We start from the raw sequence: 277,169 nt of genomic DNA on the forward strand, positions 1-277,169 counted from the left end.
CCCGGTCCTAAACCCGGGGCTCAAATTTCTCCACTTGAAAAGATAATCATAACATTACCTTACATATTTTATCAGAGGAGCATGAAGATGCATCAACACTCAAGTGCTGTGAAGGAGAAAAGAACTATGTACATACTAAACTATTAATCATTGGTAAGTGATCTCCTCTGCAAAGTGTTTTGAGGTTGACAAAGGAAAATGGCTCTGTAATAACACAGAGCAAGCAATCTGCTTGCAATCACAGGTTAATTCTCTCAACTGCTTTTGCCATGTCAATCCCTAGGTATTATTATCTCTGCAAGGCAATTCACCATTTTCCTGAGGAATTCTGGCCATGGAAGAGATTCCAGACTCCATACCCTTTTCTTGTCCTGTTCAATGCCTGAGTCTGGTTTCCACTGCAAGCACAATTTTAGATGAATGAGGCTGAGACCTCAGCAGCCACCCTGCTCTCACCACACCAAACTGTTCATACAATTAAAAATAACTGACTGGATCAAGCAACCTGGGACGATACCTTTTCTCCAAATTACTGGCTGATAAAACATGCATCTCTCTTTTGTGTTCTTGAAGTGCCAGTAGCTCTTGATTTCTCTCTCCTTGATGGCTGCAGCTCCTTAACCTGTGCTGGTGGGAAGACATCAGATTGTAATGAGTGTTTTGGAGCCAAGAGGCATCCTGTGCTAAACCACATGTTTCAGAACCATATTTGGTCCACAAACCACCAAAGGTTTGATCCTTTATTAAAAGCACTGGGTGCTTTGTCATCAGTTTTGATAGGGGCAGGACCCCTGTTTAGGTAAATCCTCGTCTCTTGACCTTCTTGAAGGCCACTCTGTGCCACCTCACACACCTATGGACAGTGTGTTTGCACATTACTACAGTACCAGTGACCACCCAGGTGAGACCCTGAGTTTTCAAAAGTTAGCACACAGAACAGGAAAAATGATCCCAACCTCTGAGGCAGGCTGTTTGCTTTGTTGTTTTTTTGAAATTGTGCTTTTTACTTCTCCTTTTCAGAAACTTAAATGAAGAGTGTTACTTAACTTTTCAGGCCACAACTGAATCTTTGGACTGAAAGCTGCAATATTATGTGTTACCCTTGTTAGTGGAGGAAGGAAACCTCTTTCGTATCCATTGACGTCTTTTGCAAAATACTCTGTGTATTTTGAGTTTGTTTCTATTTCTACTTCTATTATTTCTATGCCATTACTTATGAACTTCACAGCATTTTCCAGAGACGTCTTCACTGAGATGAAAACCTCAGGGCAACACTCCATTAGGCTTTTATTTTTAGAGGTTGGGTTAAACCTTCTTGAAATCAGTAGGTTTAACTGCATTCCTTTATTTAGGGTAGCTGAAGGAGACATTAAGTCTATTTCCACCCACATTATAAGATTACTCAAGAACCTGAAGGCTCTGGGAGGATAGTTTGGGGTAGGATATTAAAAGGAAAGAAGGTCACATGTGGATGGACTCTACAGTTCAGGTGGAGGAAGAGACAGAAAGATGGAGCATTGAAACAGGCAGGGAACGGAAACTTCAAAGAGCCTGAATAATCAGTGATATAAAACCTGGACTGAATACAAGGATTTGGGGTCACATTGATGCTAGGAGCAGGTCTGGAGCTCTAAGCAAGGAAACTGGCCCTCAATGCCTGATTTCTTCTGTGTTTAGGAAAGAAGGGCTGTGAGCATTCTTGCAAGCAAACAGAGACGCATCAGAAACACCTTCCTTTGTCACTCCTCCTCCCATCTGGGTCAACCAAGCAGACCCTGAATTTTGGCCAGCAGCACAGGTCAGAGGGAGGAAATGTGCTGCAAAACCTCCTGCACATCTGTACCATTTCACTCTTCCTGCTTGGGTCAGGTTAAGGTGGCATAAAGACACAGCCCTGTTCCTCTCAGGCTGCCAGAGCAGACGGCCCAGGCCCAGGGTTGGGGCACTGCTGTCTTTGATTGCATTGGAGATGGATCCTCACTCAGGATTTCCATTCCTACCCTAACAAACCAAATTTCCCCTGATCTTGCTACGGGCAGTTTGAGCTTTTCTGCTCTGCAGAGAACTCCTTAAAATGAGGCCCCCACCACTGGCTTTCTTCCTGTAGGTGAATTAGTCTGCCTTGCATGGGTAATCCTATTTAAAACAATAGGTTGCCTTGCAAGAATGAGGGAAGATAGTTTGGAGCATGATTTTCTGCAAGTACTGTAAAAAGGCCACGTAGTAGTTCATCAGGGGACACTTCAGCCATAAAATGACAGTTACCGGTAAAGTTCACTAATAAAATAAAAGATAATTTAATGAGTGGATTTTTAACCCATTTAACAGAGTCTAAATTTGGAAGGCTTTCTTCAGGTGATCAGGCAGACTATGCTTTCATACTCTTACTTTTTGTTATTAATTGAACTAAAAAAATGAGGTAGTAATCTATTCCTTCTGCTTTTATTTTTATGTTATGGGAGAGCACTATTCAATGTAAATAAATTAATTTTGGTAAAAGAGCAGGTGAAGCTGGACATGGAGACCAGCCTCTGAGTGATATGTGTGACACGGTGCCAGATCTCTTGAGACAACACAGGTGCCACACCTCAACTGATTTAATACCAGGTAACACAACCCTGCAGATTCTAATCCAAGAATCCTGCAGTGGCAGGAGGGAGCCGTGTGGAATAAGACTCTGTGACCTAAGAGCAGTAAAAGCTGCAGAGATTAGAGTTTATGTAGGAGCCCTGTGGGCTCCCCTCAGCGTCTTTAATTTAGTTTTCATCTCTGATCCGCCCTAACACTCCTCTGTGGGATGGATATTTCATGTCTGGGAAAGCTGGGGGGCTGGCTGACCTGCCAGGAGCTGCGGGGGACGGCTGCTCCCTGGTTGCTGCTGCATCACTTTGCTCTTCAGCTTCGGCACAATCAACAACAACAAACCCTGACACTGTTACGAACCTGTAAAGGAGGATTTGAAGCCTCTAGAGGTCACTAAATGGGGACCATCGCTGCAGCGGCTGCATCCTCTGCCCGCGAGTGACACCTGCCGGGTCCCAGGGCTGCAGGTCTGTGTCTGCTCAGGGCGGACTTTCTGGAGGTCTGTGAGCACTAAACCCCCCAGAAAGGCTCTGGGCAACATGAGATAAATCTGGGTGGCTCTTTCCTGCTCTGCTCCGTGCTGGCGTGGCCTCACCTCCAGTCCTGGGTGTGGATTCGGCACACCACAATACAAGATATAAAGCTATCAGAAGGAGGGCTATGAAGATGGGGAAGGGTCTATAGGGGCTGTATGAGGAGTAGTTGAGGTCACTTGGTCTGCTCAGCCTGGAGGTGACTGAGGGGAGATTCATCAGGGTCTGCAGCTTCCACATGAAGGGCAGCTCCAATCTCTACTCCCTGTGACCAGTGACAGGACCCAGGGAATGGCTTGGTGCTGAGCCAGGGGAGGGTTAGGCTGGATATAAGGAAAAGGTTCTTCCCCCAGAGGGTGGCTGGGCACTGACCAGGCTCCCCAGGGCAGTGGGCACAGCGCCAGGACTGACAGAGCTCAAGGAGTGTTTGGACAATGTTCTCAGGGACAGGTGGGGCTGTTGGGGTGTCCATGAAGGGCCAGAATTTGGACTGGATGATCTTTTATGGGGCCCTTCCAACTCAGGCATTTTGATTCCCGTTGCAGGAAGGCAAATCTTGTCTTTATCCACACATTAACTCTTCCACCACTCTGGTTGTGCAGGTTTACTTACACCACATACCAATGACCCAGCCTCTCTTTTTGACACCCATCCCGAGGAGCTTTTGTAGAACACAGTATTTTCCCACCAGGAAAAGTCCAGAGTGGGCACCAAAATGGGATTTCTTACGGTACAATAAACGACAACAAATGTTGCAGTATATACTGTCTATATACTGTCTATGAACTCACATTTACAGTGTTAGAGCTGCAACTTCACAACACACTGGCAAAAGTTCTTTTGTGGGACATCAGTGGGACCGCTGATAGAGTCTTGTGATGATGCTGATGAGGATTTGTGGATTTTTCCTATATATTCTCACAATACGAAGCACCAGCAAGGAGGGCACCGATACCCCACACAGTACATTGGGACTGTCCAAGGCACTGCCCTGGGGCATCAGAGAACAAACACCCTAGGGAGTTGTTTGCCATCCCCTGAGGGGGACCTGCTGGAGCGGGACCAGAGGGAAAACGCCACAGCCCAGGACGGTGCCAGGCTGGCAGTGCCCCCACAAAGCCTGCAGCCCCCATTGGGAACTGACCCCCAATGAGGAGATCATGGAATCATAAGAGTTTTAATGGGTTAGAATGGACCTTAAAGATCATCTCGTTCCACTCCCCTGCCATGGGCAGGGCAACCTCCCACTATTCCAGGTTGCTCCAAGTCCTGTCCAACCTGGCATTGGACAACCCCAGGGATGGGACAGCCACAGCTTCTCTGGGCAACCTCTGCTGGGGCCTCACCGCCCTCACAGGAAAGGATTTAATCCCGACGTCCAACCTGACCTTCCCCCCTCTCAGTTTGTACTCGTTACTCCGCGTCCCGCCCCCAGGGCAGGACGGACCCAGGACCCGCCCTGAGGGGCCCGCGCCCTTCCCAACATGGCACCGCCCCCTCCCCGCCCCATCCGGGTCCCCCCGCCCTCCCTCCCGTGGTGCCCCGCGCGCCGCTCCCGCCGCTCCAAGATGGCGCAGCCGCCGGGTGAGTGCGGGGGCTCCAAGGTGACCGCGGCCCCCTCACCCCTCCTGCCCTCCCGCCCCTCTCACCCCGCTCTCTCCCTCTCCCCGCCGCAGTTCTCCTCAAGGACACGAAGCTGATGGACGTGAAGCTGGGCCAGCTGCCCTCCTGGCTGGCCATGAGGGACTTCACCCCCGGCGGCATCATGGGGGCCTGTCGACGAGGTGAGGGGGGCGCGGAGGGCGAGAATCCCTGAATCCCTTCTCCTGACGGAGCCAGGGAGAGCAGAGCAGCACACAAGCATCTCTGCCTGCCGGAGTGGATGTTGGGTGGGGCGGGGGAGGCGGTTCTGCAGCGCAGGGGCTGCTCCACGGAGGGCTTTGCCTTCCCAGAGCAGTTTCTCCTGTAACACCTCATTCTCCTATCTGTAAATTTGTTTCTCACGTGAACTTTATTCACCAGAGGTTTGTTTTCATAATTCCTTCTCGTATAAAGGGGAAATGGGATGCCCTTAGTCCTGAACCCACTGGCTGAAAATCTCCAAGTTTCCCAACATCACAGGTCAATAAAAAATAATTTTTAAAAGCAGTTGAGCCCTGCAGATGGTACAAAAGGACACAGGGCACTTAAAATCTCTTGGGAAGAGCTTTGACCAGTGTCCTTTGCTGTAGGTACTGATCTCATTCAGGCAGATCCAAACACAAAATATCAAATGCAAGAGTTTGCATTTGATAATACACATATGTACGTATATCATGTATATGCAATGGTATGGAAGAATTAGAGAACTCCAAAGCAGCTTGAACTCATCAAAGTAGATTTAAACACAACATATCAAATGCAAGTGTCTGCATAACGTACATACACCAGTATGAAAGAATTAGATAACTCCTAAGTAGCTTGAGCTCATGAAAGTCACAATAATGTTTAGGGAAAAAATGATAAATGGCTTTTTTTCCCCTTTTTTTTTTTTTTTTTTTTTTTTTTTAAGGCTTAGGGCTATTAACTTGAGATCACCTTGCTCAACTGATGCACAGGTTGCCTCCTCCCAGACTTACTTCTGAGACTTTCAGATGTGTTTCATTAGAAACAATTTCCTTAAGTTCTGTGAATCCAGGCCACTTCTTTCTGACTCAGGAAAGCCGACAGCTCATCTGGCTGCTCTGAAAACTCTTCTTCCTCCCCAGGTTATGACAGATACTACAATAAATACATCAATGTGAAGAAGGGGGGCCTCGGGGGTATCTCCATGGTGCTGGCTGGGTATGTTGTTCTCAGCTACATCTGGAGCTACAGTCACATCAGTAAGTAAAAACCAGGCTCTCTGTGTGTGCAGGGCAGCTTGGAAGGTTGCTTGGGGTAATAAAAACAATCTGCTGCTGCTTTTAAAAATAAAATGAAAGATTGTGGGTAAACAAACTTAGCATAGAAACCTTGATTGTTTACTTGGTACATTACCAGCTGGCCAGTATTTTCTTGGCAGTGAAGAAAGTTTAGGTCTTGGTGCCTGTCTGACCTGACAGGACTTAGAAAATACATGTTCAGGGAGTTTTTCAGAGTGCTTTCTTGCCTGTAATTTCAGGTGTGGTGGGTTTTTTGTCCTTGTGACTTGAGCAAAATTAACTTGCTGTGCTTTGCTGCAGAGCATGACCGGCGCAGGAAATACCACTGAGGCACCATCAGAAGGTGAAGGTACAGCTCCTGAACAGCCCTGGCTGCTGGCAGTTACCCTGACAGAAGACATCACAACTATTCATGTTAAATCTGTGCTGTTGTGACCAATAATAAAGTGCTTACACTTTACGTTTCCTGAGCTGACACTCTCCTTAATTGAGTTGTTAATTGTACTGTGCATTCTCGGAGTTTCACCCCTCAGGGTAGGTTCAGAGGTGGTTGGGAAAGCATCTGCTCCTTGGACTGCATTATGAACTGGGAGAACTACTGCCACTGATTTCCTGGCTGATAAAACTAAGCGCTTCCTCCTGGCCATTCCTGGCTGAGAGGATGTGTTTTGATTTGAAAGAATGTCTGAGCTTTAGGTGGCATGTTGGTGTTTCTGGTTCTAAGGCTGTCTCCAGGCTCTGTAGGTATTTGGGCAGTTTTCCATCACTGCAGAGCACTGTCTAAGATGAGACAGGTCTGCAACTCTCATTCTGTCACTGGGATTGTAATGCTCCTTGCCTCAGATAACCCAAAATTTCTATCAAAACTCTACCTGCTTTCACTGCTAAAGCTGGGAGGTCCTTCTGAGTGGGTATAAGCTCACACATCTCAGCCTGGCCACTGTTCAGCCTCTGGGGGCACAAAGTGTTAAAAAGAGTGTCTGACCTTGGACTTGAAACTTGCAGTGACTGACTCCACAGTGAAATAACCCAGTCATTCACACCAGCACAGGCTCTTCACTTCTCTTAATCAGATCAAGCCAGATCACCTTGTTCTTAAAGAAAAATAAATTCACAGCCAGCTTTTGCCATCAGTACATTTCAATAAAAACAAAGTATAAAGGCAGGCAGCAAACGAGAGATGGGGTCGAATCAGTAAGGCTCACACTGGGGGGGAAATGTTTTTTTTTTTTCTTTTTTTTTAATACATTTTTTGTCATTGGCCCTTTCAAAATAAGTCTTCTCAAAACAAATGGGGTTTGGGTTTGCAAAAAAATTGCTCTCAAAAGAAATCTCTACCACTTTTAAAAGCAGTGTTCCACAGGAAGATACAGCTCCACTTCCTGCTCTTCTCTAGGCTGTGGGAATCCCTGCTCAGTGTGAGCTGGATGATGGGGGGCAGAGAGAAGGCTCTTCTACTTTCAAGACATGCTCATTTCCCTCCTTGCTTTTTGCAAATGGAAACTGAGCACAGATGCAGCTTTCCTATTAGGATTTTTGTCCTGTTCCTCACTGTCTGGCCGAGAGATTTTGCCAATTTATTCTCCCCTTGATTGGTTCTCACCCAGAAGATTAATTTCTAACCTTCAGTACAGCAAGAAGCACAGAAACAAAGCAAGTGGACACGAGTTTTACTGCCTGATGTACTTGAAGTGTTACGTCAGCCATCAGGACAAGCTTTACCAGGCTGGGCCTGGAAACATGACTTTGCTGTTTAGGAGCTACAGGACAGCAGAATCCCTGTTTCTCACTGAGGAGAAGGCATTGCAAGTGTTAAATTTTCCCAGTCAGTCTTCCTGCTTCCACAGGGAAGGCTGAAACGCTGTAGGTTCTCCAAAGAGAAGTGGCAGAAGGAAAATACTTCAAAGAAACACTGGCCTAAGATGTGTTTACCTGGGGTGCTGCACCAGTAAGGGGTTGGTTTATCTACTGGCTTTTAGATCTACATTTCATCAGGGCTCAATGAAAACAGGCAGAGGTCAAAATCGGTTTTAAAAAGGTTAAAACTTAAAAAAAATTGGAGACAATTACAAAAACGTTGCTTAGCAGCAGCCAGCCTCTGACCAGTTCTTTCAGTAATGGCATTAAAAAACAACCTGATTAATAGCTCCAGACATAGTGCTAGGCAGAAACCTTTCCTCAGTGGCAACAGCAACCTTGCACCTTCTGCTCCTTCACTGTCCACTGAGAAAGGCCAGATGTCCTTTGGTGCATCTGTTGGCATAATGACCTTTTTCTCCACACTGCAAGAGAAAGAGAGACAGGAATTACTACACAGTTACATCTTTTTCCTTCTAGCTGCCTTTATCAAGGTAGCCAGCAACTGTTCCCATTTGGAAGCTTTTCCACAGGTGCAGAATTTAGCAGGGGAAGTGAAATATGTTGTCCCAAGGGATATGATCTATGGGGCTGCTTCCACTCCTTGGAGCAAAAGCTGCTTCTGTGCTGGGAGCCAAGTGATGCCACTTTATTATAACCCACTACAAAGCAACACTCACAACCACAAAGAGCAAAGGGCTGTAAAACAAGAGGAGAATTTCAACATTTGAGGGTTCCAAGACTACTCCATCTGATATGCACTACATCAGAGACCTGTGGGGACTCTCCTGATCTGCTATCCTGAATTAAACAGAGCAAAGTGCCTCTGAACTTGAGAAAGTCATGAACAGACTCATGACTTTGCACCTTAAAGCCATTCAGAGAATATCCAGAGAAATGCCAATATCTGGTGCAACACCATTTTCCAGATCTGTAATTTGCTTGCAGGTAAAATAATAAGCAGCTGTTAAAGGTCTTCAGTGAAATGGATTCAGACATTTAATACCCCCATCCAATCACAGTGATTTTTACAGGCAGAGTTGACACATATAGTGATGTAACTGCCAAGGCTGATGGAACAGGAAAATCCTTTGCCCTTTTCTAGTGCTGGAGCTGGGGCTTGTGGGGTAAAAACCTTTTGTTTTCCCTCCTCATCCCTCCCCTCTGAATTACCTTGTAGCAGGTGACTTGCTCCAGGGGCCGGGGTCCTCTGTTCCCACTGTTGTTGTTTTGAGACTGCATGACTCCAATGACTTGGGGTGTCCTCTGTTGGTTTGGAGAAGAGTTCTGACTCGTTAAGTGCATCAAGGATAAAGATCTCTGTGGTTGTTATTTTGTTTAGAAGGGAAAAAGAGCACCCCATAATGTCAAATGATCAACTTTCCTCCAAATCTGTGTGTGGGTGCTCTGCCAGCTGGAGCACCAGAGAGAAGAAATCAAGCACTGAGCCTTACAAAACCCAGAGATCCTGTTTTTCTCTGAAAGCAGATTTGGAGAGTAGGTTTAGGCTGCTAAAATATCATTGCCATCACGGAGGGATGTCACACAGATCACACAAACTGGCAGACTGCTGCACAACCACGTGTGACGTGCTCCTGTGTCGCGTGGGAGTGTTCTGTGACCAGATCTCCGTGTCAAGTTGGAACAATTGTGGGGCTCTCATCACTATGATGCTCACTCCTTAATTCTCCCTCCCAGACCCAAGAGCCTGAGTGCCCAATTTTGACCACTTGGACAATATATTCTACTTTAAAGTGCTGTGGGAAAGAAAGGCTTGAGGGCAGGCGTGTGGGGGAGGCAGGGGAAGTGTGTACCTTTTGCTGTGTTTGTGTCGGCTGAGGCAGTGGTGGTTGCTCTGTGGTTCCCATTGGCAGTTCAAACCGAGGGCTGGTTTAGATGGAAACAAGAAAATTGATTCTCAAATCATATCCCAACGTTTTAGCATCAGCTCAGTCAAGTAAATCCAAAGAACAGAACGTTCAGCCAATTGAATTTGGCTCACAGGAAACAGACCTCCCCCTTTCCACTTCTCTTTCCATGTGTGTAACACATCCCTCTGCCTGTGAAGCCTTCTGGAATATAAAACCCTGTGATCCCACTGCACTGACAGCATCTAATCACCACTCCAGAGTCTTACTGGGAGCTCTCTGGAGAGACCCTGCCTCATATCACAGAATGGTTTTGGCTGGAAGGGACCTTAAACCTCATCTTGTTCCACCCCCCTGCCATGGGCAGGGACACCTTCCACTAGCCCAGGTTGCTCCAAGCCCTGTCCAAGCTGGCCTTGGACACTTCCAGGGATGGGGCAGCCACAGCTTCTCTGGGCAACCTGTGCCAGGGCCTCCCCACCCTCAGAGGGAAAAATTTTTTCTGATATCTAATCTAAACCTACTTTCTTTTGGTTTAAAACCATCCCCCTTGTCCTGTCACTACGTGTTCTTGTAAATAGTCTCTCTTTCCTCAGATGAGTAAAAATTTGGCCAAACTAAACCTTGGCCAAACCTCCAAAGCCATTGGGAAGCACTGGAGCACCCTCATTTGACATTTACCAGATTCCAAGGGAAAGAGAAGGTTCCAGGCCAGGCCTGGAGCATACTCACTGCATGAATTTACAGGCAGGTCCCTCTGGGCAGAATCCTACCAGGTAATTCACACAAATGACTCTCCGAGTGTGCCGGTGTCTGCAGAGGGGACCTGCAATACAGAGCTCAGCAGTCTCCATCTCATAAATCCCTACTCCAGCACTCAGCAGAGCAAGTACACCAGCAGATCATGCAAAGAGAGAACAGCAACACCCCACCCCTGACTTAGAGCCACAGAAACAGCAGCTGTGTGAGGTACATACCGTGTTTGCAGAAGCCTCTGTCATACCAGGGACAGTCTTTGATCTTAGACTCCGGGTCAATGTGCAAGAATGGACATTCTTTGTTACTGCATTCCCCTGTACCAAAGGCAAACACACTTCTCAGTCAATGGTGCAGGTCTGAGTTCAAAATGACTCTCAAAATATCACCTGGATCGTGTAGCTCCCACAGGGCTGTTGCCAACACTCGTAAATTCAGGTACAACAGTCTTACTGCCTGTCTTAACCTACATGGAGAACACCAAGGATTCATCCCTGGTGAGTAAAGTTCTATCAGACTGGATAATTTATGTGTGCTTTTAAAAGCAACAGGGAAACTAAATTTGAAAGAGCAGTCATGATAACAAAACCCAAACATTTAGTGCACCAGAAGCGTGGAGAAACTACAAATTGCACACTAACCTCAATCCAAGGAAACCTACAAGACTGTAGGTTTCTGGCAGCAAGTTGCCTCATTATGTCCAGATCTCCAGAGCTGGAAAGCAAGTGCATAAAAGTTTTGCACCCCCATGCCCTCTGCTGCTCATCAACTCCACAAAATAGGTCATGCAAAGACCAGCTGCTCAGCCTACTCATCTCTTACCCCAAAAAATGAACATAAGGCATAAAACTCAGTGAAAACTTGAACTTCTCCCCTCTTCCTGCAAAGGGGACAAGCTCTTGAGAGTGAAGACATCTACAGTATGTCACAAAGTTGGGTGGATAATAAGGTGAAGGACTAAGCAGATCTGAAAAAAATGATAATCTAACATCACACACAGAAGAACCGGAATGCTCTGAAGATGGATGAGAGGGATGTACCAGGACCCTCTTCACCAGACTCCCACACCAGCAAAGGACAACAAGCAGGGGTTACTTACCAAATTTGGAGTAGAAGTAACACTCAGGCATCTTGGTCATGTCATACTCGTGCAGAAACTCGCACTGGTCTCCCTTTTTGCACAGTCCTCGCAGCCAGTGTTTACAAACAACTGTCTTTTCCCCACTGATGTGTCGGAATGGGCACATGCCCCCTGTGGAAGGATGGATGGGGCAAGGAGAAGGGAGAAGAGAACAATTCAAATACACGTCACAAGGAGGAACGGGGCAACAGCAACAGTTTGTTCCCCTCTGCAATAGGGGTTTCAGAAGACATCAGTTGTGATTTCAGCCTTAAGTGACAACAGCAAAAGAGGGAGTTCCAAAAAAGTCTTGTGTAACCCTCTAAAAAAGTCTCCAGCTCTTAATCTTGACAACTGCAAACCACAGCAATTAATCCAGGCACATCCACAGCAAGGTCTGTGTGTGGCAAGTTCACACCTTCCTTTAACAGGAGCTTTCCTTATTCACCTCCCAATGTCTTTAAAATATACCATTATTTCCCAACTGCTGTAGTTGTTCCAACATCCTTCAGTTATATCCTCTATCTGTGTTATGCCCTCAGCTTTACTGATCAAGAGCACTATAAACAGAGCTAGAAAATCTGTTTTTCACCTGTCCACCCTGCAGGAATAATTGCATTTCCACCCTTCCATATGACTTGCCTTTTCCACATGCCGCCTTTAAAAAGAACTCACAGACAGCCGCGCCCGATTCTGTGGAGAACAGGGAAATATAGTTAATTTCAACAAAGCTTTGTGGCAACTTTTTAATTATTTCTCCCTAGGAAGACAATCTGGTCCTCAACATCGAAGGAAAAGCAGCGTTTTGGTTTGGGGAATTTACTTTCCTTGCTCAAGCCTGGCCCTTCACAAATATCTGTAATTTTCTTGGGGGCACCAAGGGGAATTTGCAGAGATTTGGTGGTGCTTGTTTTGTTTTTCGGCTATTTTGGTTTTGTTGATTGGGTTGTCCTCTGCCATTAAGTCAATCATGTCAATAAATCACAGAATATTCTGAGTTGGAAGGGACCCACAAGGATCATTGAAGTCCAACTCCTGAACCCTTTACTTACAATCCTGGCCTTAATAGTCTTATAGTTTTTAGGCAGAACAGCCCGAAACAACCATTAGCATGTTATCCCCTGCTGATCCTGACCAATAGGAATGTTCAAGGGAGTTAAAACAAAACTTTAGTAGACTAGCCAAAAAAATCCAGCAAACTTCGAGTCTCCTGAGTCTGTTTGTGTCAGACTGAAGGAAAACGTTTAGAGACTCAGCCACAGATAAAGCTAAAGATGACAACTCCCTGCCATTCAAAATGCTTCCTGTATCAAGGAGTGATGAAAGGAGAAACATAAAGTACTGTACTAACGAGAGTTTTTGTTAAGTAAAAAACAAAAGCATCTGGATTAGGACAGACACCTCATGGGAAAGCAGAAGTTGGGTGGATCTGAGGATAAGACCCGAGGAAGACCCTGAGACCCCTGGAAACCTCCCACCCAGCCCAGCCCAGCCTCCTCAGCCTCACAGTCCCAGCGGCCCCAGCACCCAGGGAAGAGAGACCCCACACGCACTGTCCATGCCAGGAAAGGGCAGCGGCTGCGCCCCCAGCTGCTGCTCCACGGCCAGCTCCAGGTCGAACGTGATGTGGTCCACGCTGGCGATGAGCTCCTGCATGGTGGCAGCTGGGGGCCGGCGGCAGCGAGAGGGTAGGGGCGGAATGGTGGCGGTGGTGGCCGCGGCGGCCGGGCGGGCCCGGGCGGGCCCGGCCCGGCCCGCTCCGCTCCGCGCCGGCAGTGCCTGCGGTGAGGGGAGGCGGCGGCGGCAGCCCCGTGGCCGCCCCGCGCCGCCCGCCCGCGGAATGACGGGACCCACGGCGGGCACGGCCCGCCCGGCGGGCAGCGCGCGCGCTCCCGCCAATCAGCGCCCGCGGCGCCGCGTCCCCGGCGGGCAGCGCGCGCGCTCCCGCCAATCAGAGGCCACCCGCCGCGGACACGCTCCTTCCGCGCGCGCAGGCGCCGAGGGTCAGAGGAGGGGCGGGGCGGGGCGACGGTGCCTGTGAGGGGCCGGGCCCTCTCCCCGCTCCCCCTGTCCCGCTCCGCGCTGCCGGCCCGCTCGGGTCCCCGCTCCGGTTTCCGGTCTGGTCCCGCGAGTTCCCGGCTCCGCTCCGCGCTCCGAACCCCGCTCGGGTCCCTCCTCCCTCCCGGGGGCAGCGGGCACACCATGAGCTCCCTGCGGCTCCTCGTCCCGCGCTGGTGCCGCGGTGCCTCCCCCGCTGTGCTGCGGGCGCGGGGCGCGGCCCCCGGGGGTGGCTCCGGGCCGGCCCCGTTCCTGTCCCGGCCCCCGGGCCAGGCCCCGCTGACACGGCTGTGCAGCTCCTCACAGCCCTCCTGCAAACTGCCCGGGAGCGGCCCCAGGGACATCGGTGCTGGCAGCTGCACTGCAGCCCCCGAGGAGGAGGAGGATGATGAAGGCGTGGAGTTCGGGACGCTGTCTGATAAGTTTTCCTCTAGAAAGTATTACCACAAAGCCTCATCACGCTTTTGGGATTTAAAGCTTCAAGAAGAGGGGGAGGAAGAACCAGAAAGAAAACCTCGACGCGGCCCTAAGAACACACCGTACTGGTACTTCCTACGGTGCAAGGCCCTCATCAAAGAGGACAAGGTTTGGTCCCAGTTCTTCTCTCTTTTTTTAATATCACTGATGAAAGATGCAGCTCTGACCCATCTATCACTTACTTGGTATCTCTACAGAAAGAAAAAAACTAGAATTTGTTGTAGAATCGTCACAGAATCCCAGAATGGTTTGGGTTGGAAGGGGCCTTAAAGCTCATCCAGTCCCACCCCCTGCCATGGGCAGGGACACCTTCCACTAGCCCAGGTTGCTCCCAGCCCCATCCAACCTGGCCTTGGGCACTTCCAGGGATGGGACAGCCACAGCTTCTCTGGGCAGCCTGTACCAGGGCCTCACCACCCTCCCAGGGAAGAATTTCTTCCTGATCTAAATATCCCCTTTTTCAGCTTAAAGCCATTCCCTCTTGTCCTGTCACCACGTGCCCTGTCAAAAGTCCCTCTCCAGCCTTTGTATGAGGAACCCCACGCTCTGTAGGACTTCTACTGCTATCTGCCCACAGCTGCATGCTTTATTTCCCTTATTGTGGATTTTCTTCTTCCCTGTAGCTGGCAGAGGCTCTGGAGCTGTTTGAGGTGCAGATGCTGAAGGAGGAGCGTGTCCAGCCGGCGGAAAGCAATTACACCGTTCTCATTGGTGGCTGTGGCAGGGTTGGCTATGTGAAAAAGGCATTCAGGCTCTACAATGACGTAGGTTTAAGTTGTCTCTCAAAACTAATTTTTCCAAACTAAAACCGTTCCAAACATTCAATCGCTTCACTTTGTCTCCAAAACGCCTTTGAGTGAAGCGTTGGCACCTTCTTAGCCTGAAACTCTTAGAAGCAAGTTAAAAAGTTCTACAAGCCCTGCCTTAAGGAAGCAAGTTCAACTGCTCCTTCTCTTCCCCTAGATGAAAAAACGAGGGTTGGTCCCCACGGAGGCCACTTACACGGCCCTGTTCAACGCCTGTGCCGAGTCGCCGTGGAAGGACTCGGGGCTGCAGAGCGCCCTGAAACTGCGGCAGCAGCTGCAGAGCAAGAACGAGGAGCTGAACCTCATCACCTACCACGCCCTGCTCAAGGTCTGCGCCCTCTGCTCGGACCTCAAGATGTGCTTCGATGTGCTCAAGGTAAACAGGTCGTTTTTCCCACGTTAAACCTGGTCTGCTGTGGTTAAAGCTCCTGGAAGTCGTCGTGTCGCGTCGTTTTTTTAATTTCGTTTCCAGCAGAGAGAACGGCAGATCACGTGTTTGTGTTTGTGTTTCATTGAGCCTTTATTCTCCTGCAGTGAAATTCTACATACCAAACACAAAGTACCTAAAAAGAGGCAGCTTTGGCTTTAAAATTGGTCAGGTGTTATAAAAATAACATGAGGTGTGTCAGAAACTTACCAAACAAAGTTTCTGTGGAGTTCACAGATACCGTCTCTGTCTCCCCTCCTCATTCTGGACACCTGTATATTGATACCTGGCTCCTTTTAGGGCTCTTACAGCAGCTCTTCTCAGAAGGGCCAGTCTGGGAATAGCTAACAGATTGTTGTTTCTGCCTCCAGATTCCCCATACCTCCCATAAGGATCTGGGCATGTTTCAGGGCTCTCTTTCTCCTGGAGCAGTGGTTCTGTTCACCCTATGCCTTGTTTCTTCTCTTTCCCCAGAAAATGACAGTAGAATCAGAGTTTCACAGCCAACTGCACCAGACTGGATAACTGGGAAGTTTAATGTTTTCTCTGCTTTTTTAGGAGATTGTGCAGAAGGGGCATGTCCTGACAGCTGAGACCTTCAGCTTCCTTCTCATGAGCTGCATAAAGGACAGTGAAAACGGGTTCCGATACGCCTTGCAGGTGTGTCCTCATGTTCCAACTGGGAGGGGGAAGTGCTGTATTGTAACTCATCACTTGAACACAGTGGGTGGCTCAGGGCTGGTGAAATGGGAGGAGCTCAGCTCCTCCTAGGACAAGTTCAGAGAACTAGACTTCCACCAGGATATCCTGTACGCTGGTGAACAGCCCTGGATCATCTCACAGGGCTCCACTAACTCGAGGTCACTGTCCTTGTTGTGCTGTAAACTCTGCACACAGATCCCGTTGACAGATGTGCCTACAGCCTGCTAGACATGCTGCTGTTATTTAATATCACATCAGGTGTGCATCTTCCCCTCTTCAGGTCTGGAAAGAAATGACTAAACTTGGGATAAAGGGCAACAGCCACACCTACAACCTGATGCTGCGCGCGGCGAGAGACTGCGGGATCGGCGACCCCGTCCTGGCCTCTGAACTCCTGCTCAGACCCCCTGAGAACTCACCTCAGCTACAGCTCCCACCTGGGAAGCAGAAGGAAAGGATGAGAAATTGGAGGAAGAAGGGATCAGAGAGTGTTGCTGTCCAGCTGGATGTGGAAGCTATGGAAAAGCAATTATTTCAGGAGAGCTCGGTGCAGCCCGAGGAACCGATTCAGCAACAAAATAAAGATGTGAATCAGGCCGAAGAAGAACCAGGTGCTCCTGACAGCCCCAGTGTCACCCACAGCAGGGCTGGAGCCTTGATGAGGAGAGACCACAGGGAGATGGAGCTGGAACAGGCACACCCAAGCCAGGAGCTGCCTTTCTGCAACCTGCCCAACTTGCTGGATTCCAGGATGCCTGATGCAGCCGTGGTTTCCTTGGGGACAGTGGCCACACCATCCCACAGGCTGGCTTTGATGGGGGACGTGGAGGGATTCTTGAACAAAATGAAAGAGGACAATGCAGAGCCCAACATTAAAACATTCACGTTATTGGCTGAGCTGGTGGAGCCCCAAAGCCCCTCAGAGTCCTCCTTGCTGGCACTGCTGGATGAGCATAAAGTGAAAGTAGATGTGACCTTCTTTAACACTTTAATAAGGAAGAAAAGCAAACAGGGAGACCTGGAGGGAGCAAAGGTGAGAGAAAAACCTCAGAACCAGCTCTCTCACCACCTCCTTGTCTCACACCTCCTGTGTTTTGCTGTGAGACCCATTTCTCTGTCCATGACAGAAACTGGGATCTCACATTTTTCCACAAACTGGTACTTGGGTTAATTTCTAAGTATTTATGGATTCCATTCTAGCACATCCAGCTCCCTGTCTGGAAAGCTATAGTGATGCTTTTTGGGAACTGATGCCAAGACTTGTATCTTGCAGAGTGTGCTGCCAGCTCTGGTGAAGAGGGGACTGTCACCCAACCTCCAGACATTCTGTAACTTGGCAATTGCTTGCCACCAGGAGAAGGATGGACTGCAGCTCCTCTCGGATTTGAAGGTAATCAAAGAAAAATCCTCTGCTGCTTGGGGTTCAAGCTGCAGGGAGAGGCAAAATGAAGGGTTAATGCTGCTAAAATACCTGCTGAGGTTTTTGTGGCAGGTAGTTGTGTTCTCACTTCCAGGGAGCTGTGCTCCTTGTGTGAGAAGGAGGCTTTTCCTTCTCGGAGTTCTGCACTAGTCAGCACATAAAAAAGTTTAACTGCAGCATTTGTGGTTTCCAGAGGTCTGGAATAACTCCCAACAAGTACATCTACAGCACCCTCATTGCTGGTGCTGTGAGGAAGCTGGATTACAGTTACCTGACAGAGATCCTGCGGGACATGAGGAACAACGAGGTGGCTCCCAACGAGGTGATCATCCGCCAGCTGGAGTTCGCAGCACAGTACCCCCCAAAATTCGACAGGGTAAGGAGCCAGCACTGCTCAGGGTGTGAAGGGGTCACAAAGGACAGCAGCAAGGGAGGGGAATCATAGATGCCTGAGTTTCCTTTGGGTTTGTCTGATCTGGCTGACATGATCACTCTTTCTTCGGTAGCAGCTTGTAGCTCTCTCGGTACTGAAGTGAGTTCTTGTCTAACAGAAACCTGTTGGATTTCTGTTTGCAGTACAAGTCCAGGAACCCATACCTGGAGAAGATTGATGGTTTCCGTGGCTACTACCACCGGTGGTTAAAAGTTATGGCTGGAGAGGAGACCCCCCACCCCTGGGCCAAATACAGGACAGCCAAACGTGGGGTGCAGGACAGCGAGGCCGAGGCTGTGCAGGAACAGTGAGCAGGAGGGGGGCATTTCAAGTTCTTCCAGCACAAGGAACATGCATGACTTGCTGCTTCAAACTTCTTGTAGTAAAGCTGCTTCTACATAATAAAATATTTTGTTTTAAGGAGAAGCAAATACGTTTTCAGTGGATTTCCTTAAGAGGATTAGACAGGCTGTAGTTCAGCAAACCCTGTGCTTAACAAGGAAAAAGCAAAATCAGATTGAACAGGGCTTTAACTCAGTGCTGGTTTTGACTGTGTTCTGTGTTCTGTCACCTCACATGTGACCTATAAGTCTCTAGACTGCTGGCATTCCTGAAAGGATCTATGCATTAATTCCAGGGTACACACCTCAGCAGAGAATTCCAGTGAAATTCAGCTGCCACCTACACAAGGTCAGGGAGGAGCTCAAATCCAACTGGATGCTGGGAAACTATTATTTTCTTTCCAAACAGCCTTTTAAACTGAAGTTAGTTGAGAAAGAGGGGTGAGAGCTGGTTGAAAACCAACCCACATTCAGAGCAACCTTCAAACCAAGCACCCAGAACACATCCAACAGGAGAAAAGGGGCACAGGAATGTTTTGCCAGAACATGACACCACTCTCAGGAAGGCAAACTTTATTTTAAAATAAATGGCTACACAAAACCCTACTCCAGAGCACCCCCTCCCTCCCATTTATGCAGGATCCAGGTGATTATGCTGCTGCTTTAATCACTTTACAGAAATATCCCATCCCAGAAAGTGGTGCAATTGCACTCATAGTCCATTGAGGAGGAGGAGGACATCCCTCAGAGTTCCCAAAGCAGTCTGATGACCAAAGGCTTCACCCAGAACAGCCTCTGCATCCACAGTGAGTGCACTCAATGATTCTGCCCTGAAAAACGAACACGAGGAAGGTGTTTCAGCCAAGCCACAGACAGAGCAGGCTCAGGCCTTGAGGCAGGGAAGAGCTGTGTGTGGGAAGGGTTTCTACTGGCTAGCTTTCTGTTATTTCCCATACTTTAACAACTTTAAATGAGTGCCAAAGCTGATAGTAACTTTAGAACCAACTAGACACCAACTCTACCAACACAGGTAGCAAATGAGTAGAGGTAGGAAAAGGTAGAGGAAACTACCAGGAAGAACAGCACAACCTCCTCTGCTGTCCCTGACCTCAGAGAAGCCAGACCAGGTCCTACAAAGGTCCAGACCAGCAGAGGAACAAGCTGCACACTCACCACTTCCAGCTTGCTTTTGGGGACCCTGCAGATGCAGTTGGTTCCAAAGTTGGTGTCCCGTGTCTGGATGCAGCGCAGGCAGCACAGGTTCTCATAGCCCTGCTTCTTCCACTTGGCAATCAGGTTCTTGTCAGCATAGCCCTCCTTGATGCAGTACTCATAGAGCTCTGGGGAGGGGCAGACATCACCACAGGGAGGTGTTGGAACACTCAGGAGTTACTGGCTGTAGTAACCAGCTGCCCAGCCTTCCCTCCACCCTCCCTCCCCACAAACCTGATCCTTCCCACCAGCTCCCAGTTCAGGTGCATCCACAGGTCGCACATCGCTCCAGTCTTCCCCTGCCCAAGCCCTGCCCTCTCACCTCTGCTGATGGCTTTCCTCTTGTAGAAGAGGTCGAAGATATAACGTGTTTTCTGGTGGTGGATTCTGAAGATGGGCCACAGGGATTCCACTTTCCTCTTCCCCTCGTGTGGCTCTGTCTCCGCTGGGAGGGAACACAAACACCAGGGTTCAGCTGGCAAATTATTTCCTCAGTCACTTGGCAATAAACTGGTCCAAGGGCACTCATAACTTTAATACATGGCAGGGATAAGACTGAGATTAATGGGAGAAGACTCAAATTAAAGGGGCCTGACCTGGAACAGTTCCTTTAGGGAATAAACCCACTGGCAGTGGGGTGAGTGACCCACACTGGGATGGTGGGTGACTTCATGCCTGGACAAGAACTACAAGTCTTTCCACACCCAAGGGAGCTCCAGCCCTAAACCAACCTGTAACTAAAGCTCTCTGCTCTGTAACCTGAGCTCACACCAAACCCAGGGACCAGCCCTGGCCCAGGCTCAGCAGCACTGGACAGAGCAGGTCCATCTGTACATGCAGGGCAAGCTGAGCTTCGTGAAGCAGCTCCCTGGAGCTTGTTCTGGGGTCACAGCCCCACTCACCTTCTCTCATCTTCTGATCCAGCTCATCCAGCGTGGGCTCAATGAGCTCCCACCCGTCTGGGGGGGGCTTCCTGCTCCTCTTCACTTTGGGCATTGCCTCAGGAACGGAGGGGGAAAGGCGAGGGCTCGAGGGTCTGCCTGCACTGCCTCAGGATCACTGGGGAAAACCAAAGGAAAGCAGTTGCCAGATATGTTTCTCCTGAGGCTTCTGTGCCCTTTTCCTGTTTTCCTCTTCGAGGGTAAAAACGAGCTTCGCGAAGCTCATGAGAGGGGTGGAATCCCTGTGTTTGCTGCACAGTAAATCGGTTTTTCTCCTCCCCCACCCCGGGCCACCCGAGGCGGCAGCTCCGGGAGCTCCCGGTGACAGCGGGGCGAGGCCCCGGGCCCGGCACCGACGGCCCAGAGCGGAACCCGGGGGCGCTGGGGGAGAGGAGAGGCCGCGGATCTCGATCCCGATTCCTGTCCCGGCCCCGCTCCCTGCTCCAGTCCCGATCCCAGTTCCTGTCCCGATCCCGATTCTTGTCCCGGTCCCGCTCCCTGTTCTGATCGCGGTCCCGATCCCAGTCCCTGTCCTGATTCCTGTCCCGGTCCCGGCCCCGCTCCCTGTTCTGGTCACGGTTCCAGTCCCGATCCCGTTCCCTGCCCCGGTCCCGGCCCCGCTCACCCGCCGCTCCCGGTCCCGATCTTAGTCCCGATCCCAGTTCCTGTCCCGCTCCCCGTCCCGGTCCCGTTCCCAATCCCAATCCCTCTCCCCTCACCCCCTCTCCCGTCGCGCCGCCTCCGTCACCGGGGTCCTCCCGCGGCCCCGCCCTTGGGCCGCCCCACGCGCTGCCCGAGCCAACACCCCCCCACCACCCCCCCCGCTGCCGCCGCGCTCGGGAACGGGGAGAGAAACCACCGGGACAGAGACAGAGAAATCACCGGGACAGACCCGGCCCGGCCCGGGGGCGGCGGCGGGGGCGGCTCCGCTCGGGGTCCTGCGGGCGGGGGCGGTCCCGGTTCCGGTTCCGGGGCGCCGCTCGGGCCGGGGGGGCCGCGCCGCCATCGCCGCGATGCCGAAAGGTGGAGGGGCCGCACCGGGGGACGGCGGGGAGGGCGCTCGGGGGGTGCGGAGGCTGCGGCGGGCAGGGATCGTGTCCCTCCCCGCAGGCTGTGGAGATGCTGCGGGGGGCCCGTTCCGCCCCCTGCCCCGGCCGGGGGTGGGCTCGGGGGGTCCCTTTCCCCCCCACCGGCGGGTCCCGCTCTCCTTCATCGGGGGGTCCCTGAGGGCGCTCCGCGGCTGGCGGTGGGCGCTGGGGGGGGATTTCGGGTTCCTCTGTGGGTTCCTCCCGCCCCCCCGACACGGCGGGTTCCCCGCGCTGCCCTCAGGGCTGGGGGCCCGCTCTGTGACCCCCAAACAGCGCGGCAGCCCCGGGGCGGGGGGCGCGGGTCCCCTCCGTGTTCCCGGTGTGAGCTCCGTGTGTTCCCCACGCGATGGGAGCCGCGGCCGCTCCCCCGGCACGGGGCTTGGGGCTCACGGGGAGGGGGTCCCGGCCACACCGGGGGGGTCCCGGGGGTTCGGGGCCATCCCGTTCCCAGGGGCCGGGAAGGGGGCTCAGAGGGTCCCGGCCCGGGGGGGTTCAGGGGCTCCAGGCGCGGCTCCTTTGATGTGGCCGCGTTCTGGGTGTTCCCGAGCGGGCACCGACTCGCTCCTCGTGTGATTCAGGAGCTGACGGGGCTGTCACGGCCGGGCTGGATCCACCCAGAACCTTCTCCACAGGCCCCATCTGCATAATTGGCTCCGGCAAGCCCCGGTCGCACGCGTTTAACGCGGGCCGGCCCTCCCCGGTGCCCCTTCCCCGCCATTTATTTCATCAGCATTTCCCGGGCTTCAGCACCAGACCCGATTCCCGGTTTAGATTTTCTTTAACCACCTCATTTTGTGCCCATCTGCACGGTGCTGGTAGACGGGGCTGGGGCTTTCACGTGGTTTTTGTGAAGGCCGGTTTTAACCCCATTTTCTATATTTAAATGCCCCGTAACCCAGGATTCTTTGTTTCATTGCACAGCTTTAAGTGTTTAACTCGAACCTTTTGCTTTTTGGGAAAAGAGGGGTCATTGCTCGTTTCCTCCCTGCCCCCAGGTCAGTGGGAATTAGTGGATGGCAGTCAGTGGATTTTGGCACTCACTGTTTAACATAAAAGGGGGGGCATTAATCATCCAATAATAAATTTTTTGTTACAGGATTATTTCTGGTTATTTCAGTTTTTTGGGTTTTTTTTGGTTTTTTTTTGATAACTTGATTTAAAAGAGAAGTGATTCCATCGGTATCCTTTTATTCTCTTTCATTTAAATCCCTTAATTTTGCTGTTTAAAGCTGAAGACAGAGGTGTTTGAGGGTGTGCCTGGCACAGTGGGCTTTGCTGGAGGTGAAATCTGCATTTTTAAAAATGCTTCAGTCATCCCTGTTTTGCAGATGGGGAAACTGAGGCACTGAGCTGCTCAGTGACAGGTGTAGGACCAGCAATCCCTGTGTCTGACTGAGGTTTTGGGAACAGAGCCATGGCCCTGCACTCCCTGAGCTCCCCACAGTCCCTCTCGTGGGCTTCACTCTTCCATTTGCTTCTTTTTAGGCTTTTAATAAAAAATAATTCCTGTTTAGTTGCTTCTCTGCCTTATCACCCCTGTTTATTTGCAGTGATGGGTTTTTTGTGTTCCTCAGTCCCCAGCCCAGTGTGGAATTCTGGAGCAGCTGGATGAGGAGCTGCCTGGCCCCTCTTGGTGTGTCAGAGATCTTAGTGTTACTCCATTTGGAGTGATGTCATGGGCTGGGCAGTGAGGTAATGTCTCCTCCAGAGCATTCCCATGGTAGATCCCCTTCCCAGAGGGTGTCAGTGTTGCCACGTGGGATGGTGGGAACAGACAAGCAGAAAACACCCATCTGTGTGTGCAGCAAGTTGTGCTTGTGGTTTGAGAGCCCACAAGCCTCCCCAGCTGAGGGCAGGGAGAAGCCTCTGGTGTCTGTGCTTCCCTGTTTCTCATGGTAAAACATCTCTGGAGTCTGTAAGGCTTCACAGTGGGGACTTTGGGATAATTTACTCCACAGCTCTGCTTTTACTGAGCTGAAACGTGTGAGAGTTTGTCTCTGCTGAGCCAGGAGAGTTGGTCAGAAAACGTGGGATCTCTAAAGCTCACAGCCCACAGGGGCTGCCTGCCCTGGCACTCCCAGTCCCTGCCAGTCCAACAGCACACAGTGACAGAGCAGTGGCAGGTCTCCCATGGATCCCACACAGTCCCAAGGAAGGAGAGATGATCCTCATCCCTCCCCATCACCGTAAGGTTCCTTGTCCTGGGCGGGTGAAGTGAGGAGGGTGAGTGAGATCCAGGGTTTCCTGCTCCTTCCAAGACTCCTGCAGCAGCAGGGAGCTCCCGTGCCAGAGTTGTGTTCTTTTTGCCAGTCTCCCTCTCTCGGGGCTGTGGACTGACTCTGTCCAATGTGCTTCCCAGTTCTTTGGGCTGGAAGAACATAAAGTGAGCAGTGACTTGCAGGAATCATTGATGGCTTCAGCATTTCATTAATACCAGAGTCTGGAGCTTGGGGCAGATCTCAGTCAGGCAGTCCTGGCCATGCTGATTCCCCTTCCTGGTTCCTAAAGCTTGTTTTTATTTTTCCTTCTAAAGCAGTAAAACATGGAGGCTCCTTTCAGGGCTTCTTCAGCTCTCATTGTAATTCCCAAAGCTTTTGTCCAATTAGCTTCCTATTTTCCCCTGGCACAGCCTCAGTGCAGGGGAGGGGTAACAGAGCCAAGCTTTGGGAATGTTGGTTGTAAGCACAGGAACACACTGTGATTCCCCCTGTGCAGGGAACTGGGGTCTGCTGTGGGACTGTGCACCCCTTGGCAGCCTGGAAAGGGAATCAAAGAGGCCACAAGTGCAGGCAGGGAAGGGTGGTATCAATAATCCCAATTCTCTGTGCATCTTACCCCAGAATCTCGGAGCGTTTCACCAAGTTCAGTGTGGGCTTTTTGTTCTTTAGGTCCCATCAGAGGAGCTATTTTGATTTGTCCAATCTGCACTGAAAATCCAGAGAGTGCTGCAGGAGGAACAGACCTTTCTGGAAGCTCATCACTAACCCATTTGTTAATTTTATTATTTTGTGCAGGTAGAAAAGGAGGCCACAAAGGCCGAGCAAGACAGTACACGAGTCCTGAAGAGATTGATGCCCAGCTCCAAGCAGAAAAGCAAAAGGCAAGGGTATGTATTTGCCTCCACTGTGTACTTCCTGCCACAATTCCTGGTGTGTCCAACCTGATTACTTGTGATTCAGGAGCAATGGCAGCTCAGGCATTGCTGAGATCATTCCAGCAGTGATCAGAGTATGGACTCTGAACATTCCCAGCCAGGGAGACTGCAGGGTATCATCTAGCCTGGTTCCTGAGGTGTGGTGGACCATCCAGTTCACCATTTGAAGGTTAAAGGACAGGAGAACTGATTACTCAGCAGCTCTGGAGATGCTTTCTCCCCATATTTCATCATTCCAGTCTCCAGTGTCAGCTAATTTTTTTATCTGTGCTCTGCATCTTGGCTTTGGAGAACAAGGGCTCACATCTTGACATCTTATTGTATGTTGAAATTATTATATTTGCCCTCTTCTAGACTTAAAGGACCAAACTCCTTTGACTTCTTCCTGTAAACATGATTTTATTTTTTGCCTCTGACTTCCAGGGGGAGATAACAGAGTTTTCTGGCATGAGGCCTTTTTTTGGGTGTTTCTGTGCCCCAGCATTGGGCTGTAACATCTCCTCCTGCTTCCATGACCTGACTGGTGTCCTAAAAGCTATGGCTGCTTTTTGCAGCACTTGCTCTCTTGATTCCCAAGTTGTCACAGCTCTGGTGACACTCTGACTGCTCCTCTTCTGTGACTTTCTGAAAGTGCTGCCTAAGCCCAAACACACAATTCCAGCTGAGGCCTCCCAGCACTGACCACAGGAGGATAATTACACCCCATGTAGGAAATACTGATGAATACCTCCAGGATGACTCTTTCAGGCAGTTCTGAGCCATAGTGTTGACTCCTTTTTAATGTTCTACCCAGCTGGAACTCAAGATGATTGTTTGGTTTGCTGCTTAGCCACATATTCCAGCCTGGTGTTGGATTTCTTCTTCCAAAGTGTAACTCCTCTTGGTTACTTTCTGATTCCACCTTCTTGGTTTCATGCCATATTTCCAAGTTCTGAAACCACTTATGAGTCTGATCCTGTTTTTCAAAATGATTCCAACTCCTGCCAGTGTGATGTCATTCACAAAATGTCTAAGTGTTCTCTGTTTCCATGTTGTCAATAAAAATACCAGCTGGAAGTGGAACAGAAAAGCAGGACCCACTTGAAGTGTGTCTTGTTTCTCAACAAACCAGAGAGCTGCTCTTTGAGAAGGGTTTATTTTTTCTGACAATCTGTATCATACAGTGATGGTTACATCTAACACTATTTTATTAAGGAAAGCTTAAAACCCCCCAAAATTAGCAAAATTACTCCTCTTACTGCCTCGTGCTCATCCCCTTTGCCAGTTGCTCGATGAGGGATGTTGGCAGTGGTAAAACAAGCTGTTCACACCCGTGTTGGTCCTTCTGATCTTATCTTCTAATGCTTCAGAAATCAATTCCCAGGCTTCTGACTGGTGGAAGCTGTGCTAAAAAGGCTGTAATTTCTTGGATAATAATGTTCTGGCTGATGGCTGTCAATTTGCTCTTCTCTAGTAGTTTTTCTTTTATCTAGACCCAGGATGGGATCAGCTCCATGCTGCATCTATGTAGTTTACAGTGAGATGTTATGCACTGAAAACCCAGGGCAAAATTCTCCTGGAGATCTTTCATCTGGGGAGAGCAAAGTGCCAGTTGTGTCTTTTACAATAATTTTCCTGTTAGAGGGAACAACAGAATTGTTTGGAGGTGAACTGGTGATCACACTTAGCTCTGAGGATGAGCTCTTGTTCTGTAACAGCCAGGCCCCCTTGGTGACATGAGGGCTGTGTTGGGAACACCAGTGCTCAGAGCTGTCCCTCATCCCTCCAAAGTTGTCTCCTTTAAGAGCTAGATTTGGGATTTTGATTGACATACATTTCCTCTGATTTCCTGTGATTCTGTAGGAAGAAGAGGAGCAAGAAGAAGGAGGTGAAGGAGCAACAGGGGACCCCAAAAAGGAGAAGAAGTCTTTAGATTCAGATGAGAGTGATGAAGATGATGAGGATTATCAGGTAGTGTCATTCTCAGGGCACTTAATGCAGTGGCACCACCCAGATTCTTGGGCCAGGGGCAGATTCATGCACTTGACTCAAGAGTTTTCTTTGAGAGCTACCTATAAGTAATTTTTTATGCAAGAACTCTTTTTAGAAGCCCAAAAAGCCTCACTTTGACAACATTTTGTCCTCAGAATGAAAGCTCATGTATGTTTATGGATGAAATATGAAGGTAAAGAAGAATTTTAAAAAAGGCTGAAATGCCAAGATAACAATCTTGGTTCATAAATGGTTTTGCTGGCTGCTGGTAAAACCATCTTGAGCTGTGCTTTTGGGGTGCTTTGCAGTGTGTTTGATGAGCTCTGAGACAACTCAGTGTGAGATTTAAACCCCCCCTTGTTCTTGAACCGCAGCAAAAGCGCAAAGGAGTGGAAGGGTTGATAGACATCGAGAACCCCAATCGTGTCATTCAGACAACCAAAAAAGTCACTCAGCTGGACCTGGATGGACCTAAGGAGCTCTCACGACGAGAGAGGTGAGTCTTCCCTGCTCCCCTGGTGGGAGCTGGTGCATCCCTGGAATTTCATCCTTGCTGGTGGCAGCAGCTTCACACGGGGAGGTGTTTCCCTGCTCTGGGTGCTGGTGTTTCAGGGAGACCCTTAAAGTGTGTTGCTGCCCAAAGCAGACACTGAACAGCAGCAAACTGTCAGGCAGGGCTCACTGTGTTCCAAAATGTGATTCCCTATGAACTTCACAGAAGTTGTCTGTCCTCTGGGAGCAGCTGTGGCCATCCTGGAGCCAGGATGCACTAAGAGAAAGGGATTTAAGCCATTCCTTTCCTGAAGTTTTATGCCAAAAATCAGATGTAACATAAATCCATTTGCCAGAGGTCACCTTGGATCCAGTTTAATCTTGCTGCAGAAGGTGCTCTGGTGACAGGTGGAGGTTTCCCAGATTCCAGGCATCGTGGTGAAATTTTTGTCTTTGAGCAGATGAACGAGATGGAAACCAAAGTTTAATCTCCTAGTTCCATTTATCAGTGGCAAGTTTTGGAGAGAAAGATTTAAGCTTTTTTTTATTTGGGGTTGATTGCTTCAGCAGGACACTGTTGAGGGTAAGGCTGGGAAAAACATGTCACAGTGCTGTGTGGTCTGGGGCTAATTCATTTGACCTTTGTGTCCATGTCCTTATTTAGCTGAAGGAAGGTAGAAATAATCTCTCCTCATCCCTCTTCAAACCCTGCAAGAGGTAGAACCTGTGCCTGAAAACTGGTGTAGGACCCCCCAGTTTTGGTGGGTCATCCATGTTTGTTCTCAGCATCCTTCCCAGCTGGAAGCCTCCCCCACTCTGCCTGTACCTGTGTGCCTCCCTGGATACTCTGGTGACTGTTGTTTTTTTTTTCCCCTCAAACAGAGAGGAAATAGAGAAACAAAAGGCAAAAGAAAGATACATGAAAATGCACCTCGCTGGGAAAACAGAGCAAGCCAAGGCAGACCTTGCCCGACTAGCCATCATCAGGAAGCAAAGGGAAGAAGCTGCCAGAAAGAAAGAAGAGGAAAGAAAAGGTTAGAGAATAATTAATCATACTCTCCTACTTCTCTGTGCCACGGCTGCAGTGCCAAGAGCCATCATTTCTCATGTCACACGTGCTAATCCTTCATCTCCTGAGCCTCTGTGGTGTTCTCACAACTCCCCTCAGCAAAACCAGGTTCAGCTGTTTCCTTCTCATAAGCTCTTGATTTATAAAGCTCTCAGACACCTGAACAGGGAGCAGGGAAAGAGAGAAGGGAATTTCCCTTGACATCCTTGTTATCCTGTGCCTCCCAGGCAATGCTGGCTCCAGTTTAGGGGTTTAGCAGGTTCCTGGTTGTGATTTACCTTCTTTGCATGCTGGGGATCTGATCTGCCCAGGGAGTTTGTAGCATTCCTTCCCTTCCTGGCCTTTCTCCATAGCTCTGGTAGGTGTGAACCAGAAGTCTGACAAGCACAGCTTGTCAAATTTCAACAGAGAAATTTGGGCATCAGCATCAGAGTGATTTGTGGATGCCTTAAGAGAGGCCAGGGGTAGAAGGGAACACTCAAGTGGAGGCTGTGCCTCTTACCTCTGGGGATCTACCAGGGATTGGTGGGGAGGGTAGGATTTTTTTTTCCTTTGCTGGCAGGATTTCAGTCCCTGGGGCTGCCAAACCCCCCCCAGTCCCCGACGTGGGCCATGAAATGATGCAACTGTTGTTTTCCTTCCCCAGCGAAAGACGAAGCGGCCATGGCAGGTAAAAGACTGCAGTCACTATCCCTTAACAAGTAAGCACAGGCCATGCAAGAGGAGGAAACGCCAGGGAACTGTGCCTGGTCCTGCCAGGAGCTCTGCCGTGTCGCCTTCCATCGATGCCACGCAGGGTGTCCTGCAGCATCGACCTCACCTCCACCTCCAAGAGACACTGACGATGTGTTTGTCCTCATCCTGGCACAGATTTCCATTTGGGGTTAGGGGCAGCTGCTCTCTGCAGTGCAGAGCTGTGCTGAACAGCAGTTCCCTGTTACAGTTCGGAAACATGAATGTTTTTGCTGTTTTTAGGATCAAGAACTCGTAGATGGGGGGGGCTGGGCGGGAGGGAGGGAGCTGTGTGGGAGGGGAGGTGCTTCAAATACTAGATTGCAAGAAAATAGATTGTGGGGTCGTTGTGGGGTGGGGCATGGGGTGGGGAACTGACTTGGTATCAAATCCCAAAGGATAATGTATCTGAGGAATCCAGTTGGGCAAAGAGCCCACCAAATTTTGCTGCAGGGCGTTGCAGCACGAGCTGGGAGCCTGACTTCATGGACATCTGGAGTGCCGTTCCTTCCCGGATTCATCCCTCCTTTCTTGCAGCCAGTCTCCCCTTTTCCCTCCTCTTCATTTTTTTTTTCTCCTCTTTATTAGGGATAGTGCCAGTTTTTAACCACATCATCCTTTGTTCAAAGGAGAAAAAACAAACATTTATTGTGTCAGATCCAGATGGGAAAAAAAAAAAAAAAAAACAAAACCAAACTTGATCAAGTTTAAAAAACAACACCAGAACTTGTATATTTGGCTGATTAAACTGTAAGTTATCAGAACTGCTGTTGCCTCGTGTGTGTGTGTTTGTGTGTGTGTGTGTGTGTGTGTGTGGAGGGCACAGCTTAGGGGGGCTGGGGGACTCCTGCAGCTGCTGATTGTGGGGTGGGGTTTGGCTCCAGGTTTAGCACATGCAGCCTGAGGGGGAAGAGCTTTCCCTGCTGTTTTAATGGATGTCTTGCACAATCTGTTTACCACGGAGGAGGAAACAGTTACCCTCAGGGTGCTGTCTGGCCCAGTCACCGTGTCAGAAGGGCAGTCACCGAACTGTCACCCCGTCACGTGTCCTGTCTCAGTGCAGGGCTGCAGGAGGGGAAGGGGAGATACTCCAACCTGCTGTGCCCCAGAAGGTCTGGGAGTCCTGCTGCCAGCCTGTTCTGGGACACCAGCACTTCCCAGACTCGCTCCCTGAAGGCTGGAGGAGATCCAGCCCAGGGCTCAGAGCACTGGGAGTCACTGGTGGAGGGGTTAAGGCTGTGGAGGTGCAGGACAAATGTGATTTGTTCTGTGTAATCCTGTCCATGCCTGACTGCAGGGACTGTGGCAGAGGGGTGTGCCACAGGGACTGTCATCCTGAGCTGCTGCTCAAACCACAGTGGGAAGCTGCTTTCCTGGGAATACCTGGGGGGAGCAGCTGTAGGGCTCAGGCCATGATCCATATGCAGAGATGATCCCAGGTATTCCCAGGAAAGCAGCTTCCCACTGTGGTTTGAGCAGCAGCTCAGGATGACAGTCCCTGTCATGTGTGGCCCTGCCCAGTGTTTGCCACATTAATTAAACCCTGCACTGAGATGGGGGAAGATTTATCCATTGTCTTTACAGCTCCTTCAAAGGCTCCTTGGCATTGTGGGAGCAGCTTTGTCCTCCTGCTTCAGCTGTGAGATGGGACTGCTCCTGCCTCGAGCTGGAGATGAGGAAGGTGGAAGTTGGTCCATTGCTCTGATAAAAATTCCCAGGCAGCCTGTGATAACAGGCTGGAAAGGGGCAGGATTAGTTTGGCAGCCCAAGGTCTCCGAGCTGGCTCCAGGGCTGGGAATTGTGCACCTGATGGGACTTGACCAGTGTCCAGGAGAGCTCTGAGTATGGGAGACCTGCACCCCTCGGGCCCTTCCATCCCCTCCACCACCTTCTTCCTAACACCAATCCTGTTTTGAAGTGGTGCTGAAGCAGGGAATGGGGAAGTGACATTCCCCTTATCTCCAGAGTCCTGATTCCTCCTCAGAACTGGTGGCAGAAAGGATGTGACCACCTGTGGTGAGATGTGGCTTAGCCCCTTGACCTGCTCTGACCACACACACGTTCACACTGAAATTGTTCTAAAAGAGTGCAAAGAAAACCTCTTCGGATTTATCCAGGAAAATCCTTAACTTTATTTTCTATTTTCTAAGCGATGTATGACCAGCATCAGGAAGGATTTTAACAAAAATAGTTAAAAAAAAAAATGTTTTTCTTTGAGAGCAGCTGCCAGGGCTGGCTGGCAGCAGGGAGTGTGCTGGTGGCATGGTGGCACAGGGGGCTCATGTGGCACAGGGGGTTCGTGTGGCACAGGGGGCTGGCAGGGGGAAGCAGGCAGGGTGGCAGAGCAAGGGCAGCCAGGATGCCCTTCCTGGAGGGCTCCTTCATTTGATCTTGAGATCCTTCAGTGCCGACTCCAGGCTCTGAAATGAAATGGGAGGGGTTGTTCAGCAGCACCTCTTTGCTTTCCAAGGAAGTGGTTGAGGAGCTGAAAGTGAAGGGAACTGGGAGGGAAGCTGTCCCCTGGCATGCCAACCCATCCCTGTGGGGGGAAGATCCCAACTTTGGCTGGTCTGGGCTCATTTTCCAAGCCGTGTGGGCAAAGCTGAAGCCAGGAGAGGCTGCTGGATCCCTCTGCAAGGCTGGCATCACCCCTCTCTGATGGAGAGCTGTGAGGGTGTCCCTCACCCAGGACTGTGGGACAGTGTGGGCCCCAACACCACAGGGGGAGGGATTAGAGCTGGGGCTGATGAGGGTTCAACATTGGGTGCTCGGAGTCCAGGGGGTCTGTGGGGACATCTCACCTTGACATCCCAGATGCTCATGCCACCGTCCATCCCCGTGGTGCAGAACTGGGTGCACTTGTCCTTCCCACCCACCAGCACCGAGATCTGGCTGTGGGTGCAAAGAGGCAGCAGGAATCAGTCAATCCAAGGTTCCTGCTGAGCCCTCGGGGCTGCTGAGCAGCCATGGGTGGGAGTGGGGCTGCACCCCTTCCTCTCCCTGACCCATGTGCTGGGAGGCACTGGGGGTAGCCAGGGATGCTCAGAGATACCCGGGGATGCTCAGAGATATCCAAGTGTGCTCTGGGGATGCTCCAGGACTGTCCCGGCTTCTGGGACTGGACCCCCCTATTTCCCCACCCACATGCAGGGATGCTCCAGGGATACCCAGGGAAACTCAGGGATATCCAGGACTGACCCAGCTCCTCGTGCTGAATCCTTTAACCTCTCTCACTCGTTTGCAGGAATGCTCAGGGATGCTCCAGGGATACCCAAGGCTGCTCCAAGGCTATCCCAGCTCCCAGGCCAGACAGCAGCACAGCCGGGGGATGCTCAGGGGTCATCACCCCCGAGGTGACCCCGAGCCTGTCCCTGCACCCCCTCAGCCCTCACCTGATGCTGTTCTTGTGCAGGGTGTCCAGTGTGGCGTTGGCCGTGTCCGAGCTCGCCTTCTTGTCCAGGTTCTGGAAGCGCTCGCGGGCGGTGAGGCCGCGCTGGGAGCTCTGCTTGGGGACGTCCAGCTTCCCCCCGAAGGTCAGGGCGCCCTGGCTCTCCTCGTAGGTGAACAGCATCGGGCAGCAGTCGTGGCCCTGGGGAACAGCCCGCCCTGCTCAGCACCCTCTGGCCACGGTGCCCGCCCCGCACCCACCCCGTGCCCCCGCCCGGACTCACCGCGGCCACCAGGCTGTTCTCGGTGATGAAGGTGACAGCCAGCAGGGGCAGGGTCTCGGTGCACAGGGTGGCAACGCTGCGAGGCAGGGCAGGATGTTGGCAGGGAGCTGAGCTGCAGCCTCTGCCCTGAGACTGGCACAGCTCGTCACATGGGTGGAAGCCACAAGACTACAAGAGGACCCACCACCTCCTCCATCCGTGGGGCTCTGGGAATGCTCGAGGGGTGTCCCAGCTCCTGGGGCTGGACTGCTTTTTATCCCCCACCCATGTACAGGGATGCTCAGGAATACCTAGGAATGCTCCAGGGATGCTCAGGCTATCCCAGCTCATGGGCCTGGACCCCTCTATCTACCCACTCATGTACAGAGATGCTCCAAGGATACCCAGGGGTGCTTGGGGATATCCAGGAATGCTCCAGGGATGCTACAGCACAATCCCAGCTCCTGAGGCCGAATCCCTCCATTTCCCTCATCAACATGCAGGACTGGACCCCTCTACCTCCCTCACTACCCAAGGATGCTCAGAGATATCCAGGGATGTTCTAGGACTGTCCCAGTTCCTGGGGTTGGACCCCTCCATCTCCCCCTCCCACACACAGGGATGCTCTGGGAACACTCTTGGCCCAACCCAACTGAGATACTCCCACCCTGGGGTCAGTTTGGGGATCACCCCCCCTGACACCCCCAGCACAGCCCCCCCAGCCCCCTGCCCTGCCCAGCCCTGCCCTGCCCTGCTTACGCCATCCTCCTGCCGGCGTCGGCGAGGCACAGGGTGCTGTCGTGGCTCACCCAGGCCACGCGGGACCCGCTGGCCGAGAAGCAGATGCTGTGCACCCACCCACAGCTGCTGCTGGACTCGAACATCAGCTCCCCAAAGGGCATCTTGGAGCCCCAGGGGGTGGGGCTGGGCCGCTCCTCCACCTCCTTGATGTAGGCTGAGAAGATCCTGGGAGGGAGGGGAAGGGTGTTGCCGTGTGTCCCCGGACACGGCGCCTGCGCTGCCTCCAGCCCTGCTCCCTGGACGCCTCGGTTTCCCTGGCAGAGCCCATGGGGTCTCACAGGGTGCTGTAATGCTGGGATCATCCCCAGGGCACCCCCAGACCTCCCTGAGTCTCCCCTGTGCTCCATTCCCTGCTCCAAACAGCACCTCGGAGGTGAAGCCTTCCCCACAGACAATCCAGGGTGCTGGGCTGCCCCACACAGCTCTGTGCTGTGCCAGGGTGTGACCCCAACCCATCCTTGGGGGTCCCCTCACTCAGGCCCCCCTGGTCACCCACCCCCCTGCTCCTCACCGGCACTTGAAGTCGCAGGAGCCGGCGGCCAGGAGGACGTTGTTGGGGTGCCAGTCGAGGCTGAGCACTGTGGAGCGGATGGGCTTCTTGATGTGCTTGCAAACCCACCTGCATGGAGAGGGGTTGGCATCAGGGGGGAGCGTCACCTCCCCCAGGAACCCCACTGGGTTGGCAGGGGGGCTGGATGAGGGTGGTGAATGCTCCAAGTGCCCCAGAAGCTGCCCTGGGCCACAACTCTGCAGTAGCAGCTCGGGCATGTGGAGTCCATCTCTCCATCTCCCCGTCTGTCTCCACTTCCAGCTCCTCTCTGTCTCCCTCATCTCTTCCTGTCTTACCTCCAGCTCCTCCAGTTTCCTATCTCCCAATCCATCTTCCATATCTCATCCATCTCATCCACCCATCTGTCTCATCCATCCATCCATCCACCCATCCACCCATCCATCCCCCCCCATCTCCCCCAGGACAGACCCCCCCAGGCCGTGCCGGATCCTCACCAGTCGTTCTCCTGCTCGAAGTAGCAGATGGAGATGAGCCTGGAGCCGCTGCCCACGGCGAACTTGTTCTCCTTGGGGCTCCACTTGACGCAGCGGGCGGCGCGGTTGATCCGCAGGATCACCAGGGTGGGCTTCCACACGTTGCCCTTCAGGGTCCACACGTAGGCGTTGCGGTCGGTCCCGCACGTCACCAGCCGGTTGCTCTCAGGGGCCCAGTCGATGCCTGGAAGGCAGAGTGGGATGATGGTGGCCCAGGGAGCCGTGGGAGTGGGAATGGGAATGGGTCACTCGGGGCTGGGGGCTGTTTGAAGGCAGAGTTGTTCTAGGTGGTCTCTGCTCCAGAGTCCTTCTTTACCCTACTCCCACATCCATCCGAAATGATCCCAATCCATCCCTTCCCACCCCTCCCACCTCAAAGCATTCCACGTCAACCCATCCCACCCCATCTCTCCCATTCATCTAATTCCATCCCTCCCCACCCCATCCCTTCCCATGCCTCCCACACCGCTCCATTCCATCCCAACCATCTCTCTTATGTATCTATCATCCATCTATCCATCCATCCATCCATCCATCCATCCATCCATCCATCCATCTCATCTCACCCCACTCCATGCTTTCCCTTCTCATCCCTCCGACATCATCCCGACCCATCCCACCACATTTCTCCTACCCATCCTTCCCCTCCCACCCCATCCTTTCCATCCCAATCCATCTCACCCATCTCTTCCATCTATCCATATCCTTTCCCATCCATCCATCCATTCTATCCCATTCTATTCATCTCATCCCACCTTATCCCTCCCCACCCCATGCCTCCACATCCCTCCCATCCCATCCATCCCACCCCAGATGCCTTCTGACACGCCAGGTCAGGGTCAGGAGAGCTGGACACAACCTGCTCCCTCTGCTCCACCCGCAGCACAACCCCAATCCAGAAGCTCCCAATGCCACAGGCAGGGCTGGGAGCAGCTCCAGGGCAGGGCCACCCACCATCCGTGTCCCTGTCCCCTCCTCCAGCCGGGACTCACCCGTCACCTGCCCGTTGTGCTCCTTCAGCTCGTGGATTTTGCTCCACTTGGCCCCGTCCTTGCGGTAAATGTGAACCTCGTGGTTGTTGGGGCACAGGGCAATCTCTGGGGGCGACAGGGCCAGGGCAAAGCCCTTCCTGGGTCACGGGCTCTGTGGGGGCAGCAGGGCCAGGCAGCCCCCACTCACCCCTTCCTGGGCTCCAGGTCCTCCTGCACGGCAGGGGGGGTCCCACCAAGGCCCCCAGCCCTGGCCCTGCACTGCCCTGACACTGCAAATTGTCCCTCAGGGGAGGGAGAACCCCAGACCCAACAGCCTGGTGTCCTCCTTTCCCTAGAGAGTGATCCCATGGGGCTAGAGGGATGGGATAGGATGGGATAGGATAGGACACGGGATGGCTGCAGGCGCACAGTTCCCGAATCCAGCCCCAGCCCGCCCCTCCTGCCCGGCTGCAGCAGAGAAAGCCCTTTTTGTTCTCCCACGTCCCCTGTGCCGCAGTCGGGAAATGCCATCGGCCGCGAATCACCCGGCCCAGCCCTGCCCTGCTCTGCTCTGCTCTGCCCTGCTCTGTGCCCTGTCCGTCCCTCCCCACGCCCCGCAGTGCCTCCGGGCCGGACACTGTGCTTGCACCCCTGTGCCAGGCTCTGTCCCTGTGCCAGGCTCTGTCCCGGTGCCAGGCTCTGCCCCAGCAGAGGGATCTGGCAGACACAGAGGGGAATATGCTGTCCCAGCCCCCAAATCTGTCTGTAGCAGGATTTACATCCCCAAACCCAGCCCCAGCCCAGCTCTGCCCTGTCCCGGGAGCATCTCCCACCAGAGGGATGTTTAGCCCGGACAGTCAGTGCTTCGGGTTATCCCTGGGGATTTTGGGATGGGGTGCCCCGGCCGTACTTACGGGTCCGGTCTTTGTTCCAGGCATGGCAGCTGATGGGCTCCAGCAGGAAGCTGTGGTAGGCCATGGCTCAAGGGCTGGGAACAGGGAGAGACCCCCGTGGCTGGTCAGGACATGTTGCTCCAGCCACTGGGACAAGAGACTTCCAGCTCCCAGTCCCACCGAGCGATCCCTCCCACTGGGATCAGCCCTGTGTCACAGCCCACTGTGTCCCCTCTCTGCTGGGGAGGGGGTTTCCCTGAGGATTTCCAAGCTCAGAGACTGCTTGCTTCCAGAGACTTCCAAATCCCACCACCAGCTCCTGCCCCGGCCGGCTGGAGCTCAGTGGGCAGGAGGTGGCAGGGCACACAGGGGCCCTGTGAGCATCCCAGCTGTCCCACCATGGGCAGCATCTCCTCTCTCCATCCCCACACAGCCAGATCCACTTCCTCCTTTCCCATCTCTCATGTAGGATGTGCCAAAGCCCCATGGAGACAGCTCCATCCCATCCCATCCCATCCCATCCCATCCCATCCCATCCCATCCCATCCCATCCCATCCCATCCCATCCCACCCGTGCTCAGCCCTGGTGACTAATCCTTTCTCCTGGCTGAGCTCCCACTGTTCCTGCTGGTCCCCACCAACTGCTCCGGTGTCACCAGATGGAGCAGCTTCCCGCAAGCCCCCTCCAGGTGCCACGGGACCAGGAAGGGACCAGGAAGAGCTGGGAGCAGCGTCACAGCCCCCTGGCCATCCAGCTGAGGGAATGCAGGGATGTAGGGAAACACCTCGCCAGGGCGTGACCGACGGGATTACTCACAGCTTGCTCTCGGCTATTTTGGGAACTCCCCGAACACGTCCCGTTTTCTTTGGCAGCTGAAAACGGTACAGGGGAAGGAAAAAAGTCCCTCCCAGCAAAGCTCCGTCCCTGGGCTGGGGAGAAAAAAATGCAAAGAGCTCCATCACCTGCCTGCTGCATGTGGAGAAATCCCAATGCCAATGCAAACCACAAGCCCTGCTGTCACACACCCTGCCAAAACATCTGTCCCCACTGTCCAAGGACGTGGGCATGGATGAGCAGACAGCTGCTCTGTCCCAGCTGATCCTCCTGGGATGCAGCACGGGGTGACTCAAGGAGGGCACAAAGCTGCTGCCACCGGGTACCTGCTGGAGCAGCACCACGAGGGACGGATAAAATCAGCACAACAGGGACACTGCTGTTCCCTCAGGAGAGGGAAAATGTGTGAAATAGGGACTTGGCTGAAACCAGGACCCAGTGGAAACAGGCACTGGCTGAAAGGGCTCCCAGGAGGAGGGATGGGAGGCAGGGCATGCCATGGTGCTTTCCGGCCTCGATGTTCGCTAAGAAAACAATGATGCTTTGGGTTTTTCCAGGTGGTTTGGATGCTCAGAGGTATAAACCCTTCTCCCTGGGGGTCCTGTTGCTCCCTGGTTTAATGCCACCCTGAGGGGATGAGGTCAGCTGCTGTGGCAGGAGCAGAGGCCGCCTCAGGAAGGAGTGAGGGTTGCTCAGCCCTTCACACTCCAGTCCCTCCCTGCAGCGGTTGGTGTTTCATTTCCCCCACAGCCCATTTACAACCAGTTCCCTAAGCCCTGCTCCCGCCCTGGGGTGAAGCTGCCACAGAAGCTTGGCAGCCCCTTCCCCACCAGGAAGGAGCATTGGAGGGGCTGTGGCTATCCCCCTGCTCGACACAGGGGCTCGCGAGGGAGGAAAATGGGAATTTTCCAAAGGCCAGACAGGGCGGGATTGGGAGTCGGAGCAGCTCCGTTATCTCCCCGGCCAGTCCAAGCAGTTCGGAAACATCCTTGGAGGAGATAACCAAACCTTGGCAGAGCTGAGCGCTGGGGGCTCCTCCCAGTCCCTGGAGGAAGCCACGCACCAGAGGAGCTGTATTTGGGGTTTTTGTGAGCCTGGCGGGGTTTGCACTCACCAGTGCAGGGACACGGGGAGGATCCCGCCGGGAGCTGCAGGACCCCGGGAAACTCTCCCCCGGCCACCATGGTGGGCCCCCGGCACTGACCCCCGGGAGACCCTCTGCTCCCTGAGGCAGCTCAGGGTGTCACCCCCCCCGTGCTCCTGCCAGCCAGGCTGGGGACACCCGTCCTCGGTCCCCAGCGTTGGCGGGAGGTGCCCCAGGAGCCAGCCTGGCCCTGAGGGGACATCACTGTCCCAGGGCAGAGGGAGGGTAGCTCTGACGCTCCTCTTCCTCACGCTGGGCAAAGCTGATTCCCGTGGAGGAGAGGACAGACTGTGGCAGCCCTGGTTCTGCCGGCACCAACCATGACGGGACCCCCACGGAAGGACCCTTTTCACCGCCCCCTCCAAACCGTCAGACCTCCAGCAAGAGGAAAAACCTCAAACTTGCTGCCAAATCGGAGGGGGGGGGGGGGGGGAGAGGGAACCCCGAACATCCAAAACGCAGCGACAGCAAAGCTCACACGAGGCAAGGGGCTGCCTGCACCCCTCTGGCCCCAGCCGGGGGGTCCCCACGTCCCCTCGAGCAGGGTGGGAGCAGCAGGAGCGGTGACAGCCCCAGCCCCCCCAGGGGACAGCCCCAGGTCCTCGCTGGGGTGGCAGAGCTGCCTCCCCGTCCTTACCTTGAGAGCGGCGCGGGCAGGGCGGGCCGGGCTCAGTTCATGGACGGCGGGGCTCGCTCATGGACTCTGGGCAGTCGACACGAACGCAGCCCCGAGCGAGCGGCGGGAGCTGTGCCTGCCCCGCCGAGGCTGCCCGACTTCCCTTTTCCTCTCCGAGAAATGCAACCACTTCCTTACGTGGGCGTTGGGGGAGCGCACAGCAGCTCTGCGGCCGCCCTGCCCCTGTGCCTGAGGGCCAGGGCCGCTCCATCGCCTCACGTGGACGGGACACCGGCCCCGGGATGCTCCCGCTGGGATCCCGGTGGGATGTGGGCAACGCGCCCCGGGTGCACGAGGGAGGGACACAGCCGGGAGAACAGACGGGAAGGATCCCCGTCCTCCCCCTCTGGCCGCGGGAGTGTTGTTCACCGCCTCGTCCCTGATGCGTTTCGGAGGGATGGGGACACCCTGCCTGCCTCCCGGGGCTGGCCTGGAGCAGGGAACAGCTGCGTCTGGAGCCCACCTGGGGCGAGACTCCCGTCGGCATCGCCTCCCACAGCCGGGGAGATCCGCAGGACCCCGCGGAGCCGGGATCTGGCCGCCCTCGGAGCAGCTGCTGCCGGTTCCTGCATCCCACGGATCCCACTGGGACCCCAGCCCAGGCTGGGTCACCGAGCCTGTGCCCCCGCCCACCAGCCATCCACCCCTCGAGCTTTTTCCCTCCTGCTTCAGAGCAACCCATTTTTATCCCGTTCCTGGCCGGGCAGGGTAGCTCAGCTCCTGCTGGAAGTTCTGGGAAAGAGAGATGGGTTTCAGTTTCTCACCCCTTCCCTCCTTGAGCAGGGGGATGCACTCACCTCTTCCCTCCCCGAGTGACTCTGCAGGACTGGGACAGCAGCAGTGCAGGGAGGGCAGGGTCCCTTCTCAGCCCCAGGCATAAACATTGAAATCCATTTTCTCCCCTCTCTTATTAGGTGATTTTTCCACCCTTTTTTATGTTAGTTGGACCACATATTTTAGAATCCTTTTTTTTAATACTTTTTGGACATTAACCACCAACCTTTCAAAGTGACTCCAGAAACAAAATCATTACTGTCTGTGAGACAAACATCTAATAGTCCATACAGAGATGGACAAAGCCAAATCCGTGCTCCAGTGTCACTCTGACCCAGAGGACACTAAACTCCATTATCCTTGTGTCCCAGCTGACAAATCCCACCCACTTCAGCCATCCTACACACCAGATCCCCAGACTGCAAGACGAGCAGAGGTTAAACACTCATTATTTTATGTTTTGAAGGGAGAGGAAAGTGCAAAGCCACACCTGACTGCCAAGGGAGGAAGGTGAGAGACACAAGGAAACCAGAAGGAACTGGAAAACCAGTCAGTTCTGTGCAGGCAGCACAGCACCCAAGAAGGATCCAGCTCTGCAGTGGAGGACAGGAGCTGTCACTTTGTGAGCTGATCTTCCACCCTCCCCTTTCAGCCACCCCAAGCTGAGAAACAAGCAGGAATGAAGCAACTCTGGTTCCAGAGGAAGTGGTAAATGTAGTCATTGGGGTTTTTTTTAAACACACTTCTGCATTTTCAACAGAAACGAGTCTTGAACCTTGTAAAGCAATGCCATGAGCCAGCTAATCCCCTCAGAGCACAGCCTGTCCTGGCCTCAAGGCACCAGATCTGTGAGTAAAATAAGTTACGTGCAAATGCCTCTGTGAGCTCCTGAGGCTCAGAGCTGAACTGTAAAAGGTTCCTGGAGACAAAGGCCCTGCACTGAAGCCAGACCACAGTGACACCTCTCAGGTGCTCCATTCCCCACCAGTCACTATAAACACAGGATCTTACAGGCCAAGTACTCGGCTCTGCACAACACCCAGGCCTGTGCAGCTCCACTGACTCACAGAGTCATTTGCTTTTCATTTGTCTTCCCAAGATGTGGCTCAGCAGATTTTTGCCTCACTTTCCACACGCAGCCTTTCACCTCATCCCCCAGGCACTGCACTGGGAGCAGGTTTGGTACCAGTCCTGAAAGGGAACTACAAATAATTCCCATCATTTGCCTTCGGAGAAAACTGTGGCCCACTGAGCAGACAATAAAAAAAAGACATTCAGGTTAATTTGCTGTTATTATGGATTAAACACAAGGCAGGCAGAATTAAGGGTAGTAGGATAAAATCATTCATCCTCCAAAATCATCACCTCAAGGGAACAATTTCCCAGGAAGAAGCTCATCTGAACCTTCACATCCAGATCATCAGAACTCCAGGTCTTCCTCTGTCAACTCTGAGAAACTTTCAATTAAGATGAACTTTGCTTGTTTTAAGGCCATAAAGTATCAGTGCAGGACCAGTTTTTCTCTTTTTTATTATTATTATTATTTCTAGCAGACAATTTACATAAAATTCCCCTTTTAAGTTAGTGATTCACAACTTCCTGCAATAAACTACTTAAGGAGCAGCTTTGGTAAAGAATGGAATGAAACAACCAACCAAAACAAAAAAAAAAAAAAAAGGAACAATCACAGCTGATTTTGAAACCAACACAATTCACCAAATTTAGATTCAAAAGAAAATCTGCCAAGCCATATTTTCTCAGTGTTTCCAAATATTTCACCTTCCTCCTCCTCCCTTTTCGGATTTGTGCAGATGTGGGAGCTGCATTCTGTCAAGCAGTTTGTCCTGCTAGATCATGGAAATCCATCTTTACATGATTCGTAGCCCTTGAATGGAGGACTCCAAGGTCTTGAAAGAGAGAAAAATCTTAATCACTATCAGCTGCAGTAACTTGTGTTAAATAACTCGGTGTAAATGCTGACAAAAACAAGTAAAAAACCCCAATATTTGAGATTAGACTCATATTCATAGATTCATGGAATGGTTTGGGTTGGAAAGGACCTTAAAAGACCATCTTGTTCCACCCCCCTGCCATGGGCAGGGACACCTTCCACTAGACCAGGTTGCTCCAAGCCCCATCCAGCCTGGCCTTGGACACTTCCAGGGATGGGGCAGCCACAGCTTCTCTGGGCAACCTGTGCCAGGGCCTCCCCACCCTCACAGGGAAGAATTTCTTTGTAAAGGAAAGAATTTCTTCCTAGTTCAAGAGCCAGAGACCACAACAGTCATTCTTTTCAAACTCAGGCATATACAGACTAGTGATACAGACCTGAAACTGCACTAAAGCACTTATAGATCACCTCAATCTCTTCTCTGGCTCCTCCAGAACTTTCTGGCATCACAGAACACAGACAACCCATTCTTTTCCTAAACCAGATCCCAAGAGTTTTGGGAAGGCCAGCAGAGACCTCTGTCGGCCAGGCCTCAGCAAAGCAAGCATGAGCATTATTAAATCCTTTTAGGATCTTTATTGTATTTTCCAATTCTTTGAGGCAACTTCTTACTACTTTGGTAAGTTAATTCTGCAGCAGATCAGGGAGCAGAGTCCCATGGGACGGGAGCAGGAAGAGGCAATGGGCTGTGTCATACCAGTGAATATTCCAGCCCAACTGTGGCTGAGGTTGGAGAAGAAAAGAATTGGTGGGAATTCCTACAGGGACATTAAGTAATTCCATTAAAAAATTAAGTCTGCATAAGCACCATCTGCTAAATGAAGTGCATCTGCATTTATGCTGATTGTTGGATCTGTTCTTCTTACAGAGTTCACTAATGGTCTTGAATATTCCTGTCAGGATTTCCTGCTACTAATGAAACCTGCCTTAGGGCCGAGCCCCAGGAGTGGATGTTAAGAGATCAAAAAAAAACCACCCCACCCCAGCTAGTTCACATAAACACAGTAGTAAAAGCCTGTTTTTACCTTGAAATCCCAGATGGTCATTGCTCCATCGATGCCGGTGGTGCAGAATTTCCGACAATCCCGTTTGTCTATCTCATAAATAGACACTTGGCTGCAAACAGAGAGTGAGAGCTCTAACACCCATGACAGAGAGCCAGAAAGCTGGGAAATTTGGGTTGAATTCTACTCCTACTCCTTCAGATGGAGACATGAGTATACCAGAGCTTACACCAGATTTTTGGTCAAATGCCTCAGAAAAATAAGCCAAGAAAAGGATGCTGAGAGCTCCTTCATGGCCTGGTGGCTGCAGCAAAAATGTTTTGCTTGCATTAACATGAACTGCCCATCATCCTCTGGGATCTCATGCTTTTTTTAGATGCAGGGATACTTTACTCAATTAACTTGGATCAATCATTTTGATCAACAGAATCATGGAATGGTTTGGTCTGGAAGGGACCTTAAAGCTCATCTAGTCCCACCCCCTGCCATGGGCAGGGACACCTTCCACTAGACCAGGTTGCTCCAAGCCCCATCCAATCTGGCCTTGGGCACTTCCAGGGATGGGGCAGCCACAGCTTCTCTGGGCAATCTGCCTCAGGACCTTCACAGGGAAGAATTTTCTCCATATATCTAACCTAAATTCCCTCTCTTTCAGTTTGAAAACAGTAATACACAATAACTAAATACACGTGGCAATAACATGTTAAACAGGGAGCTGGGATGTAAATTCCTGTTTGAGGTGGATTTTGCTGACTAGATTTTGCACAGTGCCACCAGCCTCTTGGGAATTATCCACATATTTGATAAGATAAGTTGTGTCCAGGTTACAGAACACATCAGTCACGAGCAAACAGGAGAAGCACGCACACCACGTCAATGATTAACTCCAGTTTCCACGCACGTCCCAGAAACAGGCAGGTGTGTTAGGGAAAGACTACAAGGAAAAGGGGATACTGGCTAAACCCTCCTGGTAGAGCAACCCCGAGCTCTCCCAGGTTTGCAGAACATCCTGGGAAACCAAACTGATGTGGGGAGCATTCCCTCCCCTGGCCCTGGCAGCAGGGCACTCACGTTATACTGTTTTGGTGCAGCGTCTCCAGGGTCGTGTTGCGATCTTCCGTGGTGGCTCTTTTATCCATGTTCCGGAAGCGTTCCATGGCGGAAATGTTGCGCTGGATGCTCTGTTTTGGAATGTCTAGTTTGGAAACGAAGGTCAGCAGGCCACGGTCGTCACAGTTAAAGAGCATGGGGCAGCAGTCATGGCCCTGCAACCAAACACCACGGAAGCCTGTCAGGAGGCACAACCTGCCCGTCCCCACTGGGTGCTGCTGCTGCTTCTGGCTGCAGAATGCAGAGACTGACACCAGGGAAGAGCTCATTTATTATTATTAGCTGGGTAAAAGATGGTGTTTCTCCCCCCTCCGAAACACGACAACACTCTAAAAGCAGAAAATAACCGACACTTACAGCTGCCACCACGCTGTTCTCAGAGACAAACGACACGCTCAGGAGTGGGAGGAACTCTGTTTTCAGCTGTGAAACCCTGAACACAAGAACATTTGTTACAGGAATTCGTTGAAACCTCTCGTTTTTGGCTCTAACAAAAAATAGACACCGTTCCCACACAAGGATTACTGGAAAAGCCAGCGTGGCTCAGTTGTCCTGTGGTGACTCCAGAGGGTTGTAATTTTTAACGAGAAGTTTTAAAGCTAATGAAAGTGTCCTGGAGGATCTGTCACAAAATGAAGTGTTTCAGGTGAAAGGGGGAAGTTGCCAATATTGTGTGCAAACAGGGGCAAGAGTTTAAAAGGAACACTCCCAAAAATGTTCAGACTGATGAAGTTATTAATTTCATTTGCATATTAAAAGCACTTGAAGTTTTAATGTTTGACATCTTTTCAGAGGGAAAAAGCCTTGATGTTCAATTAAGTCAGCTTTTGTGATTTAATGACGAGTGAGAAAAGAATTCTGAAACACTTTATAATGACTGATATCCCCTGCCAGGTACTGATATAACTGTAGCCATCAGAACCACAATTCAAAATGAATCCCAGCAGTGCCTGGATGATCCCCAGAGATCTCTGCTGCCAAAACATATGGAGAATCTCTTCCTTCTTGGTTGGAAAGACATGGACACTGCAAAGTTATGCAGATCAAGAGGAGGAGCAGGAGGAGGAACTGTTCATTACATATTTTGTTGAATTGGAAGGTGCAAGGTTGGAAGTTGAAACCTTGCCTCTGCAGAACCTTAATGACAGTGGTTGGAATTCGTATTTCATGAAATGAACAACTTATTTTCCAGATCCTGGTTGGGGATAGGGTCTTATTAGTTATGGAGTGAGCATGTTTCTGGACTCTCTTGAATCCATTTACAAGGAAATACTGTTTCCCCCAAAGTTCTCTGTATATTTCCACACAGAGTGGAATGCAATTTCTTCTTTTCAAATGCTCCCCCCCCCAAGTAAACTGGCTATGCCCTCACTGAAGAGTTCTAAGAATTTTAGAGTATGTAATTGAAGTTCTTAAGTATCAACCTTAAATGAGCCTCAAAGAGACTCCTGGAACCCAGAGCAGTAAAAATGGCAACAGCAGTCACAGCCTCCGTGAGATAAAGACACGACATTCCACAGAGAATCACGGAATCCTTAGGGTTGGAAAAGACCTTTAAGATCATCAAGTCCAACAGCTGATGAGGAACAGCAAGGGGGTACTTACATCATGTTTTTGGAGGCATCAGCCACCGACACGGTGCTGTCGTGGCTGACCCAGGCCAGGCGGTTCCCGCTGGCAGAGAAGCTCACGCTGTGCACCCACCCCCCGCTTCCCGCTCCCCCAAACTCCGACATCAGCTGCCCAAAAGGCATTTTGGAGCCCCAGGGAGTACTGGCTGGTTTTTCATCCACTTCCTTAATGTAGGCGGAAAACACCCTGCAAATAAAAAAAGAAAGATTCCGGCGTGAACAAAGAGAGAACAAACCTCCTGGGAGCTCCGGGTGCTTTTCGCGTCGGAAGCGGAGGGATGTGTTTGATTCCCCCCGAATAAAATATTGTGGTGTCTTTAAACAAGCCTGGAAGCTTCAGTGTGGAGAGAGAAAGGGTGTAAAAGCACACAGGTTTTTCATAAACGCTGTTCTTGTACCCCTCTCCTTCTTTTCCAGAAGATGGCACAAAAACACACGTTTGTCAGTGCATTTTCCAGTGTGCCAAGATTTCCCTTTCATCCTTTTGCAGCGCTAACAGCTCTCCAGAGTCAATCCCTCAGCTAGAGAACACCCAGGAACAGCAGTGAGTAATTAGAAGCTAATACAAACACCTACAAAATTACCCACTTTTTAGGAACAGCAGGATTTCAAAGAAAGAAACCCGATGTTCTGAGGCCTGCAAAGGGGCTCTGAGCCACCTTCTTCCTGCTCGTTATTGAAAAAAAAAAAAGCCTTAAAAACCTGAAATACCACAATGTTTTTATAGGTTTGGTGGGGTTTTTTTTCTCCCCAGCACTACAATTTTCAAGATATGTTTAAATAGAAAGCCTCCCCCTTTCATTGGATTCCTTCTGCATGATTCAGACGTGCCACAATATGGTGCTCCTGAGTGTTACCATGGAATTTACTGGGACGTCACCAACGTAGGATTAGAGTCCATTGAGCAGGAGGAGCAGGAGAGCTACAGCACACTACTACCAGAGGGAAAAACTCAGTATAAATGAAAATCTCTGATCAGATACTCATGGTTGCAGTCACATAAAAAAAGGAATTATTTTATAGTGAGTTTAAGGAAATGTTTTTTAAATGTTTTACACGTGTGGGGTAAGCACTTCCAAAGGTACCTATATTCAGCTAATTCCAATAGAGCTGCTCGTTTGGAATGATAAGGGTATCATAACTGCAGCTATATTAGGTACAGATTTTCAGGGAATTAAGTATGAATTTATATTTGGCTCTATCAGTTTAAATATAATCTAATTATAATCCTTCAAAAAACTTAATTTTATAGAGCCATCTAAAAGGATGGTTCTCCTAATGTATGGAAATAGGACAAGATGTTTAAAGCAATAGCCTTTGACACAAGGCAGGAAAATCATTCCTAAGTAGTGAAAGACCTCAAATTTAACTGTTAGTTAAAATAAAAATAAGTCTTTTCCCTCACTGAAGTCTCCCTCTCTTTTAAAAACAGCTTGAAGGCCCCAGCCTCGAAAAGAACACTGGGAAATTACTTTTATTCCCACAGCAACGTTGTTCCAGCAAGAATATAAAATTCACACCTATGCAGTGCTATTAGTTATATATATTATATTTTTTTTTATTTTAAAGATAAATGGAAGGGGAGTTCATCTATCTGGGCCAACCACCAAAAAACTCTGCTGTATTTCCATCAACTTGCAGCCTCCTGCCCTCCAATCTTTTCCCAACATGTCCCCCAGTTGGCTCTTGTTAGTTGGCAGTGGCTCTGGCAGATCCATTCCATAATTTTCATCACAACAGGTGAATACTTCAGACCAGGTATCTTTATTATCTTTAATATGGAAGTGAACACTCCCTAGAAAGAGAATTCTAGAGGTCTGTACTCACTGTTTACCCAAGAGAACAGTTTCTCATGGTTTTGGGGAAGAAATAGAAACACAAACCCAGTACCAATCTCCACTACTCTTTCTTTAATGTTTCTATATGGAGATTTCTATGAGAAAAACAGTAAAATTTTTTAATGAATCATCCTGAAGTACAATGTTAAGGAAGAGCAGAAAGTTTCCCAAATGTTTTAAGGACTTGGGTCTTTTTTTTCAAAATATAGCCCATTTTCAGAGAAATGAGGTGCAGGACAGAGTGAGTTTTCTGATGGGAAATAAAAGACTAAGCAAGTCTTCTAGACAATGTTCCTAGGAAACCAACTGAACCACACCATTTTCGTCCAGAAAATATAATTATTTTTTTAAAAAAAAAATCACACTGAACAGAAAAACTATGTGAATCTAATTTTCAACCAAACAGGGAAAAGGAGATAACCAGAGATGCAATGTCCATAACAAGCACGGGAAAAAGCTCCAGTCCAAGGTAATATAAATATATACACACACATAATATATTTCAGGTGACCTAATGTCAAAGTCCCAAGATCCTTTATGAACACACATGAGAAGATTTCCACATTTGAAAAGCAGCTGTTTCTGGAAGATGAGTGAGTACGTCTCACATCATATTTTTTGTGAAAGGAAGTGAATATATAGAGTTTATCTAATGAAAATGAGATAAGGTAGGGAAGGGAGACAACTCTCCTTCCCAGCTTCCATTTGTCATTGTTCCTTACATAAAAAAGTTTCAAAGGATAGGGTTTAGATGTGAGGGTTTCATTCTGAAATAAGGAATGTAATAGTCAGTCCCACCTCCACTTCCCACTCCTCCTTAGTCATTTTTAGTACACACTTTGAAGCTTAAAAATTGCCCTATTACATAAAGAATTTAAGAAAAGAAGCTTTCATTATCATCCAAGGTACAAATGATTAAGTAAATGTGAATTAAAGCCAGGCACTGCAGACAGCTCCCCATGCAACTTCCCTGCAGTGACCCCAATCCCTCCCTCAGAGCAGCCTGCAGGACCCATCCCTCATGCTGGAATTCCACCATCAGTTTGAAAGTCTGCCCCATCCATCTCTCAAGCCAATCTGGTTTTAACAGCCTTTTTTTATTTTTTTAAATGCCCTTCAGAAAATGTGTTTTACTGCACTGAGTTGCAGGTGGATCAATTCCTTGACCCTGCTCTCCTCACAGGGTTGGGAGAACGTTACGGTCAGCACAGGGAAAGGGGAGAGAACCAATGACTCAGGGATGAAAAAGGTGGGATAAGGCCTTTGGAAAGGTGTCCCTCAGCAGGTCCATGTTGGCAGTCCAAAGTCAGCAGGCAGCAGCACCAAGGCCAACGTTTCTCAAGCTGGGTATTTTATTTTGGTACTAAGCAGAGCATGCAAGGAGCCACCTTTTATTCTAATAGCAAATGCCTGATCAAGATGCTCATGCTGCTGGCTTGATCCAGAAACCCAAATTACACACAGATGTTTTTGTTTCTCTCACCTGCACTTGAAGTCACAGGATCCTGCAGCCAACAGAACATTGTTGGGGTGCCAGTCCAGGCTAAGGACAGTGGAACGAATGGGCTTTTTAATGTGTTTGCTCACCCACCTAAAATAATAAAAAAAAAGAAAGATGTGTAAAATGTATATGAACATATTTTACCTGACTCCCCCAAGTACTCCTCAAAAAGATCACTCCTTGCCAACGACTAACATTTTGGAAAACACATCACACCCAAATCTTTCACATCCCCTTGTGCAATCTGTGAACTTTATATGGTTATTTAATTAAAATTTTAAGCACTATGAACGAACTTGTTAAATATGTATCTCCTCACCTGAGTACTATACCCCTTCCAACTAATTCTTATAATGCATCAGATGGAACTCCTTAATGTGAATTTTGCCCAGGAATTGCCTGGTCCCTCACACCCCATGAACAGGAGGTCAGCTGTGACTGTGACACTGAGCTCAGCAGCCCTGTTTTCATGGATCACCAAGTACAAGTCCTCCTCAGCTCCTTCCTATGAGTTTTACAGTCACATCTCTTGCCTATTGACTTTTCTACTGTTTAATAACACAATAACTATAAAACAAACCAAGTAAATGGGGGAACTGCCAATGATGTGACCAGTGCATTCGTCTCAATTATCTGCAGTGCAGTGCAAAGTGGCCCTGCTGCTGAATGCATCAATATTGGCCTAAATACGCCTCAGCAGATTTAGTTTATCTGAACTATTTACAAAATAGTAATGAAATCTGTTATTCACTTGATGGCCTCTGGGATGATGGTGCTTTTCCTTTGATTTTACTTCCATCAAGCACCAGTTTTAAGGATTGCATTCTTTAACATATGGGGTTCTGGTTCTTTTGCAGACAACTGAGGCAGAGAAAATATTGATAACTGAACATGCTGGAGAGCAGAAAAATCCAAAACAATCTTTAAAATGTATTTTGCAGATGGTGTCACTGTTTTTCATCTCCACATGGCAGACTGGACACAGGACACCTGTGTTTTTGTGCCTGTTTATGCAGCCCAAAGTAAGAGATGCTCCCCACAGTGATTTCACCTACAGATGATACAGCAAATGTAGCTCCCAACACATGCAGCTACAAAGGGAGAAGACCAGAAGCACTAAGTTTAGATGCCAATGAGAAAAACATGTTAATGGTGGAAATATTTGTGATAGAAATCTATAAACTGTGATGTAAGCACATGACAAAATACAGAACAGGTCAATGACAAGCTCAAACATCCTCTAACAGATCACCTTGGAAATGTGACCGACTCAAACTCTTTAATGATAAGAAACAAGAAAATAATGTAAATGGAAGAAAGACTCAAGTGAAGGTTTCTTCATTCATTCTGAAACGAGGTGAGGGAAGGAAATATTTCTCTCTTTTCAACTATACAGGTGTAGTTAATAGACTTTCAATCTGCATGAATTCTTTTAGAAAAGCAACATATGTTTAGGGCAGTCAGACAGAACAGATCCATGCCAATATGTATCACCAGAAAATAAGTGAAGTCAAAGGCCTTTAGGTGCTACACCAGAGTAAAGAAGAGAGGGAATGTTTTCTCCAAAATGGAAAAATGCCATCCCTCTACATTCCCTGAAGATTTCAGAAATTAGTAAAATAGTAACCCAGTTACCACAGCTGACTCCAGGCTTCAGCTTTCTCATGCAGACCTTGCAGGCATAAACAGAAATGAACCAGCTCACCAGTCGTTTTCAGACTCGAAGTAGCACACGGATATGAGCCGAGCTCCACTGCCCACGGCGAATTTGTTCTCCAAGGGAGACCATTTGACGAAGGTGGCGGCGCGGTTGATCCTCAGGATCACCAGGGTGGGTTTCCACACGCCGTCCTTCTGGCTCCACACGTAGGCGTTGCGGTCAGCGCCGCACGTCACGATGCGGTCGCTCTTGGGAGCCCAGTCAATGCCTGCAAGGAAAGAGCTCCCAGGAATGAACTTCCCCCTTCATGCTGTTTGCTTCACAGCAAGGCAAACAGAGATCACCTCACAGCCCTCTGTCAGGGAACGGTTTAGGTTGGAAGGGACCTTAAAGCTCATTTTATGCCACCCCCTGCCATGGGCAGGGACACCTTCCACTAGCCCAGGTTGCTCCAAGCCCCATCCAACCTGGCCTTGGACATTTCCTGGGATAGGACAGCCACAGCTTCTCAGGGCAACCTGTGCCAGGGCCTCCCCACCCTCACAGGGAATTTCTTCCATATATCTAATCTGAATTTCCCCTCTTTCAGTTCGAACCCGTTATGCCTTGTCCTGTCACTGCAGCTCCTGGTGAGTTGGTCACTGAGGCAGTTATTACTGAGACAGTTACAGTTCTGTTATTCCCCTTTTTCACTTATTCTCCAGGAGCCATTTTAAACTATTAGGGATACCTGTTTCTCCCTCTAGCTTTCACCGAAATTGCAGATCCCGAATTCCCGGATCCCAGCGGGAATTTCCCGCTAAACCCACTCTGAGGCTGGCCAACAGGTGGAGCTCTGCAGACTGGCCAAGGCCCGTCCTCAGCACCCTCCACACCTCTGACTTCTGCACAATCTGGCCCAACAGCTGAAACTCAGCAATTCTAAAACTGCACAACCTCTAACAAAGTCATCTGCTTGCTGCCAGACTGCAGCCATGATCCAAAGTTTAGATAACAGGGGGGTTTTTTTGTTAGAAGTTATAAATCTTTGTTTACTGACACAATCCTTACATTGTTTCCAAGACCATTTAAGCTGTGCCACGAGAAAGAAAGGTTTACCCAAGCAAAAATAACAATTCAAGGAATAAAACAAAGCCCTTGATATGCTGCCATTGCTTCTTTCCCCTCCTAGGCAATGAAGGATGTTCTCAACTGGAAAGTCTTACAGGAACATTATTTTTCATCTTTTCTCTAGCAACCTTCTTTGAGATGCAGAGTGCAACCCTCAACTCTCCTGCCACAAATTTTATGTCAGTGCTTTTCCATTACCACATTCAGTATTGAAAACATCCCTTAAGCTCATAAACTGAAAATGGGATAAAAGCTAGGAGAAGAATTTGTACTAATTTTACCGTATTATTCATATATTGTCTACTTCCAAACAGGTTTATGCTTAAAAGGTTCCATTTTGAAGAGGCTGGTGGTCTGGAACCACAGTTACACGAGCCCTAATGCTGCTTTTGCAAGAGGGACCATCCTGCCTCTCTTCTCTTGCCCACCACCTCCCCTGCACCAGCACTGGTGCTGTTCTGACCCATGGCAAGTCCAGCTTTTTAGCTTAGCAGAAAACTAAGCAATTAGAGCAATTAAAGCTCTTCCTGTAAGTGAGCAGAGGCAGCTCCCCACAAATCTGAGTCAAGAGAAGGACCTTGTCCCTTGTGAGCAGGAGCTGGAGTGGCAGCAGCTGACTCACTCCTGTCAGAGGTTACAAACAGTTTGATCAGTTGATCTCCTGTGTGTAACCACAGCTTAGCTGCACTCTTTACAACCACCACAGCACTCAGTATTCCAAAGGTATGCACTAGGCAGGGAGAGCTCTTTTCCCAAGTCATGTATATTTGCCTTCTAACATCAACGGGAACAAGTAAAACGGAGAGAAATGTCTCTGGGGAACAGCATGTTGCTTGTAAATTCAGCCCAAGTGACTTCACAAAGCAGCACAGACAGCTGTGCTCCTGGACAGCAAGAATTGAAAAAAATTGAATAAAATTCCTGAAAAATGCTGTTGGGCAGATATTCCTGCCCATTAGTGAGCTGAGAACAGAATAAAGGATATTGCTGCTTTGGGCAAGTGCTTGTATTAATTATTTTCATTTCCTTAGAGAATAAAGCCTTTATGTAAGTATCACCATGGAAAAAAACCCCAGTAATATAAAAGACTGCCACAGGATAATCACATTTTTTAAAATAACACCTTGTGACTCATCGTGGCAGCTCCTCTTAATTTTCATTGTGGATCTACAGATACTCTGGGCCTGCAGTAAATGTGCTCACTGATGGTCTGTCATCAGTCCACGATTGACCACTTCAAATGTTTATACAGTCCCTAAAAAAGGATATTTATTGCTGTTGGGAACCATAAACCACTGTTACAACCGTATACTTGATGAAATTTTAGTACTAGCACTTGAAAGGGAGCAGCATGTATCACTGTGACACAACCAGATTACTTCAGTACACTGAAAATGTGTTCTCATTATGTCATGATGGATGAAAAATAAGCAATAGACGAGGAAAAAGGGCTCAGTTACTCCACTGAAATGTCTGGAAATGAGATAGGGCTTTTCTTCCTAACATTCATTGCATGCAGTCCAGAAAAATGCTGCAAGGCTCTCTGTAAGTAGGAATGCCAACCTATAAAAAGATCTATTTACTCAACACTTGCAGATTTCCTGTTCAGCCTCAACTGGGGAAAACAGGGGGGTGGGAAAACTCCATGTCTGGCTCAGCACAGTCTCACCTGTGATGTGTCCATTGTGTTCCTTCAGCTCGTGAGCCTTTACCCACTGGTTCCCACTCTTCTTGTAGATGTGGACTTCATGGTTATTAGGGCTAATGGCAATCTCTGGAAAGAGGAAACAAAACTGTCCTATAGTACTGAAGGCTTCTTAATTACAAATTACAGTGCTCTATCTGAAAAGGCTTTCCCACCTAAACCCTCTGTTCTCAAATTTGAGGGCATTACATGGGCTTTGTAAACAAAGGGCCAATAACCCTGGAAAATCTCAAATAATTATGGACACAGAAAGGCCTGGGTTGTAAGGGACTTCAAGCCCATCTCATTCCAAGCCCCTGCCATGGGCAGGGACACCTTCCACTAGCCCAGGTTGCTCCAAGCCCCATCCAACCTGGCCTTGGACACTTCCAGGGATGGGGCAGCCACAGCTTCTCTGGGCAACCTGTGCCAGGGCCTCACCACCCTCACAGGGAACAATTTCTTCCCAATATCTAATCTAACCCTGCTCTCTGTCAGTTTGAAAGCTATTGGTATACATACCACGGTCATGAGTATTCTGCACAGAAAGACAACATATTTGGAACATAAAAATCCACATTATAGTAGAAAACTGAACTATTAAAAGAAAAGGCTGGTTTGGGGTATGGAAATAGAGGGTCAGAGAGGGTAAGGGTCAGGTCAATCTCATGAGGTGCAGAGCAAGAGGCAGAGCTTTCCAGAACACCTGGAAGACTCAATTTGCTCCGATGTCAGAGCTCCAGCAGTGAGTTTAGAAAAGCTCAGCTTTGGGGGACGAGTGCTTTTTGGATCATAAATGGAACTTTTAACACCTAGAACTATGTATCTGACCACACCTCCCCTAAACATGACCCAGAACATTGCAAGACCCCAAACTGACAGCCAAGAGGGAACAGCAATTGAAAAAAAAAAATCAATTAAGAATGAAAGCAAAGATATTACTCACGAGTACGGTCTCTGTTCCAGGCATGGCAGGTGATTGGCTCCAGCAGAAACTGATGCAGAGACATTCCGAGCTCAAGGGATTCCTATGTTGTAAAAAGTGAAAGAGCTGAAAGGTGTAAAATGGAAAACAGAACACTTCAAAATGAGGGAATTATTAAAATAAAGATCAACTTCAACATTTACCAAGGATCTTTCAGTGCAGTGTTGCAATTTCCTTGCAGGAGATCACAACTTACTCAGTAAATATGTTAATTTACTCAAGAGCTGCCTGTGTCACACACCCTGATAGCTTTAGTAGGACAATGAATATTAATTGTCCTGCTTACTTTGGCTAATTGCAATTGCCCTAAGAGCCACAGGCACCTGCTTCTTGTATCCTCACAGACAAGGGAGCAGGTTCTCAAGAAATCTAATAAACCTCCTAATTTTACTGTGGAAATAGAATAATCAAAAAAATAAATATCTAGGACATAGCTCAGCAAACTGATTAAAAACCCTGACATGTACCCAGGCTCACAGGCAGCACTACAACAAAATCTTCTTTCAGGAGGTTAAACTGATGTGGAACTGTGATCTGCTGATGTATTATTTGATAAAGCCATTTATATGTATCCTAGGGAAAAATTATTAAGATTAGTAATTAACTAATTAGTAATTTCTTCCAATTAATTCTAGCACTAAACTATTTGATAGTCAGGCTTTTGCCCCCATGAGACTCAAACACTAAAAGAACAAGCTGAATCATTGCAGTTTGTGAGTATTTTGTTTAAAAAAAGGCTAAAGACCTAGTTTTTCTTCAATTTATGGCTGTTACAAGAGTCAGTGCTGAACATTTGCAATTGGAGGCACATCCAGCCGGAAATACAAAGTTGTTTAAAATATTTTTAATATTTTAATATCTAAAATATGTCCTGTATTAACCAAGGGCAGCATAAATGGATGGAAGGTAATATCATAAAAACTCAAGGTCACCTGTAATAATAATAATGTGCACAGTTCAATACATCCAACTTGGATTTGCCAATTCCTTCCATATATTCCACTAATTTTCATAGCAATTTATCACTGGCTGATGGATCAAAGTGGTTTTACCCCCACATCCACATTGGAAAAGAACCATTTCCATGATGTCATTCCAAGACATCCACACCCATTAGAGCCTGAAATTACAACATACCCAAGTAAGGCCATGTTAGCAGAGGGTGGAGACTTCAGGACAAGGTAGGAATTTGGAAGCAAACAGGAAATGAAGGCAATCCAACAGAAACTCAGCAGTGAAAGAAGGATGAGTAAATTCTTACGGAGCTTTAGCAATTACTACCACAGCACCAAATTCAACAAATATCCTGAAAGTGCTGAATCTTGGGGCAGAGGTGAGACTGTGTTTCACCAATGCAACTAACTGGAAAGACTTTTTATTTGATTTCATTTTTTTTTTTTTTTTAGGAATAACTGGAGAGACTTTTTATCTTATTTAATTTTATTTGTTTTAGGAAATCAAGCACTGTTATTCTAAAGAAATGCAAATGACGGTTGCATTGCAAATGTACCTCAAATACAGCTTAACTGTACAAGCTTTAAATCCAGTTCACAATTTTAACCAGCATGAATTTCATGGTTCTTCTAATAACCACATTCTATCAATCAAATGAAGTTATTAAATATATGCAGTCCTAAGCAAAATAATTAATTTTTTTTTCCTTGTTAATGTGAAAATGTTGACATAATCTGAGTTACCTCTGACCTTGGACATCCATCACTTGCAATTCCACGTGTGAATATAAGCAAAACACAACTGCAAAGTGCTTTTTCCAGGATCTTGCTTTAGCTCATGCCAACATTCGGTAGCAGCACATTTCCATATACAGGAAAAGTTCAAGAGCTGTTCCACCAACAAGGAATGCTCAGCCTTTGCTTCTCTTTCCGAAATAAAACGTAAAAATATCCAACCTCCCCTCCCCAAGGAATGCAGCTATTTTGAAACACTTTCTAACACAATCCTGTTTTTTTTTTTCCACAGATTTGCACTGCATATAAAATATGGTCCCATCCTAAATTCTAGTCCAGATATGTTTACTTAGCTGTTCCCAGAACAGGCCCAAACCTGTATGATCCATCCCCTCCCATTGACTGAGTTTCTTGAGCTCCATAACTTGGTACAAGTCACCGTTTTCCATTTTGGTTTGGTAACAAACCCATAAAACCCAACAGTGATGATAACCTCAAAAAGCAATGCTATTTCTGTCCCCTGATAGAGGCAGTGCTATTTCCTTAGGGGAGATAAATCTTATTGAAGTTTTCCAGTAGTATTTATTCTTTACCAATATACAGACAAAAATCAAACTCATATTTCAGTAGGGAAAATGCCACTGGCCCTATGATAAATTAATAACTTCAATGCCTTCCTGCCAGCCAACCTCAGAATCTCACACAGGGAAGACGATGTTATGATGGCTTTGTTAGACAGGTATTTAATGCAGCTCTCCCTCAGCTTTTTCCCCAAATACAAAGTAACTGGCCTTGAGTTTCAACGTTTTTTTTTAAAAAGGGGGAATCTTCCACCTTTGTACAGCAGGAGTTCCTTCAGTATAAGGACTGAAAGGATCAAGGTTGGGAAATACAGGGCTCAGCTGCTGTCATTTCTCCATGGGGTGAGAAACATGAGGTCCAAGGCCATCCCTGGAGAAGCAACCAGCCAGGATGAGGACTTGGAAGTGGAGATGGAAGGTGTACGTGTGACAGAGAGAGATAGAGAGAGGAAGGGATCTTTTTAATCCCTGCCCATTCTCAGAGCACCTACATCACTTCCAAAAGCCCCTGTGATTAAGGACAGCCCCCTTTCACTGTCATTCCCTTCCAAACCACGCAGCTTTCCCAAGGGGGTGACTCCTCCAGGGCATCTCCTGACACAGGACAGCGGGATGGGGATGGTCAGGAGCTGCGGCCCTGCCAGCACAGGGGGCACGGCAGGAGCTGGGAGGGCACGGCCAGGAATACAAGGGGGTTCTGGGAGGATAGGGGGGATCATGGCAGGAGCTATGGGGGGGCACGGTGAGAGATATGAGGGGGCACGGGGTGGATACGGGGGGGCACAGCGAGAGATATGGGGGGGACACAGAGTGGGCTATGGGGGGGCACGGCAGAGCGGGGGACACGGCAGAGGCGGGGGGGGGCACGTGGAGGGATATGGGGGCACGGCGGGGGATATGAGAGAGCACGGCCGGCGCTGCCCTTGCCCGGTGCCCACCGCCTCCCCCTCAGCAAGGGCGTCCCCAGCCCCTCAGGGCAGTGATGCTGCGGCGCCTCCTCCCCCCTCCCCCTACTCCCACCCCCTGCCATCCCCTCATCCCGGCGGGCTCGCCGGCTCCCCCCGGCCGTCCCTGGCGGGGCAGGGGCTCACCTGGGGCGGCGGGGGCGGAGCGGGACTCGCGGACTCTGGGCAGTCAACGCGACTCCGCTCCGGCGGCGGGAGAGGCCGAGGGGGCCCGGCTCTGACACGGGCGGCAGGAAACGCGCAGCGCGCACGCGCCGCCCCCGCCCCTCACACACAAAGGGCGGGGCGGCGCCTGCGCGGCCCCTCAGGGAGGGGCGAGGTGGGGGGCGAGGCATAAAAATATCGCGGAATTGTCGGGGTGGGGAGAGGCTTTTTGAAATCGCGAAGTCCAGCTGTCAGCGCGCTAACCACCGCTGTGATCCATAAACCGCGTCGTCGCCCAGCGCCGGATCCACACGCCTCCTAAACACCTGCAGGGGTGATGGCCCCGCCACCCACCCCGGGCAGCCCTTTCCGATGTGTGGCCACTTGGACTGTGAAAAAAAAAAATCCTGTGATATCTGAATCTCCCGTGCCTCAGCTTGAGGCCGTTTCCTCCAGTCGTCCCTGTAGAAACTGTAGAAGAGCCTGGCCCCCACCTCAGTACAACCTCCTGTCAGGTCTGTTACTGTGATCAGCCTGGAGGACAAAGAGGGGAAAAAAAATACAGGCAGGTAGGTCTGCCCTAGGTTGTTCCTCTGAGGAGAAGAAAAAAAAGGTGTGATTATTAATGGTGTTCAGTAGGTGACTCCCAGAATACAGAGGTTCCAGCAATACATACACACCAGATGAGAAGGCTCCAGGGAGATCCTTGGAGCCCCTTCCAGTGCCTAAAGGGGCTCCAAGAGCTGGAGAGGGACTTGGGACAAGGGCCTGGAGTGACAGGACAAGGGGGAATGGCTTCACACTGACAGAAGGCAGGGTTAGATGGGATATTGGGGAGAAATTCTTCCTCTGAGGATGGGGAGGCCCTGGCACAGGTTGGCCAGAGAAACTGTGGCTGCTCCATCCCTGAAGTGTCCAAGGCCAGGTTGGACAGGGTTTGGAGCAACCTGGTCTAGTGGAAGGTGTCCCTGCCCATGGCAGGGGCTTGATACTGGACGATCCTTAAGGTCCCTTCCAACACAAATCATTCCATGATTCTGCGGTTCAATGCTGGAATATCAAAAGAATTTCATTAGCAACACTTTCCCCTGCTCTTAATCCCCTTGAGGAGCTGCCTCCTCTTTGGGGTCTCGTTTTTTGGTTCCTTCAAACTCCATCGCCTGTGAGATTTTGTGAGCTCAAATACAGCAACAACAAATAAAAAGTCTGGGGGAATGGGGAGAGATAAGTGACTCCCAGATATACTGAGAAGCAATAGAGTAGTGAGTTTAATTTTGAGTTTGAGAGAAAATAAACAATCTATAAGCATCTCGAAGGCAAAAAAGAAGGTGAATTCTGCCCAGTATGGCTTTGTTGTGAATGAATTGAGCCAATCTAATTTCCTCTTCTGGCAGCATAACAAGGATTGCAGATAAGGGCAAAGCAGTGTATGTCATATATCTTGATTTTTAGTAGAGCTTCTGACACTGGCTTGCAAGATATTCTAATAATAAACTGGGAAATAAGTGTAGATGATACCACTCTGAAGGAGTTGCAAAACAGGTTGAGGGAAAAAGTACTTGATATCAGTGCTTGTACCTGTACATTAGTCATCCGTGATGAAATAATGCAATTACTGCATTTGAAGATGAGATCAAGTTCAGAATAAACACAGTGGTAGAACTAGTATTCAGAATAGGAGCTCTGTGGAAAAAATAGGATGTGGTTCAGCAGCAGGTGCATTTCAACACCACCAACTTCAGAGGTACCCAACGGGGAATAGGGCAGCTGGCTGTGCTGCAGGAAAGGATGGAGGGACCACGGGTCAAAAGCTGAACAGGAACCCAAAATATCTTGTTGCAGAAGGGGCAAACACCATGCAGGTCTGTGTAGGTAAGAAAATACAAGTAATAAACACAGGAATCCTGCTCTGCTGAGCTGTGTTAGAAGAGCATGGCCAGTCCTGGGCTGTGCACCAGAGAAACGGGGATAATTTGGAGAAAAAGGTGTCAATAATGATCAGAGTCTTTGAACACATGACTTCTGCTGAGCCTGTTGAGAGGACAGAGGGCTGAGGGAAGATGTGTGTAGTCTTAAAACAGATAAAAGGGTGCAGCTCTGAGGAAAGGAACAATTTGTCCTCTTATGTCTACAGGTGTAGGGTGAAAAGTCATAAGCTGAGATAACAGCAAGGCAGATCTGGGCTACAGGGGGAAAAAATCCTCAGTGATTCCTTTGAAGCAGTCAAGCCCTGTGCTAGGAACTGACTTGACAGGATGTAGGGCTGCTCCTACAGGTTTTTAAGAACAGATCTGGAATATTTGTCAGAGTGGCAGAAGTGCAATACGAGGTCTTGCGTTCAGGAAGGAGGCGAGGCGGGGGTCTGTGCCCGTGGCACTGTGACTGTCAGATGTGTAATCATTGCAGCCCTTATTGGCTTAACCATAAAACCAGATCAGCTGCACGGATTAAAGACACGCAACTGGGCCGAGGAGAATTATGTAAGAGGAACAAAATTACGTTTTAAGTACGGTTTTACATGTTTACAAAATGATTTTTCACCAGATGGAGGGGAAAGTATCTAAGCGAGGAACTCTGCGGGGCTTTGAAGCATTAAAAGCTAAGACCTTGTCTCCAGTGAAGCCTTTCCAAAGAACTTTCCACCATTGCTCCTGCTGTAGAGCTGATTCAATTATGCTGTGCTTAATCCAGGAAGGATGTTGATGTTTTTGAGATTAAGGCCTCAGAAGCAAGGCTGTGCTGGTCTTAGTGAAAGTGATTTAGATGCAATCTGACCTTAAGGTATATATGAAAAAGATTTGACCCGGGACACCCTCATGCAGCAAAAGAGTAACAGCTAGTCAAAAAGAGATCTTTTGGAAGCAGGCTGTCAGATACACATGTAGGTAATTGCTGATGAAAAGTCTTGCTTTGAGAGGCATTCTAGATGTGCCTTGTTAGCCCCAGTGTGTGAAAATACAGCAGTTCTTAGCTCAGTGTCATATCATGCTAATCTTTAAAAGGAAAAGGCAACAAATGTAATTTTTCTCCATGTTCCCTGCCTCTCTAGAACTGCCATGTAGATCACAGTAATTTGTCAGAGCTGCATCCAAGTCTACATGTCTAGAGATGCTGTCAGTATAAACTGAATACATGCTTCCTGCAGTGTGTTTTTCAGAGAGGCAAAATGCCCCTGGCGTGCACAGGGTGCCATTGTGTGACCACAGAACACCTCAAGTTGGAAGGGACCTGTAAGAGTCGTTAAATGCAGGTCCCAAGTGATGAAACACTGAGTCAGGGCAGGGAATACCTACAGCCTCCTCATTTACAGTTTGTTCTGCCTCTTTCCCAGTGGCTCCTGCATGCACTGGTTGGCTTTGTGGCCATCTTTTGTGGAAGACCAGCTCCTTTAGAGACCTCTTGTTCTAGAACAGAATTTTCAGGCTCCACATGATGTTTTCATTTGGGGTCCAGCCCTATTTCCAGTTCCTTCAACTGAAGAGGAGCAGAAGGAAAATTGATGTGCCATTATGAGGATCAAAAATAGGAAGATGGTATCTACCCCAAGAATTTGAAGCTTCTCATGCTCAAGAGTTTAGTTGCAGTTCAAAAATAAAAGGCAAGTCGTGCTGCTGGTGACAGTACACTTTGCAAATTCTCCTTTGTGGGTGTAGATCAGCTGCTGATACCAGTGGCTTGTTACTGCTCTGCTCAGGCACCATAAAGATCCTGATGGATGAGTTCTGCACGGGGTGAAAAGTGCTGAAGTTCCCTTGTGCTCCAGTGGGTTCAGAGTGTCCTACCTGCAGCTTTTCTGCCTAGTCTGGATTTCCTTGAATTACTGCATTCCCTTTGGGACATGTTTGTTGTTAAATGAAAACGTTCCTTTTCAGGTATTTGTGCTGAATGTGAAAGCTCAAGTGCAGGAAAGAGTTTCATAGCTGCTCTGTTGGAATAATCTTTCTAATATATTTTTACGTGTTTTTCTTACCCTGGAGTTTCATAATGGTGGGGTTTTCCCCCTCCTTTCAGGGTTAACTGCTCAGCCCATTCCATCTTGACTTGCAGGTCTTTTATTGCAATTTAATAGTTGCTCTGAATTTTTTCCAGGTGCACGTAACGATCCCGCTCCTGACACAGATCTTTTGCCACCCAGGAAGGCTGTGAGGAAGGTATGAAACAGATTGAGAGCACAGCTATTTATACAGATCATGGAAAGCTGCATATGTAGATTCAAAATCTGTGTGTCACCTTCTGGGGAATTTTGCCATATCTTTAATTTTTCTGTGTATCATAAGCTGCCTTTCTGAAGAATGGATCCAGAGTTCACTGAAATCAATGGGAATAAGCCCAGCTGATTTGGATAACTCTGGGTTGGACCATAAACCAAGTGGTGGGATGCTCGTTTTTTACCACTGGACTAGTCAAAGGTGTTATTAAGTTAATAACATGTTATTAAGTCAATAGTTTTGGTTCTAATGACACTTCAGGCTTTCATTTCTGCCCTTCAGTGGAAAGAAGGTGGCTGAGGTGTAGCTGGAGGGTGAAGACATCGTCTGAAGACACAGTAACACAAAGCACAAAGGTGGCAGAAGGCTCAGCCTCAGCCTGGGAGGAGATGCTGTGCATTAAACCCCCAGCTCGCTGTGATATTTGGGAAGTGCCAGTTGTCAGCACAGTGCCAAAGGAGCAATCTGCTCAGTGCTGGCAACTTCTCTCCCCTCTGTGCCAATTCTGAATGCCATTGACTAGCTGGAGAGGGAACCCAGCCTACTCTTTGTTGGAGGGCTGAGAGGTGTGAGGAGTGGAGTTGTGTAATAAGGGAAAGAAAGGACAAATCGAGAGGAAATGGAGGAATTCCTCAGGGTGCCATCTGTGATGCAGATTACCAGGGAGGCAGAGTGAAAGTGAATTTCTTCTTTTGTGGATTAATTTTGCCGGGCTGCAGTTAACGTGCATCCTGCTTTTCAGGATCACAAAAAGCAAGTGCTGACATCTGTTATTAACACTGTGCTTTCAAATCAGCACTGGAGAGAAATAATGGAATATATACCTTAAGGTTTCCAGCTGCCAGCATAAAGGGCAGAAGGGTGGGGAGGTGACTTGCATCAGCCACAGCTTTCTTTGCTCTCTCATCAGCTGCTCAGTGCTCACTGATGATTTCCTTGTGCTCATTAGTACAGTGTTGAAGGTCAGGCCCCAGCTTTCATTTAATAGTAAACAAACTGATTTTAGAGGGCAGAAAACAGTCTTAGAGACCCAGAATGTCTCATCTGCTCCCTTCTTCCATTCAGCTCTCAAGGAGGTGATTTGTGCATCAGTTTACTGTATAGTTTGTTTTTCCTCTATAGAACTGTGCACTGTTAAGCCAAATGGGATTCATCCCCACTGGATCTGCATTATAGAGCATTAAGACCTGTGTGTTTACTCACAGGCTAAGTGAGAGCTAAAATAATGATACACCTCTGAGGCAGAAACAGACCCTGTTGTTTACGAAGACCTTGAGTCTGAGTCTGTTTTTCTGAATTTCTGTGTGGATTTGAGTTTATACACCAACATTATTTATTTCAAAGCTCTGCTGCAGTAGCAGCAGCTGGCTTTAGACCCGACTGAAGCTGTATTTGATTGCATCCTCCACAAACAGTCTCTGCTCCACACTTTACGATATGGATGTGTCTTTTTATCTCACGGAAAATAGGAGCCCAACAGCTCATTTAGTGCTTACTGTTTACTGATATGAATCATTGGAGGGCTGTTGTTGTTGCTGCTGTAAAAATAATAATAATGAAAAAGCCCCACTCTATGGAAGGAGAACTACAAAGGCTTTAATAGAAAAATTGCATTCTAGTAACACAAGCTGCTCTTCAGCAGAACAACATCATGTAAATGTGCCATTGTGCTTCAGAATGCTGCACAAGCTCAATGCTATGTGGGTTTTATATAACAAATTAGTTTTAAACTCCCAATTTAGTATGGAGATAGCAGTTCACCTGCTTAAAGTGTATCCTTCTATTGTTGGTCAATTGGAAGGGAATATCTTGGTTGTATTTTTTATCCTCTTGGAATAAAAGCCACATTTACGACTCAGTTTTTATAACCAATGTCCCATAATTGCAGCTGAGAAATGCTTCTTGGATTTATCAGTCCTTTCCAGAAGTTATACTCCTCTCCTTGGAAATGTTATCATGGGTGGTCTTTATGGAAAAGTGCTGCAGAGGGTAATGGTGAATGTTAAAGTAGCTTCATAAATCTGTGCACAAAATGAAGTGGCAGGTATGTTATTTCATGCTGCAATCTGTAATGCAAGGAGGCTGAAAATTTCACTGAAAGGGATCTCGCTGTGGGCTACAGACTCTGGAAGAAATCTGAGCACCATGGAAACAACTAATAAAACTCGAGTTTCAATGGAGGCAGAATTTTACTCTGTCCGTTTTATGGTGGGTTTTTCCTCAGCAGTGTCTTAACTCTTCCACCAAATCTGCTAAAAGTCTTTTCATAAGCCTTGCTAGGAGCAAAGCTGGGCCAAGATGGTGCTTTTTTAAAAATCCTGCTGTCAGTGTAATATCTTTAAAGACTGAGCTCTTCATTTTCCATAGAGTTATCAGACCTGCTTTATAGACCACTGTTATATTTATCCATTGCTGGCCTAATCCTGCACTGCTTACCCACAGTTAAGATTTAATGTTAAACCACACACACAGGAGCTCTCAGGTTGCTGTTGCATAAATAGTTGTGTTTCCTCTGTGCATGGACACTGAGTTCACCAGGCCTTCTCCATGACCTCTGCCTGCTCCCGGAGTTTTTCCGAGTGCTTGCTGCCCTCCAGGTCAGTTTGCACTTCTTCCAGCTCTCTCTGAGGTGGGCAGAGGCAGCACTCACTGCTCCTGGAGCTTCTTATGCTGGCAAACATCCCCATCCCTTTGGATCCAAAGGTCCTGAGAGCAGATGAAAGATTAATGTAAATAATGGAGAGGAAGCTGAAAGTTGTAGCAGGTCTGTCTGCAAAGCTGTTCTTTAAGGTGATGCCAGATTCTTTTTAAAAAAAGCAAAACTCAAATCCAAATCCCACAAAAACCCCAGCTCTGGGTCTCAGTATCATGTTTGCCTGTCCTTGCAGCCACACTGACTTTTAGAGAATTTCTCCTGATCGAGGCTGATGTAACTGAGGACAAGTTAGGTTTGAGTGTGTGTGTGTATATATATATATATACACATATACACGTGTGTAGAGAGAAGGAATCTTTGTTGTTAGTCTTTAAGTTACTAAAATGGGATTTTTGGCAGCAGTTGTATTTATTCCAACAAAGAGATAGCCTTTTACTAATTTACTTCATTTTATTTTAGCAATGAAGAGCTGAAGGAAGCTCCTTAGTTTTATATCTGTTCATTTCTAGTCTGTTCCTTGGCAATCCTGTTCAAACAGCAATCACAACTTCTCTTGAACACAGAACTTTTTTTGGTTTAATTACATATAAAGAGTTCCTTACATTTGTAGTTTATCAAAAGCTGATAATAATGCTTCTCTTGTATAAGGTTTCTTGGAACTAGTGCAGATTGAAATTGGTGTGAGTGGGAGAACCAGGGCTTTCAAATATAAATTCTCAGTGTGTTCATGATGTCTGTCTAAACAAGAGTACATAATCTACTGCTTTGTTGCTTAAGTATAAAACAGAGCTGGTGTGCTTTTCCATCCAGGACCTGCTTCCACCCTCTCCAGTTTACCTAGACATGCTGTTGTAGTTTATTCAGGTCATGACACGCTCCCTGTTGTTCCTGCTGGCACAATCCAGCAGCATTCCCATTCTGGTCAGGTCAGTGTCCATCATCTTCAGCCGGAGAGCTTCAGCATTGCCCATCCCTTCAATCTCCAGACTTGCCTGCAGAGACTCAGTTGCATGCTGGTGATTATTTCTGTGGAGTCCAGTGAAGCATATGGTACAGCAGTCTGTTATCTTGAGTCTGATCCAGCCCTTGTAGCAAATTATTGCCCACCAAGTAATAAAAATACAGTAACTTTTCAAACCTGTTAAAACCGAGATACCAGCATTTCACACCAAGCCATTCATGAATACCTTCTTTTAAAGCAGGGCTGGAGAGCTTTCAAGAGGTCATCTTAAAAATGTGCTGCCTAAAATCTGGATCATCTCCTGCTAAAACCAGACCCACTTGACGATGTGTGACCAGACTGCACTTAACTTCCAGTAAGGGAGAATCTACAGCCCCCAGACAGTCTGGTCCAAGGAGTAATTCCCCTTAATGATTTTAAAACTTTCCTAATGTCTAACTTAAAACCTCCATGCTGCAGCCTTATTACGTACATAATGTAATTATGCTATACATAATTATGTGTACAGAATCCATCCAGTTGTACATAAAAAATCCATCTGTTGGAATGTGGGCAGCAGACACCAGGCTGGAAGGCATCTCTCCCATCTGCAGCGTTGGTACCACCCGGGAAGACTCTGCTTCCTCCAGTGCCACCTGCAGTTCATCCTTCTCAGTCTCCAGCCTCACTTTTTGCAGCTCCTGAATGCTCTTCCCTCTCTCCCCCAGCTCATTGATTAGATCCTTAATTTCCTCTAGGGAAGAAAACGGATATTTCATGTGATAGGTTTAGTTCAGGACTATGAACTTTACCGAGTGCACCAGACAGATCCTTTGACTGGAAATAGCATGAAATGGTTTCAGTCACTTTTTAATCAGCTGCCCTTTTCTTTTATTGCTGAATATTATCCTGGACTTCTGAATGAGCCCTGTTAGCTGCATGTGCTCATGGAGGTGGAAGAATGAAGCCCATTAAATCAAGAGAATTTTTCCCCAGTTTTTATCCAGCTTTTCCCTCTCCCCCTTTCAGATGGTTGCTCTCACAAAATGGGAACAGGACACCACATCATCCCTCAGCAGCACAGTGGGGCTCTCTGCCAGCTGATGGAGGCTGGAGCAAAGGGTTGGGGGTGAGAGCCCAGAAAACACTGGGTCTGTTCCAGAGTGTCCATCACCGTTTTCTCCTGGCCACAAGGAGAGCAGATTGTAGCATCTTCTAAATATTTACATCTTCCAGCCTCCTGGAAGAGATAAATGTTTGTAATTTACAGAAGTGTTTTTTTAGAAAAAAAGGAGCCAAGGCAGTTGGTCTCCCTGTACATCCAGTGGGGAGAAGGGATGCAAAGAGGGAGACTGAGAGGAGTTTGACTGACTTGCTCTGAACTGAGTGCTGGAGATGCTGGATCCTCTCCACTGAGGTTAAAGGAAATGTCCTCTTCCCAGGGTAAAGCTGGCTGTTGTTAATAGCCCCCTAAGTGAATTGCTCAGAATTAGAGGATTCTGGTAGCCAGAACTGGCACTGCAGCCTCTCTCTTATTGCACCAAATGTCCCCAGAGACAGAAAGCACTGCAAGAAATAAGGGAAGTGGAATTGGTGCTGGAAGACACCACAGAGATCATTCACTAGGAATCAAGGGGCTTATGATGTGCAGAATTTTTTAACATCAAACCAGTACTTAACCTGAAGGGCCTTGTTCTTCTCCCTCATGGATTCCAAGGATTCTTCATAGGCAGCCTTAAGCTCAAACTTACCAGTTGTGTGCATTCCTTCTGGGAATTCACTGCACCTCTTTGCACTTTTTATTGCCATTCTGCAGGCATCTTACCAAAGGCTCTGTGCTCCTTGTCCAGAGCAGCACAAGCAGCATTGGCCTGGAAAAAGAAAGCCAAGCATTCACTGGACACAAGTTTTCTTCACACTTCACTTCTCTTCGTGTCCTGCCAGCCAGTCACAGTTAAATTGGCAGCCACTCTAATGACTGGCAGAGTTTCTCTTGGTCCCTCTGAATGGATGATTAAAATGTTTATGAGGCTTTTTCTCCTCACCATTAGGAATTTAACAAGATCACCCAGTTCCCAGCAGTGTGATAGTCTTCCTTGCTCCTGTGGTTGTAATGATGCTGCTGTGGAGCAAATGTTTTCCACTTCAGATGTTCCTTGTGCAGATGTGCTGTTGGTAATTGCCTGGGTTGATCAGTGTGACTCCTTCTATTTCAAAGCAGATTCAGTTACAAACAAGATGTTATTCAAGACTATTTTAGACTGTGTCTAACTGCTTGTCATGAAGGGAAAGAATAAAGGTACATTTTTCTTTCCTAGGAGCTTTTAATCACAAATGTTCTACATACCCTTATGATCCACACATGCGTTCAGATACCATGGTGACAAGCACACCACAGGAACCATAGAATAAAGAGCTGCTTCATTAAAGAAAAGGATGGTGAAACAGATTTTTTCAGCCCAGTAATGTAATGCTGTATGTGGGATTTTCGGCTCTTGGGATCTGTTCTAAAGCCAACTGCAGTCATTGGCAGGTACCCAAGGACTTCAGTGGATTTGGAGCAGCCTTTGTGCCTATTTTAAGTAACAATTTTATTCAAATATCCCACAGTTGCACTACTATTCATGCTCTTACACTAACACTAGCAAGAGTAGAAATACTAATTTAATGAAGGAGCGTTTGTCGGTGGTGTTTAAACTGTGTGTTGTTTAGATCTGCTTTGAGTGTGGTAGTTAATAACCAGTGGCCAACCCACCAGTACTGCAACACTGAAAAGTTCAAAGCAGGATATTATTATCCTTTAAAAGGAGATGAATACCTTGCCTTGCAGTAAAGGAGGGCTTTTGCTTTAGCTGTACTCTTGTTTCTGGAAGTCAGCTAATGAGCTTATGAGAAGCATGCTGTGTGCTCCCAGGAATTAGCTGTGGCTCTCATCTGGGTTTTCTCTTGATGTGGTAAATCTTAGCCTTGCTTCTCATGGCCATACAGATTACTTGACGTTTAATAGAGAGATCTTAAAATATTAAGAAATAAGGGACCAGTCCAAAGCCAACCTGAGTTGACAGAAAGACTCCCAGGGCCTCCAGCACCAGGGCTTAGATCTTGGTGGTCAGTCTTGGGCTGGATGCACTCTTGGATAGCTGGATTTCTTCCATCTCAAGGTCAACAGTGAGGTTCTCCACTGTGCTCTGAGGCCTCTGCTTAGTTTTTCCCATGCTGGCAATCCAGGCTTGGACTGATTCCGCTGTCTCTGCTTCTGGAGCCTCACAGCCAACTTTGTCCTGAGGGAAGGAGGGCAGAAATATCCTGCTGAGTTGCTCATGGAGGGAGGGGTGGTAGGATTGGCATCCCTCATCTCCTAGAGCCCCATCACTGTGTTCACCAGGGAAGAGGTGGAATCCTGGCAGCAGCCTCAGAAAACAGACTGTAAAGAGCTATGGTGCTTTATCCTTAGGAAATTCTAGTGGCTTTTGTAGGACTGCTGGAAGAGTAAAGTCCTGTTGAAATAAAGAAAGATTACACAAATTCAAGCCTTTATCAGAAGGGTTTGTTTTCTGTTGTCCGTGTACAAGTGTTAGGTCTCAATAGTCTCTGTTATTGCAAGTATTATTTTCTTTCTCTTGGCTGGAGGCCTTTGCTTTCTCTCTCTCTTACCAAAATGTATCCTAACAGATCACATCCATAAGCAGTGACTCAGCAGCCAAACTAAATAATGAGACTTCCCTAAGTCCCAAACTCCCTGCAAGCTGAAGGTTCACTTGGTTCCCTCCAGCTCTTTGGTTCTTTCAGTGGCATCAGTCCTGTATTTACTCCTCCAGATTGTGACTTCAGTATTGAGTTTAGAGACCAGGCACTGCAGCTCAGCTTTGCTCTTCTCCTCTTCCTCAGGCTACTCTTTCACTGGATCCAAATTATGCTTGGTCTTGGCTGGGCTCTCACAGCAGCTGTGCAGGACTGGAGGTAGCACAGCCACTGCTGTGGCTCTGTCCTGTGGGAAGTGTGACTGCACTGACCTGGCTGCCCAGAACCACTTGAACAACTCAGTTCTGGGCCATCCAGAAACATCTCAGCCTTCAAAGTATCTCCCTGTTCAGGAGCCAAGGGGTTTTTTCCGTACCTGTTTCCTGCTGTACTGCAGTGAATTGAAATGAGCTCATACAACTGGAAACAGAACTTGGCTTGTCATCATCACTGTGTTCTCTCAGTGTTTCAAAGAATTATGACAGCAAACCCATTTGGTGATTGTTCTAAACACAGAATCCTTGCCAGACTGGTGATATACAGGTGCAGCACGAGAATTACTCTTTGGAGATAAGCAGAAATTTCCAAGACACAGGTGTCAGACAGAGAGATGAAATATTGGTATAATTTTGAGCCAAACTTCTGTGATTTGTACAAATAAACTGCTGCAAGACATGGACAGTGAATGGACAGTGGGCTGAGGATCAGGAGATGTGTGTGTTCTGCTCTTTGCTGACTCATGGGAGACTCTGTATCTTGTTTTCATATCCACACAGGGCTCATGTCCCCTACACCCCCTCCAAGAACAGCTGGTGACAATCCCAGAGAGTAATTTGGATGAGTTAAGTTCCCTTGGTGAGAGGTAGCACAGAAGATTTGTTACTCTGAAGTGGACAATATGCAAAAGAGCAGGCAGTGCATGTCCCATGACAGCAGCAGCCTCTGCAGGCAGTTGGTGCTCCCCAGCACCTTGGGCTCCTCATCCAGCTGCCTTCTGCTTGCAAGGAGAGAGAAATCTTTATGTGGACAGTCTGGTTAAGCCTGCTCTGAGCTTCCTCGAGCTCCCAACTCAGCTGGGAGAGCTGTGGGAAAACCACATAAAGAATCAGGAGAGGAACTAATTCAATCTGACTGGAGAGAAAAAGAGGAGAAGGACTGGGCAGAGAGGAGACAAGGACAGGGCTGCCAGAGCTGGAAGAAATGTAGGGGAAGATGAGGATCCAGGGGAGGTAACATTGCACAAAGCTGTCAAGGAATTTACCTCGGAGCCTGATGGCTTTATTTTCAGCTTGGCTCTTCTCCCCCGCAGCCAGCTGGGCTTTGGCTCAGCCAGGTTATCTTCCAGCTCGTGAACATGAGCATTGGAGTTCAGCTGGAAGAGGGAGGTCAGTCATATGATGCTGAATAAGGCATCAAAGGCCAAAATATCCTCCCTCTCTTGCAAACTGGGTTTATTCCAGTTGGTGATTGCACTGGGGTGACTGTAACAGCCTGGGGGAGTGCAGAGTGTGCCGACCTTTGCGAGGGGGAGGCCTCTTCCATCAGCTGGGACCGGCAGAGTTCAGCACCAGCTGCCAACAGCTGCTTCCTGGCATCATCAGCTCCCTCTGCAGAGAGCTGGATCCTGCCTTGTGCTCATGGCTTCCCCCGTGGCTGCTGGAATTCCCTGCTGGCCTCTCCCCCTGGATTTCTGCACAGACTCCACACTTGCACCGGGCTCATCCCTCTCTGCTTTCATGACCTGTTTGTCCAGCTGTGCTTTCACTCTGGGGCTTCTCCATGAGCTCTGCCATCTCAGCCCTGGCAGCCCTGTGCTTCCCATGGCCCTGCTCTGCTTTAACTGACATTGCTGCTTTCTGTGCCATTGAACAAGTTCCTTTCCCTGTGTCTTCCCACCTGTGCAAGGTGTCTTAACAACACAGACCTATCTCCTGATGGGGTTGAGGATTAATTAGCTCGCATTTCTAAAGTGAATTGAAATGGGAATGTTCCTTGTTACTGATACCATCAGTTTGTATTAGTCATCAGAATGTGTTCAGAGCATTCTACCAAAATATAACCTCAGCTTCCAGGTCTTCTTCTAGCTCTTCAATGTACAAGGCCTGGAGTACACACACGAGCACAGCAGTGTGTGTGTGCAAGAGATGTGACAGAAATCCGTGGAAATATGAACAAGAATCTTAATTTCTTCACTGCCTTTTCTATATGTTTATCAGCTCTACTGGATTTTCTTTCCTGGAAGAGATCTACAGTTGGGAATACTGAGCCAACAAAGCAGGAAAGACCTGGCCAGGTGTCTCAGCAGACACTGATGTTATCTGCAGCATGGTTGGCTTCCTGTGTCATGCTGGAATTTGGCCTTCAGGAATATAATCAAGCTGATTTGGCTACTTGAGGGAAACAGAGGCTTGTTCATAGAAATAGCTGCAATCTAGGTCTGTGGGTCATGTTTTGTAGAAATGCTGAGTGTTTGGTTAAATATTTAAATACTGTTGGATGAAATAAATATTTGAATTCCTAATGGTAACACTGCGCATCCTGTGAACTGTGGCCTCATTTCTGGTTTGATTTACCACCTTTCCTTCCAGAGTGAGAGGGAGAATGCCTTGCAGGACAGAAATGTCCATGGAAAGGTTTTATCAGACATTTTGCTGACTGCCTGCAAGCAGAAGAGCAGGTTCCTGCAGCAGATCACCTTTCCCCTGGCCGTGGCAGCAGGGCAGGAGATCTGCAGTGAGCACAAAGTTCCACAGACTTCAAAGGAAGTGGAGTTTCCAGTGAGTGGATAATACACAAAACAAGCTGGATCTCAGAGTTAGCTGAACTGCTCATTCACTGGAAGCTAAAAGGCAAATGTTTCCAAGCCCAGGGGTTTCCCAAGCTCATAGAGAAGTCAACATCTGCTGTAGAAAAAACACCAGCCACTACCTGGGGAAAAATAAATACTAGATCTCAGCTGGTTTTTTAAAGAGTGATAGGCTCCAGACTCAGTTTTACCAGGGTAGGTTTAAAAGGGCTGTATTAATCTTTTATGCCAACTCAGTCTTACCAAAAAGCTGCCTGAGCTGGCTGCTGTGTGGTGGAGAAGGCAGGATGTTACAGCACATTGATTGAGCCAAATTAGCATTTTTGCTCTGTAGTGAACAGGTTAGTCTTGGCTGAGATTTAGTGTCCTGTCTTTTCAGTGGGACTGGCAAGGCACTTAAGCTCCTTTTCCCTTTGTGGAAACTCCTCCTCACCCCATCATTAATTAGTGTGCACATAAAGACACAGCACAAAGGAAAGCTGAGCCTGTTTGCAGCTCTTAAAGGACCAAAACCAGCACTTAACTTTTCTTCTGTCACTTAAGTGTCCCGGTGGCCTTGCTCTGAAGCACAAGGAGCTTGTACTCCCTGTGGAGAATTTGATTTAGCAGAGCTTACCAGTATTTATTAATGATTGTGCCCATTGCCTTAGCTGCTTAGCTCGTTAACTAGGTAAATTAGTGGTTTGGATGATATAGAGTTGGATATCTGTATTGTGGGAAGTTAATTTCTAAGAGGAGGTTTGTTAGAGCAGTGCTGGCAGACCCATCACTAAAGTAGTCAATAGTGACACTAAAATAAAGATCTAATTTGTGATAATATTTTGCAATTCTAAACCAGTTTTTATGTGAGGATCAGAAGGCCTTACATAAACATGAATCATTTAAGCCTCATAACTTCCTGGTGATTGTACACATTTTATATGTGGGTGAATGTGGAAGATGAATTACAAATATCAGACAATGAGTCAGAGAAAGACTTAAGGAAACAAAATCTTGTATTTCTGATTCTGCTTGCCTGAATTACTGAGCTGTACTTCTGCTTGTCATTGGGTTAATACTGAAAAGATCAGGGTATGACTGTGAATTTTCCCAGTGAATTTATTGTCAAGGGACTTTTCAGGTGTAGCTGATGCTGTCAGAGCTGCAACATAGCACAACTGCACCCAGTACAGTCTATCCTGGGAAATTCCATTCCAACTGACACATTAAACCATGAAAATTCCTTAGAGCATCTTCCAAGTTTGGCTCATTTTATCTCATTGAGGTTGGCAATGATGAGTCCTTTTCATTTTGGTTTTTTTTCCTTTCCCCAGATTGGGAGAATGAGAAGGGGAGAGAATAAAGAAAAACGAATTTCTGCCTGATGAGCTCCCTCCAAAGCCCTCTCCTCCTTTTGGCATTTAGTGACTGAGTCATTCTGAGCAGAGAGATCTGAGTTTGAACTCTGTGGTCTAATGCCTGCAGATAGGAAAAGGTTTGTGTGGATCACACGAGCCGTTAGCGGCAGCAGGACAAAATGTCACTGGAAACTTGTGTTTCTTTAGAAGGAATCTGAGATTCAGTTAATAAATTCTGAGGCATATGAGGCATCTGTGAGTTTAACATCCTGTGGAAGTTAACACTGACTTCAGAAGGAGCAGCAGACAACCACATGGCTGCTCCAGTGCAGATTTAAAACTTCTCCAATTACATTAAATAAAAACCAGTTCAGGTGCAGGAGAAGGAGAAGCATTCCCCAAGGCTGGAAAAGAGTTACATGGAGGGGAGCATTTTATAAGTAGAGGCCTACCAATACTGCCATGTAAAAATGGGTCTAATTAATAAAGAATGTCAAGGAGATGCAATGTCTTTATGTAGAGGGATCCCTAAAAATTGCTGTGAAAATGACTTACTGTGGGATAGGAGGGTGAAATGAAGAATTAAATCCATCCCAGGTTATATGAGATGCTGGAATAAGAATATATAACAATATTTTACATATATATATATATATATATATAACATATCCGAACACTGTGTTCATCCTATGAAAGGCTGCTAAAACTCCTGCCTCTCATGGCAGCAAACTTCCATATTTGCAAGAATGCAAGACTTTGCCTCTTTTGCAGAGTTTCCTAAGATTCCTTTAACATACCTCTGTTGGAGTTGATCTCCATGACTCAGACCATAGCTTCTTAAAGTTAAGCATCAAAAAAATCTGTTTGTACACACACAGATCCCTAAAGAAGAGTTTACATTTTAAAAAGGTGCCACTCTGACTTGTTGTAGCTCGTGCTGAGCATCTGTGGTGGGCCAGGAACAGAACCTGGGACTTGTGACAACAACTCCTTTGCTTTCAGTCTCCTTTGTTATCTAAGGACTTATCTTTATTTAAGATACATGAGATTTACAGGCTGTCTGTAAATCTCATGCATCATCCCCATATGCTCTTTATTCATTCCATATTCTGAAAAGGAGCCTTTTCTGAGTCATTTGAGGAAGCCGATGCCCTGCCTTGGTGAATCCCAAACCTCCAACCATCCCCTATGGATAACACTCAGCCTGCAGTTGGATGAGGAGGTCTTCTCCCTCTCCTGGCTGAGGGTGTCTTGTCAGCTCCTCTGCTCTTCTGCTTGTTCTCTGAGCTCCCAAGTCTTTGACATGTTGCTTCTCATGTCCAATTCCTTCAGCTCCATTTCCTCCTCCTGTTGGACCACACTGAGCAAAGTTTCACCTGGAAGGACTTCAAGCAGTGAGGTTCCCAAAACAAGCCTTTTCTATTATAATGGTCCCTGAAAGGCCTGAGGTGGTCATTTTATTATCAGATCATAGTGGGGTTTGCATACCAGTGGGAGGTCTTGTGTTTCCTGAAATGCCTGTTTAGAGCAGAGTTTCATATCTCTCCTGTGAGTAATGCAGCTCCTAGGAAAGGTTGTTACGCTGCACAGGAGCAGATCTGTGTGCCAGCACAGAAATCAGGACTGTGTGCCAGGTTCTGAACTGATAAATGCAGAATGATTCTTACCATTGTCCACATTCATACCAGTCCAAATGGGATCAGAACCCTTGGAGAGCTTTTTCTTACCTAAGGCTGCGAAGGTTTGTTTGGCTCACGCTGGAGCTGGGAAGGTGTGCCCCCAGCTAAAAGGCAGATTTTATTTCACCCACATGTGGAAAATTGGCTTTCACATTTTTGTTAATGTTAATGTTAAAATTGTATATTGTGGTCAGCACTTTCTTTCCTCTCTTACCAGAAAACCAACTGATTTATCCATCCTGGGAGTAAGTGAAGAGAGCCTGAGCTGGACCTGCCCCTTTGTGACGACAGTGTGGTCCTGCTCAGGAGAAGTGAACTAAACAGCTTTGTTTCAGCTTTTAAATGTTAATGAATAGTGAAATCTTGTATTCCCATGCTCATATCCTCATGCCTTCTCTCTATGCTGCTTTGAGAAGTAGGAAGTCCAGGCCTTAAATTTCTAAGACACTCTCTTTCCTCTCCCTGGAGGCAGCAGGCTTAGACTCAGATTTCAGGATTTTCTCGGTGTACTAACTTTTCTGGCATTGCTTTGGAAAGAAATCATTCAGGCCCCTTGCCCTATCAATAATTAACAAGAAAGTCACCAGCTCTCTCAGTGTCTTTAAGTGAACATGGCTGTTATTTTCTCTCCCAGCCCTTATCTTTCCTGCCCAGACATCCCAAGGTTCTCAGTGCCTGTAATTGCCACTGTTTAATTCCGCAGAACAGGACAACCTCAGATTATTTTCCTCACCCTAATGTATAATTTTCCCCAGAAAAGCAGCTGCAGAAACTTCTGCCATTCCTCTGAATTGCCATCAGGCCTAGCCTGTGGCAAACAGAATGTGTGGGGCTGTGGGGCTTAGAAACAACAGCATGGATGGAGGTTTTGTCCTTGATAAAACCCAAATATACCTTTGTGCTGTCCTGTGATAGGAAACGCAGTAGTTTCAGTAACAGAAAATAATAGTAGTAATCTTGTGGCTGTTGGCTTTAAAAGTGAGATTGAGGCATCCATAAGTTGAAATCTAAGGATAGAATAGGCTGGAGGAGGGATGAATACTGTGTAATTATTGTAAAAGTTGGGCAATGCAGATTTTTAGGTTCCTGCAAAGAACAGAATGTTCCCTTTTGCGTGGTCGGTACAATAGCTGCTTTCATTATGTTATGATAAAAACATATGTGCAAAATTAATGATGTATGCTGCTAATATTAGATGACTACAACAATCTCTCTCCATTTCACTTTCCGGTCTTAAATTGGATAAATGATCAGTTAGTAGGATTTTTGCCTGACTAAGGAAATAGTAAAGAGCAAGTGAGATTTATCGCGTAGCTGAAGGTGCACTTCATTTGCATTTTATTAACTGAACTGTCTGATTAAAAGTCAGTTTTGGGAGCGTGTGTAAGAGAGAACATTATATGCATGAGGAAGTGGGTTGCTGTAGAAACTCTAATTCTGCAGCTCCATCTCCACCGAGGACATGCTGAGTCACAACTGCCACCAGTTTAGTCAGCCCAGCTTGGGTGGGAGTAAACGGTACCTTCTTGGATCCAGTTCTGCCCCCCTTTGCCCCCAGGTCAGGAGAGCCAAACAGCAACTTTGATGTTGCCTTCTTGCCCACAAACCCTGGAGAGATTAAGCTGGGATTCAGGTTTTGGTGTGTAAAAGGGAAAGAGAGGTGTAATGATATAAGAGCAACAGGTAGAGACACTGCAGAGAACCTCATCACCGCTGGAAATCTCCTCCAGTGTAGCTTCCCAGCCCCACAGGCACTGAAATAGTGGTGTAAGGAAGCCTGTGGATATTCCTACCTGTGACAGTTCTTGGAGGGGGAAGCAGAAGCAATGGAACCAGGCATTCCTACCTGCTCCCTCTCTGCTTTCCCATGGATATGATCCCTGCATAGGATGCAGAGCTCTGTCCCCTGCAAGTGGAAGACGTGCCTTCAGTAATGGTGTTGGAATTCAAACAACAGGAGTAACTGCCTATTCATAGCACATTTGTTTGCTGTTCCCTGCTTTCCATCACTTGCCCTTCCACTTTATTACAGGTCATAGGTGAAAACTTACATTGCTCTTCCTCTCTGCAACTCACTGTTTCCGTGGCTGATCCTGCAAAAACAGGGTTGCAGGAGGCAACGCAGCCTAATAAGTAACAGTCCCAATTTGTCTAGTTCCAGGGCATATATTTCCTAATTCTTTGTGCTTCTCATGAAATGAGAGGTTTATTTGATATCCTGGCTCTGGCTCTTGGAAGTGTCTCTCAGACTAACATTCCCTTGAAGGGGTTTAAGGTGAAGTGATGACCCAATGTCTTTCATTCCTGAAGGAAGATTTGCTGTTCAGCCCCAGCTTGTGCAGAAGGCACTGTGTGGCTTTGCCCGAGGATTGCTGTACCAGACTCTTTGAATCCATTTGGAACAACACAGTGGATGTGCTGCACAAAGAAGCCATCAGCTAGTCCAGCTGCTCCTGGAATGAGACAAAGAAGGATGGAGTGAATAAATTAACAGGAGATACCAAGGCTGGAGAGAAGAAAACCTTCTGTTTTATAAAGTCATTTGCATTTCACAGCTGGAAACATAACCATACCCACATGAAGGAAGTAGATGTAAGATCCACCCCTGTCCATTTGATAGCCCAAAATCTGACAAGCAGTGTCCCAAACTTTCCCATTCACCTCTCAGCAGCAAAGTCCTGGGCTGAGCATGACAATCCTCGTAGGCAGCGAGTTTTTCTGGTTGATCGAAACCTGACATTTGTCTGGGCAGCAGAAGGCCACTGACTGCCAGAGGGGGGATTATGTAGCCTGTCATTAATCCAGGACTGCACTCACGCTTCCATCTGTGCAGGAATGTTTCCGCGGCAGGGCTCGTGGTGCCTTCCCCGAGCGCACAAACACGGCGCACTCTGTCTGCCTCTCGGTGCTGGAGGGGCAGAAACCTCAAGGTCGGAGCAAGATTGTCTCTGAGCACGGAAGAGAAGGATGCAGGGGCAGACACAGGCTGTTACCTGACGGGTTTAATCCTTTCCACAAAGGAGTGATGGGGAAGCACTGGGCAGCAGGACCGGTGACATTTGCATGCCGACACATTGAGGTGACAGTATTGATTGTACCTGTGATGTTCACTCACCTGCAGCCTCCTCTGCTTCAAGGAGCACCTAGAGCAGGGCCACGCTGGATTTCTGGAGCAACCCCACCACTGCTTGGTGGGATCCTTGCTCTTTTGTAGCTGCCCTGTGGTGCTGTGTCACACCTGGAAAGGAGCAAGGGAGGAAAGGCACGACCTGTTTGGATACAGCCAGAGAACAGCCTGGTAGTGCATGAGAAAGCAGATTTCTCATTGTTAACCTGAGTAGAAAGAGGGAGAAATCCTCTCCGTGGGTACAGGGAAAGGAAACGAGTTGATGCTGGCATGGGAATAGCATTAAAGCATTCCCTGGAGTCTCAGTCCTCACGGGGGGCCCTTACCATGGAAAACCCATTTGCCCTGAATAAATGATTCTGCAGCACTGCCAAAGGAAAGCATGTTGTGGAGAGATTATATTTTTACCTTTTGGGCTCATACTTTGATAAGCTGGCAGAGAGGACAATGTGGCTTACAGACTGCTAGAACCAGGCACAATCAGAACATATTTTGCCACAGTCAAATGCCACTTTCAAAAACCTGCTTGGTAGCAAAGAAAGGAAATAGTTGCTGAGTGTAAAAAAGATAGACCAAAGGGCCTGTGATTCATGCTCTGATCATGTTCTGTCAGTGTGTCTGTGCAGTGGAGTATATGAAAAACTTGTGGAGTTTGATAATATGCTTAAATACTGCTCCTGCTGCTAAGCATTAGCATGGCTGCGTGACAGCACAGCAGAGAGGCGAGTCACATCCACCAGGAAAGGCGAGACAAGCTGCAGGAGCTGCAGGGCTCTGGCTCTTCCAGCAACACATGAGCAAGGGCAGCAAAAATTCATTTAATCTTTGGCCGATGTACCTTTTAGGTAGCTTTCCTACAGCTTTATGTTACTAGAAACAAGCCTTGGCTTGAGTTTTCGGGGTTTTGTTCCTTTTCAGAATATCTATAAGGATTATATTTTTAATCAAGGCCAGTGGCAACATGTTGGGGAGTTGTGGAACAGCCTTGCTGTTCTTTGTACGCTAAAACGCTCAACTGTGGCGTCACTGGTCAGACATTTGCATAATCAGTGTTTTCAATTAATTGTTACTGGAAAGGGTTTCAGGGACCTCCTGGCCAACTCCTCCGTTCTGGCACTGTGGTACCTTAGGATGCCCTTCTGCTCCAGCTTGTTCACTGCTTTTCCCCTGGGCCTGGTGATGACCCCTCTGGAGCTCTCCAGGCTGCAGACCCACGAGCTGAGTAACTTTGTCAGCCACTCTTGGAGGGAAGATGAACATGTTAAGCTGGGCAACTGGAAGAAAATCCCTCATTGTCCCCATTCCCTTGCTGCATACTCAGGAAAATGGGTGCAGACAAGCTCTCCAGCCCTGCTGAGAACCAACTGGGAAGGGCAGAAGGGAAGCAGCTCTCAGCTCCATCCCTTCACACACACCCCTCAGCAGAGCTTGCTGGGTGGAGCAGAGCAATAATAAACACCTCAAACAAGGTGCTGCAGCAGCTGCTGTGCCTGGGCTCCCAGAAGCTCTGGGAGGTCTGTGCCTGGGCTCCACCATGGATCCAAAGTCATGGGCAAGGCAGGGCTGTTGGACAAAGCAGGATCAAGTCCTCAGCTGACAGCTCAGCCATCTGCCAGGCCCGCTGCCCTGTGGCAGCTGTGAGTGCCAGCTCCACCTCTCAATAGCACATCTGTTCGTTTAAAAAAAGAATCAGCGTGTTGTTTAAGGTCATTCTATATTCCCTGGAAACAAGAGCCTGGTTTTAGCAGCTTTTTCAATCTCAGTGAACTGGCTGAGCTCGTGGCACACTGGCTTTGTCCTGGTTTGCTGTCACCACGTGTGAGATCTCAACCCACCTCTGTTTTGTCCACCTCTGCCTGCTCCTCCTTGGCTTCTACTTGAACTTCTTCATGCCCAAGTGCATCCAAGTCAGTTGTAGCCACAGATCTCTTCTGGAGCAGAGCCCAGGACATCAAAGGGGACAGGACAGAAGGGACACAGGCCCACCCAAGGCAATTCTTAATCTGCACCATAAGCTGGAAGCCAGCCCATAGTGCCAAACATCTAAAATCATTTTCCAGCCCTCTGAGGTTTGCCCAGCCAGGTCCCATCAGACCAGCACTGTGCTTTGCTGTCCCATCCTGCTCAGAGCAGAATTCCAGAGAACCTTGCAGTGTCTTACTTGTGAGCCATGGTTTGAGACTGCCTGTCTTTGTGGCTATGAAAATCATCTTTGCTTTGTACAAAAGGCTTGTTTGCAATGGACAAATCCTGGGAGCTGTAAAATACCAACAGCTGCTGGAAAGGGCACTGGAAGTTCAGCAGCTGGAGACTGTTTGATCTCTCTGTAGCTCAAGTCCTGCTTATAGTAATAGTCTCAGGAGCCAGCAGATATTCCCAATAAGCTCTTCTCAGTAACAGATACTCTTCAAAATGATATTAAAAAGGAAAATGTGTGTCAAAACCAGACAAAGGGTCAAGTCTTCCTCTCACAAAAGCTGCTTCTTGAGATTACATATGTATGCGAGATGAGCAGGTTTTAACCCGTGGTCTCTGCCTCAGCTTTCAGATCTGTCAGTTTTGAGGCTTCAAACAAACCCTGTAACAGCTCGTTTGAAGTCCTGCAAACCCCAGGCCATTGAATGTTAACCAGAAACTCCCACGTCAAGCTTGTTTGCTTTGGAGCAGATATTTTACATTCAGGCTTCAGCTCACGGACAATTGAACAAATCTTTAGGCTATCCCAGCTGCTCCCGAGTGGCTTATTTATCCTCAGGTTGAAGAAGCTGAATTTTATTCCTAGGGGAAGCTTAGGCCAGGGGGGCAGCATCCTGTTTGCTGTATTTCCACTCTCACTGATGTTCCTCCACACTTCCATTAGTGAGAAGTGGCTCTTCCATCATCTGTGTTCTTTGCTGTGACCACACTTTGATGCACCCAGAGGTAACAATTAGGATTGGGCACAAGCAGCACTTTCTGCAGCAGGAGAAGGACCAAGAGGTGATTACACCAATTACCATCAGTCCAATCAAGGCACAACACAAGCTTTTGGGTTGGAGACTGCGTGTTCTTCTAGATTTCCATTCCTGAGCACGTCTTGAGTGTATGGCTTAAGAAAAAAAACCTTTTGTGGGATGAGTTGCTTAGGCTACCCAGGAGATTTTGCCGTAGCAGCCACGTCAAAGTCAGTGGGATTGAACACCCAAACCTTTTCAACAGTATTGAAAGGCTTGTCCAGGCTGTCTTCCCTGTCCTGAGGAGATGTAAGCAATTGGCATGAAGCAGCTCAACACTTCAGTTTAAAAATGATCATTTTTACCTTAGTGGCAGCCCTGCCACATCAAGGGGGATCTCACCATGCATTGATGGAGATAAGGGAAGACAGCTTTCCTTTCTCACTCTGACCTGCCTAAGGAAAAGTCACTAGCAATCCTCTTCTTCCTGGATAATTAGCAACAACCCCCCACTGCAGAGAACCTATTTCAGTCTCTGGCCAAGCACAGCTCTGGTGTGTAGGTTTCTTATCCTAGAAACAGAGGATCGAGCAGGGATTTGTGCACTAAAAGGAGTGAATAACACACACAAAGTGCCATATGAGTAAGTTCAAGGAAGATATAATATCTTTTAGCTGCTTCCTGGGAAATAGCACATGACTTCTCCAGACCTGGAGCACAGAGGGGAACAAATCCAGGTGTTGGCAGCAGCCAGAGATTGAAAAGTCACAGCCCTGTCTATGTCAGTGAGAGTTTTGGTTTTGACATCAGTGAAGCCAGTACTTCACCAATGTGTTTGGCAGTCCTGTGAGTGCAGCAAGAACCATAGCATCCTTCAGTGCTGCTCTCAGAACATGCCTCCAACCTTTACAACGTTCCCACTGGCACAAGTTTTAGTAGAGATATTTTGGCAATTCATGAAATGGAGGCAGAAGGGAGGTGCCATTGCTTGTTCAGTTCTGTCATTGCTGGGTTCAGGAGCAGCTCTCCAGAGTAACTCATCCTGCTTCTGAGCATCCTCTGAATTACCAGTGCATGGTTTGTAAGATTGTCCTGGGAAATGTGTCCTTACACTGCCCTTTTGGAAAAGTGGCTGGTACCCTGTAATCGCCCTGTCCGTGTCTTCTGTCCTGCTCTAACATGCTTAGTTTGGCTTCTGGTCTCCATAAAACCCATCCTGCTCTAGACCTGACCACATCACTTCATTCCAGAATCACCAAAGGGATACCAAATCACCAGAACTTGCTGGCAGTCCTGCCTGGGCATTTTCACCATTTCCTCTGGGCTGAAGTCCCCTCTCCACATGGCTCTGCTGGGAATGGCATCATGTGAGTTCTGCAGACAAGTTTAGGTTGACTCAAACTACCTTTTTTGTCAATCTCAGTCCAAGTGACCTCAGGGAGGACTCACAGTCCCCTCTGCCCTCAGAGCTCCATCCAAATGCAGGAGGACCTTGGCCAGTGCTGCTGCCCACCCAGGGAAGGTCTGGCCATGCCCTGGCTCTCTGGGCCAGGCTGGAAGAGGCTGAAACCTTCCAGTAAACAAACTGAACTTGCCTTGGCCATGAACTGTCCAGAGAGGCAAATCCAACATATGGTCCCTGAGTGTGATGCAAATCTGGGATGAGTTGAAAGTAGGAGGGATGCAGACAATCCCACATTAAAGAATAAGTGGTCCATATGTTTCCTCTCTGCTTTTTCTGTGTCCTGAAGGGCTTAAGTCAGGAAATGAGGTGGGGTCTTTTACCTTGAGAGCTGGGATTTGTGGCTCTCAATTTAGTCTTGCATGCACGTGTGCAAGCACAGAACAATGAACCTTCCCTGGAGAGCTATTTTTGGGGTCTTGGTTGCAAGACAATTATGGTTTTGTGCTGATGAGTGTTAGTAATGGTTGCAATATAATTGTAGAATGAAAAGTGTACAGCTTTTGGGGGAGGTGCAGTGCCCTTTATGTGTGCTCAGAGTCTCAGGGGCAGCTAAAGAGAGAGGAAATAAATTTGTCATCATCTAATACACTGTGTAACTTCACTGTGGAAGAAGGGACAGGGTTTGGTTTCATTTACAGCAGTGCAGATCCCTCCAGTTCAAAAATTCATTTCAGATTTTCACGTGTCTGATTTAATCAGAACAGGGTCCATTCAACACAAGAGAAAACCCCAAGCAAAGTTAATATAGAGAATTATCTGCTTACTTACAACTCCCAGTGTTAGTCCCAGCCAGCTTGGCTGTGCCACCACAGTGAATTCAGATAAATTTGCCCTAGATGAGAAAATAAAAGATGAGTCTGTTAATCAAGATTGCAATATCTGTAGGAAAACAGAAAGTAGCTGAGAGGTTCTGCGCGTTCATCAGGGACAGACAGCGTTGCCTGTAGGGGCAAATTTGCAAGTCAGTGAGAGGAAATTTAATCTTTTCAAAGATCAGATCTATAAAAAACCCTCTTTCTTCTTGGATTCTGTATTAGAGCTTAAAGAAATCCTCCTTTCTCTGCAGCATATGGCAGAAGTATGTAGCACACAGAAACAGGAATGAGAGTGCAGTTGAAAACCCCGATGTTTTACATTTAAACTGACAATTTCAAAATTAATCTGCAAAAAAGATCTGCAAAATTAAAAATAATCTGCATTTCGAATCACTGCAGCAGCGATCAGTTGAAAGGACATTGATTTGGGGTTGATCAAAACTGGTTTTTTATTTGACATACAAAAACCTGACATCTAAAAATAGGAAGGCAAAACAAAACTGACTGACCAACTCAGTTCAAGAAAATGGGAACCAATAATGCTTTGTGGGAAATGTGAAGTAAACAGAAATTAACTTTGCTGCTTGAGGAAGCATGTGAAGATATTTTTTTGGGTGTATTTTTTCTTGAGGGAAGATCTTTATATGATCTACAGTGACTTACCAGTGAAGGGCTGGTACTTAAAAAATGGGAAGAATTGTTCTTCCCCCTAGTTTTAGCATCATTAAGGGTCTCCAGCAGAGGATTCACCTGGATGACTTGATCTTCCAGGGATTCCTGCAAAAGTCAGATACAAGTCAGCACCAGCAGGATGCTCAACACTGAAGCCTTGGGCTTTGAGCACGACTTGAGCTCAACGTCTCACCATCCAAAGCAACCCAGTAAATACATTTTCTGTCAGTCAGCTCCCACAAAAAGCCGAATTACTGCTGTGAGCAGCAATTCCATTCAGGTTTAGCCCTGCCAAAGGCTCTCCACGGGGGTCCAGCCGTGTGGATTTGGGGCAGGCGGGAGTCTGGCTAATCCCGGTTCCAAGAAGGAACAGCAAATGCAAACTGTATTGCTGTGCTCAGTCCTTCAGTCTTCTAGAAAAGAGATTTTGGGATGTTCCAGGATTGAGAGACCCACGGGGGAATGGTTGGACAACGATGAGGTCTGCAGGCAGAAAGCTGGGAGAGAGGAGTGAGGTTTATTGCTTGGAGGAGGAGGAAGGTTATTCCAAGGATAGAGGGCAGCATAAGACAGGCTAGGAATGTGTGTGGGATAGGGACAGCCTGGGGGGAGAAGTTGAGGAGGAGGAAACAGGCGCAGAGGGACAGGCTGGGGCTTGACAATCCAGAGGTCTGGCGGTGAGGAAGCTGGAAGGAGGAATAGGAAGCCACCGAAGGAATCCCACAAGGCTTGAATAACAGGATTTTTGCTGCGAGGCCAAATGTAGCTGCTATTTATGTCTTTAAATTCAGAATTGTTTTACTGACCCCCATAGTGGAGTCGGGAGGGGGGGTGAAAAAGAAAAAAAAGAAAAAGAAAAAGAAAGGAGAGGAGACTGCTCTCAGTCTTAAAAGCTGCCATCAGCATGGAGGGATTCTTTCTATTTGATACCAAACAACATTCCTCATTCCTATCATGAGAAAAAAAAACAGGTCTCCCTCCCTGATCATTGGTGCTTATTTCTCTTTTATTATTTGGAGAACTTGATCTTCACAATATTTTACCCAGATAAAACACTTTTTTACTACATTTTGGTTTTGCAGGTTGCTGGAAATAAAGTGCTGGGAAACCCCACCTGGCTCAGGATCCCTGAGGCTGCTCTCTCAGGAATCTCCATGCTCTCTGCCAACACTGTGATTAGTCCTCCCACTGCTATTTATTCCCATTTCCAGACCACCTGCGAGCCCCCAGAGCTCTGTGTGAGTGTGGGTTCATTGCAGCCACAAATCAAGATCCCCCTCTGTCTTATGAACAGGGAAAAAGAAATGCAGGGAATTTATTTGAAGAGAGAGCAGAGAAAAGCAGAAAACCCAAACATTCTGGTGGTTTGCCATTTGCTTTAACAAGTGACAGACAGGCAGGGAAAAGTGGCTTGGGTAGGAGCTGACACTGGAAGACTGAAAGGGAGGACCTGGTTCATCAGCCATCAAAAACTACCAGGAGAGCCCATGGCACATCCACTTCCCATGGCCCTCGGTGGTTTCTCCCTTGTCACAACCTGAGTGCACACCTGTGGCAAAGCCATTCCAGGGGAGGGAGCAGGGGAGTTCAAGGACATGACTCATGTCCCAAGGCTTTGCATTTTTTGGGACCTGTTCCATGTTGGGAGCTGTCTGTGTCCCACACTCCAGGCAGTTTTCCTTCCCCCACCCACACATCTGAACCAGCTTTAATGTTGTCAAGGCGACAGCCAAGCTGCTGCTGGTGAGCAGCGTGTCCAGCACCCAAAGATGTGCCTCCCGGGGACCTGCCCTACCTGCCCAACCCGCTGCTCCCCGCAGAGGAGAAGCTGATTTCATCACTCCCATGATTAAAGGGAGCAGGGGCTGTGCTGTGGCTTTGCTGGACACACTGCCCAGGCGAGGGCTGCTCTCTGTCCCACCTCTGCAGCCCCAAGCGATGCTGAGCACCAGGCTTGTGACTCACAGCCTGCTCAGGAGTCACTGAGGAGAGGAGGAGAAGCCCCTGGGCTGGGAAGGGGAATTCTGGCCACCAGAACCTGGCTTAGAGGCCACTGCTTGGGCTGAAGTCAGCTTGGCACTGGTTGGAGGCACTGATGGCACTGGTTCTTCTGGGGATCTCATTTCTCCACCATCCTCCTGAAAACCTTGATGGTCTAAAAATATATGTGTGCAAGGACTCCAAGGCAGCAGTGCTGCACCTTTGGAAACTGGTTTCACGGCTCAAAAAGATCCTGGTGTAACACTGCCAGCTGCAATCTGCTGCTCTGGGATGAATTTCACCCGGAAAGCAGGAAGGAGAAATGTCCTGTGTCCATTTCCTCTTTGATCAGGCAGAGATAAGGAAAGTAACAGCTCAGCAATCATTTCCCCTCTCAGTCTACACAGCTGAATCTGTAGACAGGCTGGGTTTAGATGCCTGGATTTGCAATGTATATTTGAGGCTTGGCTCAGGTCTGTAATTAACCTGTCACCTCCCTCAAGCACAAGGACTGACGTGGTCTCCGAAACAGAGCTATAAAACATTAAACCAAACAGCTACAAAAGATGAATGCAGGTGACAAAATAGTTCATCCTGGCATCAGACAGTTTCCTGGGTGCAGGTCTCAGATTTTTATGGAACTTTCCATTCTTTTTGCCTCACTATCCTTTCCAAGCTGGGGAAACTGAGGCAGGGCGTGACGACAACTCACAGCTTCAGAGTTGTTCACTCAGTGTCAGCCTGTTTTTTGGCACTCAAAGTACCTACAAAAAGTCTGTTTTGCTCTGGCCTTTCAGTCTGAAGCCAGAAGGAGTGACTGGTGCTCAGCTTCTCTGAAGGCAGCCTTCAGTTGTGTTGTTTAGGTTCCCAGAGACTGTGTATGTTTTTAAAAGCTGGGCGTGAATGTATTCCCAAAGGTCAAGGAAGGGGTAAGGCCATGCCAACAGCTGGGGGTGAGTTAACACTCTGAAATTCCACAAAATCACGTGGGATTCAATAAACTTATGGTTAAAATACCTGTGAATTCAAGCCTACCTGTTATAAAACACAGTGAATATAAATCCAGATGGGTTCCACATACACAAGCAGGCCTCTGCTTGTCATTTCTGCCACATGGCCCTTCCTGCTCTCCATCCCACACCTCTTCCCAGCCATCACACACAGCAGGTACCTGCCAGGTTAAACCCAAGGTCCTGGAATTGTGTTTGCAAGGGCTGGACAGCTCTGTCAGAGCCATCCAAAGGACCTGAGCCAGCAATTGCATCTTAAAAGAGACCACACATTCCTTATCTGTAAGTCCAGTGATGCTGGGAGCCTGATTGGGAAGCTTTGATCCCTCCAGAGAGGTCAGATAATACTTTGTTTGGTGGGGATTTCTTCTTGTCTTGCCTTGTAGGGTGTTCTATGAACTCAGCTGCTGGAGAGTAGGGACAAGAGGCTGAATTAGAAAGACAATATAAAGAAACTTCCATTCAAAATCACCTTTTTGGCCATGTCCTTCTTGCCAGGGTGGAACAGCACATTTCCTCGGAGCTGATCTTTGGCAGGCAAACCTCAGACTGAACCCTTGGCAGGAGCAGCCACATTACTGATGGAATTAAAGTTTCATTTTAAAATAATTCATGTTTAAGACAAACAAATTCTGTGTGTTTGCTGCAAGCAGAGAGGATAAAGCTGTTGTTGTGTTACCGTCTTGTGCGTTTTGGTTACTTGGTGGGTATGAACTGCCCTGAAAGACATGAAAGACAACAGCTCCTGTATCTGCTTTAGGTATTTCCCTGCTATATTTGCCTCAGCTGGAGCGTTTGGGATGTGGTTACCCTGCCAGTATTGCCATTGTGGGTGTTGTGGGTGAATACACTTGGGATAGAGTTTCCAAGCAGGAAGATTCAGATAAACAACTGCTTTGAGGTGAAAATTAGAGAGTTCGTGTTACACCCACCTCTTGAATTTGTAACTGACTATTCACCCTGAAAATCTGATTCTAGGAACTCAGCATGTCCCGTCAGGAGCAGAATAATACCACAGAAACCATGACCAGCCTGAGTCCTGAACGCTGGGAACTGTGATTAACTCCTCAGGAATCTGTGCGGAGCAAGTCGTATTTTCTGGGCTTTTTCAGGTAATTATTTCAAACCTTAAATCTGTGAATGAAGATTGTAAACAGTTCTCAGCCAAGCATCTTGGAGAAGGACGTGAAATGCATCAAATAAGTAATGGGTTCTGACCTGTTTGCTCATGTGTAATGTGAATAAATCAATGTTTTGACCACGTGGGCTGCAAAGGCAGCAATCGGATCTCCCCATGAAGGGGGACAGGGCAAAATGGCAAACCTGAAATAGCTGTTGGCTTACTAAGCCCATGGACAGATCAGCAACAGCCAGGACTCAGCCAAATTGCTTTCTGCTTCCTAGGATGCCTCTGGATGAGTTTAATGGTGTGCCATTGCAGTCTCCAGAGCCCAGGCCCCATCCTGGCCTGCTCCAGCACATCACTGCACTGGAGCTCCTGCTGCAACAGCCTGGGCTGGGCTGCAGCTGGTTCACCCAGCCACAGATTATATTATCTGGGAAGGGGGGTTTTGGAAGGTTCCCTCAGAGAATGAAGGAGAGATTGTGGAGTGACGTGTCCCGATAGCAGCGCACAGCAGGCTCTGCAGACAGCGGGTCACGGGAGGGAGTTGTCTGAGCAGGATGTTTGCCTTTGGTGTGGGCTCAGTTTCTTGCCCTGACACAGATTCCTTCATCATGTTAAAGTGAGACTGAGAGTCCAGCCCTCTTGCCTGAAGGGATGGGAAGCATAACCATGATTCAGATTGGAAAATGGTCTTCAGATAAGGGGCAGAGCAGCCCATATAGAATCACGGAATGGGTTGGGTTGGAAGGGACCTTAAAGCTCATCTTGTTCCACCCCCCTGCCCTGGGCAGGGACACCTTCCACTAGACCAGGTTGCTCCAAGCCCCATCCCACCTGGCCTTGAACACTTCCAGGGATCCAGGGGCAGCCACAGCTTCTCTGGGCAACCTGTGCCAGGGCCTCCCCACCCTCACAGGGAAGAATTTCCTCCATATGTTCTGAATGTCCCCCTATATAATACAGACCACATGTAAGAAAGGCTCTGGTCTCTCCCTCAGTGCTGCCAGGGATACCAGGCTAAACACAGCAGCCCAGGTGTCCATAGTGATATTCCCAATTAAAAAAGGAGCTTGTAATTGGAGGAGGGCAAGGAGAGGAAGAGGGGGTACAAACCCACTTTTGGGGTGGCTTGCTGTAGAGCCTCAGCCGTTGTGCTGAAGTGGCAAGCCTTGGAATAACAAGGAATTCAGTTTGGATGCTGCATTTCAGGGTTGCATTTCAGCACCAGCAGCAAACTGATCCCTGGTGGTCTGGGGAGGAACGGAATCCGGATCGGAAAGCCCTGCTGAAGGATCACAGGGTTATATAAAGATCTGCCCCAGGAGACAGCAAGATGTTTTTGCATTTATTAGTCATTTAAAAAATAATGAAAGCTGCATCCTCATTCTCAGCTGTTGTCTGTTCTTGCTTGGGGAGGATCAGTGTATTCCTGTGAGGGCTGGAGGGAGTGTTGTCTGTGCGGAGACAGGACCAGGCTCTAACCAAACAAGGGCACATCGCTGTTCGTGAGGCACAGAGGGTCTGATGGGGACAATGCCAGGGGCTTTCAAATCCCACCAGGTGCTCAGTGAGTCACAGATCCTGCAGGAGACAGTCTGTGCAATTATGTGATCAAAAACTCTACAGGGAAGGGCACACACACAGGAAAGCAGAGTTCAAGTCTGCCTTCCTGGTGTCCAACTTTTCAGTGCTCACATTTTCAATCACAGCACTCAGTGTAAGGAATTGTAGAATCACAGAGTCATGGAATGGTTTGGGTTGGGAGGGACCTTAAAAGACCAACCAGTTCCACCCCCTGCCATGGGCAGGGACACCTTCCACTGGACAAGGATGCTCCAAGCCCAGTCCAACCTGGCCTTGGACACTTCCAGGGATCCAGGGGCAGCCACAGCTTCTCTGGGCAACCTGTGCCAGGGCCTCCCCACCCTCACAGGGAAGGATTTCTCCCCAGTACCCCATCTAACCCTGCCCTCTGTCAGTGGGAAGCTCATTACCAAATCAGTGTCTGTGTGTGTGAGATGTGAAGCAGCTCAGAGATGAACATCACCTCCAGGCTTAGCAAAAATTATCTTCAGCTCCTATGATCAGGTGGAATATGCATGTCGAATCCTCTTTTTAGCATTTTCTGAGCATGGCTTTCAAAGGAAGGCCCCTAAATACACATTTTAAACAAAGACACTAATTTCTGTTGAAGTGCTGTCCTCAGCTGTGATAATCAGGGGTGCTGGAGCAAGGTGAGCATCCGTCTGGCAGCAGGAAAGCTCATCTCCTTGTCTAATTAAGCTGCACATGGACTCCCTGACAGCAAAGAGGCATCCAGAGGCTCAAGACCCCATGATTTATGTGGATTTTCTGGTGTTTTCATGGGGTTTCTCTTCCCTGCATGATTTACAAGGTATTCCACTCCTTTAGAGAGCCTTTTTCCTTCTAGGTGCTGTGGAGCAAGGCCATGCATGATTTATACAAAATTATGTGGGTTTTTTGAGTAATTCCAAGGTTTCTCCATCACTGTTGTGCCTCATCCCCAAATTTACCATAGATTTCTCTGTTTCAGTTCCTTGAGTTACAGATTCAAGGACTAAAAGAATAATTATTACTGGGGCCCTTTAAGAAAAAAAAAAAAGTGAGGTTTTTGGCCACAGGTGATTATAGTTTCCACAGCTGAATCAGTGTCCCATAACTGACAGAGGATAATGGATTTAATAAATAGCTCTGATTAAGTCTGATGTTATTTTTAAGTAATTTCAAAAACTGTTACTCTAATCCCTTCGTGGCTGGCAGAAAGGAGGATGCTTAGAAGTTAAAATTAGTTCCTTAACGTTCAGCCTGGTGTGGAGTTACAGGCACTCCAGGGCTGTCCTGGTTTTCTGGGGCATCCGCTTACAGCACAGCCAAATGGACATTAACAGCTGCCTTTGGACAGTGGGAATGAGCTCCCACAGCTCACACTCAGCCCTGCTGCTGTTCTCCTTCCTGAGGCTCCCACCGACTCCAGCCCAGCTGATGGGATAATCAGTTGGTGTTACACTACTGTCTTCCTGCACAGACATTCCCTTTGCCTTAGTTCCCAGGGAATTCCCAACTCTTCCAGGCTTCCTTATCAATAAATATAGATCTCTTCTGTACAATATCAATGTGATTCTTTTTGTTTTTCATCACCTGCATCTCAGAGTGATCCCCCTTCTTGGCTGGAAAAAGGCACTGAAGAACGCTTTGCCTTGAAAAGCACCAGAGTTGGTCCCATGGCCACAGCAGGAGTTGTTTCAACCAAATTGATGGAAAACTGTACTTCTTTCCTCCTCATCCTCTTTTTCTTCCTCATTCTTTTCTATCCTGGGGAGGCAGGCTGAGAGAGCTGGGGGATTTTCAGCCTGGAGAAGAGAAGGCTCTGGACACCTTAGAGCCCCTTCCAGTGCCTAAAGGGGCTCCAAGAGAGCTGGAGAGGGACTTTGGATAGGGGCATGGAGTGACAGGACAAGGGGGAATGGCTTCCCACTGACAGAGGATGGGATTAGATGGGATGTTGGGGAGAAATTCCTCCCTTTGAGGGTGCTGAGACAATGGCACAGGTTGCCCAGAGAAGCTGTGGCTGCCCCTGGATCCCTGGAAGTGTCCAAGGCCAGGTTGGATGGGGCTTGGAACAACCTGGTCTAGTGGCAGGTGTCCCTGCCCATGGCAAAGGGTGGAACTGGTTGGTCTTTTAAGGTCCCTTCCAACCCAAACCATTCTGTGATTCTGTATGATTCAGTGAACTGACATCTCCATGGCTCCCCAGCTGCAGAGGAGCAGGGGGAGAAAATCAGGGGAGTGGGAGAAAACCAGAGGAGGAGAAAAGCAGGACCTCATTTTTGAGGCTGCTACACGAAATTAGAGGAAACAACAAGCTGCACCTTGAGCCTCAGAAAATCCAGCTGCAGTGCTTGGCTTTGCCTCTGGCTCAGCAGTAAGGCAGGGATAACAATAAATCCCTTCTCGCACCTTCTGCATGTCCCGATTAGACCGACTGTGACGGCCCGGGGCTGTCACTCACCCTGTGACAAAGCACAAAGCAGCTCCCACATCCCAGCCCCCGCCCACGGCCCCTGCTCCAACAGCAGCACCGACAGGGAGCTGATTCCTGGCCGTGGGGAGGGCACGGGCTGCCTGGTGTCTGCTGCTCCAGGAGGGACCGGTGCAGGCTGTGGACTTGGCACTGTGTGCCAGGAGGGTGGATCCCAACTGAAAAAGGAGGAATTTCCAGGCCCCATCCCCGCCACACTTGGGAGTGCCCCACATCCATGAAGGCATGAAGCTGTGTCGGGAGGGTTAGGTTGGATATTAGGAAAAGGTTCTTCCCCCAGAGGGTGGTTGGGCACTGAACAGGCTCCCCGGGGCAGTGGGCACGGCCCCAAGGCTGCCAGAGTGTTTGGACAGGACAGGGGGTGTCCCATGCAGGGCCACGAGTTGGACTGTGGGTCCCTTCCAACTCAGGATGATCCTATAAACCACCAGCAGTTACATCATCAGCTGTTTCAGGAGCCCACATGGATATTTCCTCGCTGTTACTGTAACTAATAGGTAAAAATAATTTGTTGGTGTTAATTTAATGGAACTACATTACTGCTGACGGAGAAGACGCTGTGTGAGAGCAGAAGTTTGGGGGCTCACAGGGATCCCTCCCTCTGCTCCCTGTCCACCAGCTGAGGTTCTCCTCTCATGGAGGGGCTGCTCCAACCAGCTGCTGTGCCTGTGCAGCATCCCATAGTGGATCCTGGCAGGATGTTCCTGCCTTGTCTCACCCTGCCACAGAGATGCCACGCACCAATGCCACCTTTCCTGACTGGCATCTTTTCTGCAGGCAGTGAGGGTGAACCTACTCAAGAAACATGAAAAAAAACGGAGGACGGAAAATCAGGGTTTTTCTCTCTGGGCTTAAAACGGGTGTTTTCAAGTCTGCCCCAGTCAGAGCCTCACCAGGGTGCAGTGGTGGGGTGAAGGGTGGTAGGGTGTGGGAGAACAGCGTCAAAAGAACCCCTCTGAACTAGAACCACAGCTTTTCATACCTGTCATGATGTGGATTTTCAGCTTGAGCGCACTAGGCTGAGCTCAGGGGACATTGTCATTTAGATTTAGGGTTTTATCTCCTTTGCTCTCCATTAGCTGTGAAACATTCTTATTATGCTGCAAACCAAAACTTTTTTCCCCCCAGTGGTTGTTCCCTTTCCCAAATATTGATCTGCCTGTGTCCTCAGCACGGGTTCAGATCGCCCCCCTCACCCTCAGCCTGCTCGTGGGTGGCAGTGCCACCTCTCATGCCATCAGGGACTGGAGCGACCGACAGGGAGGGGGATGTTCATCCACTGACACGTGGGTTTTCTCTCCCCATCCTCTCCCTCCTTGTGCTGGCAGTGACAGAGAACTGAACAGGATGGGGCTGATTGTGCTTGGCAGGTGGAGAGGGAATGGAAGGAGTGGGGAGAAAAAGAGCAGCCCAGGATAAGGATGAACCTCTCACAGCCTTGTTCCACATTCACACCCTGCAGCACCTTGGGAGACAGCTCTCCAGGCAGGGGACCAAAAGCTAGGGGCTGGCCTGTGCAGGAGGCTGCCCCCACTGATCTTGGGGGGGTGATTTTAAGCCAATTTAATTAAATTGCTTGGCAAAATTGCAAGGACTCATCTATTTCAGCTTGAGCCAGGCCTGTTTTGATTTAGTCTTGGCTGATTAGGAATTAGTGGAAACAAACCGCTCAGAAAACAAAATTAGAGGGTGCACGCTAACTTTTGCACCAGATTAAGCTGAATTAAAAAGCAATTGAAATGTAATTTTCCTGTCTCAAGCAGCCAAGAAACAAGATAATGCAACCGGTGGCACTTGAAGCTTAAAAACACAGCAGCCAGGATTAGCACAACTGGCTTTTTAACGCCTCCAAACCACAGATTTGTCTGAAGGTCTTTTCTCAAACCTCCCCCCATCACCTTCCACACAAAGCTTGCTACAACTCTTTTTATTTGCCTTGAAATGCCGAATTGGTGTGACCCCCCAGGATTTGAATCCACGACTTAAAGCAGCCCGGGTGTTGCACTGTCTCCATAGGTATTTCCATGCTGGAAATAATCACACAGTGAACTAGTTGTTCCCTGAGCTGCTGTAAATTGCTCTGAAATGGCTCTGTGTACATGGCTGCAGGGTGTGGGGGTCCAGGGGTGCAGACCCCCATGGTGGGTGCTGTTCCCACCTCGCTCCCACCTTCCTGCAGCTCGGGATTTCTGTGCTCCCCACCACCCTCGCAGAAAGAGGATGTCAAGTAGTTTAAAATTAGGTTTTAATTAAATATTGTAATAGCTGTTTTCCCTACCCACTTGGGAAGCACTGCTCCTCCCTTCCCTGCCCGCTGGACCAGGCTGGCACCTCTGCACACAGGGAGCTGGACGGGGTGGGTTTCATGGGGCTGTGTTAAATGGGAGATGGAGTAGAGGGTGTGCAGATCCAGGGTGCCTTCAACACCTCAGATCCCCAAAACCGCCTGCAGTGGTGCAAACAAGCCCTGCTTGGCCCTGCAGTGGTTCCACTCCGAGCTGGTGCAGCCTCACCTTGAATATTGTGGCAGTCTTGGACACCATAATATGAGGAAGATGTGAAGCCATTAGAGGGTGTCCAAAGGAGGGCAATGAGGATGGAGAAGTGCCTTGATTTGAAGCCATGTGAGGACACTGAGGGCACTTGGTGTGTTCAGCTGGGGAAGAGGAGACTTGAGGGGAAATCTCACTGCAGTTGCAACTTCCTGGGCAGGGGCAGAGGAGGGGCAGGCCCTGAGCTCTGCTCTGGGGGGACCAGGGACAGGACCCAGGGAATGGCCTGGAGTTGTGTCAGGGCAGGGTCAGGTTGGATCTCAGGAAACAGTTCTTCCCCCAGAGGCTGCTTGGGCTCTGACCAGGCTCCCCAGGGCAGTGGGCACAGCACCAAGGCTAACAGAGCTCAAGGGGTGTCTGGGGCTCTGGGGCACAGGGTGTGACTCTTGGGGACGGTCCTGTGCAGGGCTGGGGGTTGGACTGGATGATCCTTGTGGATCCTTGTGGAACCCTTCCAATTCAGCATTTTCTGTGAAATGCAAACAATCTCTTGACTGTTGGGCACAGAACACTGCAACGGGCACAGAACGCAGCATGACATGAGCTGCCCAGCAGCTCCTGGCCAAAATCTAAAGGACTCATGAAGACAAAGGGTTCCTGCTTGGTTTCTCTCCTTGCCACCTTCTGCCTGTGCCAGCCAGCAGCTCAGCACCTGCTGATGCTCCAAGTTTCTTAATCCTGTCTTGGCTCATTTGCAACCTCTGCAGCCTGTTCCCCTCAGCTGCCCCTTGGCTCTGTGGTCCTGGGCCCTGCTAACTGAAGGATGTTGCTCTCCTGGCCTGCAGCACCACCCACAAGCTACCCAGACAAAAAAAGGGGCATCCCCAGACTGCCTGTGCCTTGCACAGCGATGGGGTGGCAGCGCCCAGACTGCCTCCAGTGTCACAGGACATTGCACAGGTACAGGCTGGCATCACCCACCAAGGGTCTGGCCAAAAACAAGGCCAAAGTGGGCAAAGCATAAATGTATGGAGGAGGTCTTGGGGGGTAAGTGGTGGCCCAGGGCAGCCATCAGCATCCATCCTCCTCCAGGTGCATCCTGGTGGCCATGATGAGGGAGCAGGTGGAGATAACAGGGGCTGTCCTGGAAGAGCCAATCCTGGAGAGGAGCTGAGGGGGAACGTGGCTCCACAGGGGCAATAAAAGAGGCAGTTGAAGGGTGGTGGGGCATGAGAGTGAGTTGTGGTAAGTGCTTTTCCTCCTTGTGGTGTGGGTGCTTGTTTATTCCTTTGTGCCCTGAGATGGGGCTGCTAGTTGGACTCTCCTGGCTGTTTGGGGCTGTGCTGGGTCTCCTGCTTGGCTGGTGTCAGTGGGTGGGTTGTGCTGCTCTTCTGCTGAGATGGGGGTGGAGAAAGCTCCTCCAAAAGAAGAGGCTTTTTGGGGTGTTGCTGTTCTGCTCTGTTATGAAACAGAGGAAGGGAGGCTGGAGCAGGGTTAAGGCTATGGGGGGGGGGTTGGTTTGAGCCAAGTAGGGGCTAATCCTGGCCCCTCTGTGAGCTGAGGAGGTTGTGCAGCTGAGTAACTGGAATAAAGAGCTGCATCCCAGCCTTAGTTGCTGGGACAGGAAAGAGAGAGGACTGAAAAAAAAAAAACCAAAAAAACAAACACCAAAAACTTAAACTTAGAATGAGGTGTGAGGGAGCTCTTGGAGGCTGGTCTGAGCTGCAGTTGTTGGCTGTGAGCCTGGAGGGAAGGTGAGGAGGCACCATCTGTGTATGATCAGTCCCTGAGTGTGTTGATGCACAGCCTGGGTTTAGGGGTCCTGTGATGGTGTCTGAAAACATCTCCATTTCTCCTGGGTGGAAGCCTTGTTTTTTCTGACAGAAGCTCTCTGAAGGCCAGCTCATGTTTTGTCTGTGGCTTTTATTAGGAGGGGCTTAGAAAGGACTTTCACCTGTCCCTATTTAATGTTGCTCACCTGGTAATCTGCACTAGCTGCTGTATTTCCAGAAGAACTCCTTCCTCAGTTGAACTTGGTCACTTTATGCCTCTGCATGTGACTGTGGGTCTTCCTTACTTTAGGGTGCTGATGTAGGGGGCCAGGTTGGGCTGTGTGGTGGGGTGAGAAGCTTGGATGTGGCTGTGTCCTTAAATCAGTCCTTGAGCTGATCTTTCTGGAGGTAAGAGGCTCTACTAGGCTTGGGCTGTGTGTCAAAGTAAGACTAAAAGGCCCAGGATCAGAGCCAGAGGAAGGTGGTGTTTCTGTAACCACAGAAAGCCTGTGTCTGGCTTCCTCATGGGATTACAGCATCAGCTGTAATTTTTGTAGCCTGATATTAAGTGGTAGTTTGTGCCTGTATGTAGTTCAGTGGCTCAGCTGCAGTGTGTGAGGATCCTACCGGGACCTGCAGCATCTCCCTCGGTGGGAGTGTGGCATGGAAATGTGTGGCACAGGCTGCTGGTGGGAGGGGGGGGTCCCAGCCCCCTCTGTGGATGGCAGTGGATGCTGCTGGGCAGTTGTGACCTGACCCTGCTCTGTCCTGAAGCCCAAGAGCAAGTGAAGACGTTCAGCTGGCACCTCTTTCAACCCTGCTGAGAGATGGAGGTTGGGAAGCAGGAGCAGCGCATGAGGAAGTTCAAGAACAAGGGCAAGGATGCAGCTGTGAGTACCCACCTGCCTGTGCCAGCACCTTTGGGCCACGGCAGAGCCCACTGGGGTTTGCCTGTTCCCCTTTCCAACAGGTGGAGACTCTCGTGAAGGCCCATGGCTCTCAAATCTACCTGTATGGGGTAGCAAAGGGGGAGCAGGGGGATGGCTCTGCCAGCTGGGATGCTCAGGTGGCTTTTGAGATGTGATGTGGAGCTGGCTGGGCTGCAGGGAGTGTGGTGACACAGGCAGGGGGGATGTGGGTGACTCTGGGCTGGGGAAGGGGGTGGCTCAGCCCCAGCCTGCTGAGCTCTCTGCAGCAGTTATCCCTGCAGAGCGGGGGCTGGTATGGGATGTCAGACCATGGGATCTGTCAGCTTGCTTTAAGCCAGTAGAGGAGATGAGGGTTTGCCTTTCAAGTTCAGCAAATTTAGTTTTAAAAACCCCCACTGGTTGTCGGTTCATCCAGCAGTTCATGTCCTTGGGAGGCACTGAGGGAGAGGTTTACTCTGCCCCATCTCCTACATCACTCTCCAGGCCACAGTGAGGAGATGCTGGCTCTCTGCACTCCTCCTGTGGGAAACGTGGGGCAGAAGGTTGCAAAGATGAACTCCCTGGGGAATGGGGTGATGCAGACTGTTGGGATGGTGCCCCTCTCCCCTCCAGGCCCTGCGGATGCAGAGGGTGGAGATGAGCGTTATGCTGAGGAAGGCCAAGAAGGATGAGCAGATCCTGAAGCGCAGAAATGTGTCCCTTCCTGTGAAGGATGAGAATGTCCCTCCAGGACAAAACAGGACACATGAGGTGAGTGCTGGGTCCTCTGCACCTGGGCAGGATCAGTGCAGTAGTTATCATCCCCTACTTAGACCACTACCAAGTCCAGCCGGTGTGACCTGGGTTGAGTATCTGGTGCCATTCCTGATTGCCATGCCCAGTGCTGGGGAGTGTTTCAGACTGCCTGGCCTCTGCCTTTGCTATTTTTCATGGAGATGATGTCCTGTTGGCCTCCCTTGATGGCAGGTAGAACAGGCTGGTGCTCTGGCTCCCTGGGAGCTGGCACAGCTCCTGTCTGGCTCCCTGCACAGCGAGGGGTAATTACTGAGCTCGAAGGCCCATTATGGTGTGTCAGGGACTCTTTCAGTGCTTGATTATAAGCATTAGTTGCCTTGAAGGCTTTTGTGGATTCTCTGCCTCATCTCGAAACTGTGTTGCATAAAGAATAGACAGTGCTTAGATATGAAGTGGTGACTGACTCGGGTCTAGACAGCTGATTGACTGCAGAGATTAAACCAGAGGGAGTCCCGGCTCCCCGTCTGACTGTGAATCATTCCCTGTGACACAGATTATTCAGCTGTCCTTGGAGGAGATCGTGGAAGGCATCAATGGGAACAACCCCAAGCTGCAGCTGCTGGCCACACAGGCCACCAGGTATGTGCCTGGCTGCCTGGGCCACGAGGGAGGTGGCTCATGGAGCTGTGGTGGGTCCTGGTGGCAAAAGGCATTTATTCCTGTTTGAGGAGCTCTCTAGAAAGATGGCAAAGAGGGAAGGAGCCTGGTAACCCAAACTGCTCTGGGGAACCTCAGCTGGTGCCTGTTGTGTGCCCTGTGTGCCATGCTTTTCTCTGTCACAGCCTTGGGCAGTGCTTGTAGCATGGACTTGTGGGGTTGAACCCAGCTGAGGGGTTTGCTGTGGCTCTTGGTGCTGCTCCCCTTGCTGTGCCTGTGCTGTGCCAGGGATCACATTGGATCCTGCAGGAAATCAAGAGCCAATCCTCCAGGCCAAGGAATGGAGAGCCTGGCTCTGTAAGGGTCAGTGCTGAGTGGGACTGTCCCCACTGCGGTGGCTGTAGGAAGGGTTACAGGGTGTCACCATCACCCAACTGGCAGCAAGCAGGGATGACTCCTGAGGGTCCAGGAGAGATTACATGTTTGTCTTTAAGCTGGAAAACCAGCTGTTTGAGCTCTGGTCTGTGCAGGGCTGGCCGGTGCTCCTGACCCCGGGAGTGGCAAAGCCAGGCTGGAAGAGAACACATAGCATATATTTTTATCACAGTCTCAAACTCCTGCAAGGTAGGGGGCATGGAATATTATCATGGTCCTGAAAGGATGTGTGAGGTATTGCACTCCAACAGAGACCCTGCTGTTGCTTCAGCATCTTTAGCTGTGTCTTCCCTCTCTGTGGCAACCCCTCTGCTGAGGTTTGCTGCAGTGGGGTGCTGAACTGTCATCTCTTGCAGGTGATACTTCCCCTGCAAGCCACAACCTGGTACCTGTTTATGGGCTGTGGTGGCCCCACACAGGGTTTCTCATGGCAGGCTGTGCTGTGTCCTCTTGCAGGAAAATGCTGTCAAGGCAGAAGGACCCCCCCATCAGTCAGATCATCCAGCTGGGGATCATCCCCAGGATGGTGGAATTCCTGGGCTGTGCTGGGAATGCTGCCCTGCAGTTTGAGGCAGCCTGGGTACTGACTAACGTTGCCTCTGGCACCTCGGAGCACGCCAGGGCCGTGGTGGATGGAGGTGCCATCCCAGCCCTCATCTCCCTCCTGTCCTCCTCACACATGCACATCAGTGAGCAGGCAGTGTGGGCTCTGGGCAACCTTGCAGGTGAGGAGAGGTGTGGGGGCACACAGAGGGTCACTGACCAAGCCAGTGCTGGACAGATAAAATATTGTTGCCCCTCACCATAGTCCTTTCTCCCTGCAGTTTTGTGTCCAAGCTGCTGCCCCTATTGAACCCCTTGACCCTTCAGCCCCTTGGTGTGGCCTGGCAGCCCTTGAGATCCTGTGTGGGTTCTGCAAGAGGATTTTGGCCAAAGCCAAGGACAGGACTCCATCCTGCTGGGATGGTTTAACCCTCTAATGTTGTCAGCAGGGAGAATAGAATGAGTTGTGTCTGGTTAGGCTGCCACCACCCAGCCCTGCTGGCACTCCAGCCTGCCCAGTAAATCCTTCCCACCTGGAAATGCCTAATGGTGTGTGGCTGGTGGGAGAGCCTGGTCACCCAGCCCTGGCCCTGCAGGTCTGATTGCTTTTTGATGTTGACTATCTTGTGACTTGGGCAGATGCAATAACCAACCCTTTACCTGTACAGGGGATGGTCCTCTCTACAGAGATGTTCTTATCAATCATGATGTGATTCCTCCCTTGCTGGCTCTGGTGTCACCTGTAACTCCAGTAAATAACCTTCATTTTCTTGCCTTAACAGCTCTTAATCACTTGGGTGATGGGGGAATGATGGTCTGTCATCTGTGTTAAACACAACAGCTAACAACTGTATAATTGAATGAGACCCTGCTCTAAACTGCTTTTATGGCCCTGCCTATGCACAAAGCTGGGGATGCCAAGCAGACAGTCTCCAAGTCAATGTGATACCTTTCAGTCTTGGCTTTTTTATCCAGCTTTGACTATCTCAGCCCAGGAATAAGATGAAACTAGTGCAAGGCAGACTTGCATATGCATATGGAAGGGCTGAACTTGCCCTTCAAGCTTCCTTCTGCTGCTTTTTGGGTAGCTCTAAACTGCTGGATTGATGGCTTATCCCTGCCCTTCTGCAATGGTGCCTGTCCCACTGCTTTCTGTCTCTGGGGGAGAAGGACCTTCACAGGGTGGCATCAGGTGGACTGAGAAGCTCTCGGGGGCAGTGAGGATCTTACACCTCCCTTGTGTTTCAGGTTGGCTTCCTGAGGAACATCACCTGGACACTGTCCAACCTCTGCAGGAACAAGAACCCCTACCCTCCCCTGGATGCAGTGCACAAGATACTGCCTGTCCTCATTTGCCTCATACAGCACGAGGACAAGGAAATCATCACTGACTGCTGCTGGGCTCTTTGCTACCTGACCGACAGCTCCAACGACCGCATCCAAATCGTGGTGGACATGGGGGTTCTCCCCAGGCTGGTGGAACTCCTGGCCAGCATGAATGTGATGGTTATGGTAGGGAACAATCAGCAATCTCCATGGTCCCTTTAATGTATAAACATCTGAGGGGAAGGAAGGCACATCTCCTTATTCTGTGGCACCTGTGGTCTGCTGTCCCCTCAGCCTGCAGGGCTGTCAGGCCACTGCTCTGCTCCAGCTTGCTGTGGCTGGAGGCTGGATAGAGACTCCAAAGCTGCTTAGAGCAAACAGGAGGGCGACAGGTCTGTAAATAAGCAGCACTCACCCACAATGCTCTCCTTGTTTGAGGGATCAAGCACTTAGTGAGGGATCTTGCTGGACTTTCTGACATGTATCCCTTGAGGTAAGGCCTCTTCTCATCTCCTTTAATCCCCGTCTAGACTCCAGCTCTGCGTGCCACTGGGAATGTGGTCACAGGGACGGACCAGCAGACCCAGGCAGCCATCGATGCCGGTGTCCTGGCTGTCCTGCCCCGTCTCCTGCGGCACTCGAGGCCAGGGATCCAGAAGGAAGCAGCGTGGATGCTCAGTAACATTGCAGCGGGGTCTTCCCAGCAGATCCAACAGCTCATCACCTGTGGGTTACTGCCTCCCTTGGTGGAGCTGCTCGACAAGGTAAGAGATGGGGAAGTTCTGCTGAGGTTCCTGAGGTCTGTGGTGCCTCACTCGTGAAGGACTCTGCCCCAAGAGCCACCTGAACAGGCTGTTACAGAGCTGTTGGGGTCCTTGGAACAGCCTGGGCATTCAGACTTGTCAGTACACCTGCATGGAAACATGTCCTGGAGCTGCTCTTGGTAGCTCTACCGGGTGTCCTCGAAGGGCTGGGAAAGGGGGGGTCAGTCCAAGCTGAGTACAAGGGAAAGGACTATTCTCACCTCACACTGATCCTGGAGGGATGATAAAGCTTGGGAATGCCTTCCTTGTGCTGCTTTTCCAGAGTGACTTCAAGGCTCAGAAGGAGGGTGTGTGGGTAGTGGCCAACATCACGACTGGAGGAACAGTGGATCAGGTGGTGGAGCTCGTCCGTTCTGGGGTCCTCAAACCTCTGCTCAACCTGCTCTCAGCCAAGGACAGCAAAACTATCCTGATCATCCTGGATACCATTTCAAATCTCTTCCTGGTAAGACCTCTTATCTCTTGAATTCCTTCCCCAAAAGAGCAACAAGGAGTGAGCCAAGTGCTCACATGGCGTGGTTAGAACAGTGGCTGTTGATTTTTGGAGTAAGAGATAGTTTTCACTTTGTCTAGCTTGTTCTTGGATGTTCTTGGGTTGTCCCAAGGGCTTGACAAGATTAAAGTTCCCTCCTCACCTCCTGCCAGCTGGTTTGGTTGGCACTCAAGCCACTGCAGTTGTCCCAGCGGGGACTGGTGTTCCATAGGCACCACAGCCATATCCCTGGCATCAGGTAGGGACTGTAAATTCAGGGACTGTGATCCTTTTGACTTGTAGATCAGGGTTGTGATTACAGTAAAGACCATCTCAGACCTGTTACTGATGCAATGTTCTATTTTCCTGCTTGGTTTCCTGATGTTACAGGCAGCTGAGAAGCTGGGACAGACAGAGAAGTTGTGTCTGCTGCTGGAGGAGCTCAATGGTGTGGAGAAAATTGAAGACTTGCAAAACCATGAGAACAACATAGTCTACAGAGCTGCCCTGAACATCATAGAGAAATACTTCTCTGGTGAAGTATGTGACCCTTTGCTGTTTCTCAGCTGAAAATATGAAGCTGTTATGCACTGGAATGAAGAACAGGATACTGAAATAGGCTTTTGGAGGAGACCTCCACATGGCTGGAGTAGTCCTTGCAGCTTCTTTCAGCTGCTTCTAAAGGTCTGTGAAAGCTCCAAGTTGTTGTGAGTTGCACAACAGACATGGGTGCCTTGATAGCATCTTGCTGCTGGAATTTAAACTGCCATCAGCTGGAGTTACTGCAGTTGCTGATATGAATACCAAATGTGGAGAAGTTTCCTCCTTTGGAGCTGAGCTGGCTTGTCACTATGAATGGAAGCCTCCTACTCTGCTGATAACAGTGCTCAGGTTGCATTTGGATTACTTGACCCTTCTCATGGTAATGAATCTGTGGAAAAAGAGGCTGGGACACCAGCTAGGAGCTGCAGGAGTCCAGTGACTGTCACAGATGCCATGCTTGGTCCCAGCCTTAGTCTTGCAGATGGGAAAACATCAGGGAAGAGGCTTAAAGGTCTGGCATATCTTGGAGCTGAGGCTCAGCCTGGATGTGATTGCAGCAGGGAGCAAATGCCTGGTTTAGTCCTTTGCCCAGAGCAGGGTCTGTGGGATGTCCCTGTTGAGGGACTGTGGGGGAAGCTCTCCCAAATACCAGCACCTTTCTGAGGGGCTGAATGCCAGGGGGAACATCTCTCCTAAGCAGTCTTGGTTTGTTGCTGTTCCACTTAAATTTGAGTGAGTTCTGCCACTGCAGCCACTCTTTTTTTCTTCTCTTTTGGTGTCTCAGCCCATAGGCTTGGCTGCCTTTGTGTGTGGGATGCAGGGACACTGCAGCTTCAGTGTGCTGTCAGGAACAGGAGCACTTGGGTCTGGTCTCCCAGGGCTCTGTTATTCAGCTGCTGTAAGAAGCTCTCTTTAAAAGAAAAATAAAACAATAAGTTGCTGTAAAAAAAGCCTAGGTTTATTCAGATGCAGACCCTATAACTGATTGATATCACTTTCCTCACAGGAAAACTCAGACCTGGAGCCTCAGACTGGCCAAGATGGGCTGTATGATTTCTCAGTGGAGAAGCAAGACTTCAACTTCTGAAGATGAAAGCATGACACAGCTCTGAGCTGGTGGGTGAAGGTGCTTTGAAAGAGCTCAGACATCCAGTTCATGAGGAGCAGAGATGCTGAGTCTTTTTACTTCTGAAACTTGTCAATAAATTGCACTTCTAGCTTTGTACCTCTCGCCTTTGATTATTTTCTCCCCACTTTTAAGGTGCTGCTGCAAATGACATGGCCTGTTTTTTTCCAGTAGCATCTGAAGGCCTTGCAGAAATGTGTTGGAGCTCCTGGGCATGTTTTCTGGGTGGGAACTGTCTTCTAAGTACATAAAGCTGCTGGAGAGCAGCATCTTGCCACCAAATCCTTGTCCTGAAACTTCTAGGCTTGACTTGGAGTAGCTGAAATAGCTCTGAGAAGGGTTTCACTCTTCTGCAGACACCATCACCTCTAGAAGAGGAGATGCTTTTGGCAGAGAAGGAACTCAGCCAGGGGAAGGTGGGTCACTGTCCTTGCTGTGTGTCGCTTCACTTGCCCACGGAGGCATCGGAGCCTGGATGCTGAGTAAATGCTGGTCCTTTGGAAGGAAAGCTGTCAGAGGCAGATGGTGCAGTAGGAACAATTCACTTCTGCTGCAGCTCCCCTGGTGCCATCCACCAGTCTGACCCACAGACCTGAGCCCTTTAATTCTGAGGCCCCATATTTCAGGTTTCCATTGTATTCAGTGCCCCTTGTCCTTCCTCTCCCCAAGCCCTCCAGCTGTGGTCTGTGAGCAGAAGCTGAGGATGGAGTTGATGGTGGCTCTTGAGTCCAAAGGTTCTGTGCTGTGGGTTCACAACAAGCTGCTGGACACTGCTCCATCCCTGCAGTGTTGGTGGACAGGGCTTGAAGCATCTCAAAGGCTTTGCTCAGTGTGAGATGAGGGGGCAGTTTTCCCTCCTGGCTTTGTAGGGTTTGGTTCTTCAAAATGACCCTGGGTGGGCTCGGGGCTTTACTTCCTCAGCTGCAGTGGGAGGTGAGGTGACAGGCAGCTTAATCTGAAGGGGAAAATCTCCTCTCCAGGAACCTGAGACTCTTCCTCTACCCTGGCCCTGCTCATCAGAGGATTTATGTGTTTCTCCTGCAGGCCACCCAGGGAACAGGGAGTTGGTAGCAAAGTCTATGCTCTGTGCCCTGGGAGGAGCTGTGCAGCCCCAGCTGTGGGTGCCAGAGCTGAGTATCACTTCTTTAATATTAAAATGCCAGGATCTGAAATGCAAAGTGCTTCCTGAATCCAACACTCTGGCCTTAAAACCACACTAAAGCAATGCCCAAATGTGCAACTGAAAACAGAGCCTGAAAGAAACCCTCTGTGCCTGCGGATTGATGCTGAGGGTGGTGGCTGGGCTGTGTATGTGCTCTCCTGCTGCTGACAGGGCTGATGTGGCACCTGGGAATGGTCACATTTCACTGGGTAAAACGAATCTGAGGAAGGTGCTTCCTCAGTGTAAGTGGAGACACAGACCGGAGCTGGGTCTGTGTGACCACCCTGACTTTGGATTGTGTGGAGCATCCCATGTGGCTTTTCCCAGGGCTAGGCAGGGCTGTCCCTTGCTGCTGCTGCTCTGATGCCTGGTTCCACTCCCAGGCACCCTCACTCCCCCAAATTCACACCCTTACTCCCTATTCTCCCCATTCCAGCTCTATTCCCCCGTTTCCCCCATTCCCTCCCGTCCCAGCCCTATATGCCTTATTCCCCCATTTCTCCCCTACTCCTCCCCATCCCACTCTTATTCCTCCTCAATCCACCCCCATTCCCCCATAATTCCCCCATTCCATCCCCTCTATATTTCCCCATCCCACCCCTATTCCTCCCTAGTCTACCCCCATTCCCCCAAACCACCCCTATTTCCCTCCCATTCCCCATCCCGCCCCCGTGCACTCCTATCCCCCCATTCCAGCTCTATTCCCCCGTTCCGTCCATCCCAGCCCCATTCCCGCCCCATTCCCCATATTCCCCCATCCCACCCCCTCTCTCCTCCATTTCCCCCCGCCAGGGGGCGCTCCCCTCACCCCTTCCGGCGCATGCGCATCACCCCGACCTTCCCTCCCCGACCTTCCCATCATGGCGCCCGTGCGCGGCCGCGCCGCCGTGCGCGCTGACGTCACGGCCCTCCGGCGTGCGCGGGGGCGTGTCGGGGGCGTGGCCGCCGTTGTGCGCGGCCGGGCCGGGCCGGGCGGGCGCGTCGGCGGCGGCGGCTGCGGGGGCTGAAGGGGCTCGGGGGGGCTCCGCGGGGCTGAGGTGACCGAGCCTGCGGCGGCCGCCGACACGCGGGGCCGGGGACCCCCTGGCATCGTGAGGAGCGGGCGGGCCCGCATGGCGGGGGTGCGCGGGGCCGCCGGTTGAGCTCGGCGCCGCCACCGCCTCCTCCTCCTCCTCCTCCTCTTCGTCCTCCTCCTCCTGCTCCAGGCGCGATGTCGAATCCCGGTACCCGCCGGAACGGATCCAGCATCAAGATCCGCCTCACAGGTAACGGGGCGGCGGCACCGCCGTGTGTGTGTGGCCGCAGGGCCCGGGGTCCGCTCCCCCCCTCCTCTCCCCTCGCCCCCTCCCCGGCCTGGCCGTGAGGGGAGGGGCGGCCGGGCCCGAGCTCCCAGCGCTGCTTAACTTTTATCCAAGGCTTTTCGGTTCCGCTTCCACCTCCGTGGCCCCACGGTGCCTCCTCCTCGCTCTTATGTATTTATATTTTTTCCCTGCCCCCCCGCTCCTCCGTGGGGTGCTTGAGCCCCGCCTTGGGGTGACATAAATTTGGGGGCCGGGGGCTTTTGTCACTGTCTTGCCCTCGTTTTCCAGCAGGTCAGGGCGCCCTGCTCCTTCCTGGGGTCTTTTCTGCACTCTCCCGCGTGGAAGGTGCCGTTCACCCCCCACACACACCCTGACCCTTCAGTGGGGTCTCTTCTGTGCTGTTCCCAACTTGGGGGGTTCTCTGTGATACCCCCCCTGCACAGTGCTCCTCTATGGGGTCTCTTCTGCACCCTCCTTGTGTGTGGGGGGGTCCCTGTGACACCCTTTGCCCCCTCCCAGCCCTTTCCTGGGGTCTCTTCTCCACCCCCCTATAGCAGACCAGGGCACCCTGCTCCTTCCTGGGGGCTCTTCTGCACCTTCCCTCATGGGGTTGTTCCCGTGTCCCCCCCTTCTTCCAGCCACACCACCCTACCCCGTCCTGGGGTCTCCTCTTCACCTCTTCACCAGGAGGATTCCCAGGGCCACCTCTCCCACAGACTGGCTTTGCAGCAAAGCCTTTCATAATTTGCCTTACTTCACTTTAATTAACAACCCCCCTACCCCCGCCTCCCGGGTGCCGAGGAGGAGAACTCAGTTCCTAACGAGAAAACATTAATTTAGTTGCTTTTGCCATTTTATTTTTATTTTTTTTTTAAAAGTATGTTTCATTATTTTCCCTCCTTCCCCCTGACTTACTCTCTCACCTGGCAAATATTTCATTCAACTTTGGAAGTTCCTTCCCCGTGCAGGAGGTGACACCCGGGGCTGTGTGTGTGTGTGTCCTGCCTCCCCGAGAGGCCTCTGGAGGGTGCACGGATGGATAAACCAATTCGTGTTGTACCCTGGAAGATCTGGATTAAGTCTTTTGGAAGCTGCTCCGGTCGCTGCCGAGCCTGCTCCTTTAATGGGAAGAGACACAGTTCCTGCTTGTTGAGGCTGCTGTGTGAATTATTAAAAAAATGAGGTCCAATCCAGTGTTTCAAAGGCAACAAGTGGGTGCTTGGAGATCTCTTGGGCCGGAGGAGCCACAGAGCTGCTCTGGGTGACCGGTGTTGATCCCTAGAGAGGAATCCCATGTCTGTGGGTGCATAAATCCTTGGCACATAACGAGGAAACGGTGCTGGTTAAACTGCAGTTACAGGTTAACTTGCTCCTGGCATATAACACACTCAGTCAGAGGCAAAATAAAATAAAAATCCTGGTGTTCTTTTAATCCTTTGATTCTGCACCGCTGGTGCTTCGGAAGACCAAAGTTTGTGAGGATAATGTAAATCTGAAAATCCTTTTCTTGGATGTGAGAAGGCTGGAAATATTTTTAGGTTGTATGGATGATGTTTGATCTGAAATGAGTTTTGTGGTGATGTATACCAAATGTCAGCTCAGTCATTAATGTGGCTTATTTTTATGCAAGTCAGTCAATAGAAATGTGAGTTAAGTAACTTAGGCCGTGGTCATAGCCCTTCTGAGCTGGAGGAGATCATTTAAATAACAGAGAGAAGCTGTTGGGTTTAATTTTAAAGGCTGAATGCTGCAGCAAAATGCTTTTTAAATTTTAGCATGCACTAGCCTTCTCTCCGAGCTGGGAACGTTTCCTGGAAGAGACTGAAGTTTCAGTTTATTGAGCAACTTGGTGGATTTATTTTTTATTACTCTCCATTTTTTAACTGTATTGAAGAAATCTCCTGCTTGCTCAAACACATCTTCTGTTTTTACAAGCAGGAAATCTGGGTGGTGTGACAAAAATTGCTGTATTTAATCAACAAATAAATTGCTCTGGGAGAGGTTTAGCTTTGGAATTGTTGGGCAATCTGAGTTCTTGGCTTGGCTGGGACTGGGTGCTGACTTACCTGTTTCAAATGGCTGCAGCCAACCTGGCTGTTGTTTTCTCATCTCTTTGGCTATTGGGAGGTTTGAGCAGATTTAGATCAAGACAGAGGACCTCTTCTGTTATGATTTATTCTGTGCCTTGTGTTTCCTGTGATTAGAAACCATTTGAGTTTTGCAGCACTGAAAATAGGTGGGTAAACATCAGGCTGGGGGTTCCTGTGAGCATCACGGTGTGAATGGGAAGGGAGCAGTGGTTGAATCTCTCATGACTTCTTAAAGACATCATTTTTTTCCTTCATATATTGGACAGGTACTTGTGTCAGCAGCACATTGGGGTTATTTGTGTGAATGTATCTAAAAGTTCTGGATCCTCTGATGATCCCCAGAAGTGGTCTCCCAGCTTGCAGTGTCAGTCTTAGCCTGATGCAAATCACAGCAAAGTAAAATGGCAAATAATGCATCCTGTGTGGAAATATTGAAAAAACCAACATCAGCAGTGAATTGGATGGAGGTTAAAATGACTTTATGTTCTGTGGGTCTCAAACATGCTCATCTCCTGTCATATCTCAGTTCCTCCAAAAGCCTGTTCCTCTTATTTCCTCTGAACCCTTCACCGCTGCCGGTGACGTACGAGCCACAGATACTCGTGGCCTTGTCTCTTGCCCCTTGGAGCAGATCTAGGCAAAGTAAGGTAAAACTTCCTCTTAAGCCTGTGGTCTTTTCCTGTCCTTGCTGTCATCAGGGCAGCACAGCAGTGGCAGATTTTCCAACACCAGGATGGAAAGAATCAAGTGACACTGTGAGTGCTTGTGCTCCCCAGGTCAGCTCGGGATCCTCCACGGAGCACATGTCCCTTTTTACCCGTGTGCTTCCCTGAAACCTGTGTTTGCTGCTGCAGTCACTGCTCCCTGGGGAAGTTCTGAAGGGTTCATCATGCCCAAGGCTCAAACTTGTCTTGCTCACACTCTTCTGTCACCCACAAGTACTGGTGGAACCTGCAGTCTCGCTGTGCTGGGTATCGGAGACGCGCCTGTTCCAGGCAGCTTGCAGGCAAAGGATGCAGATGGAATTGGGAAGGCCATGAAGAAATGGACTAAACATGGAACTCTCCTTCCAAAACAGGCTGCAAGTTGTGTTGTGGCTTCATCGGTTGTGGATTCTTCAGCAGGGGCTCAGCTGAGGTGTTAAAAGCTGCCTGGCTTCTGGGGCCATCGTGGAACTGAGACAAGACTGGGAAGGGAAAGGCATTAGTTTAAACTTTATGGATCACTTCCTAGCTCTCCTGTATAGATGGCCATGTCAAGGACTGATGGCAAAACAGTTTCCTTAACAGAGAAGCCAGAGCCTGTGTAACAGGAGAATACAAATAATCATCTCCAAGCATCTCCCTCAGCTGCAGTTCAGAGTCCTCAGGGGGTAGAAACGCTTTCCTCCTTGGAAAACCTGGCCTGGGAAGGTGCTGTGCTGCTGGTGGTGGCAATTTTGGAAGGAGGGTGTAGGTGAGAATCCTCCCAGGTGTAGTGTCAGAAGCATCAGGGAGGAGTGAGGAAGATGATGATGAAGTGGGTGAGGTGAGGGGAAGAGCTGGAGGGGATTCATAAGTGACAGGTTTGATTCCTGTAGGGAAGGTGGTGGTGCTTGGCAGCAGCTAGGAAAGAGAAGAGGAAAGAAGTGACACAGAGGAGTATCCTGCACACGCTTCCAGGTCACTGTAGTCAGCCCAGTTTAGGGAAGCCCCAGCCACACAGCCTGACCAGTTGGTAGCTGGTAAATAGGTGACTTTGGGACTTTCTCCATTTGTAATTTAAGGAATCCATAAAGGAATACAGTGATTTTGAGTAGAAGATAAAACATTTCCCTAAGAGCAGTGTTCACTTAGGGTTGTTGTAGAGGCACAGGCTAAAATGTGTCCCAAATGTCAGGATGCTTTGCCTCCCTTTCATGGCTAATGCATGGATCGATGCAGCAGAGTTGACTCACTGATCGATGGCAACACTGATATTGGTGACCTGGACACTTCCATGTCCAATGGTCAGAAACAATGAATATCTGTGTAGGGATCCCTCTGTCAGACATGGTAAATACACCATAGGGTGGCTGTAGCTTTAGGGCTGGACATCAGAAAGACCACCACGGGTTCCAGGTGAAGAGCACTGGGGCAGGAAGGCAGGAACAGCTCTCTGCTCATCCCAGCCTCCCTGGCAGCCGGGATTGAATATCGAGCCAGTTTGGTGCCGTGGGGAGCACGGTGGGAAGCGGCGGTTGAGTAGCTCCAAATTTATTCCTTTCCCGCGTGGTGACCCGGGAGCACCTCGGAACCCACGGCTCGTTATTTTGTGCTCCCAAGGATTTTCTGTGCCCCACGTCTGCGGGGAGCGGGGGCCCGGCCGCGATTGGAGCGCGGGGCTGGAGCTCGACACGGAGCTTGGCCACAGATTTCCTGTGTGATGCTGAGCAAGGAGCTTAATCTGCCTCTGCCTGCCTTCCCCATTTGCCTTGGGAGGCAGGAGCTTTTTCCTGAAGGTAAATTTGTGGCTGTTCAGAGCCCCGTGGGTAGAGATGGCGGAGAGGCTCAGGGCATATAGCTACGGGGACTTTAAGAAAAATGAAATAAAATGTTGCTTTCCTGGGAGGAAGTGGAGAGCACAGCCTTTGCAGCCAGCCAGCTGGCATTTTTGGGCTGCCCGAGTGGGAATCCAAAGAGCAGCCTTTTCCTCTGGGCAGGCTATGAGGAGCGAGTCTCCTTTTTTGTTTCTCCCAGTAAGTCAAAGCTGTGCCAGCACCATTGTCCTGGTGGAAGTAAATTAAATCACCAGAAGGAGTTTGTTTGAATATCCCCCTCAGGCAGGGAAAGTAGAAACAATAACTACTCTATTCCTAACTTGAAACTTTCTTTTGTCAAATTGAATGTCTTCATATAAAGAAATGCAATTTGGGATGTGGTTGTGCAGTTCATGGTTTCTTCTTTTTTATTCCATAATACCCACCAGTCTAAGACCAGTTTTCTCATCCATTTCCTGGAACAGCTCTATCACATTTCTAAACATTTGTAGCATCATCCTTTCTCTTTGTGTTTCAAAATTAATCATCAGTTCTGGGGTAACACAGGCAGTGTTTGATTTCTCAGGGAGGAAGTTGATTTTACACCACAGTGTTCTCAGTGCCAGTAGCAGAACTTTCCTGACAGCAACTCCAGGGCTGCTCAAACTGCCCCTGTAAATAAAGACCCACGAGACCCTTCGGATGCTTCTGGGCTGGCTGGAGGTTGGCATGGTGGGTCACAGAAGTACTGCATGGAAACACCATCCCTGTGTGTGTTTTGGAGGTTTACCTGGATTGCTGCCCAACTTGAAGCAAGTCCAGTTGAAATGCTTAGAGTTGGATTACTCTGGTTGGATTACTTGCTGCTATTTATGGTTCTCCAGTTAACTACTCACTCGGCTGCCGTGTTGGTCTGGGCTCTCTTGGTGGAGGCAGCGTGATAGGGCAGAGTGGTTTGGAGAAGACGTGAGGAAATCGGTCTGCTGGGTGCAAAGTTTAGGTATGAGCACAGCAGAGCAACTCAGTTAAGACCTGAGTGAAGAGAATATTTGAAAAAAAAGGCTAGAAGAGATGTCCCATCTGTCACCTTTTTCCCTAAGTTAGGAATTGAACCTTTTTTTGTTTTTCCATTGTGATTCCTCTGGAAATAGTCAAAATATTACTTCGAGGAGGACTGAAGTCTGGAATATAATTGAAAGCTTTTACCTGTACTAGGGCTTAGATATTTTTCATGGAAACAGATGCTGATCTGTTCTCCCAGAGTAAAATGAACTTACTGAAAATGATTTGTTCTTTCCTGTACCGACAGTTGCCAGGGGACAAAGAAGTTGGGGCCATCTTGAGTCTCGAAGTACTTGTTGACAACCACTGTGTTGTGGATCTGTTCAGGTTTAGGAATGTCTTTGTTGAGGTCTCACAATAGTCCTCGATGCTTTGCCATCCCAGGATGCCTCCTCTTTTGGCAGTGAGAACAGCACTAGAGTTGATCCACTTCCAGCTCTTTTTACCTTGATACCATCTCACCTTCTCTGGCATGTCTGTTGGAAAACCTGGAGTTGAGCCTGCGGGTAGTTGACACGGAGCATTTGGCTGGTGGGGAGGAGGCTGCCACTCTCAGACTCTCAGACTGTGATGTTTCAGGTGCTTACAAATGAGTTCCTGCAATGCTGCTGCAGTAACTCAAGATGTTATCTCCTTGCTGGTCTGCTGACCCTCATTGCCAAAAATTTGTCACCTGCCGCGAGAAAACTGGCGGAAGAAAACCCGTGGTCACACTTCAGCTGCTTCAGTGCAGATTCAGCTTCCCCCTGTAAGTCTAGCTCAAGGATTCACACTAAGATGCTGAACAGTGAAAAGCTGAGGTATGTGCATGTATTGAGAGTTTATGGAACAGAAAAACAGAGACAGCAGTGATTTCTTAAACCACGCAGCAAGTGTGTATGTATCAATTTAAAAATATTTATTTAAGTATTAATGTAATATTGGAAGAAAGCTGCAATGGATATTTGCTAAAAGGGAGTCAGTAGGTCCGTAACAGGTTAAGATGCTACATGTTTTTCAACTTTGCTTCACACCCCTTTGAAGGGAAATTCAATAATTTGTGAGAGGGGATCCCTCGGGATATATTACTGTTTTCTGTCCTTTGTGAAAGTCGTAAAATGTGAAGGGGAGACAGAGCAAAAACACTGAAAGTTTTTCTTTCACATATTCTCTTATGGACATGGTGAATCTTTGGGGGTGTAGGAGCTGGATGATAAATCTGAGGATGCTTGAGTTGAACTGGCAGAGTAAGCATCCATGCTGTTTTAGAAAGAATCTCTCCACAGGGCTGTAATAGCTTGATGCCTTCCTCTTCAGTAAGTCATTTTTGTCAAGTTAAAGGCCAAAATTCAAACTGGCTTGTTGTCAAGGACACTAAGCACAGCAGGCAAAAATCCCCAAGGCTACCCAATTCACAGCATAGATAGATAAAGCTGGCAGAGCCTGCTTTACTGTCTTCCCCTCCCCCACGAAAAAAATCCTCTTCCCTGGTTTTTTGTTTGTTTGGGGTTTTTTTTTTGGAGGATATGGGCACTATTCCGCATACTAATACAATTTAACAGAAAGTATTTAAATGGAAGGTTTGTTCGTCTGTTTTGTGGGTGAAACAATCCGTTATTGTTTGGGAGCAGCACGCAGGAATAATGCACAATCCCGGCGGTGCCGGCGGGTGCCGCAGGCAGCTGTTCCAGCTGTGCTCACCTCGGCACAGCTGGAGGGGATTGTCCTTGGCAGGGTCCCGGCGAGCACCGGCCCCGCGCGGTGGCTCCCGTGCGATGGAGCAGTTCAGAGGGGTTAAGCTCTTAATCCTAAACCGTAAGAAAACGATGGAAAATCCCGTGGAATCGGGCGTTTGTAACAGCCTCCCGTTCTACACTTCGGGTCCTGAGTCCCTCCCAGGGCTGTCCAGCATTTAGGGATGAAGACCGTGTTAAACCACACTGTTAACTCCCAAGTATTATTGACCAGGAGTATTGTGTGTCCCTGAATGTCCTCACTAATGTACAGTTTTTACCCGTGGTTGGTTTTTCTGAATGGTGGATGTTTCTCTCCCAGCCCATTATGAAGAAGCCCTGCTGAAGAAAATGAAATGTGTTTCTTCTCCCTTCATAGGTAACCTGGTATTATCCTTCTCTTGCAGTAGTTTTTGCTTTCATAGGTGTGCAGTAGTAGGTAAAGAAATATTTTTTATAAGATTCAATCTTTTTTTCTCAAGTAGATGAGATCTTTCTAGATACACTTCATTATTTGGAGTAAAATGCCATTTTTGGATGAGTGAATTGGGAAAAATGGTGTTTTTTTTGACCTTTTCATATATATACATTTTTGTCTTCCTTAAAAATCTGCCTATTTCCTCTAATAATTAGACTAAAATAAAATGCATAAGTTCTTATGAATTTAAAGTTTCCATATCTTGTTTACTTCACAAAATAGCAAACTAAATTTGCACGTATTCGAATCTGTGTTTCTGATCAATCTTCCTGGTGTTTCCAGAACACTGTATTAAAAGCTCTCCTTTGTATTTTTCTCCTGAAAATAAAGGTTAAAGCCCCACGGAAGACAGTTGCCTTCTTACTTATATTGAAAAATAATTTCTTTATTTTGGCAACTCCTAACATCAGCCTGAACTTTCTTTTTCATGGTCCTGACCTTTCTTCCTCACACCCGGATGTGGTTCTGTGTTGCATCCCCTGAGCCAACTGGCATTACAGCAGAAAATTCAGTTGTTTTTACATCCTTTAGTACACGGGGTGTGTGACCCACAAGGTTTATTGGAAAGGAAGCGTCTTTTGAAATCCATGTGCTCCGTTTTCCTGGAGAGCAAAAGTGAAAAAAAAAACCAAAAAACACCAAAACTCCAGACTGCAAATGAACTGAGTGTATGGATTGTGCTGGTGCCTTAACATAATTTTTTCACTACACAAGTGCAGAGTTTAAAAAAAACGAGGAATTTCAATTTGATTCAGACTTCCAGTGATTGATGCACTTCCAGGGGAATCCTTGTTCTTCATCCTTGCAGCTGATGTGTTTTGGTTCTTTTCCCGTGTGCAGACATTTTTGTAAGCATGGGGGAACTTCTCTTTAAACTCTGGTTTAAATGCAGAAGTGTCATATCCTACAAGTGTAAGTCTGATAAGCAGACACTTCATTGTTGAGAGGGGTTTCTTTAACAGTAATGGGAAAAGAATCTGTTAATTTTGAGTTCAGAATGGAGTGTGTGAATGTAAGCTTAAGGTCTGATGTCAGCCTTCAAAAGAGAAATTGGGTGAATTTTCTGGGCTGTAGAAAAGCTGTTTGCTTCAGAGCTGTATATTCCTAGGAATTCCAAGCAGTGTCCCTCGTATCTCTTTCTCAAAAACATCTGCACATGGGTAACAGTCAGGCTGAGCACTGCAGTGGGCATCTCCATATCTCACGTGTCTGTAAACACCCAACCGAACAGATCAGAGGGAGCAGAAACGGCTTGGTGGGAAAAAAAACAATGCCTGAAATGTTGAGGCTTTTGAGATTTGCAGAGAACTTCTGTGTCTCTGATTTTTTGCCTCCCAACCATTTCTTGTGTGTGGCATGTGTATGCTGGGATGGGCTGATGCATTGAACTCACTCCTGAGATTGTTTCTAACCAGGGTGAAAATACTTCTGCTGAGCACCCCCCTTGCACAGATGAGTGCTGAAATAAGGTGGGATGAGGTTAAAAGGCAGGAGTGAAATTAGGAAGCTCAGAGGTGCCAGGGAGGGGTTCAGCTCTTTGAAACATGGAGTGGTCCATCAGCCCGTGGATGTTCTGGACTCAGAGAAGGGCTTCAGTGGTGAACTCAGGCTTTAATGACTTTATACAACTTGTTAATTGTGTGATGTAAGCAAGTTGTGTGATGTAACCAGACTCGGATTTACATCTCTGCCCCTTTTCCCAGAGATCCTGTCACTCATTCAATAATCCAACATCCTGTAAAAAGCACAGGCTGTGGAAATAAGTGTGTGGCTCTTTGTAAGACTGACTTCTGCACATTGGGCAATAATTAACTAAAATACAGTATGTTACATTTACAGCTAATACACCATAATAGGAACACCTACGTCTTTTATTCCTTCTTTCCAAGGTTTTTAAGGAATTGAATGTTAAGAGATATTTTTCAATGTGTCTGTTCCAGCACAGCTATGAGAGGCAGCCGGGCAGCCTGACACCAACCTGCAACCCCTAGATCTGCTTAGGGTAATGGAATCAGCTCCAGTAATTGGGCTGTCACCAGCTCTTAGCAGTGCTTTTATATGGTCGAGAAGGAGACTTTGTCAGACAAAAGAAACATGTAAATAGGTGCTTTTCTGTGTTGTGTTCTTTAGTTTAAAATTAAATACCTCCTTGCAGTTAAAGGTCTGTCGGCTAACAGGATAAATAACACTTCAGTGTAACCCAACAGCTTGGCTTAGACTTCCAGCCACAGTCACTTCTTTTATAATTTTTTTATTTGTGCAATCAGAGAAGTAATTGGGCTTGTCTACAAATAATGTTTTGATAAACTTCAATAGAAATTAGCAAACCAGCCATCAAATGGGATTTATAGAAAGTTGCTTGGGAAAATGTGTTGTAAGTAGTCTGCAATTCAAGGCATTTCCTTCGCAGGATGCTTATCAAGTCTGCATGTGCTACTTCCAAATTGAACTAGAACGTAGATGAGAGCTATTTTTGATAGAAAGGGGAAAAAAAAAAAGAAAATAAAACCCAGTTGGAAAGTAGTAACGGGTTTTTTTTCTCATTGCCTTAGGATGTAAATCCTACAAGTGTGCAGGGAGAAAACAGACTTTGAAACAGCCGAAGAAAACAGATTTATCTGTGATGTCTGAGGTGATGCTGGTAGTGTAAACGTGATTGAAATAGTCATTGTAGGAGTGGTGAGTAAATATAAGAGAAGCCTTTGGATAAGCTGACTTCTCTTTGCTGCTCCATATGCCAAGTGAAGGCAGAACGTCCTGCTTGTTTCTGGGATGTTCCTTCCCCGGGGAGGCTGTATCAGGAGGAGCAGCTGCCAGTTTTAAGGATTGTTGTGCTCCCAGATGCCAATGTACAGCTCTTCTTTTATGTGCTGGTTGTGGCTGCCAGCCTCCTCTGGGCTGGTGGAGTTAAAAACGTTGCAAGACCGAGGGGAAAATGGATCAAGCAAATATTTGGGAGGGGGGGGGGATTTCTTCTAAATTTGTTGGTTTTCTAGGCTTTTGGTGTTTCACAAATCAGCAGTGAAGCCTGGCACATGGAAGCTGTCTACAGAGGATAAACTTAGGGACAAGCTTAATCTTCTTTCCAGAGTAAAAAATTACCAGGCTGAAAAGGGATCTCACCTGTCATTCTTCTCTGGACTAATTTTTGGCTCTTCATCTGATATCAGTCAAATTTGATGAAGGCAGAGATGTTAAGCATACCAGGGCTCCAGGACTCATGGGGCTGAGTAGCTTGGTAGAACAAATCCACCCTCCCATGATCTGCCAGAGGAGACAAGGAGGGGTGCCAGGTCCTGGCCCCAGCCCTGTGGACAGGAGATGTGGAAGGAACAACCCAGGAGAGTGGGAGAGGAGCTCTGAGGTAGGAAGGGGAGGGATATACATGAATTAAGTCCTCCACATAAATAGGTAAACCAAGATTCATGCATTTGCACAACTGCAGTGAGAGTGTTTTGGTTTTTTCTTGGTTTATTTTTTCCTCCAGAATTTAACAGCATTGAGGCAAACATCCAGATGACTTTATCAAGCACCTGTAATAACACTCCCTATATGTTTGTTTTGACTTAAGGGTTTTGTTTTGCCTCTTAACCCAGCTGAAATCTTGTGTTAATTCCTTACACAAAGCCTCAGCTGTGCCCTGTGAGCACGTCGCTTCCAGCATCAGCCACTGCATCAACCTCCTACTGGCATTTTTTAATTAAAAGAACAGCACTATCACTTCAAATTAGTGCCACATAGCTTATTGGAGTAAGGAGTGAAATGGTGTTTAAAGGTTTTTCTCTCGTGAAAATTTTTTATTAAAATTCGCTCTCTTTAGGTTTTATCTAGAGTTTGTCATTCAGTGCTTGGACAATATCTGATTTTGAGGTGTGCTCTTAGTGATATGAATGCAAACAAAAGGCTGACTTTTAATATCTCGACTATTTGATAAACAAGAATCACCTTCTTAATAAAAACAAATCAACAGACAAACATTATATTATTACATGCTGCCCACAAAGCCGCATCAGCCTGTTTTTCAAGTGCATTCCCTGTGTGGAGAAAGTAGTGGAGAAATAGATATTTCTGGGAGCTTCTGTGCCATGAACTGTGAAGAGGTGGTTTTTGTAATCCCGTTCAGTGAAATTGTTAGGCCTCCGTTATACTAAATTACTGTGAGAGCAAGGAATATATCCAGGAGGAGGTAGCCCTAGTGAGAATTTTCCTCATACAGCATTTCATTTTATCTGGAATATTAGCACTGTTAACCATCCATGCGAAATGCAGTGTATTGAATCTGTTTAATCAATTTAAAGTGGAAAGCAAACGTCTTAGGCTTTGACTGAACCAGCTGTCCTCATGTATTGGTTTTTTTAGATGTTAAATTTGGGACTTTGTATGTGTTAATACAGTAGTTTGCTAAAGAACTTTTTGTTTAAGAGAGCTTTCTTCATATTTTTTGTTGCAGGGTCTCCTGCAGCCAAGTGGTCAGTCACTTGCATAAAATCCTGTGTCTGAATATGAAACACAGACATTAAGGTTGTATTGGAAGAGGCATCATATCTTTTCCTTCAAGCTCCAGTTTATTTATGTAATACCTTTGATTGAGGCCTCTCGGAGCCGTAGTGGGATTAGAATTTATTGATGTGATGGAGACTGACATTTTGTACAAGGAAAACAGCAAACAGGTGCTGTTGCAGGCAGAGTGATGAATGTATAATGTTGAGAAAATTGTGACCAAACACCCTGGTCAGAATAATGCACTACAGCATTTTCACCAAGATCCCAGCCTTTGTGACTGTGGGTTCACTTAGGATTGGAAAGGGAGTTTCCATTAGTGAGTAGCTTGCAAGTTGTTAATAAAAATTGCCCAGGGGAGAAGGGTCCACACATTGTTGTTGAGCCACTGTTGAGAGACTGACTTTGCAGTGAAAATGTTTATTCCTTAAAAAAGAAAAATCTGTGCTAGAATGCTACAGGCATGCTCTACTTATCTGTTTTCATTCTAAACTCTATTTTTATTTTGCTCTCTGCAGCCAGTCTGTAACTAAAACATTCCTAGCATCTTTTGGCTGGAGATTCAGTCAAGGACGTTTTCATCCTGCTTTCAAGAAGATGATTCCAGCCTTTCTTGAAGCTTCTCCAAAGGAAATTTCCTTCTGTAGTGGATATGGTGACAGTGAGGGAAATCACTGCTTATGGTCCAAAGGCTTAGTGACATCCCCTTGTTGTTGTCATGTCCTACTAGGCTTAATCTGGAAACAAATGGAAGTATTTTAGCATAGCCTGATGGCACAGAAGAAGAGTTGGAGTCACCCTGGATCTGTGATGTTAGTTCTGCTTGAGCTCACTCACCTCACGAGGTGGCTGTGAGCAGAATAATGTGGATAAATGTTTAGTGGGCACAAAGGGCAGGGGCTGTGTCCGTGTCCGTAGGGACAGACCTCCCTCCCCACCTTCCGACTCCATCGAAGGGGATTTGCTGTCATGGACTGGATTTTCTTCCTCAGCCATAGATTGGCCCTGACCAGTGTGTTTGTTTTGTTGTTCAGCCCTGGTGACTGTCAGTAGCACTGGGCTGAATAAACAGAGACTATTGATCAAATTTGAAGTCATTAACTTGGCAGTTTAAATAGATGCTGGCCTATATGATTAGAACAAGGGAGTAACACATAGGCTGATACAGCTTTATTTGGAATAAAAGCCTTCTTTTCATGGAATCTTGTTTGGTGCCATTCAGCCCTCAGTTTTGTGCCTCCCTTAGGTCACGCAAGAATGAGACATTTTACTTAAAATACCTGAAGGGGATGGCTTTGCTTGTGTAAGAGAGCGATAACACGGGTGTAATGTGGATCTGCTGAACTTTGATACTAATTGCAAGTCCTGTTTGGAAGAAGGGGGTGCTACCCTGAGGTTATTGGTTAACCACATCCAGCTAGGACATGTCCTGGGAGGAATCCCGCTCCATCTCCAGGCTGGCAGTGTTACTCCCAGCTCCAAAGCAGCAGCAGTTTTGGATTGTCCATCTCGCTGCTGCAGAGAGGAACACAGGGCTGTTAAATCTGGGTGTTTACACCCAAACACAAGGGGTGATTAGTGACTTCTGAAGGAAGATGTTTCCTTTTGGTGGTGGCTGCTGTCGGGCCCCGTGCCCGTCAGCCTTCTCTTCTCCATCATTGTAAGGCTGTGGATGGAGCGTGGCCGACACGTGGCACGTTCTGCTGTGTGAGCTCCGGGCTGCTCCCAGATCCGCTCCAGAGGTCGAGCAGCACCCTGGGAAGGGCTGGGCATGGAGCAGTGATGATCCCACTGCTGGGGCTGCTCCTGAGTCACGGTGCTGCTGCGTGTCCCTCGAGAGCCTGCCCGTTCAGCACCGGGACACGCACGGATTGACCCACATTCCCTCGGGCACAGCGGCCGTCACGTGCACCCCATTGCCAGGAAATCAGATGGGAGCTGATGTCACTTGGTTCACCCTGGCAGTTTGCAGGGCCCCAGCCAAAGTGCTTTTAGGGATTTACCACTTGGGTGACTAATAGGTGATTAGGTGGATTGGAGGGAGTGTGTCTACGTGCTTCTTGTAGACAGGGCTTACCCTGTAACAATGGCAGCACCAAAAAAAGTCTCTTATGCATCATTCTCTTATTGTCGCTTTTCAATGGGACTGGTTATTAAATCAGACTTTTTTCCTCTACATAAAAGCTTTCTTACTAATTCTTTGGAAAGTTTGTTACATAGGGATGTTTTTCCTGCAACAGATGGACAAACGTCCTATAGAAGAAAACAGCGATTCTCTACTGGTGTTAACAAAAGAACAAAAGGAGGTGAATGAATTGTAAAAATTTGGCTTCCCAAAGCTATTAATATCTCTGTAATTGTAGTCTCTTTTTGGAACAAGCCTCGTTTCTGTCCCATTCTCCTTCCCCTCTGCCACAGCTTCGTTATTCCCACACATCCACTGGCAGCCCCCTCCTTCCCCGGTGCCACCTCTGTCCCCTCCCGCTCCCCCCGGTGAGTTCAGCAGGGCTGGCACAGGGCCCGGGCTGATAAAGCCCAGACGAGCTGATTCCCTGGCTGCTGTCCAGGTGGCTGCTCACCTTTTACCGTCTGTGCCCTTCACAAACACGGGCGTGTTTGGGGCTCCCTCGGTTTTTTTTCGTTTGTCAACAAGGAGGGTTCGAGCCGAGTTCTCTGAACAAAAAAAGAAAGACTAGAGACAGTGGAGAGCGATTTGCAGCCTCTTGGGCGGATGTTGAAAGGGATTAAAACAGGCTGAATAATCACAAGACAAACTACTGGAGACTGAAAAAATTTCCAGGAATTAAAAACAATCTTGTAAAGCAGCTGATGTACCTTATTCCAGAAGAGAAGTGATGCCAAGAATTTAATTTGGGCAAGCACAGTTTTTCTTCCCTCTTCCTGATTTTAAACTTTGCACCTCTATTTTAGCTTTTGTCTAGGAAATTAAAGTCATTTTTCCCTTTTGTAGCTCAGCACTTAATCAGCCTGAATTATTTTTTTAAATTTTATCTGGATGGTCAAGGTGTAATTTTTCCCAGTTTTTTGCACATGCCTCTTGAATCGTCTGGAACCTGATGGATATAATTTGAATATGGAATGGTAATGAAGACAAAAATAGAGGCATGTAAGAGCTGATAACAAGGAAACCATCAAGAAAAGAAGTCAGTGGAATGTTTAATTCCATCTAGTGTGGGCAGTTTTCCCCTTAAGACATGAAAAACATTTATACCTCAGTTTTAAGATCCAAGTTAGGATCAAAACTTCATTTATTTATTATGGGCTATTAGGCTCTGCCACTTCTTTCCAGCACCAACTCCCTCTTGATGATCCATGTGTTTGTTATCCTCAGGTTGATAACGACAGCCCAGGGAGCTCTGGGAAGAAAGAAGTACTTCTGAATGAATTCCAGCTGGTTCAGTTTCTGGCCACTTGCTGAGTAGCCTAGAACAAAATGAACCCATGGCTCTAGGCTTTTGTATTCTCTTAACTCTTCACTGAATATGGTCTTTCACTACCCTGAGTTTTAATTCCAAGCCTGCTCTGGGGTCACTTCGGAAGGAACTGCTCCATCTCACCTGTTTGTTCTCATCCTCACCACAAAACAAACAGCAGATTTGAGAATAAGGAAGGCAAAAGCTGTAAGAGCATGAAAAAGTTTCTCTGGCAGCAAGGCCCGTGGCTTTGAAAAGCTTTACATGACAAGACTTGAGGCTTTTTATGTTTCCCTCCGAGCATGCCAAGAAGCACTCGGTTAAAATCCGAGCCTGGAAAACAGCGAGGTGTGCTGGAAATCAGGGAAAGTTTCTGAGGCATTTGCTGACCTGAGGTATGTGGTGTTACAGCAGTGATACGGTGCTGATGCCTTACTTGAAAGAAAGAATGCTTTTCATTTACTTGCAGAAAAATTTGGGGTGTTGACTGTGCCTCTTGAAAAGTCGTCCAGTACCTGCTGGAATTTGTTCTGGTAGCAGTTACTGAAGTTAGTAGTGCTAGAAGAGGTGCTGGGTAAGTGTTACTCTTTGCAGTAGATTTCTAGCAACTGCTGGTTATAAGATTGTGTGTTACACTGAAACAGCTGTGTGCTGCTTTTCCCTGAGGTTTCTTCTTTCCATATACCCAATAGCATACAGGCTAAATTTCTTTTTCTATGGAATTTCTTGTACTGGAGATTCTGTGCTCAAGTGCTTCAGTAGGAATGAAGAAATGGGAATATTGTGACCGTGGTGGCCAGCAGTGTTTTATACTTTTATTTACGACTTCTAAAAACTACTCTGCCAAAATTTGTTGTTTTGTATTTTCAGTGCTTTTAAAATGGGAATTCTTTTCCCTCTTCATTTTGCTGGCGGTTGTTAATCTCAGGATCAGCAGCATCCTGGGTCACCTAAGCAATTCCATTGCCAGCTTCCTGTTCTTGGTTCACAAGAGGCAGTTTTAACACCAAGCAGCCCAGAGCCAAACCTGAATACTGAGCATTAAGGCAAAGTTCCATGTGGATTGTTTAACTATAACTCTTCTGCTGATACATTTAAGCCCTCATGGGATGAACTAATAGTTTACATAGTTTACAACTTACACATAACACCATTCATTTTTTGAATAACAGTGTTCTTACTTTTGAACAATCTACTTAATACTTGATGAAAACCAGACATTAACTTTCTGCTGTTTATTAAAATACCCCCATTGGAACCTTTTGTTCCTGTAAAGTTGATTTTGTACCTTGTTTAATTGCAGGAAGATATCAAAGAAGCCAAATACTGGCTTTGTCTGGAAAAGCAAATCTCAGTTTTAAATTGAGATTGAGAATGTGTTAAATTGCATTTTTTTTTTCTCCTTTAAAATAGTGTTTAACATTCAAATGGCCTTGTTGAAATACTGACACTACCTGTATGTGAAGGGATGTAAATACCAGCCACTCGTTGGAGATAAAAAACATATGTTTTAGGTTTTAAAATGAAAAATCTGCTTCGTTTTACCTTGGAAGTTGTAGACATTTTGCTGTCTGACAGAAATTCAATGTTTCTATTGAACTGTTGCTTGGCTGTATCTGGTCAAACACTGCCAAGATTTTCAATACCAGGGTTTCTGCTTTCACAAGGTTACACGTGTTCCGCAGCAGCAGAGCAGACTCCTTTCTGCTTTCTGCATAACAAGCAGATATTTCGAGGCAAGACAATATATAAATAGGAGCAGAGCTGGAGATAATACTGGGTTGGAAAATACAGAAGTTGTGTGTTGTGTTCCTGACATTTCAAAACTGTTTTGCTCCACGGACAGGACCCCAGGTCTGGAGCTGCTTTAAGTGCTGTGAGTGCTCGGGCTTCCTAATAATTGCCGGTCCCTGCTAAGCACCCGCAAATGTGTTGCTTCTGGTTTTGGTCTCTTGTTCTGCACTTTTTCTCCGTTATAAAGCAGCAGAGAGCAGTCGTGCAGGTTTTCCTCACGGAATTATTAAATGAATGGCTTGTAAAAGCTCTAAGTCCATTAATTGGATGGTGTTTCGAGGGGAGGGAGGGAAGCTGCTGTTAGTACAGAAACATAGTTGTAACTTGAGCCTCACAAGCTGGTTATAAAACATAGAGCTGTAGTAGTGGCCTGGGTACCCCCATAGAGAATATCTGGGAAGAAGGGGAATCTAAATTTCTGTATTTTATAGCGAACATAATATTTATTGGAGAAGCTTTTTATGTACTGAATTAGTAAGCAAATGATCAGCTGCACGGGAGAGTCCTTCCAGGCTTCTTTTTGGTAATGAAAATAAGGCATCCAAGGCTTTACACATTTAACTTGGGAAAGTGGAGATCAGAGGCATGTTAAATGAAATACACCTCCCTGAAATGCTGACTGAGCACAGGAGCCCTCGTTCTCCACTACAGAAGTGTCAACTAATACTTAATTTCTGCCCAAGTAATATCTAGAGTGTTCAAGTTTTCTTTTCTGTATTTGATTGTTGATTCACTGTTGTTCATCTCACATTTTCCAGAGAAACAAATCCATACATCTGAATATTTGGACAGTGTTTCTAGAAAGGACCTTTTTGTTACTGGGACTCTGGGAGTAGGGCTGGTTTTGAGCTCAATCCCCTGCTCTGCCTGGAACCTGTTGTGAGCAACGCTGGGATGAGTTTATGGTCCCGTTAGGTACTGACATTTTGTAGGGGGTTGAAAAAGATGCTTTGAAAACTCCCAAGTGTTAAAAGTACAAAATATTGGCCATCTTAGTAAAAGTCAGTTTGGAATCCGAGCTATGAGTGCATGTGGGTGGAGGAACGTGTTTTTCATGCTTTAGGAATTTTTTTCCAGATGCTTTCACAGTGCTTGGGTAACTATAAAAGCAAAGTATTGAGACTTCAGCATGGACTTATTCCTTAGTTTTAATGCAGTTTAAGAAAATTGAGCCACATAGTTTCCTGGTGTGTTTTTAGCTTTATTATGGTGATGATGCCGCCGAGCGCACGTCGGTGTCTGATCCAAAGTGTGAGCACAGGAATGTGCAAGCCTTGCAGAGAAGCCTGTCCTGGTAGACACCACTTGCTTGGAAATATGAATTATTCAATGCAAGTGCACGTGGTTGGAGATGCAAGAGATTGAATAAGGGAAGAATTCCAGAGCTGTGTTGATCCCAGTACCTACAACTTGCGCAGGGAAGTGTGGAGGAAATATAAAAGGCCATTTTGTATTTCCAGTAGGAATTTTGTCATTGAAATTGGTTTTGTTTAGTTCTCAGCTAAGAGGTTGTATTTGCCCTGAGAAGGGGATATTATTCTGTGTGGTTTTAACCGAATATTTTAGTTCTTCACAGATATTTCTGTATCTCACTCGTGTGTACAGAAGCTGATGCTGTAGCTGAAGCCTGAGCGTGTCCTTTGTTTTCAGGGAGTTGGGAGACCATTTGTGGACTCTTTGGCAAAGCAAAAACTTGACTGAATTTGGGAAATCTCTCCTTACAACATCATTATCCCACTTGGCTGTGGTTCTGACAGATGTATAGGTGGGGGTGGAGGACGAGGACTGAGTTTCAAAAGCAGTGGGCATAAATGACTTTGTGTTCTGTTAACATATTTTCTGGTAAAATTGTGTAATTGATGAGGTGTTTTTGAAAATGGCTGTAAAATGGTGATAGCAATACCTGACTTACCTCTTAACTTCCAGTTCTCACAGAAAGTGGTTGTGCTGTGGACATGTTTGGGGACAGTCTGCAAAGAAAAAGCAGAAGGATATGAAGGAGGGTGACAATTCAAGGGCATCTTGATGACAGAGGAGGTGTCACCAGTTACAGTCTCACTCTTTTCCCAGCATCTCCATCTATATTTCTTACAGCTGTGCAGCCACTGTAGGGCCAATAATTAGCTAAAGGTGGTGAAACAGCAGCTCATTAAAGATTTACCCTAAAAAAATCAACATTTAAAAAAAAAAAGCCCCTGAAAGTACAATTTGAGTGAGAAATAGAAACTTTATGTGGCTGGAATTTGCCCTGTGGTACATGGAAAAGATAAATCCCATGGGTAGGTCTGTAAGACTCAAGCACTTGGGGATATTTGGGGTTTATGCCTATCTAGGAAATAGGGAACTCTGTGGAGCGGATGACAAGGTTCTTGGCCTGGATTACAGGAAGGTGTAGCAAAGTCATAAGGAAATGGATGCAGTAGCTGGGATTTAATGAAAGATTTAATCTGAGAGGTAACCTTTATCTCAGGCATTTCTTATGGGTGAGCAGAGGGGGAAGAAGAGAAAGAACAGTTGGTATGAGGGATAATTGATAAGCTTATTTCCACCTCTGATTTGTGTGTCTTTCTCTGATTTTGTACATCAGCATAAATTCAGCTTCCTGTTGATCTCCCTCTTTTATCCCTGCAAAGTTCTTCAGCTGATTCCATAACTCTTAAGTGTTTCTCCAAGTTTTACATCTCAGTCAGTTCATTCTTAAACTTGCCTTACTGGTCTTGTGTTAACAGTCTCAGTTAACTGGGAATTTAATGAGTTGTTCTTCCAACAGCCCTGTGCTGGGTTTTTCAATGGTTTATGTTACTGAGAGCTGAATCAGCCCTTGCTGGTGTGGATATGAAGACTCATGGTTGGTCAGTGCCCAGGAGAATGTTTCAGTTTGAGTAATTCCTAGGAATCCTGGAGATGAAACTCTTGTGTTTTGTCAACTTGGTTTTGTTTGCACTACAAGAACTGCCTCTCATTCGTGACTAGTTTCTGCTTAGGTAGGATGGAATTTTGATTCCTGGCTAAGTAGAAACTTTAATGACATGTTAATGGACTAATAAAAATGGCTCTTTCTGGGTGTGTGGTTTTTTGAAGATCTCTTCAAAGTTGTCTAGTGTTTGCAACTGGCTACACAAAGCCAAGTTCCAACCCACGAGGAGATCATGCCTTGAAAAGAGGCTTTGATTTTTACTGCAGCCTACACAAAAGGGCCACAAAAAGGCTTCGTGTATCAACTCCAGCGACTCTTTGAGAACTGAGGGGTTTATAATGAAGCATTGCTTTAATCTGGTAGTCAAGGTCTGGTTTAACACGAGTTCAGGGCGAGTCTTCCAGTGTCAGGGCATGAACGCGGGGCCTGACGTCAGAGGGGTCTTGGGGGTTTTTTGCTGGGCTTATGTCTCAGGTTGCAAATCTCGTTGGCACTGTGATGCTGAGATCATTAGTGAAGGCCACTCAGGGTACATGGCAGTATGAAATTAGCTCCATACAGCTAATTGGTTTATTTGGCTGTGGGTTTGTTTCTCTCCCTGCTTGCAGGCGCTGCAGCGGTTTGGGTTCGGTTACTGGGAAGTTAAAGCTGTCTGTGGATTCCTGCATTTCAGTCTCGAGCAGACGAAGAGAAAGACCAAAAGTATTCCTAAAGCAAACAAAAAAAGGACTAGAATAGAAACCTTGGCCTTTGCGGTGACGATTTAAACTGCAATTTGTGAATAAAGTGGTGGATTTCAGTCCAGTGATGTGGGAGCTGTAAAGAAACTGCATTTTTACACACTTGGTGCCTTCAGCCATCTTTCCCATAAACCCCACTTTTTTGTACCCTGCCACATATAAATGATTGTCACCCTTAAAAAAGCCAGACACGCAAAACTTTCGCATTTCTACTGCCAGGGTTGCCTGCCAGTAGAACTAAACCCAGACGTTTATCTGCAGAGAAGTCTCGTTTAAGGTTATGTGCAGGAACAGAAGGATAAGCAGAGTTGTTCCTAAAGGCAGTTCAGAAGGGGTGGCTTGTGGTATTCAGAGTATTTTCCACAAAATACCCGGAACCATTTGGATGAGACGTGATTTCACAGAACAGATTCAGCAAAGATTTTAATTGTGGCCCGTGAGCTTCGGGCCATTAGAGCGGCGTGTGGTGAAGAGCTGATGTTTGCTTTTTTCTCCTTCTTTCGGGAGATTTTTTTCCCACTTCAGGCACATTATTTTTGCCATGCAGCCTTCCAAAAACTGTTTTTCAGAATGGTGGGATTTTTGCTGTGAGCTGGTGTCCTGCTATTGGACAGGAGAGCTGAAGCAACTCTACCTCCAACACAGGGTAGCAACTTCATAAGTCAAAAGCTGGGCAGACTTTGAAGCATTAGCAGAGATGTTTCCATGACTTGGATGCATCAAATTTGACCTGCTTTGTGGCTTTTGTCATATTTTGGTAGTGTGCAGTAACTTTAGTTTCATTTTATGTCAAGATCTTTTATTACTTTCTCTTCCAAAGCCTCATTGTTCTTCTTTGCTTCTGTCTTCTAACCAACCAACCTGTGATGCTTGTAATGATTATTCTGCATATCTCTGTGATTAAAGATGGTCTACAGAGAAGGAAATACTAAGTGAAGTCCTCTCTGTGTCATCAGCCTGCTGGCCTGTGTTTATCTTCTGTCAGAAAGTAAAACCAATATATCCTGGAATCTGGCTGCCTGTTTGTACAAGCATAAATTATTAACCTGGAATATCCAGGGGAAGGCCAGAGATGGCTGAAAGGTGTATTTGCCAGGATCTTTCACTGCAACCTTCCCCCACACCTTTCCTAAGGGAGATGTGGACGTACTGCTGGTTTGTCTTGTCTCCAGAATTAACCCGGGTACTAAATTGAAGGCCGTGGTAGCTCAGATCATATCCACATGTAAAGGTCCTTCATTTGACTAAGGAGGCTTGTCCCTTTAACTTGCAAAGTGGGAATGAATGCAGGCCCAGGTGCAGATTTGCCTGCTGTTTTGCATTGGTATGGGCTGGGACCTACGGAATATTTTCATTGCTTACCTTATTTATTTTACTTTCCCCCCCCAGGTCTCAAAACACAACTGCCTTGTTTGTACCCTGGGCAGCTGGAAACAGTTGCAGCATCTTAACAGAGTGCTCTGGGATGGGAGTTGGACTTGGTGATCCTTATGGGTCCCTTCCAAACTGAGGTGTTCTGTGTTGTATGTGAATAAATCCAGTGCTGATGCAGAGTCAGTGATGTGAGGACTCTCTCACAGACCAACATCCATCCTTTGAGTGCTGACAGCTCAGGAGGAGAACTTACACACCAAGGCTTTGATTTTCTAGGCTGGGTCTGTCCTCACCCAGACTGTGCCTCCTTCCTGAAAGTGCTGCTCCTGCTGCAGGGATGGTGGAGCAGCAGCTTTCTGATGCAATTCTCAACTGGGTTGTTCAGACATTGGTGCCACTCTGGGCTCTCCTTACTACACCCGTCTTGCTCCTGCGGCACCTCCTGAACCACAGCAGATGATTCATTTCTGTTTGGAAGCGGGGTGGACAACCAGGGGCTGGCAGAGGAACCTCTCAGCTCACTCAAGTTCCATCCCCAGGGTGGATACTGACTTTGTCTAAGGCTCGTCCTTTCTTCACCTCCTGCCAAATATGCTTTCACGCTAATACTTCACCCAGCTGGCTAATTTGGCCTTTGAAATTATCTCAATAATGTCAGGTACTTAAAAAAAACATTCCCATCCCTTTATAAATATTATAATCTGGATGTGCAGACATTGTTTCGGTGGTGTTTGGGATCTGTTGTATTAAAAGAAGGAGTTGTGCAGCGCTGTGCAGCGATCCAGAGCGGAGCATAAACAAATCCCGTGTCAGGCTCAAACAAGTCGGTTGACTTTGAGGAGGCAGAATGTAAATGCCCAAGTCAGGAGAATTAGTACCTTTTGTAACATTGCAACAAATGCAGGGAGATCGTTCCTGCTGACAAGCCCGAAACCTTTCTCGTTTGAAAGAAGGAAAAACCGAAAGAAAAAACACTTTGGAAAATGGGCAAAGACGGGGTTTGGGCAAGGCCTGGGCAAAGGGCACCTGGTTTCCAGTTAAGGATCCATCCCATTCTCCTAAACCACCTCTGAACCAGGGATAAAATTAATAACTTTTTAAGCCCTTGTAGGTAGACCTACCTGAGTTCATGGATTTCAGGCTTCAAGTAGCAGCTGACAGGTCTCTCCTCTTGGAGTCGATGCGTTTAAGAAGGAAATCTGGCACATTCCCAGCTTTGCAGAGCAGGGAGGGGCTGTCTGCTCCACTGCTGGCATGGTTTCACATCCAAGTCTCCCTTTGCTGACCCTTGTCACCCGTTTCTTTACCGGAATTTAGAAATCTATGGCTTTTAAGAGATAGAGCTCTTGAAAATATTTTTTGCTCTAGTGGGTTTAATATGCAAATAGTGGAACGCAGCCAATGGTCCATCTCGGGCAGCCTGATCCTGGAGATTGCTCCATAAAGGTTTATTTCAGCTATTAGCTGCTGTGCCAATATTTTTCTTACAAGAAAGGGTAATGATTTTTGCAACCTAAAATTGAGGGTTTCACAGGCTACGAGTGGAAAATTGGCAGCTGAGCTCATCTGCTGTAGACTGAAAGGCTGTGGCAGAGGGAAAAGAGTTAAATGAAAAATATAATTCTTCAATAATGACTTTAGAAATTTATGTTGCTATTTAGCTCTAGAAGGCACACCTGAAAATATAAAGGTAATAATTACATAGACAGACCATATGCACAAAGTTACAGTTGTCATGCTTCTCCAGCTCAATAAATTATTCTTAAAATTAGGGATGGCAAATTGAAATGAATTATTGGGTTTTTAAAATCTCACAGGAACTTTAAAATTCCTGTTGTCTGGAAACTAGCACACAAAAGTTCTGATTTCACCTGTACTCAGTCCCTGGTCTTTGGGTGTTTTTTCCTCTGAAGCACTCACAAAAGGAAGAGGAAGTTAAAAGGTTGCTCTGTCGTGGTTCCATAGAGCAGTGGATGGTGATTCTGTGATCCTGTTTTGTTTCCCATTGAATTGCCATAGTCCTGTAGATTTTTCTTTCTTTGTCAGTTGTTTAAAAGGAAAAATACAAGAGAAGCTTTCTCTGATTATACAGTTTGCCAGTGTAAGAAATAAGTAATTTTTAATCCATTCTAAAAATAGTTTCCTGTGCGACTGCTTTAATTATTGCTGAGACGGGGATTTGTGTATTTTTTTCCATGAGCTTCTGGGTTAAATAGTGGATTTCTTTGGTCTGTTTACTTGACACGTGAGGTGAGACAGTTTTTATTCTACTGGCTGTGTTGGGTAGGGAATGCTGAGAGGTGGAATTCTAGTAGAAGTATATAAAAAATAAATAAATAAAGTATCTGTTCCTTTGCACCTTCCCTTTCCACAATATAGAATTACAGTGAGGCTGAGGGTAAATCAGGAGCAGGGTAAGATGGAGATGAGAGGGAGGAATGGCTTATACAAGAGGAATTGAGTATATTCTGAGCCTTCATTCTCATCCTGAAAGGTCTCTTTTCCTCACTGGAGGAAAGAGATTCCCTCAGAAGTAATTAGGTCTTTTATGGTTACCTTCCTCTCTTGGATCCTAGTTTGAGATAAGTTAAAGCTCTAATGTTTTCGTCTTTGGCTCCAGAGTTGTTTTTAATGGATGCCAAACAACTGGGATTGCTGAGCAGTCCTTATGGAAAAGCAAAATTAGCCTCGTAGCTGGTAATAGGCCTGGTAGAAATGGAGATTGATGTGAGTTTCCTCATCTAATTTTTTCTTAAACTACTGTGCTGGTGAGTAGAATTGGAGAGAGGGAATCAGTCTCATTTGTGGCTCTTCGAAAGGAAAACTTCTCGATGCAGATTTTTCTTCCAGGATGTTTATTTTTCTCCTGAGTGAGGTCCTGTCATACTTACCCCCAAACCTTGCTGTGTTTACAGATTGCTTTTGCTGTTGTAGGATTCCTCCCATGTCTTGTTTCACCATGCATCCTGTCCCTTTTGTGTGCAAGGAGCAGGAGGTTGCACTGCATTTGATGGGACTTAGCATAGAGGTCTCTTCCAGGAATCCCAGAACTTGGGAATTCAATTTTCTTAGTTCATAAACTGTGTAATCCTTGTTCTAAACTGGGTGGATTCTGAAACAACAACAAAAATCTGGTTTAGCATTTATGTAAGCATAAAGTATAGAAAATTAGGAGGTTTCAATGCAAAAGGACATTCATTAAATCTTCTGTGTGTTTTAACAATAGAACTACAGCAGCAAAGGAATTTTTATGTAAATCCATATTCCGATCACAGATAAAGAAAACAATGCTCACATTTAATATTTAGGTGGTTTTTATGAATTATGATCAGGTATTATTTTAACTGATGTGATTACCAGAAAGCTTTGTTTTATGGTCTTAAGATTTCTTTATCTGCTGTTTTGTTTTGCAGTATTATGTGCCAAGAATCTTGCAAAGAAAGATTTCTTCAGTAAGTATGTCCTAATTGTGTAACTTTCTGCTCTGGATTAATCAGATTTGTTTGTAGATGGTGCATTACTGTGGTGGCTCCTCTGTGTGTCATTTGCTCTGTGGTTCCCCTCTTGCAGGAGCACTGCATTACATGAGTACATGTAGCTCTGAGTTGTAGGTTGTGTAGAATTTAGGGGTGAAAAGGCTGAAGGCTCCCAAATTCCAGTTGAAGGTCTGGCTGATGATACCACAGTCAGTCTGCTGCTCACAGCTCTGTGTTGGGGGGTACCAGTGGCATCCATCTCAAAGACAGGATTAACTAAAATAGTTTTAGGATAATGGCAACTTGCCTTTCTTGGAGGGGGGAGCAGAAGCTCATGCTGGCATTATCTTAGAAGAACCAAAACAAAGGGCTGTGTTTAATAGCACCTTTTCCCTTCCACAGGACTTCCTGACCCATTTGCAAAAATAGTTGTGGACGGGTCAGGTCAGTGCCATTCCACTGACACTGTGAAGAACACGTTGGACCCCAAATGGAACCAGCATTATGATCTGTGAGTTGGTTGTAAGGTCATAAGTAAACAATATGCCAGAGATTTATCTGGAAGGCAGGGTTGGCACTGCAACTTTATTTTGTGTTAGCAACAGTTGTTCACATTTCATAGAAACACAGAATGGTTTGGTTGGAAGGGACCTTAAAGCTCATCCAGTCCCACCCCCTGCCACGGGCAGGGACACCTTCCATTATCCCAGATTGCTTCCAGCCCCATCCAGCCTGGCCTTGGACACTTCCAGGGATGGGGCAGCCACAGCTTCTCTGGGCAACCTGTGCCTCACCACCCCCACAGGGAAGAATTTCTTCTTAATATCCCATCTCAGATGGGATATCTTAATATCCTGCCCTCTCAGAGTACTGATTTTTTTCAGCAAAAAAATCACCTGTTAATAAAGGATTGGTACTTTGCTTTTTGGTGTTTCAGTCCAGAAATATTTGCATGTCAGGTACACAACACAAGTGCTTGGAGTGAGCTCTGCTGGAGCAGTGCCATCCAGCTTTTACAGGAGACTGTCCTTGTTGTAATGATTTATTTCCTTAAAGTTATTAGAACCACAAATTCTAAAGTTTTGTCTGTTAATTGACTTGTTGTTTAGCTTTTAATGAGGCTGGCTGTAGTTAAATTCATGCTGCAGCAATATCAATTTCCCATGCTGTGTGAAATCATTGTGCAGTAATTCATTAATAACAGCATTTCGGGCGTAAGCACTTGTGTATTTATAATAAAGAGGCATGACTGATGTACTAAAATGTGTCAGAATTTGTACCAATTACAGCATCGATTCTGTGGAGTAAAAAGAGCTTGTTATTTCTAAAATCACTCTTTTAATATGTATTTTTCTAGGTATGTCGGGAAAACAGATTCCATAACCATCAGTGTATGGAACCATAAAAAAATCCATAAGAAACAGGGAGCTGGCTTCCTGGGGTGTGTCCGACTCCTCTCCAATGCCATCAGCAGGCTAAAAGATACTGGATGTAAGAGCAATTCCTCCCTGGGGTGATCAAGAACCCTCTGTGCCTTGTACCTGAGTAGTGAACAGTGTTCCCACCCACCCCTTCCCAGGGCTGATCTTTCCCATTCTCCTTTGCAGACCAGCGTTTGGATCTATGCAAACTCAACCCCACGGACACCGATGCTGTCCGAGGCCAAATAGTGGGTAAGAATGATCTCAGCTACTTGGTAAATCCCCATGGGGACAAAGGTTGTGTTAAAAAAGAAACCTCTTCTTCTGATTTTAATGGGATTAAGTTACATAACCTGGAAATTTTTCTTGTGCTCCCGTGCAGGAGTTTGTTTCCTCTCAGTTGGGAAACTGTTAAAAAGAGGGAATGCGTCTGGCAAGGCTTCTGCAGCAGCTCGGGGAGGGTAAATGCCACTGTGAAACTCAAGCATTTGGCCAAGGTGACAGGCAGAGGGAACCATAGGTGGAAAAAAGGAACTGGAGGAGCTAAGAGAAATTTTATAAATTTCTGGTTTAATACTTTTGACTGATGTAACCCATTTCCAAATTTCAGCAAGGCAGTGCTAGTTTTACAGCTAATTCACCCCACGTTTGCTGCCCCCACCCAAGCCAAGTGTCTCAGTGATATATAAATGTATTTGGCAAACCCCAAATTCTCACCCTAATGATGACATCTAGTGGTGAACAATTTTTTTCCAGCTTCCCTTTCTGGATCCTCATGAAACCCAGATGTAGAACCTGACATGTTTGATATTTACAGAAATAAACTCAAGTTTTGAGGGGATGAGCTTCTGGTTTCTCTTCTCCTTTTTAAAAAAATCAGTAATGCTTTAAGATTATAGAAGGAGTTCTGGTAAGTGAAGTGCTCTCCTGTGTAGGATAGAACTTTCCCTAATATTTTCCCCTGTAAAAATGTGGATTGTTTAGCTTTTTGTTGTTTGTAAGGAAGCAGTTGCTCTTTTATTAACCTGAGTTTGTGGTTTTTTTATTTCAGTCAGTTTACAGACACGGGACAGAATAGGCACAGGAGGTTCTGTAGTAGACTGCAGAGGGCTTTTGGAGAATGAAGGGTAAGGATTGTTTTCTTTGCACTTAATTAGAAAAATGGTTTATATGTGGAAAGGCTGTAATTAACATGAGAAATATTAAATGTCAGTGTGACTAATATGTTACCCGGGAATATGTATCCACTATCTACTATCAGTTATCCAGAAAGTAAGGATAATTACTTGAAGAAAATAAGCTTAACTGCTTATGGGTAAGACTTGTGGTTTTTTTGTTACCAGTGCTTGTGGCACTTCCCTGAGAAATTTGGGTATTAAAGCATTAGGAAAACAGCACAAATTGGGTTAAAAGCCACAGCGCTTGATTAACGGAGAGAGAGAGAGAAGCAGTTATTTCTGCATTCCCTTCTCTTGTGATGGAAACTCTTGAAGTTTCCCCATTTTCAGAACGGTTTATGAAGATTCCGGGCCGGGAAGGCCTCTGAGCTGTTTCATGGAGGAGCCGGCGCCGTACACGGACACGACGGGAGCGGCCGGAGGGGGCAACTGTCGCTTCGGGGAGTCCCCCAGCCAGGAGCAGCGGCTGCAGGCGCAGCGGCTCCGCACCCCCGAAGTCAGAGCCCACGTGCAGACCCCCCAGAACAGGCCCCACGGGCACCAGTCGCCCGAGCTGCCCGAAGGCTACGGTAGGAGGGTCCCACGGCTGGACACGCTTGAAGCCTTTTTAATTTTTCTGAAGATTTCAGAGAAACAAACAAAACAAAACCAAAAAAAAAACCCTCCAGTTTTAATACACGGAAGGGGGTTTACCTGTTAAAACAAGCAGCATCCACGTGCACCTCGTGGACTGTGTTTTGGAAGAGGAACTGAGCAGTGCAGATGGGAGTCTGAGCCTGGCTAATTATCAGGCTGTGCCAGGGTACACTGAGGGGTTGGTGGTAAATTAAACATGAGGTTGTGGTATGATGCTGGTGCAGAGGATTCACTGCTAATCTTGGCTGTGTATCCGGGGAGAACGAATGTAAAGAGCTCTTTAAACTAGAGCAGTATAATGCTATTTTTTCCTTCCCCCTTGGCATGTTGTGTAGGTTCGAGCCCACGTTTGAGAAGAGATGAGGAAAATATAAAAGCAACAAAGCAGCCAGTAGTACAGAAGATTAGGGAGGATGGGATTAAGGAGAATCTAAATTGTAGAAAAGAGCACAGCAAATCTAGGAGTAAAGAAATCTAGTTTGGGGGTTTGGGTTGTCTCAAAATCTAAAAATAAAAACATCAGCTAAAACATGTTGGTGCATGGATCTGTGAGTTTCAAAAGAATGCTGAAATGTGTAGTCAGAGCAAATTTTAGAAGGACAAACCAGTCCATTCTGCCAGAGATCAGGGGGATGGCTCCAGTGCTTTCTCCTACATCTGACAAACAAAATATTCTAATGGCTTTAAACTGTTTATTCAGATTTTTTTTCAAGATTTGTAATTTAAAACAATCTTTCTTCCTTTTTTTTTTTAATAGAGCAAAGAACAACGGTACAGGGACAGGTTTATTTTTTGCACACACAGACTGGAGTTAGCACATGGCATGACCCAAGGATACCAAGGTATGTATTTATAGTTAAAAGTCAGGGGGATTTTGGGATGTGTGTGTGTGACAGGATGCTGGATCTTTGCTCTGTGAAATGGGCTGTCTAAATTTAAAGGGGGAACTCCCAGCAGAAGAGTAATTTTGGATCTTTCTAATTAAGTTTTCGCCAGAGATCAAGGATTACTCTTTTTGAAAGAAAAAATTATTTGTTTGTAAATCATGTAAAACAAAAGGAGGGAAATATGTAGCCCTTCAGGAATTCCTGTTTGAAAAATTCTTCCTAAAATGTCAATGTGACTGTGGTTTTTGGTGAAGCTACAAATCTCTGAATCTTACCTACTTTTTTGTATGAAAACAGTTTGGACTGCAAATTGAAGAAAAAATGTCTACTTTCTTAAAATAATTGTTTCTTGAGTATTGAACTTGCAACTATTGCTTTATTATTGCTCACTTACGTGTAACTGAAGCAGAGATTGTTATATTTAAACTTGAAATGGAGTTGAGGTTTTTTATGCTTTAGGCCAGTGATTTGCAGCTGGAAAATTGAATCCTTCACATGATTAATTTAACAAAGCCTCTTTAAACCTTAACCTGCAATTAATCCAGGTCTTTGTAAGCAAGGTCTGGTGCTCTTCCTTGAGGAGCTCTGGATCTGGGCTGTTCCATGGACCACCTGCACACCAGATTCAAGAGTAAAACAATAAGTTTGTAACTCTCAGCTGCTGCACTGCCTGGATAATATAGGAGTGTGATACAGGATATTAGAGAAATGATATAAAGTAGTGCAGGCAGAAGTGTTGATAAAAGCACAGTGTATAGAAGGAAATGAAAAATAAAGCTGAGAAAGAGGCAGAAAGTAGCTGATGTTAGATTAGCTGGTATTGTTGGGAAAAGAAATGATAGTGCTTGTTCATTTGTGTCACTCCTGTCAGGCTTTTTGCCCAAAGCCTTGTCTCTTCTTCAAGTGATCTGTTCAGCCTAATGAAAGGTTCTGCTGCTTCTCTGCCCAAATCCCAGAGCCAGGGTTTCAGGACCAGCAATATAAGTGGGCACAGCAGTGTCTTGTGAGTCACAGGTCACACTTATTTTAGTTAAAGGTGACTCCTTCTACCGGCTTGTGGTGCAAAAACCTAACCTTGGCATTCAGCAGAGATGTAGGTTAAAACTTGCTGCAGTCAGATCTCTGCAGTACTTTCAGATGCACAGCTGATCACAGCAAATGGTTCCAACCATAATCTTCTTTAAGGAGCCTAACAAGGGCTTGTCTGTCTGCCTGTGTATCCCCTTGGCTTATACTCACTGTGACACCAAGGAACCTCCGGTGTACAAAGCATTTCTACCTTTCTAAAGCCTCTCAGTTAACTCATTTATGCAGAAGTTGCACGGTTAGATTTAGGTAAGGAAATACATTAAGTGCTGCCTTCAACCCTGAATCCATGCCAGCTGTCTGGAGAATGCTTTACTTAACAATAGTTTTTGTGCCTAAAAATAATCCTCGGGTTTCCTTCCTCCCTTTTCTTGCCACTATTAGTGTTTCCCTCTCTTAGGGAACTGGAGCCTAATTTTCAATTTCTTAGGTGTAAATGCATCCTACATACTGAGTTCAAACACTACCTGGAAGTGATACCTGAAATTTATTTAGGGTGAAAGGGGTGAATTTGTTGGTAAAGCCTTACTATAAGTGATTTATCAGTCAAATAGTTAGGATTGAGGGTTCTTCTGTCTAACTTCAGAGGTGATTTTTATTTTTTAAGTGACCTTAGTATTTGGCTGCTTTAGCCTCTAACTGATGGGGTGTTTGGAGACTTTGGTTGGTGCAGAGGCCTTTGTTTAATTGTTTGGTTTTCTGCACATGGGTCTCATTAGCGTTAATGGGAATGTTTCTGTGAAATTTTTGCTGTGGAAAAAAAAAGTCTTTTCCTCCTTTTACAGCCCTCAGAGTCCCTGTCAACACCTAAATGTGTTCTGTCCTTCCCAAGACTTCCATGGCCTCACTGAGCACCAAATTCATTCCTCCTGCCCCCTCTGTGTGAAGTGGTTTCATCTTAACTTCAGATGTGCATTAACATCTTGTTTGCTTTTCTCTTTAGAGACCTTAACAGTGTGAATTGTGATGAACTGGGACCTCTGCCCCCAGGCTGGGAAGTCAGAAGTACAGTTTCAGGAAGAATATATTTTGTAGATCACAACAACAGAACCACACAATTCACAGATCCACGACTACATCACATCATGAAGTAAGAGTCTTGCCTGATAAATAATTCCTGTCTGGTTTGTTTTCTTAAACCGTGAATTTTAGCTACAGTTTGAGAGTCATGGGGAGCTGAAAACCTGAATGATAATGATGCTGGGGAACAGATGCAATCAGTGCTGTACTCAGGGTCTGAGCATTGGTCCTCAGTGCTGGTTTTATCAAAGTTTTTTGCAGAAACTCTTCAGAAAGGTTTTGACTCTGCTCAGGTTTAAGGGAGACCTTGCTTATTTTGGCACAGCACTAATCTCTTTAAGCTGGCTTGACAAAATTTCCCCCAGCAGTGCTGGAGCAAATGCACAGTTCTGGAATTGCTGGGGTGTGGGGTCGAGGGTCTGCCAGGGGTTCCCCTGTGTGGATGAGCAGTTCTAGCTCTGTGCTGATTGTGCTGGACCTGGACTGGCTCAGTGTTCCCTGGAGCTCCAGACAACAGGAATATAAAGCCAGCTGGAGTGTGGTCAACTGGTACTGTGCACAGCCAGTTGGGGTTTAGCAGGATTTAGTAAGATCAAGCTCTGCATCATGCAAAGGCAGCTGAACTATTGTGGAACTGACCCTGGAAGCAGTGCTGCTTGTGCCCAAGATCAGACTTTTCCTGGATCTGACTTGCCTGTGCTTGAAACCAGCTGGGGAATCTCTGTAGCTGAAAAATAATTGCTTCACAACCCAAATAAAGCACTGATGGATAAGGATAGTTGAATGTATGAAGCTGCAGCTATTTGGGACAAGTACATCTTTTTTTTTTTGACACCCATAGATGCAGTATTTTTACTGTGTTGGAATCCCCAGCCTCATTTTACATGGAGCTGGAATAAAATTAGTTGCAGTTGTTAGACAGTTCCATTTATAAAGCTGTTGTTTGTTCCATTAGAGATCTCTTTTTGTGTTAAGCTCTTGAAAGTTGTCTCCATATGGGAGAATGCCACACAGATTTAGTCAGCATTCAGTGATCATGCTCCACAACCTTCCACAGTTTATTTGCCTATAAAAATGGAGCTCAAAAATGCTGAAACTCTTTATTTTAAATACCTGTGTTCCTTACATCCCTGAATGTTTGGGTAATGATGCTACACAAATTACTTAATTAAAAAATTAGAAAATTAAAAAATTCACCTGAATACACACTTGGGAAGCTTAATGAGTTCTTCCATCATTGTTTTACATATCCCTTATTGTTATGCTTCCAGAATAAACATTTTCCTTTTCTTTCAAAGCCATCAATGCCAGCTAAAAGAGCCCAGCCAGCAGCCTTTGCCAGCTCCAAATGAGGGATCACTGGAAGAGGGGGAGGAGTTGCCTGCACAGAGATATGAAAGAGATTTGGTACAAAAGTTGAAAGTCCTTAGACATGAGCTCTCTCTTCAGCAACCTCAGGCTGGTCACTGTCGGATTGAAGTATCCAGAGAGGAAATATTTGAGGTATTTCATTTGTTTTACTACTAAGAGCAGGTTTTGTCACCCAAGAATTCAGTAAAACTGTATGTTGGTTATAGCAAGTCTTCTCATGAGAGGGGGAGTGAATCCCACTCCCCACGTGATGCAGAGTTGTCATTGGAGTTTGCTCCAGACTGGCACTCAAGCACAATCATGTCTTCTGTTGTTGAGTAACAATCCGTGTATTACAGAAATGCAGAAATTTTAATTGCAGTATTACAGAAATCTTAATAGACTAAATTACAGTGAGGAAATAAAATATCTAATTGTACAAATCCCCCCACAGGAATCCTACCGTCAGATAATGAAGATGAGGCCAAAGGACTTGAAAAAGAGGCTTATGGTGAAATTTCGAGGAGAGGAAGGCCTGGACTATGGAGGAGTAGCAAGGTGAGATTTGGGGGTTTGTCTGACACTTTTTAACTGTAAAATTGTCCTTTAAGTTCCCTGTGGCTGATACCATTCCCTTTTGAGTTATCTGTTAATGGTGTGTGTAAGTTATTTGTGGTGTATTTTACAGGCAGAGGTTGTAGCTTCGGTCTTTGTATCATGGTAGATTGGAAAAGTGCAAGTTTATGATTTAATAGTTGTCCCACTGAAAGTCATGAAACTGGAAAGTGTGATCAGCTCAGATTGTGAGGTCTCTCAGGAGATGTCCAGACTCTGAAGTCAGATCCGGGTCACGGAAACCGTTTAGTTAAACACACCTTTCTGATTTGCAGGGCACATTCAGGAGAGCCCTCTGATCTGTTGGAGCAGCAGTGGAGATGAACTGATCCCAAACAAAGGCTAAAATTTTAGCGAGGACTTGCCTCCCTCTTAAAAATAACAATAATTCCCTGCGGGTGCCTCAGATCTGAGGTTCTGGAGCTGATTGTAGCATCAGTGAAACGCTCACCTTTGTGGTGGCTCAGGTGCTTTGTGTACATTCACTGAGAAATTTCTCAAATCCACAAAGGCTGCATTGCCCACTTAGGTGTCCTTCAGTAATCAATCCCTGGACAAAGGAAAGAAGCTGGAACATTCTGAGCTGCCTTACCCGAGGCAACCTTGGGTGGCTCCAGTGTTGGCATCCTGTTGCCCTGATGTCTTTCGTAATTGCCCATTAGTTGCAACTGAGTCTTTCAGATCAGTACAGCTCCACTTCTAAGCATTAAAATGGATATTTCTCTCAGAATATTTTGGACCTGGGATGAGTGTCCAAATTTAACAACAAAGAGGTATTTGTCAGGGTGAGGTGGAAGGTCAGAAATAGCTTTAGTTCCATTCTGGTCCTTGTGTGTTACTGAGAGAATTTACCCAACCCTTCCTCTTTGGTCTCCATCCCTTCTGGCCTCTGCTGAAAGCAGAGATTCTCTAGTCACCAAACTGGAGGGAAAACAGCTTTTCTAAAGATCACCAGTGATTGAACTGATTCTAAACAACAGATTTTTGGAATACTTCTTTATCCTGTACAGGTTGTAGGGGAGCAGATCGTGTAGGCTGCAAATAGCTGAACTCTGTACAAAGTCAGGATCTTTTTGGAAGCCTGTGTTGTTCAGACTCAATTAGTTGATGGCATTGTCTGACAGTTTGCTGTAGCTTCTCTAATTGATGATAATCCCTTCAGTGCTTCTAACCTAAACCAAGTCTGCCTGTGAGTGGAACAGGACACTCTGGGTTTTTAATCATACCTTTTTGATCTGCAAATGGAGGGCAAAATCAGAATGATCTGATTTTGAAATAAGCATTTCACAACTGATAATTCACAATAATTGTGTTATCTGAAACTTAAGTGGAAGTTGCACCCTTCTAAATTTTTATTTTTTTTTTTTGGGGGCAGAGAGTGGTTGTATTTGCTGTGCCATGAAATGTTGAATCCCTATTATGGACTCTTCCAGTACTCCACAGATAATATTTACATGCTGCAAATCAATCCAGACTCTTCTATCAATCCTGTAAGTAGTAATTTCTGAGTGACATTCCTGCTTTAACAGATGTCCCCTGCAGTATTTTATAGCTGTTCTTCCACGAAAAGAGTTTAAACTGGAGGGTGAAGCAGAATAAGGTGGTGTTAATGTTTTATATTGATATGGTATGGAGCAGAGGGGTTTTGTTCAGAGATTAAAAACATGATAAAGGAGGTGTCCTTTGATCAGTACCTGATTTCTTTGAGACTCCTCAGTACTGATTGGGATGCACAGTGATTCTGAGAAGACAAGACACAGATGAAATTCATCTTCACTGTGAGCAGTTGGTTGTGCACACAGCATTGCATTCCCAGCAGTGCCCACCCCATGACTTTTGGGGATGTATCCATTGCTTGCCCTTTCTCAGCTACACTCCTGTGCTTGCTTTTTTTCTTACTGGAGGATTTATATTGATGCAGACCCTAAAAGGAGCAGCAGTTCTGTATTAGTAGAGGGAATTCTTCCTGACATGACATTTCCTGACATTTGCACTGGAAGATGAGGGAGATTGGAAGAATGTCAACCATAGGACTTACACCTCAGTTTTCAAAAGTCAGTCTAAAAGGAACATGAAAGGAATGAAGGAAACAAGCACGTGGCCTGCTTCCTCAAGAGCAAATACATTTTGATGGTTAAACAAAGAATAAACTAATTTGTTTGGAATTGTCATATCTTCTTGGATCCTGGGGATTTTACAGGGATTTTCTTTTTCCAAGTTTTGCCCTTTGAGAGGTCTAGAGTCCAGTTTATTAATTAAGTAATGCACAGAGACTTGTTTGAGGTATTTAATCATTTTGGTTGTGTTATGAGGGCAAACACTGTCTCTCCTCCTGCCTGGAGGGTTGCAGGATGTACTGAACGTTCCACCGAGGGCGCAGGTGGAGCCACAAGATGTCAGTGTCTTCCCAAAGGCTGATTCCCTTTCCTCTCTCTCCAACCTCTCCTCTCTCCCTGCAGGACCATTTGTCTTATTTCCATTTTGTGGGTCGGATAATGGGTCTGGCTGTGTTCCATGGACACTATATCAACGGGGGCTTCACGGTGCCCTTTTACAAACAGCTTCTGGGGAAGCCCATCCAGCTCTCTGACCTGGAGTCTGTTGACCCAGAATTACACAAAAGCTTAGTCTGGATCTTGTAAGTACTGCATTTGTCAACAGTCTCACTGTGGAGAAAATGGGGTAGAGTTTGTTGGCAATAGTGAGATAACACTTTACAGAAAATATTTGCAAAAACCTGTAATGGTGGAGATCTGTACAAAATCATTAAACTACTGCTTCCGTGTCAGAAAGCTCAAGGTACTTGAGGAAAAGTTCTCATTGCAAACTCTATATTCACTCACCTTGCAGTGAAGTAGATACTAAATTGTTAAACATTGCATGAGTGTGGTAGAATATAACATTAGCAAAATCCAAACTTGGGACAGAGCTCTGAGGGGAAGTACCACTGCCTTCAAAAGAAAACCAACTTCAATTAAAATTAAAATAAATGGAAGTAATTTGGGCTTCTATATGCTTACAACTCAGAACAAAATCCAACATTCAGTGTAGCTTTGGGACTCTTCAGCACTGCTTTGCATTCCCTCAATTTCTTTTCCTAAATGCTGTTTGAATTTTGTGTTTGAAGTTACTGATGATGTTGAGTTCACAGCGTGTGATCTCTTCCCTAATCTCACTGATATGTGACAGCAGATCAGATTCCTGCTGGGTTTATGTATATGTGTGTGGGAGGGTTCTGTGTATCTGGTTTTATTCATTATCCTGAGTTCTGCTAGAGTTAGATGGATGTCCCATATCTGATGAGGCTCTTCAACGTGCTCTAACCTATACAGAAATAGGTGATTGTGGCAATATTCCTCTCGTGTGTGAAATGCAGATGGGTTTAGCTTGAAGACTACCTAAGTGTTCAAATACCTGTCAGCATCACCACTGAGAGTTACCAAAATATCAAAAATAGTAAGTTTACCCTCTGTCTGTCTGTTCCCAGAGAGAATGACATCACCCCCGTCCTGGACCATACTTTCTGTGTGGAACACAACGCTTTCGGGAGGATTTTACAGCATGAACTCAAACCAAATGGCAGGAATATTCAAGTGACAGAAGAGAACAAGAAAGAATATGTCAGGTATTGCAGAGCAGAAAGACATCCTGCCAATGTAGTGGAAAGGAGGTAGTAAACAGATTCATTTTTTGTATAGAGTGAGATTAGTGAAACGAGTATTTTGGGTGGAAATACCTGAGTCATAAATGACGTGAATGTTTTCACACAATGCATTATTGTATTGCCTGGGAGGATGAAGCTGTGAACTGTACACTGGTTTTTCTGTTGATGGTGCAATAATTGTTGATGGTACAAAGAACTGATAAGCACTTCTTTCATAATACAAAATGTGTGTATTAAAACAAGTTCCTCTGTAAAATGAACGTTTCCCAGCTCTGCTGTAAATATCCCAGTCTCATCCAGCTCATCATCCCTGACTTTTTCTTTCCCCCCACCACAGGTTGTATGTGAACTGGCGGTTTATGAGAGGAATAGAGGCACAGTTCCTGGCTCTGCAGAAAGGTTTTAATGAACTTATTCCTCAACATCTCCTTAAGCCTTTCGACCAGAAGGAACTTGAGGTATGTTTTATCCACATGGAGTATTTTTTTGTTACTTGTTTGATCCACAATCAAGCACTGATTAAAAAAAGCCAAACCAACCAAGGAAAAAAAACATCACAAAACTTATTCCAATTTACATACCAGAAAGCAGGGTATTTGTTTAACCAAACCCTCTGTGGTTTATTTTAGACATTCTTTGGATTAATATTATCAAGAGGGCTACTTAAACAGGGAAAGACAAATACACCATGGTGTCTGTGCAAGGACTAATGCTCAAGGCAGGTGGTCTGAACAGGGAGGGAGCACTGCCAGTTTGAGGAATTGTTGGCAAGACCTGACATGTTACCTACCCCAGGACTTGCTTTGTCCAGTAACTTTTCATGCATGGCTGTTTCTATATGCACACAGGACATGGTTTACAGGGACTAAAATAGAAGGGTAGAGCATATACAAAAGGAAATAATTTGTTTTATTATTAAATCCTGAGCTGCAGAAGGCTCTTAAAGTAATACCTGTTATAGCAAGTTTTCTTTGGTTTTGCCTTTTTAAAAAAATAAGGCAACTTGTGGAATAGCAAGCATTTGTGGTATTGGAGCTTTGTGCTAGTCAGTCATTCATTTTGATTAATCCCACAAAGTTATTGCATTCCATTTGCTTAAAAAGGCAGATTAGAAATCCATTAAATATTTCAATACTGTCCACGTCAGAACAGTCACAACTGTCCTGATTATGTGCACAAGTGTAAGTGGGTGCTGCCTTGGTGGCACAACAAGGCTGCTGCTGAATGGCAGCTCTCAGAAATGTGATCCTCAGTATGGAACAGTATGGGGAAATTTAGAATATGACACGTTTTGTTTTGAGGGATGAAGTTTTCTCTGTGCCTTTTATTTTCGTTGATGGGGAGGTGGTTAGATTTCCTTTTTTTATTTTTTTGCAACCTGGCATTATCTGGAAAAGAGATTGAAGTGATATGTCTGGTGTGTGTCAGAGCCTCTCACAAATGGCGGCAGAAAACAGATGAAAAGTTTCTGTAGTTTGTTGTGGAACAACAAAGCAGCTCAGATGTTCCCACAAACCGAGCAGGATTCTGTCATAGCTGTTATTGGCACCTCTGGGACAATCCTGCATAGGACAATGATGCTGTGTCAGGCAGCAGATGGCTTGTCTTCTTCCAGGTTTGTGCTGTACCCTCATAAAGAGAGGCTGTACCTTTCAGGTAACATAGATTTAATAAAGCAGGTCTTGCATGGCCCTCTGACTCTACTTCCTTGTGAAAAGTTCTGGTGCTGGTAATTCATTGCAGTTAAACTCAAAGATTTACTGCCTGTCCTATACTGGCTTGGAGTGCTACCTTGCCCCAAAAAGCTGCTTGAAGCACCTAAACAATTCCAGGCTTCACGTGACGTGGTTGGATGTGTGTTTTTATAACCGTGCAATGACTCTGAATGTTAAAGCGCTTTCTAATCTTCCAACAGCTCATCATAGGAGGGCTGGATAAGATAGACCTGAACGACTGGAAGTCCAACACCCGCCTGAAGCACTGCATGGCAGACAGCAACATCGTGAAGTGGTTCTGGCAGGCGGTGGAGACCTTTGATGAGGAGAGGAGGGCCAGGCTGCTGCAGTTCGTGACGGGGTCGACGCGTGTCCCACTTCAAGGTTTCAAGGCTTTACAAGGTGACTGATGTGGAGGCCGAGTTAATCTGGGGCGGGGGGAAAGAGATAAAAGCCATGTGGTATTTACGGGCCCCTTGTAAAGTATCAGAGTAAGGCTGATACTTAAGCACTTTGCAAACTTCCAAGCCTGAGAGCAGAGTTACATGTGTCAGCAGCTCTGGGGCTGCCGGACATTGCGGGAGGGAAGCTGGTAAATCTGTTACCATGTGGTGCTTTGGCTCCTCAGTGTCCTCCAGTGCTGTGGACTGATGTTAAAATCATTGCATGCAAACATCCACATGAATATAGAGCTGACTGAACGACTTTTTCATGTGAGAATTGTACTCCCTTCTTAGTTTGGCAACAAACCATTGGACTTTAAAGCAAGTTCCTGGAAGTTGTAGGTTTTGTCATTGAAAAGGTGGCAGTGCCTTGGCTGTTGTGCTCTCCTGATCACATTCCATTTGTTGGCTGACAGTAAATTGATGGTCAAAATTAAAATATATAGTTGTGGTTTACAAGGAAAACCTTCTTGCACTTCAGTCTTTTCATTTTTGAAGGTGCAATTTTGTTAATACCAAATTTAGCAGCTTTCCAAACTATCAGTCTGCACATTGATTGTCTTGAGCAGCCCTATTGCATCTGCCATCCCTTCATCAGCTGCAAATATCTCTGCAGATTTAGCCCAGGACATACATGGGTTTGCAGCTGGAACTGTAATTTCCTCCCTTGCCTTTTTATAAGCAGCAAAATTTGTGTGTGTGAATGATGTTTTGTTGAAGTGCATTAACTAGAATGTCTGTCTAAGGTTCTACAGGCGCTGCAGGACCCAGACTGTTTACCATCCATTTAATAGATGCAAACACAGACAACCTTCCAAAAGCCCACACTTGGTAAGATGGAAACACTGTACAGCAGTGCTTGCTCTCCATTTGTCTTGATTTAAAGGAGTCATCTCTATTTGTACGGGGTATGGATTAGCCATGGGATACACATGGATGACTCCAGGTGTGCTCTGTTAGCTTGGAAATATCTGTACTCTGCAGTCAGCAAAATAATTTCCTTTTCTTAAAACTTGATTTGTCTTCTCTGCTCTCTGTGGTTTTCATTTATCCCTGAGTTGATTATTCTGGATAGTGAGACATTTGTAAGTTTATTTCTTTATTACAAAGCTACATCCTTGTCAGATGTCAGACGTCAGGAGCTCATGCTGTTGGTGCAGTATAGGCACAGCCTGAGCCCTTGCACGGAAATCTCACTCCATCAGAGGCAGGAAATGGTTTCAGCAGCAGCACAGACTGTCTGCAGGCAGGGCAGGGAGCAGCCCTGCCTCATGTCTTGCTTTATTTGCGAGTCTCATGCATCGGCCTCCTCCTCTTCCTCCTCCTCCCAAATGCTTCCCTATTAAGCTGTGCATTCCTGCTGCAGAAATAGCTGGTTTTCATCTCGTCTCCTTTGGCCACTGAAGTGGCTGAGGCTTTCTTTGAGTTTTCACAAGTTCTATCTATATGTAGCTGCTCCAGCATTTTTTTCCCCCCCAATAAATATTTCAGATTCACCAGTGTGTTGTTATTTCCCCTGCAGCTTTAACCGGATCGACATTCCGCCTTATGAGTCATATGAGAAGCTTTATGAGAAGCTGTTGACAGCTGTGGAAGAGACATGTGGGTTTGCTGTCGAGTGAAAAAGCAACCAAAGGAAACAGATGCTAGCTCATGGACCACCAAATCAAAAGCTAGAAGAAGCTTGCTGTGAACTTCCTGCTAAGCTGTCTGAAGCATCAGAACTCTGACAACTTAGAGATGGGGCTGTTTCCCTTCCGCCGCTGGTGGATGAGGGGTGGGGGGTCGGGGCTTTTGTTGGTGGTTCCCAACTCTGTTTTCTCCCCTTTGTTACAATAACCCCTTCCCTCTTCTTCCATCCCCCCCCGAAACGAAATGCAGCCAAGTTCAGCATTTGGCTTTGGTTACACAGGATATTCTGCTAGATTTGTAACACATATTGTGATAGAGTGAGCGACCTGTGGGGTTTTTTAATAGGAGAATCAAAGTCTAATTAGGAATGAGCTTAATTTGCTGAGAACTTGCAACGGGGTAGGTGCACCTGGTTAGTTTGTCTTAAATCAAACTTGAGCCTTTGTAGAGTCCAGCAGGTGCAGAGTGTCTGACTGGCACCAGAATTTGCATTGCACATTTTAAACACCTGTTTAAAAAGTAAAACTTCTAGCAGAAAATACCTCCATATGAACACTTAACTGAAAGGTAAAGAAATCCAAGTTCTGCCTTAGCAGGAAGCTCCCAGTGGAAGCTGTGGCTCACCTTGAGAAAAGTGAAGGAATCTGAGACAGCTTAAATGGTATTGAATGGTTTCTTTTTTGGTTGTCCTGGCTGAAATCTAATTGTTTTGCACATGAAAACAATTATTTCCTCCTGCAAAATTACTTTCCATAGTTTGTTCAGATGTAAGTAGGTTGCAGAGAAGCCTTGTGAGGAGGAGACAGAGGATAAAGATCCACTCAGTCCCAGAGCTGTGATTTCTGTGCCACTGTTTTACCCGAGATGCATTTGCCTGACTTTAAATTCTAAAGACTCACATGGAAATCACTAAAAGCCAAGTTAACAGAGCAAACTTCTGCTTCAAATTTTTTGGCCTTGGGAAAGGTTTATTTGGAGGTCGAGGTAAAAGGTGAACTATATAGTGAGTACATTTCAAATGTTATGGAAAGCTATTGGAAGAATTTATGACTTCAGTTCTGTAGGGATGAAAATTTCTCCAGAGAGCCATATAAGGCTATTTTTTCAAATATCTGAAACTAATATTAAAAGGTTTGATCTCTAACACGGGGGAAACAAAAGCAAATCAAATACCTGAATCACTAACATTTTTTCCACTTTGCACACCAAGACGAGACAGTATTTTAACAAATAACACGGCTTCAGAGAGACCCAGTTATCTATCAAACATGTCTAGACCTAAGTCAAGCAGACTTGCTTGTATAGGATTTTTCTTCTTTGGCAAGCCTGATATTTAGAGAGATTCATTACTGAAACATTTAACAGATGTTATGTTTATGGAATAGTGCATTGAAATTCAGCTGTGGGTAAGAGATCATTCTTAGGAGACGTCTACTGGAATACTTCTATTTTGTCTTTTTTTAATTGAATTTGATAATAGCTTTAAACTGTGATAGGACAGAAAGTAGACACGTGTCAAAACCCTGGCATCTTTCTCTGTTTTGTTTGTTTGTGGTTTTCTTTTTGCCATTGACCATAATTCTTGTGATTTGCTGTTGGGAGTAAGGGTTGCATCGGAGGTTTGAAATTGTACCATACAGTGAGATTTGCAGGGGGTGGCTGAAGATGCTCATCCTGCAAGACTCTACAGGAGAGACCTGTTCAGACCCATGTTCTATAGGGATCTTTTGGCACTTGGGGACCAGTTTCTGCAGTTCTGGTTGTTGGGACGTAAATGAAACCACACAATTCTTGCAGAGAAGAGAGGAAATGCAGCTGTGGCAGAGAGCACCCGTGTGGTCTCGGGTTGAGCAGCAGAGTCCCCACAGCCCAGGCTTTTTCCAAATGGCTTCGAAGTCAGACCTGTTCATAGAGTGTATTTAATCCTTTCAGTACGTTTGAATGTGCAATAAACCAGTCAGATAGGAAAAATGCAAAATGGATTATTGCCCAAAAGCTTTGCATGCAGTCTCATGTGGATTTTTCACTAAAGGAGTTTAAAGACCCCAAACCCAGATACTAAAGGCCAGCCCTAACAAAAATCTATCACACAAGCTCTACCTGCAGCACAAGTGGCTCTGTGCAAACCAAGCAAGGTGAAGGGAAAAGTCCTTGATTTGGAGATCTGTAGGTCAAGTAGCTTTATGTCAATGACACAGTTGGCATATGATAGTTCCTAATGTCTTTGCTAGGTCAGTGTTTTATTGAATGCACAAAATAAGATTAGGCAAGGATTGTTGTTCCGAGAAGTCCGTCTGTTTTTTGCTGTATTTTAAAGCCCTTGTCAAGGTACCTCCTCCGTGCCGACGGTGACGAGAACGGGGCACTGTCTTTTTAATTATTTCAGTTCTCTTTCCAACAGCTTCACCACCTCTCCCATCGTGTTGTCTTTGCAATTTCGTGCCACTTCAGTGACGACGAAGACATTTTCTGTCTTGTTCTGTACGTGCGTTTGAGGCAGGCCTTAAAGCTGGTTGGGTGGATGGAGGAGCAGCAAGAAGCGAGGCAGAGAGGGTTTGGAGCCATGGCTTGTTCTTCCCGAGGCCAGTTCCGAGGCCAGGGAAGGACGGAGTGCCAACAGGAGTTTGTGTGGCTTGAGCCAGCGGCTCCCGGAGGTCTCGGATAACCTCAGCTGTCTGAATTGGTGTGTCCATTCCCACTCGGTCTGCCAGCACTTGAACTGGTTGTTAACTTCTCAAACTTGCCCAAAGAATAACATCGAGTCCGGTGTCCATTTTGTCATTCCACGTCCCACCTTGTGCGCGGATACTCTTGGATCTGGCCCGAAGGGAATACAAGGTACAGCGTGTCTGTCGTTCTGTCCTCACGGCAAACCCAGCAGCTGGTCCGTCAGCACCGCCCTGCCGTGCCCTGATCCTGCTCCTCAGCCTTTACTCTACGCTCAGGGATGTAGGAAAACCACCACTCTGCTCGTGTTTCCAACCGGGAAGAAACGAGACTGTTGGATGGGTGTGAGTGTTCACTTGGGCATTACGTCAGAGGAGACCCTGCTCCACAAAGGCTGCTCCAGGCTCCAGACGGTGCGACCGGCGCTCGCTCAGCAGTTTGTCCTCGCTTCCAGTCGAGGTGGTTCTAAAATCCAGCAGATTCTGTAAATTACTGATCCAGCCACCGGGCCCTCTGGAGCCAGTGCCCAGGTTCAGGGCCGTGTGGTACAGCAAGTTCCCAGAAACACAGTATGGATCTGGTTTTAATTTGTTAATTTTTTGTTGTTGTTGTTGTTGTTCCTCAACCACTTTATAATGTATTTTTTTAATTTATTATTATTTTGTAATGTCATGTTTTAAGTATTGCTGCTATCCTTGTTATTCTTCCCACTGTTTTTATTGCAGATTTATTTTGTGAAAGTTGTACACTAATGTTTCATTTTATGTCTAAATCAAAGTATTTAAAGAAATACTAGTTCTATTTAATGTGGTTATGGAACCAGCTGGAATAAACAGTGATTGTATAGTAGGCTGGACCCAGGAGGTCATGTTCATTTTTGTTACATATGCAATAAACTCACAACTTTAAACTCTTGGTATCCAACAGATTTTTTTGTTAAGGGTTGTTAAATTTTTTAAATGTATGGGAATCGAGTGGATAAAGCATGGAAATACAACTGGTTTAACTGATCTATACGGACTGCCCAGATGAAAGTCCTCCCCTGCAGGCAGAACACTTTGTTTCATTCTTCAGGTGATTAATTACCAGCCTCAACCTTTTTCCCTTCTTACCTTATCATTTACCCTGTTACTTTTCCAAATCCTCAGTTTCCAGAAGGAAATGATGATCTTCCCCTTAACGAGAGCTGGAAGAAGAGTCATTAACGCTGATGAGTCTCTGTTTCTCTGTTGCGGTTTTCTGTAATTATTAATGTTTTGCAAGCGGAGGAGGACGGGTGCGAGTCTGAGTCGAGTACTCGTGTGTCCCCCTTTCAGCAGAGCCCCCGCAGGGGGGGCACAGACCCCCATACGAGGTCCCTGTCCCCCCATGGAGGCCCCCGAGGGCTCCCTGTCCCCCCGCCCCCAGGACACACGTGCAGGGCCTGGCCCCGCCCCTTTCCCTCAAGCCCCGCCCCCTCCTCACGAGCACACCTCCCGCCCGGCAGGGGGCGTGGCGCGGCTCCGCCGGACTCCCTCCCCCTCTCTATGGTAGGTCGGCCGTTCCGGGCCCTCCCGGGCTGCCCGTCTCCCGGCGCCGCTCTCTCCGCGCCTCTCTATGGTGCGGGGCGGCGCGGTCACGTGTGGCGGGGCCGGGCGGAAGCGGCGGCAGCGGCGGTTAAATGAAGCGGGGCCGGAGGGGCCGGTGAGTGTGGGGGGAGTTCCGACACCCCCGCGGGGTCCGGGAGTGCCGGGGGGGCTCCTCCGTCCCCGCGGGGCCCGGGAGTGCCGCCGTGCCACCGCCGGGCGGACCGAGCGACAGAGAGGGCGTCCCTGGGCCTCGCCGGACCCCCGACCGGGGCCTGCCCGGGGTGTCCCCCCCACCCCTGAGGGCCCGGTGTCCGTCCCGTCCGTCCATTCAGGGCCGGGTCCTTCCCCTCGCTTCCCTTCAGGGACAGGTCGTTCTCCCCCTGTTTCCCTTCAGAGCCGGCTCTCATGTGTCCGTCCGTCCGTCCCCGTGTCCGTCACCACTCCCCCTTCCCCTGAGGCCCTCCCGCTTTCCCTCGGGATCGGGGACACTCCGTCCCGCCTCAGCTTCCCTCAGAACCGAGTCCTTTCCCTTCCCCCTGCTTCCCCTCAAGGCCGGTCCCTTCTCCCCCTCCCCGAGGTCAGGGGGGTCCCCCCACCTCCCTGCCGGCCCTGGGGTCCCTCCCTCCCCCAGCACCGAGGGACACCCCGGTACAGGTGCTGCTCTCCGGGTACCCCGGGCCAGGTGTTTGTATTCGGGGATAAACCGGAGCTGGTGGGGGCAGGAGGATAAAAGGTTGTTCTTCTCTCCTGCCCGTCCCCTACCCCCCCGCGGTGTGGGACCACTCGGTGCCTTTGGGACATCTCGACATTTCAGGTATCTGCCGTGGGAGCTGCTGCAGGAAGGAAACCCAAACACAGCTGTCCCCGGAGCTGAGGGATCTGTGTAAGAGATACTCCTCTTCCTCCTCCTCTTTCCCTCTCTGTTTATCTGAGTGCCGGCTCGGCTCGGTGGAGAGAGAGCAAAGCCTGGAAGTTTTAACACGCTCTGCCTTTATGTGGGGGACGTGTCCAGTGAGTTTTTCTACCTCTGGAGCTGACCTTGCCCCCCTAGACAGCTGGAGGCAGGTCGGGATCCCACCCGAGGCTTCCGAGGCTGAAGAGCTGTGGTGAACTACAGTGTGTGTGCAAAGAGAGGAGCCCGAGCTCCCCGGGCAGTGCCCACACGGCACCTTGGGGTGGGCAAAAAGGCAACTCTTTAAAACCATTTAAGAGTTGCCCTCATCTCATGGATCCCTGGCCTTGCAGCTGTGCTGGCTGGAGGCCTGGGTGGATAAGGGCTGATTGCACCTGTGGGTCCAGCCCACGAGGTTTTTCTTTTCATCTCACCTGTGCTTTTTTGACCCAGAGTGTTGTCTTTGAGAGTCATCCTGTACTTTACCTTAAGGTCTTACTGAAAGATACTTAGGGTGGTAGTTTTCATGCAAATAAGTTTAGTCGTTCATGGTTTTGTTCGTTTCCTTACAGCTCCTGGAGCAAGGGTCGTTTTCTTACATGGTGTTATGGTTTGGTCACTGTCTGAGACCTCTGGTACTTTGAAAGAGAAAAGCTGGTGTTGCTGTGCACTTTTATTTCTGTTTTCAAGGTGTGATGCTGAGGGACTTCAGCTTATTGTCCATGTGCTTTTCACAGCTTTCTTTGTTGTGTTTCTTTCCCATTTCCTTTCCTGCCCTATGGAACAGCAGGCTCCTGCTTTGCTTTGGGCAGCAGTTCTGAAGGCAGTCAGTTGTTGCCTTGGTGTCTGAGGGGCACAGGCAGTCCTGGTGCTAAGACCTGTGAGCAGATCCCTCTTTCTCTATTCTGTCTCTGTGGTGGTTGGTTCTTTCTTACAATTTCTGTTCTCTCACCTGATGCACTTTGGAGCTGTCACAGGTTTCCAGCAGTAGCAGTGGAAGAGAAGGCAGGTGTCCCCTATCAGGCATTTAGACTGGCCTTTGCATTCTGAGTTAAGGTGGCCTCTCCTGCTTCCAAAGAGGGACATAAGGGTTTTTCCTCCAGCAACCTGTTTGGAAAGCAAGGGGGGGGTGTTTGAGACCCATCATTCTGCAGACTCACATCTCGAGCAGGCTCTGGTACATCCCTGAACAGGTACATGGGAATATGCAGCTCAAACCATGTGGTGGAACCCATTTTCTTTAGGACTTTCAGGATTACAGGGACAGCTTTTAATCCCAGGACTGTGGGATTTACAGCTTTAATATCAGCTTTTAATTTCTAGGGTGAATGCTGTGCAAAAATTCCACTGCCTCACATCAGGCCTTCTGCAATTGTAAACATGTTAATAGATTTCATGTGCTGGGTGTCTGCTGGTGTGACTCGATGTTAATAAACAATCATCTTGACAGGAGTTTGTGCCTTGAATACCAAGACTTGGGAAGGGACTCAGACGCATTTCCTGAAGATCTGTAGACATTCAGCCTGCTTTGTGGTTCTGCATTTTGGTAACAGGCCTTCTTCCATCTCTTTTTCTCCCTTCCTAGGATGTTTTCCTGTTGGCCTGGCTGCAGCTGGGCAGCCAGGGTGCAAAGAGCAGGCCCTGGAAGAGCAGTTGGGGCAGGTGTTATGGGTGATAAGGTACATTCTGGTTTCCAGCGGGGTGCTGGCAGCCTGTTCCAGGGTTGGAGTTTCAGGAGCTGCCTGGGAAGTCCAAATTCCTGGGTAGAGCAGTGCTTTGTCTGCCTGAGAATGCAGTGGGCGTTCCTGCCACCGGGAGCTGGGATCGCTGGCAGCCTGACTTGTGCTTTGAAATTGGACACAAATCACCAAAAAGTCCTGTGGCAAAAATAGGTGGAGCGAGCACGCAATTCCGGGGACTCCAGCACAGCTGGAGAGAGACAGGAAGCACATCCCAGGGGCCAGGAGCTGATTAACAACCGGGAGCAGCACAAACCCAAGTGCGAGAGATGCGGAGCCCTTCGGGTGTTGTTTGATGCCTGCTGGAAGAAGCTCCCATTCATTAGCTTGGAACGGGTGTCTTATTTTTATTTATATCTTTTTATTGTGAGTGGTTTACTGTGTCACGGCGCTGGGTGTTGGGGCTTGCCACTGGCTGCATTCCTTCTGGGACAGACAGAACTGCGCCGCTAATTCCTGTCACTGGAATTTTGGGGATTTTTACAGATGGATTTGGTGTGGAGATATTTTAAGCTTCCATTTACATTATTGAATTCAGGCATCGCTGTAACTGCTTAAAGGCAAGGCAATAATAGTCTCAGAGGTCTGTGTGTGCACTGAAACAATGGTGTGTTTTATTGTTGTTGGTAGATGGGTGGGCTTTTTAAGCTGCTCCATGTAACTGAGGTTATTCTTGCTGGGATCTATCCTGGTGGGATAGGTGCCTTTTTAAATACAGTGAGCAGTGGAAGGTGTGAAACACATCTGCCTGCAGACTCCAGCTATCTCCTAGTAGAAGCACAGGAGATAACCTTATTTGTGTAGTGACTGGGAGTTCCTGTGTGTGAAGTGGGGCTGAATAATGTGCTGACCAACATTAGTCTGGAGTAGTTTTGTTTTTAAGCAGGTTACTGGAATGGGGAAGTCTGGGAAATTGGGGAGGAGTAGGCAGAGAAAACAGGAAAAGAGGGGGGGAAAAGCCACTTAGCAGCATCCTGGTGGCTTGAATAAGTTAGCCTTGCCAGAGCACTGAGATGTGAGATAATAAGGAATGTTTCACTGAGCTGGGACAATCTCGTGCTCAGCAGTCTTCATGTCACTTTTATAGAATTTCAGGTTTATTTTGGAATTTCTTGGGAGTGATGTTTTTCCTCTGGCTCAGTGCTTAAGAGCTTGCAGTGGTTTAAAGTTTGTAAGGATCCTTGAGAAAGCTTAATTCCTGAGGACAGGAAATGATATTCCTTCTGAATGACACCTCTCTCCTAATTACCAGCCCCACTGTGGTTCCCTCCCTGTGTTCATGAGGGGAGCTGTCAGTGCCTGATTAACTAGAAAAAGCATTGGGCTTTGGGGAAAGATTTCAACGCAGGGCAGCTGCTGCCCCGAGTCATGGTGCCACCTCCCAGTGTTCCTGATCCAGGTCAGGGGGAATTTAAATTAAGTGTGGCTTCCTTGCTGGCTTTGGGGAGCCTCACTCCTGTGCTGGTGCTGATGGTGCCTGGCTGCTCCCAAGGTGAGTTTTGGAGGCTGTGGTTGTCACTTGTAAAGAGAAACAAAGTTGTTGAGCTGAAATAAAACTGGGAGTGAGTGAATGTGGGTGTCAGGGTGACCTGAAATGTTTTCAGTTGGCTTTGGTGGTGTTGCTCACCCTCGGCCTGCTCCCCCTGTAAGGAGACCAAGCTACTGTTTGCATTATTCAGAGAAACATTTGGACAGGATCTGTAGAGTCATCACGTGATACCGCTCTGCAGAACAAGGTGATCGGGATTCGCACTAGCTGGAATCTTTGTATGGAGAGTATAAGGATGGAAAACAGCCTCTAGTAATATGTTTTGTCTGAAGCACTCCTTGCACAAGGCTCCTGTGCTGCTTTATCCAGACTGACACGCTCTTACTGAGCTGTGGGCACTGCTCCTGCTGTTCCTTGGAGGAAGGAAGGCAGAGGTTGGTTTGTTGCAGCGTTTGCAAAACTGGAGTTAGGAACAGATTTACACCTCTGCTTCCAAACCCCATCCCAAAGACAGCATGTGTTTTTTATATTTGATAGAGGGGAGAGGGAAAACTCTCCCTAATGCTTCGTGTACATGGATTTTTACCTGAAGGCCAGTCATGGAAGGAGCACTGGCCCAGGTACCCCTGGCAGGTACAAGCTGCTGTTGGCCGAACGCGTTGGGCTGGCAGAGGGAAGGGGCAGCAGTGCTGACAGCTGCCTGCAGCACAGCCACAGTGCTGCTGAGGGCTTTCCTCCTCTCCCTGCTCCGCCATCATGTGCTGTAATGCAATTTGAGGGAGATGACAGCAGCAGCATAATGGGGAGGCAGGAAAAGCAGCTTTCTCTCCCTTTCAGGAAACCAGCAGCACAGGGCGTTTCATCCCTCCCCTGCTGCTGGGATTTCCAGCTACAGATGAGCAAGACCCGTGAGCAGTAACTTGGCTATTGTAAATAGTTCATGTCCTCTCTGTGGGTTGTTAAACCAGAATCCTATTGTAGTGGAGAAGGCTTCATTGTGTATCTACTGGGAGGTACCCTTGGATCTGCCAGGACTAGCACAGACCAGCTTGTAGCAGCTGGAACACACCTTTTCCTTGAACACAGTGTCTGGAGGGTGCTCCTCAGCTGAATGGGCTTGTGTTTATTTAGCACTTCGTGGCTGTTTTTACTCACCTTCCATCCCAGGTGGTTAAATAATCTTTCTGCTATTGCAACACCCAGGAAAGAATTTCTGTTCTGCTGCGTGAAGGCTCAAACCAGTGTTGGACACTTGAGTGCAATGACTAAGGGTGGGCACAGGACTCGCTGCCTGCAAGCAGTGTGTCCTTGGTGAAAGTTCTGACTGCAGCCTGGGCAACCCCTTGGCTGTGGCCCGTGATGGTTTTTGTGTCTTGTGTATGCAAAATGTTTGTTTGCCTTGGGATGATATCGGTGGGTGCCTTGCAGCCTTGTGAATCTGTGTGACTGTGGACCTGGAGAGTTCACGTGCAGTTCTTCTTCCCTTGCTTTTTAGCTGATAATTCACTCATTCATGAACTTTATTGGTCTCAGAAGAGACTCATGCTGGAGGTGGAGCATCTGTAAATCCAGCCACAATCTAATTTCACTGTTCTCAGTTCTCATATAGTGGCACTTGCCTTGAGTGCAACCTCTTTGCTTTTCTGCTCTTTTAGCTCACTCTGCCTAAACCCCACAGTGGCACTGCCTTGTGATGTGGTGAGCCTGGAAGGCTGCCCTGGGTTTTCACTGCTGAGAGCTTGCTGGGATGGAAATGGCCACAAGGTTACACGTGGCTGCAAACAAAACTAAACCTGATTTTACAAAAGCTGTTGCCAGCCAGCTTGAAAATCTTTTGACACCTGGTTATCTGAGGTGCTGGAGCAGCAAGGACATAGTAGCAGTTCTGTGGGTGCAACATGCAGCTCATTTTTTACCCTTTCCAGCAGAAATTAGTGCAGAGCGTGGCCTTGCTGCCCGGGTGTTGCACCTGCCTTACAATGTTTCTGTTGGTATCTCAGTACATTAGGCTGTTTAACCTTGTTTCACTGTGGAGTGAACTTGGCCTGTTGGCCCATTATGGCTCTAAACTGGCTCTTATACATATTTAAACCTATCAATTTATTGTGTAAAAGCATCTTTCAGAGGCAGTGCCTGACCTTAGACTAGGAGCACGTGTAGTTTGAGTGTTAGTCAGGTATTGGCTGTGGCCGCAGTTTAAGATCTTCTCCCTGCCTTCAGTTTATTTTCTGTTCTCCCACTTCCACCATGTGGGAGAGAAAGTATCTGATCTGAATGCTGCAAAAACATTTTCCAGGGCATTTCCTTTCAAAGCTCTCAGAAATGCTGGAGGAACTGTGTGAGAGGAGGAGACAAACCGTGGTGTGGGAATGTGACCACCTTAAGTAGGCATTGCAGTGGAGCCCTTCTGAACGTGAAGCCACAGCTTCTGGCCACTGACCTTTGGAATTATGGCAAGTGCAGATGCTTAACATGGCTCTAAAAAAAGGGCATGGCTGTAATAACCAGAGTATGTGACCTGTGAGGTCATTCTTTCTGGAAGTCCCTCTCTCTGGGATGTTTGACACCTGGAATGGTCGGTGGCAGGCTTTGAAGTCAGTACTTCTAAAAGCACTGTGCAGATTGACATGGACACCTTCCTTTCAGCTAAGGTGGGCTGCTGCAGTCAGTTGGGTTTTTTCCCTCCTGTGCTACCTCAAGGTCAAGTCTCACCTTTTGTGTTGTCAGCAGCTTTGTGAATGAGGTGAGGTGTGCTATGCTTGAAAGCAAAGTTTCTTGTGATAGGGGATATTTTTGTATTTTTATTTTAAGTGTGACCTGCACCTTTCTTTCTACATTTGTTCCTGGTGGTTTGTTATGCCTTTTTTTTTTTTTTCTTTTCTGGAGCACAACTTCCCAAGTGCAGTTTAGATGGTTTCCAAAGTTGGTCTGCTGGGCAACCTCTCAACATCCAGGATGCCATCACAGATTATCAATCCTTTGTGATTTTAAAGTCCTCTGGCTGGTCCTGGAACTAAACCTGACTCTGTGCTTTCCAACCCTCTTGGCTTTGGTCTAGTTAGTCCCTCGCTGCTGCTTTTCATAGCAGTTTGCTGTTTGTGTGCAGCCTGGCTCTCCCTGCTCCCAGTGCCCCTGCAAACAGGGCTGTGAGCAGAGCAGGCTCTGTGTGAATGTCAATGCCACAGCCTGTCCCAGTAGCCTTAAATCCCTTATTTCTGTTTCCTCTCCAGTGAAAAGCAGTGCTGAGGTGGTAACCTGAAGGTTCCTGAAGATGTGCATCCAACTTGTTAAATAACTGCTTAAAAGGTTGCACTTGGATTTATTTGTTCTGTTAAGCCTTTTAAAGTGAGATTCAGGATCCCTTAAAGAAAAGAAAAAAAGGAAGAAAAACTACTGAGGATTTGGAGAGGAAATGCTTTGGAGAGGAATCCTTTCTCCTGGAGAGCTCTGTGAAGTACAAGTAACAGAGGAGCACTCTGGTGTGTACCCTGGGGCACATAGGGCATTTCTCCTCTTCTTTTCCACGTGGCTGCTGGGTTTGTGGGGAAGGGAAGGCAGCTGCAGTTAATGCTGAGTGGAGCTGTGACAGGTATGTGCAGCTCCTGGAGCTCTACGTGGTGTCTGAGTCAGGGCACTGCTCAAAGGACACGTGAATTCAGGGAAAGAAAACTGGAAGTAAAACTTGTTCTGGAAGTGACAGAGCTGCAAGTCACGTGGCTTCACGTGCTCTTGCATTCCCCTCCACCCTTATACCACAAAATCAGAATAAATCAGTTCTTTAAAATGATGGTTTGGGAGACAGGCTCTGTGAGCCCAGCGAGGCCGGGTTTGTGTGTATGTGCTGTAGCCAAGGGCTGAGCTGCTGGTGCCTGAATTGTTGCTTGAACATGAAATGCCAAGCTGGCACCTGTGTTTGTGATGTGGGAGGGAGGTTTTGGATTTAGGGGATTATACTGGATGATCTTGCACATGCCAGGCAGAGTACTGCCCTTAACAGGAACTAACTACAGGGATGCCTCTTCCTCTCAGAGCCTCGAATTTTCACTTTGCACATAAAATGAGCTGCTCAAGGCGATGGCATTATCTCTCCTTTCCAACCAGACTTTGTCAATTCAACTTTTTTCAGGACTCAGTTCGATAGGAGGGGCAAATGAGTGATCCAGAGCTCCCCACCTCTTGTGCAGGGAGTGGTTTTTTGCCTGTATCAAAATGAGGAGTCTCATGCTGGTCAGGGAGATGTGATGACACAGAGCCCTTCTTTTGGCAGGACTGACAGGGGTCGTGGGAAGGCACTCAAGTGTCCAGCTGCTGACCTTGATGCCAGTCACCAGGGAATAGCTCAAAGGAATCTGAAACTTTCAATTGAGTTGCCCAGTAGTGAAAAACGAATGCAGCTGTTGCAAGACATTGTACATTTTAGAGAGGAGCTCACAGAGAAGAGATTTTTCCAGGAAAGTGCAAATATTTTGCAGGTTTGGGGAGGAAAACTGGTGTCAATGTATGTGGCCCACTGTTAGGTGAATTAGGTAAAACTGGGCAGATTGCTTTCCTCTTGTACTTTGTGGTTTAGATGCAATAAAAATGGCAATTGGGTACTTAAAAAATTATTATTAAGTGATACTGTGACTTTAACGGAATGATGAACTGCAAATAAGGTTGATGTGAAGTCTTGTGATGTACAGGCAGTCAGGATATTTCCTGTAAGTCCTGGGTGGAGTTACAAAATGGGGAAAAATCTGGTTGGGGATTTGAAGCCAAGTAATCTCTAAATATCTGCTCTCTTGATTGCTCCTGAGTAAGCAATTCTCATTAGTCTGGAGCAGTGACACATAGATGTGGCTCATCCCCTGTTAATCCACAGACCCTCTCACATCAGAGTCTCCTGATGTGATCTGAGTATCTGCTGCTGACTCTGCAGTGACCAGTGGTGAGCCTGGGTGGAAAGAACATTGCTTCATTCACTGCTTTTCTTCCTAGGTAAGAAAGGGTGAGGAATAAGGAACTAGAAGCTGTGGTTGCTTCCAGAAAAGCTTGATGATTCATCCCTCTTGTCCCTCTTCATAATGTCCACCTCTGGCTCTGTCCCTTCGGGAGATGTGATGCTGTGGCCGTAGCTGCCTTGGAATAGCAAACGGGATTCGTTTGTGCCCAGCAGTTCTTGTTGGGCTTGTGATCAGGGGATTTCTGATTTTTGCTTGGGATGATGCCACTTAACACGATAAACCACTGTTAAACTCTCCTTGCTTTTGCTCAGTGACTCTTAACAAGGAGCAGCCCCCAGCAAATTGTGAACCCTTTGAAATATTTCGGTGAAATGCTTGACAGTAAGTCAGGCTGGTTTATTTCCCTTCTGTCGTGCCTTTTTTTTTTTTTTTTTTTTTACATTTTTTAAGGACTGAATTTTTCGCGTTTCATTTTGCTGGTTGTCACAAGCCATGCATTATTTAAGTAGCTTCTCTTTGTTTTAGCAGCTTGAAACGAGCCAGGAATTCACCTTGCTCGCAGGCTACCAGCAGACACATTTGCTGCCCGCAGGCACAAAGTAGGAGTTGATGCTCTTCTGTCAATGTAGGTGAGCAACAGTGGTATTGCTGTGTGGGGGAGAGGCTAAAACACAGTGATTTGATGTTGCTGACATCTCTTTCAAGTTGCTCTTTTTTTTTTTTTTTTTTTTTTTCCCCCCCACTCTTCCCCCTGTTCGTTTTGGATCCCAATTCCTACCTCCCCTGCAGTGCTTTCTGTCTGGTCCTGTTGCCTTGAGCTGGAGCCAGGAAAGAACACTTTGAGTCTAGTCCCATCTTGGGTATGTGGGAGTTCAAGATTTCAAATGCTGTAAGTGGGGGGTAAAATACATTACACTGTAAGGAGGGGGGGGGGTCTCCCCTTGACTGTCATTTTAAATTCCAGCACCATCTGAAGATGCTCATCACAGCACAAATGTGAGGTGGAGGGAGCAGATTTGAGTTCTGCTCCAGTTACTGCAGCCCAGAAACTCCTCCATATACCAGGAGATTAAATATATGCACAGCACTGATGGTGCCTATTTTTAGGTTAGGCTAAAAATATGTAATGTGGTGTTTGAAAGGATTTTGCCTGGGTTTTGGAAATCCTTGTGTAAGCATTCTGTGTGCTCCCGAGACCTGCTTCACCTCACAGCAGCTGATCCGTTAAGTCACAGTAGTGGTTGGGACCAGTGGTTTTGTGGATTATATTTTTGCATGTTTGAGGAGCTTGTCGGGAAGTACATGTGACTTCAGCTGTCAGTCTGAGGTCTAATCAGTTCAGAGGACTGTTACAGGTAAATCCCTGATGGTCTCTGGTTTTCCCAGTAGCTGTTCTGTTAATGGGTCCTTCTCCTCTCAAACTGCTGTAGGAAAATCCATAATGGGGAGGATTTTATTGCCTGTGCAGTGACATAACTCGAATGTGCAGCATCAGAGGGTGGTTGGGCACTGAACAGGCTCCCCAGGGCTGCCAGAGCTCAAGGAGCATTTGGACAACACTCTCAGGCACAGGGTGGGATGGTTGGGGTGTCCTGTGCAGGGCCAGGAGTTGGACTGGATGATCCTTGTGGGCCCCTTCCACCTCAGGATATTCTGTGATTCTGAGCCATGAATATGTGGAGTAATATGAAAAGTGGAGGTGAAATTGGATGGAACTGGGGTGGTCTTCACTGCACTGTCAATCTTAGAAGTCATGATGAGTTTTGTGTCACCTGGATACTGTGTGGGGATTCCAGTCTCAAATCCAACTTGATGTGCTGTAGTGCAGGTGGGAACCTTTTAAGAAAAAAAGAAAAACTAAAAAGCTTGCAAAATGTTTATCTGGCTGCTGCCAGGTCCTTTGCTTTTAAAACAGTTCTAGTTTCCTGTCCTTGACTGTGTTGCAGAAAAGCTGATGGGCATGTTAGAGCTTGCTTATAGGTAGCCTTATTCTTTACCTATAAATAGGCACTGAAATCACTGAGGTAGCATGGAATAGCTTCTTTCCATCTGTCTTCCTTGCTTTTTTATTGTTGTTTATGTAGGGCAAGACCCCAGGGTGGCTTTGATCTTGTTACTTCACATTCTTGGTGGCCTGGTGCTATAAACATGAATAAACTTCTTATTCATGCCACTAGATGGAACTGGCCCATGCTTATAGATATTTGTTTAAACTTCAGCTCTGTACTGAGTATTGACAAAATGAATTGCTAGCTCTTGGTGGAAGTTTGGCTTTTACCCTCAAAGCAGGGCTTTATTAAGCTCCTTGGGTTTTTATTCAGTCTGTTTTGAAGCAGAAAGAATTGCCAGTTCTTTCCAGGCTTGGCTCTTTTTTTTGTTGCTTTGACTGTGTATACTGTTAATGCTATTTATTATATTCCTACTTTTAAATCACCATGAGTCTGTTGGTGATGTGTGCACGTTTTTGTCTTGTATGAGAGGGTAGACAGTTTTTTGTCCCAAATTTAATTTCAGAGTATTTCCTGTACCCCTTTCTCAATGCTGAAGGTTGAAGTGTGCAAGCTCCTCTCTACAGGATCGGAGTAGCTTGTAGAAAATACAACCTTAATATGTCTTGTGGCTTATCCATCATTCCTGTATGTGAACAGCTGGGGTTTAGCCAGCATTGGACAAAGCACCATTTGAGCTGTTTGGGAGAAGATTTTTTTGGTGGCTGTGCTGAGCACTTGCAGTGTCATCCCACCCTCGTTACCTGCACACCCAGCCCTGCTAACCACATGTCCCTGAAGGGGAGGAATATCCAGCCACTTAGCTCTGCTTGGAGCAGATCCGAGCAGACACCTGTCCAGCCTCTGTCTGCACTGCTTGATGCTCTGAGAGCTGATTTGTGGCTTTCACAAATGTCCTTGTTCCTCCCCAGCCAGCCTGCAAGTGCTGCTTCGCAGTGTTTGCTCGGTGACCTTGGCCACGCTGGTCCCATCTGTGCCTCCATTTCTCTGTATTTTAAATGGCAAGAAGCGTGTTGGTTTTGTTTGCTAAATGACTCAGAGAGCTAAGGATGGAAGAGTAATAACACAGGACTAGGTGGTAGCTATTCCTGAGCACCAGGGAAAATACAACTGTAATAATGTGGGTGTGACCTTTTAGAAAGGCCAGGGTTTTCACCAAGCACACTTACAGTGACCCAGCTCCCAAGCACCTGCCTGCAATGATGAGAACAGTGCTTTCATGCCATTCTGGCAAATAAAGTAAGATTTGTTTCTCCTTATAAGGCAGAAGCTGAAGAACCTGGTGGAAATGCTGCCGAAATGTTGTTTTTCAGACGCTTTCAAAGTATCACTGTACCCATGATAATCTTGGAGTTGCTTGCTGGGACCAGGGTGTGCTGCTGAGGTCTCAGGGCTCAGTACAGAGGTGGTTGCATATTTGTGGTAATGCTGGTTAGAAGAGGCCTCTGCAGTTCCCTCACCCAATGTCCCACTAAATTTGGACCATCACCAGTTCAGGGATCAGGTGAGCATGACTGTTTGTAGCCAAGCCATGGCTGTTTGTAGCCAAGCCTTGAAACCTCTCTGCTGGAGGTTCCCTCTGGAAAAGGCTGCTTCAGGCACTGAGCTGACCTGCTGAGCTTTCTTAAGTGCTAAATTATACATTTTTATTATTATTATTGTATCCTGTGCATCTGAACTGATTTCTTCATTTTACTGCCCTAGCTGCAACTCCTGTTCCCTGCAGGGGATGTTAAGTAGAATTACTGAGGAGGAATTTATACTGCTCTTGTGTACTAGCAAACAGGATTTTTATAGCAGACCCATCATTTTCTTCCAACTTATGCATCAGTAAATATTTAATAGTACAGATTCCTCTGTGCTGCAATAAGGAGATGAATACTTTTCAATAAAAAGACTTTCTTCATTCTCCTTCCAGTGATCAAATTGTGCTCAGAGTTTCTGCATCTGTTCAGCCTCTCCATGATAGGGATTGAGAGCTATAAGCTGACAGAGCATAAAATGGAAACCTCCTGTTCAGGTTGCAGTGATTCCTCTGCCCCTCTAATCCTGTTTGGGAGCCTCTGGTTCATTGTGCCTCTCTGAGAACAGGCTGGGGTAGCAACATTTAGTCCCAAAAGCTCAGTCCTGTGAAGGAACCTGATTCCTGTCATGTTCTCCTTTCTGGATTGAGAGCAGGTGGTGTATCCTGGAATTTGTACCAAACGCTCACTGTAAATCAGGGAAATCTCTTCTTTAGGATAGCAGATGGTGGCAGGAAAGTGTGCTCTGTAATGTGACTTGTTCCATACTGCCCTGCCAGGGGTGCAGCTTCCTTCTGACATGCCAGTAACGTGGGTGTTGTGGAAGTGAGCTCGACTTCATGGCATTAAGGGTGACAGGGGTGGTTGTAATAACATCAGCTGGGATGTTTGAAATGCAGGTTTAGGTGGAGCTGCCCTGTGACTGCTCAGGCAAGGGGCTTTTGCCCCTCTCTCCAGTTGATGGTGGAAGGAACACTGCTGTGTGGATTGGTACATCAAGTTTTGGACTTACTGGAAACAGAATATCCATATATGGGGAGGGGTCGAGTCCTGTCTGGACAGAACTGCATCTCTCCTCACTTTGTGATTGCACAGCTGTAAGAATCTTCATGTCTTCTCCAGAGAAACTTCTCGGGCCTGATTGCACTCTTCAGTTGACTTTCTTAACTTTTGGAACAGAAAATAGACATGTCTGCTCTTAGATACTGAGAAGGGGGTACAGAAAAATATCCTCATGATGAGACTGAGCTGGAAGAGCCAGGAGAAGCCCCAAAATGTTCTAGTGGCCTAGTCTTGAGGAAGTCTGCTTAGGGTGCCCTTGAGTTTGCCTTACCCTCTCCTGGTTTTATTTTACCTTCTAGTTCCTCATGTGAGCCTGCCTGCCATGCCTGGGCACTGACACTTGTGGGTACAGCTGTTTAAAATGGCAGAGAGAGGTGGGAATGAAGAAGTGATTAACTTGAACAGCTTCCGCAGTCACAGAGGGAAAGGTGAGTATTGACTTGTGCCTATTTCCAAAACTCTGCTTGCAACCATCAGGATTCAGAGTCACTAAACTCTCAGGAGTGCCGTTGCTGGGAACTGCTGGTGGTGTGTTCTGTCCTGTCACACGCTGCTCTGTTACACTGACTTAGCCACCTCCAGAAAGCTCTTTCATGTTATGCAGGCATGCAAAATATTTGGCTCTTGTCTTTCTCATGTTGTACTGCCTTAAGGGAGATTGCTAACTTCGTGGGAACACCATGTGGAGGTGTTTCAGCAGATCCAAGGAGGATCCATCCTCCTGAGGTCCCCACAGGAGAGAGACTGGCTGTGCATTTGTGCCCTCATAGGGCTGTGTGCATTGGCACCCGTTCCTCCAAGAGTGCAATTCAAAATTATGCTTTCTCCATATGCCTGAAAGGTGATAAACGAATACTCATGCTAAAAAATACACCAAAACTTGTCAAAATTGAGGAAAAGCATAGTTGTATGTTCTCTCTGTAGTACAGAAACCCCGTTTCTGCCTTGAATATATCACTTGTGTTCAGTAGCATCTATATTCCACTCTTGACAGACCTTGAGGACAAGGTTGTCATCTAATAGAAGGATATCTTCTGCACCCACAGCCACAGGCCCTATCTCAGCCCTGCATAAAGCACTCCTGCAAATTCTCACTCTTCCAGAAGAGGCCAAATTGCACAGAGAACCTTATCTCTCTGCTAAAATGCTCTGCACATTAGTAAAAGAAAATGCAGTGCCCCCGAGGTACTGAAAGTTCAGGGCTTCTCTGCAGAAGTATGGCTTGTTCAGAGTAACATCTGCAGCACCTTGACTTGTGCTGAAGTTTGGGATAGAAGACCCTCTTCATGAGTGCCAGTGACTGTTCCTGCAGGTGCTGTTGTGGTCAGCTGGGGCTGTGCAGGCATTTTGCTCAGGGGCTGGGGAGGGAGGAGTGGCTGTAAGAGTAACTTGCAGAGGGATCGGTGACCTCTGAGTGCTTCTTCCCTGTTGCTGCAGTGCAGATGTGAAGATGGCTCTTTCAGGTGTTTTGGTACTACATGTGCCCTGTAAATTCCAGTTTTACCTTGAGCAAAGAGCTAATTTCAGCTTTACTTGCTGTTCTGCAGACTGGATAGACCGCAGGGACGAAGGCCTTATCACAATATCAGATTCCTCGGATGAAGAATTGCCTTTGTTGCTGGAAACGCCGGAAAAGCAGCAGCCTGAGGAAGATGATGATGATGACGTGTTCATCTTGGCAGAGGTAATTTTTCATTCTTGTAGCTGCTCTGCTTTGTTCATGGCCTGTATAGCTAAGTCTTGTGCAAACATCTGATGCATTCCTCTGAGTCCTGTGTGGTTATAGCAATCTACTTAGGATGTCTGAAATAATGTTGAAATGATGGCGTTTTGCTGGCTTTATTTAATCATATTTGGGCACAAGAGAGGAGAACTAGATTGTTAAACTACATTGTAGCTGAAGTTCTACTTAACCAAGGTTGTAGCTCCCATAAAGTTGTGTGTCTGAATCCAGAGGTGGTGTGTTGTGTAAGAGGACTTGATCTTCCATAGAAGGTGGGTTTTCAATCCATGCCTTGTTTGATTTATATGCACACCTTGTATGCTTAATATTCCTCTATGCTATTTGCATTCATGTTGGGCTGTTGCATGCACTTATATTTTTGCAGCATTTCTTATCTATATTATCTTGATAATATATTCCACTTTTGTATTAAATTAACCAAAACCATTGAGAAAATAGGTTGCAAAGCTGAGCCTTCTGTTTCTTAGTTGAAAACAGTAGCAGAGAACACTCAGGCTCTGTTGGCATACAGCAGTCTGTCTGCCAGAGGCAAGAACAAGGCCAGAGATTAATGTTTTGAGCTTTGGTTCCTGCTTGTTTAAATAAGTTGGTGAGAAGTCATCAGTTAGTTCCATGTTCCCAGACTATTTTACTGGGAGGGAAGTGGATACTGAGGTGAGCTTAGGAATTTGTTCCACTCTGAAAGTCCCGTGCATCCTCAGTTCTGCCCAGATTTTCTCTTAGCACCTGGGGACAGGCTGAGGGTGGAGTGAAACAAAGTGAAACAAAGATGTGTGAGTTGCAGTTTTGTGCCTTATTAAGCATCTTGCTAAACAGACTCTGTATCTGCTTCCCATCAGACGTTTGATTAGATGCAAAAGCATCTGGAACAAGGATTCTGACATGCAGACAGGAATTCCTACTTACCCCTTGTCTGTGTTCTTTTCAGACCCCGAAGCATCAGCAGCCTCTGCGTGCCAATGTCATCAGACCTGCTGCTCCATGGCAGGGTGCAAGCACTGGGGGAGAAGGAGGATCTGAAAGTGCTGCTGAGCCCTCGAGGAGCACGGATCTGCAGGATTCAGCCCTGAGGAGCACGGATCTGCAGGATTCAGCCCTGCTGTGCCAGGGAGACGGGTATAATCATGTGGTGGAGGGCAGTGCTGGACCAAGCAGGGATGACAGTGTGAACTTGGCACTGCAGCAGGCTGGACCCTCTGAGCTTAATGGCCCCAGCTTTGAACTTACAAGTAAGCAGGAGCCTGGTCCCAGTTTGGTGCTACCAGTAAAGATGAGTCCACAGCCTCTAGTTAACACAGAAACTGTGAGTCTGGAGAATGCAGACCTTCCAGCACAAGAGGAGGAAAAGGTGGAAGCCCGGGAATGGCGAGAGAACGTGGAGACAGAGCAAAACCTCGAAGGAACAGCTGCTGCAACCACCACAGACCAGGAGACCCAGGAGAACAGCCAGCTGGGACACCGGTACTTCCCGGTGCTGGAAGACGAGCCACGTGCTGTAGCAAATGGTTGTGCTCCTCAGCAAGGGCAGCCAGAGGCAGATCCAGGATCTTTGAGGGCTTATGGAGAGAAGGCTCCTGGGCCAGCCTTCCCCCGGCCGGAGCCACAGCAGGACGGGATTCCAGGCCCTGCTTCTCCCCAGCCGGCGCATCCGCCCGAGGAGACGGGTCAGCAGGGAGGGAGGGACAACGAGCAGCCGGGCCCGGCCTTCCCCGCACAGGGCTCTCAGGAACTTGGCTCCAGCAACGTGCCAGAACAAGGAGCTGCTGGGCAAGAGCAGGACCTCACTGCACTGCTCATTAGAGAGACAGTGAGTATTCCCAGGGCTCGTTTGCCTCCTGTGTGTGTGATGCTTTCAGGCAGGTTTTTCAAGGTGTGTAGAGTGTCACGTGCTCAGAGCACAGCCCTGGTGGCTCCAGCTGCTGGTCCTCGTTGCTTTGGCTGATGCTCAGCCATGCACCAGGTGAGGAGCATGTGATGAACTGTCTTGGAAAACTGTAGTTTGGGGTGAAATAACATGGGTTGGTTCCCTGAAAGGCTTCTGCCCTGTTGGATCTGCTGGTTTGGTTTTGTTTGGCTGATTCCTAACACAACTCTGTAGAGCTGTTTTAGGAATGGATGTAAGGCTAACTGAGCAAACCTGAGACCCCAAACACTGGCAGAGGGATAGAGGGGGGGTTAGAGAAAGCTTAGAGACACGTGGCTGAGAACTGACTGTGACTGTTTTCAGCTGCCTCTCCTGCAGTAGTTTGATCTGTGGCCAAGGAGTAATAGTTGCCCTTGCAGTGTGGATTTCCAAGCAGTAGCACTGAGGGATAAGATAACTGGATAAGCAGCATGAGGACTCATGTATGTTAACTCCACATGCTCCTTGCTGACTCTGCGTGTGAAGGTTGGCATGAGGGGTACTGACTACTTAACCACCAAGAAGGGCACTCCTTATCTGTTGGTATATTCAGCAGCTTGGGCAACATGCTGTAAATTTGAAAAATAAAGTAAAATAAGAATGTGGTGATTCATGTGTCTAATGTTTGCACACTCCTCCCCTTGATTGCTAGGGAGGAAGGATCCCTCTTGATGCCTTATTGAGTATTTTTTTGCAAACAAGCTTATTCTACTGCATCTGTATCTTACACCACCCTCAGCCCTTCCAGGTCTTCCCTCTACATCCCATATCAGATTCTACTTGGGAAAACTGGAGGTTGAGGAAAATATCTTTTTTTCTATTTTTTTCTACTGCTATTTTTTTCCTAGCAGTTCAACAAAATTCAGTTCTTTCCAAGTAAGACCTCGTTGATCAGTGACTTTGTTTGAGATGGGTAAGAAGCTGCTACTGCGTTGTCAGGGTTGCTTGACAACCCTGACCAGTCCAGTCTTGTAAAGCAAAATACCACATGGTGCAATCATTTGCAATACTTGTACAGAAACGTGAGAGAGATCAGCAAAGAGTGTTATCTACTAGTGACAAATGCTGGGAGAGCCTTCCCAGAAATGCCAGTAAAGGTTTGTTGTCTGTCCTGGTCTTGTTGCTGGTGTGTCTGGGTGCTTTGGGTGGGTATTTGTGGTGTTGGTTTTTTCCTTTTGGAATGTTGTATTTCAGCACACAATCTAGAACTCCTTAAGGTCTGGCTGAAGGTAAATATTAGCTTTCCTTGTGTTGTAGGTCATACCTCCGTGCCTCCCCTGCTTCCATCGAGTCTGAATCTCTCCTTAGGGCTCGTGGCCTTTCACATCACTCCCCACACTCTTCCTTTGAGAAAGAGCTGTTAGCAATCATGGTGTGGAGCAAAGGAAAGCCAGCAGCTTGCAGTAGCCAGGCTGGATGGATGTAAATGGTCTCTTGACTGTTTTGTCCCCACTCTCTGGAGTGTGCCAGATAATTACCTATAAATCCCTGTCTTTGGTGCTGTTGCTACATGTGCTACACAGCTCCTCAAATACCTGTGTAACCTTTAGCTTTTCCTACTGTAGGAAGCAAGATTCCCAGATGTGAAGAAGGAATATATTGAAGAATTAATCATCATCAAGAACTGCTATGACTTAAATGTGTAAGTACAGAGCCATGAACCACAATGTGTCCTACAACCTGCAGCACATTTCCATGTCCACACCAGCCAGTGATGCTGTTCCAGAGCACAATCCAGTCTGGGACTCAGCACTGCCTTGATACTGCAAAAGAGCAGAGTGGTTTTGGTTTCTACTTGTAGTAGAACTGTTCTTAAATCCTCTGTAATTCTGATATTGTGCTGTAGCTTCTCTGCTTTTAAGATCATTTGCTAATTTAAAGATATTACATATAATTTAGTCTTATCTAATACTGGGGTTCTTAAAAAGGATGAGTATCAGGACTAAGGTGTTAAGATGACTTTTATAAAACACGGTATGAAGGTGTGTTGTTGAGTTTTGAGTGGGAGAAAATGGTTCCCTACCTCTTCATTTCACTGGTTTTTGGCTTTTTCCAAGTGAAGCTGATACTGGCTTGGACTTCATTATTTAGTGTCCTGATGTTGGCTTTTATCCCCTTTACTTGCTTAAGTAGCAGCGGTGCTGCTTGAGTTCTCTCACATCACTTTTTACAGATAAAATAGAGCAAGCAATTTAAGGGCTGGTAGGGTTGGTTCTAGAGATCTGCTGAAGTACTAATTTTGGTCAAACTGAGCAGAAATATGAGCTAAGAAGTGAAACAAAAGGAGCTGAAAGAAATATCAGTGCGAAGACTGTTGCTTTCCAAGCTGTGTTAACGGCTCGGGGTACCCTAGTGTTCATCATGCTGGAGATCTCTGGGAGTCAGGTTGGAGTCAAATGTTTAAAAAAAAAAAGTGATTAACCTTATTGCTGAGTTGCATCATCTCCCTGCCCTTCTGGGTGCAGTTTGCAGAGCCGAGGAGCGAAGGATTGCGTGTGTTGGCACCAGCAGCACCAGGGGGAGAGAGGTTTGAAGTAAATCACTTGTGACTGGTTTCTGATGCTTGGTGGCCTCTCTTTCTCTCTCTGCAACTGTCACTGCTGTCTCCAACACATTATACAGGAATGAAGAATAGGTGTTGGTTGCCAGAGTATTCACTTGTATAAATCCAATGCCCTTTCCAGCTAACTGGGGCACTAATTAAGCAGTATTTAAGTGTGTGAGGCTTAGAATTATTTACTGGGCCATAAATAAGTTAACTGACGAGGAACTAAGGATGATCCCATCCATTGGGCATAGATTTCCTATTCTGCTGCCTTGCCTGTGTTGTGAAGTAGTGTCTCCAAAGTAGGGCTTGGTTAGAAAGTCATCAGACTGTAACTTTTCTTGTCTTTCCAAAGTGCTTTCCCTGCAGTGGTGGAGCAACTTTTGGGTGTCCCTACCACAGACTGTGTGGATGGTTGTGGTGGGGGTGTAGAAGACCAGCAGGGCCATTTCTTGGGGCGATTGGTCTGTTGAGGTTGGGCATCTGGCTGCAAGACCCTCGCAGACTGTGTGAAAAAACTCATCTTTGTGTCCTGCGGGGATTTAGCAAAGCCTGATGGAATTAAATCGTACTATCGGCTTCCATCGGTCTTAATGTGTTCCTTCCCTTTCTGCTCCCGAAATCTCTTCTCTCCCATTGTGTGCCACAGACCCAGTGAGATGAAAAGGTGCTTCCAGGCTTCCCTGTAGGCAGCTACAGTGTCTGCTCAGCGGTGCGTTACCCACTTACTGGATGATAAAGATTTCTTCTCGATATTTTTATTCCTTTAACCAAACTATCTTTTGAGTTGTCACTGCAGCTTTTGTGTGAGAACAAATGGGTCAAAGCACTGGTCAGCCTCGCTGGCAGGGACTCTTTGATCTCCACGGTGTGTCAAGCTGAATCAGGCTTGAAATATAATAAATAAGGGTGGCTGGGTTTGGGCAGGGATGAGGCTTTTAACCAGCTCTGTGTCCTGTGGTGCAGATATTAATGAACAGTGCCGTGAGTGTGTGTGGTTGTGCACTGGGACCCACTTAACTAATTGTCAGACACTGAAGGTTAACATCCCCAAAAACCCTGAGTGTTGAAATGGCAGCATGCAGGGTAGTTCAAATGTATCCTGACTGTTTGAGCTGCGGTTTGAGCTCCTTGAAGTTGCCGTTGTGTTGGATTAAAACAGTTATCTTTCACCAAAGGGATGGGGGGAGCTGGGAGCTGAAAGCTATTAAATGCCCAATGCTGAGATATTTTGTTGTTTCCCCCCCCCCCCAAATGATAGTCTTAAAACCCAACTGATGTGAAAGATAAGATGTGGGAGCTCCTCTTAGCAGGGTATCATCTATTCAGCTTTTGTGTGCGGGAGCATTCACACTGGTCAAAAGCTTCTGGCTCAATATGTCAGTACCCGATTAAGCAAAAAGAAATGCCCCTGCTTTGAATGTGAAAGCAGGGCTAAAGTAATCGTGCCTTGATAGTGGGTTAATGCTTCCAGCCAGTTCAGATTTCTTAATTAGGGCCTGATTTCTGACATCAGGAATGTAAATTAGCTGCAATTATGTCTTTGCTGCAGCCTAGCACCTTCTCATTCCAATAGTTTTACAAATGTTAATTGCTTGTCCTGGCTCCTTTCAGAGGGATCTTATTCTACAGCTGGGGAAACTGAGGAACAGCTTCTGTTACTTGACCCAGCCAGCACAGCTGGTTGGTGAGGGCTGAGAACAAGCTGTGAGAGTCTGATTCAGCCCGACAGCCTGCAGCAGGCTGCCCTTTCAGAAGGACTGCCGGGGTGTTTGTGGTCTCCAGCAATTGCATATTTGGAAACCGCTTGCTGAGTCTTTTCTAAGCTAAAATAGTCATTTAAACTACATTTACCTGACAGTCATAACTATTTGTGATAGGACCTCAGGCATGCTGCATTTACAGGCTATTATGCAATTTTTGTCAGCAATTTTAGTGATTATTTTCTAAGTGCTGTTCTCGCCAGACCAGTTTCTACTGGAATTTGGGTAACGCTGGTGTAATTTCAGGCTTTATTACAATGAAACCTGTATTCAGAGTGTGTATTGCATGCACACATAGTTTAAACATGTTTTTGTCACTGCTTTATTTGTGGAATCACAGAATGGTTTGAGTTGGGAAGGATCTTAAAGATCACTTGATTCCAGCACCCTGCCACAGGCAGGGACACCTTCCACTAGACCAGGTTGCTCTGGTTGCTTTAATGTGATGATAGATTGAGAATGGAGGCTTTAATTCAAATTTGAAGCTGTAATATTTTGTTCAGGAAGACCTCAACCTTTCACAGGTTTTGTAGGGATTTTTAGGCTGTTTTTTCCATAGATGATTAATAGCTTACCTATACAAGCTTCACGTATGTAAATTTACTTGTTGAAAGACAGATCTGTTTGCTTTTCCTTATGCAGCCACACAGCTGATCATTTTTTACTTAATTCTCAGTCATTTACTTGAAGTTTATTCAAGTCTAGGACCTCCCTTGATCCTTCCAGAGCAGACTGTGACTCGCCTGTGTAGCCTCATAATTAGAGGATACTAAAAATTGGACAAGTGAGAAATGAACCTGAGCTCCCCAACCCTGAAGTAACTATATTTATCTTTTCAGACTTTGTAACTTTCTTCTGGAAAATCCAGATTACCCAAAGAAGGAAGGCAGAGTGGTTTTGAATCCCAGCAGCAGCCTGCTTGCCAGCCAAGATGAGACAAAGGCAAGTGAGAGTATCCTCATCTCCAGTGTGCCTCTGGGCCAGTCTGTTCAGCCTGAGTGGACCTTGGGATGTCTGGTTTGATTAGTGTGTGTTTGCAGAGTGCTTGACTGAGCTGTGCTTTCACAGGAGGCCCCTGGGCATGTTTAAGACGGTGTTAAATAGCAATAGTTAGTTGCTTGCAAGACGATTTCCAAGACTGCTGTTTTGCTGTGGCATAGCTGCAGTGTCTGCTCCTTTGCCTCCAGCGAGCCCCTCTGCCCTGCCTGTCACTGCCCCATCTGAAGTGTTCATTTTGATAACTGAGACAAGAATTCCACAGTCGTTCTCCCATGAAGTAGCCTCGACCCTCAGGTCTCTCTTGTGAGGCCTTTAGGCATTGCCTTTTGGTCTCTCAACTGCAAATCTCCTTACAGCTGCTTGATTTTAGTTGTTTTTAAAAGTCCATTTGACAAAAAAATTCTCTGAGCTTTGAGTATGTTGAAGTAGCTCTCTGTAGCCTGAGAGAGAAATGTTGGATACCTCTTTCTACCCTTGGAAGCATCTCTCAAACTCGAGCCAAATAAAGCTTCTCCCTTTATCATGATGATGATGATGATGATATTTTACCTTGTGCAGGTCACCTACACAGATGCACAGACCAATAGGCTGCACACCTATGCCATGCTCTGGTTATATAGGTGATTGCTACATAGGTGCTCAAACTGGGTGCCACATAACCTGAATTTTGGGTGGTCTTGCAGAAGGTCCTGATCACTGAAAGAGTGATTTGGGGTGTTCTTGTGTGTGTTTATAGCAGCCTTTTCATCTCTTTCATTTTCTCCTTAGGTGCCTAAAGTGGACTACTTTGACTTTTCCAAACTTGCCCCCCTTGACCAGCGGTGCTTTATCCAGGCAGCTGACCTGCTCATGGCAGACTTCAAAATGCTGAGCAGCCAGGACATCAAGTGGGCACTGCACGAGCTCAAGGGACACTATGCAATCACACGAAAGGTTCTCCACCTCAAGTCTGTTTTCCTTCCTAGGCTTATCTCCCATGTCTGCAGAGAGCACTGAGACGTCTTTTGCCTTACTGTACCATCTGCTAGTGTGTGATTATGGGTTTTATAAGAATCTTCCTTTCCTTTTAAGAAGTTTTAATCCATTTAGTAGAGATTTTTGAAATTTATTGGCCAGACAGCATGCTGCAGGAAGTTTTTACTTTCTCTAATGGGAGAGCTGGGGAAACACTGTCTAGATGATGGTGGGTGATGCATTAAACTGGGAAGTGTTCCCCTACGGTTGCTGCTGAAGTGCAGTATAATTGCCAATAAAACCCAGACATTTAGCTAAATCTTCAAACATTTAACTGCTGCTGTTAGTTAACTGACTGCATGTAATTGAAAAGAAGCCCAAGCCTCAGTGTCCTGTTTCTTCTTATTATGACTTGTGGAATGAGTCCTGTATTCCACATAAGAGCTTTGCTGTAATGGAGATGCAAAGACACTTGTTTTAAGTATCAGCAAACTGAATGTCAGTGTGGCTTCAGGCTTTTTACTTGGATCTGCTCCTCTGATACACTCCCCTTGCTTGAGCTTCTTTCTCTACTATTCCATGACTTAACTAAAACAAAAGCTTCTTGTCTCTTCACTTGATTGATTGAGCACTGAGTATTTTTAACCTCAGTTTTTTAAACAAAAAAAGCAAACTCAGCCACAAAAAACCCCAAACCAACTCTGTTTAATACTGCACTATGATGCAAGTTATTAGATGAGGTGTTATGAAGTACCATTCAACTAGTTTGTTTTTATGGAATGATTACTTTATGAGTACATAACAAGGTGAGCAAAGGAAGGATGTAAAATTGCCTCTATATTGGGTGTTTGGCTTTTTAGTTTTGGATCAGTCCTATGCCAATGTTTGTACTGTGCTTCAGCTTGATGTATATGCTTTTGCTTTCTTCCAGGCACAGGATTTAAGTCTGTCTGTTGTTTTCTAGGCCTTTTCAGATGCTATCAAAAAATGGCAGGAGCTGTCTCCCGAAACCAGTGGGAAACGAAAAAGGAGGAAAGAAATGAATCAATATTCATATATAGACTTCAAATTTGAGCAAGGTAAATGCCAAGCTGCGTGTGTTGTGTTCTCTGTGTCGTTATTGTGAACAGAACAGGCTTGCAGCACAAAGCACTGTTCTTAAAAAGGGGATGTGGTCCCAAAACAGCTGAGTTTCTGTCACTGCCTGGTACCTGTTTTGGAGATCCTCTTCATTAGTGCCTCTGCTTGGTACAGTGCTGTTTGAGATGCTGAAGTTACACAGCTGGTGGCAGGTGGAGGACGAAGGGTTTAAGCTTTGTTCTGGCTGCTCCATTCCCATGTCATTGTGCCTTTAACTCTGCTTCAGGGGATGTGAAAATTGAGAAGCGGATGTTCTTCCTGGAGAATAAGAGACGGCACTGGAGGTCCTATGACAAGCTCTCTCTTCTCCCACCAGTGCTGCTGGAGCAGGAATTCTATGAGCAGAAAGTGAAAGAGATGGCAGAGGTGAGTGATAGGAGCTGCTTTGATCTTCTGGTGCAAACAACTTCAACAACTGTCAAGGTTTTGGCCCTAAATGTGAAAATCTGTCTCTTACAGAAATTCAAACACTGAACCAAATATTGAATAACTATGTTTGCCCCTTCCCTACCTGTTAACACATGTCTCTTCCCAAGTAACTCAATTTTGAAGGAAAGAAGCCAAGCACAGAGTTTCATATTTACTTAAATGTGCAGCTGCTACTTGTGCAAACACCATTCTGGGTCTTTTTTTGCTGCAAAGTGGTAAAAACTCTACTAACTAATTCTTTCCTCTAACTGCTAGCAGGCTTCTCTGCTGCTTTAGGGCTTGTAATTGCAGCTCAGTGGTGGTGGTGAGTAATGACCAGGCCCAAGGCAGGCTGTCCACTCACTCTCCCTTCCACAAGTTGGCAACCCTGTGGCTCCAGAACGGCTTGTCCTGTGCTGAGAACTGTGTGTCTTGAAGCAGAACCCTGCAACACCCGCTCGTGTGTTGTCTTCCCCTCATAGGCTGAGGAAGGACTGAATTCACAGCTCTGCACCCACAGTCCTCTCTAAAGCAACTCCTTAAAGATCCTTGTCTCCTAGGCAGATGGATAGTGTCTCTTTTGAAACACAAAGCTCATGTTCTCTGGAGGGGCCCGTTAGGTGAGATCATCTCTGCCCGTGGAAACCTGAACCAGCAGCCCTCCATAATATAGAATTTAGTTCTTTGTTCTTGCTGCCTTTGCTTCTCCCATCTGTTTTAGCTGAATCATAAATAGCTTAATGGATTGGAGGGCTGGGCTGAGTGATGTTATAAGCAGACAGCGAGCCTTTTATGGTGGTTTGCAAGTCCTGAGATAATGTAAATGAGTGTAGAGTTTGGAAAATTGCTTTATCTGTTCTGTAAATACAGATGCACGTCTCTCTTACAGCATGCAGACTTCCTCCTGGCTCTGCAGATGAATGAGGAGCAGTATCAGAAGGTCAGTATCTGTAATGTGATCTGTTGAGTTCACCTTATGCATAGACACTATTTTGCACTTCCCGCTTCACAGATTCTTTTGGCTTCTGGAATGGAGCTTTTTCTGAAGCTGTGTTTGCACTGTGCTGCTCTTGCTGAGCTGGCAAGACCTGTGTAGTGTGTGTTGGCTGGCTTTTAGGAAAGGTAGACAAGAGCTGAGGCCAGCAAGACAGTATTGATGCATGTAATGATCTGTAGTAATTCAGCTTGTATCTTCACTGCTCAGAACAAACATTGCAATAGAATAGCACCAGGTTGGCTCTTGCTCCCACCATTATGGCTGTTTAAAAGAGATCCACTGCTGTTGGAGCTCAGCCAGTGGGAAGGCCTTCCTCACTTGCATAAAAAATTCTTTAAAAACGTGAAAATCAGGTCTTTCACTTTAAGAAAATTTAGAGAACACTGCAGCAGCTGTGGGTTACCTTTTTGGTCACAGTGCCCATTTCTCTTCAAACTTTGGAGAACTTTTTAGCAGTGGCAAGCTTCTCCACTTCTGCAGTGAAGAGGCCAAGACAAGGTCTCTCCAGGCAGATGGTAAATGTTCCTTTAGAGAGTAACAGATCTGAGTCTGGGTTTTCCTATGAGTGGTGTACACTCTGCTGCTTCCCTGTGACTGCAGCTTCCCAAACCCAAGATGCTTCTCTGCCTGTAGGCTAAGAATTATTAATTACCACGTGTTCTGTAGCTTTTTGGAACCTGTCAAGCAGGGCAAGTAACTATTAAGTGACTTAAAACTGAGTTTCTGGTTGTGCTTAGGGAATTTTGACCACCAACCAGGATCTCTGACGGAACAGTGTATATCTGTTGCTGGTTTTTAGGATTAATGCTGGCATTGTTTATGGCTTGCAGTTGTGTGTATGTGTGTGTTGCTATAGCTATGGATGTTTTGATGCTGATGCTGGTTCCTCTGGTGGCTGCAGGACGGGCAGATGATCGAGTGCCGCTGCTGCTACGGGGAGTTTGCCTTCGAAGAGCTGACTCAGTGTGCAGACGGTCACTTGTTCTGCAAGGAGTGCCTAATTAAATATGCTCAGGAGGCAGTTTTTGGCTCTGGGAAGGTAAGAATTTCACAACTGAACAAGGGGAAGATGGATAGATTGCTGTTGGGAGATGACAGTGCTGTTTGTTTCATGTTGTTGCTTAAAACAGATGTGCTTCCCAGGAAATATTTGAATGGAATGGTCTCCTGAAAGCCAAGTCGGTCTCACCATCACGCGAAGCCAACAACTTCACGAGATCTTTGCTCAGGATTTCAGTGTTACTAACCTCCATTTTTTGTGCTCTGTGCTTAGCAACTTGATTATTAGGAAAACTTTCTGCAACAATAGTAACTTTCTGCAACAATAGTAACAACAACAACTTGTCTGGGTTTTATTTTTTACTTAATAAACCAGTGGTATGTGCACAGAGAACACTTACCTCTCTCTTACTTGGCTGGTCTCCTCCTAGCTTGTTTATTCTTCATAATATCAATGTGATCCCAACTTAATTTGGGGGTTGGTACCTCTATGGTACTACTAACCTTCTTAGCCTCTGATTTAGGTAGCAATTATCCTGGTACTTAGCTGAGCTATAAACAAGTCATTAGCCTTCACTGAGGTAAATGTGCTCCTTTGCCTCAGGATATGATGCTCAAACTGTGGGATGCTGTTGTGCTCTGGGATCTGTTTCATGTAAATGTATAAACTGGCAGCTGTATTTTATATGACTTAATTGAAATGAATGCACCATGCTGCTCGTGAGCAGAGTTGCTGGTTCTCAGCAGAGAATGTACAATAATAATGGACCAAGACGTGGTCACAGTGGATTTGGAGTGAGCTGTGATCCCAGCTGTCAACAGCATCTTCATGCCCAGTGTTTGTTTGAGGCCTGGTTTGTTTAACTAGTCTTGTTCTTTCTGTAATGAACCCATTCTCTGGCAGTCATCTTGGGTAGATTTAGATTAGGTATTGGGGAAAAAAAAACTGGGAAGAAATCCTTCCCTATGAGGGTAGGGAGGCCCTGGCACAGGTTGCCCAGAGAAGCTGTGGCTGCCCCATCCCTGGAAGTGTTCAAGGCCAGGTTGGATGGAACTTGGAGCAACCTGGGATAGTAGAAGTTCTTCCTGCCAGGGCAGGGAGGTTGAAACTGGTTGATTTTTTTTCTTTTTTTTCTTTTTTTTTTTTTAAGGTCCCTTCCAACCCAAACCATTCTGGGATCTGCTGACTTAAACTCTTATTCTCTCTGAGCAAGGCTCTGCACTGGTTTATTTGGTAATGTTCTGGGTACTGAGTTTTGCTTTTTGATTGTATCATACTGAACAATGTTCTCTTTCCAACCCCAGTCAGAGCTCAGCTGCATGGAAGGCAGTTGCACATGTTCCTTCCCCACCAGTGAGCTGGAGAAAGTGCTTCCAGAGAACATCCTCTGTAAATACTATGAGAGGAAAGCTGAGGAGGAGGTGGCTGCTGCCTGTGCAGATGAGCTTGTCAGGTGAGTGTCCTGCAGAGGATACTGCACTTACTGCTGTAGAAAATTGTTCCCTGAAACCCTAAATGCATGCTGACTCTGAGATAGGCAGCTTTCAAAGAACTGGATTATAAATTCAGGCTTCTGCCTTCCCAGGTCTGTTTTTATTCTGCCTTTGACTAGGAGCAGATTAAAATTCAATAGACTTGTCTCCCCCAAGACTTGCTTGCCAGCTCTGTGCTGATCCTCTAAATTACACAGTCAAAAGCAGTGCTGAGCATATAATATTCTGATTGCAAACAGGGAAGTGATCGAAGAAATATGAGCAAAAAGGCAGCAGTCAGCACATCCTGGCGACAGGCGTTGGGTTGGCAGCCTTAGTAACTTCCACACAGCTATTTGACTAAATCTGCTTTCAGCAAAGCTATGTTTGGCACTCTGCATTAATGGCATCTTATTTTGGGCTGCAGGTGTCCCTTCTGTAACTTCCCAGCTTTACTGGACAACGACGTGAAGCGGTTCAGCTGCCCTAATCCCCGCTGCAGAAAGGTAATTGGGGGATATTTGCCATTTGGTCTCTTCTGGAGTGTTGGGCAGGAGAGCTGGGAGGACAACTCATACCTCCTAGCAGCAGGTGAATGAATATCTCATGTGGCTCCACAGGGCAGCAGCCAAAGTGTTTGCTGGATCCTACTGATACTCCCTAAGTGTGTGGCTGGACAGATGAATTTCAGGGCGCTGTTGATAAAGAGCAGGATTCCTGTCTTGTCTTGAAAGATGTTGGCTAAAAAAGCTTATGGATGGTGCAGGTTGTTGTCTTGCTTTATAGAAGGGGTTTAGGTGAACAAGGAACTGGGCGTTTAAAAGTCAAAACCAAATTGTAATCTTTTATCTAATAAAACGTAATGGAGAATGAGCTGAAACAGCCTTACATGCAATCCTTGAGGGAATTAGAACCTGCATTTTTATTTCATGTGGTCACCTGAATAGAGATCCAGTTGGAAGTGACAAAAAAACTGACTGGAAGAGCTCACTGAAATGTCAGCCATTCCAAGGGCACCAGATCTTTGTGCTCCTCTCAAGTCTGCTAATGGCCATAACAGGAGAATCATCAGGCCAAATGGGGGGATGGAGTGAGGGAAAACTTGCTGCTTCTGCACCATCTGTTCCAGGGAATAACAGAAGCACAGAAATGTGTTTCCCAGTCTTGTGAACGTGTGCAGGACCCTTCTTACGTTGCCAGTGAGCCAAGGCAGGGCAGGATCAGTGTTTGCCACTGAAGCTACAAGGCCTCTTGTATCACTGTAGCCACAACAATGAATTTGATTTGGGGAACTGTCTGTCCCCCAGCACAGATTTCTGCAAACCACTGAAATTCCTCTTGAGAGCTTTAACCCTGCACTTGTAGCTGCCGTAGCTTTGGGTTCTCACACTGAGGTGGTATCCCCGTTTGCCTGTATTGTCTGGAGAAGCTGAAGTTGCCAGCAGTGGACTTTGCATTCTGACATGAAAATTGAGCTTGCTACAGGGAGAAATCTGCTTATGAAAGATGCACAATTCCATTTTAAATCTCTAATCTCCAGACAGGTTTTGCTGACATCTACCCCTTGCGTGTGGGAAGGGAATGTAGAGCTGATAGATTGTCCCAGTGTTGGAGCAAGGACGTTTGTTAGGCACTAGGTGGCAATGTTGATTCACGTTTAAATATCAATTTTTTTTCTTACTGCTCTTGCAAAAACCGAATTGTTTTCAAAATGTACGTGTCAGCACCACAGGCAGAATTTAGGCTTGAAAAACTTGAACCCTTCAGTGTGCAAAACGAATTGAAGTTTTTTTCCCTGAAATGTGTAATGCAGCAGAGTAGCTGTGGTAAGAGGGATCACTGCTGAAGTGTTCCTTTCCTTCTGCTTTGCTGTTTCATTTCCTTCCCAGTGTACTGCCTTTTCCCCCCCCTCCCGGGGTTACAGCATTCCAGTGGGCTGGATTTCTGGTTTCCTGGACAGCTTGTGTTGATTCATTAGCTGAAAATCTGCTGAGTAGCTTTGTGCTCTTCTTAGGAAAAGTCTTTAACGACTTTAGGATTTGAAGTCGAGGGTGAGGAATTTGGAGAGCAGGATGTGGTGTCTCACAGCATCAGCTGCAGTGGTGCTTCATGTTCCCGCTATCTCACTCTCTCTCCAGAATGGAGAATTTCAGTTAATGCTCTTGCTTGCAGGAAACAGTTGCCCTTAGGGAGGAAAGGGCTAATCTAGGGAACTCCACAGAGGTTGGAGAGGATGCTTTGGCTTTGCTAGCAGTGCCTCTGGCAGACTCTGTGGTGGTGATGACTGATTCTGGAAGGAGTCCCTCTCTGCTTGGAAGGACTGCACTCGCACAGCTGAACCTAAAGTGAGGGGAAGTGTGGAAAGGGGAAGGTCAAAATGTGCCTCTCCCGAAACCTCAGGGCTCTTCAAGGGTGGGGAGAGGAGGACCAGATGGTGGACCTGTTGTATTCCTGTGCTCCATCACCTGAGCCTTTGTCTTGCTTTGGGAGTTCATGTTGATACTCTCAGGCTTTCCTTCAAATCTTGCAGGGAGGTTGATTCATATTTGCACCAGTTATGGATATGTTGTAAAGCAAGTGATGGGAACCAGCTGGAAGCTTTAATTTTGGCTGTGTATCTGTATGTGGGCTCCACACTAAGAGCTCTACACATACCCAGGTCACTTCTTATGCATCTCACCTGTAGTTTCAGTCATTTGAGCCTTGCAGGGACCAAAATGTGGCAAACTGTAACCTGGGCAAGGGGCAGAGCTGCTGCTGTCCTCTGAGTGCACGGAGAGCACGGGGATGAGCTGGCACCATCTGCCAGGGCCACTCTGGCTCCAGCTGTGTGGCGTTAAGTTTGGCTGCTAGCTAGGTGGCCAGGGCTTGAATCTTAATATCACAAACAGCAGGGTGGAGGAAAAGCTCAGGCAAGGAAAAATGTCGTGCAAACCACCCTTTCTGCGTGTGTGCAGTGTGAGCTGGTGCTGGGCAGAGGCAGCTTTCACTCAGACCTGTCTGAGTATGGAGATTTTGCTCCATAATGGGTTGCTGAGTGCACACAGAGCTGGCCTTCCCGCTGACAGGAGTTTTTTCCAGCCTGCTTGGTCAACCTCCATCTTGGAGGGATCCCTGCATGGAAGCAGTGCTCAAATTTATCCTCTTTCATGATGTGCATTTCTCCTCCCAGCACTGCAGGGGAACCCAAAGCTGGTGATTCTGTAAAACAGGGAAAGGCACATGTTGCTCGTGGAGTTGTGCAGCACTGGGAAGCGAGCGTGCACTTTTGCACGGTGGGGGAAGTGCTGTTTCCCACCAGAAAAGGAAGCCCATCCTCTCTGCTCAGCCTCCCTCCTCCCAGGACCCCACACTGTTGAAGACAAGGCTTTTTTTCCCAGCTGCTGCCGCTGTCCCTGGGCTGTCCCTGGCGCTGCGTTGCGGGAGAGGGAGATGGTTTCCCCTCTTTGCAGTCTCAGCACAAAGCACTGCAGGGCTTTCAGCCAGCAAGAGATGGGGAGGTGAAAGCTGCCGTTGCCATGGAAATAATGCATGCACGGAGCAGCAGAGGAGAGCTCGAAACCCCCAGCACTCATTGCATAGCCAGGCCACACTGCAGGGACTTGCATTTCCAAGACTTTTCCTTAAAACTCCTTTGCATGGCATAGTATTTTTGTTACTTTATTGTACTGAGTTGTCTGTCTCAGTGCTGGCAGAGGGTGTAAGGGGTGATGGCTGCACAGTGTGGAATAGCACTGCTCTCAGCCTGGGCAGCTGCCATTCCTGTGCAGAGCTCCTTAGTCCATCCTTAGCGGACTTTGGGGACTGCCTTTGCCTGCTGGGTGCCTGAACTGCCACACTGGACAAGTGAGCGTTGATGTGCCTGTGTTAGTTGGAGAAAATCTCTGCTCTTTCACCTTTTCATCTTCAGATTAGCCTCTCTGGCCACAGCAATCCCTGTGTGCTTTAATTTGCAGCACTGAGACTTGGTATTTTAGGGGATGTCTTGTTAAGCTCCTAGAATGTCTCGGGATTGATTTTTGATGTGCTGGCTGGGAACAAATGCACCCAGCTGCTTTTAACCTTCATTTTCTGTTGGAAGCGAGACAGGTTTAAACTTGTAGCGAGCTCTGGCTGGTGAGCTGTGCCTGAACACAGCTGCTCTTAGCAGGGCACCAACACGGCACCACTGCTGCTGTTAATGAGTGTAAGTCACACCAAATGCTTTGCAGAAGCTTTGGCCTGAGTGGTCTTGCTGAAATAAATTGTTGCATGATCAACAAGACCTGAAGTTACAGAAGGAGGTGAGGGGCATGCTGTGACACTCTGGTCTCTGTACCTGGTATAGCAAGGTTCAGAGGTGGGTAGCAAGGCAGCCCCACCTATGGTCCAGTTAGAAGTGTTTTATAGGGTGCAGGGGGAAATGTTTGTGCAATCAAGCCCCCAGCAGCAGGGGATGTGTTCAGGATGACACAGCTGTCCAAGGATGTCATCCAACACATACCACAGGGCCCATTACTTCTGTGTTAAAGGCTGGGCTGTGCTGCCCAGAGCTGCCCTGCCTGACTCCAGATGTGCTGTGGGTTTAGGCTTAAACTATATCAAGATTTGTCACTGGCGGGGTGTATATGCAACATGGAAAAGAAAAAAATTGTTCTGGTAGAGAAACTGAGCTTGTCCAAAATGCCTCAGAGTAGGATGTACATACGGAGAATTATTTAATTCTCCTTGTTTTGCAACATGTTTTCCCAGCTGTTGAAGTCTGCTGTCTCATTCAGCTTCCTGACAGCAGCACAAACATTTTGAGAGTCCCGTGGCCCCATCTCATTCTCTGTTCAGACATTCTTATTGCCGTTATCCGTATGTTTTTCCTTCAGCCTGTTTATTTGGATTTGATTGTTACTTGGAGCTTAGCCCTGCAGCTGTAGTGGGGAGCAGAGCTGAAGGTGGCACTCTCTGTGGCAGGCCCCTCTAATACCCTTCTGGTGGCAACGACCTCACAGCCCAACGCCTGTGTTTAAATTCCCATCCTCTTGTGTCTTTGGGAGCGTGGCTTAGGAGGATTTGTCGGGGCAAGGAAGAAAAGGAAATGCAGTGTGGAGAACCTTACTACATGTCTTGGTAGAATCACTGAATGGTTTGGGTCGGAAGGGACCTTAAAGACCCCACCATGGGCAGGGACACCTTCCACTAGACCAGGTTGCTTAGGGCTCTATCCAGCCCGACCTTGGACACTTCCAGGGATGGGGCTTGGGAATGGAGCACTTCGGTCCAGAGGCCTGTTTCCTACTTCTCTGTGCTGGCAGAACAGTCCAGCACATCTTCTCCTGACTCTGCCACGTTCTCCTCAGCGTTGCATCCCCGGCACCTCCTGCTCCGTCGCTCTCGGCTGCGCCCCTTTTAAGCGAGCCGTGCTCGGCTCCCTCGGTGCCAAAACCACAACAAATGGCGAGTTTCCGTCTGTCAGCTCAGCTCTGTGCTCAGCTCTGTGCTCAGGCTCTCCACGGCTGGGCAGGCGATTTTCATTTTTCTTCCATAAAAGGACATTGGAGCTCGGCTGCAGCAGCGGAGCCGGTGCCGAGCCGCAGGCGGGCGAGCGGCGATGCTGATTCCCTATCTCCTGATTCCCTATCTCCTCCCAGGGATGGGCCGAAGGGAGGGACCAAGGTCGAAGGTGGGGTTGAGGTGATTGTAGGCAGCAGATAAAACCCTAGTAGGTTTTATTGCCGAGTCCTCAAGGAAGGTAGATAACAGGAGAGTGGTGCCATGCAGGAAGAGTGCTCACACACACTGACCCCCATGGGCTGCCCCATCAAGGTGGGGAGGGTCAAAGTTGCCTGGGGAGTGCTGAGAGTCAGGAGATCTTCTCATCTCCAGCTTTATGCTGGGCAAGCTGGGAGCAAACTGCAAACAGAACAAGGGAAAGCCACGTGCCAGGGATACTTCCATACACTTTGATTTTTGCTGTATGCTTGGTCTGGAGAGGAGCAGTTACAAGAATTGAGTGGTGCCAGCAGTAATGACTCCTAAATGCCCTGTTGTAGAGAAGGAGGCACAATAATCAGCTCAAAATCACTCCTTGCCTTGTCTCTCTGCCTGCCACCCTTCCTGGGGATACATAGGAAGGGGCTGTAGGAGCTCTGAGAATACCCCACCTGGAAAGAGGGTAGGAGTGGGCTGGGTTAATTGCTGTGGTGAGGTGGAGAGACTCCATCAGTGGGAGCTCAGGTGCTGCTGCTGCTTTAACAAGGTCAAGTCTATTTATGCAGTGGTATGTGGAAATGCTTCACTTGATAAATGAGTCTGACAGAGGAGGAGAGGGTGAAGCCCAGCCTGGAAATGGACCTGAGGAAAGAGGTCAGATTAAATGGGGTATCTGTCTCTTGGAGGGGAAGAAAAAAGCTGCTGAAAGCAGAAACTCAAACTAGTCCCTTTAAAAATAGACTGTGTAAGTCAGTGCAATTTCAAACAACAAAGCTTACTCCTGTGCTTGCTTTCTGCCTTTTATAGCAATATCCACTCAATGAAAAGGCAATTGTCCTGCTGTTCACTGACCAGTGAATACCTCTGTGTCAGGTCCATACGGGGTAGCAGTGCTACCTTCCCTCCAGAGATTTGTCCTTTGCCGAGGAAAGGTCCGGGAGTAATAAACTGAGCACAACTTCATGTGGAGATGGAAATTTAAGCCTCAGCATCTTGTCTGACCTCTCCCTGAGCACAGCCTCTGACTGTTTAGGCAGAGGGGCCACTGAGTGCAGCAGCACACCTGTGGTGGTCAGCGGTGTGAGGGCACTGAATTGGGAGATAAGCTGATGGATTCTGTGAGGGGTTGGATAAGAGCACCCTGGCTGGGGTGTGAAAGGCCCTTGGCTGCCTTGAATGTTGGCAGAACAATCCCGTAGCCAAACTGCTGGGACTGGAAGGACCCTGAAACCTGTAGTCGTGCTGAGGCTGAGACCCACTGCAGGCTGAAGTGAGCTGGAAGCTTTGCTTTTTCCTCCTAGATCCCTTTGAAAATGAAAGGGAGGAGAGGTGTTCTTCCATTTCATGCAGAGAACAAGAGAGGGAGTAATGTAACATGGTCACCCTAAATCTTTGTATGGACCAGAGAGCTCAGACTTCTTCATTTGTTTGATTTTTTTTATTTTTAAACAGTGAAGCAGCTTCACCTCTGTCAACTGTCTGTCCTCACAACAGGTACGATGCCCTGGGACTGCTGCAGAGCCCTGTACAGGTGCCCTCCATGGCAGTTTGAGGTTAAAACTCTTCTGTGTTTGCAGAGTATTGGAGCAGGGTTATCGTTTTGCTGCTGCAGTGGAAACGGAGGTTCGAGAGGATGGAAAAAGGCTGTTCCTAAGCCAAATTAAAAACATTGTTCCGACCTTACTCAAGAAGCTGTATCTTCCCTCTCTTTCCTCCCCCTCACATTCCTGTCGTAGTCATCACTGATCTCTAACCTCAGCTTCATCTGCCACAGCTAACCACTTAAAACATGCACTTAAAAAGCCCCATACACCTCATTTTGCTGTACCTTAGTGCTTCCAGGGCAGAGTTATCTTTGGAGGGGCATGAGTCAGCAGCAGAGGTTTGGAATAGCATCATGTCAGGGCAGCTGATGATTCCTCCAGGCCAGAGCCTGAGATGGCCTAACCTGGCCTGTGGAGTGCGAGGAGGTGTTTTGCTTCTCCTTTCTGTTTGCACATAAACAGATTTCAGCAGATGACACAGTCATCAGACTTCCTGAGCTAATACAAGGCTGCTGCAGACCATGGCCATTCTGGAGGCTGTCAGTAGAGTTTGTTTCCTAATTTGGTCACAGTGTGCTCAGGGCTGGCCTGCTTTCCTTTTTTTTTTTTTTTTCACTGCAAAAACACCCATTCTTTTCTCTCATTGTCATGGAGGGGAAGCTGTTTGTATCTGAGATCCTCCAACTCCTCTCACTTCCTCTCTGCAGAGGAAGTGATACTTGAAAGGTCTCTGAAAACACCATGCAGTTCTGAAGCTCATCCCTCCAGTTTTTTTCCTCCTTTGCCACTCTTCCATGAGCTCATCTTAATGAGCCTGCTGGCTTTTTATCCCATCTGGGTAGTCATCTGAGCCCTTTGTGCTGGAGGACTTTGGAGTAGTTCTCTTTAGTGTTAGAGTGAGCTGTGCTGCAGTTAAGTAATTGCACTGATAAGCTTGATTTATTGAAATATGTATTTCAAGAGAGATGTGTGTGATTTCAGCTAATGGAAAGGGCACGGGTGTTGGTTTGTACCGTATCACTTCACAAGAGGCCTTGTACCACATTGGAAACTGTAAATGCCAAACACTAGGAGAGAGAACCTTTCAAAGGGAGCTCAGATTTCTTATAAATCCTCAAGAAAACTAGGGGCCACCAACCCCTTTAGAAGATCTCTGCTTTTCGGCGTTGGACCTGAGTCAGTGCCAAACACACCGCCTTCCTCGTGTGCAGGAGGCACTTCAGCCCTTCCACTGTCCACGTGAGTTTTCATTCAACAACAGAAACAGCTGAGGAATCAGCACCAGACCTGTAGGCTCTTTTATTGCTTTTTTTTCCTATGCTGGTCTTAGCAGGAAGAGAGAAAATAAAAAAGCTAGTTCCCAGGTGATGCAGTTGAGGATGCAGTTCCAGCAGCTTTATTCAGTGCCATGGGGAGGTTTGTGTGCCCTATGTGGGGGTGAAGCTGTTGCTGTCGAGGGAGCTGCTGTCAGCCGGAGAAGACTCCTTGGCCTTGGAAGCACAGGGAGATGCTGGGTTACCTGTTCAAACCCAGCTCTATTTTAGGTTCAGAGTACATGTCATAAACAGCTTCATGAGAGCCTCAGGTTAAGGTGTGCCCGGAGCAGCTGCATTAGTGGCATTAAAGGTTTGGCTGTAGATGGGCAGGTATGGGCTGGTCTCTGCTCAAGTCCTCTGGAGAGAGAGGAAACTTCAGTGCGTGTCATGTGTGGGGATCCCAGTTACTGTTGACCTCTGAAACATGAGTAACAGAGAAACAGGAACATGAAGTGGTGAGGCAGCAAGTTTAGAGGGGGGAAAGGGAAGGTGAAACACCAGTTTACTTCTAGTTTAGTAAAAATCACCTCTGTGTGTCATTCGTATTTGCATATTATCCTCTAATTAGCCATGACTGACTCACCCACCACTTCCACCTGAAAGGAATTATATGTTTTGAAGTGGATGGTGTATAATCTCAGTAGGCCAGCATTTCTCCTCCTCCTTCCCCCTCCCCTTCCAATGCCCCCCAAAACACATTCTATTGCTTTTAACCTTCAAGCCTCTCTTCTTCTACTCTCTCTGTTACTACTCTTGCATTATTAATGGGACTGTAGCAATTCAGCCAGAACACTGACATTACTAATTACTACTTGTAGCAGAGGAATGGGGAGCAAGACAGAATCTGGGTCAGGAAATGTTGTCATCATAAAGTGATAGCATCAGAATGGGGAGCAGAACTCTGTACGAGCAGGTTTGCATTGGAAATGTCTCCTTCCCCCCTCAGCACACTAAGTGCATCCTCCTTGCTTATTTGCTGCTTGCAGATGGGCAAACCACCTCACACACCACAGAAGGGTTAATGGACCTGTAATTTCCAGGAGCAGAGGAATGGAGTGATGGGTTGTGTTTTGCCTGGCAGCACTTCAAGCATCATAAAATTCATGTGCTCCTCGTTGCTGGAGCTGTAGTAGGAAGCCCCTTCCCCGGTAGGTGTCAAAGGCTGAGGAAGCAAAGTGGCTGTGTTTGGTTTTGCATTCAGCGAGAGCCTGTCGCGCTCAGGTTGTCCTTGGTAGTACCAAGGGCATCCTCCAGCAGCAAACAGCTCACTCTGCTCTGTGTAAGGCAGCATGGCTGCCACGAAACCAGAACAAGAACGTTCTTTTGGGGATGCAGCAATTAACCTGTGAATGCTGGGCATAAGAAATTGCCTGTTTCTGGTTAATGGAGCTGTGCTTCTTCACTCAATTGGGCAGAGCATCCACTTGGGAATCTGGTGTCCCTTGGAGGCTTTGTGTGAGCAGTTGTGCTGTTGCCTTAGCTTGTCCCTTCAGAGGGGGGCACGTGTGAAATGGGAAGTGTTGTTGGCTGTAAAATGTATTGACTCTTATGGTAAGTGACAGTCAGGGAAGGTAAGCTCCAAACACACACCGTTGTCTCCAAGTAGTCAAAACAGCTAAAATACATGGGTCAGCAACAAAACACAACCACAAAATGGATCAGTCTGTGCTGGCAAAGGACAAGTCTCTCTCCCAAAAAGATGCCTTAAAAGAACAAACTGACATCTAATCTCTCCTAGAGGTATAACTTTTCTTGCAAATGACGAGAGGTGAGAGCAGGGCTCTGGGTGAAATGTCTGGCTCGAGGTGTCAGATTCCCGAGAACTCTCTTGGAGACAATGAAGGGACCATGTGTTTATTCCCTCTCTGTGCTGCTGTTCCCAGTACATGTGAGTGCCTGCCCGTGCATCAGTTGGGTGCCACCGTTTTGGATGGATGTGGGGGAGCATCAAAGCAATCGGCGCTCGGTCCCTGCCAGGCGGTCGCGCATCCCGATGAACTCGGAGCTGCTTCATTGATATTCCCCGGGAAGGCGGGAGCAGCGTGACTCCCTCACAAGTCAGATGGTAACTCACACAAAGCGAGCTCGATATTTAGGCTGGGCAGACTTGACAATATCGCCTTTCAAAGATTATCCTTTAAACTGTCCTAGTCACACACCGCCTTCGGCGCCTGCCTGAGCCTTTTGTAAGGATGAGCAGTATTTAAAAGAGACGCTGGCTGCTCTAATCTCTTCTCCGTGGGCTGTAAAATCTACCCTGCTGTAGCTCGCCAACTTTATTTTCTTACTAATCGTAATACATGTAGGGCTCTTAAGTCCTGGCTCATATTTTATCCCTGGTGGTGGTGGGGTTGCCTGTTATCTTGAAGTGAGCCCGAAGCAGAGCGTTGCTGGTGCAGCTGAGGGCATTTGAGGGAGAGAAAACATTCCCACGAAGTGGGAGCTGGTGATAGGCAGTAATTTTTACTGTATTTAATAAAGCCATTGTGGAGCTGGAGAGGTCTAGAGTTTACTATCCCAGTATCCTTTTTTTTTTCTTCCCCTAAAGACAAGTACTGATTTGCCACTAAAACTGAGCTATGTCAGTAAGGCAAATGCTCTTTCTGTCCAAAATTTCATGTGCACGTATTTAATTAAAAGGCAACAGGGTTAATGAAGCTTTGAGTGCATAAGGCCTCATTCCCTGAATTTAATTTTCTTTAATTGCTCCAGAGATTGAAATTCCCAGCTGTGGTTGTTCCCTAACATGTGAATTAAGGAACCGGAAAGGGACAATTTGATTTGTCTCATTCAGTGCCAAATTCTTCCTCTTTGACTGAATTTCCATCTCTTAGGTTGAAAGGAAACTAGATAAAATTGCTTTCTTAATTTGGTGGTTTACCTTTGCAGTAGAATTGGCAAAGCTGTGACCTGCTGACACTTTGCACACTGGGCAAAGTAAAAAACAGGGAGTCTTTGTGTAGGTTGTGTCACTCCTCTGTAATGTATTGCAGAAGATTGAGAGCAAATACAGTTTTTATTCTTCTCCTGCCCCAATACCTGTCATTGCATTCAGGATTGGTGGGGTTAAATCAACTGAAGCGCATGGCACAGCCCAGATCAAACCAGTGCAGTTTTAGTGTGCAGTTTTAAAATTAAAACAAGAAAAAATTAAAATGGTGGTTTAGGGGGTTGTTGCTCCTTTACAGGAGGGTGTTTGAATAGTGGTCTCTGTGAGAGTCAGGGTCTTTTTGTGGTCCTCTCCTGTTAACTGTTGTGTGAGCTCATAGCCCAAGCTCTGTCAAAGGGCAAAAATCTGGAATGCAGCAGATTCATGAACCGTTGAGATGATCAGAGATGGGAACAGCCGATTGTGTTCCTGACTTCATTATACTAAAAGCTGATGCCCCTTGCTGAATGCCCTGTATGTGGTGTGCTCTGTCTCTATTGTGGCAGATGCTGTCAGATATTCTGAGGCTGCTGTATGTTTTGTGTCCTTATGGGCTTGTTAGCAGCTAGAGCCTTGACTAGGTGCTTATTAGTAAAGAAAGCTTCCAGCAGCAACAGAGGACATCAGGGTTAATTTAATGCACCCCTAACAGTGGAACAATAGCAGCAACAAGTCTTTGGGGTTTGCCTTTTGGAGGTCTTAGCTGTCAAAAATCCATGGGAAAATATGTAGTAACATCCCCTTCATGTGGTGGAGACCTGCCCTAACTCTCCAGCACATGGTACTGATGGATAAGCATCCCCTACCTGAACAGGTATTTGAGAGCTGTTGGGCTTTCCCACTAAGAAGCTGGTGGATGCTAATGTATATGGTGGTGTCTGGGGTGCTTTTGGGGGATTGTTGTGGATGAACTGTGCTTTGCTTTCAGGAAGCTATCCAGTCTCTTCCTGTTGCTGTGGGAAGAGCCACCCTGCAGGTACTTGTGGAGCTGGAGGGGTGCAGGGGTGGGTTTGGCACCCAGCACCCTAGAGAGGCCCATTTGGAGAGGTGCCACAGAGGTGCCCTCCATGTGTGAGCTCTAACCTGTGGAGCTTTAACCATCCATATCCACCAAATGTCTGCCTGAATCCGTAAAACCCTCGTGATTAAAAAAAATCTAATCGTTTTCTGGCGTTCTTTAATCCTTCTATATTTCCAGTCAGCCTGCTCATCTTCAGCTGAGGTCAGCACAAATTCCCCTCTCAAACTTGCACTTCTGGCCTGGAGGAATCCACCTTCTTTGCTGCTACCCAACACCTCTCCTGAGCCTTGATGGTTTAAGTGACCCCTGCCCTGCTGAATAACTCAAGGCCAGGTTGTAGTGCCGGGGGTCAGGAGGTGCAGGGCCTGGCCTGTGCGTGGCTGCTCCTCCCACCATGGGCTCGGGGGGCAGAGGTGATGCTTTAAGTGGTCTCTGTGCTGCTACCAGTGTAAACAGAGCAGATGTTTCCCCGAGCCGGGGGAGCATTAATGGAATGTGTCGGCCCCGGCTGATGTAAAACATCGCTGCGAGTTTTGGGGCTGAGGTCAGCGGGACTGAAAGCGGATGGGAGTTTAATGTGGAATCTGCCTCTCCAAGCCGAGGGGTCAGCTCAGAGAGCTGTGGCTAATGGAAACGTGAGCACACTTGTCATAAATCAGGGCCAAAATGCTGAACAGGCACCGCTGCCGCTGGATCCCGCGGCCAGCGATGGTTCTGTAACCACCCTTTAGCTGTTGGGTGGCTGCCTTCCTCCCTGGGTGCCCTTCGTGTCAGTGTTTGACTTTAGAAGGGACAAAGAGAGGCTGGAAACGGGGGACTGGGGGAAGCTTTGCCTCCATGGGCTGGGAGAGCCCTGCCTATCTCACCCCCTTTGCCTTGGCCTTTGTGGGATCCCATGGCTGCTGCGTCCCACCCGTGTGGGAATGCCAGGAGGGCCGCTGGGATACTGTTTTAAACAAGTTGTCCTCCTGGTCGAAGGAGATGGATCGTGTTTCTGCTGTGAGGTTGCTAGGAAGTCCTGAGGCATCCAGGAAAGCGTTGTCGAGAGGCAGGAGGCAAAGCAGGCTTGGCACAGCTTAGAGATCATGGGTGTATTTCTTAAAAACAAACAAGTCTTGTAAAAAGTAAAGAGCAGCACTTTTCTAGACAATGAGAAGTCGGTTTGCTCTCCGACCAAGCAGCACATTTCCCGTAAAGCTGGACACTATAACATGCCATTTGCCAACGAGATAAGATGGTTGTATTTGCTCAGTGATTTATCCCCTGTGAAGCCAATCTGAAAGAATGCTTTATTGCTCTATTTATTTTTTCAAAAGAAGCTTCTTTGACCTCATTTTTTGTGTTGGGAGCGTGCATGCCTTTGAGCTAAATCTCAAAACCCGGTCGAAATTGGGGTCTGTCTTCAGGGTTGCAGCTTGAAGCACAACATCCACGGGCTGTTTGTGGCAGAGATGCCATTCAGAAGCCGAGGTGAGCAGCTCTCCCCGAGGCCTTTTCTGATTGAAAAGCCTCGCCATGATATCCAGCCTCATACACTCCAACAAAGACGGTCTGCAGCTTAAAGGGTTTGGGCTTTTCTCCCTTTCTGTGTCCTCCTTAAAGGGCAGAGGTTAAAACAAAACAGATGCTCTTGGATGGTGTCTCTGCTCTAAGAGGCAGTTGCTGTGCGAGGCTTTGGCTCCTGGCACGTGAGGCGAGGATGCTCCCTCCTGTCTGTGAGCGGATGTCAGGCTTAATAAAAAACCCGGTCTGAAAGAGCCAGATGATCCCCCGAGTGCTGGTGCTGTTATTGCATTACCTCCATCCCTGAGTCTGTGTGTGCAATTATCCATGTAAGTAAAACCTGGAAGTGCCTCCTTACAGGACGTTCTCCCCAAACAAGGGAAAGGATCGCAGCTATTGGAGTGGATTGTTCAGGTAGCTGGAAGCTGTGCCAGGTTATGTGTTTGCTGGTAGCCTGCTGCTATATTTAGTTTTCCTTGGCCTTCCAGAATGAGCACGTTGAACCTTTCTAGATATGGAGGTAGGCTCAGCAACAGCCAGCCCTGAGTACATCTTGCCAGCTTCTGGGCTTTCTAGTTGTTGTTTGCAGCCTTGGTCTTTGCTGTTCCGTGTCTGGGGGAGAGGATAGCGAGATGAGGTTATATGAATGAGAGTTGGTTTTGTAGCTGTTCTGTCAGCAGGTGAAAGCTGGGGTGTTTTTTTAGTAAAAGCTTATTTTTTTGAAGGGTTTTGTTATCATGTGGCCTTAACCCTTTGTGTCGTGTTTCAGGTGTGCAGAGTGAAGAACAGGCACTTTGCAGGGGTCAGCAGGTGCCTTTTCTAGTTCTGTACTGCAAACAAGCATGCAGATACTTTCAGACACAAATTTCTCTTGCTATGAGATCTTTGTCTAGAATAATTCTGACCTATCCATGTAATTAAAATAAACGTTCTTTTTCTTCTTGGAACTTTATTCTGGTTGCAGCTGTTGTATAAGCTATAGATTTCTAGATTTGTGTCAGAAAACCATGACTTCAGACCACTGGGATTTTGGTGGGTGGGTGAAAGTGCTAACAGATTAATGAGTTTTACTTAGCATCTCCATCTGCCAGACTAAACTGTGTTTTGCACAGGAGACTTAACACAGCTGGTTTGAGCTGGTCTCTGAAAGCAAAGCACCCTTTACCTAGTCCCAGCTGACCCCTGATCTAAAAAAACAAGCACTGCCCTTTCAAAAGGCAGTGCCTTGTGTATAATTATATTTGCCCAGAGAAGCTGTGGCTACCCCATCCCTGGAAGTGTCCAAGGCCAGGTTGGACAGGGCTTGGAGCAACCTGGGATAGTGGAAGGTGTCCCTGCCCATGGCAGGGGGTTGGAATGAGATGAGCTTTAAAGTCCCTTCCAACCCAAACCATTCAATGACATACTTGCTTCCCCTGATCCAAGCACTGTGATGAACTCAAGGTGTACAAATGAGGCAAAGCAATGATCATACAGAGAAATGTAGGGGATCCTCTAAAGGCCAGGTCAAAGCCCTGAGTACTCACCAAACACCTGGATCAGGTTCCTTGTCTGAAACTCGAACTCTCACGTACTGCTGTGATGCTTGCAATTACTTTCCTTGTGCTTTACCCCCACAAGGAGATAACTGACTCTATACCACAGATTTTAATTTCTCTCCATCCCAGCGTGGGTGACTGGTGGCAGAGGGCAGTGTTGGGAAGCGATGGCTGTGCACAGCCACGTGTGTAACAGTGCAGTGGGCTCCAATCTCTGTCGCTGCGAGGGGCAGCCTCACAGTGCAGCTGCGAGCAGAGCTGGGGTGAGCAATGAGATGGCCTGATCAGGAGAGAGCTGCTGTGCATTAGCTGTAGCTGTTGGCTTTTCTGTTCCCTCCTGCGAGCTCTGAAAGTAAATGGGAATGAAGTAGCTGCTGAATAAGAGACATGTTATGCTTTGCCTGCATCCGTTTAGAGGTGGCAAGTTGCCATGGCTAAGACAGCGATCAATTATTATTCTGAAATCAAGGATTATTCTTCAGATTGTTTTTGTTTTTTTTTTTTTTTAAAGAAATGGGATATCTGTCATCACCAGTGCCCAGAAAGTATATGCAAAATGAGTGTTGCAGTTTAGTGTAGGTGCTGTGTGTGTGCCTGCACATACACACTCTCCTGCCATTCCTGTATGCCTGTGCTTTAATTTTTTCATTGCCTGTGAGACTGGATAAACAGCCCCGGCCCCGAGGAGCCCAAAGGCACTGGGAAGCTGCAGGGTGTGGGGGAAAGGCTGGCCTGGCTGATTTGGCTATGTAAAACTGAGAGGTATTTACTCAACACATTGAGTGGACTGTTGTTGTGTGTAATGAGTTATGCAACTGCACAGCCGTACCAAAACAGACCTCTGACAGTCCTCTGACTTGTCTCCCACATGGAATCATTACAGCTGCTTGTCAGGAAGATACAAAATTCCCATGATCTCTTTGCATGTGTTATTCCAGTTTGCTTTCTGCCCAGAATGCCTCTCTGTGTTGTCAGTGAACCTTCTCGCCGCTGTCTGTGGGCCTGACGATGTGCTATCCCAAAAATTTGGACTGGATAGTTCCTCTGAAGTACCTCACATCACTATGGAAAAGTGAAAGCATCAATGCCAATCACTAGGAAAGCTGTTGTAGTCCTTGAACTTGCATGGTGGGGCACACAGAGCCAAAGATCATATTTTCTTTATATTATGGCATTAGGGACACCAAGTGTTTTGTTCTGATCCTTAGTCAAGTATGACAGGAAGCCAGAAGACCCTTAAAAAAGTTTAAAATTATTCTCTGCAGTCTAGAAATCTACCTTACAGTAAGATGTTAAAGCTAAGTCTTTAAGGAGAAATGTTATGAGATCACTTGATGAGTCTGTCAGGGTACACCTCCAGAGATGTGTGTAATGTTTTAAATGTAACAGATAATGATAAGTTAGTATTAAAAGTCTAAAAGGCAAAGCTGGCTGCAAACCCATGCTTTGAGTCATCTTGGAGCTTTTGGATCAAGTTGGATGTCTTGATTGAGAAGGAGGAAGGAGGAGACTTTATACTTAATTATAAACAGAATTTTTGATAGAGGGAATAGATGCTTTTAGCTATTTAATGGTCACTTCTGGCTCATTCTGCCTTGAAGTCTATTGCTGTAACATCATCACAGTCTGTAGCCCTGTGATTTCAAGCTGTGATCCAGCTAGATTGGCCAGGCTAGGTGTGAAGAGACATGGCTGGCTGACAGACTGCAAGGAGGGGGAGGCTGGACTCGGTAGGTAACGCTCTCCTGAGGATCCTGTGGAGAAACTAAGCACCATTTTGGTATTCAGGAGCAAGAGATCTGTGTGAAAAGGGCTGTAGGTCATCACTGCATCCAAAACTCTGCTTTTTGGCCTGAACTCTGCAAAACAGCCTTTGTTTTGGCGTGGTGGTTTGTTAAATGTTCAGGCTGAGGGTGGTTATTTCAGTACATGTATACTGAGAGAAAGGTCATGTTATAAACTAGGGCTCCTGGATTTCTCCTACTGGACCAGTGCACGTGGATGTGGGTGTGCAGGAAGGTCCTGCTCTGGGTTATTCTCTGCTCATTTCTGTTTGTGACTCTCCCCTTAGTGTTGAATACAGACATATATTTAGAAAAGGCTTGTCTGGAAATAAACTTCTCTTTGCAGCACTCCACCTCCTGCTTCGTATTGCAAGACTCTTTGTTCTCTCATAGTAATTTTCCAAGTGGATTAGTGCAGGTCACCAAGGCATCCACATCAGTGAAATACAACGAGGTGTTACTGTCATCTCCCAAAACACTCCAGCACTCACCCCATTGCTTATCAGCCTGCACTCCAGTAATCCTAATAGCTATGTCAGAGCAAGATTAACAGAAAATCCTGGCAAATATTTATGGTTCACTTCAAGGTATGTATTAATCAGGAAATGTGAAGTGGGGTAGATGCTTTATGAGGAGAGCTTGGAAACCTTGCTCACGTGGGCTCAGGGATGCTGCCAGGCTGGTAAACTTCTGCTGGCTTGGGGAAAAGGTGTGGGGCTGATGGTGCAGGGGGAGATGCAGGGGCATCCCCCAGGTGGGAATGGGGAGAGGAGCAGCTACAGATCAAAAAGGGAGGATAAGAATTTGTGTCTCAGTTGCCCTTGTATGGCAGCTCAGTAGTGAGTGAAAGGAGAAGAAACACAGACAAAGCAGAGGAGGAACAGCTTAAGGCTGCAAGAAGGAAGCAGAAGAGCCATGCCATAAAGCAAAGTGGCATCTGGGAAATTCTGGGGAGGCAGCACTGGTAAGGGAGGTGATAGTTTTAACCATGGTGAAGACTGGTTCCCTTTTGTCTGTGGGGCTGTGCAGGTTTCTGGAATTTATGGAGTGATATGAGAGGACTGATGAGGTACAGATTCCTCCCCCAGGGTACAGCTAGTCCCAGGTGGATTGGGTGCCTGACTCTAGTAATGCTGAGGATACTTTCCTAGTTTTAAAATTTCTCATAGTTTTTATGTCTGTGCTGACCAGAACCATGGACTCGGGGGCTGCTGTGGAGGGAAATCTAGCGAGGAAGTGTGCTGGATGCTGCAGTTTTGCTAAAGTCAGAGACTAGTCTCCAAAGGGGAGAGCTGGAAAAGAAAAGGAAACTTTCTGGCTTTAAACTCTAAGAAATATCTGTACTGTCCTTAGCGTACTATAGTCAAAAAATGCTTTGTGCCTGGCAAGGCTATGGTGATCACTAATGCTTAAAATACCACTTCCTTTTTTCCAGAAGGGGGGAAAAAAGCAGGATTCTTTGTAGTTTGTGTGGGTTTGGGGGGTGTTTTGTTCTGGCTCAGCTGCAGAGCTGTGACACCAGAGGGAGTAGGTGAGCCTCGAATAGTTGCTTTCAACAAAAACCAGCAGCAAATAATCACAGCCTTTGCAAGAGGTAAATTAAAACCATCTCCAGCCTGGGAAACATGCACAGCTCAGCATCTTTTCTCCATAAATATTTCCCTGCTGTTGAATCTCTGTAACCCCTTAGGAGCCCAGCAGCTGTGCTTTTCCCTGCTAAAGGCGAGCTGCCTCCTCCCTCTGTGCTCCCTGAGTGGCTGCTGGACAGAGATTTTGGACCTGTCCATAACTGAACTCTGTGGCTCTGTCAGAACTTATTGGCCTGGAGAAAGAGTTGGTGTGAAACCAGTCTGGCCTTTCCTGCCTGGCACTGGGCAGCCTGACATCCCTGTGGAGCAGTTGTTGGCACTGGAGCAGTGGATTTGGTCATTTCCTTAGCTCCCCTCAGGTGTTTCTATTGCTGAAGCAGCACTTTAGCTCTGGAGGAGGTTGGTCTCAGTGTCTTCTGTCCCCCTTTAAACATGGGGGTTGTCCAGTCCTTGCACACTCCTCAGGGATCACTCAAGGTACTGGAAGTGTGCATTTTTCACATTTGTGGGATCAAAGCTTAGTCTTGCAGGTGGATCATGTTCTTTCCCGCCCAATCTCAACGGCACTGCATCCTTGTCTACACAGAGATAATACTGTGAGGAAAACATGGAATTCTGCTCTGAGGAAGCTGAGAGCAAGCTGCCATAAGAGGGCTCCAGAGCCCTGTTCTTGAGTAGGATCCTTTGTGGAGTGATCTTCCCCTTTTTCTCTGTCAGCGTGTCCAAGCTGCCCTAGCAAAATCCTCTTACGCCTGCTGTAAATATTATTATTATTTTATTGCACTGCTCAGGCTAGTTATGAACCTGGTCTTTTAATTTTAATCAGTACGACAAAAATGTACCGTACTACAAAAACTCCCCAAATAAAGCTTCTTTCTTTGAACAGAGGAAATTTGATTTAGTAAGACTTTTTTTTTCCCCTTCTCCTGTTGCAACCATAACCCTATAGCAGGAACTGTGTCAGTACAGATGCAGGGAGAGGTTCATCTGTATGCAGGGTGCTGTGTGCCCGTCTGGTAACAAACACAATGAGGCTGGGGATGGATTTGGGCAGGGGAGGGAGTTGTGTTGCCATGACAATACAAATTGCAATGGATGACTCTTCAGATAAAAGCACCACGTTTCCAAAGGAGGAAAAACAGTGTAATATAAGAGCAGAAAGATGGTGTGAGTTCCAGCCTTAAGAGATGCAGCTTGCTAGAAGAACATGGGGCTCTAGGTGCTAATTCTGGAACTGTTCTTCCCCTGGGGGTGTTGAGGAGCATTTAGAAGGCCAGGCAGGAGCCAGGCCTCCGCTGAGTAAGCGTCCGGCAAGTTTTCCATGCAAATATTTGGACGTGCAGTAATGAGTGCCAGTAATAGCTGAGTGCTGACTGCACCATGGGAGACACTGGGACTGTGCACTGATAGCCTGGTTACCAGTGCAGATCCAGCTGCCAGTCTGGTACAGTCAGGCACATTGCAGATGGATAACTATTTATGTTTCTGTTGAGCCCCGAGCAGATTCCTCTGGAGTAGTCAATGTCCCCTGGAAGCCAGAGGCAGTAAGGGTGTATTTACAGGGAAGATAGTGAAGTCCCATAGACTAGTCCTTCTGTAAGGGCTTTTTAGGAATCTCCCTGCTGATCCTGTTTAGGTGGAATGTTTCTAATCCTACTGTGAATCCCTGTGAGAAACTGGGTTTGTTTTCAGTCATGGCCAGTGTAAGATCTGTTTTCTGTTTAGACCTGGCACTTTTTTAACACAGACCCCAAAGTCCACAGTAAAATGGGCTTTTTTTTAACTGTCGTTCTCTCAAAACTGTTCACGAGGAGAAACTGAACTTACCCAGTTGCCTGTAATTCAAAATGTGTTATGATTCCACTGGTGTCGCAGCCAGTTGTGTCTTGTTGCTCACAAATAGACATTCCAAGGAAGGATGGGATAATTAGAAGCAATCCAGTGATTCTTGTGACTGTATAAAAATAACAGGACTTTTTCAGGATGTGTTATTTTTAGGAGCCTCGTGTCAAAAAGAGTTTGGGGGGGGTTGCATTAGAAAACAGTAAAATGAGGTGTCATACCTGATTTTTTTGTGCCTTTTTTTTTTTCCTCTGAGTAAGATGCATGAAGGTCTTGCCTCATAAAATAAGTTGGCGCTGTAAGTTGTTGGGACAAGTAACACAGGCCACTGACTTGCTGGCAAGGGAACATCAGCATCAGGTTTAGCAGGGACCTGCAATCAGCCAAAGGAAGTGAAGATCTGATTTAATTAGAATGTGTTTCAAATAATACACCCAAAGAAACCTTATAGCCTGAAGCTGTGTGATGCCTATCTGACCTGTTTAATTTGGTGGTTTACTGTGTCTTGGGGAGGGGGACTTTTTCCTGTCCTGTAACGAGACCCTGCTGTAAGATAGGATGTTTTTCAGGCTTCTCCTGGAAAGCTGCTCTTCCAAGGGAGAGGTTCTAGATTGGTGACCAAAACCAAAAAGTGAAGATTTTGCGGGTTTTCTGTTACAGCATATCCTCCTTGTGCTCCTGGGAAGTCAAGCACTAGTGTTTATGTGGTAAAAAAGGGGGAAGAGGGTTGAGGGCCTCAGTGGCTGCTCACTGTGGCTGCTGGGCAGCAACTAACCTGCCACACCAAACCCTCCCACAAAGGTACCTGTCTGTAGTATGTGTTACCAGAGGCTGAGCTTATGTACCTGAACATGGATAAATGAAATTCACAATAAATACTGGAAGTGGTCTTGGATGTTCTACTGGTGGGATTTTCCCTGGAGATCAAGGGGAGACTTTTGGGAGATGCCCAGAGTAAAGCAGCTTGTCCTAAGGTCTGGTGTGGGACAGAGCAGTGTTTCCTTTGGGATAAAGGGTAAGGAGGCAGATCTTCAGTGTTGTCTGGTTCCCTTCTGGCTGGAACTCTTCTGGTTTGAGAGGCTGGTGCTGGGGAGGGGAGATGCACCAGTTGTGCATGTGGGAACCACTGTAAGGAAGAAACCTGGAGCTGCTGCAAGTACAAAGCACCAATTCTTTGACTTTCTTTAAAATGATAAAGCTCCAACTGTGTAGTTTTCTCAATAATAGCAAACTCCCCCCCAAAAAAACGACAGTAAATGATGTCTTGAGATCTTAACATGTCCTGTGAGCATTACACTGACTTTTCTCCCCAGACACTGCTGTGCTGACATTATCTGCCCTAATAAGACCTGACAAACAGGGTTAACTTTTACTTCTGGACTCATAATCAGGTTTGTGGTTTCCACCCGGTACTGCTGTATTGTTTGATGTGATTCTGAAAGTGAAACAAAAGTGAAATTTTCCTGTCAGCTTTTGCTGTTGATGCATCTGAAATGCAAGGGGCAGTGTGCTGATGGCAGCCAGTGAGCGATTTTTTTTTTTCAGTGCAGGGTCATCTCACCTTCATCTTTGTGTAAGTGGGTTTGAGCATGGCTGTGGTTATTGGTGTAAAGGAAAGAGAATACTTTTTCATTAAAAAAAAATAAAAGGAAAAGTTAACGTTGCTGATTGTATAATTTCTGACTCCTGGTATTTTTGGATTGAGCATGTCCACATTTGAGGTCAGCAATCCAGAATAATGTCTGATGGAGGAAACGCAGGGGTTTGTTAAGCAAACATAAACATGCCATAACTAAAAGGCCAAATGCATTCCTGATGTAAATGAAATTTTCAGCTTGTTAAGCATCGTTTTCTGGCAGAAGCATAAGCAGGGTTGTGTGGAAAGGTGCATATTGGGTCACCAAGGCAAAGGGTGAGTCGTGCATCTGCAGTGCCCTCACAGAGGCTCCCGACTACCCGGGAGCCCAGGGCAGAGCTCCCTGAACACTGCTCAACTCTGCCTGTTTGCTGCCATCTCTTTTTTTTCCCTCCCCTTTTGTCTTCCTTCAAAATGAGACATCTGTGCTCCTCCACTGTCTGGTGTTGGTGCCCACATGCGTCCCTGATGGAAGCGGGAGAAAAACCCTTTAATCCTTATAAGGGGGGATGGTTGTGGCCTCTGGTGTTTCCGGAGTTTTAAGGAAGTCCCCTAAGTTCCTCCTTGTTGACTCCCCTCCGAAGAAATGTGACAGATGGGTCTTTTCCTTTTATGGCCAATAACCCTGGTTTCCCTTTGCAATAAAATCCTGGGTCAGAAGTGGAAGCGAGAAGTCGGGGAGGAGGAAGGGGCTGGTCTGACCAGCTCCCAGGGGGTGGGGATGGGATTTGCGACATAATAAATTCTAGGCTAAAATAAACCAAGTTACAACATCTACCAGGAGGTGCTGGGTTGGTTTGTTCGAGGGGTGCCATAGGTTTTTAGTTTTGTTGCTGAAGACAATTAGGAATTGTGACTCCCCTTAATTTCATGGGGAGAAGTTTATCTCGTCCAAACCCAAGGTGGTTTTCAGAGTCTGATTGAGTCTAGATAGCTCTGATTGACTCTAGGTAAGCACAGGAGGACAATACACACTTCTTTCCTACAATCACCTTCAGTCCTTTACACCAAGCAAAATGTCTTGGCCTATTACAGATGTCTTGGAATAGTTTGACCCTGAAGAGCCATTTTCTACAGCAGTTAATGTGGTCTCTGTGCCTGGCACTTGGTACTGGTGGCACTCATTAGCTGAGAACAGGTAATATTCCTCTAGGTGGTAATTGCTGATGGTGTTGGGAAGCCAAAAGCCAGCTTTGTCAGCCAATAATGTCTTTTACAAATCATCCCTGGCTCCAAATGGTTTGATGAATTTGAACCTTAAAAGTATTTTTCTAATAAAGTCAGTCTCCTGTTTCTTGCTACAAAGTGCTTCATATCCTGTTTCACAAGGTTAATGCAAATGGCTCGTTTGGCACTCGGTTTAACTGCTCCATTTTTAAGTGGTACAGCTCGTGTTTGGTTCCTGCAGAACCTGTTGGCCTGACACTTTAGTTTTGGTTCTAATGTGGCACTTCAGCTCTGAAATTAAAAGGGGGGGGGAAAAAGAGAATAACTTGTTAGGAGAGTCTGTGGTGATGTTCCCAGGACTGTTTCATTCCAACCACCCCTCACCAGATCACGGTGTCCGGTTGCAGGTTGGGACTTCTCTTCTGGGGAAAGGTGTTTCCATTCCTTGAGGCTTGACTATGGGAAGGCCAGTGGGGTTTGCTGACACAGAAAGCCTCTTCCCCAGGGTTACCAGCTGGTCAGTAGGAGCTAAACACTTCCCCATGTGTTGGAGAAGCACTTTGGAAGTGGTTTTGAGTAGCATCCGCATATTCTTCAACTCTGTTTTAACGATGGGGTGTTTGAGATCACACCATTTTATTTTTTCCTTCCTCTCCTTGTCTTTACAATAGACATCCCGGGAAAACGAGAACAGGATCTGGAAGTGGCTCTGGGGCTGGGGAAGTGGCTGGAACTGGTCTGTTTCTAAATGTCTCACTTGTGCTGCCAGAATGGTTGATTTAATCTTTTGGTGTCCCACGCTCTGCGTTTCTGTCCATGGCTCATTCCCCTCTGAGGGTGTCATACCAGTCCTTTTGGAGGACCTGCATGTACAGCATAATTTAATAATCCTCCCTTTGGATAAAGTAATCCCAAAACACCAGTCTTGATCTTTACCTGCATCCAAAGCGCTCCACACTTGCAGTTCTTGTATTTTTTTCTTACTGTACGAGTGAAGGAGGAGGGAGATGCTCTGCGTGCAGTAAAGGTGACCAGTGGACCCCTGTCCTGCAACAGGAGCAGCATTCCTTGGCAGCCCTGGGTGTTAAGATGGCTTTCCTTCTCCTAAACCAGCCAGGATTCTCCCCTCAAAACTGAATTGATGTCAGCAATACACAAAATATTCTGGTTTGTTTTGCTGTTGTGGCTGGGTCATGGCAGAAATGACTGTTGTTACTTGAGGAATGGCCACTGGGTCTCAGACAGATCCCTGGAGACGAGGTGGCTTGTGCTTTTTGGGGGGGTTTTGGAGGGGGTTTTTTCTGCTTTTACAGATGACAGGCTTGCAACAGCTCTGGTTTGTAGACAAGTCATGCCATGCAAATGGTTGAACAGCACGCTTAGTTAAACTCTGTGAAGCAAGTGCTCTGTGAAGCAAGGGGGGGGAGAGGGGAACAGGTCTGTCTGTGATCAGTGTTTGTGTGTGTAAGGGAAAGGGAACTGTTCACTCTGGGGTTTCACAACTCCAAGGCTTGCAGCTCTTCCCATCTCACTTCTGTTGTGATGGCCCTTCTGCTCAACACTGGGACCTCACAAGTGTTGCAGTCATTGTTTTTGGTCTCGTTTTCGCTGCCTCTTGCCTGGTCTCACATGGCTGTGTGGAAGTGAGCTTGTCTTGCTGCATTACCAGCTGTTGTTCAGAGCTGGGCCAGGTGGAGAAGACTCCCTTTGGAGTTGCTAACGCAGTGTAGCTTCAATGTCTGCAGATCTGAGATGGTTTTTCTCTTATTCCAAAGTGTTTCCAAGCCCCGCATTTTTCTGTGACTGTTAAAAAAGGTGAATTGAAAGGGATTATGTGACTTAACTGAAAATTAAATTACAGATTAAGCAATTCTTCGATGTAGAAGACAAATGTGCCCTGAATTACCCTCATTTGGCAGGACATTGCAGCACTGCTGTATTAACCTGCCTGTCCTCCTGTAGGAGTTAAGGCGGCTGATCGGCTTTGGTCAAGATTAGGCTGGGCTCGGGGTCAGCAGGCACTTTGCTCAATGGTCTTGGATCTCTGTATCCCCTCTGCCCTGCTCCTTGCTGGGGCTGGTGGGGCCTTCCCAGTGTCCCTTTGCTCCCTGCAGCCTTGGGAAGGCACATTGCATCATGCAGGACTAAACAGCCTTAGCAGGGCTTGAAAAACCACCCACAAATTGCAGTTTTGATGGTGGTTTTTTGCTACTTCTGCACCAAACAGAAAGCCAGGCCCAGCTGGTGGGTGCTTTAGGTACAGGAGGGAACGGAAACATCACCTAAGGGCTCTGAAAGAGGAATCAGTTGCCAGCACATCTCTTTCCCTGTTTACTTTTCAGCACTTTGTTTTATTTTGGTGTATACCCATTTACTTGATATCTTTTATTGTTATTATTGTTGTTGTTACTATTTTGAACAGGCATCTGAACAGTTTTTGTGATACAAGAAGAAATCCAGTGCATGTCTACACTGGAGCTTTGGGGTGAGCTCTTCTATCACACTGCACTTTTCGGTGCTTTTGCCTTTTTAGAAGTTTCAGCAGCTGCTGGGCAGGCCAGGGGCTCTGGTTTCACCACTGCTTTATTTTAGCAAAGTGAATGAGCCACAGATGAGTCAGTGTCACACTGGCGAAGGTGGAGGTGAGCAGTTCACAGGGCCAATTTCATTGCTCTGCTGTAAATACTGTTGCTATAAATACTGTAGTTTCAGGGCTGGCTGCTGTGTGGCTCAGTTCAGGAGTGCAAATCTGCCCTGTTTGCACAGAGCTTGTGTAGGGAGCAGCAGGTGAGAGGTGACCCTGTACCACACAGGCGCTAAAGCAAGAAATCATCTGAATTTTGAGATTTCAAGGAGGCCAGATATCAGTTTGCTTTCTATTTTCTTGATCTTTGCTCATCCCCCAACACTTTATTTATTTTTGGTTTACTCTGACCAGTTTAACGTTAGGAACACTACCCCTCGTTTGGCTTTAATTTCCCTGGCAGAGCAAGCTGTGCTTTGCCCAGTTTGTGAGGGTGGATTTGTACCTAGACCAAAGCTAATTACCAGCATTGCTCTTGCTCAGTTCACCTTTTCCCATCCTTTGCTGGTGTTATGATGACCTGGAGTGTGAACTTTTGCTGTAGGTAGAGAGTACAGTTAAAAAGGCTTTAAATTGAAAGTGAAGTGGGTTAATGCTGCTAAATTACCATCAAAATTGCCTTATTGCAGAGGCTCCTTAAAAGTGGTTTGTAGGTGTGTTACATAAACCTGGGTCTCCACGCAACTGTTGATGGAGGAGAGGACACCTGTAATAGAGCTCCTTGAGCTGATCCTTTTGTGATAAAACAAAATCTGGAACACTGCAGGGGAGCCATCAAAAAACAGGACAGATCTGGAGGAGGCTCTCTCCAGTTCCTGCCACCCAAAGCCCTGGGTAGGGATTTGTGTCTGGGGCGGGGGTGATGGGGGGATTTGTTTATCATGTGGTGGTGCAAGAGGGAAGTTTCAAAATTAACTTCAGTAATTGTTCCTCCTCTCAAGTCTCACAATGCATCGTTTGCAGGTACCTCTGCAAATAAAATACCTTGCTTTGGTTGGCCTTATTAACCTTCTTGGCGTCCTTGGGTGCAACCCCTGGAGTGACCTTCCTGGATTTATCCTTTAAAAATCAAGCTGCTTGTCTTGAAATCTAAGTCTGTTCCTCTCCCAAGGTCTCTGTTGTTTCCACCAGCTCCACAGATATTTAGCCTTGCTAGATTTCATCACTTGAGTTCCAGCTATTGGAAGCAGCATCCCATTTTTGTGTGAGATTGTGTAGAGGATTACATGGATAACCTCCTGGATCTCTGCTGAATGGGGCAGGGGAATCTGCACTGGGGGAGAGCAGGAGGGGCAGCTGCTGAGGCTTTGAACTCCTCTGCTGGTATTTAATTATTTACCTTGGCTGGGAAGGCAGTAACTGTTATCTGCAATCAGTCCAACAGATCTCAAAGCTGTGCTTGACAATTACAGATGCGTTTCCAGGAGCATGTGCCGAGTTTCTCTTAACTTTTTCCCTGGGAAGGAGTGATATGACCTCAGGTATAGTGATGGAGCCAACATCTTCAGTGTGAGGTCCCAGGCTAGATTTAACCTGTCTTTATAAAGTGGCCAAGCAGTGGTTTCCTCTACTTGCAGTGCAAGTGGATTCAGGTTGGTGGGTTACCACCTCTGGGTAGGTCACAAAGCCAATCCTAAACTTCCCAGTGAGCTGAGCTGGAGAGATGCTGTGTGTGATCCCAACCTGCTCAGCTTCTGAAAAAAATGTAATTTTGGGAGGGAGAGCTTATCCTTGTGAGAAACACTTGTTCCTCAGCTCAGGGGAAGGGATCCTGCTGTGATGGATGTGTGATGCAAATACCTTTTGATGTGTTCCTCACACCCCTGGAGCTTGAGAGAAAGTAGCTTTGAAACAAAGATACTTCTTTTTAAACAACTCAAATAATGAAAAAGCCTTTGTTTTGTACAAGTTGAAATTAAATCATGATCTTTCTCAGTGAAAGAGCTGGGTTTTTTTGTACTCTGAGTGTGAGATGAGCGAGCAATTTCTTGCTAGCACCATTTCCACCTCTGACCAGCTCCAGGGTCATGCTGGTGCTGAGCAGCACTTCTTGCATGAAGCTGCAGATATTTTTGCTCCATAGGTCTCTAACCACTTCACCCAAACCAGCTGCTGATCTGGCCATTTAAAGTCAAGCTCTGGGGAGAGGAAAAGCTTGCTGTGGTTTGGTCTGTGTGTTCCAGGAACTTCTGAATTACAGATATGAGATAGTCCTACTGACTTAGGCAAGAGGTGGGAGTTACCACATATTTCTGGTTGTCTGATTTGAACACAAATGATCCAAAACTTCGTGGGAACCAGCCTGCCAGCACTTTTCTGAAAGGAAAAGGGCACAGAGTATCCCCAGTGTCTTAGAGATGGGGAGGGAGTACAATATGCTGAATTTAACAAGAGCAGGCAAAACAGGAGGCGTTCCTTGGACTCATAATGTTTGGTAAGGGGGCTTGATATAAAAGCTCTAACCAACCTTTTTAAAGGTTGGACTCTGATCTTGGAGGTCTTTTCCAACCTTAATGATTCTATTTTATGGTTCTCGGTGGTGTTGGATAAAAAATGCATATTTTCTTTATCAAGCTTTTAACTCTCAGTCACTCTTAGGTCTCTGGTTTTACACCCTGGAGCGTTTTTACAGCCTAGTCTTGTGCCTCTGCTTTATTTCTCCCGGCAACCTCTCCCCTCGCAGAACAAACCATGCTCAGGAGAGGAAACCTCAGTTTTTCCCGGGTTTCTCTTGGCTGCTGCCTCCTCCTCCTCCTGCCTGTCCCTGTGGTGTGAGCGGCCGCCGCTGAGCGGCAGCGCTGCCCGGGGAACAGCCGAGCTCCCGGGGGAGCAGCAAACACACCCACTGGCACCACAGACACCCTCCCAGCCCCTTGCTCCTCACCCCATCACCCATCCAAGGCACGACGTTCATTTCTCCACACTGCCTGGATTTTGTGTGTTTGGGGTGGGTACCTGCCGGCAGCTCCGGGACCAGAATATTCCCACCGGAATATTGGTGCTGGAAGGAGCTCTCTCTGCACTGGGGTCCCACCTCCCCATGCTGGGTGTTCGTACCTCCCTAAAGAGGGGTCTCTCACCCAAACGGATTGTCTTGGGCTGGATTACAGTCTCTTTATCCCAGCTTAACATGTAGGAAATCCCAGAAACAGCCCTGAAGGAGTGTGTTCATGAGAGCTTATCCATGCTTAAAGGTTGTATTCATTTAGCTACTTTTGCATCCATTTTTAGTTAAGGTCTGTGCAGCTTTGTGGGGAGGAAGGCTGTGTGGTTCTTTGTTTTCCCATTAACTCATCTGGTTGGGAATCGCAGCTCTTTAATTAAACGAGCGCAGTACGGAGTGGCCCTGAGGTGCTGTTCTGAGGCACTTGCATTCACATCTGCTTTTGGGTAAAACTGGGCCTGTTTGAGGTTGGCCTGTGCTATTGTGTGTCCGAGAGCAGGAGGAAGCAGCGAATCAATCACTGGGGCTCCATCCTAACATTTCACAAGGCGTTTTACCTCCCTCCCAGCAAACATCCCCATGTGTGCAACCGGCAGAGACCACTGGAGTGAGCACCTCGCCCTTCCTGGGGGATGCAGGGAATCGCAGCAGCAGCACAAGGATTTAATTAACCAACATATGGAAAGCTGAGGGAAGCGCTGGACCCGGCTCAGAGCCACCACTGGGAGGGGAGGGCGGCGCCGACAGCCGGGTCCATCGCCTGTTGTTGTTTAAGTTGAGCTTCCCCCACCCCCTTTGCGTTTTGCTCAGTCAGTAAGTGGCTTCGTGTAAACTCCTACGGCACAGGCAGGAATGCCGTGGGCAGTCGGGCTGGGATCCGTGGGTATCATCTGATGTTTCTGTCCATGTGGCATTTGTTTGGGTTGCAGTCAGGAAAAGCTGCTGCATCTACAGTTGCCAGCAGTGCATACAACAGCCTGACTGTGGCCAAGAGGGCGTGGAGACTGGCGGGGAGAAGTTGATTCCTTGGAGTTTGGGGGTTTTTTTCACCTCCTGATCTGTGGGTTGGACCTTGGAGAGGTCCATTTTTAGTTGATGATAGATTGGAAGAAAAAAAGTTTAGGCTGTGCTTAAAACTGTAGCATCCATTGGAAGTGCTGAGGAAGGAAGGTGGTAGGTTTTGCATAAAACACTTCCTTGCTACCACTTTTAGGTGCTGGGACAACTGACAAGGGCGTTTAAGGGTTGTGGTGCTAAAAGCCAAGTGGCCACCCTTAGCCAGGCTGGCCCTGAGCACAGAAACACCGCTGACCCTGGGAACAAAGGATCCTCCTGAACCCAAACATGTTTGTGCTAATCCTGGCTGCTTCCTGGCAGCCAGGGGGGAGGAAGCAGAGCCACTACCCCCAACAGATGTACAGTGAGGAGATTACAGGGTGCGATTAAACACCCTCTCCATCACATCCTCCCCTCCTCGGCCGGCGCATTAATGGGCTGTCCCAGGCTGCCTGCCAAGCTCGGGCAGATGTAACAGGCAGCAAATACTTAATCTCCTGTATCCGTGCCTGGTTTGGAGCTGCTTCCCAATGCCAAGGCTTCTGCAAACTTCCTTTGTGGGGAAGCTGGGAGCTGGGTTGGCTGTCCCTGCCTACGAGGGCAGGGGAAGGCAGCAGAACACATGGAATTCTCACCATCCAGAAACAATGCATTTAGCTGAAGTGCTGTTAAAACTAAAACTCAGGTACCCCTACATGAATACAGTAGGGTACCAGAAAAGGAACCGAGTGCCAGAAAAGTTGGGAAGGATCTTTATTTTGGTGGACTGACCTGCTTTTTGTCTGCTACACTTTGGAGTAGATTTCAGGGCTGGGAAGGACTTGTTCCCTCTTTGTGTGGGTTTAGGTGGTGCCTGATATTGCTGTAACCAGTCTTAGTGCCAAGTACTACTCTTCCCATGGAAATAATCTAGACTGGTTGCAAAAAAATCATCTATTCTACTGTGTGTTTAGGTTAATTAATATGGTAATGGCAGAGTATGTTCCGTTATCAAACAAAAAACTGATTCTAAAATACAAGCACCCATTGTGGAAATTGTAGAGTTCGGAATTGTCATCGTGTGAGATGTGCAAAACCCTCATCAGTCAAGTGGGTTGGATTTGACTCAGTAAAAATTAATCAAAGTCACTTTTCTTGGGTGAGGGCTGTGGCCTCAGTTCTAGCACTGGAGCAGTTGCCGTTGTCTGAACCACGGGCTCCCTCCCAGTTCTGTGTGAAGGGGTCCAACACGAGCTCCTGTAACCACCAACAGTGTGCCATTGTCTTGGGCAAAGGGAAAAGTTCCATCAGGTTCTGCTAATGACACGTGAGTGGTCCATATTCCCCTGCCTGTGTTCTGGAGAGGACATGACACGGTCAGAGGCAGCACCAGGTGACACTCGGGAGTCTGGAAGCCACAGGAACATCCCCTGCACGGGGTGCACTGGCACAGGCAGAGCTGCCTGTGGGTTTGCAGCTCCTCGAGGACAACACAGCTTGGGAGGGATCCCAGAAATGTGCACAGCTGTGATGGACCCGCTGTGCTGCAGTCACACGGAGAACCGGATACCTCCTGTCGTGCCATCCCAGGAATCTCCATGGCCGTGCACAGAAATGCCTTTTCCTGAGTGCAGGAGACAACTGTTTGGCAAACAACAGCAGCCTGGGCTCCAGGGAGAACGTTGTTTCCAGTAGCTGCCAGGCTGGAGGCAGTAAGAAGAGGCAAGGGGAATGACTCGGGACGAAGGTCTAAGCGGCACCATCTGCTTCAGAAGGGCATAGTTTCTAATTCGGCAGCAGAGGAGGCTCCTGGAGTTAAGTAATTGGGAATAGCAGGCTCCTGGCTGGAAAGTGTGCCAACCCTCCTGGCAAAAAGCTGTTAAATCTCTGTTGCTGGCGTGTGAAAGCAGTTCTGTGTAACACGGCTCCAAAGGCTGTTTTTTAACCCTTGGTGTACGTAAAAGAACACCATGAGGCACTTTTGATCTTGGAATGGCATGTGGCCAGGTGTTGGGAATAAAGGGGGAAGGTGGGTCCTCATCGAGGTATGTGAGCAGCTCCAAGTCTGATCCTCCAATGCTTCCAACAGCCAGATGTGGGCTGCCAAAAATGCACACAAAATGGTGCCTGTTTTAACAGCTTTAGCAGGAAAATACAGGGGTGTGATGAATGATTCATGAGGATCAGTAGAACCAAGGTATTTACTGCCCCTTAAAACCAGGGCCTGCCTGCCAAGGAGTGCATTTGCAAGGTGAGTGATCACAAAATCCTCTGCTGAGCTTTTGGGACACCCAGTCATACACTTGGCTCTGCTCTTGCTCCAGCCCTTACCCCGCAGTCTGCAAACATGTCCAGCTCAGCAGCCAGGACGAGGAGCCTTTCATTCTCCAGATGAAAGCACGAGCTGTTGGGCATCTCCCAGCGAGCACAGATACAAACAAGTCCACATTTCACACTCCCCCCTCCTGGGGTGGCTTCCTTGGAAGCTTTGGCCTTCATCCTGTTTGTCTGATTCGCGATCAAAAGAGCGTTGCTGCCTACGTGTGTCTTGAAGCAGTTCCTTCTATCGTGTCTCATATAAACGTCCAATTTCTTCATTAAAATAAAATTAAGGCAATGCAATCAAATAAGATCTGTCTCTGCAGTCGTCGTCTTTTGCTGATAGTGAGACCAGGGCTGGGAAGAGCTCTTTTAGGACCTTCTTTGGTGTGCAGGGGAAGAGGATGCTGCACAGCCATATGGGTTTTCCTGCCAGGGGGAAAGTTGGATCTGAGAGCCTGAGCCCCAGCCATCCTGGAGATGAAACAGTTGGATTGTAAAACATGTATTTTTTTCAAGTTTGATCTGGATGTTTTTTAATCCTCCTCAAATTAAAGGAAAAATCTCTTGTTTGGCCCAAAACAAAATTATGTTTTCTTTGGCTAACCAGCCAAAAAATCAGCTCTGTCCCCAGTGTTGGTCCAAGCTCCCATGCCAGTTGTGCCTCCACAGCAATCCTGCTCCATGCAGCTTTACCAGTCCTGTATTAGAGCCTTGTTGCTTAAGAGTTTGCAAGAAAAGAGAGCTCAGTCACTTGTATAGTTCAGCTATTCTGGTTAAATTTGTAAATATTTGTTCATATTTCATCTCTGTTTTATGGATGTTTTTCCATGTTCTGCCTTTCTAAGCTGTTTAATCATGTAAACTGCTTTAACTTTATTTTGTGAGGTTTTACAAAACATTTTTTTATATATGTATATATTTGCTTTTATGCCTGGTGAAGCACAGTTTTTGATGCAGCTGCAAGGTTTCCATCGCTTACAGAACTAAAAGCCCTTTATATGAAGGAGGTTCTTGGTCAGGGAACAGATGAACTTGATGTACTTTAGGCACCACATTTTCACCTCTGCAGTCTCCTGTGGGATATAACCAGTGAACCTGGTAGCTGTCCCAAGAGTTTTAGGTGAACTAGGATTTATGGATTAATTTTGTATCCATTTTCTTGTGCCTTGTCCCTTGGCTCCAATTATTTATGGACTTTGGTCTTCAGCAGAGGACAGACCTGCAGACTTCTGTACCATACTGCCAGCCCCATCCTCAGCTGAGAACCTGCAGCTTGGTGGGGGAAGAGATGGGAATTCTTCCAGTTCCTGGTGCTGTTAGTGGTGTGCTGGGTCTTTTCTTCCCTTAATGTTTGTTGTCCTCCTCAGGAAACGTGCCGGAAGTGCCAGGGCCTGTGGAAGGAGCACATGAACCTCACCTGTGAGCAGCTGGCTGAGAAGGATGACATCAAATACAGGACATCCATGTAAGTGAACTCCATAACCAGGGAAAAACAGGAGTGTGGATGAACTGGTAACCAGAGTACACTGGGCAATGGTGTGGAGGGGGTGAGACCCCCACTGCCCTCATGACCCTCAATTTCTGCTGGCTGTCACTGCCTTCCACCAGAGGGGTCCTGGGGATGTCAGAGCTGAGGGGTCAGGCAGGGATGGGATTTCTGTCTGTGAAAGATACTTGGCAGCAGATCCAGCTGGTAATTCGAGAATGTGGGAAAGTTGTCACCAGCCCAGCCTGCTCCTCTGGCTGCCCCGGTGTCTCCAGGCTGGCACCTGGTCCTGCTTGGAGGTGAGAAACCCCCATTAGCATTGCTGGGGGGAGAAGGGAGGTGTTGCACAGAGGCAAAGAAGCGATTGAGTCACAGTAAGTCGTTATTACCCTTTGAAAATCTGGAGTGGAGACCTGCACTGTTTGCTCAGCTGCTGCTTTGTGAGAGAGGATGTATTTTCTTACAGAACCTTGTCCCTGTTTCTAACCAGTTTGTAGGAATTGTTACAGAAGGGAGTCACATTTTGAAATGGGCAGGTGTCAATTCCGAGTGTTTCCGTGAATTCTTTTCAGTTTAATTTCTCTTGTTGCTACAATAAATGACAAAATCCTCTGCCTTGAGGAAATAAGGGAAGGTTCATCCATGGGGTTACACGTCTGGTGCAGCCAAGTGGGGCTTGCCCACATTGCCTAATCCTTTCCTCTGATTTAGTGTGTCTGGTCTGAGTTGAGGTTTTGAATGGCATTTGAATGACTGTTGCTTGCTCATCCCTCAGTCCCTAATTCAGAATAAAATCTTTACAGATTTGATAGCTCTTCTTTTCTCTGCCACTCCTTTCCCTGTAAGAAAGAGGGGTGAGAGGGAGGAGGAACGAGTTGTCATGTCCCTAATAAGGAAAAAAAATACAGGTTTCAAAACCTTTAGCAGAATGTTGCTGTGCATAGATGAGTCTACTGTCTGATACAATAAAAACTTCCTTTTGAAGCCCTGCATAAGGAAAGGGAAGCACAGCTGGAGTTCAGGCCAAACTTCCTGCCTTGCTCAAAGTTTCCAAAAAAAAAATCTGCATCGACAGCATCCTGTTGAGTAGAGGAGGGAAGAGCAGCTGCAGCTTGGAGGAAAGTCAGTCTCAAGTTGGTTTTTTTGTCTCTATTCTTAGCACATCTCCAAATGCCCAAGTGCAGGTCATGCTGGGTATAACTGTGTGGGAGCTTTGGGTGGCTGCAAAGCAGAGAAGTTCCCACCTCACCACTCCCTACTCCTCTGGTTGTGCTGCTGGAGCAGTTTGTGGGGCTGTGATCCTCAAAAATACCTCCCTGCCATCTCCCAAGTAGCTGAAGTAGCTGGGTGGAGATGCCTGGCTAAGGATGATCCTTCCCCACTGCCAGGCCAGCACAGAACTGTGCTTCCCTCCATGAAAACACACTGTCTTTGCTCTTCTGTCATCAAATCTCACTTCTAGGTTGTGAATTAAAGTGTAACATGATCTCCAGCGGTTAGGAAATTGGCCCTTAGGATGATAATTTATATTCTTAAGTCTTTTAATTAAATGACCAAGGCTTTCTTCCATTTCTGTGCCAAAATAGTATTGCTGCGAGCTGAGCCTGTGCTGGAGCGTGTGTCACTGCCAGAGTGTCCCTTGGGAACAGGGACTGTGCTTTTGTCCTGGATTCCCACTTGTGCTCTGTTTAGAATGAACCCATCTCTTAAACCTAAAACAGCAATTTTCCAATTTTCTGGAAAATCTTAGGAGAATTTTAGGAGAAGAGGGAAAGCCAAGACTATGGGGAAAGATGTGACTATTTTTCACTTCCTGATTTAAATTTAACAAAAAAACAAATAAATCTGGAGCGTAGCAGCCAGGCTTGGAAAAGAATGTATGGTCGTGGCAACTTGTAGCCAGAGCAACATAAAACCAGCTAGAGGTGACAGCCAAGGGTTTGCTTTTCCTGAACTTTATCTCCCTGGCTGTATTTCTCTGCAGCCAAGTCAAGCATCCACGTGCCCTTTGGCCCTTGAACTTGCTGCTCCAATTCCTCCCAAGCCAGAGCCTGGTGCTTTGGCTCTCATGGAAACCAGGATCAGGGCTGCAGCATGCAGCCAGTGATTGACTTTTTTTTCACTTATTTTGTTCTTGAGTTGTCGTGGGGTGGCTCCAAGTGGAGCTGAGCCCGGACCTCTTTGGAACAGCGGTGGAGTGTGGGGATGGTGTAGGAGGAAAGAGGAGGGGGCTAAAGCATCGCTGGGGCAGTGTAACAGTAGTTGTACCACAGGCTAGTGAGTCAAACACCCCTTTGGTAACTCTTCTCCCTCCTCCTGCAGAGAAGAGAAGATGACAGCTGCCCGGATTAGGAAATGCCACAAGTGTGGGACCGGCCTGATTAAGTCCGAGGGCTGCAACCGCATGTCGTGCCGCTGCGGCGCCCAGATGTGCTACCTCTGCCGGGCTGCCATCAACGGCTACGACCACTTCTGCCAGCACCCCCGCTCCCCCGGGGCGCCCTGCCAGGACTGTGCCAAGTGCTCCCTCTGGACAGATCCCACAGTAAGTAACAAAGGGGTTTTGTGAACGATTCTCACCCCAGTTTCAATCACCGTTGCGCGCTGGCGCATTGAAATACACGCCTTTCACTGGGGAGAACAGCTGGTTTTAGCCAGCTCAACTTTTTTCCCTTCCCAAGGGCAGCTAAAAACCACACTGTCCTGCATCAGCACAGGGTCACATCTGACCACAGCTTGGAAGGAGCTTGTGTCGCTTTAGGTAAAACAGCTTCTGTCAGATGAGGGCTGGAAGTGCTCTGAGCACTGTTTGGGGGAGCGAGGCTTGTGGAAAGAGCTGGTGGGGAGCTGCTGGCTCCAGGCACAATAGCTGGCATTGGGATTATTGGGACTCATTCCTACTTTTGCAGCTGAGATGGTGTTGGCATGGCTTGGCATCTGGAGGGAAAGGTAATTGTGGTTTTGGTGCCCAGATCATCTGACTGCTGGTTCTGAGTCCCATCACAGAGATGGACCTGTTGGAAAGCTGTCTGGGAGCCTGGAGTTGTAGTTGAGTCTGTTCTCAGGGCTGTTGTGAACAGCTGCAAAGGGAGAGCTGAAGCATGGAGAGAGCTGTGAGGGAAGCTGTAGTAACTTAATACAGCTCATAGCTGTGACAGACATGGGAAAACTTGCTGCAGCATCTCTGTAAATAGAGGTCTTCAATACCAGAAATCTAGAAGGAATGTTGGTAGGAGCAGGAGTTGAATTTCCTGATTTCAGCAAAGCTGTAGAGCAACAATGTGGATCTGCCTTCCCTGGGCTTGTCTGAGCTTCCTTTTTCCCAGTGTTTCTTTGTCTCGGGCTTCTGTAGCTTTCCAGGCTGCTCCCAGCCCCCCTCTCTGCAGGGGATGTGCACAGTCCTGTGTCTGCATGGAGCCAAGGAAAAGCCACTCTAAATCCTTCCCTTCTACCTGCAGGCTCTTGGGGATCTCCCAGCATGTCTCAACCAGCATAAACTTCCTAGTCCTCTGCTTGCCTGCTTTTATTCCCTGCATTATCCTGTCAATGTGAGCTGTTAAACCAACACAGACACCTCCTTCCAGGCACCCCTCTAGCGTTTCCAACACCTGGTTACGTGCTTCTGGGATTCCTGTCCCACTGCTCCCCATTTTCCACCAAGATGTGAATCCAGGGTCCGGCAGCGCTGTCATCCGTTGTTCCCGTCAGGCTGGTGATTGTGCTGGGTGATGGCATTTGTTCAGAGCCAGAGAAAACATGAGGCCCCTCAAAAAGCTCGTACTGTACTTTCAAATAAATAAATAAATAAGCAGCACAAAGAGGCCACTGTCACCAGGCCCTTTCCAGCTCTCTAATTAACCGATGTTGTGGCAAAGAAAAATTTCCCGCTGTCAGCACAGGGCTGGCACTGCCTGCCCTTGTATTTTTTTATTATTTTTTGGATGACAGAGCGCTGGTGGGCTGGGGAGGTGAAGCTGGGTGACTGTCCTTGCTGCAGTGCAAAGAGTAACGTGAGACTCAACTGCTGGCTTGAAGCCGAAATGGTGGTGGGTACCTGTGTGTGTTTTCCTCCTTCATAAGGGGCTTAGTGACACCATCCCAGCCCTTCCTGGGTGATCTGTGCACTCATATGGGATGTGAAAACAGGAGTTATCCTGGTGGGTGTGAAGAGGAGAAAGGAATTGGAGGATTTGAAAGAGCAAAAGACCATTGCATCAGCAGTGTCCTGTCCATTGTCAGGGATGATCTCCACCTGTGAAGGATCTGGTTTGGGTCTCGCTCCCTATTATTTACAGCAAAATTCAGGTTTCTTTAAAATGGGGAACCCTTGTTCTTTTCCACATGTTTAATGTTTTCCGAGCCTGAAATGATTCTTGTGAAAGTATAAGTAAAACCTATTCATTAGCTTGGGTTAAAAACAAATTAAAGACAGTCCTCTAGGAACGGCATCTCTTAGTCTTTGTCTCAAGTGATCTTGAGAGAGTAAAGCAGAAGCTTCAACATTTCCCATAATTAAAGGTTAGTTAAAATCTTGTCCCTACGCTGTAATCAGGCTGGAGTCTGATTGAAGAGTATCGCTGCAATATTTGCTGGCTCTGGGACAAGCTGCAGTCGGACTGTGGGCAGCAGGAATTGTTTAATCCCTGCGTTTCTTCTGGAGCTAATTGGTGCCCTGTGCCCCTGTAGGAGGTGAACGTGTTCCAGGAGCTCTTCCCAGGAAGCTGCTTGGCCAAAACTCCTCATGTGCCTGTCCTGCAGCCCATGGGGGCTCTGGCTCGGCTTGCTGGGAGCTGCAGGAGGGGCTGATGCAATATTGCCAGAGACAAAGCTAGGGAAGGAGCAGTGGGAATAAAGCTGTTAGAAAGCATCCAAAGGAAAGCTATGAAGATGGGGAAAGGTCTAGAGGGGCCATACAAGGAGCAGGTGAGGTCACTTGGTCTGTTCAGTTGGAGAAGAGGAGGCTGAGGTTAGACTTCATCAGAGTCTGCAGCTGCTTCTTCATGAGGGGCAGCAGAGGGGCAGCTCTGATCTCTGCTCTCTGGTGACTCAAGGGAACAGCACAAACCTGTGTCAGGGGAGGGTTAGGTTGGATATTAGGGAAAGGTTCTTCCCCCAGAGGGTGCCTGGGCACTGAACAGGCTCCCCAGGACAGTGGTCGTGGCCCCAAGGCTGCCAGAGCTCAAGGAGCATTTGGACAGTGCTCTCAGAGACAGGGTGGGATTGTTGGGGTGACCTGGGCAGGGCCAAGAGGTGGACTGGATGATCCTTATGGGTCCCTTCCAACTCAGGATAGTCTATGATTCTATAAATTGGCTCTGGGACACGGGGGCTGTGTTTGCCCTGATTTCTAAATATCTGTGGCAAACCTGAGCTTGCTGTGTGCATTTTATCCAGCTTTTACAAATCCCGTGATGCAATTTGATTAATGCATTCTGGCTGTTTTGGTAAACCAGGTTCTGCTCTCAAATGTATCATTTTGAATTTAATACTCATCTCTGGGCTATCAGTAATGTTGCACAGAGGCTTTTTTTTTGGCTTCGAAGTTTAAGATGTTTTCGGTAAACTCTTCAACCCCTCCCAAAGGCCCATTGCTAAAGTTCAAAGCAGAAGGCTAATCATCATGAGGTGTTTGCAATTATCCCTCCTTCTGGTGTCATAAAAAGATGATGCTGAGCGAACACTGTGCAAAACTTCAAATGCATTAAGGAAATGCATGAAGTGCACGGCGCTGCCTTCAGGATTTGGAAGGGGGGGGGGGAAGCTCCCCTAAATTTAGGATGTGGGGTTTGTGGTGGATTTTTTGGGTGTTTGTTTTTTTTTTTTAACTGCTATAAAATGCCTCGGTCATAAGCATACGGTTAATCCAGGGAATTCACAGAAAGCCATCCATGTGGAATGCCTGTTGCTAAAATAACTCTGCATTTCTTAAACACCAGCGTGTGCTTCGTCCCCATCCCGGCCCCCCTTTTCCTGCAGCACTGCGGATGCCCTGTTCCAGTTACAACACAGCCTGCTTTTATCCCTGCTTCCTGCTGCATGGAGGAACACGCCGGAGACAGCCGATGCCTGTTCTTGCTCAGGCTCTCCGCAGCTGATCTGGGAATGATTTGAAACAAAACCCCTTAGTCCTTTGGAAGCCTCTGTCGCGAAAAATCATTTCAAGTTTATTAGTAACGGCTGCGGCCACACGTACGTGGAAAAAGAAAGCAGTAAAAGGGGGCAGAAGGGGGGAGGCAGTGGTGGTGGAGCACTTTCTAAAGTAGGGGAGGGGTTGCACAGCCCAGAAATAGTCACCAGGTCTCTTGTTTTCCCTCCTTTCAGGAGGCGGCAGCCGCTTTCCTGTGACACTTAATAATTAAAGATAACGAGAAGCACAGGAGATAAAAACAGAGCTTTCAAAAGCTCCCTGGCTGGCACTTTTGTTCTGGGTAGAGGAGGTTTTATTTGGGGGGAGGTTGTCTCTGTGTGACTTGCTGAGCTTTTATCTCCTTTGCTGCTGTATTTTCTCATTCCCAAGGGCAGCTTGTTTCTCCTTGGGCTCTTTCTGCATGTGGCAGGACCCTGTGTGGGTGCTGGATGAGGCTCCCCTGCACCAGCATTGTTGTAACAGGCCTCCCTGCCATGAAAAAGTGTCTCTCTTAGCAACCCAACCCGTCTCCTCAGCTAATCCATCCACAGACCGAGCCATCCGTTCTGCTGTGATTGGCTCCGTGCTCCCGCATTCCCTGGATTCAATGGGAGAGGGCTGAAAGGAGAAGCCTCCTCCATGCCCAGATCCTTTCCCAGGTGGGGGATCCAAGGGCAGGCTCCCACACTGACCAGGGATGAGTGTTTATTTTTTTTGGCTCTGGGACTGGGGATGGCTCCTGCACGGAACATCCTGACGGTGAGTCTGGGGCAAAGCTCAGTCCTGTTTTGCCTCTTGAAAACACAGCTGCTGTTAAATAAGCACTTTTGTTTTCTGCAGTGTTTGCAGATAAAGAGGGTGAATACATCTCAGAGATCTTTGCATTTTCCTCTTGGCCACCTCCCTTCTCCCGTGATGCAGCGGAGCGTGGGGAAGGGCTGTGCTGAGCATTGCCTGCATTTCTGCTCTCACAGGAGAGCCAAGTTACATCCTTGCTCCAAAAACACATGGGCTGGCCAGTGCTGAGACTCCCTCAGGGTGTGGGGGGTTGCTTTTTTCTTTCTCTTCTTTCTTTCCCCCTTTTTTTTTTTCTTGCTGTAGGCAAAGCAGCTGACAGGAAGATGACTGGTAACTTGACAAGATGAATCTCCTCAGTCCACACAGCCTGTGAACAGGCTATTAAAATTATAATCTAATCCTTTATTAAGGGGCATGAACCTGCTCAGGGAAACGGACACAAGGAGCTTTTGAAATCTGCAGCCTCCACCTCATGTGATGTTAAATGGTTTCTCACCACAAAACCAGCCATAAGTGTGCTAATGAAATCTTAATTTTTGGTGTGGGTGCTTCACCCTTCGATGAATCTGTCATCTCTCTCTAATTACTGTGGAATCGAAAAACAACCTTTGCTTCCAAAGATTTAGAGGTGTTTTGCAAAATTCACTAAAATAGCACTGAGACTTTTTTTTTTTAAATTCTAACCTGCACAATATGTATTAAGCAGAACTTGTGGCATCAGCTTTCTTTCAGGAACACCCTAAAATTATCTTGCTGTTTACATATCATCAATTCTTTTGTTCCATCGGGGATGTGGCCCTTTCCTAAATACTGCAGTTATTGAACTGTGCTGTGTATTCATCACTTGCCAAATTTAATGTCAACCTCTTAAGTAGGAAGGTGTATCTTGTGCAATGTATTTTTGTTCTTTTGATATTAATGGATACCAGTTTTTCAGAAATACTGATGCAAAAAAAAAATAATTCCAGGCCAAGGGTTGGTATGTGGGATTAAGCGTAAGCACTTCTTAACCTTCCAATGGGAAAATACACTTTTATCAGCAGAGAAGCAACAGAGCTGATAAGTGCTGTTCTTGGGCACATGGTTTGTTGTGCCTCTGCTGCAATTTGCAGAATTAGTCAGGAACTCATCATCCTGATCCAGGTCTGTTCCTGGCAGGTTTTTTGCACCCGGGGCGTGCTGTGAGCTGAAACCCAAGAGGGGTTAAGTGGGGACCTCTGGCTGCTGCATTTGTGGGGGGGTGTTTTATGTTGTCCTTGGGAGTTAGGAGCCGTTTTGGAGGTCTGGCAGATGGGGTTTGCTGTTCCGTGTTTCCCGTGGCGCTCTGGGAGCCGCAGTAATTGAAGCAGCGTCACCCTGGTGAGGGTGCAGGTGGCTCCTGGCCCTGGGGCAGATGGATGTGTCCAGCCCCATTAGGAAGGAGGTCAGCTGCAGTTTAAACTGGGAGGGTCGAGCAGCCTTTGCTGCAGGAGGATGTGCAGAGTTGTGCTCTTGGTGTGTCTGATTCTCCAGGTTTGTGCAGGGCTGACTGGAACTGCAGCATCACCAGTGGTGGTGTCCCTGGAAAGCACCATTTCAGAGGGTTAATCGTAGATTTTTGTTGGAAGGGACCTTAAAAATCATCTCCACCCCTCTGCCATGGGCAGGGACACCTTCCACTATCCCAGGTTGCTCCAAGAGCCATCCAACCTGGCCTTGAACACTTCAGGAATGGGGCAGCCACAGCTTCTCTGAGCAACCTGAGCCAGGGCCTCACCTCCCTCATGGGAAAGAATTTCTTTCATAATCACAGACTAAAGTAAAAGCTTTTTATTTTGAAGTTAAAAGACACTTCTGCACGTTTTTAGGCTTTAAGGTGAGGTTTGTACCTTTGTGTTAGGAAAGGAGATAGGGTGATCTTGTTCAGCTGAGCTTAAAATATATTTCCTGTCTTATAACTAAAAAAAAAAAACAAAACACCTTCAAGTACATCTTTTTCAGTAAGTAGCAATAAAATGTGAGTGGTGATTATCTCCATTTTCAACAGCATTGCAAAAAGATAGTCTGAGAATTAAAAAATATGAAGTCTTAAAGCTTTGGGGCCACACTTTGAGAGCACTTCTGTGGCAGCAAAGGAGCAGGGGATGTTTGGTTGCCTCTGGAACATGCCCAGGTGGTTTTCCAGCCAGGGAACATCACAATCTGATACAAGGGGGGTAGTTAGACATTCCCTATAGGCTCAGAAGAGCCATTCTTCAGCAGTTTTTATGGAGATAGATAGGCTGTAATTAACAGTCCATGGAAGCAGCCTGCTTGGAAAAGAAAAAAGGCATGTCCTGGAAAGTCTTAATTTTAACCATTGACTCACAGGATAATAAAAGGGAGGGAAGTATTGAGTTTTTTGCTTTCTGCACATTAAGATAACTGCAGTCTCCCAGGGAAACCTTATCTGGTGGTGGAGGAGGGGACTTTTCCCCAAGCTTCCCAGGCATTGCTGCTGGACACGTGCAGGACTGTGAGATGAGAACTGGGAAGCTTAAAATAATATCAACATAGCTGCACACATGAAGCATATTTTGAATTTAGTTCCAGAGCACTCTTCAAAATATACCTAATTTTCCATGTTGAAAGCGTTCAGGATGAAATTTGTGTGCTTTGGCAGTACTGAAATTAGGATGAATCAAACAGAGCAGAGCCTTGTACCTTGTGGGGTTCTTGGGTACTCTCCTGCTCCCCTTGCAGGAGAGCTGCTGGAGCAAACCAAACGCTCCTTTGGGTGCAGGAGCACAGAGTGCCTGATGTTATGTGTCACCCAACAGCTCCTGTTCTCTGCCTTCCTTCCCTAATAACCAGCACCGAGGATCAGACACGTTCCAGGAGGTTTGGCTGCTCCCTCTGAAAGCGCCAGGTAGGGTTTCACCCTGAGGGACACGGAGCAGCAGCAGCTCAGCCCTGCAGGGATCGGCAGGACCTCGCTGCCATTGCTGCACATATGGCAGTGCCTGGCACTGGGAGGGAGTTCTGTCCTCAGAGCTGTGGGCTCTGTGACCCTGAGAGCTGTTTTTTGTGTGGTGCAGTGCAGAATCTCACCCGAGGCCTCACCGCGCCGTTTGATCTCGCCGATGCTCCTTTGCGTCGAGAGAACAGAGGCTGATGAGAGGCAGAAGGACAATTTCAATTTCTGGCTTGTCCTTGTGTTCTCAGCAGCAGCTCTGAATATTCTTGCTATAACCTCCAGACAGACATTAAAGAAACATATTGCGATTTATGCCCTTCTAAGAGTTACAGATAAGATCTAAATGGCACCATTTAGCTACTAGAGCCAGGATTTAAGTTGTGTTAATTCCAGCTGTTGGGCCAAAAACTCTACAAGTGCTAGTATAATGTAAATATTTAATAGACTATTGCCATTTAAAAGATTAACAGCTCTTCAGAGGGGTGGAACTGGGTTGCAGTTCTCTGGTTTCCATCAAGTCAATGAATTTTAGTGCTGATCTCCTTGGAAAGCTGATCCAAGCCTCTTGGTCATACTCCATAGAGTGCAGGTTATTTGTGCTGCAGTTCCCCCATTGCAGCCTTGCTTTTGGCTAGACCTGGGCCAACCCCAAAGGAGGACAATGCAGCCAAATTCACCCTTTTCTGTTTTCCCTGTGCTGAAAAGAAAAGCAGCACTGAGAGAACAGAAGGCTGCTGCAGCAGGAATTATCCCACTGACTTTGGGTATTCCTCTGATTTCCAGGAAGACGATGAGAAGATAATCCAGGAGATTCAGAAGGAGGCTGAAGAGGAGCAAAGGAAGAAGAATGGAGGTAAGTCCCAGTCTGTAGCTGTGCTTTGGGATCAGACTGAGGATAGTGGGACAACATAGGGTTACCAGCTACTGACAAGTCTCTGTGTCTTCACTGGCTTTTGTTCCTCTCAGGAACCCATGTAGCTTTAAAATGCTGTTGCCTGCAGAGTTTTGCTGGGACTATGGGCAGGCACAAGGCTTGTGTCCAGCTCTCATGTGGCACCAAGTGTCGTGGGTACACAGACCTGTCCCCTCTCCACTTGGCAAAGTAGCTGAAGGGCAGCAAATCCTCTGTGCTGTGTTGTGGGGAGCACAAGGGCCGCCCCACATCCTGAGAGAAGGGGATGTTCCCCTTTGTGGGGTGGCACTGATAAAGCAGCCAGCCTGGAAAGCTGGTGCTGTGCTCCGTGGCACCTGGAGCAAGGGAAGGGTAAGCAGTGATGCTGTGGGGAGAAACAGGCTCTGGAATGTGCTGGGGATGGAAGAGGCCGATGGCAAATGTCAGACCTTGGAGCCTGGGGAGTTCGGTTTGTGGGGTGACTGGTTCTTTGCTCTCCTCCTCTGCAGAGAACAGCTTCAAGCGGATCGGCCCTCCCGTGGAAAAGCCCGTGGAGAAGATCCAGAGGATTGAAGTAATCCCCAGACCTGTCCCTCAGAACTTCCATCAACCCCGGATGCCCCCCTACCCCTTCGTGCACCCGCCCTTCCCGCTGCCTCCCGTCCGGCCCATGTACAACAACATCCCCCTCAACATCGGCCCCATCCCCGCTCCCTACGTGCCCCCACTGCCCAACATGAGGGTGAACTTTGACTTTCCCCAGATCAACGTGCAGCTGGAGCCCAACTTGCCTATGCACTTTGGCCCTCAGCCCCGGCACCGGTTCTGACCTGGAGAGTCACTGCAGGGCAAAGCCACCCCGTCACATCACCCTCTTCCCTCTCCAGCCCCTCTGGGTTTAGCCAGCAGCCAGGGGACTCACTGTCCCTGCACTGCACCTTCTCTAGGGCTTCTCCAAACCTTTGCAATCCAGCATTTGCAGCCCTGCTGCAACAGGGCTTGGTGCTGCATTTCCAAGGGGTGGAATTCCACCCTGTGTTGGGCATCCAGATGTTTTGTTTTGACAAAGCCTGTTCAGGCAGCTGGTGGGAGGGAAAGTGAGACTTTGTGGAGCACAAGGATACAGCCATTCCTCGGGGGCTTTCCAAAAATCCCTCCTTCCTGCTGGCCAGAGCAGCTGCTGCACAGTCATGTGAGTCTTGGGAGAAGGGTGGAGAGACTTGGCATCTGAGTAAGACTTTCAGGAACAAGGTAACAGGAGGTGGCTGCCCCATCCTTCTGCCTGCAGAGAGGCACAGGGTTGGGGTTCCCATGTTCTCCAGCATCCTTGGACCCTGCTGGCACCTCCCAGCAGAAATAAACCATTCAAAACCAAGTCAATCTTGCATTTTTAGCACTCCTCACTCTGCAAGTGGAGTGAGGGGCTGCAGCAGCCATCCCATTGCTGAGATCTGTGGGAAGCCCAGAGCCATGTTCTGTTTGGGAGGTGTTAGCAAGTGGCAGATTTGGGCACCCGAATCCTTGGCTGGACTGAACTTTCCCCCCTTTGAAGGGCTCAGTCTTTTCCCCCAGAGGTGGGTGCTTCCAAAATGTTGCCTTTGCTTTGCTGTTCTCCTCTGGCATCCCAAACCTCCTCCAGCTTCTGGCTGCAGCGCTCAGACAGAAGCTGGAACCACCTGGAGCTGAAGCTGTGCCCTTTATTACAAAAACTGCCTGGGAAACACCCGGATAGATGTGTAGGCAGTGCTTTGTGCTGTAGTAGGAAAAGTGGGAACGACTCCCATAGCTGTGCATGCAGACAGGGTGGGCCAGGAGCCCCTGTCCCTGAACCCCCACAACCCAACAGGCAACTGTAGCCTCATGCTGCAGGAAGCTGGCTGCTTCCATGGCACTAAATAACTTCTGAAAATGCGTGTGTCAGCTGTACTGGCTTTGGAAAAGCGTGTTAAAAGTTAAACCTGTGTATTGCGGGGCTTAGGAAGTGAGGGAAAAGCAAAACTTCCTTGTGAGAAGCGGCGGGTGCAGTGCTGGGCTGTGGGAGGAGGGTGGCACAAAGCCTCTTCCCCACAGCCCTTGGCTTGCTGTCTGGTACAGGCCCCTTCTAGAAAAGAAAATGGTTGGAGTGGAAAAACACCCCTCTTCTTGGACTGCTTTTAGCAGCCCAGTTGTGCTGTTGTTCTCCAGATGGTTTGTTCTGGGCTTCATCCTGTTCTGTCCTGCTGGGAACCCTCTGGGTGCATTTCTCCTCCTGTTATTCTCCCCTGTATTTGAGCATCCAGGTGTTTTATGGGTTTAATTGGGTTTTTTTTCAGGTAAAACTCCCTGTCTCCACCTCACAGCTCCTGCCAACCCCTGTGTGCTGCTCTCCGCAACCCCAGCCCGTGTTGGGTGTGCAGGGAGTGCTGGGTGCAGGGTGTCGGTGGGATGCTCCTGGACAGGAGCCTGGGACAGCATCTGGGGACTGTTGTCCCCAGGAAGGTCTCCCAGAGGGGACTTCCATGCCTTTTGGAGCTCAGACAGCAATTTTTCCCATTGCCTGTGGGTCGAACATACCCTGTGGCTGCTCCGCTCGGCTCGTCCATGCCGTGGTCTCTCTGGCATTAATAACCAACTGCTATTCCCTTGCTGCTGGAATTTTTTTAAATTAATTTATTTCTGGGGGCTGCAGGAGCTTTATGAATTGCTGCTCAGCTGGGTTTTAGCCAGGTTTAAATGCTGCCTTGCACCGAGTGAGTCCTGTGGCAGCCAGGAGCAGGGTGTCCTGCTGGATTTGGGGAGGGAGGGATGTGTCACAGCAGCAGCAGGGGGTAAGAAAACAGAGACAGGTCAGAAGAAGCAGGGGGGGCTTCCCTTGTTGAAAGGCAATCCTGTTTTTTTAATAGGTGAGATTCTTTGGGCTCAAGGGCTGGTTTAGGTGAGCCCTCCAGGGTCCCTGAGGCATTGGCCCTTCCCCAGAGGAGGGTGGGGGCAGCAGCTGGGGCACAGCTCACCTGCTGGACCAGAGGCCCAAACTATGAAGGAAATACGATGGTGATCCAGCAAAAACTGGTGGTCCAGTCCCACCTTTTAGTGTGTGTCTAGAGGTGTGTGGGCATGGAGAACTGAGCCTTGGCAGAGAGAAGTGCAGAGAGAGAGCAAGGAGGGATGGAGAAGCGTCAGGCAGAGGTTGGTGACTGATCCATCAGGGTCACTGCTGCCCTGGTTATGGTCCTAGAGGAGCCTGGAGGATGTAGGGGAAGAGAGGACTGTGATTCCCATGTCCCCTTCCAAAACCAAGAGCTTATTTGGGTCCAAGAGAAGATCAATAGATGCCTGGTCTGTGATGTGCACCGTGCCTGGCTCTGGGCTCCCAACACTGCTCCTCTCCCCAAGGAAACACCCCTGGCACCAAAAAAATTTGCAGCCAAAGCTCATGGCTGCTCCTCCCCCCTAACCTGAGAGACCTTGAGTTGTGGTTTCTGAGTCTCTGTTGATTTATTAAAAAAAAAAAAAAAAAAAGAAGAAAAAAGCCCCAAAACTTACTGCACAACCACCAGATCCAGCTGTGACTTGGTCTCTAACTCCTCTATCCCCTTTTCCCTCCTGCCCCACAGTCCTTGGAGCCACTTGTTTAAAGGTTTTAAAGGTCAAAAGGCATCGGGGAGGTTGCTGTGCCCAGGCTGATCCCATAACAGGTACTTCTTATGGCTAATTGCAGTGTCCCATTTACTTGCCTTAAAGGTGGAGAGAGAAACTTAGTATTTGCACTTAGCAAAATGTTGTATTAAAAGAAAAAAAACCTGTAAAGATGTGCATGTTCTGCAACTTTGTATAACAATAGCTGAAAATAAATAGGTGGTTTATTTAAAAAAAAAAAAAAAAAGAAAAAAAACCCCAAAAAATATTTTTCTTTACATTCTGGTAGTAAACAGTTCTAATATTCTGTGTGTAAAAAGTTCCTGTATTATATTGTAATTTGAATTTTTGTAAATAAATTTGTGCACTCTGGCTTTTACCTCTGTGCTTTTGAAACAGCCAAAACATCATCCTCCCATCCTGCCTGTGCTAGCCTGGTGCTGGTATAATGCCAGGGCGTGGGGCCAGATCCCAGCCTGTGCCAGTGAAAGCTCCACAGGTCGCAAGGCAAAACCCATTTGACCCTCCTGGAACAGCTTAATATGTTCCACATGCTCCCAAGATAAAACTGGATGGGGTAGAAAATGGTTTCCAGTCTCTCCTGTAAATGGAAACCAGGATGGGGAGGAAGGCGGGGGGGGTTCCCCTCTTGCAGGAGTGTTGGTGAATGTTGGTAAATGCAGAATTCGGCCTTAAGGGGAAAAAAAGAAATGTGTGTTGGCAGCTGGGGGAGAGGGGAAGGATGAGAGTCCTTCCTGCAGCTCCAGAGTCCCTTCCCTGTGCAGGCACCCACTGCCAGAGCTGGCAGAGCTGCCTCCTCCCCAGGCCGGGTGTCACAGTTGGTGTCACAGTTGGTGCCACAGCCAGGCACACACGGGTGTCACAGTGAGGGCAATTGGAGCTGCTCAGCGTTTCCTGCTCTGCCCTGATTTCTCCCTGTTTACAGTCAGGAATGAACATCCTTCCTTCCTTTGGCCCTTGCAGTGCTCAAACCCCCCTCTGATGGTGACGGTCTCTGCAGGCGAAGCCCTCCCGCTCTCCCCCCACAGTGTGTGTTTGGGGGGAGCTGGGGCGCTTCCCCTTTCCCAAACTTTGGTTTTTTCAAACCAGCTTTACCTTTTTAAAGCCAAGCAGGAGCCCGCCAGTGCCCTGCAGGTGCCCAGCCAGGCTGTGGTGGTGAAGGGTGGCTGCTCTCAGTGCAGGAGTTGGCCCCAGTCCCCCGTAAGCACTTGCTGCACCCCCCCTGCACAGCCAGCACTGGGCCCAGCCCCAGCATCACACCAGAGTGGGTTGGTTGAGTTTCAGGGCCGGTTTCAGCTGTCTCTGGAGGGCTGTGGGCACATCCCAGCCATCCAGGCTGCTCTGGCAGGACACATGGGCTGGGCTCCCCACCTCCTTCCCTCCTTAGTCCATCTTCCCCTTCTCCTTATCACTGAGCAGAGGGGGCTGATTGCTGACCCCCACTAAACCATGCACCCAAAACCAACATCCCATTGCTCTTCCCTCCTGGCTGGGCTGTGGTATGGAGGTGAAACACTGGAGTCAGGAGGAGAAAAAGCTCCCTGAGGGCATGGCTTTGCTCCTGACTGCAAGGGCAGGAGAGCTGGTTTTGCAGGTGAGATGGTTTGCTGGTGCTTCCCCCTGACCCATCCATGTGTCACCCATTCCCAGACAAGCCCTGTGGGCTCAGTGACTTCAGGCTGCTCTGGGCATCTCCAGAGGTGACCCTGACTCCAGCTGGCTTTGGCTTTACACCTGCTCCACGGAGATGAGCCTGTTGGTCACCGTTCCCTTCCCACCAACTCCTCAGCCCCCTAGAGCCAGCCCAATCTTTGTCAGGCAATTTGGTCCCCAAAGGCTCCACCACCCCAAATCTCCATGGGCTCATGCCTCTCATTTAAAGGCCGTTGCAGCCCTAACAGACCACACACCAGTTTGAATCCGAATGCAGGTTTTATTTTTTAATTAATCTTTCTCCATTTGAAGCTATTTTTTTTTAAGTTATACAAATGGCACTTACAAAAAAATAATAATAATAAAAAAAAAAATGGACAAACCCAAAACTTTAAATTTTCAGAGTGAGATGTTTTCAGAGAGTCACGACACCCGATAAGAGGAAACAGGAGAGATGTTGACCTAGTGTCACACGGGAGAAGCTGGAGCGGGAATTACATGGTTGGAACTGCAACAGGGACAGGGAGGAGGCAACACGGGGTGGGGGTGAAGGCCAGCGAAAGTGTGTGTCGAGTCACAGGATCACGCAGGGCTTCATCAAGACACTTGGTCCTTCAAGGGGCAGCGTGGTGCCCGGGGGGGCACGTGGAGCCAGGGGGGCACGGGCAGCCCCTGGATGTGAGTGCAGAGCCGAGGTAGAGTCCCAGCCGGGATCCCCTGCGCCGGCAAGGGATCCCAGCCCGGAGTTGTCCCCCTGGCAGGGGACAGTCGCTCGCTCTCCCAGCTGAGTTTAGCACCAAGCTCCTACGGAGGAAGTCCCTCCTCATGGCTTTAAGGCTGACGAGCCCCTGCCTGGCCTCTGGCAGAGGGACCGGCCCTGGTTTGGCACGGCAGTGATGCCGCGAGCACCCTTGGCGTGGGCTGGGACCAGCGCTCCCCCCTGCAGGGGGCCCACGCAGGAAAAGGCTCCTTGGTGTGTTTGCAGGGAGCAAATACCAGCCCTGGGAAGGCCCCAAAGGATAAAGTGCCTTTCAACACCCTAAAGAACACGTAGCATCACCCATTACAGACAGCGTTAAACTCTAATGCAGACCTAGTACAGACAACAGCTGGTCACACAGTGCCATGGAGAGCATATATAAATAGAGACTAACAAAAATACTGTTTTGGTCTTTTTTTCTTTTTTTTTTCTTTTCCAGTAGGGTTGTGATTCATGAGAGCCCAGCCCAGGTGCCCCGGGGGTGGCGGGACCAGGAGCTGCCCCTTCAGGGGAGCCCGCAGGAGCGGGCGCTTCCTAATTCAGCATTAGGTGTTCAGTGATTCACTTCACTGTTCCAGTATTTTATGAGAGAGGAAGAAAAAAAAACAACAAAGGTACTGAGCAAGTATCACTGTGCAAAGTTTGCTAAGGAACTTTTCTATTCTGTAAACCAAAATCTGCACTTTATGCTTCCAGCCACCACCCCGGGGAGGTCGCGTGGGCCAGCCAGGCTCCTGCTGGGACCGAGGCCCCACGAGAGGTGGGCTGGATGAAGCCCCCACCCCAGCACAGGCTGGCTCTGTGTCCCCCCACGCCCCTCCCTCCAGGCACAGCAGCAGGACCAGCCTCAGGGCAGGCACCTGCCAGGCTGGACCCACCATCAGGGTCTGGGGTGCTCCTCCAGAGCCAGAAGCGTGAGGAGGGGCAGAGGGACATGAGGAGCGCAGGGCTCTATGAGATGAAAGGCTGAGGCTTTCCAGACGGGATCACCCTAAAGAATCATTTCCAGGTGTATGGGGAGGGGAGGGGGCAGCTTGCTGGCCCTTCTGCAGGGATGTGTGCCAGCACACACCAGCCCCGTCCCCAGGGATGCTGTGATATGTAAGGTCACCTCTTACAGCTCAGCTGGGGATGGACCTGCCCTGAAAGCCAGGAGGGGAGAGAAGCTGCCAGAGGAGCCAGGAGGAGCTGGCTGAGCCCAGCACCGTCACTCTGCCCCTCGTTGGAGCAGGGCAGGATGGGAGGATGCTCCAGGGGACACTGGCAGCACAGACTGAGGCAGTGCCAGTGCTGATATGGCAGAAGTGAGCTCAGAGGTGATCTTATTCCCTTTTTTCAATCAAGGAGAGGATAATCAACTACCTAAGGTGATGCTCGGGGCTGGGAGGGGGATACGGCGGTTTCCAAGCCCAGCAAACCTGGAGGGAAACAGGGATGGGGGATAGAGACAGACCCTTCTACAAAGCTATAGGCAGGCTGCCCCACCACTTTTCCAGTTCTTACAGGGATTTACGGAGACCTACCTCCCACATAATGCACCAACTCTACGGCAGGAGGGAAGGACAAGCCAGTCTGAAAATCCTGTTACAGAGAGGAGAAACAGAACCCAAAGGAAAAGAGGACGGAGGAAGGGAAAGAGAAGTTGGCAACGGGAGGTACCCTAAAGTGCATTAATATTCCCAGAGGGTGGAGGCGTCGATGGTGTCGGCCGATGCCTTGAGGACCCCGGCGTGGTCCCCCTTCAGGTATTTGCCATTGATTTTGATGGCAACTTTGTTATAGTCGCAGAACTCAAAAAAGAAGTCCACGGGGGTGTCGCTGCTGCTGGTGACGGACGACTCGTTCCCCACCATCCAGTACTTCCCAGTGGTATCTGCAGGAGAGGGGACAAGGTGGCCTTGTGAGCCACCATGGGGACCCCGATGGCCGTCACCCCACAGCCACCCCTGGACACTCACCCTTGATGTTGTAGGCGCCGTCGTTGAACTCCAGCTGGAAGACGTCGTAGGAGGAGCGGTTGGAGTCGAGGGTGCCGGTCACCTTCCGGCACCCGATGAAGCCGTGCTCGCCACGCAGGACGATGATGGGCCTGTTGATCAGCTTCATCACGAAATGCTCCGTCTCACCTGTGGGCAGAGGGGCTGTGAGAGCAGCCGGGGGCACAGAGCAGACCCCACGGCTGGTAGGCAGCAGTGAGGAGGAGGGGCACACCCCTCACCCGCCTCTCACCCCTGCCACGTCCCCCCGTCTCACTTCACATGAAACACTCACTAAGAAAACTTATTGCCTGCATCCCTGAGCATCACTTGGAAGGAGGGCCTGGCTCAGGGAGGGGACGTTTTTCATCCCCTGCCGCCCCAGTGCGGGGTGGGGTCCCCAAGGGGGTGCCTTACCCGCTGTCTCCATGGAGGCTGCCAGCTGCCCGTTCTTCTTTGCCGTCACGTACTTGCCGTTGGCAGCTTTCAGGGTGATGCGCTTGTCGCACCACTCGATGTCGAAGTAGCAGCTCGCGTTCCTGGGGGGCAGAGAGGGCAGTCAGCGGGATGTGATGGATGGGGGCCCTGCCAGTGCCACCCTGCTGGCTTGGAAAGGGCCACGGCTGGATCAGGAGACCCTGCTTCGATCTGTTTTTGCAGGATGAACCATGTTGTGGTGGCCATCCTGCTGGGAAGCCCTTGCCCCGCAGGCAGGAGGCAGGCAGGCAGCCAAATGTGCTTTTGGGGTTTCCGCCTGGCTGTCAGGGTTGAACTGCAGGGAAAAGCATTTCGACAGCCCCAGCCGGCCGGGAAGGATTACGTGACCCCAGGGACTTGCCAAGCATCGTGGGCGGCAAACCCCAGCCCATCCCTGGCTTTCTGGGGAATGCACTCACTGCCTGTGCTGGGAAGCGTTTTGGGGCGAGCACCCAGGCTGGAAAATCCCCCTTGGATTCCCTTGGGAGATGCAGAGGGTTTCCTGAAGCCCAGGCATGGCCCTGCTTGGGACAGGGGACTCACTTTGTGGAGGCAGTGGACTGGATGCCCCCGTTGGAGGTGAGGGTCCAGTACTTCCCAGTGTAGGTCCGGAAGGCGCATTTTTTGGTGTCCTTGTTGATCTCCAGCTGGTAGGTCTCCTGGTCACCCTCCTCATCCTGGTTGGCTGAGAGGTCCATCCCTATAGAGCAGAGACAGATGGAGCTGGGGATCCCAGGGAGCGGGGGGATGACAACCCATCTCCAGCAGGTCTGGGTGCAGGGCCAGGAAACCCAACTCAGAGGGGCTCCTGCTCCCTGATTGAGCTTTGGTGACTCCCAGATCCCTCACACAGATTCCCCTCTGGCATTTTGGGTTCAAATGCAGGTTTTCATTTGGCTGCTTGGTGTTACAGCCATAAACGAGAGCTGGGCTGAGCTGAGGCAGCCGTGAGCTTCCACTCCTGACTCTCCGGCTCCGTTATGATGAAGCAAAGACCAGTGTAAATATTTCATATGGAAAAGGACTGCAGTTTTTCCCAAAGATGACAGCCAGGTTACTCAAACCATTAGCAGAGGCCACTGCAGCACCCATGAATCCCAGCTCGTGGCATGTTTAAGGACCGTGGCACCGTTTTTCATCCACAAATTGTCACAGCCCGCTGGGGTGGTGAGGTGTGCAGGGACAGGAGGCTTGGGAAAGCCTTGGGGCAGCCAAGCCTTTCCCTGATTCCCAAAAACCGTCGGCACCAGCCTGTTCCCCAGCCAGGATGACCCATCCCTGCACCAGAGGGGCCAGAGACAGCACTTCCATGGCAGAGGTGGATGCAGCCAGTCCTGGGGCTACCACCAGGCCGTGTGTGCACGTCCAACACAGGCACTGAGCCTGAGGAAACCTGCTTAGTCAGGCCTAGTGGGGCCAAATCTACTCCAGAGCTCTCCAGCTTGGTGGATTTCTGCCTAAAACCACTTTGGGGATGTGAGTCACGAGCCATAGCCCGGAGCCAAGGCAAGAGGCCAAGCTGCCATGCCGGGTTTCAGGGGGGGAGCCGGGATGTGGAGCTCAGCCCCACTGCTCCCTGCCTGCCTATAGCTGGGATGGGTGGAGGTAGGTCCAGTACCACCAGTGGGACATGGATCTGTAACCTGTGAGAGGAGCCCAGGGATGGCACTTTAGTGGAACCAGGAGTTTTCCAGAGCAGAATTCCCACCAGCCACATCCACCTGGGGAGGGACCATCTACCTCTACACACCAGCCATGGAGGTGCCTTCCCACAGGTCCTGCAGACACAGCTCCCTGGGGCTTCCCACTGTCCATCTGCATCTCCAATCAGGCATCCCCATCCAGGTGCCCAGGAGCAGCCTCTGCTTTGCATCTTGGTCTCCCACCTTTCCCAAAGGGATCAGGCTTGTTCCCAGGGGCCACAATCTTATCTCCCACATCCAAACTGGCCTATGGCTGCCACCCCGCTCACAGCATCCACTCTCCTGCCAGGCATCCTCCAGCACCTCCTGCAGCTCCTATCCCTGGAAGTGTTCACAGCCAGGTTGGATGGGGCTTGGAGCAACCTGGTCTAGTGGAAGGTGTCCCTGCCCATAGTAGGGGCTTGGAACTGGATGACCTCTCCTGATGGACACAAAGCCACCGTGGTGTTTTGCTCCCCAGGGTATTTGGGCAGCACAGGGGACAGTGGGTGCTGTAAGGCCACGAGCCCCACTGGCCACACCCTTGGCTCACGTGGCCGTCCCACACTCGCTGCCTCCCAGAGCTGCCGCGGGCTGAGCCGGCGGTTGTGGAAACATTTGGTTTTCATTTTGCATCCCGGCGTCAGGCAGCTCCAGCTCCAATCCAGAGCCATAAAACTGAGAGAGGGGCTCTGCTGGGGCTCATGGAGAGACTGGGCTGAGCGAGGGGAATGCTGCCCCCAGTCACTCACCTCCAAACCCCCCAAACCTGAGAGCTGTCCACGTGGTTTGAGGGGAAGGAGCAGATGGTGATGTTTCCCATCACTGCATGTTTTGGGGAAGAACTCATTGACCTGCAGGGATCGTGCTGGGGAGAGCCAGGGGGATGCTTTGTGCCACAGAGAAGGATCAGATGGGCTGGAGACAGGACAGAGACTGCCAGGAGCCTCCAAACACCATCCCCTCTCCCCAGAGACCCCCCACCACAGAGCACAGCACACCCACCACCTTCTCCCACACAAACACTCTTGTGCCATTTTCCACACTCGCTGTTGCACAGAGTTTTGGCTTTCCCTGTTTCCTGGATGGGCCTGGCAGCAGGAGGGTCTCCCACCACCCCCTCCCCAAAAGCAGTGTGGGGTTGGGTTACACCAACTCAGCAGAAAGGAATGCAGCTACGGCTGGGGCAGGAGGAGGCTTCAAAGGGCTGGAACTGAGCTGGAGTGAGAGAGAGTTGGGGGTTCAAAGCTGGGCAGGATGGGGGGAACTGGAGGAAGCAGGGGCTGCGAGGAGGCAGATCCGACAGAGATGTCCCCGTGGTGGAGGACAGGCTGTCCCCCAGCCACGCCCCTGCTGTGGCAGCCCAGGGCTGTGGCAGGAGCCGTGTCCACCCGCTCTCCCGCCGCGCCTGGCCCAGCCGCTCCCACTGCAATCATGGATTAATTAACGCTCCTGGTAAATTTACAGTCTGGAGCTGGCACTGCTCTGCATGACCTTGACGAAGCTGCTAATTACAGCTGGAGGCGGGAGGGGGGTGAGCACACGGCGGCTCTTTGGGAGGTACACCTGCACTCCCCAAAATTCCTGGTGTGGGATGTCCTCCGGCTCCGTCTGCAACACGGGTTTGCTACAGGGATCCTGGGGAGGATGCAGAGGTTGGAGGTGGGAGGGCTGAGGCAAGTGTCTCCCCAGGGCTTCCTAATCCTGAGTCCCTGGGCTCAAGGTCCTTGGAGAGACAGGGAAGGGCAATGGGGTGAGCCAGCACTGGAGCAGGAAAGGGCTCCCCAAGTCCTCAACTGCCGAGGTTTCCAGCTGCTGCCAATCCTGTGGTTTTGAAGGATTGGTGCTGGATCCCTTGCTACTCTCCAGCCTAAGTGGATGTACACAGAGTTCAGAACACACCCATCCCTTCCCATAGCTCCCACAGATGCGAGCTTCTCCATCTAAAGGAGCAGAGTTTGCTGTAGCTGTGTCGAGCCCCACACCACGGGGGGCTGCAGACCCAGCGTTGGGGCATTTTTGGCATGTAGAAAACTTTCCCCCTACACTCAGCTTGCACAGAAGGTCTCCTATGAGCCATCCTGGGATGCTAGTGAGACTCAGTGGGATGCACTCCATGGAGAGAAGCATCTTTCCCATCCTCCAACTCCCTTTTTAAAAACCCCACGGCTATGTCTGAAAAAAACCAAGCTCAGCTCCCTGCACAGGAGCACTGGCAGGATCACACAGAGCCCCCAGTCCCTCGGGACAGCAAGGCAGGATTTCAGGTCCTCGTGTCCCAGCAGTCTGGATTTGGATGCTGCACCCAGTGCTGCTGGCACGGGTCGGGTCTGGGCTCCCTGTGGGGCTCTGGCACCCTCCACCCCGCACACGTGCTCCCAGGCTCATCCTGCCCCATCCCTGCCCTTGGGCTGGGCTTACACTGCACCCCTACAGAAATCCAAACAGGTTTTCGTCTAAAAGCAACAGCCTGGAGCTATGGAACCAGCAACTCCTCTGCTGGGGGTGCAGCCCCACAAGGGGGTCACAGGTGGGGGTGAAACACGAATTTCCTGAATAACCCACCCCTCCTTCCCTGTGGATTTCCTGTGGCTTTGTGGTATCCCCCAAGTGTCAACAGGCCACTTGGCATCTCCTGATGGAAATGTGCATCTATGCCTGCATGTCCCCCACCCTGGAGCCACATCTCCCTGCCTTTCGTGGAGAGGAACTGAGGGGGGTAAATCCAGCCCACCCCATGCTGGGAGGGCTCCTGGCCCTGGAGCAGAGCTCCCCACTGCCAGCACCGTGTGCCCAGGCGTGCTCCCATCACCACTCTGCTTGCTCGACCCCCTCCCCAGACCCCATTTTCCTGGAATTCCTCACTCCCGAGCCAGCCCACCCTCTCCCCCATAGGGGTGAAGGGCAGGGGCACACCGTGGCCGGGCAGGGGGCTGGCAGGGTCCCAGCAGGAGGACGCCAGCACTCTGCCCCCGGGGACCCTCACGCCCACAAAGGGCCCTTTGTTGCCACAGCCGGGCTAGAAAGGAGCCATTGAGCAGGGAGGAGGCTGCTCACTGCTGGCAGCACCCCGGCTCTGCTCCATTTGAGGGGCAATGGGGAGATGGGGGCTTTCAGGGATCCCATCCTTCTGGGGCTAGAGGCAGGAGAAATGTGCCAGGGACACCCCCAGCGCCAGGGCCAGAGCAAAGGCAGGGCTGGCACCCACCCCTTCCTCCTCCAGGACTGTTTGTGTTGTGGTCCCCAGTGCCCAGTGTGCAGGGGATGGTGACACCAGCCATCCCCAGGACAGGGAGGAGACTCCAAGCCAGGCGCTGACTTGGCACTGGTGGGACAACACTGTCCCAAGGCTGGATCCCAGCCAAGGGAGCCACAGAAGCCCCATGGCTCCATCCCTGCTCCTCCCATGAGGCACGGGAAGGGGGGGGGCACTGCCGTCCCCACTCCCTCCCTGACTCCACGCAGGAACAAGAAGCCTTTTCCCACGAGGCTGTGCCGAGCTGCAGTCGTTCCCTGCCCGCATCCCACATCCCACCTCCCCCATCCCCGGTGGCCATGGGCGCATCTGCCAACAGCACGGCGCTTATCAGCTCGGCGGGGGAAAGGGCTGTCTGGAACCGCTTCCTCCGACGGCTGCTTTGGGGCTGCCTTTTGGTAACCTTGGGACAAGGCACTTTCCCAACGGGAGGAGGGAGGGCGAGCCCCACAAAGCGGCAGCTCCCAGCCCTTCGCTGCCATCGGGAAGGATTAACCGAGTGGAAACGGCTTCCCTGGCCAAAACGGACTCGAGCGAGGATGTGCAGCCCCAGCGCAGCCCTTCCCTCTGTATTTTGCTTGGAAAGGGGCCGGGCACAGCTCAGAGCCCCCTGTTGCTGGGGAGATTTGTGCACCCCCACCCCCCCGCCTTCCTGCTCCCCCCCCCTCCCCGTCCCTTCCAAACCACACAAAGCCGGCGGATCGGCCAGCAGCATTCCCACCCGCTCCATGGGGTCCCCCACCACCACGGGGTCCCGCACCACCGCCTCCCCGTCCCTCACATCTCCCCCCACATCTGGTTTCCCCATCTCTGGTGACAAAGGGCTGCAGCCGCCCTTCCCCCACAGCGCTGCGGCAGCCTCCCGCCATCCTCCCGCCATCGCCATCCTCCTCCTCTTCCCCAAATCCCTGTGCCTGGGAAAACAATCCCCACTGCCCGTCTTGGCAGACTTCATTACTTATTTTTAAGGGGCTGCTTTGCAGCGCGGGACTTGCCCTCGAACAGGAGAAAGGCAGGGAGCTCCTGCACAGAGCTGCCCAGGCACGGAACAGGGTTAAGCTGCAACCCTGAATTATTACATATACACAGAAAAAAAAATCCCCCGCTGTTCCTCCAGGCTTTGCTGCAGCGAGACATGCTCGCACCCATCCCGCGCCCGGCGTGCGCCGGCCTGACCCGGCGCGCCGGGGATGTGCCCCGGGGGTCCCACAGCCCTGCACCCCTCGGCAGCGCGGAGAGGGACCCCCGTCCCCCGGCACGGACCCCTGGGGGGTGTGATGCTCGGTGGCCAGGTGGCCACGTGCCCGGGGAGCTTTGCCGTGTGGCACCACTCGAGGCGGGTGGCCCGGTGGCCTCTCGGGCGAGCGGAGGGGGACGGGGACGGGCGGTGCAGCGGGAGCGGGGGGAATGGCTGCCTTTGTGCGGGTGGATGCGGGAGTTTTTGTCAAAGCCCTTTATGTAACGCTGCCATCCCAGCCCTCCACACCCAGGGGAAACTCCAGGCCCTTGCGAGGAGCCGCAGCCCCATTGAGGACCCGCAGTCCCCCAGCTCCGCAGGGCACACGGCTCAGCGATGCTCGGGGAAAGGGGAGGTTGGCGGGGGCTTTGTTGGGCGAACAATGAGCTCCACAGGAAGGAAGGCGACGGATACAGCCCTGCCTCCTTCACGGCGAGGGAAGACCTCATCCACCCCCTCCCAGCCCCCTTCCCTGTCCATCCCTGCACCCCAAGGCAGGCCCCTCGCCATCCCTCCCCCCCAGGGCACCCTGCGGAGGAGATGCTGCAGGGATGGGGGTGCAGGAGGGATGGGGGCCCCCAGGCAGGCGATGCTGGAGGGATGCAGGAGGGGGAAGGGAAGGGATGTGGGAGGGGTGCGGGGGGATCATGATGGGGGACTGGGGGAGGGACGGCGGGCAGCCATGCTGAGGGGTGCAGGGGGGTGCCCGGGGGAGATGGGGGCTTCAGGGAAGGGGTGTGAGAAGGGGTCTGAGTGGGGGACGATCCTAAGGAGATGGCGGAGGGATGCAAAGGGGCGTTCTGTGGGGTGGCTGCTGCAGGAAGGCAGGGGATGCTGGGGGGTGCGGGGCGCTGCCAGGGGGGCAGTGCTGCGGGGGGGTGGGGGGCACTCCGAGGTGGTTGTTCTGAGGTGATGCAGGGGAGGTGATGCCGGGGGGATGAAGGGGATGCTCGGGGCAGGAGATGCCCGACGGATGCCGATGTCTGAGGCATGCAGCGGGCTGCTGGGGGCAGGCGATGCCCGAGGAAAGCCTATACTCGAGGGGTGCAGGGGCGCACGGCGACACCCCAGGCACTCCGGGACGGCCGAGGTGTCCCGTTCCCTCCACCTCCAGCGCCCGTCCGTCCCCTCGTACCTTGCCGGGTGGAGACATTCCTATCGTTGCCGGCTCGCAGCACGACCTGCGGGCAGCTCTGCTCGAGGGCGAAGAGCTCGTCCTTGCCCACCTTGGCGCTCTTGCCCGCCTTGAGGGTGCCGCTGGGCCCCGAGGGGGCGAGGTAGCGGCCCTCCCCGTCGCGAAAGGCCACCTTCCCGCAGCGGAACTCCAGCGTGAAGGCGGTGCCGGGCTCGGCGGCGGGGACCAGGCGGCCGTCGCTGCGGAGCAGGCGGTGGTCGCAGCTCTGCAGGCTGTACCGCTGGTCCACGAACAGGAGGGTGATCAGGGCATCCACGCCCCAGGGCACGTCGCGGTCCACGGCCAGCTCGTCGCGGCGGGGCCCCAGGTGCGCGTAGCGCTTGCGGGCCAGGCTGTAGAGGTTGGCCTGGGGGTGCATGGCCAGGTGGACGCTCCACTTCTCGGCGGCCGAGACGGCGGGGGCGAAGCAGGAGAGGCGATCCTCGGTGCCGCCGAAGAAGCGGCGGTGGGGCTCGGACTGCAGCGACCACCGCCCGTCGCCGTGGGCCACCACCAGGAACCGGCAGTCGGGGCCTGGCTCCTCGCTGTCGCAGCTCACCCGCCCGTCCTTGTCGGCCGCCAGGTACCGGCCCAGGTGGCTCTTGAGCAGGACGGCGCTGGAGTCCTCCCCGTCCTGCTCCAGCGTCCAGATCTGCTTCTTCTTCATGCTGGCGGCCGAGGCGTTCACCTTGAACCCGAACGCCTCCGCCGTCAGGTACCGATTGCTGCAGTTGATCAGCCCGAACTGGATCTGCACCGGCTCCGCCGTCCCGTTCGCTGTCATCCTGCCCCGCCGCCGACCGACCGACACGGACCGACCGACCGACACCGAGAGCTGCTGCTGCCGCGCCCGCCCCGACGCCGCCGCCTTTATAGCGCGGCCGCCGCGGTACCGCCCCCCCCGAGCCCCCCCGCCCGCCGGGGCCGCCTCCCGCCGCGACCCCCGCCCGCCCCCCGCATCGCCGCGGGGCCCCGCGGCAGGGCAGGAGCCCTCCAGGCGCGGCGAGAGCCCCCTCGAATCGCAGGACATCATCCCCCGCTCCATCGCGGGACTCCACTGCATGGAGAGACCCTCCCCTGCATTGCAAAAGCCCCCTGAATTGCAGAAACTCCCACCGGCCATTGCAAGACCCCCACTGCGTGGCAAGATTCCTCCCTGCATTTCAGGACCCCCACACACAATGCAAGTCGCCTCTGCGTGTCAAGAGTCCCTCTGGATTTCAGGACCACCCCCCCCAATGAAGGATGCCCACTGCATAGCAAGACCCCTCCCTGCATTACAAAAGCCCCCATGAATTGCATAACAAGATCCCTCCGTGCATTTCAGGAGCCTCCTTGAATTGCAGGACACCCCTTCCAACGCAAGTCCCCACTGCATGGCAAGACCCCTCCAGGAACAGCGAGAGCCCCCTTGAATTGCAAGACCTCCCCACTGTATAACAAGACCTGTTCTTGCATAGAAAGATCTCCCTTGAACTGCAGGACCTCCCCACATTGCAAGACCCCCTATGCACTGCAGAATCCCCCCCCCGTTATGAGACCACCCCTTGCACTGCAAGACACCGCCTTGAACTGCAAATATCCCTCTGATTGCCCAACCCCATCCTTCTCCAAGACACTGCTGGACCCCCTGCACCCCTCTGTCCCTCCTGGGCTGTTGGCCATGACACAGGGCTGTGGGACAGATGTGGAGAAGGGTGACAGATGCCGTGGCCTCCTGCCATCTCTGAGCCATCCCAGCACCCTGTGCCAGGCACCAGCGAGGCTGGAGCATCCAGGCCCTGCAGAACTGAATTCCCACAGCAAATCTGTGAGAAAGACAGGGACGGTCCTGCACAAGGGGGTATTTTGAGGCCATTTCTCAGGGGGCAGGTGGGCAGTGTTGCCATGCATGCAAGGACATGGCACGTACAGCAGCACTGACCCCAAGATGGAAGGGTCCATCCTGGAGAGAGCCACTTGTGCTGCCCAGGGGTGCTGCCTGCTGCTCCTTGGGGACAGGGACACTTCTTGTGTCTACAATGTGGACACAAACACCAATAAGTAGGAGCAGGGCTGCTGTGGCCGATTTGAAGTTGGCTCAAGCACAGCCCCACGCTTGCAGGGGGGACTGGCTGGGGGGAATGTGCAGAACCAGAAAATTGGAGAAAGAGGGATGATGGGAGGCACAGATGGGATGGTATTCAGCTGGATCAGGGAGCTGAACTGCCTGTCCCAGCTGAAGCAGGACAAGAGAAGAGCCGAGCGTGGGTGTGGGTGGGAGGGTGCAACAGTGTGTGCTCAGGGCTGGCACAAAGAATTCCCCCGGGCTCTTCCAACCCAGGCAGGATGGCATCCTGTCCCCACCTCCCGAGGCCCTTCAGGCTCCACTGGTTCTGCACTGGCCCTACTGGTTACAGACACTGCTCCACCCCCAGGCAGCACCACATCCACCCGCCCCTGCCCGGGGGTCCCTGGCACGACCACTCCAGGGCAAACCTGCCAGGTTGGGATGGCATTTGTTTTCCTGGATGCCTCAGCCAGACCTGCTCTGTGCTCATCCTTGCTGCCCAGCCCTGCAAATCCAGACAGACCATTTCCAACTGGAGCCAACCCCACAGACTCTTGTCTGGGTTAGAAACAGGTCCCCCTGCCAGCTCCACTGAGGCAGATCCATGTTTGTCCCACAACCCCTGTTTTCTGCTCTGGCTCAAAGCCCCCCTGCATTAGGACCTGGCCATGAGGCCGAGCAGCTGCCCAGGCCCACAGCTGCCGGGCTCTGCCTTCCACAGCCGCCGCAGGCAGATGGTGGCGAGGCCGGGAAAGAAACAGCTTTTCTCCTCAACAAAAAAAAAGTATCAATTATGCAGGGGAAAAAACCCCATCCTGTATTCATCCAGCAGTGTAGCATGGGTGGGTGACACTGGTGGATGGTGGCACTGGTGGATGGTGGCACTGCCTGGCTCAGTAGATCCTGCCCCTCCAGAGAAAGCAGCCAGCCTGCACCCACCCTGCCTACACCCACCCTGCCTGCACCCTCTGCTCCAGGGGAGGTGGGGGAGCCCCAAACACTGTCTGAGACCTCCCCACACTGTGGTAGCAAAGGGTGACCAGAGCCCCCCTGACTTGGGGGTGCAGCAGCCAAAGCCTGTCTCTTGAGTGCATCCGTGCTTGCCGGTGTGATGGAGCGGTAGGGAAGGCACTGGGTTTCCCTCTATATATTGCATTTCCTGTCATCTTTACAAGCTGCCGTGACTAAACTCTTCTGAGGTCACCCCCCACAGCCTTCCCACTGCTGCTCCTGCAGGAGACCCAATCCCTGGCACACGGCATCCATGACAAGGGCTTTCCGGAGCGTGGCCGTGTCCCCTCGGAGGGGTGCGTGACTCACCCGCTGGGACTTCAAACAGATCACGGCTCCAAAAGGGAAAAGCCAAGAGAAAAGGAGCCCCGGTCATGGAGTGACCCCTGTCTTGCCTGCCTCAGGCACGGAAACGCCCTCGGATTTTCATGCTTGCCTGGACACTTTTTGTGGCAGCCCAACTTCATTTGCAAGCAGTCCCGGGGTTTTCAGTCAAGCTCATGAAATTGGGATGGAAGGCAGAGCTGGGCACTGCAGGGAGGGTGGGATGCAGGGCATGCTGTGTCAGGGGTGCCGAAAGCCAGTGCCACTGGGTCACCCCTCAGAGCACGGCTCTCCTCTGGCTTCAAGGCACATCTCAGCCACCAGCCTGGCCTGAGCCCTCCTTGCCCATGGAGCAATTTTGGGGGCTCACTGCGAGGGGGCTGCTGGCAGGTTTTCACCCCCAGCCACCTGCTTCCCCCAGGACCCCCACATGCTGCAAATCCCATCTCGGTGTCCATGGCACATGTGGACAGATGTCCCAGGGGTGTCCATGTCCCCCATGGTGTCTGTGAGATGACCCAGGCTGATCTGGGAAGGCCCCCCCAGTGCAGATACCCCCTCACCCCACAGAGGGGCTCGGCAGAGATTGGGGGTGCATTGCTCATGGCCAACATCTCTCCAGCCACCCCCATCCCTGCGTGGGACTGGGCTTGGTGACAACAGAAGCCCTTGTGCAGGATGAGGTCACCTTGTGCAGCCATCCAGCTGTCCTACAGTGGGATAAAGGGCTTTGCCAAAACAGCCCAGTGACTGGGGACCACCGGATCAGGGCTGGGAACAAGCCCCAGGTACAGACCCAACACCCCAGCTGGAGGCTGCTTCTCCCCAGGTCCCTGATGTGTCCCTTGCTGCTGTTGGGGGCCATGGGGACACCCTGGGGTGCCTGGTTGCCCTGGCCTCACTGCCATATGCCACAGGCAGCCCAGCAGAGGTTCTCCGAGGGCTCTCCCGACAGTTGGCAGGCGCCCCGGCCTCATTAAAATTGTATTAGGCTGTATTTAAAAAGAAGCAGCAGCACCAGGGAAAACAAAGAGCGGCCCTAAGAGAGGGGCTCAGAGAGTCAGATCGTGCTCCGGGGGTGTTTTCCCGTGGGATGCTGCCCCAAGGAGGTTTGCTGAGCCCCACGGCCCAGGAAGCGAGGGAGAGTGGTGGAATATCATCGGGGCTCAGCCATGTTCCCATGTCTCGTGGCCATCATGAGTGGACGTGGCACTTGCTCAGCTCTATTAGCTGGATTTATCCCATTAGCCTGCTTTAATTGCATCCAAAGCACACGGATGGCAATGCTTGAAGCACCTTGTTTCAAGCAGTTTGGGTGCTGGGCACAGGCAAATGAAGGAAGGAAGTGGATGAGAGCACACATACGGTCTGTGTTGGGACTTTGTCCCTCTTTTCCTGCCCCAGCTTGTTTTCTGGTGTTTTCTGGTGTGGTTTTTACATTATCAGAAGCTAAAGTGAAAACCTGCCCCTTCCTCTGTCTCCCCCAAGGACTCTGTGGAGGTGGGACAGAGGTTGGAGCCTGGTTCATCCAGCAGAAGAAGGAATTTTATTAGGAAAGCTTAAAAGACCTTTTGTGTAGCAATGATTAACCTCTGCAGCAGGGACAATGCTCTTTGTCCTGGACCCAGCGCCCTGCCTGGTCCCCTGGGGGCTCTCATGGGACACGAGGCTCCTGTAACCCCATGGAAGTGTCCAGGAGCAGGACACAAGAGACACAGGGCATTTTTCAGGACAAAATACCAGGCAGCAGGGGATGTTTTCCAGCCTTTCAAAAGAAGATTAAAAAAAAAAAACAACAACAAAAAAAACACAAACAAAAAAACCAAACAAACCAGGAAAAAAAATAAAATCAGGACGTGTCCGTCCTTTGCCACCCGTTTTGCCAGTGGAGGGTGTGAGGGCCCTGGGGACTTTTGCAGCCAGGAAGACTCCAGTGCCAGCCCCATCACAGGTCCCTGCTTTTAACTCCCCGCCGCAGCACAGAGTCAGCACAGAGGAGTTTGCAGGGAAGAAGAAAGTGTGTTATCAGCATCTGCCCACGCAGCTCCAAAATAACCCGGCCCAGGCAGCGCCGGGTGGAGCAGGTGACTCAGCGTGCGACAGCGGCTCCTTTCTGCTCCGATTTCCTCGCTCGGTCATGCCCAGATCCATGTTTCCCACTGCAGTCCGTGCACTGTGTCCGATGCCACTCCTGCTCATGGCCTCATCCAGGGCCGCCAAAGGGTTTGGTGGGCAGAGGAAGGAAGGGCAGGGAGGATCCAGGCATTCACTGCCTGAATCGCCAGAGCATATCTGCTCTCTCCAGACCCACAGCATCCCAAAGCTGATCCGAGAGTGGCTGGGATGGTGATCCCCATCGCTGGTGTGACACCGCCGTGACCCAACACAACCCAGTGGCTCCATCCTCACCTTGGGATAGAGCACAGTGCATCCCAGAGAGAACATAGGAAGGACGGAGAAGCCTCGGAGCAGCTGGAAATGAGTCAGAGGGCAGCAGTGGAGAGGTTGGGAACAGAGGACAAGCGTGATGAGATGAAGCCACCGAGGACGGGGGACGAGGAGGAGGTGACAGCTCACGGTTTTGTGTTTGCCATCTCCCCATTTTCTCGCTGCAGGATTTGGTGTGGACATGGACCCTTTGCAGGATGCTGCTGCAGGGAACTGGTGCCAAGACCCCCCGTCCCCTCAGGGGCTGCACCCATGGGTGCACAATTCCCCTCTGGTGGGGTGAGGGCTCAGCCTGGAGAGAAACCAAGGCCAAGCCCCAGCAGGACCAAGGGGTTCCCCAGACACCCCCAGAGCAGGGGGGGAATCTCTTCAAGGATGAGGTAGTGGTAATAGAAACAGTAATAGGAGCCAGCTGGGATGCCCCAGGGGATCCCTATAAAGGGCTGAGAAGGGCAGGGGGCCTTTCATAGCCTGTGGCTTGGAGAGGAGGTGAGCGAGGGTATTTGATTTCTTGTTGGAGGTATTTGGGCATCCTGGCACGGGATGCAGGGCAGCAGCAGAGCAGAGCGTGCACCCTCACCTGCAGGGGGGACATGGCATTTTGGCCCAGGGAAGGGGGTGGAAGCCGTGGTTTTGAGGCTGGGGGAGGGGTGTCAAACTTCCCTGCCCAGCCCTGGCCCCACCAGCTGTGCCTTCCTGGGCCCGGAGATCCCCTTCCAGATGGATAAATCCATTGTTGATGGTGAAAAGAGGCCATTAGTCAGGATTAGGAATGGGGCCTTTGGGGATTAGCCCAGCACCTTCCACTAGCCCTCCCCACTTCTCTGGGGTGCTGGACAGGCCTATCTCTACCTCCTTGGGGCACTGTAACCCCACCTTTTTTTTTTTTTTTGGATGCAGAAGGGAATGGGACTCTAGTTGAACTATAGGGCTGAGAAATGTGGGAGATGGTGGAAAGAGGTGAACGGGGTCCCCTAGTGACTCAATATCCCTTCAGTGTCTGGGTTTCCTGTGCATCCTTGTAGGGAGGCTAGAGGGAGTTTTCACATGGGGAAACTGAGGCACGGAGTGTCCAGCTGTTTTCACCATTTGGCATCTGGAAAACTGCAACTGGGATTAAAGTTGAGTCTGTTCTTCCTGTGGCATCTGCAAGGAGGGGCGGTTGGGGTGGGGGAACACCCAAAACCTGGAGCCCCTAGTTGAGTTGAGTGTGACTGGGCCTGTGCTCTGCAAACAGGGGCCAGATCTGACCTCTGGCTCAGCAGACCCAGGGCCTGCTGGTGTGAAACCAGTGGCAATGAGAGCTGGGGGGCTTTCAACTACCCTGTTCCAGAGCTCCGTTTGCTCCCCATTGCTGGTAGACCAGTTTTGTCCATGGGCAAATGGCTGCAGGGAGGGATGGGGGGCTCTGGCCAGGCTGGCTGTGGGAGGCCCCCCGGGAAGGCAGGAATGTGGGCGGGGGGGCTGCCCTGAAACCCAAAACCTCGGCACAGGGGCCCGGTCTGGGCATCCGGCCGGCGGCTGCGGGCAGGAGGCCCTGGGCTGCAGGCAGCCAGGGATGGGGACGGGGGGTTGGAGAGATGGCCTTTGCAGCCCCCTCTTTAGCAAAGGTGCTGGTAGCCCCCTCCCCAGTCCCTCCTGCCATCCCCCAGATGGAGTTCAGTCCAGCCATTCCCTGCTGGAAATGAGGGTGAAGGAGAGCAAACCCCAGTGATGTGGAGTTGGGGTCTGGGGGAACTGAGCACCCCCGGATCTGGGTATGCACCCCAAAAGAGGGCTGGAAATGGCTTCCTGGGGAGGGCACTGTGGCCCCTGTGCAGAACCACCCTGAGGGTCCCTGGAGGGGACAGGAATGGCCGTCACTCTGCAGGATGAAGTGAAGGACTTTGGTGAGGGGTGGGGAGCAGGGAGAATGTGCTGTCTTGGGGGGCTGGAGCTGGATGGGGCCCTTAGTCAGTGGGCAATCCACTGGGGCCTTTGATTCCTTGTGCCCTGTGTGTGCTGGGGTGAGCAATCCGTGTGCAATGTGCACCTTGGTGTGTGCCATCCCACGTGCAGGGTGCACTTTGTGTGCACTCCCATGCCCAGTGTGCAATGTGCATGTTGGTGTGTGCACTCCCCCGTGCACGCAATTCCTTGTGTGACCTGCATGTTGCTGGCTGCACTTCCACATGCAGTGTGCTCCCTGGTACATGTGATCCCACGTGCAGTGTGTGTGATCCCCTATGAATCGTGCATGTGTGCAATCCCACGTGCCATGTGCATGTTGCTGTGTGCAATCCCACGCGTCGTTCATGTAATTCCTTGTGCAACACGCACATTGCTGTGTGTAGTTCCATGTGCATGGTCCTGCATGCAGCATGTGTGCATGATCCCATGTGCAGAGTGTTTTGGCATGCATGATCCTGTGTGCAGCATGCATGATCCCATGTGCAGAGTGCATCTTGGCATGTACATGATCCCACATGTAGCGTGCACCTTAGTGTGCATGATCCTATGTGCACTGTGCATCTTGGCATGCATGATCCCATGTGCAGTGTCCACGTGGAGAGTGTGTTTTGGTGTGTACGATCCCATGTGCAGCGTGCATGATCCCGTGTGCACCGAGCCCCTTAGCATGCACGATCCCACGTGCAGCATGGATGATCCCATGTGCGCTGTGCCTCTTGGTGTGCACGATCCCACGTGCAGAGCGTGTTTTGGTGTGCGTGATCCCACGTGCACTTGTGCATCCTGGCATGTACGATCCTGCGTGCAGCAGGCATGATCCCCGGTGCAAAGTGCCTCTTGGCATGTGTGATCCCCTGCGCGCCGTGCCCCTCGGTGTGCACGATCCCACACGCAGGGTGCGCGATCCCGGTCTCTCGCTCCGCGTGCGCGGTCCCGGTGCGCGCACCACCCCCCCGCGCACATCCCGCCCGGCCGCGCGCAGAGCGCATCCCAAGAGCGCCACCCAGCAGCGCGCCCGCGCTCTGCAGCGGGACGGGCGGGCGGCTCCCGGGAATCCTCCCCGGCACCGGCAACATGGAGGCGAACAAAGCGCCGAGGGAGCGGCGGGGGGGGGGGGGATTCTGCCCTGCTCCGGCCCCACGGGAGCGTTGCTGGTCCCCTCCTGGGATGCCGCGTCTCTCCGGGAGCAGGTCGCTTCCTCTTGGGCGTCGCTTGTGAACACAAACCAGGGCTCTGTGTGACCGCGGGTGCTGCAGGGTGGGAGTGGGCATCACAGCACAGAGGGCTGGGTGTCCCGGTGCCACCAGTCCCTGCCAGTGAAGCCACGGGCTCAGTGCCGCTCACTGCAGACTCCAACTTGTCCGCTCGGGCTGGTTCGTCTTGCGCTGTGATTTCACAAAGCAATGGTGTAACTGCTCACTGTCACAGCCTCATCCACAGCCTGGTACCCAGTGCAGGGACAAGAGAGGCTGTGGGTCCCCCAGACCCCCACCCCACATGATGCTCTCAGCATCATCCCCACTGCTGCTCCCTGTGGCTTGGGGGGCACCTGGCCCCCGCACAGACCTCATCACCTTTCACCAAAGCGTGTGGGGAAACTGCACTAGGAAAGTACAAAGTACCCCAAAGCAGCCCTGGCCATCCCTCAGGGCTCCCTTGACCCCTGGGACACTGCACACCTCATGGCCCTGCATGTGCCTTTGGTGCTGCGAGATGTCACCAATGCTCTGAGACGTCACCAGAACATTTCCAGTCTTTTATTGCTGGGGTGAATCATTTACTGGGGCAGCCAGGCTGTCTGCAAAACACTCATGATAGCTGATGCCAGATGAGCATGACCTCCCCAGGAGTATTTTGAGGTGTTTGCCCCATCCTGCAGTGGGGGATTCCACCACCCTGATTCCCTTCCTTGTCTGAGGGAAGGCTCCAAACCCCACAGGACTGCTGTGTCCCCATGGTGAGGTGAGAGGGATGTGTGGGTGATACAGCCACCCAGACCAACACCCAGGCTGTCTCCTGGGGCAACGGGAGAAAATGCCACTTCCTCACACCCTGGGGCATTTACTCCCCATTAGCAACTCCCAGGTGAATGTGACACACGTGGACAATCCTGCAGGGATGAGGTGAGCCGTGGTAGTGCAGGGTGCTGGTCACTTCTCTCGAGCTTGTTAAAGTACCCCAGGACAGAGCAGGTGATCAGCTGTGCTTCCTCCGTGGGGAAATCCAGGCAGAGCCGGGGCTGGAGGAGGTGGCGTGCAGGGGACTCAGATGCCCCATGTCCCACTCTGAGCCAGATCTGGGGCCACCCTTGGAGCCATCCTGCCACCAGGATGGGATCAGCATCCAGTCCCTGTGTTCCGAAGGGGCCAGAGGTCCCTTATATTAATGATGTGCTCCATGACACCTGTCCCGTAGGCAGCGAACAGGTGTCACCCACTGAACTCCAGGTGCTTCAAGGTGCTCCCAGGTACGTTCACACTTCCGTGTCTGTGGACAAAAATCTTGGCACAAAGTGATATTTTGGCACCTGACAAACAACGGTGCCGCTGCACCAGGTGCCAAACTTTTTGTTTTCCCCAGGATGTGTGTTTCCCCCTTGGATCTTGTGTGGGACCATGGCAGCATGTCCCCAAGCCCAGTGTGTCTGGCAGCAGCCCTTGGCCATGCCCAGAGCTTTCCACATGGTGTTGGCCGAGGCAGAGCCGCTCCGCCCTGTCCCCCCCCCGCGCAGAGGGGAGCGCGGGGAGGAAATTGCTGCTGACGGAGCTGCGAGCGCTGCCGGACTGGGGATGACTAAGTTTGGCAGTGCTACCTGCTGGCTGTTTTTCCTTTTATGGAGGATTTGAGCGAGCCGCTGGAGCAATTCTCCGAGAGAACCCAAAGGGATCCACCCTGACCTTGGGGATGGGCACTGCCGGGTTGGGGAAAGGGTGGCTGGGAGCAGGGTGGGTGGTGAGGTGTTGGGGCGGCGCGCGGCTGGTGGAGGCGGGGACGGACCCCCCTTGCCCATCCGGATGGGGCACCCGAATGTTTTCACTTTCTATTTTAAGGAGCTGGACTGTGGCCCTGAGCAGAGGCCTGGCCCACAGTGCCAGCTGGGGCGCGTGGCTGCTGGCACCCTCTGTGCTACCCACCTTTGGGGCCACCCCAGCATCCCACGTCCATCCCAGAGTGGCTTTTCCACAGGTTCTGGGGTGAAAGGGAGAGAGGATGAAAGGGTACGTGTCTCTGCAGGGGGACACCTCACTAGAAGGGGACACAGCTGCAGGGTTGAGGGCATTATCTGCTCAGGAACACACTGCTGCAAGGTGACAGCATTGCAGGGACACATTGCTGCAAAGGGACACTCCTTGGGGGGTGGGGGCATAGCTCTGCACCCCAGGGCTGCTCTGTGGTGCTGAGATGGAAACGGGGCAGTCCAGCATTGGAAACTCCCCAGCTGGTGAGAAATGCAGAGAAAGAGAAACAAAAATAGCACCTTTCCAGTGACCATGGTGGGGTGGTTTGTGGAGTCAGAGCTGGGCTTTGGCCTGGCTCTCTCAGCACCTGGGGCCACCACCCCACAGCCCCCAGCCCGTGTCAGGGACTGGGACTGGGCTCCTCAGCTGTGTCCTGCATTCTTGGCATTATTCTCCTTTTTTCTCCTCCTCCTCCACCCGGGGGACGGCTCTCAAACGTCTCCATTTATGGACAGGAGGTTAGGTCAAGTGGGAGGGTGAGGGGACGCCTGGGTCCCTGGGGAGGGACGAGGGTCCCACTGCGGGATGGGGGCTGTGGCCACTCCTGGAGGTCACAGCAGTGATGATGTGAGGAAAGTTGAGGGTCACCTGGGCATTGCCCCAGGGATCATGATGCCCAGTGCCAGTGGGACCCCCACACAGGGTGGTGGTTGGGGTCATCCCATCCCCCCAGGATGCTGGAGTACCCTGAGCTGCTGCAAGCAGCCAGGGAGAAAACAGCTCCTGCAGGTGGGGAAGGGATTTTCCTCTTGTTTCATCATTTTATTTTGAAGCCAAAAGCTGCCAGTTTGGGGGTGAGGCTGCAGCAGCTGCACCCCACCCTGGGGGGAGAAGGCTGGATGTGTCCCCAGCCCCAGGCCACCGAGGAGTCACTGGGGCAGGGTGAGATGACTACAAAGCCACTCCAGATGACAAAACGTCCTGACTCATTCTAATCATTAATATTATTTGGAAAAAAAAAAAAGAAAAAAAATAAGTGACTCAGGGCAGCTGTACTCTGCCATTGGGTGGTGACGGAGCAGCTGCTTGGGGTTAGGTTTTTGGGGTGGATTTTCCCCCGGTCTCTAATAATACCTTGGGGTGTTACTGATGGCAATGAGCTGAGGGAGAGGCAAGTCCCCAAGGAAGTCTGCTGCTGGGGACCCTCCCACTCTGCCCTGCTTTAAAGGATGCTTTAAAGGGCAGTACATGAAAGACCCCCAGCCTCGGGATGTTCCAGGTTGTCCCCCAGGTGGGGAAGGACTTCAGCACCTTGTTGGGACCAGTGAGATGAATAAGCCTCAGCTGTTCTTTGGTGTGTTAACCAGCCTTGCAGTCCCCCGGCAAAATCCCTGTCCCCAGGGGCTGGGGGGCAGAGGGAAGGACCCCAGGGACTCACCCCTGCACCCTGTGGGGGCCCATCGACCCCTCCCTGGCTCCCAGCTGACTCAGCTGGACAGGATTCCCACAATTTCCGTCAGATGCTGCCTGGAGTAAATGGGGAAGAGGTTTCACAAGCCCTAGTAATTAATGCTAATTACAGAGCAGCGACATGGGAAACATTTCTTCCCCAGGTGTCCTTCCAAAAATGGCTTTGTGCAGGTGTGGCACCATCCTTCGCTTGTCATTAGCGCTGCTCCGCCTCGGAGAAGGCGAAACCTTCGAAGGCTGGGACTGTGGGAACAGCGTGAGGGAGGACGGTCCCCGCAGCCCCGCGGGCGCCTGGCCCGGCTGCGGCTGCTGGCAGCTGGGTTTGGCTGGAGGGCAGGGCTCACACAACCCCGGGTCAAGACAACCCATGGGGAAAAAATACCCTCCGACCTCCTTGAGCAGCATGACTCCTCCTGGCAGCTGCTGGCAGAAAAATAAAACCATAGAGAAGGGGCTTAGAGTCTTTTTTTTTCTTTTTTTCTTTTTTTCTTTTTTTTTTTTTTTTGTGGTTTGGTTCTGCTGCCTGTATTGGAAGGACAATGGGGTCCTCCCAGAACCAGGAGCTCATGCTGAGAGGGGCTGAGCTTCTCTGAAGCTTGAAAAAGTTAGGCTGAAGGGGTTTAAAAACCCTTTTCATCTTTGTTTTTCTTCTCCTCTCTGAGCTGCTCATGCTTGACCTCCCCAGGTATGAAGTGGTACAAATAAAGTGGGGTGGAGGTGGGCTGGGAGACCTGAGCTCCAGAGCAAGCTGGGATGGGCTGGAAAAAGCCTCTCCCACCTTAGACTGTGCCTTAGACCATCCCCAGTGCTTCTGTTGCAGGGAATCTCTGCTTCCCTTTATCTGGGTGGAGAAAAGAAGTTACAGGAGATACAACTGAGCAGAGGAAGGGACCACCTTGTCCTCCATGGCCTTGGTGACTGATGGCAGAAATCCTGGACTGGACTGTCAGCAGCAGAGACGCAGAACAGAGATGAGGAAACCCTTTCCATGCAGACTGTGAGGTCTCCATCCTTGGACCATGATTTTACATGATTTTTATGCAAGATTAAGCAATGGGAACGAGCTTGGAGGTGGCCCAGTAATGCCAACTGTTGGTGGCAGCATCACCTTTCATGGTGACAATCAGCTACCCTGGATGGTTGCAGGGATTGACTGCTCTGCTGGTCCCCCACAGTCCCATTTTGTTGTTTAAAATTGGGCTTGGAATTATGGAATTTACATCTCCACCCAGGGATGGTTGTGCCCTATTTATCTTAAGGCTCAGACCTTTTGGAGCAGAGGGAGATGAAGGGGCTAGTGCTTCTGTTTGATGAAGAAGAGCATATCCCATGCTGGAAACATATTTATTTAGGAGTGGAAACAGTGTCAAAAGACTTGGATGAAGCTCACAGAAGAGGAAATCAGACGGGATTAAATCCACCCAGAGCCAGTTTCCAGGTCATTTCCATACTTCTTCTCCCAGTCCAGGGGCTCCGGCTGCTGCGACTCCCCATCCCCTGGCCAGCTGGGGTGGGGACCCTGTGACAGAGCGGGGCTGGCGGGCAAAGACTCATTCCCACTGGGCTGGCAAGCTGGGAAACTGGTCCTGGCACAGGAGAAAGCCACCTCCTCCACAGGCTCAATGGGAGCTGTGACTGTCTGTGGGGTGTTTAAATAATCGTGACTTTGCTGAGATGAATCTTGTTTGATGTGTGCAGACTTCTCCCTCTGACTTTCCCTTTGCAGTTTTCCCTTGCAGCAAGGGGAGTTGCTGAGCATATCCCAGTGGATGGGTCTTCTCCCACTGCTCGGTCCTGGCTCCTGTCTGAAGGTGGGGAGGAAAAGGGCCACACCAAACGCAGCGCTCCGGTGTACGAGCCAATTCCCCCAAGGATGGTTGCTTTAATGAGATGTCACAGCTAATGAGTCTGCTGGCAGAGTGCTCATGGAGAAACGTGCTGGGAAATGGTAACGCAGCAAGTCTCGGCGTTGGGATCACACTGCTTTCCAGGCTCTGTCCTATCCCAGGGAATCCATGGGAATAGCTGAGTGAAGGACCTTGTTCTCCACCCCAGCATCAGCCAGAAGTGTCTTGCTGACAGCCCACTGCCTGCTCGCTATCAGGATGTGACTGAGCCAAGAGTAAGGAATAAATTCATCCCAAAAAAGTGGGATGGCAAATAAACCGGCCAAAGCAATTATTGAGAGATCCCAATACACCAGGCACCAGCACACAGTCCATTAAGTGGGACTGGTGATTTATGGGAAGAAATTCATGATTCTGATGGTCTTGTCCTGCACTGTGAGCCCCCCTTTGCCCACAACCCAAGAGAGAACATTAGCCTCACTGGGGGCCTTAGGCTGCCAGGAGATCCAAGGCTTTCCTTTATGGCAGCTGAGCTTGAAAAAAACTGAGCCTCAAAATCCCCGAGGGGGGAGGGGTGGGACAGGGCCTGGGGCATGGAGGGGCTCCTGTCCATTGTTCCTTGAGCTGATGCACAAGGGCAGGGAAATACAGACACCTCTGCCCTCCCTGTGCTTGTCCCAGGAACAGGGATGCAGGATGATCACGGAGTGCAGGATCTTTCAGGATGCAGGATTATCAGGGGATGTAGGATGATCCAGGATGCAGGATGATCGAGGGCACCCATCCCATTGGAGGGCACCCCCAGCACTCAGACAGGGCAGGGGAGGGAGGGGATAATTTCTCAGGTATATTCCAGGTGGATTTAGGGTTTACGAAGCGATGGAGGGGGGCAGAGGGCCTCAGCTGCTCTCTGGTTTCCGGTTTCCGCTGCCTTTCTCCAGCTGGTTACCGCAGACAGGGCCAGGTTTTGCCATTTAAGGCTGATTTCCCCAGGCTGGGCTGCCTGGAGGAGGTCTGCCTGAGAGCTGCCGGGGAGGTCGGTCCCTCGGCCACGCGGCGTTAATTAAAGTGTGTGCCCAAAGAGAGGTGGGTGCTCTGGGTGAGGAGGGGGAACTCTCACTATCCTGACCTTTCTTTGTTCCATGTCTTCTTTCACTGACCTCAAAGGCAGAGGAAGGAGCCAAGGGAAGGGATCTGGGTTCATCTGTGGAGCGATCTGTGGAGTGTTGGATGAGCAAGACAAAACCTTTCCTGCTCCCAGGAAGGCTCTGGGCAGGCTCCAGGCAGGAGGCTCTGGTCCCAGGGGCTGGGTGAGCAGCCCCCCTGCTTGCTGAGCCAGCCCTGAGCGAGAGACCCAAGCTGAGCATTGCCAGGGTGAAGCAGGGACACCCTTTGCCCTGCCAGGCTGCTGCCAGGACCGAGCCCAGGCTGTGCCAGCCCATGCTCTGGGCTTCCTCGTTCCTGTCGCTGCAGCTGATGGCTTTGCCTTCCTCTTGCTTGTCCCCATCCCCCCCCCAAGCTCTTGCAAAACAAGAACAAGGGTTCCCGGAGAGTCAAAGGTGCTGTGCAGCCATCTCATAGCCTTGGGTAGTGGGTTTGGAACCAAGGGGTCTCCTGCAAAGCCCCCACAGGAAAATCATTCCCTAGTTTTTCTGCATGCTGACTTGCCTCTTCATTGGGCTGAGAAATTGTAGAGAATGGCCACTCTTCATGTCTCTCTGAGCCCCACTATGGTCCTGGCAGCTCCTGCATCTTCTTGGCTTCCTCTGCTGCTCTGTGCTCCAGAGGTGGAGGACCTCTGCAATCCCACACGTCTCTGCTCTGGCATGGGGAAGGGAAGAGAGCAGAAGGGTGGAAATAATAACCCCATTTATCGTTAAAGGCTGGAGGAGGGAGACGTGCTCAAACACCACCCTGCATGTGCCAGCACAGGGTGCCATGGGGACAGGTGGGCCAGGACAAGCAGGGAAACCCCAGGGCTGTGCCACTGCTCCAGTGAATGCCACCTACGAGTACTCGAGGTTCTAGTGGGACTTAAGGGCATTTTTCAGATATTCTCAGAGCTGATAACACCTCCACCACCCTGGAGGGACTCCATGCCTGCCCAGGCACACATCACCTGCATGGGACAGCAGAGCACAAGGGTGGCACAGGGTCCAGGAGAGTGCACAGCTCTGCTGTCCTCCTCCTGACAACTCGCAAGTCCCATCACATTTTCACCTTCTGGATCTTTGTCCCACAGCTCAGGCCATGGTGGGATGAAGATCAATGTGTCCTGGCCAGTCCCAGGTCACAGCTGGCAGCAGGGTAGCTGAATGTGTCAGGGGAGTGACAGCCACCACAGGGCAGCCAGGGCTTTTGTTTGCCTTTCTCTTGAGATCTTATCACCTGCCGGCAGGAATGTGTGAAATGAGCCAAACAAAGCACACGTGGAAATACTGTCTGAGGGAGAGTGAGGGGCAGTGGGGCTTGGTGCCTCTGCACCTGGGCTTTGTGTTGGTGGTTTCCTCTTGTCCTCAGTCTGTGTGTGAGCTGCCTCAGGACGGTATCAGAGGGATGATATTGCTGCAAGCTTGCCGGCTTGCTCCCGGTTTGCTACAGATCTCAGGGTAAGTTGGACCAGAGGGGCTGGTTGGGAGCAGCATCACCCTGCAGAGCACAAAGGCTCTCTCCTTCCCTCAGTGCCAGCCCATCATAAGCCCCACTGTTATCCCAGCCATAGGGACCAGGAACAAGCCTGCCTGCCTGGCACAGAGTGAAAACCACCTGGCCATCCTCCCATGCACCTGCTCCCCAAGGTGGGGGCAGATGGATGGCCACTGGGTTTCAGTTCTGGTGGCTCTGTGAAAGGGCTGAGTGCTGTGTAAGGGCTGTATCACCCCTGAGGGTTTATCTGAACCCGAAGGAGGGTGGGGAGTGGTTGGGGCATTGACTAGAGCAGGTCCCACTCCTCCACTGCCGTCTCCCTGCCTGGGGTGAGCCGCTTGCGTCACAGCTCCGGCTGTGCAAACAGAGCCGGGGGCCAGCCCGGGCAGGGATGGGACTGGGACGGGGCCCAGAGCAGCTCCTGCATCCCTCCTTCTAGGAATGAGCAAACCCTGTCTTGCCTGCCTGTTCCCTGAGCACTCCTGTGCTTGCAGGAGGAGGAGCCGATGCAGTTCTGGGGTCACTGGGGGGGGGGGGTCCCCATCTGTGCACCCACAGCATCAAAGCACAGTGATCTCAGACCCCCGTGACCCCACTGCTGGAGACAAATAGGGATTATGCCCCAAACCCAAGTGCTTTCTATCACTTGGCACAGGTGGGAGAGCCACCCTGAACAGGAGGCAATGAGCATCCCTGCTCTCCGCACCTCTGTTTCTCACACGGAGAACAAAGGCAGCACTATTCCCTCCCTCTCCGAGGTGGGAGAGGTCACCTCTGCCAAAGACTTGAAGCCCTCAGATGGAAAGTGCCGTTAGCCCAGCAGAGATCAAAGCGAATTTCCTGGCGTGCTCAGGTAGCCCAGGATCTGTTTCATTTCCTAGGTATGGTACAAGCGGAAAACTCCATCCAGCTGCTTCTCTGCCTTTATCATCAGAGACCAAGAAAAAATCAATTCCCAAAGTAACTAAGCAGCAGTTGAAAATGCACCGTATGGCTTGGCATAGCACCGTGTAACACCTGTGGGAGTCTTTTGCCAGGACAGGGAGACGAACACTAGGGAGCACCTTTTAGGGAAATACCTCCCTGGAGCTGCATCACGGAAGAGGGGTCATTCAGTGGCATTTAGGTGATGATGCCAGTGGGGTGAGCTGGGCCAAAGGGCTGAGACTTGCAGAAAAAACCCCGGAAGAATCAGCTTTTTCTCTTCTGCTTCTGGTTTTTTTTCTGTTTTGTTTTGTTTTTTTTTCAGCTGGAGGAAATATCCCCCAAAGTTGATGCCAGGCCTGGCTGAAGGGGAGGGTTGCTCCACTGCTCTCCGTCCCTCAGGGAAGCTCCAGCATAGGGTTTAGCTTATACCTGTCCCATTGCTGTGGAAGAGGTGGACTCCAGGGATGCCCAGGCTGGCTGGGAAGGCTGAGTCTGGGAGCCCGGTCGGCATCGCCCCAGGATCTGGCTGTGCCGGTGTAATCGTGCTGTGCTGGGGAATGACCTTGGGCTGAAAACAATTCAACGCTTGGGCCTCACAGGCTCTTGCTATCAAGGTCAACCAAGACAGCCCCGGCAGCACATTTAACCAGTGGGGGAAGGGAGGGCTTCGCTCTGCTCTGGCCGAGCCGACACGGCCTGGGGAGGGTGGTACAGCTGCAAGACACCAGGATGGAGCTGGGCAGAGGGTCCCAGCCTGGGGAACCAGCTGATGGATGCTGACCTGGCTGCCTAAAAGGCTGGGAATGAAGCCCTGCTGCCTGTGTGGGCTGGGGGACCCTGGGGTCAGCATCGGGATCTGGAAGTGTTGGCACAGGGGTCAGCATTGAAGGCACGGGACATGGAGAGACGAGGCTGGAGGCAGCAAGTACAGACAGGGCTGGGAAAATGGGTGGAGAAAAATCACTGCTCAGGGCTTCAATCCCTCCAGCAAAGTCCTGTTATCAGGAACAGCGGGCTGTAAAAACCAGGCACGTGTCCCCTGCCATCACCTTGGCTACCTGGGCAGGGCTGTGCCCTCTCCAACAGCCTCAGCAAAACCTGGCACAGGTCATCTGTGCCTTGAAAATGGAAATAAGTAAATTTATACAGTTTTCCAGCATGATACAATGTAATGATTTTCCTTCCTTGTGGATGGGAGGGATGCTCGATGCACCGTTAGCCCACCCATGCGGATGCAGCAGATCGGGGAGAACAGCTCTTGCACATGGAGGTCTGGGGAGGGAAAGGGTGTCGTCTCTCTCTGATAAAGGCACTGATAGATCGGAGAGAGCTCGAAGATCAATACAAAGGAGCAGGAACCTTAGGGAGGGATGTATGAGAGAGGAGAGTCTGCAGCTCGTCAGGGATGAGCTGGCATCGGGGATGCAACGCAACGAGCCAGGAAAATGTCAGGGGCTGTTTTGCTTCAGGTTTTAATGCTGAATATGTTCCCATAAAGGGAGAGGTGGGGGCTGCAGAGAGGCCCCCAAACATCTCCAAAGGGGCAGATAGGCCTGGGGTTCCTGCTTAGATTTTAGCTCATGCAAATTCCCGTTACAGCTGATGCTGCAAGGAGAAAACTGAAAGAGGAAGGTGCTGAGATGGTCCCTGTGCCTGTGAAACTGGGGATGTGGTCAGCATCTTTCCTTCTTCCCCTTGGGGAACGGGAAGGGAAGGGAAGGGAAGGGAAGGGAAAGGCAGCGCTCCAAAAAACCTCCATGATTTTTGTGTGAGGGTGATTTAAAGCGACTGGGGTGGATTCAGGAGTTTCCACCTCTCTTCTCATTGTCACAATAGCAGGAGGGAGAGAAGGGAGGCCCGAGTGCATGGCAGGGTTAGTAAATGAGGGGCTGGTACTGAAGGGGATGTGCAGAAATCCAAGCCAACTCCAAAAACTGCCAGGATTATTTTCCCACTTAGACTCTCCTCTCCCCAAAAGTGTGGCACATGCCATTCCTGCATGGGCAAAGGGCTTCTGCTCTAGGGGAAGGGCTGGAAGAAGCGAGTGGAAAGCAGAGCTCACATGTTGTCCCACAAGTGCAGTATTTCAAGCACGGCTGTATCAGCTAGTGAAGGGCAGGAGGATCCTCCCCTGGATAGTTTTGTCCAGAGTCGGTGCGAGCCAAGCACCAAGGACAAGCAGGAAGAAGTGAAGCAAAACAGGGAATCTTGGGGAGCCAGTGATGTCTGCCCAAGGGTAACACAATGGCTGGGAAGCTCTTTGCTTAGTTCCTCTTTTCTCCTTTCAGCTTTTGCAACACCCCAGGAGGGATGGGAGGGGAGCCCCAGCCATGGCCAGGGAGTTGGCCTGGTCCACCACACCGCGTGTGATCTGGGTGGTGAACACAGTGACTGGCTGGTGGCTTCACTGCCAAATGTCTTCAGTCTGGGAGGAAGCCGTGGCACTGGCTGTGTGCTGGAGGCCACATCCTGCTGTCCCCACCGAGGCCAGTGCTCGCCGCCCCTAAAGCCAGGAGACGTGGGTCCAGTGCTGCTGCCCTCCGGATGCTGGTGGATTGATTGCTTTCTGATTCAGTTTGATAATCAAGAGACTCTAATTGCCCAGCACTTCCCTCCCTGCCTAATGGGCTGTCTCGTACTGCGGCTCCCCAGCCCGGCTCCACCCAACCGGCTCACCAGGGTGCAGTGGAGCACAGCATCCCATCCTTCTGATGCCCGTCCCATCCAGCTGACCAAGACCCCCATGGGCCCTGGTGGTCTCCACACTTGGCCCTGACCTCCTGCTGATATTCCCCACCCCAAACCCACCCCCCGATGCTGTTGTCGGACTTTTCCCCACTTCATCAGCATGTTCATGGACCACAGTTCACACCCTCAAGGGCCATCAGCTCTACCCATGCCTTGTGGCTCCCCTTATTTGACGTATAATCTTCTAATTAATAATCAGTCTTTTCTAAGTGGAGCGCAAACATTAATTAATTCCCCGTGAGGTAGGTAATTAACAGCGATGACTCCCATTTTACTGCAAGGGAAGCTGCGATACAGGGATCTTGCACCAGGCACCCGAGGTGGCAGAGGAATGACTGGGCAAAGGCAGCTCTGCTCTGGCACGGCCATGCAGGAACCCCTGGCTGGGTCCCCTTGCACTAAGGGTTTCCCATGGGGACAGTCCCTGTGTGCTGGGGTATCTTTGCTCCATCACCGTGGCCACCTCTGCCCTGAGGGATGAGGCATGTCCCTGGAGTGGCCCAGAAGAGCCTGCAGGTGTCCCGTCTCTCCACACCATCCCCTCCAAAGCACCCATCCGTGAGCAGCCGTGGTGCTGGGATTTGGGGCACCTTCACCAGGACAAGGTGCTCCTGGGGAAGGGGATGCCATCCAAAGGAAAAGGACTGCTCTAGTGTTTCTATCCATGCCCAGTGTCTCATCACCTCCCATCCCCCCAGGTAATTACAAATCTCCATCTGAACAGGCTTTTGCAGGTTCCTCCTGCTGCTGTCCTTTGTTTGTCCCACAGCAGGGAGCAATGAAGGGGGGGAATAATGCCTAGGTCCCCCCTCAGCCAGACCCCACACTAGCACTTTGGGGAGGGAGCCCCATCCTCATCCCCTCACTGTGATCTCTGCAGCTGCCTGGTGACAAAGAGCTTGCTGGCGTGAGCTGCCAGACCTTGATGGCAGGACTGGCTCCCTGTTCATGATGCTGGACGAGGGGTGTCCTCTGAAGAACAGGCACTTTTAGCTTTTTTTTTTCCTTGAGAATTTTATTTTTCTTCCCTGTCATACTGTTTTCAGACGGCTGAGATTACACATCCAAGGTCCCCATGCTGAAGTCTGTGCGCTTCCAACCGGCAACAGATTGCGAGTGGCTGCTGCTACTTTACTTACAGGGCTGCTTAATTAACTTGATTAATCAGCCTGTGTTCGCACAACACTCTGGAGACGCAAAGCCCTCTGGTCGCTGCCGCCTGCTGTTCCACGGCCACTGCCCTCACCTTTATCCCCAACCAATATTGGATGGTCACAGCCAAGGAGGGAATTGCAGAAAGGCAACCTGGGCCAGAGCAGCCACGTTTCCCATTCCAGCAAGGTTTGAATCAGAGGACAAAACAAATATTGCCCAAATCTGACCAAACCACTGTTTCCACGGTGTCCCCTGCCAGTGTGGGGCAGGATGAGGAGCAGGGACCAGGGCCCTCTGCTTGACTTGACGCCCAAGCCAGAGCTGGTGAGAGCGTTCCCTTCTCCCAGGTGCCACCACAGGCACACGGCCTTTACTGGTGCCCGGTGGCGTCGGCAGCGCTCTCGGTTGCCCGGGTGGGTCCAAGGGCCGAGGGCCTGGCAGGAGCCGTGCCCTGCTGACATCAGCAGTGAACTTGGCCCCGCGTCCCACTCCGGGCGGGGGTCACCGGTGCCTCCCCGACCCAGGGGGTGCAGGTGACGGGCACTCCACGTGCCCCGCGTGGGCAGCACTGCGGGCAGGGACAGGCAGCACCCCCGGGGTCCTGCCCCACACCTGCACGCCGGGGTACCCCCATCCCTCCCGGGGGGCTGCAAACTCCCCGCTCCCACACAGCCCGGGGGGGCGAACGGGCCGGGACCACCCCACCCGCGGGGCTTTGTGCGAGGGCTGAGGTGGGGGGGGGCTGTACGGGGGCACCGGAGCAGCGCGAACCGCGGAGCGGGGCGAGCGCGGGGGCGAGCACGAGACAAGAGCCCCGTTCCCAAACCATCACGGCGACACCCGAGGGGCTGCGCCCCCCACCCCAATTCGCCTCGGCTCCCCCTCCCCCCGATGCTTCCCCTCATGGCGGGGCGGGGGGCGCTGCCGGGCGCGCGCGGCGGGGGCGGGGCGGGGCGCGGGGGGCGTGACCGGACCGGGACCAATGGGAGCGGCGCTCTCCGAAAGTTTCCTTTTATGGCGAGGCGGCGGCGGCGGCGGCCCGGATATAAGGCGCGCGCGGGCGGCGGGCGGGAGCCGCCGCGAGCTGTGCCTGCCCTCACCGCGCGCGCGCCCCGCTCCCACCGCCGCCTCGCGCCCGCCCCGGCTCCGACCGCACCACTCCACAAAGGTGAGAGCGGCACCGCCGCAGCGTGGGTAGAGCAGCAACGAGATCAGTAGTAACTCGGTATTGTTGTTATTGTTATCGGTGTGATCGGGGCTGTCGGGACAGCGGCGCGCCCTTTGTGCGCTGTGCGGGGTGGCGGCCCCGCAGCGCGCTGCCGTATTCTAAGGGCTATGGGCGCAGTTCGCAGTTTAACGTTTGTTCGGGGTGCGATGCTCGCGGGGGGGTCGCGCCCCTGCCGCCCGTGGGGCTAATCCGCACCGTAAGAGGATTGCTCGTGGGGCCGGGGGGAGCGGGTGGCTCGGCTGTCGTGTCCCGCCAGCGGCGGGGAGGACGCGGGGTGCGGGGCTTTGTCTGCTTCGGGAGCCGCCGGCGGGGGGCTCGGGACCCGGGGGCGTTGTCCCCGGTGGGGAGGGGTGCGGCTCCCCCAACCCGCACATGCGGGCAGCCCTAGTGGCTGCTGCTTGTAGGGAAGGGGGGTGGTGGTGGCAGCCCCTGTGCGGGGCGAGGCCGTGGATCGGAACAATGCGGGGTTGGGAGGCGCAGGAGGACCCCCCCCCGGTGTGCCCGGAGCCGTGGTGCGGGCAGGGTACCTGCTCCGGCACCGACTACACTTCCCAGGCTGCCCGTGCGGGGCGGCACATGTGCGGCAGCTGCCGCCGCCCCCCGACACCGGATTACACCGGCGCGGCCGAAGCCGCCGGGGCTGAGCCTGGGCGGGCGGCAATTGCATAAGACTGTGGCTCCCTGGCGCTAATCCCGCCTGTGGTGCCGCCGGTTGATGGGGCAGAGCCCCGGTCACGCTTGGCTGGTGGGCTGGGCGTGGTGGCCGGCGTTTGTCCTGCTGCAGTTCCTTATTAGTGGCGTGTTGAGGCTTTGGGGGCTGCCAGGGCAGCGCCGCGTGTGACCCCCGGGTCTGTGCAGGGACATCGAGCCCCGCTGGCTGTGCCTGACGCACGGTGGGGCACCGGGACGAGCACCGTGTGACCCCCGGGGCTGGGTGGAGGTGTCGAGCCCTGCCGGTTGGCACAGGGTGGGGTGCTGGGATGAGCACAGGGCGTGACCCCCGGGGCTGTGCGGGGGCGTCAAACCTCACTGCCTGTGCCTGGCACACGGCGAGGCAGTGGTAAAAGCACTGAGTGACCCCTGGGTCTGCACGGAGGTGTTAAACCTCACTGGCTGGCACACAGCGGGGTGCTGGGGCGAGCATCGGGCGTGACCCCCGGCGCTGCGCGGAGGCGTCGAGTCCCGCTGTCGGGCACACGGCGGGCGCTGGGGTGTGGCAGCCACACCCGGGGTGTGGCCGTCGCCATCCCCCCCGAAAGCCGGTAGCGGGAGAGGCTCGGTGCTCCATCCATTGCCTTTTATGGTAATAATGCGAGAGGGCGCAGGGACTTCCTTTGTCCCAAATCCGCGCAGCGCCGAAATCTGGGAGGCGTCGCCCCCTCTAGCGGGCGCCGAGCGAAGCGGAGCTGCGCCGGCAGGAAGGAAATGGGTGGGGAAGGCCTTGGCGGCATCGCCTTCGCTTCCCGCCATCGCCTTCCCTTCCCGCCCGCAGCCACGGGGACGGGGCTCGGTGTGTGACCGGGGATGCTCACGTCTCCTGCTTTCCTCTCCTCCTGCAGCCAGCCATGGATGATGATATTGCCGCGCTCGTTGTTGACAATGGTTCCGGTATGTGCAAGGCCGGTTTCGCCGGGGACGATGCCCCCCGTGCTGTCTTCCCATCCATCGTGGGTCGCCCCAGACATCAGGTAGGTGGCTGGGTTGCCTGTTACCTGACAAAAATGAACAGTTTTTGGTGGAAGTGGTTGTCTTCCACAAGAGCAAGAAGCCCTTCTATTTGATTTTATACCATTAGAGGCTTCTGCGCTGCAGCACAGCTGGTGGGGAGTGCAGCCTCCTGCAGAGCCTTTGTGCAGTGTGTGTTGGAGCAGCTGGCCAAATGCCTTTCCTGATAGAATAGGGACAGTAATTGGAGACTTAGCTTTAGGAAAAGCAGATTATCCACCCAGTTGGGCTCATCCTTCAGCTGTATTTAATGCATCTTCTTTGTTGTGCAGGGTGTGATGGTTGGTATGGGCCAGAAAGACAGCTACGTTGGTGATGAAGCCCAGAGCAAAAGAGGTATCCTGACCCTGAAGTACCCCATTGAACACGGTATTGTCACCAACTGGGATGACATGGAGAAGATCTGGCACCACACTTTCTACAATGAGCTGAGAGTAGCCCCCGAGGAGCACCCCGTGCTGCTCACAGAGGCTCCCCTGAACCCCAAAGCCAACAGAGAGAAGATGACACAGGTATGTAGAACTCTGGAGCTTGGAGCTACAGCAGATGTTGCTGCAGGCCAGCTCTCCTCTTCCATGTTGTCCTCTCTCCTCCTTCACCACTATTCTCCCTTTTTGCCATCTTCACAGGGTTTTCCTTTCCTGACCTGAGTCTCCTCTTTGCTGGACCTTGACAGGTTTTGTTTGCTCTTCTAAGCTGGCTTTCTCTGAGACTGAACTAGCAACTTGTCTAACTGCTGTTTCTGACTAGGCACACTAATCCATTTACAGCCTTGAGTGACTGTACTGTAGTTTACTTGGCATTTGTTTTGTTCCTTGCTGTGGCAATAGAGATGGCTCTGGTGGTGGTGTCCCTGCTCAGGCTCTGACCTGGCAGGTGTGGGTGGGGAACAGGTGAGATAAGCATGGACTTTGAGGGGGGAGTGGAGAGATCTCTCTTATCTAGGGGCAAAAGTAAAACCACTTGCATGGACTTGGTATAGACTTGTAGCAAGAACTGTGGGGGAGTTTTTTTGCTGTTGGCTCAACCCCTTCTTTTCTTTCCCTAGATCATGTTCGAGACCTTCAACACCCCAGCCATGTATGTAGCCATCCAGGCTGTGTTGTCCCTGTATGCCTCTGGTCGTACCACTGGTATTGTGATGGACTCTGGTGATGGTGTTACCCACACTGTGCCCATCTATGAAGGCTATGCCCTCCCCCATGCCATCCTCCGTCTGGATCTGGCTGGCCGTGACCTGACGGACTACCTCATGAAGATCTTGACAGAGAGAGGCTACAGCTTCACCACCACAGCCGAGAGAGAAATTGTGCGTGACATCAAGGAGAAGCTGTGCTATGTCGCCCTGGATTTTGAGCAGGAGATGGCCACAGCTGCCTCTAGCTCTTCCCTGGAGAAGAGCTATGAACTCCCTGATGGCCAGGTCATCACCATTGGCAATGAGAGGTTCAGGTGCCCTGAGGCCCTCTTCCAGCCATCTTTCTTGGGTAAGTTCAACTCTTGTAGGATATCCCTTGTGCCTCCCACTGTTCCTTATGTGAAGGGTGACCTGGAGACCATGGCAGTGACCATTACTGCTTGTCTTTAGCAAGGTTTATGCTGTCCCACCAGTCAGCCTCACTTCCCACACAGCCTACAGCTGTTGAAGGGATTTGGGAGAATTGAGCAGGAGCCATGGCTCTGTAGCGCCTTCCTGCTGGTGGAGCTGCTGGTCCCCTGGTTGCCCACAGTAGCTTCTCAGGCTTCCTTGGCTGTGTCTTAGCCCTTGCTGATTTGAGACTACTTTTTCCTCACAGGTATGGAGTCCTGTGGTATCCATGAAACTACCTTCAACTCCATCATGAAGTGCGATGTGGATATCCGTAAGGACCTCTATGCCAACACGGTGCTGTCTGGTGGTACCACAATGTACCCTGGCATTGCTGACAGGATGCAGAAGGAGATCACAGCCCTGGCACCCAGCACAATGAAAATCAAGGTAGGATGGAGTTGTAGGAACATCTCAGCACCCCTGCTAGGCTGAAACAGAGTGGGTGCAGGGGGATAAGCTAAATTCCTGCTAGAAAAGATAGGAAGTGTCTGTGTCTGGTGCAGCCTTAGTGGCCTTGGGTCTGGACAGGATGGCACTTACCCAACCATGTGAATAATGGGATTAGTATAAAGACTGGCTGCAAAGGAGGGAGGTGGGGATGTGAGATTGTGTCTTGATCCTGTTTGGACTTCATAGTATCTTTGCCACGGCTAGATAAGGGAGTTATGCAGCTCTGCCTTGCAGGGCTGTGCGTGGGCTGTAAGTGTAGTGTGATGCTGTGTCTGACTGGTTCCTCCTCTTCCCTGCAGATCATTGCCCCACCTGAGCGCAAATACTCTGTCTGGATCGGAGGCTCCATCCTGGCCTCCCTGTCCACCTTCCAGCAGATGTGGATCAGCAAGCAGGAGTACGATGAATCCGGACCCTCCATTGTCCACCGCAAATGCTTCTAAACCGGACTGTTACCAACACCCACACCCTTGTGATGAAACAAAACCCATAAATGCGCATAAAACAAGACGAGATTGGCATGGCTTTATTTGTTTTTTTTTTGGCGCTTGACTCAGGATTAAAAAACTGGAACGGTGAAGGTGTCAGCAGCAGTCTTAAAAACAAAACATGTTGGAGCGAACGCCCCCAAAGTTCTACAATGCATCTGAGGACTTTGATTGTACATTTGTTTCTTTTTTTAATAGTCATTCCAAATATTGTTATAATGCATTGTTACAGGAAGTTACTCGCCTCTGTGAAGGCAACAGCCCAGCTCGGAGGGAGCCGATGCCAGTTACTGGTGTTAGGTTATAATTGCTTGTCTGTAAATTATGTAACCCAACAAGTGTCTTTTTGTATCTTTCCGCCTTAAAAACAAAACACACTTGATCCTTTTTCTCTTTGATTTGTCAAGCAAGCAGGCTGTGTTCCCCAGTGATAGATGGGAATGAAGGCTTTACAGTCCCCCCACAGGGCCGAGAAGGGCCGGTATGTGGGGGAGGGAGGGGCTACCTGTACACTGACTTAAGACCAGTTCAAATAAAAGTGCACACCATAGAGGCTTGACTGGTGTTGGTTGTTCATTTCCTTTTCATGCCGTTTCTTGACAGTTGCTCCCTACTCTGATCTTGCCCTGCCAGGCCTGCACAGCTCTGCTATCGGGCTGGGGGGATGCTGGTGCTGCAGGGCATGAGGCGGGTGGCTCTTGGTGATATGGGGGTGGGGGTAGAGCTGAACATGCCAAACCTGTGGGTCTCCACGGCTGCCTTGGGCTGGAGCTTTCCAGATACTGACAGTGTGTGTAATGGAGCTGTCAAAAGAGCTGGATTTAGTGGGGATCCAGCTGCACCTTCCTAAATGCTGCTCTGTGTGTGTCTCCTCACTTGTATGTCTAGCTTTCGACTGATGGAAGCAAGTGGGGTGTGGGGAATGCTATAACTGTGCCAGAGCAGCTGCCTTGTCCCTCAGCCAAGGCTCCTTTGAGTAGTCTGCAGCCTCATGTGGGGCAGTATCCCATCTTCTCCCTGCTCCAGGTGTCAAAGCTTGTCTGTCCTGCTGGTTTGCCCTGGGAGGGGAAGCCTGGGTTCAGGCTGGGAGACTCATGCTCTTGCAGGGTGCTGGCTAGGTGGAGCAGCTTTCAGGTGAGAGCAAGAGAAAGTCTCCTGTGAAGTGGAAAAAATTTGACTTCAGAGAGCAGGGCCACTGGGGTGTTACATGGGTGGGGCTGGGAAAAAAGTGCAGGGAGGAGGGAGGAAGTTCTGGCAGGGTGAGTGACACCTACAACTCCAGAACTTGCTGAGGGCAGTGCAGGTACCCGCCTCCAGCCCAACCTTTGCCAGAAAGGTTTGCACGGATTCTTGGCTCTGACCCCATCTTTTGGGCTTCTGAACCCTCTGTGGTGCTTCATTCTGTTCGGTCAACTTCAGACTCTGGCTTCATGGAAGAGAGGGGCTGCACAGGGGTACCCTCTCAAAGCTGTGCTGGGAGATGAGACCCTGTTGGATATAGCAAAGTCCAGGAGTCCCTAGGACTGGAGCCACTGCTGTGAAAAGGAAACAGGATTGAGGCTGCTGGATCAGGACCAGGGAGAGCTGAGCCAGGTGACACTGCATTGCCAACTTGGGCAGACCAGACCTGGGAGCGTTGCTCTCAGGTGTGCTGGCTTCCCAAGGCTCCACCAGCCTGCCTGCCTTTGAAGAGCTAATGGCTGTGATTGTGTCATGCTTCCAGCAGATGAAAGGCAGGGAACAGGCTCCAGTGTCTCTTTAGTTCTCTACCTGGCCTGCTCCTGCTCTGGTCTCATGCTATACTCAGGGTGGACCTGCTGGTTTCTGCCCTTCATCTCCCCAGCATCCCTCCTGGGTACAGTGGGAGCCTGGCAGGGCTGGAGGTACAGACACTGGGCTGACAAGTTACTGGAAGCACTAGTTTGCAACAGAGAAGGTAAAACAGGTTGGAGCAAAGCCCAAACTGGGCTTATAACCTGAGGTCTTGGGGAAATGGGGTGAGGAGGAGGCAATGGCAGCTCCTGGGGAGGGAGCTGGTAGGAGCGGGGCAGGAAAAAGGCCAGGAGGCAAGACAAGATGACAGTAACAGGGAAATGGGGTGCCTTTCTTCAGCCCTGTCTGAAATGGTCACTGATCACTGTGGGAAAATGTGTTGAGACACAAAGAACATAAGAGATGATGATGGCGATGAGAAACTATAGAGCAACAAAATGCTGGGGGCCGAGAGCAGTTCAGGTGGGCAGAGATGTGAGCACAAGGAGAGGGTGAGCGATGGGCTGGTGCAGAGCTGTTGGATGCAGGGCAGCCAGGATGATTTTTCTGCTTCCAGAGCCAGCTGAGGTTTGCTATTAGTTAACATTTTGCAGGGCTTTTTCTCCCTTCTTCCCATTTCACTTGCTGTTTTGGGCAACCAGCTCCCCAGTAAAATGAGGCCAAGCCTTCCACAGCCCTTCCCAATGCCTCTCCAGCATGAGGCCAAGGCTCTGTTTATCCCTCCTCTGGGCCATTACATGCTGGAGAAAAGAATGTGGTGCCGGGCAGGGACCACTGGAGCATTACTCACTGCTCCCGACTCCAGCAAGCAGGGGAGAGCCCCGAGTGATTTCCTCTCAGGAACATCAGGCGCTGGAAGAGGGGGATTTTTTTAACTGTAGTTTCTCTGTCATCAAGTTTCGATTCGCCTTTTGCTGTTTCACAGAGGTGGGGAAATGCCAAGAGGCCTGTCAGGAAGGGCAGCAGAGGAGTTGGTTTAGTCATGGCCTGGCTCTAGCCATGCTAGACTCAAAGGAGAAGACGTGTAGGGAATAATCAGTGCCCTGGCTACCTCCTCCTCCTCTCCAGCACAAAAATAGCCAGGGGTTGTGGGGAGACCAGGAGGTTTAATAAGTCCACCCACGGGCCGGCCTGAGCGCGTCCCCCTGTCTGGTTCAGCCATGATGACACTCCAGGATTCCTCAGGCTGCAGAGACGGCGGGAGTCGGCTGTAGATCCTTGCAAGCCACCCAGCCCTTTCCTGCCTCCCTGTAGCTGCCCCAGGAGTGATGGCTCAGCTCAAGGGAGCTGAGCAAACACGTTTTATGTCCTTCCTTCCCTCAGAGCTCCCAACTTTCGATCCTGCTGGAGACAGTCACTGGCACTTCACCTGCAATTAGCTGGTGACCTGGAAAGTCACCTCACTGAGCTGCTTATGGAATCAAGCCACCGCCGGGAATTAGTGATGTCCTTGGCAAAGGAGATGGTTGCAGCTCTCAGGATTTAGCCCTGAAGGGCCTCATTGTCTCTCAGCTGTGTCAGGGACAGTTGACCAGAAACGGTCCCTGAACGGGGAGGGTCCTGTTCTCTCGTTAGTGAGCATGTGCTCCTCTAGAATAGGTGCCAGCTGGCTGCGTGCAAAAGTCCCAGGAAATCCCAGAGCATTCAAACTACATTGGCCTCCTTGTAGAAGTCCCCTCAGAAGGTGCAAAACATCACCTTCATAAAATGGCCTTTCTGAGGTACCAGGTCAGGGATGGGACTGTGGTACGGGCTGTGCTTGGGGCAGGAGCAGTCCTGGTCTCTGAAGTTGTTCCTTGCAGGATTGCTGACCTGGAGCCTGCCCTGACTTGCATTATACCCATCTGTAATCCACTTTAGCAGGCCTTACAGTATTAAACTGTATCAAGGATTGAGAATCACTTCCAGCAGTGGAGCTAGCACTCCACCCAAGCATACCAAGTGTTCTGGCTGCTGCAGTCCAGCTGGGCTTTAGTCACGCTGTCAAAAACATGTCCAGGTTGTATCAGTCTTGGGAATCAGAGGAGGGAAGTGAAGCAAGACTTTTCAGAGGTAAAAATATAAAATCCCCAGGTCAGTCTGGCCTTGAACAGTTAAGAGATTTTGCTTTATACAGAGCAAAATATCTTGACACTGGTATTAATTTTTTTGCCTACCTGGACTGGGACAGCATGGTATGTGCCTGCCTTCCTTGAGAAAACTTGTATTAGTTGTAAGATGACCAAAGTTTGCCCTGAGATGGCCCAGCCCTGAACAGAACCCAACCTCGCAGTAGGCTCCCAGGTGCCCACATGGAGAAGAGCATTCCTGAAATGAGGCACAGCAGGGAGGGTTTCTCCTCACTCTGTCTGGCCACCTCCCAGGGCCATCAAGAGAATGCCAGAGTTCAGTGTAGTTGTTCATTTCCTTCCTCCTTTATCACCTGCTACCTCCTCATGTTCAACCTCCATGTCTTATCTGCACCAGTACCCTGTTCAATTATTTGGTGGATCACAAGTTCAAATGCAGTTCCTCTTACAAAGCCTGGTTTCTCCTCAGGAGATCCTTACACCTCTCTGTTCCCAGTTCTTATTTGGGGTTGTCAGCTGCTGTCTGGTCCATGTATGCCCCAGGGCTGGAGGGAACCTGTGGCTACTCCTAATTCCAGCTGCTCCAGCCGCCCTGGCTCTCTGGGCAGGGCCTTTACTCTGCCTTTGGGACTCCCTGATGATTTTATTTACCATTTGCATTGGAAATGCAGCTCTCCTCCACCCTGGTCTCTGCTTTCCCTGATGACTGCAAATACGGTAGGTTGGTATTTTTCCCAGATGTCAAACAAGTCGGTCTTGACTGAAGGGCCTCCAGATTTAACTTGTCATTACCTTTTATTTAAGTGAAACACATGACAAACAAAGCAGGTACATATCCTCTTACTGAGGCTCTCCCTCATCTAAAGGTTAAGAGAGGTTTTCCTCTTTGATTCCAGACCCCTCTCATAGGCCTAGAAGCAAAATACATAATCAAGACTTGAAGCGCTTGCTATTTCTAAGTGAAACCCCCAATTAACCCCTAATGTAATTCATGGCCTTAAATGGCAACAATCAAGCAGGAAGAAAATAGCAACTTATTCATCTTCCTTTGTGGGCCATCTTTAAAACACATTTTCTATGAACAAAATTCCTGAAGCATACATGTAACTGGAAATTCCAGAGCTCTGGTCCTGTCTGTACTTGAGATTTGGGATGAGGAGCTAATATAACCATGCTAAGCCAGCTGCTCTCCTTGGACATGGCTGTGTGTGATGGGTGTGCTCACAGAAGCTCTAGGTGATTCTACACGGCCCTCCATGTATCAGTGAAGTGTAGGATAGTAATATTAGGAAGAAAGTCTTCCCTATGAGGGTGGTGAGGCCCTTGTACAGGTTACCCAGAGAAGCTGTGGCTGCCCCACCCCTGGAAGTGTCCAAGGTCAGGATGGACGGGGCTTGGAGCAACCTGGGCTAGTGGAAGGTGTCCCTGCCCATGGCAGGGGGTTAGAACTGGATGAGCTTTAAGTCCCTTCCAACCCAAATCATTCTGTGGTTCTATTATCTCACAACTACAGCCGAAGTTAGAACATTTAGCCTGGTTTGAGCCCAGATTGATGATGGCTGCACACACAGACAGTGAAACTGAAAGTGATAGGTATATATTTAGGGTTTTTACTGGGAAGAAGGGGTAGCTGCACCCACTTTGTTCATGTCAACCCATTCAGTACTCATGGGTGTTCTGTCTTCCTCACCCACTTTGTGAACCAGGAGATGATTGTTCTCCCAAATACGTTGCTGCCTCCATGGAAAACCAGGGTGCAAATGGAGTGAGCACCCTGGCGGCTGCAGGACATCCCGGCACAGGTGTCCTGCCAAACCAGCAAGGCTCCCTCTGCCCTCTGAGTCACTCCTGCACCCTCGGGCTCCTCGCAGGGTGAATTTACATCTTTGGAGCCAACTCAGGGCTTCATAGGCTGATGTGAGTCAGCGGCCGAGGGCAGAGGAGGCCGAGCACCCCAGATACCACAGCAGTGGCGGTCATGGGGCTGAGGCGAGGGAGCTGCCCCCCTGAGCAACTCTGGTTTTGCCCTCAAAATGACGGTGCCCTCAGAGCCCACTGAGATGTGAGGGGACAGCTCTGAGACCAGGCTGGATGGGGCTCTGAGCAACCTGGTCTAGTGGAAGGTGTCCCTGCCCAGGGCAGGGGGATGGAACAAGATGAGTTTAAGGTCTCCTCCAACCAAAACCATTCTGTGATTCTTACCATCAGGACTAGGGCAGTGATTGTCCACCTGTACTTGGCACTGGTGAGGTCACACCTTGAGTGCTGTGCCCAGTTCTGGGCCCCTCAATTCAGGAAGGACGTTGAGGGGCTGGAGCATGTTCAGAGAAGGGCAACGGAGCTGGGGAAGGGTCTGGAGCACCAGGAGCGGCTGAGGGAGCTGGGGGGGCTCAGCCTGGAGAAAAGGAGGCTCAGGAGGGACCTTCTCGCTCAACTCCCTGACAGGAGAGTGGAGCCAGGTGGGAGTCGGGCTCTTCCCTCAGGCAATGAGTGACAGAACGAGAGGACACAGTCTTAAGCTGTGTCAGAGGTGGTTTAGGTTGGACATTAGGACGAATTTCTTCACAGAAAAGCTGATTAGACATTGGAATGGGCTGCCCAGGGAGGCAGTGAAGTCACCATTTCTGGAGGTGTTTAAGGAAAGACTGGATGTGGCACTGAGTGCCACGGTCTAGTTGACACGTTGGTGCTTGGCCAAACGTTGGACTCGGTGACCCCACAGGTTTTTTCTAACCTAACTGATCCTGTGATCCTGTGACTCCACGGACCCGCCACTCCCACATCATGGCGGCGCCGCCCTCAAGATGGCGCCGGGCAGCGGCCGCGCCGCGCTCAAGATGGCGGCGGGGCGGGCACTGCCGCGGAACCGGGTCATGGCCGCGCCGGAAGAGCCGTGAAGCGGCCGGGCCGGCGGGGAGCGAGCCCGGAACGCGGCCGCTCCGAGCGGGGCGCGGGGAGGCGGTGGCGGCTGCGGCGGGGCCGCGCGGCCGCCGCCATGTTCCGCTCTGGAGAGGTGAGTCGGGGCTTGGGGGGCTCCGTTCGCCTCCCGCTTCCCTTTCGCACCGGCCCCTCGGGACGCCGGTGACCGGGGCTGGGGGAGCCGGGAGCCCCTCAGGGCGGGATCCGGACTCGGGGACGGGGAGGGCGCTCTGCGGTGGGGCCGGGCCGCCGAAATGGCCCTTCCTGGGGTGTTTTCTGGGGGGGGTCACAGGGGCTGTGAGGTGAGAGCAGCCCCCCTTCCCCTCAGGAGGTGCCGTGAAGTTAATGACAATTTGGGCTGTGGTTTCGTGGTTAAGGTGTGGGCATGTGGCAGGAGAGCTGTGGGTGGTCCGGTGCTGGACTGCAGTGTTGGTGTGTGTATGTGTAAATATGTATATATAACCATATACACATATATATATAGATATGGTTACATAACTCTTAAGGTTATTGAAACGGATGGCGCTTGGAGGAAAGATGTAGAAAGAGACGGCTACGATATATTTAGGAAAGAATCAGGGACAGTCACTTTTCCAACTGCAGACTAAGTGGAATGAATGGAAATGTTTTTTTCTCCCTATTCCAAAGCCCCAGCAGCGAAAGAGTGGGTGAAGGTACTGTGGCTCGTGTGAAGTTTTGCACTATCTCCGTGTTGTCTTCTGAGGGAAAGCTTTTTGGTTTCTTCATGCAGATGGAAGTACTTAAAGATCCAGGTGTTTCTGTTTTGTCTCACTTTAAAAATCCTTATCAGACTCGGGGTATCTGTTTACTCAAAAGTGTTGCTGAAGTTTCTGAGCCAGTAGCTTTGCTCTTTTTTCTTTTTGTTTCTCCCCCCAGGAGGTTGTAAGCGAGGAGAGTGAGGAGGAAAGCAATGGTGTCAACTTGATGGAGTTCTCAGATGAGATCCTTCTGCACATCCTCAGCTACGTCCCTTGCACAGACCTTGTTCTGAATGTCAGGAGAACCTGCAGGAAACTCGCAACGCTTTGCCTTGACAAGAGTCTAACACATACAGTTCTCCTTCAGAAGGACTATAAGGTGGGGAGAGTAGCTTGCTTCTTCTGTTAGCTGTGAAGACAAATCTGACCTCTGAAAAAACACCAAGTAGAACTTTCCAATGTGTCTGCATGAATGGACTGTTCTTGAACTCTGAAATCAAGCACACAATAAACTGTTTTATAAAAGCATTTGTTTTCCAGAATGCTTTGTTAGAACAGCTCTGTGCTCCCTTAGTTTTATAAAATACTGTCAGTGTAAACTTCTCTGTGTTTCTGGAAGCTAAAACAAAAGTAAATGTGACCTGCCATTTTGTAACCATTTGAGTTACCATTTTCTCAAAATATGTTTTCCCTGTTGCTGTGCAAAAAAAGTCTTGTGTGTGTTGCTGTCAGGCATGCAGTCAGTGAAACTAGAATTTGTGTATGTGCTATGACAGAAATAAAGCTTGGGACTAAAGGGTGATAATGGTTTTTATGGGAACTGTATCACCAAGTGTGGGCAAGGGAAAGCCTCTCTTACTCATTTCCAGAAGAGGAAACTGGATGAAGAAGAATGGAAACATTCTTCTTTCAGTTTGAGTTTCCATAGATAGTT

General features: G+C 49.1%; 13 protein-coding genes across 29 annotated transcripts in view; 8 read left to right on the forward strand and 5 right to left on the reverse strand.

Moving 5' to 3' along the window:
- The first annotated feature begins 4,598 nt into the window (after positions 1 to 4,598).
- On the forward strand, positions 4,599 to 6,479 carry ATP5MF (ATP synthase membrane subunit f). The gene is made up of 4 exons (XM_051779316.1): positions 4,599 to 4,700; positions 4,793 to 4,900; positions 5,864 to 5,980; positions 6,320 to 6,479. The coding sequence occupies exons 1-4, from the start codon at positions 4,601 to 4,603 to the stop codon at positions 6,346 to 6,348; spliced, it is 354 nt and encodes a 117-aa protein (XP_051635276.1). The 5' UTR covers positions 4,599 to 4,600; the 3' UTR covers positions 6,349 to 6,479.
- Positions 6,480 to 7,067: 588 nt separating this feature from the next.
- CPSF4 (cleavage and polyadenylation specific factor 4) lies at positions 7,068 to 13,450 on the reverse strand. Its single transcript, XM_051779155.1, has 8 exons — positions 13,174 to 13,450; positions 12,263 to 12,313; positions 11,600 to 11,752; positions 10,722 to 10,817; positions 10,477 to 10,570; positions 9,691 to 9,763; positions 9,050 to 9,142; positions 7,068 to 8,301 (listed from the first exon to the last, which is right to left on the reverse strand). The coding sequence occupies exons 1-8, from the start codon at positions 13,274 to 13,276 to the stop codon at positions 8,233 to 8,235; spliced, it is 732 nt and encodes a 243-aa protein (XP_051635115.1). The 5' UTR covers positions 13,277 to 13,450; the 3' UTR covers positions 7,068 to 8,232.
- Positions 13,451 to 13,643: 193 nt separating this feature from the next.
- Positions 13,644 to 18,372, forward strand: PTCD1 (pentatricopeptide repeat domain 1). The gene is made up of 8 exons (XM_051778080.1): positions 13,644 to 14,263; positions 14,779 to 14,919; positions 15,119 to 15,337; positions 15,947 to 16,048; positions 16,371 to 17,123; positions 17,364 to 17,480; positions 17,704 to 17,886; positions 18,087 to 18,372. The coding sequence occupies exons 1-8, from the start codon at positions 13,823 to 13,825 to the stop codon at positions 18,252 to 18,254; spliced, it is 2,124 nt and encodes a 707-aa protein (XP_051634040.1). The 5' UTR covers positions 13,644 to 13,822; the 3' UTR covers positions 18,255 to 18,372.
- A 470-nt stretch (positions 18,373 to 18,842) lies between these two features.
- On the reverse strand, positions 18,843 to 21,259 carry BUD31 (BUD31 homolog). 2 transcript variants are annotated; one of them, XM_051779297.1, is made up of 5 exons: positions 21,157 to 21,259; positions 20,399 to 20,555; positions 19,819 to 19,941; positions 19,458 to 19,624; positions 18,843 to 19,114 (listed from the first exon to the last, which is right to left on the reverse strand). In XM_051779297.1, the coding sequence occupies exons 2-5, from the start codon at positions 20,490 to 20,492 to the stop codon at positions 19,064 to 19,066; spliced, it is 435 nt and encodes a 144-aa protein (XP_051635257.1). In that variant the 5' UTR covers positions 20,493 to 20,555; positions 21,157 to 21,259; the 3' UTR covers positions 18,843 to 19,063. The 2 variants fall into 2 exon arrangements, with proteins under 2 accessions (XP_051635257.1, XP_051635261.1); XM_051779301.1 differs by having other exon boundaries at positions 21,063 to 21,172.
- An 84-nt stretch (positions 21,260 to 21,343) lies between these two features.
- On the forward strand, positions 21,344 to 29,707 carry PDAP1 (PDGFA associated protein 1). The gene is made up of 6 exons (XM_051779271.1): positions 21,344 to 21,460; positions 24,540 to 24,631; positions 26,522 to 26,629; positions 27,025 to 27,146; positions 28,025 to 28,176; positions 28,858 to 29,707. The coding sequence occupies exons 1-6, from the start codon at positions 21,451 to 21,453 to the stop codon at positions 28,914 to 28,916; spliced, it is 543 nt and encodes a 180-aa protein (XP_051635231.1). The 5' UTR covers positions 21,344 to 21,450; the 3' UTR covers positions 28,917 to 29,707.
- A 728-nt stretch (positions 29,708 to 30,435) lies between these two features.
- Positions 30,436 to 39,211, reverse strand: ARPC1B (actin related protein 2/3 complex subunit 1B). Of its 2 annotated transcripts, XM_051778836.1 has the most exons (11): positions 38,919 to 39,211; positions 37,120 to 37,232; positions 36,324 to 36,397; positions 35,431 to 35,535; positions 34,400 to 34,622; positions 33,906 to 34,013; positions 33,353 to 33,559; positions 32,615 to 32,690; positions 32,336 to 32,532; positions 31,745 to 31,835; positions 30,437 to 31,363 (listed from the first exon to the last, which is right to left on the reverse strand). In XM_051778836.1, exons 3-11 carry the CDS (start codon positions 36,385 to 36,387, stop codon positions 31,325 to 31,327), a joined length of 1,110 nt encoding a protein of 369 aa, XP_051634796.1. In that variant the 5' UTR covers positions 36,388 to 36,397; positions 37,120 to 37,232; positions 38,919 to 39,211; the 3' UTR covers positions 30,437 to 31,324. The 2 variants fall into 2 exon arrangements, with proteins under 2 accessions (XP_051634807.1, XP_051634796.1); XM_051778847.1 differs by lacking the exons at positions 37,120 to 37,232; positions 38,919 to 39,211 and adding an exon at positions 36,941 to 37,050 and having other exon boundaries at positions 30,436 to 31,363.
- Positions 39,212 to 41,244: 2,033 nt separating this feature from the next.
- Positions 41,245 to 57,696, reverse strand: ARPC1A (actin related protein 2/3 complex subunit 1A). Of its 2 annotated transcripts, none has more exons than XM_051778689.1 (10): positions 57,566 to 57,696; positions 54,167 to 54,248; positions 53,206 to 53,310; positions 50,472 to 50,694; positions 48,749 to 48,856; positions 45,402 to 45,614; positions 44,154 to 44,229; positions 43,758 to 43,951; positions 42,708 to 42,798; positions 41,245 to 41,638 (listed from the first exon to the last, which is right to left on the reverse strand). In XM_051778689.1, exons 2-10 carry the CDS (start codon positions 54,228 to 54,230, stop codon positions 41,600 to 41,602), a joined length of 1,113 nt encoding a protein of 370 aa, XP_051634649.1. In that variant the 5' UTR covers positions 54,231 to 54,248; positions 57,566 to 57,696; the 3' UTR covers positions 41,245 to 41,599. The 2 variants fall into 2 exon arrangements, with proteins under 2 accessions (XP_051634649.1, XP_051634659.1); XM_051778699.1 differs by having other exon boundaries at positions 54,167 to 54,271; positions 57,566 to 57,677.
- Positions 57,697 to 57,768: 72 nt separating this feature from the next.
- Positions 57,769 to 105,505, forward strand: KPNA7 (karyopherin subunit alpha 7). 3 transcript variants are annotated; one of them, XM_051778291.1, is made up of 13 exons: positions 57,769 to 58,152; positions 61,673 to 61,734; positions 87,931 to 88,064; positions 97,177 to 97,292; positions 97,944 to 98,081; positions 98,620 to 98,705; positions 99,615 to 99,883; positions 100,370 to 100,452; positions 100,950 to 101,213; positions 101,558 to 101,791; positions 102,114 to 102,296; positions 102,714 to 102,863; positions 103,873 to 105,505. In XM_051778291.1, exons 4-13 carry the CDS (start codon positions 97,230 to 97,232, stop codon positions 103,951 to 103,953), a joined length of 1,551 nt encoding a protein of 516 aa, XP_051634251.1. In that variant the 5' UTR covers positions 57,769 to 58,152; positions 61,673 to 61,734; positions 87,931 to 88,064; positions 97,177 to 97,229; the 3' UTR covers positions 103,954 to 105,505. The 3 variants fall into 3 exon arrangements, with proteins under 3 accessions (XP_051634251.1, XP_051634270.1, XP_051634261.1); XM_051778310.1 differs by lacking the exon at positions 97,177 to 97,292; XM_051778301.1 differs by lacking the exons at positions 57,769 to 58,152; positions 61,673 to 61,734 and having other exon boundaries at positions 87,870 to 88,064.
- A 677-nt stretch (positions 105,506 to 106,182) lies between these two features.
- SMURF1 (SMAD specific E3 ubiquitin protein ligase 1) lies at positions 106,183 to 151,753 on the forward strand. 4 transcript variants are annotated; one of them, XM_051778020.1, is made up of 18 exons: positions 106,183 to 106,419; positions 132,467 to 132,505; positions 132,932 to 133,040; positions 133,887 to 134,020; positions 134,137 to 134,202; positions 135,002 to 135,077; positions 135,444 to 135,697; positions 136,522 to 136,606; positions 138,681 to 138,827; positions 140,056 to 140,260; positions 140,562 to 140,665; positions 142,098 to 142,212; positions 143,182 to 143,360; positions 144,210 to 144,347; positions 144,724 to 144,844; positions 146,302 to 146,503; positions 147,291 to 147,375; positions 148,067 to 151,753. In XM_051778020.1, the coding sequence occupies exons 1-18, from the start codon at positions 106,365 to 106,367 to the stop codon at positions 148,164 to 148,166; spliced, it is 2,214 nt and encodes a 737-aa protein (XP_051633980.1). In that variant the 5' UTR covers positions 106,183 to 106,364; the 3' UTR covers positions 148,167 to 151,753. The 4 variants fall into 4 exon arrangements, with proteins under 4 accessions (XP_051633980.1, XP_051633990.1, XP_051634000.1 ...); XM_051778030.1 differs by having other exon boundaries at positions 147,300 to 147,375; XM_051778040.1 differs by having other exon boundaries at positions 135,459 to 135,697.
- A 599-nt stretch (positions 151,754 to 152,352) lies between these two features.
- RNF216 (ring finger protein 216) lies at positions 152,353 to 229,661 on the forward strand. 6 transcript variants are annotated; one of them, XM_051777910.1, is made up of 18 exons: positions 152,479 to 152,526; positions 153,226 to 153,294; positions 166,368 to 166,496; positions 167,616 to 167,752; positions 168,741 to 169,619; positions 171,281 to 171,357; positions 174,863 to 174,965; positions 175,791 to 175,955; positions 176,941 to 177,055; positions 177,343 to 177,482; positions 178,414 to 178,464; positions 179,423 to 179,560; positions 180,826 to 180,974; positions 181,421 to 181,499; positions 214,797 to 214,894; positions 217,238 to 217,460; positions 225,559 to 225,628; positions 226,177 to 229,661. In XM_051777910.1, exons 3-18 carry the CDS (start codon positions 166,430 to 166,432, stop codon positions 226,494 to 226,496), a joined length of 2,811 nt encoding a protein of 936 aa, XP_051633870.1. In that variant the 5' UTR covers positions 152,479 to 152,526; positions 153,226 to 153,294; positions 166,368 to 166,429; the 3' UTR covers positions 226,497 to 229,661. The 6 variants fall into 6 exon arrangements, with proteins under 6 accessions (XP_051633880.1, XP_051633865.1, XP_051633870.1 ...); XM_051777920.1 differs by lacking the exons at positions 152,479 to 152,526; positions 153,226 to 153,294 and adding an exon at positions 152,353 to 152,372; XM_051777905.1 differs by lacking the exon at positions 153,226 to 153,294 and having other exon boundaries at positions 152,446 to 152,526.
- Positions 229,662 to 231,235: 1,574 nt separating this feature from the next.
- On the reverse strand, positions 231,236 to 242,348 carry FSCN1 (fascin actin-bundling protein 1). Its single transcript, XM_051778322.1, has 5 exons — positions 241,480 to 242,348; positions 234,713 to 234,869; positions 234,110 to 234,231; positions 233,675 to 233,842; positions 231,236 to 233,589 (listed from the first exon to the last, which is right to left on the reverse strand). Exons 1-5 carry the CDS (start codon positions 242,300 to 242,302, stop codon positions 233,387 to 233,389), a joined length of 1,473 nt encoding a protein of 490 aa, XP_051634282.1. The 5' UTR covers positions 242,303 to 242,348; the 3' UTR covers positions 231,236 to 233,386.
- Positions 242,349 to 264,305: 21,957 nt separating this feature from the next.
- On the forward strand, positions 264,306 to 269,314 carry ACTB (actin beta). 4 transcript variants are annotated; one of them, XM_051778648.1, is made up of 6 exons: positions 264,306 to 264,441; positions 266,061 to 266,189; positions 266,499 to 266,738; positions 267,275 to 267,713; positions 268,023 to 268,204; positions 268,567 to 269,314. In XM_051778648.1, exons 2-6 carry the CDS (start codon positions 266,067 to 266,069, stop codon positions 268,708 to 268,710), a joined length of 1,128 nt encoding a protein of 375 aa, XP_051634608.1. In that variant the 5' UTR covers positions 264,306 to 264,441; positions 266,061 to 266,066; the 3' UTR covers positions 268,711 to 269,314. The 4 variants fall into 4 exon arrangements, with proteins under 4 accessions (XP_051634608.1, XP_051634626.1, XP_051634616.1 ...); XM_051778666.1 differs by lacking the exon at positions 264,306 to 264,441 and adding an exon at positions 264,469 to 264,487; XM_051778656.1 differs by lacking the exon at positions 264,306 to 264,441 and adding an exon at positions 264,579 to 264,697.
- Positions 269,315 to 275,482: 6,168 nt separating this feature from the next.
- Positions 275,483 to 277,169, forward strand: part of FBXL18 (F-box and leucine rich repeat protein 18) — a 24,098-nt gene continuing 22,411 nt past the window's right edge. Inside the window, exons 1-2 of the mRNA XM_051778062.1 lie at positions 275,483 to 275,610; positions 276,414 to 276,614. Coding sequence (XP_051634022.1) covers positions 275,593 to 275,610; positions 276,414 to 276,614 — 219 coding nt within the window. The 5' untranslated portion in view covers positions 275,483 to 275,592. The remainder of the gene's footprint in view (positions 275,611 to 276,413; positions 276,615 to 277,169) is intronic.

This window comes from Manacus candei, unplaced genomic scaffold (genome assembly GCF_025592945.1).
Source record: "Manacus candei isolate 608988 ecotype Guabito, Panama unplaced genomic scaffold, ASM2559294v1 h1tg000002l, whole genome shotgun sequence".
Classification (NCBI taxonomy): Eukaryota; Metazoa; Chordata; class Aves; order Passeriformes; family Pipridae; genus Manacus; species Manacus candei.

Bases quoted from the DNA above. Each gene is read 5' to 3' on its own strand.
- FSCN1 (XM_051778322.1), bottom strand. From the start codon at position 242,302: ATGACAGCGAACGGGACGGCGGAGCCGGTGCAGATCCAGTTCGGGCTG. The intron at 234,232-234,712 runs GTGAGTCCCCTG...TCTGCCCCCCAG, and splicing joins CAGTCCACTGCCTCCACAAA to GAACGCGAGCTGCTACTTCG. The intron at 233,590-233,674 runs GTGAGTGTCCAG...CCTCTCCTGCAG, and splicing joins CGGCGCCTACAACATCAAGG to ATACCACTGGGAAGTACTGG.
- ARPC1B (XM_051778847.1), bottom strand. From the start codon at position 36,387: ATGGCCTACCACAGCTTCCTGCTGGAGCCCATCAGCTGCCATGCCTGG. The intron at 32,691-33,352 runs GTAAGCAGGGCA...CCTGCCTCGCAG, and splicing joins GACGCCGGCAGGAGGATGGC to CGTTGCCACCCTGTGCACCG. The intron at 31,364-31,744 runs GTGAGATGTCCC...ATTTCATTTCAG, and splicing joins TGAGCATCTGGGATGTCAAG to AGCCTGGAGTCGGCACTGAA.
- PDAP1 (XM_051779271.1), top strand. The intron at 24,632-26,521 runs GTATGTATTTGC...GTGATTCTGTAG, and splicing joins CAGAAAAGCAAAAGGCAAGG to GAAGAAGAGGAGCAAGAAGA. The intron at 28,177-28,857 runs GTTAGAGAATAA...TTCCTTCCCCAG, and splicing joins GAAAGAAGAGGAAAGAAAAG to CGAAAGACGAAGCGGCCATG.
- KPNA7 (XM_051778291.1), top strand. From the start codon at position 97,230: ATGGAGGTTGGGAAGCAGGAGCAGCGCATGAGGAAGTTCAAGAACAAG. The intron at 97,293-97,943 runs GTGAGTACCCAC...TCTCCCCTCCAG, and splicing joins ACAAGGGCAAGGATGCAGCT to GCCCTGCGGATGCAGAGGGT. The intron at 99,884-100,369 runs GTGAGGAGAGGT...TTACCTGTACAG, and splicing joins GGCTCTGGGCAACCTTGCAG to GGGATGGTCCTCTCTACAGA.
- ACTB (XM_051778648.1), top strand. From the start codon at position 266,067: ATGGATGATGATATTGCCGCGCTCGTTGTTGACAATGGTTCCGGTATG. The intron at 266,190-266,498 runs GTAGGTGGCTGG...TTTGTTGTGCAG, and splicing joins TGGGTCGCCCCAGACATCAG to GGTGTGATGGTTGGTATGGG. The intron at 267,714-268,022 runs GTAAGTTCAACT...TTTTCCTCACAG, and splicing joins CTTCCAGCCATCTTTCTTGG to GTATGGAGTCCTGTGGTATC.
- ARPC1A (XM_051778689.1), bottom strand. From the start codon at position 54,230: ATGTCTCTGCATCAGTTTCTGCTGGAGCCAATCACCTGCCATGCCTGG. The intron at 45,615-48,748 runs GTGAGAGAAACA...TTTTATTTGCAG, and splicing joins TCCTGTGACTTCAAGTGCAG to GGTGTTTTCCGCCTACATTA. The intron at 41,639-42,707 runs GTAAAAACAGGC...CTCTCTTTCAAG, and splicing joins TGACCATCTGGGATTTCAAG to ACCTTGGAGTCCTCCATTCA.
- CPSF4 (XM_051779155.1), bottom strand. From the start codon at position 13,276: ATGCAGGAGCTCATCGCCAGCGTGGACCACATCACGTTCGACCTGGAG. The intron at 10,571-10,721 runs GTATGTACCTCA...TCTGTATTGCAG, and splicing joins CAGAGGCTTCTGCAAACACG to GTCCCCTCTGCAGACACCGG. The intron at 9,764-10,476 runs GTGAGTATGCTC...CATCTAAACCAG, and splicing joins CCTGCCTGTAAATTCATGCA to CCCTCGGTTTGAACTGCCAA.
- RNF216 (XM_051777920.1), top strand. From the start codon at position 166,430: ATGGCAGAGAGAGGTGGGAATGAAGAAGTGATTAACTTGAACAGCTTC. The intron at 214,895-217,237 runs GTAAGTGAACTC...CTCCTCCTGCAG, and splicing joins ATCAAATACAGGACATCCAT to AGAAGAGAAGATGACAGCTG. The intron at 225,629-226,176 runs GTAAGTCCCAGT...CCTCCTCTGCAG, and splicing joins GCAAAGGAAGAAGAATGGAG to AGAACAGCTTCAAGCGGATC.
- SMURF1 (XM_051778020.1), top strand. From the start codon at position 106,365: ATGTCGAATCCCGGTACCCGCCGGAACGGATCCAGCATCAAGATCCGC. The intron at 134,203-135,001 runs GTAAGAATGATC...TTTTTATTTCAG, and splicing joins TGTCCGAGGCCAAATAGTGG to TCAGTTTACAGACACGGGAC. The intron at 135,698-136,521 runs GTAGGAGGGTCC...TTTTTTTAATAG, and splicing joins CGAGCTGCCCGAAGGCTACG to AGCAAAGAACAACGGTACAG.
- BUD31 (XM_051779297.1), bottom strand. From the start codon at position 20,492: ATGCCCAAAGTGAAGAGGAGCAGGAAGCCCCCCCCAGACGGGTGGGAG. The intron at 19,942-20,398 runs GTGAGTGGGGCT...GTTCCCTCCCAG, and splicing joins GGATCAGAAGATGAGAGAAG to CGGAGACAGAGCCACACGAG. The intron at 19,115-19,457 runs GTGAGTGTGCAG...TTCGTTTTTCAG, and splicing joins CCAAAAGCAAGCTGGAAGTG to GGCAGAATCATTGAGTGCAC.
- PTCD1 (XM_051778080.1), top strand. From the start codon at position 13,823: ATGAGCTCCCTGCGGCTCCTCGTCCCGCGCTGGTGCCGCGGTGCCTCC. The intron at 14,920-15,118 runs GTAGGTTTAAGT...CTCTTCCCCTAG, and splicing joins CATTCAGGCTCTACAATGAC to ATGAAAAAACGAGGGTTGGT. The intron at 17,481-17,703 runs GTAATCAAAGAA...TGTGGTTTCCAG, and splicing joins AGCTCCTCTCGGATTTGAAG to AGGTCTGGAATAACTCCCAA.
- ATP5MF (XM_051779316.1), top strand. From the start codon at position 4,601: ATGGCACCGCCCCCTCCCCGCCCCATCCGGGTCCCCCCGCCCTCCCTC. The intron at 4,701-4,792 runs GTGAGTGCGGGG...TCCCCGCCGCAG, and splicing joins CAAGATGGCGCAGCCGCCGG to TTCTCCTCAAGGACACGAAG. The intron at 4,901-5,863 runs GTGAGGGGGGCG...CTTCCTCCCCAG, and splicing joins CATGGGGGCCTGTCGACGAG to GTTATGACAGATACTACAAT.